The sequence below is a fragment of the Cyprinus carpio genome, chromosome B23, assembly GCF_018340385.1.
Source record: "Cyprinus carpio isolate SPL01 chromosome B23, ASM1834038v1, whole genome shotgun sequence".
Classification (NCBI taxonomy): domain Eukaryota; kingdom Metazoa; phylum Chordata; class Actinopteri; order Cypriniformes; family Cyprinidae; genus Cyprinus; species Cyprinus carpio.
Genome location: NC_056619.1, coordinates 7,730,594 through 7,976,002, shown reverse-complemented (window position 1 = coordinate 7,976,002; position 245,409 = coordinate 7,730,594). Strand labels below are relative to the sequence as shown.

Below are 245,409 nucleotides of genomic sequence, written 5' to 3'. Positions count from 1 at the left end.
CAACAATTTATAGGTTCATCAAGAACTTCAAGGAAAGAGGTTCAATTCTTGTAAAGAAGGCTTCAGGGCGTCCAAGAAAGTCCAGCAAGCGCCAGGATCGTCTCCTAAAGAGGATTCAGCTGCGGGATCGGAGTGCCACCAGTGCAGAGCTTGCTCAGGAATGGCAGCAGGCAGGTGTGAGCGCATCTGCACGCACAGTGAGGCGAAGACTTTTGGAAGATGGCCTGGTGTCAAGAAGGGCAGCAAAGAAGCCACTTCTCTCAAAAAAAAACATCAGGGACAGATTGATCTTCTGCAGAAAGTGTAGTGAATGGACTGCTGAGGACTGGGGCAAAGTCATATTCTCAGATGAAGCCCCTTTTCTGATTGTTTGGGGCATCTGGAAAAAGGCTTGTCCGGAGAGGAAAAGGTGAGCGCTACCATCAGTCCTGTGTCATGCCAACAGTAAAGCATCCTGACACCATTCATGTGTGGGGTTGCTTCTCATCCAAGGGAGTGGGTTCACTCACAATTCTGCCCAAAAACACAGCCATGAATAAAGAATGGTACCAAAAAACACCCTCCAACAGCAATTTCTTCCAACAACCCAACAACAGTTTGGTGAAGAACAATGCATTTTCCAGCACGATGGAGCACCATGCCATAAGGCAAAAGTGATAACTAAGTGGCTCGGGGACCAGAATGTTGAAATTTTGGGTCCATGGCCTGGAAACTCCCCAGATCTTAATCCCATTGAGAACTTGTGGTCAATCCTCAAGAGGCGGGTGGACAAACAAAAACCCACTAATTCTGACAAACTCCAAGAAGTTATTATGAAAGAATGGGTTGCTATCAGTCAGGATTTGGCCCAGAAGTTGATTGAGAGCATGCCCAGTCGAATTGCAGAGGTCCTGAAAAAGAAGGGCCAACACTGCAAATACTGACTCTTTGCATAAATGTCATGTAATTGTCGATAAAAGCCTTTGAAACGTATGAAGTGCTTGTAATTATATTTCAGTACATCACAGAAACAGCTGAAACAAAGATCTAAAAGCAGTTTAGCAGCAAACTTTTTAAAAACTAATATTTTTGTAATTCTCAAAACTTTTGGCCACGACTGTACAAATAACAAATTTATCATTCTTTTTGCACAAATCATTGTTTGAATTGCGAATGTAGCCTCTCAAGGAAGGCTTTAAGACCTTGGTCTTAAACCTTGGTCTTAAACCGCCTGGTCGCTCCCTCTTCACTCGTGCTAACAGCAATCCCCTTCACCATCCGCGGTTTGGTTTTGCCAAATCAGTCTGGGTGAATGCAAAGAACGTGATTATTGAGCATAAGCACAACATCCAGCTATGCAACAAAAATGCAATCTACCTGAGGAAAGTCTTTCAGTATTGTAAGTTAATGTTGTTAAACAGAGGAGCAAAATTACACATTTTTAAAATGGTAACTTCTATTTCTAAACCTGGATCTCATTAAGAACAAATTCAGGCACTAAAAGCAGCACACACACTCCAAGTTCTCTTTATCTGAAAAATATTCATTTTCATGAAATCATTGACTATCTGATTGCAATAACTTTTTAGTTCAGATTTTTAAATGTCGTTGTTTTAAAAAAAAAATGCTTTATTGATTGCAGTTTCATAGACGTTCAGTTGTTATCCTTTCAAAATGTTATGCCATATTGTAGCCTATGTAATTTCACAGTATAGTATTTATCTCCTAAATTACTACACCACTTGTGTAGTCAGAATTCTGTAGAGGTAAAATTTATTCAGGCCGATGCTTTGTGTATAACATACGTAATACATTTTTTGTATGACATTGAACTTTATTTTTAGAATAATTGTACATAGGTGAAGCAAAACAAATGTGATTATTTCTGAGAACCTTTTATACACCTTTTATACACACACTTAACTGTAGACGTGGTACAGAAAAAAATATTTTGAGTGTCCCTTTTTCTGTTCCCCATTTTCCTGTAAAGAATCACAGTTGTCCCTTATTTTAATTTTTTTGAAGTTTGCAACCCTAACGCAAAAGTTAATATCAGATCATTTTAGAATACAGTATAGGATGTACTTAATGGTCTTTAGTTTTATGCAAAACAGAAATACAACAAATACAATATCAGATCTCTGTCATATGGCCAAAAATAAATGATATATATATATATATATATATATATATATATATATATATATATATATATATATATATATATATTTTTTTTTTTTTTTTTTTTTTTTTTATTTTTTTTTTTTTTGCGTAGTTGTGTTTGACACAAGAAACCTATGTATCTTAAAGAGGTCAAATGATGCAATTTCTCTTTGGAGTGTTACAAGCTGTTCGTGAATAGATAACATCCCTAAAGTTGCAATGACTAAAGTCTCAAACCCAAAGAGATATTCTTTATAAAAGTTAAGACTGGTCCATGCCCTCCTAAAATGCCTTGTTTAAACACACCCCCATGTCTGCGTCAATGTGTGGGAAGATTTGCATTACGCCACCCAAATATTCACACAAAGAAAGAAGGCGTAACTTCTAGCCGTAGTATTGTTCTTGCCGCCGGCATGTCTTATAGACACTGTGTGTTTCACTGTGAAAGCGAAATTACTTTGTTTGGCCTTCCAAAAGAGGATGATATCCGTGCTGGTCACTGAGGAAATACATCAACTTTGCACTGTGGATCGCGGATCGGCTTTCATTGTGGACGAAGCGGAGTCCAGCCCGGGGTCATCACGTGGTTGCCGCAAGCCCAACGGACGCTCCTTCGTAGAATCCGCCGGTCGTGCCTTTCTCAAGTCCGCCATGTGTGACGCTGTTTTTCGTTGTGAAAGTGAAACTACTTTGTTTGGCCTTCCAAAAGAGGACACAACTAGAAATCAATGGTTAAGTTGTATTTAAAGCACTGCTACAGAACAGTTCAGCTCAAATATACAGATGTGTGCATTGTATTTTATGGAGGACTGTTTCATGGTAAAGTAGCCTACAATGCCATCTATACACAAAGGCTGTTTCTATAAAGTGGGGCAATTCCAACTTTGCAAGGACAGTCTGGCACTTTTGACTCACAGCCTGTATGTTTTTTATATTTAAAGAATTTGCCACCGATGATTCAAACACGAGTTTTGAGCAGTGTAGAGTAGCGCTTGTTGTTTCACGTTTCTCAGATCACAAATGCAGACATGGAACCTGGTTTTGTGTTTACGCGGCGTGATACGCAAAGCGGAAAAAAGACAGTATAAGTCATTATAATCAGTAATTATGTCCCCACTGGATGCAACAAATTCCTCATTTGTAATGGGTTTACTTGGTTTTGTCTCAACGCGCCAGCATCACAGTATGGTAAGGGGTGTAACATTTCATCAGCCAATCAAAATGCACTGGATAGCTGGCCAATCAGTGTATACCTCACTTTCTCAGAATGATGAAATTTGTAAAAATCGACGTGTTTCAGAAAGGCGGAGCATAGAGGAGAAACAATAATGTACAGTATGTGGAAAATAATGTGTTTTTTGAACCTTAAACTGCATAAACACATTGCATTACACCAAATACATAACATAATGTTCTTTTTAGTAATGTCATATGACCCCTTTAAGGTAACACGTTGTAACCTTGCTCTCACTTGAAATGTGTCCCCACATTAAGTCCTTGAATTTGAGGGTACTGGACCTGGAAAGTCCTTGAATTTGAAGTTAACCAAGGTGTGGGAACCCTGTATTACTGAAATCTTATTAGTAATTAGTTACACTACTAGTTACTGGAAAAAGTAATATAATTATTATTACTGTAACTGCCCAACACTGATAAAGAATATTGTTGATAGCTTTTATAAGATAAAACAGCAGTGATGCATAATTCTTTGGTATATTTTTAAAAGATAAAGAAAGAAAAATAGAACAAAAACCCCTTTGTAATCAATGTGAGCAATAATTAAACAATTGAGACATGACTGGACTGTTAAAAGTACATAAAATGTTTTGTTTTTTATTATAATTAGTGGCATTTTCTTTAAATAGAAAGCATATACAGCATCAGGCAGGATAAGATTTTTTTTGTGTTGTCAGAAAGATGAAGGGGAGAGAGAGAGAAAGTGTGTAGGACCAGTTAAGTGTCCATTGTAATTATTGTTCTACCTATAGTGCATTTATTGCATTACAAAGCAGACGTCAAAAAATAAAAATAGTGCAAAATCTTTTTCTCTACTTACACAGGAGAGGAAGTGTTAATGTTCTAAGGCGTTTTCTTTCCATGTTTGTATTGCATACAGAATTGAAGACAAAAGACTCAAATAATAGCCATTGTAAAAATTGTGCTTCTTAATACCTCAGAAAGAAAAAATAAATATTCAGTGTTTGTTATGGATTCTGTATTGGACCACTAGAAAACAATGTTATGCCATAACAGTAATAGAGGGAAAATTTGTATCATGTACATTTACATGTATTAAGACATGCAAATCTTGTTTTAAGATTAAAGTGTGACAGAACCTAATCAAACAGTACACATGCTCTTTTACACGGTGCATTGTGGATCATATAAATCATCTCTTTTCTCAGTCTTCAACTACAACAATGCAAGTTCTAGACTTACATTAAAGTATCTGATCAATGCTATTAAAATTAATGTTCCAAGTTAAAAAAAAGCTGAACACACAATTTGGACTTGTCTCTCAAAAATCACATGTACAGTAATGGACCCACAGTGGAAGTCTATGGAGCAAAACATTCTAGATGGTTTTGTTAAAGTGCTTATATCAATTACAAAAACTTTCTACGAATTAATGTCTGATTATGTTTATCCGTGATTATGCTTTTCATGATCATGACAGGAATTGAAAATTAGATATAATTTCATATAAGGTTAGAAAGCAATTTTATCTGTTAGTCTAATTATTATATGTAATGTTTAAGTTATGTGGCTTTCTTGTGATCAGATTGTGTCATTACAGCTTAACTTGAACCTGGAACATTGCTTTATTACATCAATCTAAATATGTGCTATGGTGAAGTGTTAAAATAAATAACAGTGGAGGTATCGAAGCCCATGAGATTGAAAAAGAGCAATTTAAAGAAAATGAACTTTGTGGCAGAAGCCCCTTGTCTGTGCTCAGTATAAAAGAGGGTGAATTTTCTTACTAAATAGAATAATACTTACAACAAGAATCAATGCAGTACTAAAGAAGATCAGAAACAATCGAAAGAAACAATCAGATCACATGCAACACTTGCATAGAATTTTTTTTTCGGTCATGCTCTGATTTTCTTTTTTTTCCTTTTTTTTTTCTTTTTAAATATAGAACAATAGATTGAAGTGAGACATGTTGATAGCAAATAAAGATGCAGTACACTTAAAGAGAGGATTGGTCAAGGCATTTGTTAGTGGACTATTACCCTGACTTAAACACCCCAGAACATATACATTTCCCATGACCCTCTAAATGGCCGATGCAAACTTTTACTTCAAGATCGGTGATGTAAACTCAGTGTCCAGAGCCGTGACACAATCTACATCACTTTGAACTTATGTTAGAAAGGCAAGAGCTGGGAAGATACAGTGACTTGTCTAATGACCTGAGATCAACGCACAATGTGGGTTGTTAACAGGTAATTGGGTGATTTCTTCAATCTGACATGGAAAGGCTCTTTTAGTTCTGAAACATAGGCTACATACATTATCGTTCGCAAACACAAATGCTTATGAAAGTGAAAGTGATGTGACATACAGCCAAGTATGGTAACCCATACTCAGAATTTGTGCTCTGTGTTTAACCCATCCAAAGTACACACACACAGCAGTGAACACACACACACCGTGAACACACACCTGGAGCAGTGGGCAGCCATTATGCTGTGGCGCCCGGGGAGCAGTTGGGGGTTCGGTGCCTTGCTCAAGGGCACCTCAGTCGTGGTATTGAGGGTGGAGAGAGTGCTGTACATACACTCCCCCCACCTACAATTCAGACTCGAACTTGCAACCTTTGGATTACGAGTCCGACTCTCTAACCATTAAGCCACGACTTCCCCCTAATTATGTATTTTGTTTTACATTCTCAGTATCGCCACAAGGGGCACTATAGCATACACTGCATCTTCTTCTATGGTAAGTTTCTCTATCACATCAATGGCTGTCATGGCAGAGCAACAGTTTGAAGAGAACTGTGATCTGACACATTTTGAATGTTCAGGTACTTGCGGCTTCAGCATTCACCACGTCAGTATAATATAGTAGCCATTACCAAGTGTTGTTTTTCATGTTTGGATTTCGGTGTATTTCCGGTATATACATAAAAACCCTCCAGCATTAAGCTAAGATGCTAACATAATATGGTAGTGAGTGATGTTGTACTCCAATACTACGCTGGACACACTGATGGCTCAATCTTCATATCAGGCATCAATTTTGGTCAATAAGACAAGTCTTTACAATCTAAAATGAGGACGGATGTTTCTGAAAGTGCATTCTGGGAGTGTACGGATCCAGTGCAATCAATGCAACACAATCAACTGAGGGACAGTCAGTTTAGCACTGTCCATCTGGAGGACAATACATTAGTGCGTAGGACTAGAGGTGTTAAGGCATGCAACTATACATTCACTCAAGTCTCTGTGCATGTTTGGAAGGAACTGTGTAGTCTATGTGAAATCATACTTAAATACACGTCCTATGTATAAACATTGCATTAAATTAGAAAGAGTAATTCTGAAGAAAAATAAGCATTTCTCTTTCTGGATGGCGATTTTTGGATATGCACTGAAATCTAGGCCATCACAATAATTGATAATACTTAGATGTTTTACTGTAAGTTTTCTTCCAAAAGAACCAAATCTTCAGCGCTACATGAGAGTGTACTGCAACTTTATATGACTTTACATAATCGTACAACAACTGAAGTAACATATATTTCAGTGCGTCTCACGTCAACAATCTCTGAGTGAGAGCAGTCCTGACTTTGTAAACATCGCAACATTTCTTAAAAACCATACAGATCCATAAATACAAAGTAAAGTAACATTTTTAAAGAATTATACTCAGGATCTGGTGAAATTTCATTCAATATATATATATATACACTAGCTATTCTTAGATGCGTTACTAATATTCTGTTGCAGATTTTAAATTAGAAACAAAAAACAGAGTAGATTTTTCTACTCTGTATTTAAAGTTTTTTAAAGGTCCTGTTCCAACCCTAATGTGCAAATAGTCCTAAATAATTGTATTTGAGACATGCAGTGGTAAAGATATAAGTATTAAGGCCAGTTTGAATGGTCCTACACTGGATAAACCTTAGCCTAAACTGCTACAGGTAACATCCGAGTCTAGAGTCATGGTAATGAGAAAAGGGACAAACCTTCTTGGATTTGGTCGTAACACAACCTGGTTGATATATGCTAATGTAACCACCACCATTAACGTAATTAAACTAGCTAGCAGTCAGCGTGTCGCCAAAGCAAGATGTGACGCTATGTTTTTAACTAGGCCACGGTAACCGCCCCCTTAGATGCCCAGAGCCTCGGAGAGGAAAGAGTGGCGGGAAATGGAGGACAGAGGAAGATCACTTACTTGTTAGAGACACATTCTTCTTGGTAAAGACAAATTCCTTCTGAGGCAGTTTAATCAGTGGCCCTTTTAGTAATGCTAGTTTTCAGTCATGCAAGTACAACTCCTATCTACTTAGGAGTAGGTAGGGAGATCGCCAGATAGGGAGATCGCCAAAACTGTTTTCCAACCATTCAAAAAATGTTCAAATCACCCAGAAACAATGATACAAAAATCTAAATTTAGCTTCTTTAGCTATGAATATCAGGTTAGTCTAGCTAATGTGCATGCAAGTTCAAAAACAGACCAAGATGCCTTAAGGTGATTGGCTGTTATCTCTGATAAGGTCAACAAATAAATTACTTGCAAATGTGTATAATATATGAACCTAGACCAACTTTCACCTCAATCAAGTCACAGAGGAACAACATGACTATCCCAAAACGGACATCACATCTGAGCTTCATCTACTTCTATAAAAATCCAATATATGGGTACTAATCCACTGTTGGATGATAAAATAACTTTAGTTTTCAGTCCTTCTCATTTCCCAGAAAAAGAAACCAGTGACACTGACCTAATTAGGTTCTTTCTTTATGCAGCAGTATGGAAATGTAGGAAGATCGACTGCTTCTCCTCATTCTGGAGTTGAAATTCACCTCATGTGCAAACCAAGACTATAGTCCAAAAAATTTTTCACTCTACGACAGCAGAGTTTAACCCTGAATTCCTTTCCTACATAAACCGCATTTACATGGTGCTTTGCAAATGGCAATGTTTGCTACATCTGTGAACGTGACTGTGAAAATGACAATTTTTTGTCAGTTGCCTGAATGATGTCCAGATGAGGACCAATACACAACTCATAATAAGACAAGTGCATATGGGCTCCAATCAGGCAACACCATGACTGAGGGCTTGAACCAAAAAATCATGAGTAATACTCACATTTACAAGAGCGCTAGCAAAAGAGAAGCCATTAAAGTAAATGCAACAAAATGCTACAATATCTTTCATTGTGACTCACACCTCATGCTATAAAAGTGCTCTTCCTTTTCCCGTAATGCCTTCTGTGCTCATTAGGATCAGGGAGAGCGTATGATACGCACAATAATAAAGTTTCTAAAAAAAATTGACTTGGGTGGGGTTTCAGAGGAAGCTCAAATGTTGTTTCGATATGAACATGCATGTGATCTTAAAGGAGAAAAGCTGCCCTGTCTTTTAAAAGCAAATGTAGATCAATGCCTCAAACAATAATAACTACATAAGCTTAGAAAACAGAACATTAACATCAAACAAACCAAGCTCAAACCAAAAAAAAAAACACACATTCACACGCATACACACACACACACACACACACACACTGTGCGTTTCCTGTTCCTCATTAATTCCCATCACCCCTCACCCCAATTCACAACCCAACCCTCTCCTCAAGACTCCTGCAGACAGGTGGTCAGTAGTTGTCTCTTGGCCAGGCTCTTGTGCGCTGGCGGTTGTTTCGTTGGTTGTGTCCGTCCTGCGAGTCTCGCTCCTGCAGGAGCCGGTCCTGTGCCTCGTGTCCGTTAGCGCTGTGGTTGCCACCAGGGTGGTTACGGTTGGGCGGATACACATCCCGGTACGGGTGAGGGTGGTGGGGTTCGAAATCATCTTCCTCCTCTTCCTCCTCCTCCTCCTCTTCTTCCTCATCCTCCGGGGGGTGCAGGGAGCTAGAGACGCCTCGACGGAGGGAGCGAGAGTCACTGGCCTCGTCGGAGGGCATGAGGCTGTCCTGCTCCCCCTGCTCCTCCTCCTCCACTCCCCCTCCACCCCCGGCAGGCGACAGCTGCTGGTTCTGAGACAGAATGAGAAAGATGACAACTCTGAACCATATTGAGGTCACGTTTCCTCTTTCTGTTTCACTCCAAAGAAAAATATCTAATTTAGGAGATCCCGTAAAGACAAAAAACACAAATATAAAACATGTAATGTGCACAGAGGTGAAAAGAAGTTTTAGGAGACATGTCTTACCAATGAGGAAATTTAAAGTGACTGGGTGCTATGGCTTTGTTCATACTGCACACAAATTGGACTTGTTTTTTAATCGGATCTTAAGGACTGACTGTCCAAACTGTCATAATCTTTGAATGTTGTTTGGATTGGGTTTGTCAGAAGTGCATAAGCTTTTCAGATTGAATGGATTTGAGTGACATGTGGCAAGAATCAAATTTTTGCTGCCTGTCTGAACAAAGCCTTTAGATTCTCAGTCTAAGATTAAACTGCTGTGCATTATAGATTGCTATGCATTTTCCTCTGGAGCAAAAAGATTCAGGTTAGTTTCAGAAACAAGGAGGTTGCATTCAAAGGGAAGTTAGAAGGGTTGTTACATTCACAAAGCATCAATCTGTGTGGTCAGATACAGCCTCTTTTCCAAAGTCATAAAATCAACAAGTTTCTTTATAACATAGGAAAACAGGCAACTGTATCTGCTTTGTGAACTCATCTTATGGAGGTTCTATGGTGTTAATATCAATCAGCAAGGTGCATAAACAGAGCAGTCAGAGATGGCTGTGTGTGCAGCTCACTCTAATCCCAGCAAATTAAGTGAAAAGTGTAGAGGGGTAAGTGCATAACACGAAAGAAATCATAGAAAAAGTAGGCCTTGTCAAATGGAAAGTTTGCATTGCCATATGGAAGATTGCATCATTTGACAGAAAAAGTTTCAATAAGGAGTGAAATGGACAGCTAGGAAGTGCCGGAAAGCATGTGACTATTGACCTGAATTCAATCCAGTTAATTTCTGACCTCCAACCCATAGAAATGCTGTTTACACCTTTACAAACTCTGCCTCCACCTTTAGAAATTCTGCCTAGGCCCCTACACCATTAGAAACATTGTCAACACCTTAAAGCCCAAAACACACTGCACGATTTTAGCAATCCTATAAGATCACTGCATGTCACACTCTGCGACATGGATCTAATAAACCTGGCTACGACGTGTGAGTAGACTGTATGTTGACTTGTACGCTACGACACACGTACGGCAGCCATATCACCCTGCAGGCCAAGACTGGTTGCCCACTAAGCAGGGTTGAGCCTGATCACTACCTGGATGGGAGACCTCCTTGGAAAACTAGGTTGCTGTTGGAAGAGGTGTTAGTGAGGCCAGCAGGGGGTGCACACCCTGTGGTCTGTGTGGGTCCTAATGCCCCAGTATAGTGATGGGGACACTATACTGTCAAAAAAAGCACTGTCCTTTGGATGAGACGTTAAACCGAGGTACTGACTCTCTGTGGTCATTAATAAAAATCTCATGGCACTACCATGTAACCCCGGTGTCCTGTCCAAATTGCCACCACTGGCCCTTGTCTAACATGGCCTCATAATAATCCCCATCCACTTGATTGGCTCTATCTCTCTCTCTCCTCTCCACCTGTAGCTGATTTGTGGTGAGTGCACTGGTGTCGTTGTCCTATGGCTGCCGTCGTATCATCCAAGTGGATGCCGCACACTGGTGGTGGTTGAGGAGAGCCCCCCCGCCACCCCACATGTTTGTATAGCGCTTTGGGTGTACAGCACAATACACAATAAAGTGCTATATAAATGCATCATTCATTCATTCATTCATTCATTCATACTATAAAAGAATAAAGCGTTATCATCATGCGCTAGTGGTAAACAAAAAGCATGTTAAATCACACTTTAGCAGTTGTATTTTTTATGTGTGCTGAAAAAAGTTGAAGTGGTGAAAGAGGAAGGGATAAGAGCTTGAGGTAAGCATTTTTATGTTTGAGCGCCATGTTGTGTTCATTTCACATTTTTATTGGTTGGTCAGTAAACGTGGATCGTATAAGCAAACACACGGTGCGATGATCATGCTGTATTAAAGGCTATCTTTGGTCGCAAGACCGAGACAAAGGATATCTTTGAACCTCTTTCACTGTACGACACAAGACCACCAATTAGGAGCCACGATCACAGAAATCGCCACGATTGTTTTACGATGCCAATCTTTCATCTAGGACAGCCAAAAATCGTGCAGTGTGTTTAGGACTTAAGACAAGCTGCCCACACCTTTAGAAATGCTGCCTAAACCATTATAAACACTGTCTACAGCTTTAGGAAAGCTGCCTTCTCCTTCAGGAATGCCGCCTACACCTTTTCAAATGCTGCCTACATCTTTACAGATGCTGCCTACCCCTTTATAAACATTGCCTACACCTTTGCATATGCAGCCAAACATTTAGAAACGTTGCCTAAGATCTTAAGACAGGGGTTCCCAACCACATTCCTGGAGCCCCCCAACACTCCAGGAACAAGGTTAGGAACAGTCCAACCACTGCCTTAAGACACATTGCCTACACCGGGGTAGACAAGTCTGGTCCTAGAGAGCCGCAGTTCTGAAGAGTTTAGCTCCTAACCCTAATCAAACACACCTGAATAAGCTCATCAGTTTCTTCAGAATTACTAAGGCTACATATGGGTGAGTTTTTTTGGGTTGGAGCTGAACTCTGCAGGACTGCAGATCTCCATGACTGAACTTGCCTACCCCTGGCCTACACTATGCTTCAAACTCTGGTCCTGGTGGGCCACTGTCCTGTGGAGTGTAGCTCCAAAACACCTGCCTGGAAGTTCCTAGAAATCCTGAGAACCTTGATTAGCGGGTTCAGGTGTGTTCAGTTTGGATTGGGTCTCAAATCTGCAGGACAGCGGCCCTCTAGGAACTTAATTTGATACCCCTGGCCTACATCTTTAGAAACATCTTTAGAAACATCTTTAGAAAATCTCCAATCCTGCTCTTGGAAAGCTACTGTCCTGCAACCTTATTCAAACACATCTGAAGTTCTGAACCAAATAATAAAGGTATTCAGGGTAACTTGAAAACTAAAGGCAGGTGTGTTTGATTGGGGTTGGAACAGAAGTCTGCGGAAAAGTAGCTCTCCAGGAGCAGGGTTGGAGACCTCTGGCCAACATGTTTGCAAATGCAAAATGTCTACACCAGGGTTTCTCAACTCAGGTTCTCGAGGTCCACTTTCCTGCAGGGTTTAGCTCCAACTCTAATCAAACACATCTGAACAAGCTAATCAAGGTCTTCAGTATCACTATAAAGTTACAGGCAGGTGAGTTTAAACAAGGTTGGAGCTAAACATGGACCTCAAGGGCCAGAGCTGAGAATCCCTGCTCTACACCTTTAAAAAAGCTGCCTGCACCATAGACCAGGGGTGTGAAACTTAATTCCTTTAGGGCAGGAGCCCTGCAGAGTTTTTTTTCCAACCCTGCTCAAACACACATAGCATGTAGTTTTCAAATGAGCCTGAAGGGCATGATTAGTTGGATCAGGTGTGTTTAATTAGGGTTGAATCTAAACTCTGCAGGGCTCCTTCCCTCCAGGAATTGAGTTTGACACCCCTGCCTTAAGCCTTCTACACTGCACGATTTTAGCAATCCTATAAGATCATGGCTGGTCACACTGTGCGACATGGATCTAATAAACTTGGGTTCGACATGCATGTAGACTGTACGATGATGACTCGTAGGCTATGACGCACGTTTCCATAGAAGAATAATTCGTTATTAGCATGTGCTAGTGGTTAACAAAAAGAGCATAATGAATCACATTTTGACAGTTGTAGTTTTTATGTGTGCTGAAAAAAGTGGGAGCAACGAAGGTGGAAGAAAGGAGAGCTTGAGTTAAGCAGTTTTACGTTTAAGCGCCATGTTGCTTTGATTTCATGTTGCATTTTTACTGGTTGGTCAGTAAACATGGGTCAACTGCAAACACACTGTGTGATGAACATGCTGAATTTCTGACACTGCCAGAAAATTATCTGAGGCTATCTTTGGCCGCAAGACTGTGACAACGGCTATTTTTTAACCTCTCTCACTGTACGACATAGGACCACCGATTAGAAGCCACGATCACAGAAATCGCCACGGTTGTTTCACAATGCCAATCTTTTGTCTGGGACAGCCGAAAATCAGGCAGTGTGTCTCGGGCTTTAGACCCACTGTCTACACTTTAAGATGCACTGCCTGCAGCTTTGCAAATGCTGCCTACACCTTTAGGAAAGCTGCCTACACTTTAAAGACAGGCTGCCTACATCTTTACAAATGCTACCTTCATCTTAAAGATGTAATGCCTATACCACTTTATGGCTCGTTTTCACCAAGTGATACGGTTCATGACAGTACAGTATTTCAGTTATTTCCATTTTCACTGTCAGAAGTTGTGAATGGTACTAAAATAGCGAACCGTACCATACCACTTTTTTGGGACAATTCCATTGGGGCACCTAGAACAGTAGGCCATTACCTAAAAGGTGGAGCTAGATTTACTGTAGAAAGATTTACTCTGCCATGCTGCTCATGTGTGTTGGGCTTGTTTACATCAGAGTGCGCAAGCACAGAAATATAATAGTGTATTTTAGAATTTTATATTTTTACACACATACATTGTCGTGCTTTCTTCTTCATACAAGAATGACAATGATGACTACTTTCTGGCATACACAATGCCTATCACGTAAGGGTACTGTTGGCGGTGCAAACGAAAGCCAGATCAGGGTGTACCGTCTTGAATCATACTGTACTGCTCTGTACCATACTGCTTGGTGGAAACGAGAAACATTGCCTACACCTTAAGACACACTGACTACATATTGAGAACATCTGAATGTACTTTTGGAACATTAAAAGTCATTTTAAGGCCTGCATAATTTTAAACATAAAGTTTTTGTATTACTCCCTTTTCCCCACTGGGCAAATGGCATTGCCACATAAAAACTATGAATGGGCTACATGTTTCACCAACAACAGCATAACAAAATCATATATTTGCATATATGATTTTTTTTTTAAGTGCTTTTCCAATGGGGATACCAGATGGCCATTTCCATTTGGAGGGATTGAAGGAATCGGAGGATGTAAAGAAGTATCAGGGTGGGGTTTTGTTTAACAGTCTGAGTGGGAAAGGCAGACTGACCATCCCACCTACTCACCGCAGGTTTGTAAGCGTTCATTCAATTAATTCCTGTGTTTCAGAGAACTGCAAAGATGTCAGGCATGAATGAGACACAGAACAGACAGATTGAGACTTACAACATATCAGTATTACAAGCTTCTCTGGACCCAAGACAACTTAAAGACAGAGAGTGAAAATATGGAGTAGAGGAAAGGACAGAACAGACAAATGTTTAATGGCCACTTTCCTGTTGTCAAAAAGAAAAATTATCAGTTTTAAAATTAATCTGTTTTGTTAAACACAACATAGAATTGACCAATTATTGCTTAAAGCAGAACAGTATAAAGGAGTGAGACGTTCTGAATATACAGGGGGCTCCAAAACTCTGAGAACTGTAGTGCCAATAACTTTATTTAGCATTTTTTAGTTCCACAGTGCCTGTCTACCTTACAAACTGTGTCCCATATTCAAGTGAAAATCAGTTATGACCTGAAACCATTTTCTGTGAAACTGCAACTTTCTGACTTTTGAGGTCAGCTGTATAATTTGAACGAATTTGATTGGACCTTAGATAAGGCAGATGCAGATATGGATCTACACATCACAAATATAAGATATATTTCCCAAAGCTGATACAAATACCATCTATATTCTGGATGATTATGTTTAGCACAGTCTCTGGACTACTTTCCTGGCTGATTGATGAGGACACATACTAAGTCTGGTGGCCTCAGGTCTAACTAGGTCAGTGCAAATGTGACTGCAAACCTCAAACTTGTTTCTTTTTTAATAATGTAGTTGTCTGCATTTTTAAATAAAAAGGACAATATATTGAATATTTATGATATATTCATGACGATTTTGCTGGCTATTGTGAATATCGCGATTTAATAAGCTATTAAGCTTCCTTAAACACATGCTATTACACAAGTTTCACAATCCCTTCGTGTAAACTTACTTTGATTATCCTGAGAGCCAAAGGCGCATGCAAACTAACATATTGCTCTCTCTCATATCTTTATATTAAAACTCTTTAAATGTTTCCGCCCATCCACACAAAGCCACCTTACCTGTAGACTGGAGATTACTGAGGGTGGGGTCATCAGATTTTGCTCCATTAGAGGGTTGAGAGGGGTGGTGCCGGGCAGATGAGTGGCACGCCAGTAGACCTCCAGATATTCAGAGAGGTGCTCACAGGCGTCCTCCAACTGGTTCTCATCCAAAATGACATCAAACATCTCCTGATGGGGAGACAGGGTGGAGGAGAAGATGACATGTGGGGGATGGAATTAGAAGATATTATATAAAATATCTTGTGATGGTGGTCAGGTGATGGGAGATGGCTCTATGGAACAACATGCAACATGACTTTTGTCAGAATGTGGTTTGGAAAAGCAAGCGTCTACATCACTAGAACTGTAGCAAGGCCAGTCAATCAAGTGAGAATGAAGAACATTTAAAATTACACCAGTTCGCTAACGATGTGAAACTCAAATTTACCTTCATTTCCAAATAACACACAATAAAAAAGACAATGTAGTCAAACAGATGTGCCCTAAATTGAATGCCCTTTAGTTCTCATACTGCCAATCCTCAACTAATCAGGTCTATTTATAAAGAGGACAAATAGCTAAATTATGTTAAAGTTATGTTATTTTGAATAGCTCATCAAAAATTTTTTACATTCTGTTGTCATTTACGAACCCTTGAGTAGTACCAAAATGGGAGAAATTTAAAAGAATAAGTACTAATTACTCTTTTCCATAAGATTGCAATGAATGTGTACTTTCAGGCTTCAAAAAGTAAGCAAAAGCACCATAAAAGTCTTCCTGCGTTTTTTTTTTTTTTTATGTATTTTTTTTTTTTTTAAGTTTTCTAATCCAGTAGCTTCACACGAGAAACAGACAAAGGTTTTTATGAAAATAGTGACATCCACCCTGGCTCTTATTGGTGAGGCTACATGAAAGAATATAAAGAACTGGTTTTGTAAACCAACTTAACCAATTCTTTACAAACATCCCTGAAAAACATTATACTTTTATGGTGCTTTTGTGTCCTTAAAATCTGAAAGCTCCACTCCCTATTCTTTGTAAGTGCATGAAAAAGAACAATCATTACAGTTTCTCAAAATATCTTCTTTGTTCCAGAGCACAAAATGAGGGGGAGTAAATTTTTTATTTTTTTTGGAAAAGTACCTTTTTTGGAATATAATAGGGCCTTTCGAACTGCTTTAGTTCCAGAACTAAATGTACAGTACTAAAGTACTGGAACAATTTTGCGCGAACTATTTCCCAGTACCATTTAAAGGGTTGCATTCGCACAGAAAGTGTGTACTAGGACATGACGTAAGCCGGTCGACAGTGACGTCATATGTGCACGGCATTCAACAATGAAAACGGAAGAACAATGTTAACAACAGAAGGATGCAGGATGCTGTGATCGGAGCTGTGTTTTTGTTGTGTCTCGTGGGTTTCACAATAATGGACATGGAATGTCGACGTATACGTAAAGCGATTGAAAGAACGGAAAGGAGGACTAAGAATCTCCAACGACAACTGGCAGTGCTACATTTACTACAAGTGCCTGCACTTACTTAATTCTTACGTCCTGGGTAGTACCAGTTGTGCTGCTTAGACCCTGCTCCGGAGTAGGAGCTTATTTGGTTCTCAAAAAAGCCAGTCCGGTACTAAATAGTACCCTGTTCCGGTGGTGCGAAAACACCCAAAAGTGGGTAGTTTCACAATAATTTCTGGTACTATGAAAAGGTTCCTGCAGTGCAAAAGGCCCTTATGTAATACCTTGGCAGCCCTAAAAACTTCAGCCTATCTACTTCTTTTGTAAGGGGAGGAAATATTGTAAAATGCCAAAACTATTCAATTTAATATAAGAAATGGATCCTGACAACATTACCATACTAACACTAATGTTGAATCTACAGTGTTCTGAACACCCCCCTAAGGGAAGTGTGTTTGTGTGTGTGTTTAAACTTAAATAACTTACAGGAGGACATTGAGTCAGTTTATCTGCTGCCATCATCTGAACATTGAGGTGTTTGCTCTGTGATTTACCCCTCGACTTTATCAATCGCTGTAGGACCTGCCAAAAAAAGAAGACGAATGAGCATCAAAGAAACTGGGTTAGTTTTGACAATGAAGGATTTATTTTGCTGCTGACAGAACTGAAGATATATATATATATATATTTAATATTTCCAGCATATTCCTTAAAATAGTGCACACAAGCTCATCAGACTCACCTTTGGAGAGGTGACCTTGACGTACACAATAATAGGAGCTAACGAGGTTTTAGCTAGCTGCGCTGGATGGTTAATGGTGTCTGCATCTAGAACCACCAACTGAAGAGTTTTGGCCAGCTCAAATATTCTCTCGATCTCACTTTGTACTTCCGCTGAGTAGGCAAACAGACAAATAGCATCCACAAAACACGAATCCCAAGTAGGGAGAAAATGTTCAAAAGCTCAAATGTATTGACAAAGCTCAACAATACAAGTTTTTTTTTTTTTTTTTTTTTTTTTTTTTTACCTATTCTCATTCTCAAAGTTTTAACACAACCTAACATATTTAAATCAGCAGAATTTGCAACAAGAGATTTCAGTACATCACATAAAAGCAATTGTTTAAAGGGATACTCCATCCCCAAATGAAAATTTTGTCATTAATCACTTAGTCTATGGGACAGTCTCAAGCCTCCCTGTTTTCATCCAAAATATCTTCAATTGTGTTCCGAAGATGAACGAAGCTTTTTCGGGTTTGGAACGACTTGGGGGTAAGTGATTACTGACAACATTTTCTTTTGGGGTGGAGTAACCCTTTAAGTATGCAAGATCAACAACCTGGCAATTAATGTTCCAGGTGATGTTACGGCCTTGGGCCATCATTATTGTTGAGCTCTGATAGGTGTGTGTGATGCTCTCACCCAAACTGGTTCGTGTGTTAGACCTCTCCATGATGGGTCTCTTGTTGAGAACCGATCTCTTGGCCAAAGAAAGGTCAGCGGTCACCCGGGTTATAGAAATCCTGTCAGCATAACAATACATGATGTGATGAAAGATTCCTCGGCCAAAGCTATCGTATGCTTTCAAAAACATGGAGCATAATCACACGAGTTGTACAGACTATTTTTATGAGCTTCCTGGAGCTTGGCAGACCCTGTCACCATAACATTTCATTGTAAAGACATAGAAATGGGTAAATGTTGACAGAATATTCTTCTATGTTTACAGACAAGAAATGTTTTTTAAAACTCACCGTCCATCAAAGCGATGTTTGAGAAAGTCAAACAGGGCTTTCTGCATCATATCTGTCACCTGTTGACAGACACGACACATTAGACAACAAATTTGAAAGGCTGTATAATGTTAAGTGCTCACCTCATAGCCCTTCAGTGAAGGTCCAACCAGAACCACAGGCCTCATGGACGGCACCACATCATATGGAGGAATGTGTTCAGTCTAAAAAAGACAAGAGTAGCACTGTCACACAGAACTACAGCATCAACTACAACCACAAAATACTAGATTAGAAACAGTTTCTGTAATGTATCAGCACAGACTGGCAACAATCATGGTACAAACTGCTATACTTCCTGATACGCATGAGAAATCAGATATTGTCTTACTATTTAAAGCATCTAGACTTGTCACCAAGACAAGTGCAATTTATAAAGACACATATTCTACTGATATCAGAATTGTATGCATCAATCTGACCAACTAAAGACAGATTATCGTAAAATAACCCACAAATCCATATCAACACCTACCTGCTTTAGCTTCTGTTTGGCTTTTGAAAATAAGAGAACAGATCAGAATCAGCATTCAGAAGATTTTAGAAGCAAAACGGCTTATATTTTTACTCTGTTCTGAACTTTTACTGGTTTTATCCTACTCTATTTGACTGTGGAAGCTTAACCTGTGACAGTACATGCATTACGTTAAGAAGAGGAGCAAAGAATAAGAAGAAAAGCAAGGGAAGTAAACCTCACTGATCTTCAGCCCTACTGATATTTTGCTCATTTGGGGCAGCATTCGCAGCCACACACATCCCCTGCACCACAGGCCCTGTCATACTCACTCTCACCTGCAGATGGCGGCGTGGATCTCCAACCTCCTGAGACCATGTCACCCAGGCTTGAGGAGGAGTTGCCACTTTTCCTGTGGAGAAAGAAAAAATGTTATCACCATCACAGAGCAACAGCAAATTCCTTCACAGAGCTGGTAAGCTATCTGGACATTACCAGAACTGTCAGCTTCATTTAAATATAATCATTTAGACATATTTTGGCATCTGTATTTGGACAATCTCAATTTGCATTCCCAGTTTTATAGTATGCAAGCAGTATTGGCACAATACATGACCCACTGCATGTGTATAATTCTGACATGTGTAAATACTGAACACTTTGTTTTCTCATAACAATACGGGGACTCAGTCATCAGATTGCTCTTGCTCACCAATGGATCCTCTGCAGTGAATGGGTGCCGTCAGAATGAGAGTCTAAACAGCTGATAAAAACATCACACATCTGTCTGCATGTATTCCACATGCAACTCACCTCTTTAATGTGCAGAAAGTATTTTAATATTATTTAATAGACGTGAGCTAACAATGAACAGTTGCAAGTGTGTCTGAAATAGATTCAGTTGTGCACAGTCTTGACAGAGAGGAAAAGAGAGACCTCTGTTGTTTCTGCTCCTGTTTGAGTCTCATGGCCTCCAGTCGGAGGGGGCTGGGAATGAAGCTGATGTCTGCCCCCTCTTTCACCAGCCTTCCAATCCACCAGTCATTATTGTACTTCTGCAACACAAACATGAAGGAAAACATGCTCAACGCTATTATGATGAGCTATTATGGTATTATGGGCACTGTTAGCAAAGAGGACTGACCAGCAAAACCTTTCATACATCTGTCTCCATGTATTACGCATGCAACTCACCTCTTTAATGTGCAGAAAGTCTTTGGCTTCAAAGTTTATGGCAGCACCCTGAACAGGACAGTCCTCATCTAGAGCCCCACAATAATTCACATTCGTCTTCACTGCGAATGCTACAGGTTTGGACTGCCAGGGAAACCAATGTTAATAATGCAATTTTTTTTTCAACAAAAGCAACCATCAAGAACCAATGAAATAATCCTCTTATGGTTTACAACTAAATGCTAGAAAAATGTTGTTGCTTGAACTTATTTGTATGCATGATCCCTTGTCCCGACATATTTCTAAAGCTACATGCAGAATGGTACTTTGTTGCTGCCCACTGTGCAAAAAAAAAAAATATTGAAAAAAGTCCATTAAAGAAGAGCTTGAGGAACCTTGGCTCTCTCGAGCTGCAGCTGGGCCTGGCGTTCGGCTTCACGCCGATACGCCTCGCGGTCCTCCTCCGCTGACAGGTCGGAATCCGAAGGTCTGCTCGTGTACGAATCGGCTGAACCCTGCAGGAACAAGAGAAGCCAAGAACATTTGTCATAACGGAGAAGTGGAAACCACAGGAAATAGCCCATGACTTGCAGTGTAAACATAGCTTAGCTAGTCATAACACTCATCAATCACCGCAAAACATAGCTACAGGAAGACAGAATACATGAAAAATAAAATAATGACCCATTTAAAACTCTTAGATTCTAGAAAATTAGATTCTTGTAAATTAATGAGAACCTAAGAGCTCAGTCCACACATAATAAAACCATCTATGTGCACAGCAGCATACAAATTAATCCTTTAAAATAAACCTTTATAAATTTTATAAAGCAGATACTATATTGTAGATTTATACTACATTTTATAAAGCAGATACTATATTGTAGTTTTATAAAGCAGATACTATATTGTAGATTTATACTACATACTACTAAATGAATGAATGTACAGTAGATGTTATATTGAAATGTTCACTCACCTGCCACTTTATTAGGTATACATGTTCAACTGCTTGTTAAATATCTAATCAGCCAAACTGATGGCAGCAACTCAGTGCACTCGAGGACCATGTTTACTTCAGTGTATGCTATAGTGCAAGTGCACAATCGTATGCATAGCCTTTCAAAGTACAGTACGTTTGAGGTGTACGTTAACACAGGCGGTCAACAAATGTGCTCTAGAAAGCTTCTTCTTTGTCCAGCATCTGCTCTATTTTTTGTAGTCTTTGTACTCTTTTAAACTAAGTTGTTGATTTTTACAGAATTAGTTGGGAGAGATTTTTTTCCTTAAGAAAACCAACTACCGGTATCAGTATCGGTATCGGCATTATTATGAATAATCATACTGGCTAAGAAGCTGTAGCTGTAGCTATCGGCTTTCGTATTGGTCCAACTATGCGAGTACTATTCTGGTGATGCAATTTGCGTCACTTGTATACTTTAAAAACTGTATACTTTAGCCTTTAGGCATGTAGATTTGTACCAGACAATCAGCTGAAGTTCAAAGGTTCAAAGTAGACAGGCTGGTCTAAGTATTTCAGAAACTGCGCACACAACCGTCTCTAGGGTTTACAGAGGATGGTCCAAAAAATATAAAGTGAGCAGCAGTTCTGTGTGTGAAAATGCTTTGCTGATGCCAGAGGTCAGAGGTGAATGGCCAGACTGGTTTGAGTTGATAGAAAGGCAACAGTAACTCATAACTGAGGTATGCAGAAGAGCTGAGCATCTCTGAATGTACAGCACTTCAAACCCTGAAGCAGATGGGCTACAGCAGCAGAAAACAATGGGTGCCACTCCTGTCAGCTAACAACAGGAAATTAAAGCTACAGTTCACATAAGCTCACCAAAATTGGACAATAGAAGACTGGAAAAAGGTTGGCCGTCTGGGTCAGAATTTGATGCAAACATGAAAGCATGGATCCATCCTGCCTTAGATCAGCAGCTCAGGTAACTGTGTTGGGGATATTTCCTTGACACACTTTGGGCTTCTTAGTACCAACTGAGCATCATTTATATGCCACTACCCGAGTACTGTTACTGACCATGTCCATCCCTTTATGAACACAGTGTTCCCATCTCGTGATGGCTACTTCCAGCAGGATAATGTGCCAAATAACAAAGCTCCACAGTCAGTAGATCTCACTCCAATAGAGCACCTTTGGGATGTGGTGGAATGGGAGATTTGCGTTGTAATGCTATCATGTCAATATGGACCAGTATCTGTGAGGAATGTTTCTAACACCTTGCTGAATCTATGCCACGAAGAATTGAGGCAGTTCTAACGGCAAAAGAAGTTCTAACCCGGTACTAGCAAGGTATACCTAATTAAGTGGCTAGTAAGTGTATATTTACTATATTTAAACACTGTGTGATTTACAGCATTATATAGTCAAAAGGCATGACTTTGTGTATTTTAGTGCACAATGTGAAAAAAATGTTAAAGGGGTCATATGATGCTAAAAAGAACATTATTTTGTGTATTTGGTGTAATGAAATGTTTATGCTGTTTAAGGTTAAAAAAACACATTATTTTCCACATAATATACATTATTGTTTCTCCTCTATGCCCCGCCTTTTGAAACGCTTTGATTTTCACAAGGCTCATAGCTCTGAAAAGCGAGGTGTGCTGTGATTGGCCAGCTATCCAGCGGGTTGTGATTGGCCGAATGCTTCAAGCTTGTGAAGGAAATGTTACGCCTCTTAACATATTGTGATGCCTTGTCCGGCCGGAGCGACGAGACAAAAACATAAAATCCATAGTCGTGTTCTCTTTTGGAAGGCAAAAACAAAGTAGTTCCTCTTTCACAGTGAAACACACAGGGTCTATACGACATGGCGGCGGCAACAACAACACTACAACGAGAATAAAAGGCATGCCTTCTTTCTTTACATGAACATTTGGGTGGTGTTATGCTAATCTTCCCACATAGTGACGTAGAGATGTGGGGGCGTGTTAGAACGAGCCGTTTCAGGAAGGCGTGGACGAGTGTTAACTTTTATAAAGAATATCTCTTTGGATTTGAGACTTCAGTCTTTGCAACTTCACAGATCTTCTTTATTCACCAAGAGCTTGTAACACTCCAAAGAGAAAGGAACATTTGAAATCGCATCATATGACCCCTTTAATAAAACGCTTGTTGCAGTATGCTCTTTATTTAGAGATGCGTTAAAAGTGTGAAACTGTTGTTTTTCCTGTACAACCACTGAAGCAACACTAGAGCTGAAATGCTTATGGTCAGTGAGTCATCAAATGCTTTTCCAATGGTCTGTACAGTCCTAATAGGCACAGCCAGCTTAAAACAAACCAAGAAACATTTAACTAACAGATTCCACAGGGCTAAAAACAGAGCCTGTACACTACAAATGTTGGTAAGTCATTAAATACAACTGTGATCTGTGGCATAGTGATCGTAACACTCAGATTTCATCTGTATGGCCTCTTAAGGTGACAGATTACTACAGCACTACAGCGGTGAGCCCGAGGCAGTCATGTAACGCTCAGAAACAATGATTCGACCAATAATAATGAAACAAAACCCACCCAAAATATAGCAACAGCATCATTTGCATTTCAAAGCGATGCCAACATCTTCTATAACCATGATGATAATGAAGTGAAATCTGGTTCTAAAATTTGGGCATCCAGACCAACACCCTCACAAACCTTATAAAACTCATACAAAACAATAAAAACAACCTCTCTCTGAAAAATTCTAATTCACTGTCCACATATTCATAACCAGTTAAATTCCACCTACCTTCTTCAGGAGAATGGTTAGTGGTTTGTTTGTAACGCTATCTCATTCTCTCTGTGCTCAAGAGAGACCGCAGCACAGTCGTTTGGTTAGTGACCCTTTCCTGGTCCACTCTGAAGACTGTTCTTGGTCCAAGAATGATTAACTGGCGCTCAATGCAAGTCAAAAACAACACCGAGATCCAGCACCCAAAACAGAGCAGTCATGACTGCTCTGAGAACCTCTCAGCAGGGAGGGAGAAGACAAGAAACAGAGAGAGAGAGAGAGAGAGAGTGGAACTCAGGAGACAAATGAAAATAAGCGGCCGGTACAAGGTGTTAGAAGAAGGAAAAATGGAGGGAGGGATGAGAATGAGCACCTCAGGACTAGCCAAGCTGCAGCGAGCAGAATGCTTTGGAGAAAAAAATAACTGAATCTCACTGTGGACGGAAATAAGGACGCTCAAGAAAACATTGTACTAGCATCATCACCACCAACAACAACTTTTTCAGTGTTCAAAACTATACTCCACCATGATTCCATCAACATTTGAAACAATCATCTTTGATGTTACACAGTTGTCAAAATGAATAATAGAAAAAAGATATATGCAAAAGTATATGCAATTTCTGAAATTAATATATGCATAACTATTAAAATTTAAAAATAAAATGTGCACTACCTCGTTGGTCAGTTTGTTAAATCAGCCAGTCTAATAGAGTTCTTAGTTAATGCTGATAATACACACACACACACACACACACACACACACACACACACACACATACTTATTTATGTATCTATTACTAATTAGTAATATTTCACTATGAGTGGAAATCTCCAAAAAATGTACTGCACCGTAAAGCATGCCAGTGAAATTCAGTGCCATCTACACAATATTCAAACATTTGTTTGAACAATACCATATTGACGAGGTATGAGGTAAAGCGCACACACACTCACACCCTTATCGACTGTATTCATGTCAGCCAACGGAAGAAGAAAAAAGGCGAGAAAGTGCAGACATTAGCATATTTAACTCTCTCCAGCTCTGAACAGAAGGCTTGTTTTTGCAGATTCAGCTCTTTCATTGTGAGCGGCGTGTCATCGCCACTGTCTCTGTGTAGCATTCATCCAACATTAGCAATTAATCTTCCTCATAACAAAAACATAATTCAATATAATGTTCTCTTTTTAGTGAAGGATATTGATCTTATTGAGATATATTGGCTTGCTCACAGAAAAACAACACAAAGAAAATATGTCGTGTTTGCACATTTCAATCCATTTTTAGCACACTGTGGTTGCTAGGGTGATTATTTTAGTGAATTGCTATGTGTTTGTTACAGTGTTCTGGGTACCTTTGTGCTATTTATTTCACCACTATGATTGGGACATGCTAATTCTAATTTCTGAATACTATTTAGGATGCATGTTTTTAGCATACTTTTGCTAAGTGTCATTGCTAAGTGTTTCCAGAATGTTAAGAGTGATTTATGTGGTTGCTAGGGTGTTTTAGGTTGTTGCTAGGTGGTTGATTACTGGGCCAACTCTCTTGATATGACTTAATGTTGGACCTAAATAGATGAAGCCTTATAGTGTAGGACTATTTAAGTTTACCTCTATTTGTTTGGCCCATGCAAATAAAGAATGACTTATATGCTAAGTGTATATTATTAGTGTTAGGGGTTTGTTTAAATAATAAGGAGCAATAATTCTTTGCTATATAGTGCTTATGTACGACCACCATTCACTGCCATTATAAAGCTTGGAAGAGCCACAACATTTTTTATATAACTCTGATTGTATTCATCTGAAAGAAGAAATACATATACACCTAGGATGGCTTGATGGCTTGTGAAAAAAAAAAAAAATTAAAAGAAAATCAAAATCTTGAATCGCAACCGCAAATCATATCGCAGAGCGAGTTGAGTGAATCGTTACATACCTAACAATAAGTAAATCCGCTTCACCGGCTAATTACTCTTCAGCAGCGATGCCATAGAAATATACAGAGCTACTGCAAAAACAGAAGTTCAAACCCAAAATCCTAAAGATGGCTGCGCGTTTGTTTCTCTGGAGCATAGGTCTGTAACTTCTTATTACTGAATCATCGTCATACTCGTCTGCTGCCATTATGACATCACCATTGTTTTGGAAAAGAACAGAACTTGATTTGCTTCCTTACAAAAGCCCACATTACTTCCCATGTTCAAAGCCCAACAGCTGTGTGCAGATGTTTACCCCTCACCCCTTTCTTAGCGAGTCTCTGATGGCAGATGAAGTTGGTTCACACCCACTCCCGCTTTCACTGCAACACCAAATATAGCACACGACCCCCCCACCCCCACCCCGCGGCTTCTCCTTTCCCCTTACAGCACATAGATCATCTCCCTCTCCGTGCGTAATCTTCATAGATTCACTGCACCATGGATATCATTTATCCATCAGACACCTTCATATTTTAACATCCAGATACGCCCAAGGTTATCAAACAACACCACCTCGTTGTGAAGCAGGCGGAAATAATAAGACATAGACAAGGCATAATAGTGTAAAGATAAGCAAATGTCTCAGTGTGTAAAACCACATTGCCGTGGGTGGAATGATGAAGGTGGTCGCTGAAACCGATGTAGCTGTAAAAGAAATAGAGGAGAGAATGAATGGAAGTTCTGTGCTGGTGAGAGACGATCTTCTGGTTGGTGATGCTTCCTCCTATATTTGAAACTCAGCCCTGATTCTGTCAGCTCCAAATAACAGCCTCAACAAAGCGAGTGGTACACATGGGAGGGAGGAGAGGAAGACACAGGGAAAAAGAGAGAGAGAGAGAGAGAGAGGTATGGAAAGAGAGACAGACCAACGTGAACAAAAGTCCCATGAAAAAAGGACGAGACTCTTGAGACGCTCACATGCAACCCAAACAACAACTGTATCTTAAATACAAATTAAGCTTGAGTAATATTTTCCATCTAAATGTCTCACTTGGTTCATATGTTAAAATGGATTTGAACAACACACTTCACTGGATGTTGTAAGATTTATGCTTAAACCAAAACAAAAAAAAATTCAAGATATGTTCAAGATTCATACCAAGAGCATTAACTATAAAGATAACTATATTATTGTCCACACTAATGGACAATATTAGCTAGGGGTGGAACAGTTCAACTTTTTCACGGTTCGGTTTGTATCGCAGTTTTAGAGTCACGGTTTCGGTATGGTTCGGTATGTGCTTTGTTTATAGAAAACTATACTTTCAAATAAAAATAAAGAAAATAAGAATATTCTATGTAACTACAAGCAACAGCACAAATAAATACAAAAGAGTAAAGATACAAATAAAATAAACAGTGATTTTTTTTTTTTTTTTTTTTTTTAGGTAGGTAGCATTAGTTTTTAGGTACAGAAATTGAATGAAGTAATCAAATGTAATACAGCATTGCATATTTGACTGTATAAATTAAAGATTAATCTTCATCCAAGTCACAAAAGCTATCCAATCAAAAGCATTGAGTGATTTATTTGTTGTTGCTGTTCGATTAATATTAAGACTGTCACTTTAAGAGAATGCACTGATCCAGTGCACTGATACAGTACGTTCATCTGGCTATGTCTGCTATAGGATAATTACAAAGATGGTCATTTTGACATAATTTTTGTGTGAATTTGTCTATTCAAACACAATACTTTAGAGAGAGCTTAATATCTGTGTGTGTACCGGGACGCGGGTTTGCGCACTTCAGATGAGCGCATGCACAAATCTTCTCACTGCTCGCACGAGCTCGCGTCCTCTGGCTCTTAAATGTTTAAACTGGCAAAACTTAAATGAGTTTAGTTTCAACACAGAAATCAACGTGTGCTGTTCAAGTCTCTCCTGTGCGCCCGGGTGACAAAGAAAATAAATGACTGCTCATATTCCAGCATACAGCATTCGCATTGAACAAGAGTGATTGATTTGTCCAGGTTTTTTTTTGTTTGTTTGTTTTTTCTTTTCTTTCTTTCTAATCGCTGTTATTGTAATGTACTGGGAAGCCAGAATGCGCATCCATCAACAGAAACATACATTAGCCAAACCCTGTTTTTTCACGTGTTATTTATAAGAAACCATATTACAGATGCGTTGTCAGATTTAAGTTAAACCGCGGTCCTAGCCGTGTGTGGAGAACCGAACGCTTCAATTTTTTGTGCGAACCGTCCCACCCCAATATTAGCACACTCTGCAGTTTTGTTGTCTCTCGCTTTAAATGCATGATCTCTTTAAAGGGGACATCAGATGCCCAATATAATTTCACTAAAATTCCTCAATGGTCATGTAAAACAACACCCTTTTACCTCGTCTCTGTTCACAGTAACCCGCTTCTGTGCATGTCTCTTTAAATGATAATAAGCTACTGCTCACCCCACCCCTCTCTGGGTTTTATTTGTAATTTTTTTTTTGTTTGTTTGTTTTTGTGTATTTGGTGGCACATTAACATCAAAATCTAAACTAATCCACTGAGGATACATTTTATTTTTGAACATGAAAACTTTACGGAGGACCCGACCTCGGTGACCTCATAGACTGCAGGCCTGCTTATGTTCACTTTTACATCCAATTACAAAACACAATACAAAACACAAAAATACATTTTCCAATTGAGGACATCCCTGGATGTCCCTAAGGAGTTGTTTTATTTTATTTAGCTCGCTTCTGAGAACAAATTTGTCCCCAAACTATGACTAAACACACACACACACACACACACACACACACACACACACACACACACACACCATCTGTAAGCAGCTCTGCAGTGGAGATGTAACACAACAGGCCAGGTGAGAGCGAATTATCTTGGTAACATCACCTCAGCTCACAGCAGCAACCATCACTCACACACATACACACATACACACATACACACATACACACATACACACACACACACACACACACACACACACACAGATTTAGTTTTTTGCTGTGGCTGCATTATTGTTAATATTACATATAATACATTGGTTATAGTAATAAGATTTGACCTGGAGTATTGGAGTACTACGGATATGACACAACAAATCATATGGTTTGTTGATTTGTTTGAGTAATATATTTAAATGTTTAAATGTATAAATAACCATAAATAAATAAATATATAAGTAAATTATATTTTACAAAACAACATGGAATTTATGCCTCTAAAGCTTTAAAAAAAAGTAATAACACACCAAAGTATACAGTATTTGTGGAATATGCCACCAAAAAAAGAAAAGAAAAAAAAAAACTATGAGGTTCCAAAAGAATATTGAGTAGTTTAAGACTGCACATACACTGCCAGAACACAGAAACAGAAATACATGGGACAAACTCTTGGTTTACTGAGGAGAAAGAGAGGCAGACACAGGAATGAAGCACTCATATATCGACACATTACCCCTCTGTGTGTTTATGGCCTGTGCGTGGCACAAGCGGGAAAAGTGCTCCTGCTAAGTGATCCTTAATGATGTTACAGCCGTTTGTGAACTGTCAGAGCGGCCATTTCCCATCCATTATTAATGTGATGGATTTCACACACCCTGCACTAATACCTTCACATTTCACTCTGATTCCATGTGGAAAAGACTGAAAAACAACAGTGAGCAGGAGGAGGAGTTTGTGTTCAGGAGAGGCAGTATGTCTTTGGGTCTGTCAGATATAAAGATGGTTCTTCAGCCTAAATTTAGCCTATTCCCGTCTGATTATTAGTCAGCAGAACTCAGATAAAGCTGGACAGACACAGGCTTAGTCTAAACTTCACACTAACCAGAGGAAATAAAACTAGCTGGCTTAGTTGGCAGATTCATTTTTAAATACATTTATACACAATCAAAGATATTCAAATGATATTGTTTTAGTGTCAAATCAGGGTTATTATAGTTACCTAAACTAAAAACCTTAAAAATATTTTTGATACTTAAATGTTAACTGAAATAAAATATAGTATAAAAAATGTAAACCTGCATGTTCCTCTTGTGAATTTTTTTTTAGCTTAATTGTACTGGATGTGTACTTGTAGTGTACTTCAAATAAAGTATATTTTTAAAAACTGTACTTAATATTAATGTAATAAATGGCCACTTAAGTGTACTTGAGAGTTCACTTTCATGACTATGTTTCCAAGTACACATTTAAGAAGTGTGCTTTGTAACAGTCAAATTAAAAGTTTCAATTTAAAGTACACAATCTTTGTTTTAATTATCTTTTGTTTTGTTTTAATTTGATGTGTTGGCTAACATACTAAAGCACATGTACTTGATTATAATTTGAACTGTAGTCTTATTCCATATTATATTTAAAGTTAATATATTATAATATATTTGTATCATATGTTGTTTGTACTATATTACAACTTCATCCATCATAGCAATTACCAGTATATTGAAATACATGACATACAATTTTAAACAGAAATTACATTACAGTGTATTTTAGTTTACCATGAATTCTTGTCAGTACATTAACATGCAATTAAGTATTTGAAAACAATACATTCAATATATTCTTTTAAAGTACAGTATAGTATTTATGCGGTAACACATATTCAATAAAAACTAAGAGTTTAACAAATCTAATTAGCTGCTTATTAATAGTTAGTAAGGTAAATATTATGTCAGATTAAGGGATCTACAATATGGTCATGCAGAATAAGGTATTGATATATGCTTTATAAGTAATAATAAACAGCCAATATGCTAGTAACATGCATGCTAATAATAAAATTGCTACTTAAAATAAAGTGTTACCATTTCTGTAATAACTACTTCTTTTAAAAGTATGCTAAATTACACTTCATTCTCACAAGGTGTGGTCATCATTATATTATTCATTAATAATTAGCACAATTGTGCTACATGAATAGAATCTCAAATCATGCAGGTAGTTTTGGAGAGGTGTGCTCATACTATTTTAAGTGATCAGACCTTGCATTATTTTCCCATGCCGGATCATCATCTACATCTACTGTACTTAATATTTTGAATTCACCTATTAAAGTGGGACAGCAGAAATCTAGCAGCACGTGTCTATTATCTGTATTTAACCATTCCACAAAAAACTGATTTCCACTCTGTGTGCTCAAACTGGGACACCTGAGAGTACTTGAGAGAGTTTGTTATGCAATGTCTGTTTAGCAAGGTGTCAGAAAGATAATGAGTAGCACAGCAGCGCACTCAATGCCTTCTCGTCCCAGAGTGTCCTGAAGTGCTCTGGAGTGGGAGGGGCTGGAGGACGTATGGACGTGCATGTTATATAAGACTTCACACAAAAACAGCTAGGTGCTACCATGCTACAATAATCCTGTAACACTATGGTGCATCGAATGATTAATGTACCATCATATTTACAAAAAATATGATTTTACTGTCATGGTATATGTCCAAAAAATGGTTTTGTTCATGCTAGAAGTGAGATACAGCTACTGTAGAACATGCAAATATTCTTCATATTTTGTTTGCTCCATAAGAGCCGTTGATAGCATTCTAATGCAGTTATTAATGAAGTTATTAGAAAGAGAGCGACAGAGACACACAGAGAAAGAAAGAGAGAGAGCTTTTGTAAATTTGGCTACCTCTGTGCATCCCTCAACAGTGTTCTGGAGGAGTGTCTCTAAACAGCGCTGTTATTACCTCGCTAGGGAGAAATGTCATGTGTATTCGTCTCTCATGTTGTTGTTTTTGTTAGTCCTGTGTGCTGTAAAGGTACTGTATGCTAATTTCCGTTATTACAGTTAACTATGCGAAGTGATATGGAACTGTAATGCGGTCAAGAGAGCTGCCTGGAACTACTTTCGCCGTGCGTTTCCCTGAAAATAATTGTACACCTCAGAACATTCTTCAGCCAATCAGATTCAAGCATTCAACGACCCCCGTAGTCATATATATATAAATATATATATATATATATATATATATATATATATATATATATATATATATATATATATATATATATATATATATATATATTAGAGTGGATGAAGAGAGCAGAGGAGGAATGATATGATGCACAGAAATGATAAACTATCAGGAAACCAGAGAGAGAAGCTTATACTCTCAGTTCTGTATACGCTTTTAATCAAAATTAATTTCTATGCCAAAATGAAAGCCCCTAGAAGCTGCCCTGAGTCCACATATGAGAGTGGGTTCACGTGGGGTGCGTTTTCATGTGATAAGAAAGCAGATGGGATCAGATAGAGTCTTGAAATAGATCCACTCAACAGCAGCAGGTAAATGCCACTGTTTCTCCTGCAGAGATGAGTCACAATCCAGCAACACAACCCCACCCGAGTCAGAGCAAAGATTTCTGTAAGTCAGCAGCACGAGGAAACCAAAACAAAGCCACAGCTTCAGCTCCACAAACAGCTCCAGTAAAAATGAAATAAACATATAAGAGAGAAGCAAACCTTTGTATTTTAAGGTCTTAAAAACAGAGATTGCTCAAACAATCTAGAAAAATATTATGTTTATTATGCTTAAAATATTTTATGCTTATCATTAAAATGCAGTGTGCCATTTCTGCAACAGAATTGCAAAAATAAAAACTAACATTTCACTTAATTTTTTTTATAATAGTAATATAATATCAATAAAATTATAGTTAAAATGTTACTAAATATTACATTATATAGACATTTTAAGTATACTACCATTCAAAAGTTAAGTGAGTTTTTCTTTTTCAAGAAATTCATATTTTTTTATTCAGCAATTTAATTGATTGAAAATATAAAATCAAATCTATACAAAAGATTTCTAACAGCAAATCATCATATTAGAATGATTTCTGAAGGATCATGTGACACTGAAGACTGCAGTAATGATGCTGACAATTCAGCTTTGATCACAGAAATAAATTACATTTTAAAATAGAAATGATTAAAACATAATAATAATAATTCACATAATTTTTTATTACAGTATATACTGTATTTTTATTAAATAAATGCAGCCTAAGAGACTTCTTAAAAAAACATAATATTTTCTTACCACCCTAATATATCTAAAAGTATATTACAAAAAGTAATAAGATTTAATTTACAAATATTTAATTCTATATTAGCAATATAATATAGATATAATTAAAATGTTAATAAATATTGCATTGTATAATAGTAGCTAGAAGTTTTACCAGTGTCTGATAACCCAGACATTTCAATTACACTACAATTTACAATTTAAAAGTTAGGTCTGTTTACCTGATTTTATTTTAAATTAATATTTTTTTATTCAGCAATGGCAAATGTAATTGACAGAACAGATACACTAAAATAAATACAAAAGATTTCTAATGCCATTTTTTTTTTTTTTTTTTTTTTTTTACTTTATATTTATAAAAGACTCTTCATTTTTTTATTATATTAAGCAGGACAAATGTTTCCATCATTGATAATAAGAAAATAATAAATGTTTCTTGAGCAGCGAATCAGCATATTGGACTGATCTCTGAAGGATCATGTGACACTGAAGACTGTTGATGCTGAAGAATGATGCTGAAAATTGAAAATCCAGATTTGCTTCACAGGAATAAATTACTGATATATATATAATAAATATATTGAAATTGTAATAATATTACCTAGATTTTTATTCAAATAAATGCAACTTTGGTGAGCAATAGAGACTTCTTTAAAAAACATCAAATAATCTATAATCAACCTCAAACTCAAACAGCAGTGTAAATGTAAACTAGCAAATGCAACCCAATTTTACTTCTATAATCCATTCTTTCACACTTAACAATGCCAATATTCACAGTAATGCACTGCCTCCTGTAAAGCATCCCTTTATGAAATACAGCACATTCAGCGCTGTCTTCATGCATGTCAGGAATCCATGATGTACGTCACAGATGCTTATTTTCAGGTACACCATCACAGCACAGACTTTCTGAACACAGAGACAGCGTGAGGATTTAACATTCACCAGCAGGCTCCACTCCAAATGAGCTCCATTAATATTTTACTATTTTAATATTTTAGGAACTGTGGTATTTTGGGAGAAAATTGAAACTGCCACTACCTCCTGGTCATGAAAATTAACAACCCGCTCAATATGCCATCTCTTCTTTCCACACACACACACACACACACACATATATACAAACTCAATGTTAACACATTAAACACTGCATGGCAGATTGACGACCAGATAGTCAATTAATACCCTTGTCTGTAAACTTGCCTTTGCTTCCGCACAGATGAATTTGGAGTAGGTATCTGAGGGTGTCGAATGAGCTTATATGGTGTGCGCAGAACAAACCAAAGAATTTGGGTCACTCATCACAGAGGAAATTAATTGATGTAACGAGGCTGACATAGATGTTGAAGTGTGCCATGGAGAAATTCAGTGTGCTTGTCATAACCTATTTTTACTTTTAGGTGTTTTCAAAAGATTCTCTTAAATAACACATGAAGATGCTGCAGAAGAGTAATGGAGCTGCCTCCATCTAGCGGCCACGTCTTGAATTACAGCACGAGTGAGACGTGACATACTAGGGCAGGCTGTATCCTTATAGATATTGTAATCAGCTACTACACAAAACACATTAGACAGGATTTTTAGACGCTGGAGAAACTTAAAAACTAAAGAAAAAAAAATGGACATATTGTCACCTAGATACAAGAGACATTTACTAACACTCTTTTTCTAAATGTCTAGTGAAACTAATAATTGCAGCAGCCAGCAGTTAATTAGTACGAGTTTTTAAGAGTGGGGAAATTGAGAAGTTGAGAAGATGTTGTAACAACCTGAAAACAACCTTTCATAACATCCAAACAACGAATCTTGGTTTTGGTGAAATACACCACAAATACACCATACTCAAATGCTTCAGAAAATGCTTAAGAAGTCCAACTCCATGGTCATGAATGTAAATAAATTAACAAGTATCAACTACTATCAACATTTCTCTGGTTTTATTATCCTAATTAATGCTAATTTATTAGGGCAAAAGACAAAAATCTTGCAAACTTTATTTCATTAATATATGATTAATATGTGTGTGTGTGTGTGTGTGTGTGTATATATATATATATATATACACACACACACACATATAAACACCTACACACATATACATTACATATTACATAATGTAGCATTACATAAGAATAATATATTATGTGGGCGTATATAGCATATTAAAATATGAATATTTTCAAAGGTATATTAAAAGTACTATGAAATGTGTCATTTATTTTAATTATAAGCATCACTTTTTATTTTAATATGATAATTTATTATGAAATATTTTAAATTCTGTAATATATTATACAATATAAATGTGATATGGTTTATAATATTTAAAAAAAAAACTGATGTACAAAAGATGAACCCTTTTCACAGACGAAAAGGATGTAAATTTATAACACTTTACTTTGTGTTTTCTTACCACTGCATAAAAATACAGTGTTTCTAAAACAAAGACTGAGGCAGTTCTGCATATTTGACATCTTTCTGTCCTCTGACTAACATAATAAAACCATCTCCATTTTGTGAACACTGGGACAAATAAGAATGCATATATATATATATATATATATATATGAAAAGGGTTCATAAGACACCTGCTGATTCCAGCCTCCAGAGTCACTTCTAGTCAATCTACACAACGTCTGTAACTGCTAAAGAAGTGATGAACACAGAGTAACCACTCAAACAACCCCACATGGAAACATAACGACAGAAACAACATATTGCATGGAAGCGCTGACTGGTTAAGCGGAGTCTTACCTGTCGCTTGATGAAGCTGGAGGTGGTGTCAGACGAGGTGCTGCCATCTGAGCGTTTAAAGCGTCCCTTGCGCTTCGGCAACTTTCGTGGTAGCTATACGGAGACAACCACATCAAAACAAACAGTCACCCGGTTACAGTAACATCACACACAAGATGCACTTTGTTGAAAAACAGTTTTTTTTTTAATTGCTTGCACACATTTTCAAAACTTTGCCTCCTTTTTTCAAAACTTTACATTCACATCCAAAAAGAATTGCACACGCAAAATACAAAATGCCTCGCATCTCTTGCAAAATGAAGCACTGCATTCAAAATATCACAAACACATCTCAAAAGCAAACATTTGCAAACACCTTTCTCATAATATTAGTTCCCGTTTGATTTTTGTGTGTTATACATAGGGTTTTGCAGATTTGGTCTCTGCTTCTGGTGTTTGAGTGTCAGGTTTCAGAAATTATGTGACAAGTAAAGATTTTGTGTGTAAGCAGTTAAAAAAACTGTAAGCTGGTAAACTGGGCTAGGACACCAGATATAAGAGACTCTGGAGCTCCAGCAGCAGGTAGATTAATGTTCACATTATAGGAAATGGGTCTGGAGGAACTGTAAGCTCTTTAAATAGTTGAAAGTAAAGTCTTAAAATATGACATATATATAAAGTTTGTAACTGTTCTAGTCAGCAGTGCTTAAATACCTTGTATCTAGTGAACCTTGGATTTATTTATTTTTATTTTTTTTGTATTAAAAATATTGTTGGTCACATCTACTGCTCAGTCCAAGTGGTGAATCTGAGATCTTTCAATCTATAAAAAGTAATACTGATACCCCTCAACGAACTGCTAGTTGGTTGGTTTAAAAAAAAAAAAAAAAAACTGCCATTGGAGTGTAAGAAGCATGTATCATAGAAAAACATATGAATGAGAATAATGTAAAACGGATACAAATTGCCATGAGATTTGACCCATTTTAACAGGTATGACCAGCTAATATCTGGTTTGTTGCTGATCCATGATGGTTTAGCTAGTGACCAGTTTGGACTAACTAACAGACCTGCTAGAAACCAGTTACCATCTCCAAAAAAAAAAAAAAGAAAAAAAACTTGCAGCTTAATATGGTTTTTCAAGCAGGGCAGGTGACCATGGGACTTAAGTTGGCTACAGGTGAGAAACATGACTAGTGAGGGTTTACCATAAGAGAGATTTAAAATCCGTGGAAACTGACAGAAAGCAAGTGTTTGAACTCATAAATGAACACTGTGTCTACAGATGCCCGGCCTGAAGGACGAGGCCTCGGTTGCGGTGGGAAATCTCAGGGCGGAGGAAATGCAGGAACTGGGAGTTTCGCGGATGGGTGGAGGAGCATCAAAACATCTTATCAACATCTCGCCTCCGCTCATTAAAAACAACAGCGCGTGACTGATTAAAGGCGCGACAGAGGCGATCTTACACGGGCAGACTGTGTAGCTGTAGCGCTCTGCGGATATATGAAGCGCTTCGATGCACGACTGCTCAACAACAAGTAGCAAGAAATTAACCATTTATGAGATCATATTCAAATCCCCCAAAAGTCTTACCTGAAAATAGTGCGACTGAGAAGCGCTTTCTACACCAGACAGAGGGTCTGCGGAAGATTTGGACATCTTTACTTGCACCATCTATTTGAGAGCGCAGGGAGGCGGGTGCATGCATGCATTGGTGCTTACTGGAAGAAACGGCGATACCAAATACATATGCCTCCCGAGGAAGAAGAGGGTATCACGATTGAACGGTCAAGCTTCTGTTTAAGCTGCACGGAGATCCTAAGATATTTTCCCTCGCGCGGGTTATTATAAATCGAGACAGTAATACAGGTGTACAAATGCAACGGGTCTGTTTCTTGTGCAAGCGCCTTTTGTAATGATGTGTCTTGCGCTACAGTGCCCCCCCCCCATCTATCTCTCTCTCTCTCTCTCTCTCTCTCTCTCTCTCTCTCTCTCTCTCTCGGTAGGCTACATACAAATTTTCTATCCAAAATTCGTTAGATTAACGAGTCAAAGAATAGCAAGATCTTAACCGCTACACTGGAATACAGCTGACTTCTATATTCTAGACTTTGTGCATAGGTGTTCACTCGTTTCTTTGACAGCCCAGCCCTATAGGCTCACATAACTTTAGTGTGACTCTCTGCAAGTCTCAGTTTGAATGGACTAATGGCAGATGGAAACCTGTTTGAAAACAACCATAATTTGCAAAAACCAGTTATTATAAATGGACAAATGTATCCAGTGATGCAAAATTTTCAGCTTTTTCCACTGTAAAAATGTCACCATTTTGGATTGAATATATTGTATAATTTACATGACTAATGTTATTCCTAACAGAATGTGACGCAACAAGAAACGTTTGGCTTTTTTTGTATTTTTTTTTTTTATACACATTAGACATAATATTTGTTAATAACTGAAAATGAAAATGTTTTTCCTTGTAATACATTATTTCTTTTAATTGTAATACTTAATTCTATTGTGACTTCACTTTATTTATAATTATATCTATTAATATTACAATCACCTATACAGTAACATAACAGTAAAATCGTATATATTTTAGCACATGTGCTTTGATTTTATATGGCATCTTTAGCTAGATTTATGTGGTCAGCTAGATGAGTTATCTCACCATGTAAGTACTTTCAAAAATTTAAAAGGAAATTTAAAATTACAGCTTGGAAGAGGACAGGAATGTGGCTCAGCGGGAGAAGTGTGATCCATAAGTAACTACTTTGAAACTCTTAGGTGTGGTAAACACACATACACTTACACCCTCTTAAGTGTTAAAACCTGCTGTCTCATTTATGACAGCAGATCACTTCCTCCTTCAAACAACAGGAATTTCCACATATAAAACAGTGGTTAAAAATAGAATGATATGGTTAAAATAGAAAGACTAATATTCCAGTGTAACTGGAGTTGTGATGCAAAGTGTCTTGTGTTTTGTACATGTCCAAGGGCCCTTCCCTCCTGTTTACGCCATCACGCTAAAGCAATCAGGCTGTCAATCACGTGAATGTAAACTCCTCTGGTAGCCACTAATTGTCAGACACAAAAATCATGCGGCCAGTGTTGGGAGCCGATGTGACAAGTGATGCACTGCTGACAGCTGGACCCTGATTTGACTATGAAACAGCAGGGCGCTGTCTCTGTGTAATTACAGGTGATAAAGAGCATTCTTTATGCTGTTTCTTTGTTTGATTGTTTTAATTGCAATGATTGTCGTGCATATGGTTTCTACTGCTCACGACTTAAACATAAATGCACCTCTAATTGGCACAACTATTATGTATTACGTTGTTTATAACAGTATGCAGGTTATGTCACATAAGACAAGTGCTGATGTATTTTAACACCTGGCTGTGTGCCTAACTCTGCAAAGCCTAGGCCCCGGCATATAAGCGGATAGTTAAAGAAATCTGATTTTACTGAAATGGAAAAAGTTGAAACTTTAGATAAAATATGAATAAAATCTAAAAGGAAAAAATAATACGTTTTTTTTGGCTAATATAGGCTTCACTGTAAACATCAATAACCTGTAATTGTTACCTTAAAGAGCAATCTTTACCTGATTTAACCCATGAAAATAAATCAATAAGAATAATATAAAATTTGTATAAATTAATGAATTTAGGTTGATTTAGTGACGCTATTATATATATATTTAATAAAACCAGTTTATTTAGATCTTTTTATATAGTTTTATTCAGAGGCCCAAACTGAGCAAAAATATTTAACTTATTAAATATTTTTATTTAAATAGCCAATAAGTAAGTTGAAATTCTGCTAATTTGTTTGTAAATTTGTGTGTAATGAGATCGTTATAACAATATAACAGACTACTTTCATATAAATAAAATAATAAAATATTAGGGCTGTCAAATGATTAATCACGATTAATCACATCCAAAATAAAAGTTTTGTTTACATAATATATGTATGTGTACAGGGTATATTTATTATGTATATATAAATACACACACATAAATTATATATTTAGAAAATATTTACATGTATATACATTTATATATTTATATTCTTATATTTTATATTATATATAAATATATTATATATATAAACATAACATATTTTTCTTAAATATATACATGCATTTGTTTGTATTTATATAAACATTATAAATATACACAGTACACACTCATATATTATGTAAACAAAACTTTTATTTTGGATGTGATTAATCGTGATTAATCATTTGACAGCCCTATAAAATATATAAAAATACCTATAAATATCAATGTCACTCTATACCTCCCAATTACTGTAGATATATTTAAATAGTAGTGTAGTATTTATTGTAGGGGCAAAACAATTCATGCAATGCAGCACAATGATACCATGTTCAATAGTAATATTTGAAAACAATTTGTCTAAAAAAAAGTTATGGATAATCAAGTAAACCTAAGTTGCTTCAGTGTTAATCTTGAATTATTAACAATATAAACGTTACTCTTATGTTTTAATTTAAAGATTTCACAGCAAGAAGATACATGAACCAGGACCTGAAGAATGATACTAAAAGGCTTTTTACTTGCTAAATAAGCATAAACTATCAATATGAAGACAGAGAGCACACTAGATTGTGTACAACAGGTTTTTCCAGCAGCGTTTTGATCATGCTAATAGTATAGAGGCCTTAGAAATTTGCATTTTATCAAATATGATAAAGTAGGCTTAATAGGGTTAATTAGTACACTTCTATTCTCACAAGCATGGCCTTCTGGTAGCAAAAGAGCTGTTAACGGTATATTATCTTAAAGTTTCACTATAACCGTTCTACGTTACTGCAGCCGAATCAAACAAACAGCAGCACCGCTTCCTCAGAGAGCTCAGCCCTACCTTAAGGCAATGAGGAACCTGTGAAGGGCAAAGATCTGGCAGTCTATCCAGATCTATTTGTCAGCTGAGCATTAGACAAATAGTACTGTATTTACTTTACCCTTTTTCCTGTCTGCCTTCACCACAGAACAGCAAAGCAACAAGCAGTGTACAGCGGCACTGAATTACAGTTGTGTAAACACAGCAGACGGAAATCAGTCCAAGCTTTTGTGTAAATGAAAAGCAGGCCGCTCATGTTTGTGTCCTATTGTTTGTTTAGATGTTTTAATCAACATCATTTAATGCTCGCAAGACACACATCCTTCTGTGCGTCATAAATGGTGGGTGTGCTGTGTTAAAATGAAACTGGTTTGTCTTTAGTATACTTACTAGTTGCATTTGTCTTGGCTTGTTCCCTGTCTATTCAAATGTGCGTGGAAGTACAGTATGTATACCAAACATTTACACAATAGCCATTTGTAGTGTTATATTTGGCTCTCTAGCAGTTTGCATAACTACACAGCTCAGTACAGCTGGAAATTTGTCTAATATGTTCACTAGAATTCATTGCCTAGTACGATTTTGCAGTGCATCATAAAAACAGTTCATTTGGATAGTCATATATAGAGCACTTGTTGAATGAGTAAACTGGAAATGGTTTACCTTAAATGTGTTTTTATGAGACTGTCATATAGTTGCATAAGTCAGAATGGCGCATTTGAGTTTAAATCACTGCCGCAGTTTGACCTGCAGTTGTTGTTGTTGAAAACATAATGATATGAAAATCACGTTCTTAGAATGATAAGAGCAAGTCCTAATTCAGAGAAATCATCATTTACACAGTTAAAACTGTAAAATTGTGAAAAAATATTACAATTTAAAATAAGTGATTTCTGTTTTAATATATTTTAAAATATAATTTATACCAGTGATACAAAGCTGAATTTACAGCATCATTACTCCAGTCTTCAGTTTCACATGATCCTCATCACTCTAATATGCTGACTGATCAATTTAACGCAACCTTGCCAAATAAAAAAAAAAAAAAAAGAAATTACTGACACCAAACTTTGGAACAGTATATACCGAAAACTTGTACCATAAGTTACATTGATAAGAAATGTCTAAATAAAAAAAAAAAAAAAATCATTGTAAGATGTGGCAAAATATTCAGTGGTTTAGATAAGGACACAAAACATGATATAGCATGAAGCATTATATTGTGTTTTCTTAATCTGATACATGGGGCAACTTTTTGAGCAACGTTGCTGTCATTGGGCCACCAGGTGAGACACAGGGCCCAAGACTGGTCTAAAATATCCAGATAGAAATTTGTTACCCATTCTCAATGGAAAAGTGCCCAAGCAACAGTGCTCATAAAACTTTGCTCTGCAAAATTGCTCAAAAAGTTGCCCCATGTATCATCAGCCATAGTTAATTTGGCTTTTAGAAAGTAGTTATTCCTGCTAACAATTGTCTTGATCACTTGGCAGGGCATGTGGGTCTGGGGTTTGGGTTGAGTGTCTGTCTGGAGTACCATGACCCTAAACCTCTTATTATAGCACACAGACACAGGAATGTCTAAACACAACTGCGGCATACACTAACCACAGATTTGCAAGTTATCGTGTGAATCACTGATATCTGATAATAACCCACAACATACCCATACTGCCACAGTTTCCTATTGCTTTTCTATCCAGTAGTATATTGTACACTTAATGAAAAGCACCGTCAATATGGGTGCAGCGGACAATAGTGAGGACGACTGACTTCCAGGCTTTTTTCTTTTTTATCTGATATGTTATAGAGGAACTCTGGCTGATATGCATGCAATAAAATGTCACCACTGTCAGACAGGACATCTTACAGTGTTGGCAGCTGACAGTGCAATATATTGTATATTGCTAATGTATTGAGCCATTTTGTTTTTCTAATTATGGTAGCAACTAATAAGACCAGTACTTAAAATGAAAGATACAGTCTAAAAAACTGTTACTTTATCAGTATGTGTGAGAGCATATATCATGAGTATGAATAATAAATAATAATAAATGTAAGCATAATCTCGTACAATTAGGGTAGAGTAGGGAAAAACACTTCCCTTACAGACTGTGTAATTTTTTTCTGTGAAACAAAAGTTAAATGTGTTCAGAAAAGTTATCATAGTTTTAGTGACAATGACATAAATTATAAACCAAGTAAGAATAATGTCCAGAGTTTTCATGTTATTAGATATTTAACAAAAATTTTATTTGTACCAAAGGGGCGTTTTGGTAGAATGGTAAAATACCCCACCTGTGAATGATAAGATATATATATATATATATATATATATATATATATATATATATATATATATATATATATATATATATATATATATATATATATATATATAAATAAAACTTTTTGTATTTGTTTTTAATTAACATGCTTCTGTCAGGAATGTTTATTTTATATTATCTATATTTCTATTTATCTTAACTTTGATATTTGTATCTGTACTGTATATTGGTATCTGTATTAAATATTGTGTAAAACTTAAGTTATGGTTTGAATAGTTCACCCAAAAATTAAGTTTTCATGATTTTCTTTTTCTTTTTTCACCTTCACGTCGTTCCAAACCCGTATGACTTTCTTTTTTTCTTCTCACTTGGTGATATTTTGCATGGTGGGAAACCAAATAACACTGTAGCCCACTGACTTACATTGTGTGAACAGAAAAAACCCTTCTCATGTTACACTTCAAAATATCTTGAAGCAAGAAAGTCACACAGGTTTAGAATGAGATGAGTAAACAGTAGACAGTACATATAATGGTGAACTATCCATTAAGGGTTAGTGAGTGATAATGTGGGATAAAATCCCAAATGCATCACAATAACAAAGCATGCTTCAACTGCCTCATTTTGATCACTATTTCTATAATTTAATAATGTAAAACTCATTTTTTAAATGTTTTGCCCGAAGAGTCTGCTTGTGGTATGTGGCTTTCAAATAAATTTTGACAATTTGCTTATATAGTCTAATGGTGGGTTAAGTGTCCAAATATTTTAGCTGCCATGATAGATAGATAGATAGATAGATAGATAGATAGATAGATAGATAGATAGATAGATAGATGTCACCTGTTTGAGCGTCTGTCTGTGGGTCTGTCTCCATATGAGAGCAGAGGAAGAGGAGGAGGAGGAGGAGGAGGACAGGTGAAAGCAGCTGCTTGTTCGCAGGCCTTTAGGGGGAGTGTTGAGACGCGTGGAGACCGAGACTGGCACCGCGTCTGTGTTGAAGGGGGAGAGGCTGGGAAACGACGGGAGCACAAGCGAGGCAGAGCTTCACTGTATGTGGCCCTCTGTCCCCTCGTCCTCGATGCCTGCAAGAAACACATCGCCCTGCCGATAACAAGGACGCGGAGTGATCGAGGGATAGACGCCACCGCTGTTGCGCCAGGACCGGAGAGATGTCCACGGTGAGTCAGATCTTTTTCTAGAGTGATCAGTGATGTTTTATGTAGGGCTGCTTTCCAGTATGATTTCTGTTGGACAAGCGTTAAACACGCGTTTGGCTTGTATAGAAGACATTCGGAAGAGTCGGATGCGTGCGTGTACACGGCTTTATTGCAGCATTAGCCCTTAGTTTTGACATGGCGAATAAGCAACAGTCAAATGCAATACCCCTCTCTGGATCCACACCAGCGATATAGTCAAGATTAAATGCAATGCCTGTCTTAGCTCACACTGCTGATGTTGCCCTAAATGTCGAGCGCTCCCGCAAAATACGTGAGATATAGACGTGCAAACCCGCAGCTGCCGGTGTCTAAACAGATGTCATGCGTGAGGCTTGATGTTGATCTGATGCTTGAGTTGAGCGTGTTCGCCTCTGTAAAACAAGGCGATGATGACTGATGCGTTGGAATGTCTCACGCGTTATGATCCCTGTAACGTGTCCACCGCAGATATGGACCGAGTGGATGCGTGCGCGGCCCGTAGCGCGCTAGAATCGGGCTTTTTTGGGTGAAGGACGGGGCTGTGTAGCGCACACTTGGCGGTCGGGTGTGACATGCTGTGTTGCACAAGTATCCGTACATTGTTACTGTAACAGCCTCGACACGGTCACTGCTGCGAATATGGTGCACAGCTAAACACACACCGAACGCTGAACACACACTCAGTGTTATGTAACGAACGAAACATCTCCAAACGGCCTGTGGGAGAAATGCTGCATAGTTCTTCTGGCAACATGAGCCATCGATGAAGCGCTGAAATTATGCAGCATGCATATGTCATGGCGATGGCGAACAGTTGATGTTTATATGTGCACGCGTCCATGCTTTCTGGTCTTTTTTTTTTAATGGAAGCACAATTTGACTGATGCAGCTGTCTTCCATAAGAGCAAACTGGGATTTAGATTAATAACAAATAGTGTTGAGACTGATGCGACACTGTGATCTCTATATTTGCATTATGTAACATCAGCGCACGGCTGCTGAAATGTCGTGCAGACGTCCCGGAGGGAATACAACACGATACAGATACAACCACATATGCTATATGTGCAGTTCTTTTGTATGGCCTCAGATTCTGAATATGACTCAGAGTGGATTGGTTATGAGCTTACATGTATTGTCCTGTGTCATTAGATCGTTGTTTGTTTCCCTACTAAGCAAAATGTAGCGATGTTCGGTTCGTGAATGAATCATTGTTTTGAGTTGTAGCTTATCGATGAATCGGTTCCCAGAACCGAGTGATTCGTAAATAAATCGGACTGAATCGTTCCAAAGCGGTTCTCGAGTGAACTTGCTAGAAATAGCATACTAGCACTATCCTCTTAATGTTTCTATCATACTATATCTTATTTCTATCGTGTCTAGAACCATTGTGGTAAAATTTAAGTTAGTTTAATGGATGCTTTTGACATTTCTGGTTTTCTCAGAAGTCGAAGTCGTAACTGGGTAATTAGTAATTAATAATAAACAAAAACTACAACACTTAGCCTATAGGCAAAATTTATGTATGCATATATGTATGCATGTATGCATATAATTTGCTCCAGTATCAAAAGAAAAACTGACAATAACATGTCTTTGACTTTACAAAAGAGGAAAAGATATTGATTATTTGTACTGACTAGAAAAGAGAAAGATGTCAACTTTGCCGTTATTGCCTCAGCTGTTAGAAACACCAGTTTTGTAAATGTACACAAACATTTAAAAAAATGCTAGATTTATAATGTTATTAACTGTGGAAACGCATCGGAAAGAGATACATACTTTAACATGTATCTCTATTGCTACTGGAAATAAGTTTATGACTTAGTTCACAGTTTTATCAACAAACATATTAAAATAGCCAGTTTTATCGAGAGTTATTATTTATTGTCAAAAAGTGCAATAATGAGAGATGTACATTAATTTTACCATTGTTTAATGTAAATGTAAATTTCATTTAGCATCCAAGTTTTTTATGAGCTGAATCATAGCTGCAACAAACTGAACTAGGATAGGCTACATGACATTATATAACACACATATTAATAAAACATCAAATAAAAAACGTCATTAAGAGTGTATGCTCTGTTTGCTAATTTTTATATGAATATTGTTCATTCATATGTTCGTTCTGCTGGTTTAGGACTGAGTGATTGGATCCATTTAAGACGATCACTTCTTCATTGTCTGATTAGGCAGGATATACTGACACTGTTGCTTTTGGATTAAACAAACAATTATCATTGATAGAAATTGGCATGTCCTGCAATATGTTTTGACCTCTAAATTTAATACGCAGTACTAAAAAATGTGAGTCCAAAGTCTTTGAACAATTAGTCAGCGTGGATTAGCCTAATGCAAAGTCATAAATTAATGTTAAGCAGTCAGTTATACAGTGTTGCCCTGGACAACTGTCATTACTTGGAAATATTTGTCCAATGCAAATCAAGTGTTCCAGCGAGCAGTATAATAATTTCTGCTTATGCAGTGATACTTAGTTTTCATATTCAGCGTTGCAGTCAATAAAGCTTTATTTGCATGATTCTTAAGATGTACAATATTGAAAGAGCATATAAAGTAGTTACAGAGTGCATAAAATACACAAAAAATCATATATTGATTAAAGAGCTGCCTCTAGTTGATCAGAAATGTAGGGACAGTTTAGGGAAATTAACCTGGTGCTTTCCATATTTGTTGTAGACGTTTTTATTGCTTAGTTCATGTGCCGTGTAATTTCAGCTTGTTAAATAGTGTACCCGTCAGAGGAAGGGAATTTTAGACAATGTGAAAGCATGTAGTGCAATAACACTAGTTTTAAATCATTCAGCAGTAAAATTGTCCAGATGGAACGATTCTGTTAATGGATTTTATTTGTCTTACATTGTTTCTATTGATGGTTTATCATCAACAGATCCAGACGTTATGAAGATACAGCTGAACAAAGTATCAGATCTTCAGATCCATCAGGCCAGTGTTCAGTAACTAAACGAAACTGGACTCCCTGATAGCCATCAATCACTTATCAGAAGTCTACATTTTTGCTTTCGCTCATCCACCGCTCTAAATGAGTGTCTCGGACAGCAAGATCAGGGCTGGGGTGCACACCAGAACCCACACAGGTAAAGAGATCCATAAATTATTTGATCAAAAATGCAGTAAAAACAGTACTATAGCAAAATATTTTACAGTCGAAAACAAGTGTTTTTATATTTGAATATATTTTAAAATGTAATTTATTCATGTGATTCTGAATTTTCAGCATCATTACTCCAGTCTTCAGTGTCACATGATCCTTCAGAAATCAGTCTAATATGATGATTTGCTGCTCACAGTTGTGCTGATTAATATTTTTGTCAGGATTTTTTTGTTGAATGAAAATTTTAAAGAACAGCTTTTATTTTAATATTATTTGTTGTAACAGTCTTTGTTGTCCCTTTATTGAATCCTTGCTAAATAAAATAATTAATTTCTTAAAAAAAAAAAAAAGTTGGGATGTAACGATTAATCGTGAGCCAGGTGAAAATCGATTCAAATATGTGACGATTTAAATCGGTTGAGATGCTAAACAAATTGCAATTCATTTAAGGGTAGGAGTTTATATGAATGGATGTATGAGGGGAACTTACTGTCTTTAGAATAGTCTAGATGGTATTTTATATTTTCATCTTGCCTCTGTAAAATGCATATTAAAGTTCATAAGTGCAGCGCTGCTTCGTTTACAGCAGAAACCAAGGAAAGGCTTTAAGCGCCACCTGCTGGCAGAAAGTGAATCTGCGTCTCATTCAGCTCGTCTGCTGTTATATGAAGATATTATGTATAGTTTCACAAAACTGAAGTCAAACCATTCTGTTTTTGTTTCAAATGTCGAAATTATACAATCTAATTTAGATTAAAAACTGCTCATATTGCATGTATGCAGCATCTTTGTTTGGATCATGATTAAAATGCAGTGGTTGCCTCTAATTTTAAATGGAAAGAGCACAGACAAAGCCTTGTTTTGTTTGTATGAATAGATTTATTTTATTTGTGTTACTTATTTATTTGATTTGGGGCTTGTTTTAAAATTTCAATTTAGTTTTGTTATTCTATTTAAATTTTGTCATTTAGCAGACGCGTTTATCCAAAGCGACTTACAAATGAGGACAATAGAAGCAATCAAAACCAACAAAAGAGAAATAATATGCAAGTGCTATATTAGTATATTATTATAGTTATATTTCACTTTCACAAAGAAATGTATAGCATTTTGTCCAAGCAATAATAAAAGGACACATTTAATTCATAATTTGTCTTAAATATCATTTAAAAAAAAATAAAAAAAATAATCGTGAATCAAATCGAATCATGAGTTGAGTGAATCGTTACATCCCTAAATGGTAGTGTACATAAAATGGCTTGAATATACCTCTTCCCTGATGATCATGTTTTTAATATCTCAGTTCAAATTTATTTTAATATCTTTGGGGGGGATAAAGTAAAAAAATCCTAAAATCAATGAAGAATAAAAAAACTTAATTACAATATTGAACATAAACATGCATGTCTCTGACTTTGGCTTTCCTACAGAATGTCCTGGATCAACGGCTACCTAGTGGCCAGAGTGGATGACCGTAAGACCGCGTGGGGCGAGCGCAATGGCAAGAAGTCCAAGCGCAAGGTTGGCTCCTCTCTCTGCAACCCACGCTACATGAGCTGCCTGCGGGACGTGGAAGCCATGGAGCCTCCTCCCCAGTCGCCCCACGCTCAGGCCACCCGGTCCGGAGGAGGCAACTTCGGCGTGCGCTGCGGATGGCAGGAAGACCACTATGGGAAAGTGGGGGGTGGGGGGGAGGGGGTGGGTCTTAAATCTGTAGACCTGGGTTTCGAGGACGGCGAGGTCAAAGGGAGAAAAGTGGACGGCTCGGGTTGCGACGGCTCCAGCGATGACACGGCCAGCGGCGCAGGGTCGGTGACGGCGGCGGACTGCTGGCAGCGGGTGGTTCGGGTGTTCCAATCCAAGAAGTTCCAGTCACGCAAACTGGAGCGTCTCTACCAGCGCTACTTCTTTAGGCTCAACCAGAGCTCGCTCACGATGCTGATGGGCGTCTTGGTGATCGTTTGTGGGGTCATGCTCACCTTCCACTGCATCCACGGACCACCCTATGTGGTCTACGCCTGTGTGCTCTCCGTGGCCATGGCCCTGTTCTTGGCGCTAATGGTGGTGTGCAACCGAAACGGCTTCCACCAGGACTACATGTGGATGGCCAGCTACCTTGTGATTGGAGTGCTAATCGTGGTGCAGGTGTTCGGGGTGCTGATGGTGGCCCCCCGCAGCGCCTCTGAGGGGATCTGGTGGTCCGTCTTCTTCATCTACATCATCTACACGCTGCTGCCCGTGCGGATGAGGGCAGCAGTGCTCAGCGGAGGAGTGCTGTCCTCCATACACCTCCTCACCACGTGGAGGATCAATCAAGACGATGAGTTCCTCTGGAAACAGGTAGGTCATTTTAGTTTATCCCAATTAAGCTTAATTGAGAATGGCTTCATTGAAAAAAATACTTCCTTTGAAAAGTTGAATCAATAAATTGATCCCATTTAAATCCTCACCGCTAGAGTCATAAAAATACAGATGCATGAGTTTGGTTGTTTTTTGAGCGTCCCATCACAAAATGTGCCTTTTCAAGTTAAAAATAGTCCAAGTTTGAAAGAAGCGAGATCTGCTGATTTCTGTTCCATTCTGTTGCTCTCAAGAACACATTTTAGAAATGCCAATAAATGTGAATTGTTTAGGGCTTCCAGTTAAGGGGTCAATGACATCATCTTTTTAGTTGTTTATTTAAAAATGCTTTAAAATGCTGCACAATGACACAATGACTTTTTTTTCAATTTTCATTTTGGGGTGGAGTATCCCTTTAAACTGCCATAATTTTAAAGGGGTCATCGGATGCTACATGCAGTTTTACAAGTTGAGTAAACTGAAATGTGTGTTGGCGGTGTGTGTACACAACCTATAATGCTAAAAATCCACCCAGTGTTTTTTTGTTTATCTTGTTAAGTCATTTCCCCTTTCTTATATCAAGCTATTCTCAGATGCCTGTCTGTGTGACATCACACAGACCAAGGCCACTCCCACAATTGTTGAATGACAGTAGCGTTTTACCTTAGACCCGCCCTGAGTGAGCTGTCATCACACCACCATTGTTTCACCGCCGGAGCAGATGTAGACAAGAATGACTCCTAAGCGATTGAGGTGTTCTGTTGTTGGATGTAATAATGAACACAGCAGTCTTCATTTACTCCCAACATCTGAGCCACTGAAGACGCAGTGAATTACGCTTGTTTTGAAGAGAATGCACCCCCGATCTACATAAATGCATCTATGTTCGCGTGAATCATTCTTGATCCAGCTTCACCTAACGCTACAGAAGTGAGTGTAAGGATTTTTAATGAATCTTTGCAAATCGCCTTTCCTAATAATGTGCTAATTAGCAAGTTTCGCGATGAATGCGGCTGAAGTAAACAGTCTCTCTGAGAGTGGCTCGGAAGAGGGGGCGGGGTCAGCAGAGCTCATTAACATTTAAATGAAAATGCTATAAAACGACTTGCTCTGAAAAGAGCTGTTTTTGACAGGGTGTTGTTTTAAACTACCATTGAGAAATTTTAACCAAACTATGTTACAGACTTTTTAACTAAGACCCTTAAGAATCATATCAACTTGTGGAAAATGGACATCTGATGACTCCTTAAAGACAATATCTCTGTTTGCATTGTAACTTTGCAGATATTGTTTATGCTTATTGTTATGCCCTTTTGCCTAAAAAAAATTCTAATTTCTTTTTTTTTTTTTTTTTTGCCATTTCCACTGAAAATGTCTGGTTGCCAAAATTTCAGTTCATCACTACTGAAAATGTTAGCATTTTACCAGCCAAAAAAAAATCTAGTTTTAGTCAAAAATGTTTTTAGCGTGTGAAACATTTTGAACTTATTCAATTGCTGACATCTGGTTGGCTGAGATGTCTTTGGAGAGCGGGATTTTAGTTGGAGGGTGTGTTGTTTGAAATAAGGAAACTAGCTTACAACAAAAAATTCAACAAACTTGGTACGAACAGGCCTTTGGTGCTCTTGTGTGATGTATTTGTTAAAATTAGCATGTTTCATCTGTACTGCCTGTTTAACGCTAGCATGTTTGAAAGCACTGTGCCAGGCTTTGGCTGTGCTATCTGTGGCCGCAGTGTGTTGTTGTGAGTCAAGCCAAGGACCTCGGGGGTAGGATGAAGGTCAGGCAGCTTGGCTGAATGAGCCGCCCCGGCAGAGGAGATCCTTTTCTCTCCTTGCGCTCCTCCCATGAAAATATCAGCATCATGTTAAGCGCTGTCACCAGGCCTCTGTGCTCCTACACAAGGGACGCTTTGTACTTTTCTCCAGGGTGTGTGTGTGTGTGTGTGTTTGAGGAGTTTTTGGGGACAGGAGCAAGTCAGTGTGTATGAAGGGAGGGTCACTGTATGCACGTTGAGAAACTATTTACTTCTACTGTACAAAGTAGTGGGAGAGAATGGGAACAGGAGGTAATTTCATTATAAACAATCAGGAAGAGCAAGCAGAATGTTTGGTCCCATTAACGCAGGAAGGAACACTTGTTTACGACACATTTCCATCTTTTAATTAACGAGTTAGCAGATCTCTGTGAGGAATCCTTGCTCTAGTGGAACACTGTGTAGTATAGCTGGATTATTTGCAGTAGTCGTCAATGTTTGCAGTAAGTCTTTGCCGTTTATCACAAGCCTTAACATTTGATTAAGTCAACACATATTAAAGTGACCCTCCTTTCCTTTAGATTATAAACTAGGTATTTCTGGGCAAGTTGGTCTTGGATATTAGTATGGATATTAATAAACTGCGGTTGTTAAGAGAAGATCATGGAATGTAAAAAGAATAGTTTTGGTTAAGCTCAATTGATTAACACAGGAAATGTATTAATGTTTATAAAAACAAACAAAATATGTGCGGACAGCTATGAACTTACAATGGTCTATAAGGCAATTATAATGGAGTGAGCCATTTCTGTAAACAAGCTCTTTTGTTTGTTTTTCTCAGATGAAGAATCCAAATTATTTTCTGTGTTAATCGCTACAGCTTAACTTGTATTTTATTCACTGTATTCCTTCAGGGTTTTGATATGCTTTGGCCTTGTTGGTTGTTGTGTTTTAAGCCATCAAGATTCTGACTAGTTGACCATGTAATGTTTAGACTCCATGAGTACCAAACACTTTTTCTTGTTTTTTATTCATTTTCATGGAGGACAAGCATGAGAAAACACAAGATGAATAGGTAGATTAGATGAGCAGTATTTCATTTTTAAGAACATGGATCACCCAATGAAATTTTGTCATCATTTATCCACCTTCATGTTGTTTCAAACATGCATGACCCTGTGGAACACAAAAGAAGATATTTTAATGCCCGCATTAGGAGCGCCGCTTCCGGCTCGCGCTGTTCTGTAGTTTATTAAAAGTTGCATGTCCATATTGCACTAAAATGCGACACTTCACTCACTTGGGTCCGCAGCAACACAACCGCCACACGTGAAGTCGACTGGATGAACGGTTCTCGACATACAAATGCAAACAGACAGTCACACAGAGATTCCTGCCTTTATTAGAGAGAAGAATATGTTCAGCCTCTCCCTCTGAAGCTTCGAATATTTGGTGTTTATTACTACTATTAAGCTTCGAAGCTCAAAAAATGGTATTTGGAACAGCCCTTTATTTGATACCATTCTTTCACATTCTTTCTTGAAAAAAAAAGAATCACTATAACTTCTGAAAGTGACCAGCAGTGTTTTAGCAGTACATAAAAAGTAATGTCACAAATCAGAAAATGTTTTTAACATTAGTGTGAACATACAAACAAAAAAATGACACTAATTTTATATCATTGTAAGTTTGCTTTCCATACACTTTAAGTACTTCTTCATATACCACAGCAAAAACTATAGCCTGAGAAAGTTCAAATATGATTAAAGGCAAGCGAACAATCAGTAAAAAAAAGAAGGAAAAAGAAAAAAAAAAGAAATACACAATTTACAAGCATAGATAAAATAAACAGTATAGTATTCAGGTACAGAAATGTAATAAGGGTAATAGTGTTCCCTGTATGAATTAAATTTAGATTAATCTTTGTTATAGCTGTTTTGTTGTTTGATTTTTCAGCAGCATGTATTTATAGGCTGCTATCTATATAAAACCGACCCCACAAAACCAACATAACGAAACAAGAATAAAAATACACATCTAGGGTTTGGGAATCAGTCGAAATTTTCCGGTTTCGGTTCCACCTAATGGTTCCGGTTCCATTAAAATCATCAAACAACTATTAAAAAAATAGTGGTAAGGCAAAATGCACAATACTCAGCTACTCAATGCTCAGTGCTCAGTAGTGTTTATTACTTACTGTCAACTTAATTTAAATTTTGGCAATGTCAAAATTCAACATATATTACAGTATACAAATTGTCAGGTTCCGATACCGGTTCCATTTAAATGAACTATTATTATGTTTTTTACCTTCACTGAATGTAGTGTTGCTGGAAGGTAGTCAGTAATGTTGAGTAATGCTAGTCCATCAATCAGCATGTGCTTTAAAGTTGATGTTTTTTACACTATCAATAACATTTTGCTTTTCAAGCAGGAATAATCTGGTTGGCCAAATAGTCCCTTGAGGGCTAAGACAGTTCTCAATTAATTTCCCTAAATTAAAAAAATATAAACTGTTATACTTATAACCATGTATACACACACTCCATAAAGCCCCTATTTTACAAATAATAATGCAGTCAGGAGATGGTGTGATGCAATGAGTGGTTTCCACATTTTTAAACATTTAAACAAAATGCATGAAAATAAATATTTTCTATCACTTTGTTTATCACTCTTGAAATGGCCTGTACACTAAATAATCTAACCCTCATACTTACATAACAATAGCAGTCTATTAATTTAGTGGTCCAAGTTGAAGTCAGTATGTATATTAACCAGAGTTTTTTCTGCAACTTATTGCACTTAACTCTTTTTAACATCAAGCAATTCTCAGCTATATGCGTCGAACTAAAACTTTGACCTTTTGCAATGTTTTGATTTAAGTAACCTATTCTTAAAATGATTCCGATATCACACGCCCTTGAGGTATGCATATTGCGATATTTACAATTGCGATATTCCGATAATTTTGATATATCGTGCAGCCCTACTCCAAAATGTACTCACTCTCAGGCCATCCAAGATGTAGATGAGTTTGTTTCTTCATCGGAACAGATTTGGAGACATGAAGCATTACATCACTTGCTCACCAGTGGATCCTCTGCAGTGAATGAAATGAATAAAAAATCCAGGTTTACAGTCCATATACAGTTTTATGTCATGTATTCATAAGAATTCTTATGATTTATTTTATTCATATTCATATGACCATACTTATTTCTCATTTCCTTCCTATACACTTCCAATACATATATGGCTACTTAGTGGAATTACATTTATAATATATAAAAAATATATATTCAGAAATTATGATTAATCAAGAGGTTCTTCATAAAAAATTAACAATCTATGACTATTTGTATTTGTAAAATAAGATTCTTGTGTATGATAAATGCTGATGCTAGAAAGAAAATAACCCGCAAAATACTTTATTTAAAAACCTGTATATTGTTTTACCATTTTTTCCCCCCAAAATGGCTACAAGGAAGTGTTAAAATCAGCATTGATAAATTCCCAATAAATGTGTCATGTACATTTGAAACTACCACCTTGTTCCTTCATAAATCCTTTCAACGTGACCTTTGTTGTCAGTCTTTTTTTTTTTTTTTTTTTAGGAAGAGCGAGCGCTGATGACATGTGCTCTTATCTCTAATAGGCTGAAGCAGATCTGTGTGTAGATTTCTCAGAAAGCTGCAGTGTTATACAGGCCAATTTATCCTGCAGTGTGGACACTGCATCCAGGCATTTCCCCTTTCCTCTGTGACTCATTAAACCAGCGCACCATCCCTGCTGGTTCTGCTGGTGTGCGTCTGAGTATGCCTGCCCTCAATAAGCGGCGTGATCTGAGACTTACCGATGGTTTGCAGCCGTCCCGGCGGTCCGAGAGGAGTTCAAACTGACCACACGAATTACAGCTGGGTGTCGTTAATACCGCGCCATAGATAGGTACTATTTATAGAGCAATTCATACAGTCGTAAATCTATTTTTAAGCTGTGCATGTGCACACGCTCACTCGCTCTCGTACAGATTAATTGTAGTACATTGATGCGGAAGGGGTGTTTGGATTCGGGGCTGATGACTCAAGTCTTATGTTAGCGTGTATGTTTCCCACGATCGCTTCACGCCTTGTTTGCTGCTTTGTTTTGTCTATACATATCTGCATATTTGCTTGAATGTGTGTTCGTGCCAGCTGAACAGTGTTCTTGAGGGTGTGTGTGTGATCTTGAATGCATTAGTCTTTTTTAAAAAATGGATAGTTCACCTAAAAATAAAAATTCTGTCATTATATTCCTTTATGAGTCAGAGTCCATAAGAAAAGTGGCAATATCTAACATTTCATGAGCAAACCATTCTTTTGCCTTGTGAAACAAAAGCATATTGGAATATATATATAATGCGATATATTAAACTAAATTTCCATGTGCTTATTTTTCATACTTTCTGAATGGACTAGGTGTGGCTATGATACATAATTACAAATAAAAATATATATCAGTGAAGAAAAAACTGCTTTTCTTTTTTATTTCTCTTGACTCTTTCATGGGTTTACATAAAATTAACACATATTCATAAACTTTTATCTCACTTTTTATAAATGAAAAATGTATCACCTTCATCACAAATACTGTTCATCTACAAGTATATATTATGAATTATATTAATCAATATAAAATTACATACATTACGGTATATAAGTAAATATGCTTTCATTTTTCAATATATGAAAAGTGTCAATTCTAATGTATTATTCATATATTTTAACATTAACACAACACAATAAATGTTTCTGTGTATTAATTACTTTTTGTACTATACTGTATATTTTTAATTAATACACTGAACATTAATTCTATGCATTGATCATTACTGTGTAAGGATGTACAGTTTCTTTGCATTAGAAGCACAGATTAAGAGTCCATTGAGTCCAATTTCATGTTTAAAAAAAAAAATTCTACCATTTATCCTGGTTCCGATCCCCTCCAGCCAGAAGAATTCCCATCTGTTATGTGTTGGTTTAATTTGGGAAACTTCCTTTCTCTTCCTGTCTAGTATTTCATTGTGACAGACATTGTGGCCATAGGAATAGGTCATGAATACACTTTGGCTGGAGACTAGTGAAACAGATCTTAAATCTAAATCTGATCAGTTTCACATTATCATCTGTGGGACACATTTTTTAACAAAAAAATGTGAGAAGATAACATTCAGTATTCTGGATTTCTCAAGTTCAAGGCAGTGCAGAAAGTCAAACATACTACTGAAAATGCCTGGGTCATTATGTTAATTAACAACAGTTTGGGACAAATATTATGTAATTTAATGAAAAACCATGTGATTGGGGCTCTATGAGTGACGTGACACTTCTTGTCCAGTACGAGAGCCCTTCCTCGTGAGCAGCAGGAGCTGTCACACTGTAGGACTGCAACACAAATTTTCTGACACTGCAAGAACTTTGTCAGAGGCTGGGATTCATCGCAAAGACCATTAATTCGCCATCTGTGGACATGTCCCACTAGGCGATTTAAAGGTCCCAGACAACAGAAATCTATTAAGATCCCAGAAATATGCAAAATTGTGGCCAAAACTGTACAGTATGCACCGGTTTTACATTGCAAGCCATATCTAGACATATCATAGAGATTTGTGCACAGGCAAGCACCACTCTCATTTTCTTTAGAAAATGTTGAAGAAAATCAATTTGGAGTGGCTGACTTTTGTCATATTAGTTGAAGATGTGGTACTCCAGTGTAACGGTGAATTCTGTCTGAAAACATTGTCTTGAACCAGTTAGATTTTATTTTCTTTATATATTTTATTTTATATATTTTTAAATGTATATATTTATTTTAATTCTGAGATTTTTTTATTTGTTTATTGTTCTTTTTTTTTAAAAAAAAAAACAGTGTTGTTACTGTTCACAAACTATTAAACAATTAAAGTTGGCTGAAATAAAAGTGAAATAAAATTAAACAAATATATAAATATTAGTGCAGTCAAACAATTAATCGTGATTAATCGCATCCAAAATAAAGGTTTTTGTTTACATGTGTATATTTATTTTGTATATATAAATACACACACATGCATGTATATATTTAAGAAAAATATGGTTGTTTATATATTAAATATATTTATATATAATATAAAATATAATAATGTTAATATACATGTAAATATTTTCAAAATATATACTGTATGTTTGCATATTTATATATACATAATAACTATACACAGTACACACACATATATTATGTAAGCAAAAACTTTTATTTTGGATGCAATTAATCACGATTAATTGTTTGACAGCACTAATAAACATATAATATAAATATTATATGGAAAAACTTAAATATAAAAAACAAACAAAAATAAGAAATGTTGCCTTTGAAAATAACTGAAATAAATTTGTGTTGAATTAACTATAACTAAAGCTAAATAAAAATAAAAAGCTAAGTTTTCTAAAACTTAAAGTAAAATTTAAATGGAAACTGAAAATATAAAACTAAAAGCAAATTCAAAATCTTGATTATATAAGATTTTATATATAGTATATAAATTACAATAGCATTTATGTTATCTATTGTTTATTTATATTAGTATTTAAATGTATTAGTAAACTAACATAGCACTGCAAAATACACATTTATTCTTAAAATGTCTTTGTTTTTGGGAAGATGAATTAGAGCAAGGAAACAGAGATAATGTAATGCAGGAAATACAAGCAAAAGAAGAGAAAAGTGAAGCGTGATAGAGGTCATGGTAGATCATCTGCAGCTTTTTTACTTCTTGAAGGAATAAAGTCATTCTTCTCTTTCTTTCTCTCAATTTTGCTGTCTTTCAATCAATCTCTCTGCTCTTTGCATCCATCTTCTGAACCTATGAGTCAGTGTCCTCTCTCTGAAACCAGTTAGCACACAAAATCCACGAGGCCCAAACAAACACGCTCGCACTTACACAATAGAATCTCCTGTTTCCTCCAGCCAACACCCTCCCTCAGGGCTGTCCTCTTCGAACACAACAGACATCAGCTGCTGTGTGACAGAGTGTGTGTGTGTCTGTGTGTGTGAGCTGGCAAAACTGAATTACATTTCTCAGCTCAGGCCTTTTATTAATTACAAGTCATGTTAGCAGTTTAAATGAATTATGTGGGAAATGTTTTTCACAATGGACTTGACCACAGCGCTCAAAAATGCCTGCTTGTGTATTCTCTGGGGAAGAATTGCTAGTTTCTTGCCTTTTCTTGCCTCAGTCTTTCTGTTTGCAATTTGCTGCCTTTGAGTTCATATTTACCAGATGGTGTCATGTTTGGTTGGCGTGGATTATTTAATAAGTCAAAATACCAGTGTTGTTATTGTTAACTAGAATTATACAAATCATATTTTTATTGATTGAGATAAAGCTGAAATAAAATAAAATGTTAATATTTGATGGAAACAGTTTCTTTGGAAAATATCTAAAATAAGTTTATGTTGAATTAGCTATATCTAAAGCTAAATAAAAATATTTTCAAAAAACTAATAATTTTATATTCAAATAATTACAATAGCACATAAGAAAATTACTAAAACTTAAACTAAAATTAAAATGAGAACTGAAAATGAAAAGCAAATTTAACACATTAAATACTACAATAGTATACAAGTAATATTTATATTTTTTATTTATATGCATATAAGTAATAAAAACTAAAATAACACTGCCAAATACACATATATTCCTAAAATGTCCAGGTCTAGGCTATTTTTGGCTTGCATTATTCACCTGATTTATTGTTTTTGACAATCTATAGAATTTTATTTGATTTATGACATAGTATATAGTTAATAAGTACATAATATTGCTAAGTACTCCACACAATATACTATTGGGAAATAACTTATTAACCATCTGGTGCTGCTCGTGTGGCAGTCAAAAATGATGAAAATTTTTTCAGTTTCAATTTCTGTGAAATCAGTGTACTATATTTTAATTTAATTTTTTTATTTAATATTTTGTATTTTTAAGGGATCTTATGGTACTTAATTATATTTATGGAACAGTTATGATCTATTTATTACTTGTTTATGAAGTTTTTTTATATAGAAGTTTAAGTTTATTATTATAAAAAATGTGCAAACATAAAAAAAAATAATTTTTTTATGAAATATATATTTCCCAAAACATGTTGTTCTGTGTGAAAAGCGAAGCTATAATTCTAAAGAAGTTGTGTTCCAAATTTGAGGTTGATATCTCAAAAGCTTTCAGTAAGATTTTGTTTGGCCGCACCAAACGTTTCCACTAGAAGAAATTTGCTTCCCATTCATTTCCAATACAGCCAATTTTTTTTGACTATAAAAAAAACATTTAAGTTTTGTACCATTCTGATCAAGTAAAAATTAAAGACTAAAAAAAAACTAAATTTTTCAGTCAAAAATGACAAAATAGATAACCATTTCGAAGAGAAGTATGCAACATCTGGTCATGTGACCTACAGTAGACGTTGCATAAACTTAGTCACCATGTTAAGACTGTGTCTTAAGAACTAGTTTGACCAACTAGCAGTTGTCAAGGGCAAATCAGTACTTTTCCAATACAAATAAGACCAATCTACCCTTTCATAACTGAATTAAAAAAGTTATGACCAGTCTTCCAGAAAGAAAATGAGATGACTAACTTTTTAAGACTAGTCTACACAGTTTATGCAACTGGCCCCTGGGTATCAGAATTCGTATTTGCATACTTTGCACAGTGTCTGCTCTGTAAAGTGCAAAAATAGTAGTATTGCAGCATGCATCTATGCAGTACTAGTGTTTCCCAGAGCAGGGGATGCTGGGAGGTGTAGTCTGCAGTGTGCTTTCAGTCTGAGGTGAATGTGATACTCTCTTCTGTGCTGCTGTAATGAATAATTACTTTCTCCAGCACGACATCGACCGCATGCTAACAAGCACAATGAGACGTCTGCCCAGAATCCACTGTGGATAAGAGGAATGTTTCAGCTGCTGATACTAGATGATTTACGTTTTGTTCACGCCTCAGTGTTGGATCATTTCATCCAAAAGTTGTTGGACCCTCTCATTTTATATAGATTGAGTCAGTGGGGAAAACTAATGTGAACCTGAGCTCCACTGCAGTTAGAGGGGATTATGGGATGGGTGTGGTGCCATGGCAACTGTACACATTTAGACACGCCTAACTTTGAGACTGTAAGGAAATACTTCAGATACTGAATGCATTTACTGAATCTAAATGATCAAATATGACTAATAAATTGTTTGTAATGGGGTTTCAGAGGTTTTTTTTTTTCAAGTTGATGTAATCTTCATGTAATTCTAATTTTTTAAACTCTTCTGAATAAACATACCATGATGGTGTCAAGGTGTCTTCCTCTTTCAGTTGTTTTGGTCAACATTTTGACCACACAGGCTTATCTAGTGACCAGCAGGCCGGGGTTTCTCTGACTCTGCACTTTGCTATCTTGGAAGTTACTTTATTTTGTGCCATATGCAGGATAAGAGATTCCAGAGAGGTGTCACAGTCTTGTATGGAGAAAAATTCAAGTAAAGCTACAAGTTAGTTTAGAACTCAGTACTTAATTTAGTTGCACTATTTGTCCTTGGTTGAAAGCTCTCCATAATTTAATTGATGTTCATTTATGGTATTAAAATATTTGATAATTTATTGTGTTTTAATTTCATTGTTGTGGACAAAGTAGCATCTAAAATTTTTTTGTTATAGTTAGGGCTGTCAAAAAAAATTCGAATTTGGAATATTCGTAGAATTTAAAATAAAAATGCATATTCGAATGCAAAAATGTTGCATTCGAATTTTTGGTGTGCGTTCAGGAGACTGCCTTAAGGCTTGGGTATAGCCTACTTCACATTCCGCGTTCCGTTCCGTCTCGTGGACAGCTGGTTGAGCTCGACATGCAGTATCCATCTCATCATTCACTTTGCGCATGCGCTGTTGTATGTGCACCATTCACGCGGTCTCAAAAACTTGCCTGCATACAGGGTGCGTGGCTGTCTGCGAGCCGTCTTGATGACGAAAATTACATAATGCGGACGGTGCGAGGACGCAGATGGCCGAAGTATACTTTGGCCTGTATCAGTGGCACACAAGATGCCATGGCGATGTAAGTGTCATTGCATTATAATGTTTTTGATAGCCTATCCAGTTTAAGCCACTAGATGCGGTGCTGCTGTGTTGTTAATTCAAAATATAGCAGAAAAAGAGAACATCAATGTGGAGAAGATCTTGTTTACATTAAAACTGAAACCACTTGCACTCGTGTCTCGCACAAGAGAGCTGCCTGTTTAGAAAGCCATGTAAAATTAATGTAAGTTCAACTTTTTAAAAACATATCTCGAGACTTTACGGTGGGTTTGTAGTAACATGTATGAAACTTTGTGCCCATTTGTGATACATCTATAGTTAAAACTTCATGATCCTCAAATGTAAACTATGCTTTGTTTTATCCCTTGTGAAATAATAATGCTGGTGTTAGTGTGTCTGTTTCGTTGTATCTGATTAAAGAAAGGTTTAATTGTGGTGGCTGAGCTCGTTAGGTTGAAATATATGGAATATGAGGGTGGGACAGTGGGAAGGTCATTGTCTCACTCGCTCTGGCAGAAGAATAAAGAATATGAATGGTGCACATTGTTGTTGTTGCTCATGTTTGTGAGGGGGTGGCGGTCGAGGGTGCGGGGGGTGAAGTGGGACTTTTTTTGAATGAAGACAAAGCATGTGGTTCACTGAAACCACATTATCCATGAGGAATTAAAGATGGCATCCTGAATCCATCTGACCATCATTTTGTGTGTGTTAGTCTCAGAAGACGTTTGCAAAGTTAGCAGATAATCAAGTTCTGGTTTTGATTTATAAGTTAAATGCCACAGAACATAATGTCAACTCATATAGAAAACAATGTTAATTGACCGACTTACACTATACATGAGTTGACTTTAAGACCATGAGACTTTTGTAGACTTTGTAAATAAAACAAGTTGTAAGATTATTGAAGTAACTGTTACTTGCCATTTCTTTATGAATTGTGAAACTTACTAGAAGATTCTGACAGAAATTTGCCGTTATACAAAATGTTTTTCAGTGTACCATTATGCATAATGAACCTCTCCACCACCATATTTGCCAGTTGGTAACAGACATTGCGGATGAAAAGAATCCTTTGTCTTTTTCTAATTGTATCTGAAATCCTAAATTTAGCAAAAGGGAAAAGATGACTCATCAGCCCGTATTACTCTTTCCCATTGCTCAAGTGTCAAGGTTTTGCGGCCCTTGCGGTACTGGGTTATTCATCTCCATGCGTTGTCATTGGATACACATTGTTTCTGAATAGCAGTCCTGTCATAAATTCCAGCTCTGACATGCAGGTTTGGATGATGCTGGGTCACAGAGGTGCTGATTCAATTCTCTGCTGATTTCCGAGGCTGGGCATTCAGAAATCATCCTATTGAAAGTCTGTCAATCCCTGATCCACGTTAAGCCATGTTTTGCACGTGTTTGTTCCCCTTTACTAAATAATGTAGCATTTTCTGTGAGTGATCTTTCTGTGGACATCAACTATTTGGTCTCTTTCAAACCGTTGGTTGTTGTTTTGGAAAGGCACACAACAAAATGTTAATTGTCAGACCTCTTTTATAGCTGTCAGCATTAATCAACCCAATGTGACTCACCTTTGCAGCTGCATTGGTAATTGAGATTTAATTACTTCAGGAATAAGCTCTTTTTCCTTCAGCGTTGCTGTTCGTTTGTCAATCCCCTGTATGTTCAAAATGACTTAAAGGGATAGTTCACCCAAAAATGAATGATTTACTGATTCTCAGTTCATTCAAACCTGCATGCAACCTTTCTTATATAAAACACTAAAAGAGATGTTTAGCAGAATGCTGCTCTTTTCCATACAATGGGAGCATTGAATTTGAAGCTGCCTAAATATGCATTTTGGACCATCAAAATGGTTGAGCCACTTGCATTAGATGGTGAATAATACTTTAAAATCTCTTTCTTTAATGTTTCATGTCTCATTATACTATTGTGCCTGGTCACAACATAAACTGAAAAAGCACTGGAACAGTTAAAATATCCAAATTATGAATATTATTAAAGAAAGTAAATATTTCGGTAAAGTAAATATTTTATCCTGTTCTCCTCATATAGTGTGTTTAAGTTAGAACCAGAAAGGCCTGTTAGGCTAGTTAAGTTGGTTAGCTAAAGGCTAATCACTTAGTTCATCACTTAGTTCTGTTTGACACTGAGAGATAAGAAAAAAAAGGGGAGAGTATGTGTATTTTCAATAGACACGCATGAATTCAGACATTAAATCTCCAGATGCTGTACAGAGTCATCGCCCGAAACAGGAAGCAGCTCAGACCTGTTTCAGAAACAGTGTCCTATCAGTCATTGCCCTGAGAGGAAATGACTTACACATTTACTTGCAACTTTACCATCTTCCATAGTTTTTAGATGATTTTATTGCCATTGTCATTTATTGTATTGTCAAGTATTGTCATTTCCCTACTTATAGTGTAAAGCAAAAATAATAAACCTATGAAATTCATTGTCATTTATTTTAGAGTGCAATTGTTTTACAATATATGGCTATTACTGTCATAGGAATAATAATAATATAAAATTGTTATTGTTATTATTATTATATTCTAATTTGTTTGGCTTCCTAAAACACCAGTGTGAATGTAATTTAGACTGAGACAGTAAATTAACAAATAAAAAGGGGGTTGAGTCCCCTTTAAAGTTGAGGTACAAGACTTTTTTCTGATTTAAGTTTTTTAAGTTAAGAGCATGGGTTGGAGCTTTTTTTTGGAGTTGGGTTGAACTTTCAAAGTACAAAATTAAAATTTTTCCCAATTCTTCATTTGTCTTTTTTATTTTAAATATTGCATTAAATATCGTATCGTGGACTTCATATCGCTATATGTGAGATTTTGATATTGTTACATCCCTAGTAACTATTTTACATTTTAATATATTTTTAAAATGTAATTTATCTCTGATGCAAAGCTGAATTTTTAGCATTATTACTCCAGTCTTCAGTGTCACATGATCCTTCAGGAATCATTCTGTGTGAAAACTTTTTAGTGAAAACTTAAAAAAAGAAACAGCATTTATTTGAGATTTTTATAACAAATGTAGAAGAGTTCACTACTGTCACTTTTGATTTATTTAACACATCCGTGCTTAATAAAAGTTTTTTTTTAAGTAAAATCAATCATCCCAATCATTTTTAAAAACATTTTTGAAAATATTTTTCAAGGTCATTTTATTTTACCAAAATCATGAATCACTCATTCCTGAATATCATCATTGGATCATTTTCTAGTTTTTGGGGAGTCACACAACACGACATGTGAACTAACCTTTCCTTGTCATAAAAGGGTCAAATTACCTGAAATTTTAGACTCCTTGACACAGTCATTGTGGTCTGTAAGGGTTCACTCTATAATAAATGTAACTGTTTCATGTTTTTTTTTCTTCTTTCATTACATGACAGATGTGTCAAACAAAAAAAAATAAAAAATTAAATCATAATTCAAAAAAATTATTATTATAAAATAGCATCATACTACACATTACACAAAATAGTTTTGAATAAATCAATAGACCCAGAGAAAAACTGAGCATCCATTCATTACTGTAACTCTTATGTGATGCATATCATGGCCTAGTGCACTCCAGCATATAAAATTTCCGATGAATGTACAATATGAAGCATTGCTTGACAGAATAGCAGTGAACTGTAACTGCTTGCTAAAGACTGTTGGTTTGAACACGTTGAGAGGAACTTATTATCTTGTTATTTGTGACACTGATACTCTGATGAAAACAGTGAGATATTGCCAGTTTCAGCTCAGTGCTGATTTCATCAAATTATTCTCAGCAATGCACATGTGCTTCATTTTACAGCTTTTTCTGGCCAAGAACCGCTCACTTAGACAGAAAGAGACCATCTGACCAGCATGACCAAACACAATTCATTTTGCTTTTAGAAATCTAAATCTAAAATGGATGAATCTACAATAATAATATCCTTTTAAAAGTGTAGACATAACCCTGCCAATCAAATCAGAGCTTGAGAGTTTGGCAAGTGTTGCAGTCATTGAACGGACTGTGGGCTGAGAGTAGTTCATATTCATCCTCATGATGGGCTCTTAGGTCATGCAAATCTTTGGAAGGACGTTGTGGAATTTGGGCTGGAGTCACTGAAAGAAAGTCACAGTCGTGACAGTGCATGGACAGCGTGCCAACCTCACACCCCCATTACAGATGCGTGATGACACCATTCCCCTGAATTAAGGATCAGTTTAACTTTTTGGGGGTTTGGGAAATTTGGGTTTCTCAGTAACCCTCGGCCAGCTTTGACGGTTGAATTACTGCAGCAGAAGGTCTCGAAGGCATTAGCGCAGTGTTAAATATTCTTGCCGCTCGACTGCAGAGGTAGCACATAGTCACTAACCTCTCACATGAGTAGACAATAGCTCAGTTACAGTACCAAACCGGTCTGTCGCCTTATATCCGTACACCCTAAAAAAGCTATTCCTGAGGAAACCTTAAAAATTCAACACAATCTGAGATGCTGCATTCAGACTATTATCTAATTTGGTCAGTTTGTTCACTGAATGTAAAATGCCTCATTGCAACTACATAATTCTTGTTCAGCAAATTTCAATAACGCTGTTAAATATGATTATGGAGTACATTTGACAAGAAAATACTTTTGAAGTCTTTCTTCTTTAAAATGTCACATTTAATTTTTATATTTTATTTGCTGATTCTTTTTTAGTATTTGTGAGTTTACTAGCGATTTCTGAATGAAAAATGTTTGATCATAAATCCTACATCTTTTTTTATTGTATTGTATGTGGTGGGGTGAAGTAGGACACGACTCGAGGATGAAGGTAAGTTCCCCGAAGGGTGGATTTTATTAATAGGAAGGGTGGTGAAAGGCATTGCTGTGAGGCGGTTTGGTGCTCGGTGCTCTGCGTCTTGGCTTGTCAATGCGCTGGTGCAGTGTGGGTCCGTGCTCTCCCGTGGTTGTTGGGGCTGGCGGTCACACGCTGCTCTCTGCGGGCAAAGGGAAAGACAAGTTTAGCCGAGTCTTGCGGAGACATCTTTCACCTCTGTGCCGGTTTGCAGGGTTTAAAAGAGCAGCGGCTGATGGGGAGCAGGTGTGGCCGCTCAGCCCGTGATTAGCAGGTGCAGGTGTGCCTGCTCTGTTTCCAGGGTGATGCTGATGAGAGCTTGGGACACGTGTCACACTCTGCCCCCCTAAGCGTCGTCCTAGTCCTCTGGAGAAGCGGGGAAATTGGGGGAGGGCGGGGAGTGGAGCCTGACAGACCTGCGAAAGCTGACCACAGGCGGGAGAGTCCGTTGGCGTTGGCCGTCCCCGCTCGGTGTTGTACGCTGAAGTTAAAGTCCTGGAGCGCGAGGAACCACCGTGTCACCCTGGCGTTGGTCTCCTTAGCCCGGGCCATCCACTGCAGGGGAGCGTGGTCGGTTAGGAGGGTGAAGTGGCAGCCGAGGAGGTAGTACCTGAGCTCCAGAACTGCCCACTTGACGGCCAACGCTTCCCTCTCTACCGTGGTGTACCACTGTTCTGCAGGGGTCAGCTTTCGGCTGATGAACATCACCGGGTGTTCCTCACCGTCGTGGCCCTGCGACAGGACGGCTCCCAACCCGGTGTCGGATGCATCAGTCTGCAGCAGGAAGGGGCGGTTGAAGTCGGGGGGACGGAGGACCGGTTCTGTGGTGAGGGCCGCCTTGATCCGGTGGAACGCTGCTTCCATCTCGGAGGTCCACGAGACCTTCTCCGGCTGCCCCTTCCTGGTCAGGTCTGTCAGGGGAGAAGCTAAGGAGGAGAAGTTAGGGATAAAGCAGCAGTAATACCCCGCCAACCCCAAAAAGGCCCGTACCTGTGTTTTAGAGGTGGGCCGCGGCACGGAGAGGATAGCTGCCACCTTCTTCTCTTGAGGCTTAATAAGGCCGCGGCCCACCTGGTATCCCAAGTATTTGGCTTCGGCAAGGGCCAGATGACACTTCCGGGGGTTGGCGGTCAGGCCAGCCCGGCGTAGTTCCGTCAGCACCCTCCGCAGCCGCTCCAGATGGTCCTCCCAGGTCTCTGAGTGGATCACGACGTCGTCGAGGTAGGCCGCCGTGTCGTCGAGGAGGACGTCCATCAGCCGTTGGAAGGTGGCCGGTACTGCCAGTGGCCACTTGGGGAAGAAAAGGCCGTTATCGGTTTTGCCTGATCCGTCAAGGGGACCTGCCAGTAGCCCTTGGTGAGGTTGAGAGTGGAAATGAACCGGGCCCTTCTTAATCGGTCCAGTAGCTCGTCGACGTGGGGCATGGGGTAACAGTTGAACTTGGAGACCTCGTTCAGGTGGCAGAAGTCGTTACAGAAGCGGAGGGTGCCGTCGGGCTTCGGAACCATGACGATGGGGCTGGACCATGGGCTGCGCGATGGTTCAATTACCCCTAACCTCAGCATCTCCTGTACTTCCTCCTCGATGGCGTGTAGCCAAGCCTCTGGGACACGGTAGGGCTGCTGCCGGACGATGGTGTGCGGATGTCGTGTTCTAAGACGTGGGTCTGCACAGGCTGGGCGGAGAACACATCCGGAAACTGACTGACCAGGTGCTGCAGCTCCGACTTTTGGGCGGCAGAGAGTTGGGGGTCCATATCCACAACCACGGGAGTCGAGCTGGTGTAGGCGGAGAGCTGGGGCCCGGTCCTGACCCGGCGCTTCAGAAGATTAATGTGGTAGAGTTGATCCTCCCTCCTTCTACCGGGCTGCCGTACACGGTACGTAACGGGGCCGACGTTTTCCGTAACTGTGTAGGGACCCTGCCAGGTGGCCAAGAACTTGCAGGTGGCCGTGGGCACCAGCACCAGGACATGGTCTCCTCGCTGGAACTCCTGTGGTTGGGCCGCCCGGTTGTAATGCCGTTGCTGCGCCTGCTGTGCCCTGACGAGGTGTGCCTGGACGATGTGCATCACTGTCAATCCGTTCCCTCATTTCACGCACGTGTTCGATGGTGGTTCGGTGTGCTGCCGGCTGTTGTTCCCAAGCCTCTCGGGCAACGTCGAGCAGACCGCGGGGCTGTCGGCCGAAGAGCAGTTCGAACGGAGTGAAGCCAGTGGAGGCCTGAGGGATTTCTCGAACGCCGAAAAGCACGTAGGGGAGCATCTGGTCCCAGTCCCGCTTGTCTTCGGCAGCCACTCGACGCAACATCTGTTTCAGGGTTTGGTTGAACCGCTCGACGAGCCCGTCGGTCTGGGAGTGGTACACCGTGGTGCGGAGCTGTTGGTCCTTTAGGAACATGCATACGTCCGCCATCATCCGGGACATGAAGGGGGTACCCTGGTCAGTCAGGATCTGGGAGGGGATGCCGACCCGGCTAAACAGAAGGAAGAGCTCCTGGGCTATGGCCTTCGTTGTGGCTTTACGGAGGGGAATGGCCTCAGGATACCGGGTGGCATAGTCCACGACGACCAGGATGTGTTCGTGCCCCCGGGCGGACTTCAGCAGCGGCCCCACCAAATCCATCCCAATCTGCTCGAAGGGCACCTCTATGATGGGGAGCGGTACAATCACCCCTAACCTAAGCATCCCATGCAACTCCCCCTCGAACGCTTGTAACCAATCCCATAAATGACGGACTTCAGCCTCTAGGCCCGGCCAGTGGAATCAGTCACAGAGGCGCTGGATCGTATTTTGGGTTCCCAGGTGGCCTGCCATTGGATGGGCATGGGCGATCTTGATCACCGCCTCCGTCTAGCTGTGCGGGACCACCAGCAGGGTTTTCTCCTCCCCCCGCCGCTGGGCGACACAGTAGAGCAGGCCGTTTTCCACGATGAAGTGGGGTGTTGGGTGGGGTGCCGGCTGAAGCTCCTTTCCTTCAGCCACCCTCACCTGAGCCCAAAAGTGTTTGTAGAGGTTAGGAGGAGGACGGGGCGACTATCACCCCTGGGGCTGTCGGAGGCCAGCAGCACGGGACGTCGTGGCCTTTCCTGCCTGGCTTCTTGGTTAGGCGGTTCCCGGCGGGGCTGGCAGGCTGGGTGACGGCGACGAGTAGGCAGTCGAACCCTGGCCAGTCCCTTCCAAGTAGGACCGGTATGGGTAGGTCTCGGACGAGCCCGACGTCTACTGGCCAGGCGCCGGTCGGTGCAGCGATGGTGACTCGCCGCGCAGGCACTTCTCTGGTGTCGCCGTGCACACAGTTTATAGGGAGAAACGGCGTTTCACCCTCCGGGGAAACGGCGGCGCTCTCTCCCCTACCTCCCGGTGTTGGGTGGCCTCCGCCAGCTCTATGGCCTCGACGAGTTCATCCACGTTGGTCGGGTTCTGCATGCCGGCAGCCTGCCATAGCGGGCGGGGAAAAGCCCGTAGGAGGCGTACGGTGGTGTACAGTGGGACCCCCGGCCAGCAACCAGTGTTGGGCCAGACGGGAGAGACTAGCAGCTTGGGCCCGGGCCAGCTGCTGTGGGTCGAAGGTCCACTCATTGAACAGCTGGGCAGCGATGATCGGAGACAACCCCATCCATCCCAGGATCTCCTTCCATAAGTCCTCGTAAGAGGTGCTTTGTTCCGGGGGAAGCGCGAAGTACGCTCGCTGAACCTTTCCCGTGAGCAGTGGTGCCACGATGCACGCCCATTCCTCCTTGGGCCACGCCTCCCAAGTGGCTACGGTCTCAAACATCTGGAGGTACATCGTCACATCATCGTGGCCGTCATCCTGGGCAGCAGCTGGGTTGCCTGGACACGGGGGTCAGGTAGCGGAGTTTGCGGGGCTGTGGCGAGGCGGAGCGCGGCCAACTCACGTTCGGTTTCCCCCTGCCGGGTGGCCATGTGCTCCATGATTTGCTGCTGGCGGATGCTCACCTCGGTGAGGTGCTTCAACAGCTCTTCCATCTTTGGGGGAGGAGCGCCACCTGGGAAACCAGAGAAACTACGTGAGGTAAGGAACGTGGGGAAAAAAAACAAAAACCAATCCAAACCAGTCCAATTCGTAGCACGTGGTGTGGGGTGGGATCGTCGGTGTCCTCTTCACAGTCCTGCCCGCATTCTCCACCAGTGTGGCGGGGTGAAGTAAGACACGACTCGAGGATGAAGGTAAGTTCCCCAAAGGGTGGATTTTATTAATAGGAAGGGTGGTGAAAGGCATTGCTGTGAGGCGGTTTGGTGCTCGGTGCTTGGTGTCTTGGCTTTTCAGTGCACTGGTGCAGTGTGGGTCCGTGCTCTCCCATGGTTGTTGGGGCTGGCGGTCACACGCCGCTCTCTGCGGGCAAAGGGAAAGACAAGTTTAGCCAAGTCTTGCAGAGACATCTCTCACCTCTGTGCCGGTTTGCAGGGTTTAAAAGAGCAGCGGCTGATGGGGCGCAGGTGTGGCCGCTCAGCCCGTGATGAGCAGGTGCAGGTGTGCCTGCTCTGTTTCCAGGCGACGCTAATGAGAGCTCGGGACACGTGTCACATGTAGCACAATAAATTGATCTAACATTTTGGTAGCCTTGTATATTTAGTTTTATTGGACACTTAATGTGCTATCTTTGTTTCTGTAGGTGTAATAACCTTGTCAACAAATGTAAAAACATGGACATCAACAAGTAACTAAGAATAATGGCAAAACTATGGAGCCCTGCACATGACATGCAAGAAAAAATAAATAAATTGTGCGCACGATTTACTAATTTGTTTCCTTGATGTACTAAAACGTGCACAAGATTACTATTTCATTTCCTCTATGTATTATAACGTGTACACGATTATTATTTCATTCCCTCGATTTACTAATTCGTTCCCTCCATTTGCAAAAACGTGCGCATGATTACTATTTAGTTCCCTCGATTTACTAATTCGTTCCCTCGATTTGCTAAAACGTGTGCACGATTACTATTTCATTCCCTTGATTTACTAATTTGTTCCCTCGATTTGCTAAAATGTGCACGATTACTATTTCATTCCCTCAATTTACTAATTCGTTCCCTTGATTTGCTAAAACGTGCACACGATTTCTATTTCGTTCCCTCGATTTACTGTTTCGTTCCCTCAATTTACTAATTCGTTCCCTCGATTTGGTAAAACGTGCACACGATTTCTATTTCGTTCCCTCGATTTACTATTTCATTCCCTCGATTTACTAATTCGTTCCCTCGATTTGCTAAAACGTGCACACGATTTCTATTTCGTTCCCTCGATTTACTAATTCGTTCCCTCGATTTACTAAAATGTGCATACAATGTCTATTTCGTTCCCTCGATTTACTGTTTCGTTCTCTCGATTTACTAATTCGTTCCCTCGATTTGCTAAAACGTGCGCACGATTTCTATTTCATTTCCTCGATTTACTATTTCGTTCCCTCGATTTGCTAAAACATGCGCACAATTACTATTTCGTTCCCTCAATATACTAAAACATGCACACGATTACTATTTCATTCCCTCGATTTACTAATTAGTTCCCTCGATTTGCTAAATCATGCACACAATATACTAATTCGTTCTCTCGATTTATAAATCGTGTGCACGATTTAGCAAATCGAGGGATCGAATTAGTAAATTGTGCACACAATTTATAAATCGAGGGAACGAAATAGTAAATTGTGCACACGATTTAGCCTACTATTTTTTCCTGCATGCCATGTGCGGAGCTCCGTACAAAACAACAAACAGGGTTTTTTGTTGGTTTTTTTTTTTGTGACCAAAAAAATTGTCTTGAGTCTTGACTAGTTGGGACATTTATTTATTTTAAAAATTTACAATTCTTAGTGTTTGTGACTCAAAATGTCTTGTAAACTTGCTTTTTTACAGTTTATAGCAAGGAATAATAGCTGGATGTTGACCAGTTTATCATTTTTGATGATAGTTTATACTATGTAAATTGATCTAATGCCACATTAAGCTCTTGTTCAAAGTCATACATCATTTTAGAACGATACAGTATGTACATTTTCAGGTGCCATCTGTCTTTTTTAAGATTGTCATCATGTTTCCGTCACTGTCCCACCATTCTCTCATAATCTATTTCTGTCCCTCTCACTTCATACTTTTACTGTAAATCCCATCCAGATATTCAAGGCTTCAGTTTTCTGCACGTGGCAACGTACTCTTTGTTAATGCCCAGTAGTTTCATGTTTCCACAGGTTTCATTGTCCCACCCCACCCCCTTTAGTGGCATCACAGAGGACGCAAAAGCTGGACATAATCTGCAATGATCATAATGGCTTTATATAATATCTGGAACAGTCACAGGTACATAAACACAGAGCAGCACAGAGAAAAGAGGACGAGTGGGTCTGCAAACACAAATCATCAAAAAAATAAAAATAAATAAATAATTCACAGATACCCAGAAGTGGTGAATTAATGAATGAACAGTAAAAGTAAAAGCAAATACAAAGCAAAATCATATTTTTATTCACCAGATTTGTCTGGGATCTGTCTGGTTTAGGTCTTCATATTGCCTAACACTGACAAAAATTTAAAGAAAATTCTGGGATAAACTATTTAAAGCAATTATTCTACTGTTCATATCTGAAATCAGGGTTTCTGCAGGTCTTAAAATAGTCTTAATTCACCCTTTCACAAATTACAGCCTTAAAAGGTGTTAAATCAGAGCTGACAGTCTTACATTCATAAAGTTACGGCATTAATGTTACATGTACTGCAAAAAAAAAACAAATAATAATATATATATATATATATATATATATATATATATATATTTTTTTTTTTATCTTTGTTTTCCATTACCAATATATAGTAATCCTTAAATCAAGATACATTTACTTGATAGGCAAAATTAAGATATGACATTGCTTTCTGAGAAATTGAGCAAAATTAATTGAGTTTGTATGTAAAATTAAAACAATCATCTTCCAATATATATATATATATTTTCATTGAAGTAAATTTATTTTTCTGACCCATTTGGTCATGTTATGGTCACAAATTCACTTCATTTTGATACTTGAAGGATCAGAAGGTACAGTAAAAGTTATTTCAATATACTTTATTTGGTCTTAAAAAGTCTTTAAAAAGTCAGAAACCCTGGGAACTGATCTGGGATGGGGGCTGTTAAAATCCCAAAAACACCTTTATAAAAGTGCATGCCTTGAATGTTTAAACCTAGTTTCCTGATGGTTTGCATGCTCTCAGAAGTGACCTTAGTAACACATGAGTTCATCCAACTATAAAAGTATTTCCAAATCATCTGAAAAGACAACATTACAGCTCAAATAACAAACCTTCCACTGAACAACAGATTATCATAATTACATTGTGTCAGCCCATAGACTTCCAGTGTAAGAAGATGATTTTTTTTTTGTTGGATTTTATTAGCTCTTATATTACATTCTTTGGTAACAGACATTATGCTGCAGATGCTGTTCATAGAGCTTAAGTCGTTTTACACCCGGAACACTCCTTAGATGATCTCTTTGTCACCACACTGTGCAATAAACACTGCCATGGACATTCAGAGTGAGCTGTAATCATAATATAATTTTTATGACAGTTTCTACACGTCGCTTGTTGACTTTTACTTGAAAAAATTGGCAGACATAAAAAAAGGATCTCTAAACATCGGCTTTTATGGCAAGAGATGTTCTCAGTGTCAGCGAATATGTCACTTTCGAAGCCGGTGTGTGAGAACAAGCTGCGATGGAGTCAGGAAAATATATTTATTTGATGATTTGTGAGTTGAAAGACAAAGAAAAGGAGACAGAGGAGAAGATTGACAGAGAGTAAAGGAGTGAACGGTGTTTCTCTTTCTGTGTCCCAGCGCTTGTGATGGTTATTGCTAATAAATCTTGAGCGCGAAGGAGAGAGGTGTCAAGTTGCACAAACAGAACGGCCAAGTGTGTGTGTGTGTGTGTGTGTGTGTGTGTGTGTGTGTAAACCCACTGACCTCGCCCTCTGGTGAAGAGCGAGCAATTAGGACCTGCCTGTGATATAAACACACAGCTGATAACACACACAGATCATAACCAATAGTCAGTCAAAATATATATATTTGTTTTAATGTCAAACAAGTATATTTTGATTCATTTTAAAATATTCTTGAATCTATTATGGCTTGCTGATTATGAAGATATTTTTTATTTGTATTATTATTAATTATTATTATTCAGATAGTTATTGTCTTAAATAGGTAATGCATTTTTATTACAGTGGCTTTACAAATCATCATATTAGGGATGAATTATTTAATAATAATTTATTAAACAGATTATTTGCATGTTATGGCTGATAAATACATAAATCGCCAATGTTTAAATTCTGTACTGTTGTCCAGAATAAATAAACATTCTGTTCTAATGTCTAGATACATAAAAATAAAACAATAAAAACGCAATCATTTTAAATGCTTCAAGTAAATATAAGTATATCCGAAGATAAAATGCTAAAATGCTTTAAAATTTTCTCAATTTCCTGTTTTACCTTTTGCTTTACTCTGTTTTGCTCTGTTTTACCCTGTTTTACATTAAGTTGTTATTTGTTTAAACATGTTAAACTGACTGCTCTATAGGTGTAACACTATTGTTGATGTCAACAGTCAAAACACTAAAAGTGTCCATTTGCACGTGCACACTGGCTCACACACACACACACATACACACACACAGACCAGGCCTGGTTTTGCTTGAACAGAAACTCTAATGTAAACAGAGCTCATAGCCATCTGCCTAATGTCAGTGTGGCCAGCAGGCTCAGCCTCTCTCTCTCACACACACACACACACACACACATACTGCGCTACAGCATTGCCTCTCGCCTGTCCCTTTGCTTTCTCATTTCATATTCTGTGTGCAGGAGCAAAACCATTGTTTGTAAAATCTATTATTTTATATCACGTAGAGCAGCACACAGTACAACACTGTCTCTGTTATCACTTTAGATAAATCCTCTGTAGTTTTCAGAACAGACATAAACTATCTAGGCTATTAGATTAATATGGCTGCTAATAAACCTGCCTGTTTGTAAAGTGGCAGTGAGAAATTATTTTATAGTTCATAGCTTACTCTTAATATCAAATGGTCATGTTTGATCTGGGCATTGATTGGTAGATGAGAGTGGAAGAAGGCTTATTGACTGATTACTTTTCCACCATTATTAGCTCTTAATTTAGGGGCGATTGACCTCAGACTGAGTTAAGGACTGAACAACTCCAAACTTGAGTATAGATTATTATAGATAATAAGAAACCAAATCACCTTATTCAAATAATCTTTACATCACAGAAATAAATTGCATTTAATTATATATTCAAATAGAAAACAGTTATTTTAATTTGTAATAATATTTCACATCATTACTGTTTTTACTGTATTCTTAATCAAATAAATGCAACCTTGGTAAATATAAGATACTTTTTTCAAAACATGCACAGACCTGAATATTTCTGAACATGCCTTCATTATTAGCTATCATTATTAGATCTTATCTTAAGTAGATTTGCTGCATTTATTGATTTTTTAAACCTTTTTTAATGTAACTTGTGTAAAATTTTGGTGGTTAAGTCAAAAAACATCATTTGCCATTTCAGTATACATTAAGACATTTTTCAAATAAAATATTGTTACATGGCTGAAAAAGTAACAAGATATAATTTATTAAACATATTGCCCTTCATGCAATAAAATATCTGAACTTTATTGAATCTGCTTTAGCAATATTAATTTTACCTTTTTACCTACTATTTTGGTTATATTTTCTCAATCAAATATTGTAATGAGCTTTGCATAGCCACGAATGGCTTCTCAACACCCACATAATATCTACTCTATATTTTAAGATAGGCTTTTTAGGAAATAGGCCAACAAGTGTTTCATAGTGATTGTGCAGTGTTTCAGACGTGTGTAATGGTGTGAACCGTGTGACCTGGAGTAACCCCCATCTCTCTCCCATTACCCCCTCCTCTCATTCACACAAAGGAAGTTACAGTGTTGGCTCGGCTTCAGGCTCCATTTTTAGCTCTGTTATGGCTCCCCTATTGTAAACTTCTCTTCAGGAAGTAGCCTCTCCGGGTCAGAGTTTGGCTTTTTTTCCCATACTGCAGTTGAGTAAAGCCCTAGAGGACGACAGATGTCCCAGGATTCCAGAGCGCTGAGCTAAAGCCGTTTTGGTTGAAAGGTTCAACTGATCACTGAGTCTGCTTTTCTTTTTTCTGCTCCCCTCAGCTGAGTGCAAACGTGCTGATCTTCCTGTGCACCAACATCATTGGGATCTGCACCCACTACCCAGCAGAGGTCTCTCAGAGACAAGCCTTTCAGGAGACGCGAGGCTACATCCAGGCCCGACTGCACCTGCAAAGAGAAAACCAGCAGCAGGTCAGTTCAGCATGGAGGCCATGACCTTCACTGGAACAGTTTACTAGCTACACTACTGTTCAAAAGTGAGTTTTTTTTTTTTTAATTTGTACTTTTATTCAGCAAAGGTACATTAAATGGATCACAAGTGACAGTAAAGACATTTATAATTTTTACAAAAGATTTATATTAAAAAAAAAAGATTTCCAAAAATTTCAACAAATTCTTCAACAAATGTATATTCATCCATTGTAGGGGGCTCATAATATACTGTATTGATTATCATTGTGACATTTTTACAAATTTTATATTGATATCATGTTACTGATATCATACTGTAAATAATCCATCTGGTTGACACTCCAAAAAAGTAGGTGACAGTATTGCTGAAAATAACAGAACAGAAAAAACAACGCAGTATGTAGCTACTAATGCTGCACAAAATCTGCAAAAAAGTAAAAAAAAAAAAATAATAAAATCTGAAATATTTGTGCACATTTTTTCTGAAATTAATCACTATCAATCACGATTAATCCCACCTAACATTAAAGTTTTAAAATATACTCTTATTTAGCAATAATTTCATGTTCAAATTGATGCAGAAACAACATAAAGACACCATATTTTTTAATATTTGTTTAATGGCATATTTTTTATGACTGATGCCAATACCACTGATGTCTTTAGGAAATTGTTCTTTTTTTTCCCTAATATTTAACCATTGACTGACTAATTCAACATTACAGTGATATAATTGAGAGCTATTAAGTTTAACATTTATTAGTCTTACCCTGCGTCCCAGTGTGCATACCATCCACCCTATCTGTCCTAAATAGTATTGAGAATTACTAATATCACATAGAATTTAGGATGGATAGTTTGGACTCAGACTAAGTCTTTCAGTTTCCTGTCCCTCATGTTCCTGTTTCCTGTCTTAATTGTTTTCAGGTGCTCCTTGTTAACTCATTAGCCCGTGTGTATTTAAAGCCCTCATGTTTCCCTTGTCTCTTGTTGAGCTTTGATTAGTGAAACCCACAGTTTGTGAGCTCTGTTATGGTTCTGGTCATGTTTGTTGAAGTGAAGTTCAAGTCATCATTTGGTTCTGTTTATTTTCTATTTGTTTGATGCTTTTTGAAATAAACTGCTCTTGAGTTCAACTCTACTCTCCTTCAGTGGACTCAGTGTTACACTTACAAACTCTATTTGGCCAAAAAAAGAAAACATGAAATAAACAATGTTAAAGATGAATTGGTAACACTTTCCAATAAGGTGCTATTTATTAACATTAGTTAACAAACTAACAATGAAACATACATCTAAAGGATTTATTAATCTTTGTTAATGTTACTTTTATCATTTACTAATACATTAAAATCAAAAGTTGTATCTGCTGATATTATTTAATGAACCTGTGGTAACTTGAACTAACAATGGACAGTTTTTTTTTTCTTTAATAAAGATTAATATATACTATAACACATTTATTGCTCATTGTTAGTTTATGTCATTTACTAACATTTTTATTTCTATAGATATTGGAATTATGTTGTTATCATTCATTCTTTTGGCCATGATAAACATGTAGTTAACATCTGATATCGTGACAGTCATAACTAAAATAAATTTGTTGATTCCCAATCAACAAAATTTCATAAAATCTTGTCTCGTGATATTAAATGAAATTTGAAATCTCATCCCATTCTATGAAAATTAAATGGCTACTGTGCCTATTTTCAACCCTTTGTCAGCTGAATGTCTGACACCAAGGTGTACACCAAACAGATGGTTCTTTCACAAAATATGGCATCTGCTCTGAATCTATTGATGGTCCAGTTCATTTTGTTAAATTTAATTCTATTCTACGTATATAAATCTAATAGAGATTTAATAAAATAAACACTGTTGTCAGTGGACAGGCCAGCAAAATATATGCACTGGGATGCTGATGTTTAACAAACAACAACTATATAAGGATAGGATGTTTAATCTTCAGTGAGAAGAACTGCATGCTAATCTTTCTTTCTTTCTCACTCACTCACACACATTCCCTTTCTTTTCCCCTCTCTACAATTTTCAGGAACGCCTGTTGCTGTCTGTTTTGCCAAGACATGTCGCCATGGAAATGAAGGCTGACATCAACGCTAAAAAGGAAGACATGATGTTTCACAAGATCTACATCCAGAAGCACGACAATGTCAGGTGAGCAATGCTATTATGCGTCAAACTCTGCCACATTAACTACGACTGGATTAGATCATGAAACACAATCTAATCGAGTGATCAAAGAATATTTAGGATATTATTGCTTTTATAGTAATTTTATAGTATTTTCCCCACCGTCTTTAGTTCACCCCAAAATGAAAATTCAGTCATTAATTACTCACTTTCATGTCGTTCCAAACCCATAAGACCTTCGTTCATCTTCGGAACGCAAATTAAGATACTTTTGATGAAATCCGAGAGCTTTCTGACCCTTCATAGACAGCAACACAACTGAAATGTTCCCAGGTCCAGAAAACCAGTAAATACATCAGTAAAATAGGCCATGCGACATCGGTGGCTCAACTTCAGTTTTGCGATGCTACGAGAATACTGTTTTTTGCGCAAAGAAAACAAAACTAACATAATTTACTCAACCATTCTTCTCCCCTGAGTTACGTCATCCGCCCTTTTGGAGAGTACCCAAGAACATATTGGATGTAATCAGCATTGTTTACGTTTGGGGGGAAAGCACGTGCATGAACGTAATGTGCGTAATAAGCGTTAATAATAATAATAATAATACATTTTATTTGTAATGCGCTTTTCTTAAACCCAAAGCGCTACAGTAATAAAGTAATAAATAAAATAAAATAAAAACACCAAAAGCAATACAACAATTCATTAGACAAAGACAGTCTTAAATAAATGTGTCTTAATCAACTTTTTAAAATAACCCAACGTTGGTGCATTTCTGACGGGCAGAGGAAGGACATTCCATAGCTTAGGGGCTTTGTATGAAAAGGCTCTTTCCCCCATAGTCTTTAGCTTACATGATGGCTGGTGAAGTGAAAGAGAAAAGAGAGAAAAGGTCTAAGTCGAGCTATGTTTCTCAGGTGGAAAAATGCAGTTTTAGAGATGTGTTTTATGTGTGCTTCAAATGATAATTGTGGATCAAAAATGACACCAAGATTTCGCACCTGTGAAGTGGGGATTACTGTACAGGAATCAACAATCAAACTGATCTGCTCTGCCTTACGAGTAGCTGCCACTGTACCAATCTGCATCAGTTCGGTTTTGGAGCCATTCAGCTTCAGGAAGTTGTTATGCATCCAGATACTGATCTCTGCTAAACAACCACGCAAAGCTATTAATGAGCAATGGACATCAGGACTAGTGGTGATGTAAATCTGCGTATCATCCGCATAGCAGTGATTCCCAAGACCATGTTTCCTAATGATCTGTCCAAGTGGAAGCATATAAATGTTAAATAATATTGGACCCAATACTGAACCCTGAGGAACTCCCTGTCGAACAGGCACGGTATCTGAATTGTAGTTACCCAAGCCAACGAACTGGGCACAATTCGTTAAATAAGACCGAAACCAATTGAGGACAGCTCCAGAAAGACCCAACCAATTTTCCAGCCTGTCAAGCAGAAGAGAGTGACATATAGTGTCAAAAGCAGCACTGAGGTCTAACAAGACCAAAATACTGCATGCACCGGAATCCGCCGCGATAAGAAGATCATTTACGACCCTAATTAAAGCGGTTTCAGTACTATGCCCTCTTCTGAACCCAGATTGAACAACACGCTCAAGAACTTTAGCCAAGAATGGGAGGTTAGAAATCGGCCTGTAATTGGATAAATCAGAAACATCCCAACCAGTCTTCTTAGGAACTGGTGTAATGCCAGCTATTTTTAGTTCTGGAGAAACAATTCCAGAAGTCAATGACAAGTTCACAATTGAAGTCATAAAAGGGCAGATTGATGCAAGGCAGTTCATAATGACCGAGCAGGGAACCGGATCTAAAATACTGGTTGTAGAGTTCATGGACTTCACTGTACTTATAATAAAATCATCTCCGACCATTTCAAAGTTTGAAAAGGTAGTAGTTGGGAAGTTTGAAGGCTGGATATTAACTAGCTCAAGAGGAGCAATGGTATTTAAAGTGCTATATATACCCTCAACCTTACCGGTGAAATAATGAAGAAACTTATTACACTGGTCAACAGAGGAATGAACAACGGCCTTAGTTGGTTTGAGAAGATTGTCAACAGTCTTAAACAGCGATTTAGAATTTGTTGCAGCGTTACCAATGATGCTTGAGTAGTAGCTCTTACGTGCAGTATTCAAAGCAGAATGGTAAGCAGACTGTTGTTCAGTGTAAAGAAGCCTGTGCACTGTCAGGCCAGATTTTTTGTACTGCCGTTCTAATTGTCTTCCGGCGGCTTTCATTAAACGTAAATCCGGGGTAAACCATGGACAGGGTTTCCTAAAAGTAACAAGCCGTTCTCGCACAGGTGCGAACTCATCCAAAAGTGAGGAAAGCATGGAATTATAGTGCTCCACGGAGTTAGTAGTGGGAAGCCCAGAGACAAAAGTCGAAAAAAGAGTGAAGTCCAGGTGAAGCACCATTGACTTTAAAAACCAAACATTCAAATGATGAAACAGTAGGAGCATCAATAACATCAAGTGATATATTTGATACAAATATTGCAGCCAAGCCACCACCCTTACCAGAAGCTCGAGGCACGTCAATATATTTATATCCAGATGGGGCACACATGTTCAAATTAAGATAGTCATTGTCTTTATGCCAAGTTTCACTGAGACAGAGAATGTCAATTTTCCTGTCAAGGATAGTGTCAGTGATAAGTGCCATTTTATTGTTTATTGATCTCGTGTTGAAGTGAGCAAGTCGCATAGTGCTACAGCACACATTCGCCGCGGGTTTTTGAGAGAGAACCTCAGGATAGTGTAGGTTGCCATGGGCGATTCCACGGCAACCAGAAGTACGACGCAGCGAGCGCCTGCGGTTCGACCAAAGTGCAGTGACTCCAGCACCGGCAGTAGAGCGACTCAGACGAGAGCCTCTATGATTATAACTAGGCCGGCGGAGGAGATGCATGGAACGCAAAGTTTGTATGACGCTGATATCTGAACGGCTATGGTGTCCCAGGGACAAGAGATCAGAGAGAGAGTACCTCAGCATGGTGAAGCCCAGAAGTTCAATCCACTGCTTTACGCTGGTTCCTGATAAAATCGGCAATAATCCAGGCAATAATCCAGGTGATCATATGAAGTCGCATGATGACATCCAAGAGTTGTTACACAGCCATTGCACACGGAGAACTTGACGCAAACCAGGGACCTGCCCGATCCCACACGGAGACAGCAGCAACAGGCAGAGACAGAGCAGGTGAATCACGGCAAACAAATGCGACCAGCAGCAGACAGACCAGGGGGAAACACTCCAAAGCGCTGGCTCAGACAAGGTAAATATGTGGAAGTCCAGCAGCAAGTTAAGACTCAAAAAGTTTAAAATTATTCAGAAGAGTTTAAAATTAATTAAAATAATAAACAACTAAAATACGGCAGGAGAAGTGGCAGCCAAACGTGCGCCAACGTCCTCTCCGAAAACCGGAAGCGCTGTCACAACAAGTGTTGTTTACGCTTAGGGGAAAGCGTGTGTATGCATTGTAATACTCTTCTAAAATGGTGGAAGCCGTCATTTGGTGGAGAAGAATGGTTGAGTAAATTATGTTATGCAAAAAAAAAGTATTCTCGTAGCATCGCAAAACTGAAGTTGAGCCACTGATGTCACATGGACTGTTTTACCGATGTATTTACTACGTTTCTGGACCTGGGAACATTTCAGTTGCGTTGCTATCTATGGAGGGTCAGAAAGCTCTCGGATTTCATCAAAAATATCTTAATTTGTGTTCTGAAGATGAACGAAGGTCTTACGAGTTTGGAACGACGTGAGGGTGAGTAATTAATGACAGAATTTTCCTTTTGGAGTGAACTATCCCTTTAATTACACTTGAATTATTCCTAATTGACTGACCATTATTTTATTTAGAAAGTAAATAGTCAGTTTTGACATCTGTAAACTTCAAATGGAATAATAATTTTTCTCAGTTTTTCTTTATTTTTTTATTTTTTTGAAGCATTTTTACAACCAGCCGATCCTTTGATTATTAGCGTTAGCCTTTAGCTAAAGTTGCTCACCTGGTTTTTATCATCTCCTGTTGCCGTGTGGCCCTTTCTTTGTTTATTTTTCACTCTTCACATTGATCTCTCCTGCCTCTTTCACTCTTTTTTTCTTTGCTTTAGCTCTGGGAGCTCGTAATAGGAGCATTGGGGCTTTTCTTTTGAAATGTGGTCAGCTAATTATTGCAAGAGAGGGAATAGTTAATTATCAGTCACTAGACTAGCGCTAACCCCAGAAGATACTGAAATGAAGCCATGATTCAATTAAAGCGCTCCACAGCGCCTGCTCTGACACAGCCTCAGAGTGAATTTCCCCTCAGCTCAAGGGATTCACACATTCATACTGTATACTTATCTACCTAGTTGTTATGGTATTGACCTCTATGCTTTCAAACATTAAAATTAAAGCTTTTTTAATCTGTCTTAATTCATTTTGTTTTATTGGCATGACATTTTAGTAGTGCTGTCAAATGATTAATAGTGATGAATCGCAACCAAAATAAAAGTTTTTGTTTACACAGTATATGTTTGTGTCAGACTGATGCATATTATAAAAGACAAAGCAACAATTCATACAGTTTAAATCTCTTCCTCTCTCTCTCTGTGTGTCTTTGTCAGTATTTTGTTTGCAGACATTGAGGGTTTCACTAGTCTGGCGTCGCAGTGCACTGCTCAGGAGCTGGTCATGACTCTAAACGAGCTGTTTGCCCGCTTTGACAAGCTGGCTTCGGTGAGCACATCTCTTAACACATGCCTAAAAGATGCTATGCTTTTTGTTGCAGCATTGTCTGTTTACTATGGTGACAACATGAAGTCTGTGTTAAATAAATTGTTGAGATTGCATGATATTACAGTAGTTACAGTAGTACAATGTTACGAATACAGTCTTCACGTTTCAATTCAAATACAACATGATTCAATATATATAAAACATGAAATACACTACTGTTTTGTGAATGTGACTTTAGTAAATATATCAGGATTCTTTCTATTCATCAGAGAATCCTAAAAATGTATTATGGTTTCCACAAAAATATTAGGCAGCACAACTGATTTCAACATTGATAATAATAAGAAATGTTTCCTGAGCAGCAAATCAGCATATTAGAATGATTTCTGAAGGATCATGTGACACTGAAGACTGGAGTAATGCAGATTTACTGTACATCACAGGATTAAACTACATAAAATATATTAAGATTTTAATCTTAATATCAGTGGGCGGGGCTAAACAGGCAGAGCTGTAGAAGCAGGTGTAGATGATCATCTGTGGAGGCGGTGCTTATCCACACTATGACATCATAGAGTCGTACATTTCACAACCTGTGGTTTTGGCAGATTGGCTTCAATAAAAGCTGTTTTTAAACTAATGAGAAAGTTTTTAGTTCTGAAACTTACAGGATGTTTTTATAGTACAATTACCTCTTGTACTATAAGATCAAGGGAATTTTGTTTTCTCAGTTCATGACCCCTTTAAATATAACTGCAAAAATAAATTAATAATAGTAATAATTTTATTGCACATTATTAGTGAAAGTGAAAAGTGAAAGTGATGTGACATACAGCCAAGCATGGTAACCCATACTCGGAATTCGTGCTCTGCTTTTAACCCATCCAAAGTGCACACATACAGCAGTTAACACACACACACACCGTGAACACACACCTGGAGCAGTGGGCAGCCATTTATGCTGTGTCACCCGGGGAGCAACTCTTGCATATCATCACTCTTCAAGGACACCTCAGTCATGGTATTGAAGGTGGAGAGAGAACTGTACATACACTCCCCCCACCTACAATCCCTGCCGGCCCGAGACTCGAACTCACAACCCTTGGATTGCAAGTCCGACTCTCTAACCATTAGGCCACGACTTCCCCACGACTTCTATTAGGTTTTTTAAATTAAAATAAAGTGATGATACTATTATATATTCACTTAAAAATACAATGGTAATATTACCATTTTCTTTACTTTTTCCTTTTTTACTTTTTTAAAAACGTTTATATGAATTTTATATAATTTAAACATTTTATGTGGGTTTTCATCATTTTCAAACCTTAAATGAACAAACATTTTTTGTGGTTGGTTGCCGGCAAGTAAGTCTAATAGTCTCTATGCGCTGACAGGTTTAGCACTGCTAAGTGAAGTGCGTCAGTGAACCAAATGTCAAAAATGCATTTTGCTCTGAAACCAGCAGCACATAGCCTTAATTTATGCTTTCAGTTTGAATGGAAATCTTACACAGTATTACAGTTAGTAAACCTAAAACAGTGATTGTGCATTAACAGCTGTAAGCCATGTCGATATGCAAATGAGTGGTCTGAACTTCTTCACACAGCATTTTTTTTTTATTTTGGTTGCGCATATGCACCTGTGGACCACTTATGTGCACCTCTGGATATGACCCCTTCAAGCATTATTAGTAAGAATGTAAAGTTTCATTTAAAAGCTAAAAAATCCATGGCAATACATTGTAAACTATCAACATTTATTAAAATAACAATGCAATATATACACGGTGCTGTTGCAGTCAGTGGTGGGCTTTTTGTTTGGGGTTCACATAATCGCTGAGGGTTGGGAGTCTCGGCTCCAGGATGTGGGAGTGAGGCTTCCCAGAGGGCATCCTCAGCATGATCTCCACCACAGCGCAGAAGCTGTTTTGTGGTGTAGCCGAGAATAAGAACGGTCCTGTGTCCTCTCTAGAAGATCTAATGGGAGCACTGAAGGGTTCTGGATGAAATGTTGAATGACAGCAGCATTTCTCCAACCACTGAATTGTTCACTGATTAGTTTAAAAACTTTTATTCATTCAGGAACGAAACGCCACTACAGTACTTCATGTCGCTCTGCTTTGACTTCTTTTTAGACCTGTTACTCACTGTAATGTACGTCCTTTGTAAAATCCATTGTCAAATATTTTGGTCTGATGAATCTGTATCAGTATTGACACTTGTTTACACATGGTGTCAGATGCACACACAAAAATCACACACTCTGTCTGTATCACACTCTAAGCAGAATGACTACCCTCGTTTTACACCTCAGCGTGAAGCTGCCATCTCCTCAGCTTGAACTTTCTAATTATCTTCTGTTCCTTTTTGTGTGTGTGTGTGTTTGTGCAGGAGAACCACTGCTTACGGATTAAGATCCTGGGGGATTGTTACTACTGCGTGTCAGGGTTACCTGAGCCCAGAGCGGACCATGCTCACTGCTGTGTGGAAATGGGGGTGGACATGATTGAAGCCATTTCGTAAGTCTCACTTAGCCATCAGTTCATCTGAACATCAACCTTTGTGTGATTAAATTATCTCATTTTTGATCTGTGAATTAAATTTTGGATATTAATTGTTTTATGTCTATTTGTTTATGAGACATTTGTGAAGAAAACACACATAAATTTGTACTAACTAATATTATTTTTATATTAAATTTTAAAGTTAAAGTGACAGTTGGGGCAAATGGCCAGTGTTTTTTATTACTTTATGTAATTATTCATATTATTTTATAATATTTATTGTTTAATAATAAGTATTTATAATTATTTAATAATTCCATGAATTGCATGTAAATTCGTAGACTTATATATTGCAGCCAGTGTTATTGTTATAATTAACATTTTTGTTAATTGAAATAAAGTAAAAATTAAATACTTTTATTAGATAAGAAAGGGATAGTTCACCCAAAAATGAAAATTCTGTCATTAATTACTCACCCTCGTGTCGTTCCAAACCCGTAAGACCTTTGTTCATCTTCGGAACAAAAATTCTGATATTTCTGATGAAATCCGAGAGCTCTCTGTCCCTCCCTGTGACATCAGTGGTTTTAATTTTATGAAGCTATGAGAATACTTTTTGTGCACAAAGAAAACAAAAACAACGACTTCATTCAACAGTTCTTCTCCTCCGCGTCACCCTCAGATGCCTTTTTGGAGTGTACCACAATTAGAAAAATAAAAAATTACTAACAACTAGGGTTGCAAAGGGGTGGAAAATTTCCAGAAACTTTCCAGAAATCTGGAAAGTTTCCAAAATTTCTGTAATGTTTCCGAAATTTACTGTAAATTTTTTCACCTTTTAGCAACCCTACTAACAACTGACTGAAATAATGTAACAACCGAAATAACAAAAAAAATAATTTAAAAAGTGAATGTACTAAAATTTGAAAAAAAAAAGAACTAAAAATTAAAACTAAACTTAAAATAAAACAAATAAAAAGGACAAAAGCACATTCAATTACTAAAACAAACTAAATGTAAAATCAAAAACGGCTAATAAATGCTAATATAGAATACTAGTATGTAAAAAATAATACTTAACACTGATTCCAGCATGAGATTTATTAATAACGTTTATGTTTGTGTCGCAGGTTGGTGCGAGAGGTCACAGGGGTCAATGTGAACATGCGAGTCGGGATCCACAGTGGTCGCGTGCACTGTGGAGTTCTTGGATTGAGAAAGTGGCAATTCGACGTGTGGTCCAATGACGTAACACTGGCCAACCACATGGAGGCTGGAGGCAAAGCCGGGTGAGACTCAATAGCTATACATAACACTGGACAGACTGTTTAGTAACCATAAAATTCATGTAATGTCATTACTGAAACTCATTTTTTTTTCCTCAGGAGGATCCATATCACTAAAGCTACTCTGCAGTACCTGAATGGAGACTATGAGGTAGAACCAGGCTTTGGAGGGGAGAGAAACGCCTACCTGAAAGAGAACAGCATTGAGACCTTCCTAGTGTTGGGCTGCAGTCAAAAGCGGGTTAGACACGTCATAGAGTTCATGCTACAACCTTTTTATAACTATAACTGTGCTCTACACACACACACACACACAAACAAAAAAAAAGTGTGTGTGTATGTGTGTGTAATATATATATATATATATATATATATATATATATATATATATATATATATATATATATATATATATATATATATATATATATATATATATATATGTATATATTTTTTATGTATCATATGTAAACCAAGACTGGTCAAGAAAACGATTTTTGCTGTGTAGAAAATCTAAATTACTGTGCTGCTCTAAACAAAATGTAATTTATCACAAAATCTCAAATTAAACTGATATATTTTTATACAGTACTGTACATTATATATGATTTGTGATGCATAAATTCATGTGTAACATATAAAACGATGGATTTTAGTCTTTATTGTTTTTTAAATAAAATCTTTATCAATTTAGACATTAACTGTCATTTAACATTAACTATCTGGATTTACATAAAAACCATTTTAAAATGTTTTTATTTTGTATTTAGCCTTATTTAATCTTTTTTTTTTTATCTATTTAGACTAAAAACCTAATTTTAATATTGGCTGTGATTTGTCAAATGTCATTTATCAGTTATCTAGGATATGAAAATCATTTTAGTTTTCGTTCAGGTTGTTTTTATTTACTCTTTAGCATTTTTTTGTCTTTATACAATTTTTTAAATGTTTTTAGACTGAAAATAGAATTTGAATATTAGCTGTTTCTTGGTTATCTGCCATTTATCAATTATATGGCATACCATAACATGAAAATCATTTAATATCAATGCATCCCTATTTCTAATACTTCTCTTTTATTCAAGATCCTTGAGCACAAAACTTTTCCTGTGCCCTTGACTATTTCAGAAAGAGGAGAAGGCCATGATGGCTAAGATGCAGCGCACGCGGACGAACTCTAACGAGGGTCTGGTACCGCGATGGGTGCCTGACAGATCCTTCTCCAGGACTAAAGACTCCAAAGTCTTCAGACAGATGGTGAGACCCCTGTCACCCACTCCCTATGACACTCACCCCATCTCTCTCTCTCTCTCTCTCTCTCTCTCTCTCGCTCTCTCCTGTTCCTTTGGCTGATTTCTGCCTTTACATTGTTCTCTCAGTTCTCCTACATTACTCTCAGATCTTTCTAATCTTCTTGGGCTCACATTTGTTTCTTCTCTTCAATCAGGGCATTGATGAAACATCCAGCAAAGACAAGTGAGTGTTTTTCTTAGCTTTTAGAGAGTAAATGTAGTGGGGGGGATATAAAAGGTACAAATAAAATGTGCTTTTCTAACTGTTCTTCTGCACACAAACGCAGCCGTGGTGCTCAGGAGGCGCTGAACCCCGAGGACGAGGTGGACGAGTTTTTGGGCCGTGCCATTGATGCTCGCAGTATCGACCAGCTCCGCAAAGACCACGTGAAGAAGTTCCTCCTCACCTTCCAAACCTCCAGCCTGGAGAAGAAGGTCAGACTCGAAGACACTGGCTGAGTTCCAGCTTCCCGTCCAGATCTCCCCACCCTTTCCAGTTTAATTTAGTAGTGCTGATCGTCTAGCAGACTAACAGGATGGATGAGATCATGGGAGATCAAATGTCCTCCAATTTCCTGTTTGGTATTTAAGAAGAAGAGAAGTAGATTGAATTGTTCAGAGCAATTTTTAACATGTCATGAGGTTAACAGGATCTTCTGGGTGGTTGTTGTTTGTTAACAATCAACAATAACTCCCGCAGCATTCATATTTGGCACAGATTGGTAAATCAACATATTTTAATTATATTTAATATTTTGGTCTTGTTTCTAGTATGCTAAGAAAGTAGATGATCGTTTCGGCGGTTATGTGGCCTGTACGCTGCTGGTCTTCTGTTTCATCTCTTTTATCCAGATCGTCGTATTCCCTCAGTGAGTGATAAACACACACACACACACACACACACACACACACACACACACACACACACACACACACACACACACACACACACACACTTGTTTACTTAAAGGGATAGTTCACTTCAAAATGAAAATTCTGTCATCATTTACTCACCATCAAGTTGTTCCAAATCTGTACGAGTTGACGGTAGCCATTCATTTCCATTGTGTATATTTTTCCATACTATTGAAGTCTTTGGCTATTAATAATTTGGTCACCAACATTCTTCAAAATATCATTGTTTGTGTTCAACCGAAGAAAGAAACTCATACATGTTTGGAACATCTTGAGAGTGTGTAAATTTTGACAGAATTTTCCTTTTTGGGTGAACGGTCCCTTTAAATGGGGACATTCTTTAGCCTGGTTTTGTTTTTGTTTACAGCTAGTTCTAAATACTATAACATTACCCTAACCCACACTGTAAAGATGGTGATCGTGTTTACTGTTTCTGTGAGTGAAATCCAGTCATTCCAATAGAAATCGTTCCAATAGTTTCGAGTGATGGCAAAAAAAAGTTCCCCTGGCAGATTTAGCTTGTTCTAGGTTCACATATTTGCCTTGCAGAGCAACAGAAAGCTGCTTGGTTATGAAGTGACTTTACTGTGAGCATTGCTTCATGCATATGCTATTGACAGTGGACACTAGACCTGTTTGTACAATGCTAATGCTAATAGCTAATGCTACTGCATCTTAATCCTAACAGAAAACTTTCTGCACTATTACAATTGAAAAAAAAAAACACCTTTATTTTTTATATTGTTTTTTTTTAAATGAAGGGATCCCCAAAAGAAGGTTTTGTCAGGTTTAGCGCACTTCTGTACAAATTTGTCCCAAATATACTGTATGGCTAAGTACATACACAGATGCACACACTCACACACTTAACATGGATCTGAAACCTCCTGTGTGTTTCGCAGTACTCTGGTCATGCTGGGAATATACATCAGTATCTTCATCATTCTTGCCAACATCCTCTTCATCTGTGCCATTTACTCCTGCGTGAAGGTAAGCTACGTCTAATTATGCTGTTTTTCATTCTTTTGCATTTTCTTTTGTACAAACGTGTAGAATTGTCCTTTCTTTCGCTCTGTCTCGCAGCTCTTCCCTGCTGCTATGCAGACTGTGTCTAAGAAGATTGTTCAGTCTCGCACCAACAGCACACTGGTGGGAGTTTTCACCATCATCCTCGTCTTCATCTCTGCCTTTGTCAATATGGTATGCAGAGCTGCCAAATCACTTCACACACAACATTAGTGTGTCTAACACTTGAGCTAACAATCTTATTTCTTCCAAAGAGACTGTATGGTCAGAAATGTTACTTAAAATACCAATTCTGTCATCATTTACTCACCCCTATGTCGATCCAAGTGTGTATGACTTTCTTTCTTCTACAGAACACAACATTTGCCAAAATGTCTAGAGTGTTGTAATCAGTACAATAAAAATAAATGACCAGGGTTGTCAAACTCCAAAAATGGTAGAAAAGCATTAGAAAAGTGCAGAGTGTTTATTTTGAGGTGAACTATCCATTTAAGGGATTAGTTCAACCAAAAAGGATAATTTGCTGAAAATGTACTCACCCTTTAAGATGTAGATGAGTTTGTTTCTTCATCAGAACAGATTTGGAGGAATTTATCATTACATCACTTGCTCAGCAATGGATGCTCTGCAGTGAATGGGTGCCGTCAGAATGAGAGTCTAAACAGCTGATAAAAACATCACAATAATCCAAAAGTAATCCAAACGACTCCAGTCCATCATACACTGTGAAGTGAAAAGCTGTTTGTAAGAAACAAACCCACCATTTTAAATTGTTTTGACTTTAAACCATCACTTCTATGCAAAATACAAGTCCATATTTTATAATATCGAAACCTTGAAAGCCACCAATGTATTTGTTTAGAACTGATTTAGACTGTTTTCACTTGTAAATGGTGCTTGATCTGTGCATATTTCTCTCCTGTTTCAGCCGAGATGATTTTTTCATTGAAGAAAGCAATAATAATGTTAAAGAAAACAATGGTTACAGTTAAAATCCATTAAAGGGTTACTCCACCCCAAAATTACAATTCTGTGAATAATTACCCTCATGTCATTCCAAACCCATAATCCATCTTCGGAACACAAATTAAGATATTTTTGATGCATTCTGAGAGCTCTCTGACCCTCCCATCAACGCACAGAAACGTAGCAAAGAGATCGGTAAAATAATCCATGTGACATCAGGGGTTCAACCGTAATTTTACAAAGCTACTTTTTGTATGCAAAGAAAACAAAAATAATGATTTTTTTTTTCACCGACCATAGTGCCATTGTGGAGAGTATCCACTGAGCACAAACCACATATGTTGTTCTGTCAGCCGCACCACACGGATATGTTGTTTTCGTTCAAATCAAAGCCTACGCTGTTTGCAGTTTCTTACAAACGCAGTTTTTTTAAAGCTTCATAAGATGTTAACTGATGGACTGGAGTGGTGTGGATTACTTGTGGATTATTGTGATGTTTTTATCAGCTGTTTGGACTCTCATTCTGACGGCACCCATTCACTGCAGAGGATCAGTTGGTGAGCAAGTGATGTAACGCAACATTTCTCCAAATCAGTTCTGATTTGTAGAAGAAAATCTGATTGTGTATTTTGCAGCCTGAGTGTATGTTTTGTGTTTCCTGCAGTTTTCCTGTGATACACAGAAGCTTGTGGACTGTGTCGCGGAGCGGTTTAACTGGTCGTCAGAGATGGTGACTCCCTGTGTGATTCACAACTTGTCTCGCTCTGCACCCGACGGCCTGAGTATCTGTCCCAGCAACACTCCCTCCTGCCCCTTCCCTGAGGTAAAATGTGTGTGTAGTCACACTATAAGAGCAAAGCTTAGTTGCAAATGAAAAATGGATTCATGTTTTATCCCCCGTGTCTCTTTCAGTATTTCAGCTACAGCGTGCTGCTGACCCTGTTGGCCTGCTCAGTGTTCCTGCAGATCAGTAGTATAGGGAAGCTGGCTTTAATGCTGCTCATCCAGCTCACTTTCCTGCTGCTTGTGGAGTGGCCAGAGGTGGCGCTGTTTGACAACTCAGACCTCTTCGTTACTGCCAATGCTCTGTGAGTACCGCTGCCAGCCTCTAGAGGGCGGCCTTTCTGTGGCCTGTTGTTGGTGATTATATTCAATAATACAATGACATTTTATTACATTAATTTAGTATTAACATATGAAATACTGTGGGTTGCAACAATGTTATTTAAAATAATTGATATGCTATTATATTATGATTATTTGATATTTTGATCTATCTGTCAGCAATTAACGAGAATTATTTTTAATCATTTTAAAGTTTTTTTTTTCAATTAAAACTTATTTGCGATATTAATTATAACATATATGAAATAATATAAAAATAAATAAAATTATAAAATGCAATAAAAGTAATATAAAATAGAAAAACATTAAAATATCTCTGATTTGAATACTGATTTGTATATAGTTTGTTTATTTGTGATATAAATAAATGCTGTAAGGTTTAAATGTTCTTGTGATGTTAACCTTTACACTGCATGTTTTTTTTTTTGTTTTTTTTTTTAGTGTTTTCAATGAAACTCTGCAATGGTGAGACTAAAATTAGTCTCTTATGCTTCCCGTTATTTGTAATTTTTAATTTATTATTTTTCTAAATGCAAAAATGTTTTATCTTGTTGGTTTTTCACAGGTCCAATCTCAATACAACTACTGAGCAGTGGTATGTGCAGTTAACACAGTCTTTGTTTCCATGTCTTCATCATTTTTTTGAATGATTTTTAATTTTGACTTGAAGACACGAACTCTTTGTTGTGGCTGTGTGCTGTATTCTGTTACATCCATGCTGTGATGTGAATAATTTATCCTGTGGCTGACCTGATCGCTCTCATTTCAGTGCTTTCAGGGTGACTAAAGTGTCCCTAAAGGTCATGACCCCGGTGATCCTCACTGTTTTTGTACTAGCACTGTACCTACATGCCCAGCAAGTGGAGTCAACGGCTCGTCTAGACTTCCTTTGGAAACTTCAGGTCAGGGTTTGAGCCTACAGTATTTTGGCCAACACCAAAATTTTAACCATTGAACTACTGCTACAGATCTTTGTCGTTATTAGCTTGGCACACTAAGATATAAAATAAAATGTCAATAAACAATTTGTTTATAAAATACATCGAGAATGTCCTCCTTTCAGAATTTAAAAAATATAATTTGTCTGTTCTTCTACAGGCCACAGAAGAAAAGGAGGAGATGGAGGAACTTCAAGCCTACAACCGCCGGCTCCTCCACAACATCCTGCCCAAAGATGTGGCCGCCCACTTTCTAGCCAGAGAGAGGAGGAATGACGAGCTGTACTATCAGTCGTGTGAGTGTGTGGCCGTCATGTTCGCCTCCATCAGCAACTTTTCCGAGTTCTACGTGGAGCTGGAGGCCAACAACGAGGGAGTGGAGTGTCTGAGGCTCCTCAATGAGATCATCGCTGATTTTGATGAGGTTTGTGTTTGAAAAGAATAAGGGAATCTTTAATTATTACACCATTCAGTATGACCAATATGAAAGCATCTTATGAACAGTAATGTATATTTCTGAAAACCTCCCCTCTATATCTCTCCTCTCTTGCAGATCATCAGTGAGGAGAAATACAGGCAGCTGGAGAAAATAAAGACCATTGGCAGCACCTACATGGCCGCATCTGGCCTCAACGACTCCACCTATGACAAGGAAGGCCGCTCGCATATAACCGCCCTGGCCGACTATGCCATGCACCTCCGCGAACAGATGAAATACATCAATGAGCATTCCTTCAACAACTTCCAGATGAAGATCGGTAGGGGTCACATTGGTGTCCATTGTTTGCCGATTTGTTTTTCTAAACGTCTGAAAAAGTTGTGGTGAAATGTGGTGCATGATTGTCTGACTATTTATGACAATGCGAGGTAGTTCAGGATTCATATAAACAGAGCTTTCATAATCTAAAATCAGACTGGATTCATTCAGATTGACAAAAATGACCACATTTAAACATACGAATTGAAAATTTGGCCATTTTTTTTAATTTTTTGCCATGATAAACTGAAAATTGTAACTCAGTTTTTACCACAAGGCAAGATTAGTTTAAGTTGTAAAATGTCATGTGGTACATCTCCCCACAAAAAAAATAAAATAAAAAAAAAATAATCATAAATATTTTTTACATGAAAAAAAATTATAATTTTTTATTAAATAATAAAAAAACTTTCTGAAAATTTTAAGGCGTGTATGCATCTTAACTTGACTTGATAGTTACACTCATTGTTATTGTTAACTAATACAATAAAAAAACTGTATTTGTAATTAAACTTTTATTATTATTATTTTATTTTATTATTAAAGTTTTATTAAAATATTATCGCACACAATTGTATTTTTTAATAATAATACATTTATAGTATATTACATTAAATAAAATAATATACATTTATTAATAATTATAAATGTATATATTATTTATAAAATAATAATACATTTATAATATTAGACAAAAAAATAGAAATGATGCCTTGGCAACTAACTGAAATAAAATAAAAAAATAAAATTGAAATTAAAATAACTTACAGCTAAATAGAAATAAAAAAATTTAATAAAATAAAAAATAAATAAAAATAAAAGCAAATTCACAATATTATTTAAATACTATAAGAGTATATAAATAATACTAAAATATACTACATGGCGTCACACGACATAATTTTTTTTTTTTTTTTAAACATGAATACTAAGGGTACATTTCTAAATTGGCATATGCATGTGTGTGTGCAGGACTGAACATTGGGCCAGTGGTCGCAGGCGTTATTGGCGCCAGGAAGCCACAGTATGATATCTGGGGAAACACAGTAAACGTGGCCAGTCGGATGGACAGTACAGGGGTCCCAGACCGTATTCAGGTAAACCTTCAAGCCTTTAGATGCCTTAGTCATAATAAGCAAGTGGTTTAGAAGTGATTTATGATGTTTTACTGGATGCCTTGCAGGTGACCACAGACCTGCACCAGGTGTTGTCCAGTAAAGGTTACCAGCTGGAGTGTCGAGGGGTCGTGAAGGTGAAAGGCAAGGGTGAGATGACCACTTACTTCCTGAACGACGGACCTCCCAACAGTTAGCAGCGCACTAGAGTTCCTTTGGATTCCCACAATTCCCCAGAGAGGAGGATTTCTGGAGGAAAGCAGAAGACAAACAAGTAGCCATCGCCATCACTTGAAAAAAGGAAGATTATTGAAAAAACAAAGCAGACTCCAGACTGAAGAGTCGTGGCGCTCATGGATATGGCTGTGCACCAGGACGATTGTTTTTAAGCCTCTCACTCAGGCTGCTTGAAAGATGCAAAGTCTGTTTATTTAATAAAGGCCTTTACTTGCCGAAGAAAAACGCTTTACATAAGGCATTTTCTCCAGTTTTATTTTTGTGTGACGTTTTTTTTTTTTCTCTGTTATTTTTTATTTCAGGTGAATATAAATACAGGTACTCATGTTTTGTTCGGAAATTCCTTATTTATTTTGATCTTGATGTTTTGTGCAAAAAGTCCTTTATGGAACAAGTGTGAAAAACACATACACATTTATACCGTACATAAACACATACGCTCGTATATCTGAGTGTGTACAGTATCTGTATAAATTGAGAAGAGAACTATTGACCAAAGACCAAAGTATTTAATAGAAAAGAAGTTGTCAAAACGTTTGCAGAAGTTTTGAATATTATGTAATGCTCAGATGTCCTCACCCCTCGATTTAATTCCTGATTTGTTTTTTTTTATGATGTTTTGTCATTTAAAGTAAATTACACTGATTGATTGACCAGCAATGCGGGTGACTGGCAGAGCATTGTGCACCAGATCATATGAAGGACTGAATGATTTATTTAAAGTCATGCTTTTCCTTCACAAAGATGAATTCCACATGGAAAAGTGTTTGGAAAAACTTTGGAACAATAGTTTTTTTTTCTCTCTTTCTTTTTTTTTGGAAGTACGACCAGATCTGGGCCTCCAGTGTGTCCTCAAGGAAGACTTCGGTTTTGTTTCGTGTGTTTCATCAACCATTCATTCATTTTTCAAAGACGTATTTTTGGTACAAAATGAAATAAAAGGAAAAAAAGAGTTTTTCGGAGGCATCTGGGGAAAAGCCACGGCATTGGATACCAACGGTACAAGACAGTTTATCAAGATCCAATTCATTCTAGAAGGACTTTTTTAAAAACGAAAGAAATATATCTATAAATTATGACTGAATACTGTGCTTTGTAATCTCGAAGGGGCATAACTCTTTTCACTGTGAGGTTTCTATAATACAACTAGCTGCTTTCTTGCCAAACTAAACAGCTCAAAAGCATGTCTGATTGTGGTATCTTCTCTACGATTTTTGTTTGTTTGTTCGATTCCCTGAAGTTGTTTGGGTATTTTGTATCATCTCTGTATCCGTTTTTTTAATTCCTATTCTGGTTGTTCTTATATCTATTTGATTATGATTCCATTCCAGCTGAGGAGAGGGAACAAAGACCTGAACATTTGGTACTAACTGATCAACTGCAGTCTTTGACGTATGATCAGATCAACAATATTCCCTCCACCGCTTGTTCTGCTTCATTGTAGTGAACATCTGTATAAGGAAAAAGCCACTTGGTAAAATACATATCTAAACCGATCTAAATCTAACTTCAAATTCATTAGGTAAACAGTTGCTAGCCAGCTAATTAATAACATAGAGAATTGCAGTGCATTTGCCTTAATTAAACAAATTCAGCATTTGATAACAGTGCCTCTTTGTATCACACGGTGTATAATGCGATTCATTTGGTGGACGCAACATTCGTTAACTCGTTCCCCTCTTTCAGCGACTTGCATCTTTTCCTGCTATGTGTTCTTCACTTATTGAAAATATGCTTTGATCGTAGTTTGGTCATTGCATGTCAGTTGATCATGTTTCGTACCAAAGGCAGGGTGCCCTGTTGTTTCGTCCAGTATGTGCAATAAAAGCATACACGGGTGGATATTCAGCGCGAGGGAAGCAAACACAGTGGTTTTGTACTGCGGACAAGCAGGAGTGTATTTTAGTACTACTGACTCTCACACTGGGGCCTCTGTCTAGATCAGGGCTGAACGCCTCCTGATCATCTCTTTATTTTCGTTTACCTTTTCGTTTGTTTGTTTCATTCTTGTTTTTACTTTAGTCGAAGGATTAGAAAAGGGACAAGCATTTCAACTTTGCAAAGGAAAGTTGAGGAAAGACTCTCGATGAATATAGACAAACTTTCCCCCACTAAAAATAAAAAAAAGTCTGTTTTATTTGGTTTTTGTGATTGCTTTTTATTGTGGTTTTGTTAAACTGTTTTTTTTTTTTGTATATATTAGGCATTGTGTTTGCATCACCTTAAATGATGCATCATTTAAAGGTTTTTTTGCCTCAGAATATGATAGGTACACATTGTAGATTTTTATTTATTTACAACTAGTAATTATCACTTCTATAATCAAACTAGTATCATTTTTTATATCTTAATGTGAACTGATTAATTTCTGCTTTTCAAAACTCTACCAGCTGAGATTTGCGTGTAAATCAAGATGCCTTGCTCAGTAAATATTTTATGCATTTGGTGAGCTGGAATTCAAATACTGTTGTCAAGCTAACTTAACATGGTCCTAGATCATCATTTCATCCTGGTGTAGTCAGTTTTTGATACTAACGAATGACGAATCAGAACATTGTGGTTTACTAAAATTCAGGAAGAAGTTCCTCCCGAATGGACTGCTTCAGGTCAAGTTTATTCACAAATGGTTCATTGTTTTATTATTACTGGACTTTTCCACCATAATGCAGGTATATGCAAAGAACAACATTTAGCACATTCAGATTGGGACTAAATTTATTGCACTAAATTCTATAAACAATATGGCACAGCCATAGCTGTGCAGTGGATAGGTAACACTGGCATTAGTGTGAGTTGTGTGTCCTCTGCACCTCCTGTTCTGCAGAGCAAAGTGACACACTGCAGTGTTGCAGTATTAGTGCACTGTGATCACCATGTGAACATACTGTCTTACAGTTCCAAGGACCAGGAATCAAAACAAGCTGAAGTCTGGGCAAGTCATTGACATCTCATTCACAAACCTGAGAAAATCAGTGAAATATGCATTATTATTATTAAAGCATTATCCATTAATTGTCTGTTGACACACATTGGCCTACATAGCTTAAGATCCTTCATACTTGGTCATTTCGCTGTTTTTGCGTGGGAAGCGACGGGTTTGAGTCCAAGGCTCCCGGTTCTTCAGGCCATCGGTGGAAACCCACCAGCCGTACTGCTGGTTGTCCGTCACAGGTACACGATACAGCTCTTTAGGAGCTAAAGAGAAACACAAGATCTCATCTATGCCACAGTGACCACCAAAAAAAGCATCCAATTAATTTAGATTTAAGATAAATTATTAAGACTGGTTCATTTAAAATAAAAAATCCAAACTCGTCATGAATAATCTGAACATATCACTCTCAATTTTGAGCAAGCATAATTACACAAACTATACACACACACAGAGAGAGAACCTCTCTTTAGTATGTAACTCATTCAGTATGTGGGTGTTTGATGTATTTAGTGTGAACTTACACCTCTGAACGCGTCTGCTCAAGTCCTGATATCTGCTCTGACTGCCGAGATGCAGGTCTGATGAGTCTGAAAGGAAGAAACAAACATATTGGACCCCACTAGTGTAAGTTAGATAAACAGATGTGCTAAAGATCCGTCGAAAGCGCCTGTTTTAACATCGCACCAAAGCAGCCATACCTCGTGTAAGATTGTTGTGCCTAGATGTTACCATCCTGTCCCCAAAAGGGTTCTGATAGCCCAAATATGTGAGTCCGAAGAAAGCCATACTCAAAACTGTATTAGGAGAAATAACAAAACAATAGCAGGAGGAACGACCTGAACCGAGCGAAAAGAGCCGAGCACCAGAATCACGCGCTGCGTTCAAACGCTGTTTAATCTGTTGCCATGGATACTTGCACTGCCCCCAGCTCTGGTTTATTTATCAGCACTTTTATAACCTAAACCCTAAAGCGATTCGAATTCATTAATATTTTGCTTGCTTCCTAAATATCCCCTCAGTCCACTTACTAACTCGCTGTTGCTTAGCACTTTCTGTTTGTGCAGGAATTAAACAGTGTTAAATAATCCAATGAGATGCACCTGGCATGCGCCATAAATTACTGCTTTAAGAAAATTTAACACGAGACAGTTTCTAAATATTTTCTCTGACATGTATGTTCACAACTGAAAAGTGGTTACAACGCTTCGCTTTAGTGCAGGTAAGTACATATTTAAGTTGAAGCACCACTTTTTGAGTCCTTTTTATAAAACAGGTTTGTCATTCAAATTACTGAATTCGCATCAACCCATTGTTGTCTACGTGTTTTATTTAGGCCTATTTATTTATTTTTACAATTACTAATACTTTCTAATATTTATGAAGGTCTTTTGCTGTATGTGACCCTAGCCTAGACCGCAAAACCATTTATTTATTTATTTTTAGATGTATATCATCTGAAAGCTGAATAAATAAGCTTTCCATTGATGGTAAGCATTCCATTGATTTGTTAGGATAGGATAATATTTGGCTATCTATTTGAAAATCGGGAATCTGAGGATGCAAAATATTCATCGCTTTTAAAGTTGTCAAAATGAAGTTCTTAGCAATGCATTACCAATCAAAAATTAAGTTTTGATATAATTACGGTAGGAAATTTACAAAATATCTTACTGGAACATGATCTTTACTTAATATCCTAATGAATATTGGCATAAAAGAAAATTCGATGTATATAATGTATTGTTGGCTATTGCTACAAATATTCCCGTGGTACTTATGACTGGTTTTGTGGTCCAGGGTCACATATAGTCTTTTAGGTTTGGCTTTGTGGTTCTTTTTAAGATTAAAATAGTTATTTAATAAAGAGTAGTAGTTTGACTTCTTGATTACTTAACATTTATTTCTGATAAGATGTCCTGTATCGTAGTGCATTGCACACGGTGCTTCGAACCACATTCAGAGGAGCAGAGCTGAAGCACTACCAAAACAATGTTCTTCCACTAGACACTGCTCCAGGGCCAAAGGTTAGGGGAGTGCAGGGTGAGTTGAGCCAGTTTTTACTTGCAGTGTGTTTAAAGTGAGCATGTGACAGTAATGGGTCCAACTGAAATATTTACATAAATTTCAGGATGTGGATTATTCCTTGAGAATAATCGCTTTGGATCTAAAATAAAAGTGGTTTCTTGGCTCAGCTTGGGGTAAACTAAGCCACATGGGGTTAAACTGTGCCACTGACTATGATTAAGTAAAACAGAACGTTTTCACCTCAGGCTATATCAAAGGAAGGGAAATTCAACAAATATGACTTTATAAAATCTATGTATGATCCTTGTGATGGACTGGGCATTTATCCAGGGAGTTTTCCTGCCTGTGACTCACGACACTCGGTTGACTTTGCAGGCATTTTTAAAATGATTAAAACATTTTTTTTTAAGTTGAATAATTAAAAAGAAAAAGAAAAAAAACAAACAGACTGCAAATGACCTTACAGAACTGGGCTAATTACTCAACATCTTACTTATAAATTTTGCAGGGAAATACAACTTAATAAAATTTTCAGTGACCAATTTTCATAAACGAGGCCTGTTTAACATTTTCAACAAAATCAAGTCCAGAACAAAATCAAAAATGTTTGGTATAAAATAAATGAAATATTGAATTACAGTAAAATAATACTTCTGGCTCAAATTACCCCACTCCTACCATTTTAACAAACTTATATCATCCAGCAGTTTAGAGCTAACATTATAGCATCTACATTTACATTTAATCATTTGGCAGACGCTTTTATCCAAAGCGACTTACAAATGAGAACAATAGAAGCAATCAGACCAACGAGAGAACAACAACAGTATACAAGTGCCATGACAAGTCTCAGTTAGTCTAGTTAGTCTACAGACCCGTAGCTATGTTTTGTTTTTTGTTTTTTCCCCCCAAGAATAGGATAGACAAGAAAAGGTAAGTGCTAGTATTAGTTGGTCAAGTGCTGGCGAAAAAGATGAGCCTTTAGATGTTTTTTGAAAATGAGTAAAGACTCGGATGTTTGAATTGAGATTGGGAGGTCATTCCACCAGCTGGGCACAGTCCAGAAAAAGGTCCGTGAGAGTGATTTTGAACCTCTTTGGGATGGCACCGCAAGGCGCCGTTCACTTGCAGAATGCAAGCTTCTGGAGAGCGCATAAGTTTGAACTAGTGAGTTTAGGTATATTGGTGCCGTGCCAGTGGTCGTCTTGTAGGAGAGCATCAGTACCTTGAATTTGATGCGAGCAGCAGTGTAACCTGGCTACCAGGTTTAGCCTTCAAATATGTGTGGTCATATCACCAATTTTGTTTATGGTTATCTAGAAACAAAGCGTGGCTCAACTTCCACCGTCTCAAATCACCTCGCTCTCCCCTACTGTACATAGTGTAGCTTTAAAATTGTTCTGCTGTGTGACAAACGAATCAAAATATTCCATGTTTCACTCATTATTCCCTCAATTAATATGAGCTTGTGTCAACTACTCAGATTCAAAACAGCACAAATTAATTTACTGATTTACTGCAGACATTTTCCAATGCTACAAATGGCTGAACTTATATACAATATCCTGTTTGTTTGTTTTTTCTTCTAGGATGAGCTTACAAAGTCCTCAATGTACACTACCCATAAAACTGAGCATCTTGGGACTGTCCCTTTTAATCACCATTCTGTGGGTATTACTGCTGGATCTAGGAGGGTGGAGGTCTGCCAGCTACTGGTATCAAGATCTTTCCTTAAAGCCAAGATATAGAGGCAGTGTTGGAAGGAATTTCAGCGGCATCTGGCATATTCAGACACATACCTCTATACAACCTTTTGAAAGGGCTTTAGCGTTATCTGAAGATGCCAGATGTCCCTCTGGGTTCTACAGCATGGAGGAGCTCAGGCCTCAGATAGAGAGACCTCAGGAGGATCCAGAAGGACCTGGAGCTGATGGAAAGCCCTTCGTCACTGGCATCTTGACACCTGCAGAGCTGAGGGAGAAGCAGGAGGGCCTTTCTAGAAGCAGCTTCAACCAGTTTGCCAGTGACCGTATCTCATTACACCGCAGTCTTGGTGTCGACACGCGGCCCCCCGAGTGAGTACCACAAGAGGCAGACTGAGCAAAATTGTTCATATTTTACCTTTTGATCATGTAGCACTAGTTCACTGTTACTCTTCCTAGATGCGTTGAGCAGAAGTTCAGCAGATGTCCACGGTTACCCACTACCAGTGTGATCATTGTGTTCCACAATGAGGCATGGTCCACTCTTCTCCGCACCATCTGGAGTGTCTTACACACTTCACCGGCTGTTTTACTTAAAGAAATCATACTGGTGGATGATGCAAGTACTCAAGGTAAGTAAAGGCATATGAATTGCATTTTTAGGTACCTTCTTTGAATAAGGTCGACAATAAAAAGAGTAAAAAAAAGTTAATGGACTTATGTTGATGGAAGGAACCAAGCAATATCTAGAGACCAGAATATCATAAAGACCTGGCAATGGGATCTTTTAACTTGAGCCAGTAAGCAGCCACCCAGGAGAAATTGCTTAGTAACCACTCATAACACCCTAGCAATCAACACACTATCAACACCTTAGCCAGCACCCAAACCATCTTATCAACGACTTAGCAACCACCCGGAACATGTCAGTGCCACATCATCCCCCCACAACACACTAGCAATAGCTTAGCAACAACTCAGAGCACCCTGCAATGCCTTAGTTACCACCCAGAGAATTGTGGCAACACCTTAGCAACCACCCAGAACACTCTAGCAGCAGTTTAGCAACCAGTTAGCAATGTCTTGGCAACCAACACCCTAGTGACACTTAATCAACCACCTAGGACAGCCTAGCAATGCTTTAGCAACCAGCCAGGACACCTTGGTAAAACCTTAGCAACAACCAGGAGACACTAGCAGTGCCTTAGCAACCCCCAAGAACACCCTAGTAACACCTTAAAAACCACCAGAGCACAATATCAATGCCTTAGCAACAACCCAGAACGTGATAGCAACTCAGTTGTGTTCTGGGTTGCTTAGGCATTCCCCGAGTGTTCTGAGTGGTTGCTAAGGCATTACCCAGAACACCCTAGTTATGCTTTAGAAACAACCCAGGACACAATAGTAATGCCTTACACCATGTCTACACCAGACATGACAATTGTTGTTGCTGCGCTGCAACGTTGGCATCTAGTTAAGACATTCTATCTTTGATTTGAAATCTTGGGGTTTAGTTTTAGTGTGATGATTATTTGTTTTAATTTCAGATCATCTCAAAGCCCCATTAGAGCAGTATGTCCAGTCTCTTGAGATTGTGCGTGTCCTGAGGCAGCGTGAGAGGAAAGGTCTAATCTCTGCCAGACTGATGGGTGCACGAGAGGCTGAAGGACAGGTGCTCGCCTTCCTGGACTCCCACTGTGAGTACATACTGTTGGCATCTTTGTATAGTGCAGCCCAACCTATTGCTTTCACATAAAAACTGGATTGGATGGAGGTCTCAAATCCAGTAGTGGCTTCTGACTGTAAGTTTAGGTGGGGCAGGGTCTGGGACTTAAAATATTCTAGAAACTCTGAAAAATATTGTTTAATAATGCTGAACATATTTACAAATGAAAAATTTATGACTGATTCAGTTTATAAATAGAGGTTTATGTTTTGAAATAGATTAATATTTTGGCATGGTCTTGCTCCACCTGTCCATATAGCTGAGCCTTAGCTGCTCAAATCTTAGTCCACTAAAAGGTTAATATATTATATTCATACAACTTTGAGGATTGAGTGTTTTATTACATTTAAAGGTGGAAACATAAGGAAAATAATGGTAAACATTAGTCTAATCAGAGTTGAAGTTATGTAGGCATATAAGTCGACTTCCTATCCTGAGTTTGTGTGTTTTCTCAGGTGAGTGTTTCTATGGTTGGTTGGAGCCCCTGTTGGCCCGGTTAGTTCAGGAGCCTACAACAGTTGTGAGCCCAAGCATTGCTGTCATCAACAAGAATGATCTACAGTTCATTAAGCCAGTGATGTCGTCCCGAACACATACTCGTGGGAACTTTGACTGGATCCTGAGCTTTGGCTGGGAGACAATACCTGAAGAAGAGAGGGTGAAACGCAAAGATGAAACCTATCCTGTCAGGCAAATGATCTACAAATTTACCCAAACAGAGACACCTTTCTCATAACGCATTCTAATTTAAATTGCATTTATATTGCTGTTGATGAGACACCAGGTTTCATGTGGTTTCATTCTTCATTCAGGACACCCACTATTGCCGGTGGGCTTTTTGCCATTTACAAGCAGTTCTTTGAACACGTTGGAACTTATGATGACAATATGGAGTTTTGGGGAGCAGAGAACATAGAAATGTCATTTAGGGTAAGACCCTCTCACAGGTTTCTATCTTTTGCATCCATTGAGTGAACTTTTTATTATATAATATTTATTTATTTATTTTTTTTAAAAGAAATAGAAGATTTGGACATTTGACAACTCGGTTTATTCTAATTCTAATACAGTTTTGTTTTTAACTATTATAAATCATTTTCTTTAATTCAATTCATTACCATCCATCCATCTTCTTCCGCTTATCTGGGGCTGGGTCCAGGGGGCAGCAGTCTAAGCAGAGACGCCCAGACATCCCTCTCCCTAGGCACTTCCTCCAGCTCCTCCGGGGGGATATCCAGGCGTTCCCAGGCCAGCCGAGAGACATAGTCCCTCCAGCGTGTCCTTGGTCTTCCCTCGGGCCTCCTCCCGATGGGACGTGCCCGGAACACCTCCCCAGGAAGGCGTTCAGAAGGCATCCGGAACAGATGCCCGAGCCACCTCAGGTGGCTTCTCTCGATGTGGAGGAGCAGCGGCTCTACTCTGAGCTCTTCCCGAGTGGCTGAGCTCCTCACCCTATCTCTAAGGGAGCGCCCAGCCACCCTACGGAGAAAGCCAATTTCGGCCTCCTGTATCCGGGATCTTGTCCTTTCGGTCATGACCTTAGGTGAGAATAGGAACGTAGATCGACCGATAAATCGAGAGCTTCGCCTTGCAGCTCAGCTCCTTCTTTACCACGGCAGACAGGTACATAGACCGCATCACTGCACCTATCCGCCTGTCAAACTCCCGCTCCATCCTTCCCTCACTCATGAACAAGAACCCAAGATACTTGAACTCCTCCACTTGAGGCAGGGGCTCTCCACCAACCTGAAGGGGACAAACCACCCTTTTCCGGCTGAGAACCATGGCCTCAGACTTGGAGGTGCTGATTCTCATCCCAGCTGCTTCACACTCGGGTGCAAACCGTCCCAGCGCACGCTGAAGGTCCTGGCCTGATGAAGCCAACATGAAAACATCATCTGCAAAAAGCGCCTAGAAATCCTGTCCATAAAAATAATGAACAGAACCTGTGATAAAGGACAGTCCTGCCGGAGTCCAATATGTACCGGGAACAAGTCTGACTTACTGCCAGCAATGCGAACCAAGCTCCTGCTCCAGTCACACAGGGACCGGACAGCCCTTAACAGAGGGCCCCCGGACCCCATACTCCCGGAGCACCCCCCATAGGATGCTGCGAGGGACACGGTCGAATGCCTTCTCTAAATCCACAAAACAAATGTGGATTGGTTGAGCAAACTCCCATGAACCTTCCAGCACCCCAGCGAGGGTATAAAGCTGGTCCAGTGTTCCACGACCAGGACGAAAACCGCATTGTTCCTCCAGAATCCAAGATTCGACTATCGGCTGAATTCTCCTCTCAAGTACCCAGCCATGGACTTTCTCAGGAAGGCTGAGGAGTGTGATTTTTTTTTTTTTTTTTTTTTTTTTTTTTTTTTTTTTTCTGTAGTTGGAACACACCCTTCGGTCCCCCTTCTTGAAAAGAGGGACCACCACACCGGTCTGCCATTCCATGGGCACTGTCCCCGACTGCCACGTGATGCTGCAGAGGCGTGTCAGCCAACACAGCCCCACAACATCCAGGGACATGAGGTACTCAGGGCGGATCTCATCCACCCCTGGTGCCTTGCCACCGAGGAGCTTCTTAACTACCCCTGTGACTTCAGCTTGGGTGATGGACGAGTCCACCTTCGAGCCCTCAGCCTCTGCTTCCTCAATGGATGACATGTCGGTGGGGTTGAGGAGATCCTCGAAGTATTCCTTCCACCCTCCTGAGGTGCCGTATGGTTTGCCAGAATCTCTTCGAGGCCAACCGATAGTCTTTCTCCATGGCCTCACCAAACTACTCCCAGACCCGAGTTTTTGCCTCCACAACCACCCAGGCTGCAACCTACTTGGCCTGCCGGTACCCGTCAGCTGCCTCAGGAGTCCCACAAGCCAGGCCAGGCCTGGTAGGACTCCTTCTTCAGCTTGACGGCATCCCTTACTTCCGGTGTCCACCACCAGTTTGGGGATTGCTGCCTCGACAGGCACCGGAGACCTTATGGCCACAGCTCAGAGTGACTGCGTTGACAATGGAGGCGGAGAACATGGTCCACTCAGCAGTGATGGAGTACTCGAGTCCTGGACTCGGTCTCGAGTCCGACTCGAGTCACTATTCTTTGGACTCGAGTCCGACTCGAGACTCCATTCTCTGGACTCGTGACTCGACTTGGACTCGCGGACTGATGAGTCGTACTTGGACTCGGACTCGAGGATATATAAAATCGGACTTGAGCATTCATCACGTTGTTTTTGACTAAATATGTTATAAAAAATTTATATAAGGTGTTACACTTTTCCTGTTTCGTGCCCAAGACCTGCCGGGATCTATTTTTTTCCCTCACAGACACTGTCCTGTCTTTCTCCATGGCCTCACCAAAGAGTCTGTCCAGCTTCCTCCCCCGCCATCGGATCCAACTCACCACCGGGTGGTGATCAGTTGACAGCTCCGCCTCTCTCTTTACCCGAGTGTCTAAGACATACGGCTGGAGGTCAGACGAAACGACCACAAAGTCGATCATCGACCTCCGGCCTAGGCTGTCCTGGTGCCACGTGCACTGCTGGACACCCTTATGCTTGAACATAGTGTTCGTTATGGACAAACTGTGACTTGCACAGAAGTCCAATAACAGAACACCACTCGGGTTCAGATCAGGGGGGCTGTTCCTCCCAATCACGCCTCTCCAGGTGTCACCCAGTAGAACGACGGAGTCCCCGGTCGGAGCACTTTCCAGCACCCTTCCCAGAGACTCCAAGAAGAGCCAGGTACTCTACACTGCCCATGAGGGGAGGCCCGGCCACCAGACGCTCGCATTCGAGCCCCCGCCCCAGGCCTGTCTCCAGGGTGGGGCCCTGGCTGCGCCATGCCGGGCGACTTCACGGTCCTTGTTTTTAAAGACTTCATAAAGGGCTTCTGAAACGCTCTTAAGGCCCATTCACACCAAGCATGATAACTATAAAGATAATGATAAAGATATAGTTCTAAAAATCGTTTTCAGTATTAAAGAACAGCAGAGTCCACACCACAACTATAACGATAAAGACTAAGAAAAACAATATCGTTGGAATCACTTTCAAAATAATTTTTTTTCCAGCTGATGAACCATAAAAATTGACAGCCAATCAGAATCCATCCTGCTGTAACAAGCTCGAGAATTTAAAGCGGCAGATGAGCGTACGCTTAGAATAAACAGAAGATATCGTTCACTGTTGTAGACTCTAATATCATTATCTTTATAGTTATCTTTATAGTTATCGTTCGACCCGTCACCTAGGAACTGTTTGCCTTGGGAGACCCTACCGGACAACATAGCTCTTAGGATCATTCGGGTACTCGAACCCCTCCACCACGATAAGGTTGTGGTTCAAGGAGGAGTCAATTGTCATTACATTTAATTCAAATTTTATATATATATATATATATTACTAAAGCTAAACTGATATAAATATATAAATAAAAGAGAATTCAAAAAATAAAAAAAATAAAGCGAAATAAAAATATACAAAAATGATCAAAGCACATTGCAAAAATTAAATCCCAAACATAAATTAAAATAAAAACTAAAAATATATAAATAAAAGAGAATTCAAAATATTAAGAAATATTTAATGTTATATAAATAATACAAAAAACAACAACAACAATTGTTCACACTATTCTGGTGTCATACATTATGTATTGGCTCTTGCAGGTATGGTTGTGTGGAGGCAGTCTAGAGATCATTCCCTGTTCTGTGGTCGGCCACATCTTTCGCACTAAAAGTCCACATTCCTTCACAAAAGGCATAGATGTGATCGCACGCAACCAGGTTCGCCTCGCAGAAGTCTGGATGGATGATTACAAGAAGATTTTCTACAACAGAAATAAAAAGGCTGCTGCCATTGCAGCGGAGGTAAGAGAGATATTTAAATTAAAATATTTTAGATGACAAACTCTTAATTGTACAGCTCACATATTTCTCTTCTACCTCTGAGGAGCACAGAAATCATATGGGGACATCAGTGAGCGCCTGAAGCTCAAAGAGAGGCTGCATTGCAGAAATTTCTCCTGGTATCTAGAAAACATTTTCACTGAGGTCTTTGTGCCAGATTTGAACCCTGTGCTGTATGGATCGGTAATGTAGTGTTATAACTTTGAATTTATTGCAAAAGCTATTTCCAGGAATATATAATATAATTATAATATATTTTTTTTAAATTTTTTTTTTTTTGTGTGCATATTGTGTCTGTAGTTAAAGAACATTGCCACAAACACTTGTCTTGATATTGGTGAGAAAAATCCTGGAGGGAAGTCGGTGGTTTTATTCATTTGCCACAACATGGGAATAAATCAGGTACTTTTTGATAACTGCTGTCACCCTTACATTATTTTTTTTTTATTGGTCATTATTAATATTTTTATAAAAAATTTAAGCTTGTTTGGCCAAAATAAACAAAAGCACACTGCAAATAAAAAATTATAATTTGAATGCAATAATTAATAATATGTAAATAATAATATTAATAAATAGGTACTATAATAGTAAACAAATAGCCCTAAAATAATTTTAGTATTAAACATTTTATTGGTCAATTTTCTATACCCTTCTAAACATTTGTTTTGCTTTGCAGTATTTTGAGTACACGTCACATCAGGAGCTGAGGCATAATATTGATAAGCAGCTGTGTCTGCATGCGACGATTGAGCCTGAACCCGTGCGAGTGGAGCTGTGCAACTTTCAGGGTGAAGGAACCGTCCCAGCTCCACAGCAGACGTGGAGTTTCATTCTTGTTTCCCAACAGGTGTGGTACATATCCTAACATCCCTTTGCCTCTGGCTGCATAATGTCACAAATAATCAATGAACTATTATGGCACAAAATTATCCTATAATCCCAAACTTTTGTGGATGTTATCTTCTAGAGATTTATCTTCTTACCTTTTATATATTTGTACTTATTTGCAGATATATCTTGTCCTCAATGTTCTGTTTAGTAAGTGTTTAATGGTGGAGTATGGCAACATCATCATGAAAAACTGTGACCCTGCCAACAATTATCAGCACTGGTCTTTCATCTGATATGAAGTCAAAAGGGGCTCGTCCTCCATCAGATTATCTGAATCCTTTTTTTTTTTTTTTTTGGAATATTGTACAAAACAGAATCACAATGAATATTTAAACAAATGTTGCGTCACTGTTTTGCTGTAATGTAAGTTTGTCCAATGTATCAGAAGTTATTACTTATTTGATTTATAAATCTGTCAAATGAAACTGAACTGATTAAATTAAACTTGATTAAATGTCCTAAATTCAGTGTTTGTCATAATGCACACTTTTAATTAACAATTGTGTTTCTCGCATTGAACGGTGATTAGTTGTAGCACTTGACCAATGTATTTATGAAATGAAAGCTGATGATGAATTAATGTCTTTTTGTAAGCAACGTGTGCAATGACTGGATGTACTTGTGCAGTAGATTTAACGGTTTAGCTATCTCGGAGTCAGGATATTTAAACATCCAATCAATTATGTAACGTTACATTAACGCAAGGTGGCGCTAATGCAATAGAAAAGAATCGAGTACTTTTAAGTTGGTATTTCTTCTTCGTAATGCTAAATGTCTAAATCATTGAGGTAGCTTTATACTAAAATATATATATATATATATATATATATATATATATATATATATATATATGCTTAATTGTCCAATTATTAAATAAGTTAGTTTATATTGTGTGTTTTTTGTAATCTGCAGTGTCATGCTGACAATCTTACAGAGCGCTACATTTGACTTTTTTTCTAGCTCTTATCAGGAGGATTTAATGCTCATTAGATATTCCGCATGCGCGCTCTTCATTGGACTGAAGAGCGTTCAGCATGTACGCCATTGGAGCGTTTAGCTGTCAATCACCGTCCTCCTGCAGTCTGTCCCCGCCCACGTCGCTTATCATCGGCGCAGTTGCGCGGTGACGTCATACGCTCCAGCAATGATGGGGAGTCGAGCGAGCGCTGGTGAGTTCCTCTCTACACCATAGACTGCTCTACACCAATAAGAAGCGCGCAGTGTCATTTTAACAGGGAAGGAGGAAACCGTCTTAAAGAATGATACTGTAGTCGGTATTGTTACATTTTTTTGCGCTGAGTCTGTTACAGGTCTTTAGCCTTTAAATCCTGCTGTTTTTGTTTGGTTAAGTAAAGAGCACTAAAAGTAAGTAACGTTAGCATGTTGTCATGCAGATTCTGCAGTGTATATTCGGCTGTCTACTAACTTCAGATTGTCCCTTATCAGCTTTATCTTGTAGAATCTGATGTTCAGTGTATTCCAAATATCGATGTTTAAGGCATTTTGTTTTGAATGTGATGCACTGCGTAAAATAATCAGCAGGCTGTAAGTCCAGTCAGTGCCAGGCTGAGCTGTTAAATAAGGGATTGTGATAATAACATTACGGTAAATTCAGAGTGTGGGTTTGTGGGAAGTTGTGTTTTTGTGTCAAACGAGGTTTCTCTGTGTATCTCTTCTGTATGCCACAGAGAGAGCACACACTACAGTCCCTGAACACAGTGGTAGGACGTTGTTTGTCATCCCAATGCATCCCAATTGTAACGTGATTTGTCAAATTACTAGACTAGTCAACACTATAGTTGGTGTTGTGTGTCTGTTCCCTAAAGAGTGCAAGTGACTCTGCATTGGCAAGGAATTATTGCATGCGAAAGTTTACATTTTTATTATTTTATGTGCATGTAACAAATACATATAATTTTTTACACTGCTTTCTTTGACATGCATGTCTTCAGAATCAGGAAATTTAGTTAACAAACTTGCTCTGTGGTTGTGTTATTTGTTTAATATTCATACTAATGCCTTTGACATTGTACTGTGTGTACTATGTGTTAGGCAGCTTAAGTAAAAGCTCTTTGGTGAACACCTTTTTGTATGTGAATCTACGTGCATCATTTTTCAGTAGTGATAGACCCATTTATTTATTTAGCCGTTTTGAGGTTGGTGATGGCTAATTAACATACATATAGTGTAATTTTGCTGTTTTTGTTGTCATTAAGTTGCATTTTGTGTGTGTGTGTGTGTGTGTATATATGTGTATATATATATATATATATATATATATATATATATATATATATATATATATATATATATATATATATATAAAAGCATTATCGTCCATCCTGATGTCTGTTATCTTCCAAAACAACTTTATATATTAACTGCCCTGGCAACATTTACACTGACCTAATTTTTTTTTATACATATAGTATTTAAACGTTTTTTATTTTAGAAATATTTGTGGCACATATACAAATATTTTTCATTTAAAAATTTGTTTAACTTTTCTTAAACAAAATGAAATTATTTTTAAAAGCAATGATACAGCTGTAATATAACTCCAGATAGATAATAAAAAAAAAAAAATCATAACCTACTTCTGATATGACTGTATGAACATGAGCACCACTTGAGATCTGTGGTTTAATCTTTTTCTGACCTCTTGACAGGCAAGATGAGCCTTCCCCTCTCACGCTCTGAAGTGTTTGGGCAGCTGAGGAAAGAACTACACGATGATGCAGAGTTTCACCATTCTGACGTTCATATCTTCATCATCATGGGTGCTTCGGTGAGTCTCAGTGTGTGTGTGGTAGCCTATATTTAAATCTCTCTGTCTCTACTAATCAGGAGTTGATACAGTCTTGTGTGCAGCCATGAATTGTCTCTTATTTTGTACACTTTACATCTATTGAAAATGTGTGTGAATTCATGTATTTGGGCTACTTTTTCTTTACAGGGACCACATTTACATGCACATCAGTATTATGATATTAATCTGAAATTACCAATGTTCTGTTAAGTACTGAATCATGTGATCACCTCAATCCAATTGCCTGATTCAGTTTAAGACCATATTCTGATTTCCCAAATTTCAGTTCCCACTCCTGGAATATCATAAATTTGTTGCATGTAAACACCTTATTCAGGGAGGCCTATACACTATTAACTTATTGCTTATTTGCATGCATATTACTAGCATATTGGCTGCTTATTAGTACTTCTGAAGCACATACTGATGCCTTATTCTGCATGACCATATTCTACATCCCTAAACCCTACCCCATACCTAAACATAACTGCTGCAACAGCTACCTTACGAACCATCAATAAGCAGCAAATAATAGGCAGCTAATTAATATGTGTTCCCTAAACTAAAGTGTTACTCAGAAAACTCACCGAAAAGCACGCTCCCCACAACTTCCCAGTTTGTAAAGCGCTTTACAGTTGGCACAGGTGCGCGTACGGCTCTTCCCCACCAGTCCTTACTTTAAACTTTCATCCCTTTGCTTTTCTTCTGTTGCTCTAGTTACATATCACTGCATGTGTTTATTAATGATTGTGCCATGCTTTCCATTTCATGGTGGTGTTGTTGGGATTGTTGGAGGTAAGAAGTGTTAATTAAAATATTGTGAAAACTAGGGAGGTAACGATTCACTCACAATGTGAGACCATTCACAATATTTATTTGATGAGACAGTTTTCCCGCAATTTTAACAAAATGAGATTTAAGAGAAATTATAAATGAAAGTGAAAGTGGAAAGAAAAAAAAAGTGAAAGTGACATGACATACTGTACAGCCAAGTATGGTGACCCATACTCAGAATTTGTGCTCTGCATTTAAACCATCCAAAGTGCACACACACAGCAGTGAACACACACACACCGTGAACACACACCCGGAGCAGTGGGCTGCCATTTATGCTGCGGCGCCTGGGGAGCAGTTGGGTGTTCGGTGCCTTGCTCAAAAGGGCACCTCAGTCGTGGTATTGCCGGCCCGAGACTCGAACCCACAACCTTAGGGTTAGGAGTCAAAAAGAGTGCTTTTATTATTTCTGACAAAATGCTGCACATTTCTTTGTGAAATTTAAATGTCACATAACAAAACTAAATTTAAATGTTAACAATTCAAACAAAGATGATGCGTACATGCAGCAAGAGCACTTTTTGATTTAAGTTAGATTGTATAATTTTGATACTTTAAGCAAAGACAGGTTCTTTAGATTAAATGTTCTTCACACTAAGGAAAATGTTATTTTAGGAACTTTCCACCTAGAACCAAAAACGGTTCTTCTATGAAATTTGTTGCAAAAAAAAGAAAAAAAGAAAAAAACCCTTTGGAAACCTTTATTTTTAATATGACTGAAAAAGTGGTCCAATTTATCCAAAATCCTACTAATGTCTTGATTTAGATCCTATTTCATATTATTTCTTGTACATGGTAGTTTCTTTGGTTATACACCATATAGTTTTACAGCACAGCCTGTTAACTGCTGAATATATAACAGCCATGATATTTTGTACAAGGAAGTACAGCAGTTATTTTGCAACCATGAAGAGACATTGCCAGCGTAGGGCATCTTTTTATAATCCAGACAGAACAGGGTGGTTGAGTAATTCAGCGGTTCAGTTCACACCCCATGAAGGCTTAAGGCCTTGAAAGGTGATTGGTCGAGTGTGGTGACAGAAGATCTGCGATTGGCTAGACATGATGAAAGATTTATTGTATCTAGACAGCCTTGATTAGGTTCGGCATGAAAACATAAACTGTGATGAATGCTGACAGACCCAAAAATCATACAAATATTAAGAATGAAGTGAAAGAGAAGTTTGCATTATAGTAATTCAGGCTTTTACACTTCTCAATAGACTGTTAATTTTCTTAACTTTTAGTTGTGAAATTTAAACCCTCTTCCTCCTTTTTTTTGGCTAGATTTTCCTTGTTCCTCCTTATTTTGTTCAGCTTTTAACTAGTCCGTTTTTACACAACTGCTTTGTCAAACGATCTTTTGTTACTGTTGGCTTTTCCTGTTTTTATTGTTTGGCTTTTTAAATAGGTGCTAGTGAGCTGGATTATGCAGTATCACTCTCTGTCAGCACTTTTCTTTCAGCTGGTGTGAATAGAGAGAGGTGAAAGAGCTGGCTTGTGTTTGGGATGAGGGTGCGGTCAGAAAGATGGTGGAGAGAGGGATATGCATGGCTGGGTCTGGATTATTGGTTGGCATGGTTTCCACAGGTTTATGGCATAATATGAAGTCCATTCAGGAACTGTGTCAAAATGCAGATGCAACATCACCTCATTTGTCTAACCTTGAGCCACTTAGATTCAGTGCATCGACCCCCAGCCAGCCTGTCACGTTACCACATTTGTACCTAACTTCATTTTAAAGGCAGTTTGTGAGCATTCCAGTGTGAGTAGTTGTCATTAGCTATGTAGCTTTGCAAATTACACTCTCTTCATTATAATCAAAAACACGCAAGGGTCATTTTTGATAAAAAATAATCTATGCTATAGAAATTCTGCTCATCAGTTGCCATTATATAATGACAAAAAAACTTCCTCTTTATAGTAGACATTTCCCACAAATCAGACAATGTAACAGAATTAAGCTAGGCTTTAAATGATTTTCTTTAAAAAAAAAAAACATTAAAGCATATGTGCTAAAAAAAAGTATTGTGCAAATGTGTGTATATATATTTTTTTTTTTTTTTTTTTTTTTTTTTGTTTATAATTCATAAATGTGTAATCCAAATCACATTCACAAATTTTATATATAATATATAATATTAATTATATTAATATTAATAATAGTATTACAATTTAAAATAACTTTTCTATTTGAATAAATGTTAAAATATAATTTATTCCTGTGATGCAAATCTGCATCATTTCAGCATCATTTCAGCATCATTACTCCAGTCTTCAGAAATTATTCTAAAATGATGATTTGCTGCTCAGGGAAACATTTCCTATTATTATCAATGTTGAAAACAGTTTGAAAAATAGTATATTGGGTTTAATTGTAAGCAAATAAATAAATAAGCTGTTTATATGTATTATCTGCTTCCACCAACAATTGTGTTTAATATGTTTTAGGACGGACATGTCTGACTCTGTCATGTCTGACTTATCTGTTTAATAAGCAGCTTAAGTGTTTGAAACTGAAACCCCAGGTGTTGAACGCATTACTGTACCTTTACTTTTTTTTTTGTTTTTGTTTTTGTTTTTTCCGAAATGTGGCTTGCATTGTATTCAACTTACGTTTTTTTTTCGTTTCATGTATTTCCCTGGAAATCATTCCCATGGCCTTAGCATCACGCTGTACGGTTTACACTGTCTTCACTAAGATACACATTCCTCAGTTATGAACAAAAACATCACTTTTCTTTTGGAATGTTGAGTCACTGTCAGAATAAATACAAACAGTTTCTCTGGCTGCTTAGTTTTGTGTGTTTGTGTTTAATAATGAATTTCTTTTTTTTGCGTTTCATAATGCGATGCTAAAAGATCATGTATGAATTTTTGTCAAGTCACCATTACTGAGTGCTTTTTTTTTTTTTTTTTTTTTTTTTTTTAAAGCATAGAACAGCAGCAGGAGTGACTAATAGATTAAATAACGAACTGATATATTTACTAACATCCCCCAATAATGCATATCTGGAGAGATGGGACTCTCCCACAATGCCATAAATCAGCCAAGACAAACAGAATAGTGCTGTCTCACTGTGCACAGAGTGTTTCTCATGTGTCTGAATGGGTGTGGAGCAGATCTGCTGCAATTAATGACCTTTGCATTGAGAAGATTGAATCACATGGAACAGGGATGGGTCGACTGCTATTTTAAGCTACATTGTATCTTGTTCTTGTTTATTTTGCGTTTATTATTTAGTCATCTTTATAATGAGATGTTTTTGTAAAATTAGTTCCACAGAAATGATGGCAGTTCCCTAGGTTTTGATTCCTCTTCAATCACAGTGATTCATGGTGATAGTGGACTCTAATCAGACTATACTCTGTTAATAAAAATGACCATTAAATAGTTTAACACATGCAGATTGCTTTCCTTTGTAGATCTAATTAATATTTGCAGATTTATTTTTTTAGGTAGCCGGTATCCTTTAAATTTCAATCCTGAAAAAACGCACAACAAAACCAATGACGTCACTTTCAAAATAAATGTACTGTACCCTGTATGTCAGTAAGTTTCATCTCAACCAAGTGATGGTGTAACTTGCTAGTTTGTGGCTGGTGATATTAGAGGGGCATTATTATCTTAGAGGGCATTTGGACAAAATTTGTACATACCAGTGCAAACAGTATGAATCATCAGTATTTGTATTGTGACTTTTAAAGGGGTCATCGGATGCTACATGCACTTACAAGTTTTTTGAACTGAAATGTGTGTTGGCAGTGTGTGTACACAACCACCCTGTAATGATAAAAATCCACCCAGTGTTTTTTTTTTTTTTTTTAAAGGGCTCATATGATGTTGCTAAAAAGAACATTATTTTGTGTATTTGGTGTAATGCAATGTGTTTATGCAGTTTAAGGCTCAAAAAACACATTATTTTCCACATAATGTACATTATTGTTTCTCATCTATGCCCCGCCTTTCTGAAATGCGTAGATTTTTACAAAGCTCATCGGTCTGAAATGCGAGGTGTGCTCTGATTGGTCAGCTATCCAGTGCATTGTGATTGGCCGAATACCTCAGGCGTGTGATGGAAATGTTACGCCCCTTAACATATTGTGATGTGTGTCCCAGTCAGAACACCAACAAGACAAAAACAATAAAACCCATTACAAATGAGCCATTTGTTGCATCCAGTGGGGACATAATTATGGATTATAATGACTTATCCTGTGTTTTTACTCGTTGCATCGCGCTACATAAACATAAAGCCATGTCTGCATTTGTGATCGGAGAAACAACAAGCGCTGCTCTTCACCAGCGGTTCTCAAATCCAGTCCTCGTGTCCCCCAGCTCTCCACATTTTGCACGTCTCTCTTTAACACACCTGATTCAGATAATCATCTCGTTAGAAGTGAGCTCCGTGCATGAACTGTGTTCCCAGTGACATGGTCCCTACACAGTGTTCATTGCTCCCTACTCCCTGAGCAGGGGAAGTCTGTTGAAGTTTACTTCACTTTGGAACATTCATTCATGGATTTGCGCTGCACAGCGTCTTCACACACGGACAAGTGTGACATCATATACCTCTGTAAATAAATACTTTAAATTCACGTCTCCCACACTTCGAATGGAACATATCCGTTCGCTTCGAACTGGAATCATGGCGGAATATCATGTGATGTCCACTTTGCAGGGCAATTACGTTCGTATAACACAAACGTATGAAGCCATAAGAGAGAAACAAAATGTGCAGAGCAGGGGGGTGCGAGCGAGGACTGGAATTGAGAACCGCTGCTCTACACTGCTTAAAACTCGCATTTGAATAGTCAGTGGCAAATTCTTTACATATGAAAACTTACAGTCTGTGAGTCAGAACAGCCGGCATTTTAATCTCTTCCAGGATCAGGAAACAGTCCTCCATAAAATGTGCTGCACACATCTGAATATTTGGGTTGAACTGTTCTGGAACAGTGTTGTAAATACATCTTAACAACTGATTTCTAGTTGTGTCCTCTTTTGGAAGACCAAACAAAGTATTTTCACTTTCACAACAAAACACAGCGTCTCCACAACATGGCGCTGGCGGCAATAGCGAGAATCAAAGGTTACGCCTTCTTTATTTGCATGAACATTTGTGCGGCGTTATGCAAATCTTCCCACACAGTGACGTAGAGATGTGGGGGCATTTAAACGAGGTGTTTTAGGAGGGCGTGGACTCGTCTCAACTCGTCTCAAAAAGAATATCTCTTTGGATTTGAGACTTTAGTCTTTGCAACTTTACAGATCTTCTTTATACACCAAGAGCTTATAAACACTCCAAAGAGAAAGGAAAATTTGAATTTGCATATGACCCCTTTAATCCACTAAAATCTTTTCCCCTTTCTCAAATCGAGCCGATCTTAGATGCCTGTCTGTGACATCACAAAAACAGGCCCCTCCCATGATAGTTTGACTGACAGTAGCATTTCAGCACAGACCATAGACTAAAAAAAGATGGACGACGCATCTCCTATTCCTTCCACTATAGAAAAGTGAAGTCAAATCATCTCAGTATGGCCGCTGCTATCTTGAGTAAATTACATCATTTGGAGCCAGATTCTGCACAGTAGTGTAGTGAGGTGGAGCCTAAACTCCCACAGACCCAATCAACCTTAATGACACGCCCCATTTTAATAGCATCTAATTACTAGCTAAAATCAAACTTATCACAAAAACGAACAATTGAACATGAAAAATGCTACAAAATGGCTTGCTCTGAAAAAAGCTGTTTTTGACACGGTAGAAAAGGGGTTTTTTTTTTATTTTATTTTTTTATTTTTTTTTTTGTACGCTGCCATTTGGAAATTTTAACCAAACTTTTGTAACAAACTTTTCATTAAGACCCTAAATCAGGGGTCTCCAACACATCGCTCACGAGCTACCAGTAGCTCGCCAAAACAGGACTATAGCCCCCCTAAAATGACTACTCACCCCCCCTAAAATTTAGCGATTAGCTCCATAAACTGTACACGAATTCTTGATCATCTCAGTCTGCTTTAAATTTCATAATGAAAACGGCGGCAGACTTTGATCATTCAAAATAGTGCAACTTGTAAGATGTGTGTTTAACAATAGATTGTTATAATATCTGCATCTGTGCAGTTTTATTCTTTGTCATAATTAAAGTTTACAAAATATCTACTGTAGCTTAAGTTTTCACTGCGTTCACACAGGTGTTTCCTTCAGTGAAAATGAAGCACATATGAAAGCATACTTTATAAAACGATCATGTTGCCATTTTCATTTGAAAATTCTACTTTAAGTGTAATACATTTTCCAGTGCATGTGGCAAAGAGGTTTGCATACTTGAGCTAGGGAAAGAGATTTGTACTAGAAATGCAAACAGTTAAATTTTGTGTGTGTACAAACAGGTGTATAAGTTGTGTGTGTGTGTGTGTGTGTGTGTGTGTGTGTGAGAGAGAGAGAGAGATCATGAAGACTTGTATTTGGCTTATTCAGTTATATGTTATACCTATCTATGCAATACAGTGGAATACTGCTCTTTTTGCTATATAATTTTAGCTATATATACCCTCAGTGGGGGCTGAGCTCCACTAGAATGAAAATCCTAGAATCGCCCTGCCAAGACATATTGACATATAGGCCGTGAGGTTATTTTAAGGATCCCGTTATTTAGTTTAATTATCATTGAACCCGTATTTGATTATCACGATTTGAAAAACTCACAGTAAATACAGTTCAGCTCTAATCAAAGTTATTAAGAGTCTTAGGCAGACGCAACACAGTTCGTTTGTGTGAAAAATGACTGAAGGCAGACTGCTGAGGGAAATTATATAAAAGAATATATGATTTCATTATTTGTGTGAATGCAAGCACAGGGGTTTTCTTTCTATATATATATATATATATATATATATATATATATATATATATATATATATATATATATATATATATATATATATATATATATATATATATATATTATATATATATATATATATATATATATATAAAAACATGATTCTCAGTTTATCCAGAATTGTGCAGCTCTAGTTTATAAGTTGTTTATTCCTGCATATAATTAATTAAAATAGAAGTTTAATTTCATAAAGTACAAGTTGTTTTCAAAATTTTGTGTTTTTCATTTGAATAAAATACTATTTAATTGGTGTGCAAATGTAAATTCCCAATAGTGCTTTCATTGTGTAGGTTGCCACATTTTTGCAAGACTTGCAGTGATGATGAGGTTTTTGGTCGGGGGGCCGTGTTCAACATTTAGCCAATAAGATCACCTAACTATGATCACCGATCAGCTTTTCTCTATGAAATTCTTTTTTGTGATTAAATTGTTGTAATGTGTTATTTTTGTAGGGAGATCTGGCGAAAAAGAAAATCTACCCAACTTTGTGGTGAGTACTCTGAATTTGCTTTTACACATTCTACTATTTACTAGTGCAGTACCATTTAACATTTGGATCTGGTGAGAATTTTATGTATTATTGTTATTATTATTATTATTATTATTATTATTATTTTAATGCTGACCAAGACTGCATTTAATCATATTGTAAAATAAACAGTTTAATATTTATTAATATTGTATTTCAATTACAATTATTACTGTTTATTTAGCTTTTTATATTTGAATATATTTTTTCATTTTTTTCTGGGTACTTTGAATAGAATGTTCAAAAGAACAACATTTATTTGAAATCAAAAGCTTTTGTAAAAATATCAAAGTTTTACTGTCAATTGGATCAATTTAGTGTGTTTGTGTTGAATAACAGTATTCATTTCTTTCAGAAAACATTGACCTAAACCTTTGATCAGTATGAAGTATTTCTGTCTGTCTCGTGTAGGTGGTTGTTCAGAGACGGTCTTCTCCCTGAACAGACATATTTTGTGGGTTTTGCACGTTCTAATCTGACCGTGGATGCCATTCGCACAGCCTGCATGCCCTACATGAAGGTCACAGCTCAGAGAGTTTCTACATGTGCATTTGTCTATTTACTGTCTATTTACTGCCTATTTACTGTGTGTTAAAATGTCTTCTCTTTTTCCCCTCCATTTAGGTGGCAGACTCTGAGGCAGATCGCCTCACTGCGTTCTTCAGCAGAAACTCTTACATCAGCGGGAAGTATGTGGATGAATCCTCTTTCTCTAACCTGAACACTCACCTGCTGTCCCTGCCCAGAGGAGCTGAGGCCAACCGTCTCTTCTACCTGGCCCTGCCACCCAGCGTCTACCACGACGTCACTAAGAACATCAAGCATCAGTGCATGAGCACCAAGTGAGGAGCAAACGCATGCAGTTGCTTTTACCAGTGAAAATACCAGTAATTTGACGAGTGCAAATGTTAGTAAATCTCGTTGCATGATTCATTTTAATACTCTACTCCCGTAAATTTTGTGCCTGAAAGGGAAACTCCTACAAATGCATATTCAATAAGGTCAGGCACAAAAAATAACTGTCCATGCCTTTTCAGTGCTAATTCTTTAGTAAAATGCCAAAAGACGGTTTGCTGCTAGTAAATCTGTCCCAATATTGCTAAAACTTGAAAACTGAAAATATAAAAATAAAAGCTAATTCAAAATGTTTAGAATTATTAATATACTATTAGATTATTAAGTACCGCTGGTGAGATGCGTGGGTGTAGTTTCTGTTCAGTTTTCTGATTGTCTGTGTATATGAGTTTGCCCTAGCAAAGGCATTTTTCAAGTGCAGCATTTTTTTTGTGTTTGTATGTTTGGTAGAGGCTGGAACAGGATAATCGTGGAGAAGCCTTTTGGACGTGACCTGCAGAGCTCAGAGGAGTTAACCAGTCATCTCTCTTCTCTCTTCACTGAGGACCAGATTTACCGTATAGACCATTACCTTGGCAAAGAGATGGTCCAGAACCTCATGGTTCTCAGGTGCGGCTCTTTCCCTTTCCCGTTGCCTCTGTCACCCTTTTCATCCCTGTCTGCTTGCTCCTCTCACTGGCTGTCACACACAGTTGTCATTTATGCATAATTAAGGGTTAAACTCCACCAGGAATCTCTTCATCTGTATCTGTGTCTCACAGTTTTCTCTCCTATTTTCTCTACAGGTTTGGAAATCGGATATTTGGTCCCATTTGGAACCGGGACAGTGTGGCGTGTGTGGTTCTGACCTTCAAAGAGCCGTTTGGTACCCAGGGCCGGGGAGGATATTTTGACGATTTTGGTATCATTCGGTTAGTTTTCTTGCTTTGAGATGATTTTTTGCATCTGTGACACTAAGATCTTTAATTGCATGTTATGAATTTATATTGTACCAAAAACTGAACCGGTTTGTTTCATTCAACCTGTATGATTTTCTGCTGTGGAACACAAAATTTTGGTGCTTGCACAAAATGTTCCATACAGTGAAAGTGCATTGTGTGAAGCACCATAAAAGTAGTCCCTAAGAAGAAAATGCAAATAAAAAATGCATTATTTCATAGAGAAATAAAAAAAAAATGGGTAAAAATACATTGCACTTTCTGTGCATGAGGATTCACTTCAAAGGCTGCGAGGATTTTGATTTTCTAATCAAGCATGATTTGTAAATGAATGTATTTCTCTCTTTTCTGTCTCCAGTGATGTGATGCAGAATCACCTGCTGCAGATGCTTTCTCTGGTTGCCATGGAGAAGCCTGCATCCACCAGCTCTGATGATGTTAGAGATGAGAAGGTAACGAGCCGGTCAGCCAATGAACTGTGCACAGCCACCCCCTGCAGCACTCTTTTCTGGCGCTTATCTGAAGGATCCTAAATTTAGCATTGAGGAGCAAATGTACCAGATTTATTCATCCATCACCACTGTCTTACAGTTACCATTAGCATAAAAGCTTGGCGGAGAGTAGCATGTATAAATGAAGGTCTTGGTTCCTTCATTACGCTTCAGGGAAGGCTTCATTTTTGGTTTGTACTACAGAATAATTTAATTTAAATGTACATTATGGTGATTATGTGTAGTACCCAAGGGGTCAGGGTGTGTTATTTTTTCATTCATTTATTGTTTTTTTTCTTTGTTTTTTGTTTAAAGACTTTTTAACAGTGTGAAGTAGAGTTGTGCTTTTACTTGTCCCTGTTCAATTATTTTGTTTTGTACTGATTTTTATTTTAATAATTTTTAAAAAACACCATTATAACCATTATGTGCATTTTTGTTAGTTTTTTAGAGCTTTTAACAGTGTGAAGTAGTCCCATACAAATAAGGATTTGTTTGATAATTAATTTTTAATTAGATTTTTTTAAGACTTCTGTGTGATTTTTTTTTTTTTTTTTTCGTTCATTTTTTGTTGTTGTACTGTTTTTAAAGGATTTTAACTCTGTGAAGTCTGTTCCTATTTGTTTTTTCTTTTGTTTTGTACTGATTTTGTTTATTTACTGTTTTGTTTATTTTATTTTGCTTTTGCAATGCTTTCGTTTTTTTTAATGCTTTTAACAGTGTGAAGTAGACTTATTTTTCAGTTTAAGTGTTTAATTTTTAATTAATCTTTTCCTGTTTGTGTATATATGCATTTAAAATTTTTGTTTTAAGACTTTTCACAGGACAAAGTAGACTTTTTTTTTTTTTTTTTTTCTGTCTACTGCAAAGAGGTTTTTTTGTGTGTGTGTGTGTGTTTGTGTGTGTGTTCAATCACAGCTTAGCTTATTGGTTAAAATCCAGAAATGAGTGCTCATGATGCATCCAAGTGAAGTGCTTTTGCTGAGATAAATGGGAATTATCCTGGATAGCTGTCTGCATGTATTATAGATCTCCTTTATAATACCTGTGTTTGTTTTTTTTGTTTGTTTGTTTTTCTTGCTCTGTGTCCCTCTACAGGTGAAGGTGCTGAAGTGCATTGAGCCGGTCTCTCTCTCTGATGTGGTGTTGGGTCAGTATGTGGGAGATCCCGATGGAGAAGGAGAGGCTAAACTGGGTTATCTAGATGACAAAACTGTCCCTGAAGGCTCCACTCAGGCTACATTTGCCACAGCAGTGCTTTATGTAAAGAACGAACGTTGGGATGGTAAGTGATTGCTAATTAGCTAATATTTACAGTCTGGCCAAACATATAAAGTTTTGACCTTAAATGAGAAGCTTTACTAACCCTTTCATCTTGAAATTGAAATTGTTTTGTGGCTTAAAAATGCAAAATTAAATCTTAGCACATACACAACTGTTCAGAAGTTTATAGTTGTTTTTTTTTTTTTTTTTTTTTTTTTTTTTTTTTTTTTTTTTTTTTTTTTTTTAAGAGAAGTCTCTTATGCTCATCCTTTATTGATAAAAATACAGTAAAAACAGCAACATTGTGAAATGTTAATATAATTTAAAACAGCTGTTTTCTAATTTAATACATTTTTAAAATGTATTAATTTCTGTGATGGTAAATCTGAATTTTCAGCATCGTTACTCCAGTCTTCAGTGTCACATGATCCTTCAGAAATCATTCTAATATGATGTATAGAAAGAACAGCATTTATTGGAAATAGATTTTTAGAATTTTATAATTCATTATTTTGATCAATTTAATGCTTCCTTACTGAATAGAAGTATTAATTTCTTTCAGTAACAGCAAAATAACATTTTACTGACTCAAAACTGAACAGCAGTATATACCTGACAGTCTTTCTCTTCCTGAATATGATTGCCCTGTCTCTCTCTCTCCAGGTGTTCCCTTCATCCTCAGGTGTGGAAAGGCTCTGAATGAGAGGAAGGCAGAGGTGAGGCTGCAGTTCACAGATGTTCCTGGAGACATATTTAACACTCAGTGCAGGAGGAATGAGTTGGTGGTGCGTGTCCAGCCCAACGAGGCCATCTACGCTAAGATGATGAGCAAGAAACCTGGAGTCTATTTCAGCCCTGAGGAAACAGAGCTGGACCTGACCTATCACAGCAGATACAGGGTAAAACGCACAGCTTTCATCCATTCACACTCTGTCTCTTTTGTCCTAGTTTGCAACTTTGACTAATAATATGTGGGAAATCTTAATTAAAGTTACATCCTTTTCTCTTTATAAATGTGCCTTTCTCTGTTCTCCCTTCTCAAAGGATGTTAAGCTGCCCGATGCCTATGAACGTCTGATTCTGGACGTCTTTTGTGGCAGCCAAATGCATTTTGTACGAAGGTGCGTTTCTTACTGTGATCTCTACAGTAATGTAAATGTAATATGCTGTTATAATAATTCTGAAACAACCATTTCTGAATTGGACTGAAGTGATGAGTTGCGGGAAGCCTGGAGGATCTTCACTCCTCTTCTTCATCAGATAGAGAAGGAGAAGACGCCACCCATCAAATACAAATACGGAAGGTAAAACATGCTTTTTTTTTTAAAGTATTTTTTTTTAATGAAGTGATGTGTAATATCTCTCACATTTTCTCCGGCTCTCTCATAGCCGTGGTCCCGCAGAGGCTGATGAGCTGGTACAGAAGGTGGGCTTCCGCTACGAGGGGACATACAAATGGGTGAACCCACACAAACTGTGAAAGAAGAGGACGACAGAAATGAGGAGCTGAAGCCTTTTTCAAAAACCAGCCCAAGATGAGTGCCTGAAATATAAGAGAGAAAAGGGCACTTGAGAATTTGAAGATGCACTCTGCATTCAAAGAAGGACCAACAAGTTTCCCAAACACTTTTTTTTTTTTTTTGGATGTTATTAATTATAACCAGCTCAATATGATATTTAATGCTTTATAGGACATTTCTGATTATTTTGTTCTAAATTTCATTGGTTATGCTTAAGCATCATTATGATATTCATACAAATTTTATACTGTGCTGTCATTTCCTTTGTTCTTTATTCTTAAAGAAAAGCAAAGCTTCTGTTATGCTTTCTTGATTCCACAAGCAAAAGTCTTAACATTAAATGCTGTTCACATTTCAGAAGTGGTATAAAAGTACAACCTGCTCCTGCAGTGATGGTTGTGTTCATGTATTTTGTTGCATTTTTTTGTAGCAAGCTTACATAAATCTAAAATGAAATGCTATAATTAGACCACACAAAAGAAAGATTCCAGAAACCTACAGGGATTAGGATTCCAATGCAGGTATGACTATGACAATTTACCATGTCTTAAGGTTTCAATTGACTTAATGAGCCACAGATGTGTTTAGTCTTATTAAAGCAGATGTATTACATTCCACATCTCTCTGTGAATAATTTAATAGATGAGATTTAATGTTTGTTGCCTCATTTGGGTATGGTCTCTTTCTGCTCGCTATTGCTTTTGGTTTCAGCGCTATATACACACTGAACCAGTGTCTATAAAGAACTTTTGTTAGTCAATGTATTGTGAGGGTGAGTTTTTGACAGCACTGAATTTCAACATCCTGACAGGGTGCCTATAACGACCGATTTATTTATCAGTAGATTTTGGGTATAACTGCTTGTCTGGCTTTTGTAATGCATTTTTTTTGGCTGCTTCAACATCTGTGAGCTATATAACTTTTCTGTAAAAGTTCTGCCCAGTGTTTTCTATTTTATTATAATAACTACTTTTACAATAAGGCATAGTTAAGATGCCTTGCATGTGTCTCATTGCTTTTTTCATCTGGTCCTTTCATGTTCCCTTAATATATTTGGCTTGTTTCAGTACAGCCAGTTGAAGTCTTTGTCCAGGCCTGGAGAAGTCATGGGGATTTCTGTAGTGAATGTAGATTTCTCTGACGCTCAGTCAGTTTTTGTTTGTTTACTGGTCTTTATGGAGACTTTTTTACAATTGTTTAAATTAGTGCTGTCAAATGATTAATCGCATCCAAAATAAAAGTTTTTGTTTACATAATGTATGTGTACGGTGTATATTTATTATGTATATATAAATACACACACATACAAACCCAATTCCAAAAAAGTTGGGACACTACAAATTATGAGTAAAAAGGAATGGAATAATTTACATATCTCATTAACTTATATTTTATTCACAATAGAATATAGATAACATATCAAATGTTGAAAGTGAGACATTTTGAAATTTCATGCCAAATATTGGCTCATTTTGGATTTCATGAGAACTACACATTCCAAAAAAGTTGGGACAGGTAGCAATAAGAGGCCGGGAAAAGTTAAATGTACATATAAGGAACAGCTGGAGGACCAATTTGCAACTTATTAGGTCAACTGGCAACATGATTGGGTATAAAAGAGCCTCTCAGAGTGGCAGTGTCTCTCAGAAGTCAAGATGGGCAGAGGATCACCAATTCCCCCAATGCTGCGGCGAAAAATTGTGGAGCAATATCAGAAAGGAGTTTCTCAGAGAAAAATTGCAAAGAGTTTGAAGTTATCATCATCTACAGTGCATAATATCATCCAAAGATTCAGAGAATCTGGAACAATCTCTGTGCGTAAGGGTCAAGGTCGGAAAACCATACTGGATGCCTGTGATCTTCGGGCCCTTAGACGGAACTGCATCACATACAGGAATGCTACTGTAATGGAAATCACAACATGGGCTCAGGAGTACTTCCAGAAAACATTGTCACTGAACACAATCCACCGTGCCATTCGCCGTTGCCGGCTAAAACTCTATAGGTCAAAAAAGAAGCCATATCTAAACATGATCCAGAAGCACAGGCGTTTCTCTGGGCCAAGGCTCATTTAAAATGGACTGTGGCAAAGTGGAAAACTGTTCTGTGGTCAGACAAATCTAAATTTGAAGTTCTTTTTGGAAAACTGGGACGCCATGTCATCCGGACTAAAGCAGCTTACACATCTGGAAAGGCACCATCAATGCTGAAAGGTATCCAAGTTCTAGAACAACATATGCTCCCATCCAGACGTCGTCTCTTTCAGAGAAGACCTTGCATTTTCCAACATGACAATGCCAGACCACATACTGCATCAATTACAACATCATGGCTGCGTAGAAGAAGGATCCGGGTACTGAAATGGCCAGCCTGCAGTCCAGACCTTTCACCCATAGAAAACATTTGGTGCATCATAAAGAGGAAGATGCGACAAAGAAGACCTAAGACAGTTGAGCAACTAGAAGCCTGTATTAGACAAGAATGGGACAACATTCCTTTTCCTAAACTTGAGCAACTTGTCTCCTCAGTCCCCAGACGTTTGCAGACTGTTATAAAAAGAAGAGGGGATGCCACACAGTGGTAAACATGGCCTTGTCCCAACTTTTTTTAAGATGTGTTGATGCCATGTAATTTAAAATCAACTTATTTTTTCCCTTAAAATGATACATTTCCTCAGTTTGAACATTTGATATGTCATCTATGTTGTATTCTGAATAAAATATTGAAATTTGAAACTTCCACATCATTGCATTCTGTTTTTATTCACAATTCGTACAGTGTCCTAACTTTTTTGGAATCGGGTTTGTATATATTTTGACAATATTTACATGTATATACATTTATATTCATATATATAATTAATATAAACATAACATATTTTTCTTAAATATAAACATGCATGTGTTTGTATTTATATATACATAATAAATATACACAGAATACACATATATGATGTAAACAAGAACTTTTATTTTGGGTGCGATTAATCGTTTGACAGCACTAGTTTAAATAAATGTTATCTGTCATGCACGTGGAAACCCTATCGCTGCCATTTCAATAAAAGGATTTAAACGCTTATGAAGTACACATTAAAGACTGGAAGGGCAGTGGAAATTCTTTTCAGGAAAAAACCCCCAAAAAACTAGGAGCTTTGATATCCATCAAGCTTTAATAAAAATAAATGTATGAATGCCCGGAGGTATTAATAATTTTACTCTGATTTTCAATCATAAATATGATTTACAATATAAATAATTTATTAAAAACAAATAACTCAGAATGTAAATCTTTCATAAACCCTGGTTTCCTGGCTTTTTTCAAGGACTTTTATTATCGTTCTCACCGGAAGAACTTTTCTATCCGAGCATCCGTCTTCCGGTCATGGGCAACATGGTTGTAGTGGTGTAACGTGAGCTGTGTCCGTCTGCATGCTTATTCGGTTCTATAGGAAAATCTTTGTCTATTTGACAGCGGTGTTTATTATCGTATAATATATTTATCAAGCAATCCGAAAGTCAAAATGAATATACGCAACGCACGGGTGAGTAAGTGAAGTTAAATTAGTGCAGTGTCTGTCTCAAAACCAGTTTTAGGCATCATTGATGCGTTCCGTACCATGAGGCAACGAATATGTATTTTTTGTCTTTTTATTATATCTACGTTTTGCTTGACACACACACTCTGCAGTTTAATAGTTTTTAAAGGGACCGTGTTCTGTAACGTTTCTTTTGTAGAAAGGTTTGTAATGAATTAGTTAGAAAAGCTGTTAAATTTAAGTACACAATTAGATAATACCAATTTAGGTCAACAAATTATCAAGCAGTGCTTAATTTTGATCAGTCTGTGGTGTAAAAAGGTTGCATTAGCAATCTAACATTGAAGCAAAACATGGTCAGGTCAAAGTGTCTGAATATTTTTTGATCCCAAATTTTACATGTAGTCCACTGTATGAAGAATTTTGTGGTATGATATGTCACAGTTTACTTTATTTTGCTATCCTCACTTTCATAAATGAACTATATCTGGTGTCTGAATAATTTATGGTTTAATTTCTCTGATGTAGACTTACATCTCAAGCACCAAACATCATATTTTAGTTATACATGACTATTTTCCAGCTTCTCTCTGAATATTAGACTTAAACAGTTAGTTTTGGCTAATGTACTTGATGTGAATGATTCAGTATTACTGCAGGTGGCAGGTTGAGAACATGACGTATTTTCTCTTTTCATGTTTCCAGCCAGAGGATCTGATGAACATGCAGCACTGCAACCTGCTGTGTCTTCCAGAGAACTATCAGATGAAGTACTACTTCTACCACGGCCTGTCCTGGCCACAGGTCTGGGACCGACACTCATCTGTGTACAGACACCACACGCTGAACTGCTTTACTGAATAGCTGTGTTTGTTTTCCAGCTGTCTTACATAGCAGAGGATGAGAATGGGAAGATAGTGGGATATGTTTTGGCTAAAATGTAAGTTTTGTTTTTCTTTATTGCATTCATGTGTGAAATGTCCATAAAAGCTCCAAGTTGTTAAGTTAAAGGGATACACCACCCAAAACTGAGAATGGTCATGATTTACTCACCCTCTTGTTCCAAACCTTACTTTCTGCTGTGGAACTTAAAGAAGATATGTTGGTGACCAAACAGTTTCCATTTCCATTGACTTATATTGTATGGACAAAAAATACACTGGAAGTCAATGGAAACCCAAACTGTTTGGTCACCAACATTCTTCAAAAGATCTTATTTTATGTTCTACAGGTAAAAAAAGTCATGCAGGTTTGGTATGACAATTCTCATTTTTAGGTGAACTGTCCCTTTAAGAAAGGTTATTTTGCAAATAATTATAATGTTAATTATGTAATATTCATAACATTTTTATTATGAAATAATACATTTTATTTTTAATAACTTGCATATTTTTGATAGGGAGGAGGATCCTGACGATGTGCCTCATGGACACATTACATCACTGGTTGGTGTTTTTACTCTGAAAACATTTGCTGTTCTTTCTCATCATTTGTGCTGATGTCGTCTTTCATCCTGTCTGCATGTGTATGAATAAATTCACTGCTGTGTGGTAATACAGGCAGTTAAACGCTCTCACAGGCGTCTCGGACTGGCTCAGAAACTGATGGATCAAGCCAGCAGAGCCATGATCGAGAACTTCAATGCCAAATATGTCTCTTTACATGTCAGGAAGAGGTAGGATATACAATCTCTATCGTCATATCAGGCCTGAGAGATTTTCCTGACTGTGTTTGTTTGTATTTCAGTAACCGGGCCGCTCTTCACTTGTACTCAAACACACTTAAGTTTCAGTGAGTAGCCTATCTCTTCTTTTTCCCCAGTTCTATTATATTGTATTGTGAAAGAATATGGACTGTCAGTCAATTAAAACTAATGAATCAATTACAAGTTTAATTAAAAGAAATGCTAGATGGAGTGTAACACCATGAAATAACTGCAGGTGTCTCTTAACTTTCACGAGACATTAGTGGTTTTAAATAGAAAACAATTAAAACATTGTTAATGACTCTTCAGAAAACATCACTATAATAAAATGCATGATTAACTGTTAATTGTACAAAATTAGTGTTAAATTGACAGCACTAGAAAACCCTAATTTCAAAAACAGCTCTGTTTTAACCACCATTTATAACTGTGTATGTATATGTATCATGATAAATTGAGGAGACAATAAGTTGTACGTAGTGTGTTCTTTTCTTTATTTTGTGATTTGCATTGCATTATATTTGCACCAAATGTTTCCTGATGTTGTGTTGCAGGATTAGTGAAGTGGAGCCCAAATATTATGCTGATGGAGAAGATGCTTATGCCATGAAGAGGAATCTCACACAGATGGCAGATGAGGTATGTGGTTTTGCAGTTACATATAATTATTAACTCCTGAAATGAAGATGAATAAACGATTTTCCAAATTGTAACCTGAACCTCTACACCCTCTGAACATACAGGTCCTTCTCAAAAAATTAGCATATTGTGAAAAAGTTCATTATTTTCCATAATGTAATGATAAAAATTAAACTTTCATATATTTTAGATTCATTGCACACCTACTGAAATATTTCAGGTCTTTTATTGTTTTAATACTGATGATTTTGGCATACAGCTCATGAAAACCCCAAATTCCTATCTCAAAAAATTAGCATATTTCATCTGACCAATAAAAGAAAAGTGTTTTTAATACAAAAAAAGTCAACCTTCAAATAATTATGTTCAGTTTATGCACTCAATACTTGGTCGGGAATCCTTTTGCAGAAATGACTGCTTCAATGCGGCGTGGCATGGAGGCAATCAGCCTGTGGCACTGCTGAGGTGTTATGGAGGCCCAGGATGCTTCGATAGCGGCCTTAAGCTCATCCAGAGTGTTGGGTCTTGCGTCTCTCAACTTTCTCTTCACAATATCCCACAGATTCTCTATGGGGTTCAGGTCAGGAGAGTGTGGCAGGCCAATTGAGCACAGTAATACCATGGTCAGTAAACCATTTACCAGTGGTTTTGGCACTGTGAGCAGGTGCCAGGTCATGCTGAAAAAACGAAATCTTCATCTCCATAAAGCTTTTCAGCAGATGGAAGCATGAAGTGCTCCAAAATCTCCTGATAGCTAGCTGCATTGACCCTGCCCTTGATAAAACACAGTGGACCAACACCAGCAGCTGACATGGCACCCCAGACCATCACTGACTGTGGGTACTTGACACTGGACTTCAGGCATTTTGGCATTTCCTTCTCCCCAGTCTTCCTCCAGACTCTGGCACCTTGATTTCAGAATGACATGCAAAATTTGCTTTCATCCAAAAAAAGTACTTTGGACCACTGAGCAACAGTCCAGGTGCTGCTTCTCTGTAGCCCAGGTCAGGCGCTTCTGCCGCTGTTTCTGGTTCAAAAGCACACGCCTGTGCACGGTGGCTCTGGATGTTTCTACTCCAGACTCAGTCCACTGCTTCCCCCAAGGTCTGGAATCGGTCCTTCTCCACAATCTTCCTCAGGGTCCGGTCACCTCGTTGTGCAGCGTTTTTTTTGCCACACTTTTTCCCTTCCCACAGACTTCCCACTGAGGTGCCTTGATACAGCACTCTGGGAACAGCCTATTCGTTCAGAAATTTCTTACCCTCTCGCTTGAGGGTGTCAGGTCGGCAGTCTTACCCATGATTGCGGTTTTGAGTAATGAACCAGGCTGGGAGTTTTTAAAAGCCTCGGGAATCTTTTGCAGGTGTATAGAGTTAATTAGTTGATTCAGATGATTAGGTTAATAGCTCGTTTAGAGAACCTTTTCATGATATGCAGTTTTTTGAGATAGGAATTTTGGGTTTTCATGAGCTGCATGCCAAAATCATCAGTTTTAAAACAAAAAGGACCTGAAAGACCTGAAATATTTCAGTTGGTGTGCAATGAATCTAAAATATATTAAAAGTTTAATTTTTATCATTACATTATGGAAAATAATGAACTTTTTCACAATATGCTAATTTTTTGAGAAGGACCTGTATGTGGAAGAATAGCACAGGCAAAATCTTTTTTTAATCTTTGGTGAAATAAACCACAAATATTCAATTTGCCCCTTCATGGATTTTCATTTTCAACTGTTTAATTAAGACTCAAACAGTAGTCATAATATATCTATGCTGAACTCAGAAAGAGGCTCGTGCCAACTTGGAGTTGTGAGCCAAGTGGTTTTTAAATCCCTAATTAAAAATATGTATTTATCTTCGATAATTACTGCCCAATTATTGTAGGTAGAAAAGTGTTAGTAACAGAAATCACACATTCACACATCTAAATTTGGTCAGTGCAATTGAGTCGCACCTTCCAAAGATTTTAAATAAAAAAATTAATTGGGTTCACCTTCAAAAACTAAAGCGCTACTGGTAGCTTTTTTTCTTTTTGTAAATATATATATATCTATTTTTTTATCCATTTTCTGTATTCTCATATACAGAATCTCAGATTCATTTTCACCAATTAGCAAGTTTACACACTCAAAAACACATTTAGCACATTACACACCTTGCTTCCGTAGTCAGTGGCGAACACCGGTAGAGCTGTATATTTTTACAAAAAAAATCACCACTGTGCAAAACACTTAACTTTTCCTGATGTGCAGTTGCAGAAACCAGGTGTTCGTCTGTGGGGCTCAGAGGCTTCACCATCTCAGGACACGTCTGTTACTGGCCTGGTGGAGAAGCTGACGGTGCAGGATGGAGAGAAAGAGGGAGATGGAGACAGCGGAGGAGAGAGTAAAGAAATGAGTGAGGTCAGCGAGGCCACAGAGAGCACAGACGTCAAAGACTCCTCGTCAGACTCCTAACTCGCATCTCCGTGTGTTCACACCCATCATATAGGTTTCAAATCGGTTTACAGTGTTTATACGCTCTGATGGTTTTATTTTCAGAATACAGGAGAGTGACCTTGTAAAAGCGGTTCACAACTATGAAATTATTTGTCAGGAGATTTGTCAATAAAATCAAAGAGTAAACCTCTTTTGTGGTGTTGCCATTATCTTGCCAAGAACAAACAAACAAAACTTTTTTTATTATTACTGTGAAATGTATGGCTAAGGATATATAGGTAGTTCAAACACTTTTTTTTATTGGACATTTCTGTCTTAAAAGTTATTGAGAATGAATGACCCATTTTACTTCCGTAATCTGAGGTGCTAGATTTGACAAAAATGTGTAGTATAGAATGAGTCTATCAATATTTTTCCTCTGAAAAAGAATCTGTGAAAATACTTTTTGTCAGAGATTGGTGTTATTCCAATATAGAGATTACCTTGAATGAAAACAGACTTAAAAAAAAAAAAAAATCTAATTTAATTGATGCGGCGCCTTTAAGACTTTTACCGCGCTTTGCCGCGCTCATACTGTTCCATTCTTCAAAAACAGCGTCTTTACAAGCTACATTACATCGCGTTATATTAATAAAACAATCTTTGATTAAATGTGTCGCACAAACTGTTAAAGGCAGACTGACAGACAGGGACCTTGTTAAAAATAAACGCATATTTGGGTTCCCTCAGTAGGATGTGCGGAGCGACAGATGAGAGGCTTACCAACAGCCGGAGACAGCACAAGGTTTGGCACGCTTTTCCTCATTTTTTCTCACTTCTGGTGTATTTGAAGTATATATCCCACTTCATCTTTATCACCGTGACTGGATTCGCCCAAGTTATTGACTACTAAATACAGGCCTTGCGAAAACGTGGGTGGCGCCCAATATATGTGTTATATAGCTAGTGGGTATTGTGGGTGGTTAAATAATGTTACTAACAGGCTTATTGTTCTCAAACTAACATCTTGTTCATGTCTAATCTACCTGGATAATATAGGCTACTTTTAAATAGGGCGAGATTTCACTGTGGTCCGGTAGAGGGCAGTAAAGTTATAATATTGGCAATTTATTTAGCATAATATGTTCTGGGCGTCTTTAAAACTTCACATGTAAAGGGCCCTTTGGTGGATATAGATTTTAATGTCTTTTATTGTTCAAAACTGAGAATTGTAAGCCTGCCATACTGTGTTTGTGGACTGATATGACTTTTGAATTGTAAAGTTTTAAATAATCATAATTAAATATGTTCATTACGGTTTAATTTTACTCAATACATTTTAATGTGTGATGGACAATGGCACATATAGCTAAACCATAGCTTCTTAACTGTAGCTTTGGTTAAAATTAAGGTATACTTATTTTTTGTTTAATGCATATGATTTCCCCCCCACAAATTAGTTTGAGAGCAAACGTTAATTGGCTGACCCCTGTGTAGAAAGAAGAATTCTCAACTGTGTTTACAATTACTGGGAAAAAGAGTTTCTGCATGAATTATATAATTATCTTAATATAATTAACAGTCTCTAGAAAAACATAATTAAGAAAAGGTCCAGAGTGACATTTACTATGAAGTTTATTGACACTATAAATACATGAACACAAACAAAATAATACATTTTCATGTGCACTATATGTAGCGATTCACAGACATTCACACCATTTATTGAAGTGGTTTATACGAATAGATGTGCATGTTGAATTTTACAGTTCAGGACCTCATCAAAGTGCCCATCGTGTTGTGCTTATTCTTATATAGGCCTAACTGTTGGCTTGTCCAAGGGAGTGTAGGTTCAAGCTACCTCTCCATTCCCAACCCCCTGGGTCAAATGATTTGAGTACACTCTTCTCTCTCCATTAGCTGAGGAGCACCATGGAATTGTTTGGCCACATGAACTGCACTCTCTCCATGACCTTTCTGATGTTGGCCCTGTTCCTCTGTGCAGTCTCTATATGAAGTCATGTGTGTGACTCAGAAGAGACTGGTTTCCCTTGACTCCAGGATTTTTGGAAGAGGTACCTGTGGATGTGAAACAGAAGTATAAGCTCCTTTGAGGTTATATCAAAAATTACTTCTTTCTTGGACTCATTGGATCATTGGCAGCCTTTCTGTTGGCAATACAGAAATCCAAGTCAATAACATAACACGTACGGTCACTTAGAAAAGTGAAAAGACACCTCTTTTTAACAAACTGCTCAATATTAGCCTATATATCATAAATGTGTGGAATGAGTTACACATTGAATACTTTGGATTAATGATTCAAAAAATGAGCAGAAGTGATGCTTACCGTTACAAACACCAAATAGTTTGACATTGTAAATGGTTTGACTCAAACATGTTATTCTACAAAAATAAGAACTTGCCAACACATTTTTGCCATGTTCACACATTTTCACATCTAATTTATAAATTCAAGTATAACTCAGTGAAATTCATTGTTACAATTACGTAAGCAAATTCTTGTAAATATATTGTCAGCCAGGTGATAATGTGAATGTTTATAAATATGCATAATTTCTGACTAACAATATAATTTATATTAAAACAATTTACATATAATTACATTAAAAAAAAAATCTAAAATGTATTCTATATGAGTTGTTAACACCAGAGCTGTCACTCAAATTCTCAAATTTTTGGGGGCCAGGGAAAGAATTTTAATGGGTCGACCCCATGCACAATGAGTAATCTATGCAAGTTTCATAAAGCAGTAGTTCTCTATAGGTACATTTTACCACAAAAAGTAATTTTTTTGCAAGGCTGTTCTGATAACATCAAAGGAAGCTTTGGAAAACCATCATATACTATCATTAACCACTAAAGTTAGCATGGTAAATCAAATGGGATTTATTAAAAAAGAAGAAAATACTCATGTTTTGTTGTCATAGTGCATCTATTTGAACTAACTAGTATCTTAGCAGTAACTTTATATCAGTATCTTAGTTATATCTTTAATTTAATAGAAGCTAGTCAAACTATGCAAGGTAAAAGAAAATAGCCTATCTTGAAAATACCTACAACTTACTGAAACCTTTTAAGAAAATTTCAATTTCCCTAAATTCAGACAATGCTTTGTTATTAATTTTGTAAATGTGGGCCTACGTCCTAGTTCTTCAACCCTACTCCTGAAGACCCACTGTTCGGCAAATTTTATTTCCAACCTATTTCAGCACACCTGGTCTGTTATTTTTTTCAAGCGATCCTGAAGACCTTGATTAACTGGTTCAGGTGTGTTTGATTAGGGCAGGAGTTCTCAAACCTGTCCTGGAGGACCCCACTGGATTAGTGTTGTAGTTAAACTCTGCAGAACAGTGGGTCCCCAGGAGCAGGGCTGAAGACTTATGGCCTACATAGGTAATGGTTTAAGTATGTTTTATTGTTTGAGTTTTAATGACTTTTAATGACCCCAACGGCATTTCCAGTTGTCTATCCCCAACAATGGCCCACACTCAAGCTGAGATCATGCACACTATGCACTCAGCTAATTAATTGCTAATTCAAGAAACCTCAACATTACATACCGCTTTGAGATAGGCCACGTTGCTATGTCGAATCTCGCTGAGCAGCTGATCCCGAGGTGTTAGCTCCACTTTAGGTGGTTGTCGCCTTCGAGGAACTGGTTTTAGAGTCTTTATCATATCTTTCAGGTTGGCTCTCTCATCTGCAGGTCCTTCTCTTGCTGTGCTTCTTTGTTTAGGAACACTTCTTAGCTGAACATTAGCTCTTCCCTCTTTCCTTTCATCCCTTAAGTTTAATTCCAGAAGAAGATCCCTTCGTTTCGGAGTCTTTTTCAGATGTACTTCTTCTAAGAGGTTTCCTTTGTCTGAACTAGGAGGATGCTGTTGTGGGGCAAGATTTTGAGTCTTTCGGAGCTGATGAGGAGGACTTGGTTGTGGTGAAGGTTCAGGAGAATCTTCAGGAGTCTCCTCGGCTCCATTATGAGAACCCTGCAATAGGGACAATGGTATGTATCCTCTGAGCATTTCCAGCATACCAGGGGGCAAGTTCAGGGAGTCCTTGTACATCTCCATGTACATCTCCATGACCTTCCTCTGCTCTTTCACCTGCTGGAGCTTCTGCTCCTCCATTCTCTGCTGCCGCTGACGGTCCAAGTTCCTGGTGAGGAGATTGGTGACCACCATCCGAGGCCCAGCGACTTCAAAGTGGTAGCCCATCTTCAGAAGTGTATTGTTAGCCTTGAGGAGACGAGACACTTCCATTTCTGCATGGTGTCCTAGCATGTGCCTTTGGTTGTGGAAGCGGAGCTCAGTGAGTGTCTCATTGAACTGGAGGCAACGTATAATTGCAACAATCCCTTTTCCTGTGATGAAATTGGATTCAATATTTAGTGTGGTGATGCTTCTGTTCTCTCTGAGCATGTTAGCCAGAGCGAATGCCACATTTTCATCTGCACCAGTGTTTGCGATGCTAAAGGTCTTAACGTGTCTGTTCTTCTTGAGTGCGTTGACATAATCAAGGAGCATTTCTTTGGGAATGTTTTCAATGTTGTTGAGATTGACATCTGTGACAGAGGGGTTGTTGTTGCGGATCTTAACCAAAGTGGTCTCCAAATTGGTTTCATTGCCAGAAGGTCTTGCAGTCTTTTTAACTAAAGCACTTCCACCTAGTGCAAGTTTTGGGATCTTCAGCTTGGATATGACCCTTTCCTCTTTCTCGGGAACCCAGTTCTCATATGATGAGGGAGCAGGTTCAGACTGGGTGGAATCTGCTTCTGTCTTCTCATTCACTTTACATTCTGTCTCATTAAGTTCTGATTGTTCAATCTTTGCTTCAACTTTTGTATCTGCAAACTCTGGAGGCGGCTGTAAACCATCTTCTGAGGTCAATACAGGGCCAGAGGCATCAGGTTCTATCTTGACAGGCTGGTCTTCCTCAACCTCTATTATCACTTCTTCAATCACTTCATCAACAACAACATCTCCCTCTCCTCCTTCAACCTCCTCTATGATTTCCTCATAGACATATTCCACCTCTTCAACTTTATCTTCTTTTTTTGCTTCAAGCTCCTCTTGGGCTTTCTTCTGATGATGACAAAATGGTCAAGTCTGAAGTGTTGAACAACTTTTAAAGACTACGAATTACGAAACATTTAATCTTCAACAACTTGCTCAAAGCCTAAAAATAGAGTGTTCCGTTTTTAAATGCTGCATGACAGCGCAGTTGCTGTTTCAAGGCATTTGTTGTTGTAGTGTTATTGGCCTCCTAGTTGCAGCAGTTATAAATAGTCAGAATTGATGATTAATAATCAGAGCTCTGAGTACTTTAGCAAAACAGTTTATGAGACATGTAATACACTGAATGTAAATAATACAGAAAATAACTACAGTTACCTGACTGGGTAATAGAGTTGTGGGAACTCTCTCCTCCTCCAGCATACGTTTGGACTCTTTCTCCCAGTACAGATATTCCACCAGCGATCTGTGATCAAATGATCCAGTGGGTGGTTTGTCAGTTTGGTCTTTCTGTCTCATTCCCACTGGCACTCTCTCGTCAGGAGCGATTTCTTCCATCTCACTCTGGAGCTGCTTGAGCTCCTCTGCTGAGAGGCCTGCCAGAATCTCATCCTCATCGATCTCCTCTTCTGACTGGGGCTCGCTGCAATCTGAAAAAAAAAAAAAAAAAACAAAAAAAAACCTTAAAAAAAGTATATAATCACATTTTTCTTAATATGTAAACTATTTATTATTATGTGACTACATTGCGTTAAACCAATGAAAGTCGGATATCAGGCACAAATAGCTTCTTGTGTATGCTGTTAGCTGAGTCATTTCTGTGCCACTGGTATCACCAAAACATGTTTCCTGAACACCCCCTGCCTGATATTATTTAGACAAACAAGGGAATAAAAAATGAAAAATTTTGTCTGAAAACTGTCTATATCTATAAGTATTACGTTAGAATTCATGTTGTACTGAAGGTCAGGACTGCTGATATGTTCAGTAAAATGACATGAATGCGAGCATGATATTTCTTCAATATATTTAACAGTTTCATTGCTTAAAACTACAGTATGATACGACCTCCAGTTTTAGCAACGGTCTTCTGGGATCTAGTTAGAGATGGAGTAGGCTGAGTGTTAAACTCGTTTTCTTCCAGCACCTCAGAGCTTTTTACAAAGATTCCCTGTGTTCTCATGATTAATGGCATCAAACAGTCTAATATATTAACAACCAAGGCGAGAGAATGCAATACCTTGGACTGTTGTCTTTTGAGAAGCGTCTCTCTGTCTCATTCCCACCGGCACTCTCTCGTCAGGAGCGATGTCGTCCATCTCACTCTGGAGCTGTTTGAGCTCCTCCGCCGAGAGGCCTGCCAGAATCTCATCTTCATCGATCTCCTCTGCGTATGACTCCTGATCAGTGTGCTTATACATGTCCATTTTTTTGTTTTCAAGAACTACAGCCACTGATTTCAAAGTGCTGTGCGTGTTACTCAGCTCCAGGCGGGTGGCAGAACTCCAGGCCTTATCCCACATGAACGATCTAAAATAACCTCCATTCAACCGAGGGGGTGGTATTTATGGAACAAGTGGGGAGATACGGACATAGACTTTTTCCAGCAGCTTGAGTCAGCTGGTCCAATCCCCTGCATTTCAACATGACAGACTTGAGAGAGAGAGAGAAAGAGAGAGAGAGCTTGGTGGAGGAAAACAGCAGCAGGTGGACATGCCAGTCAATTGGCCCCAGTGGCTCAGACCCCAACAACTTCGCCTACAAATATTTTATCTGTCTGGAATTACAAGATGACAACAAGAAAAAGAGAACCCCAGCTGGGTGGTTTCATGGCCAGTAAAACAGACCTGTTTCACGTGTTTAATGGCTATGTGCCGTCAGTGCTAGAAATATATAGTTATTTGAAACCGCTCTGACCCCTAATCCTTCACAGTTCTATGAGGACAGAAATAAAATCTGTCTGATGTTGAACACAACAGGCGGGGAAGCTGGGGGCAGTCAGGAAAAGCAGGCTGATGTAGGATGGAAAGACTCCACAAACATTAGTGTCTGAAATGTTTGGAAGGCTAAAATGTCTTTCATATTGACATATCGAGAGAGAACATGTGAAAAAGAAAAATTATTGTTAGTTGTCATTCACCTCAAGATAGAAACATTGCATTATCACAGTATCCACTAATTTTGTAATAGTGAACCAGCAGAATAAACCACTTTGTAGTGTTACATATAATAATCTTGGTGATCCCTTCACACTGTTGGAGAGTTAACTAGTTACATGTAATGATGTTACATAATTTAATTACAAAATAAATGTAACTGTAATCCATTACTACTTAATAGGCTCTGAAAAATTACAACTTTAAATTTAAGTGAACTTAAAACATTCTTCACAAACTATAAATCACAAAAAAATAAACAAAAAAAACAATATAAACAAACTACAAATTAAACAAACAAAAAAAGTTAATCAGCGACTAGAGCAGTGGAGTGATTTCTCCTTTTTATTTTGTTCTTTGATTTACATCAATGACAGACTTCATCAGGTTTCACTTTAAAAGCAGCGCTATCTCTTTAAAACCTGATGCACATGATGCAGATCTGACACACACATTCGGTTTTCTCCCAACTTTTTACGGTCATTTAGGACCCGTTTAAGGCCGTGTTTACGAGGTAACTCACCATAACTGCACATTTTAACATAATGGTGTGCGTTTTTGTCTGCTGAAGCGGCTCAGCAGCATATATGGAAAGTCGAATGCGCAGCCTCAAATCAACTTTGTCCAGTCTCTGTGCTATTTCTCACTAGAAGATATGACCGATAGCACGGCCATTATATTCGTTTAAACTAGAGTTGCGGATATCTCATAATCCCCTCACAAGAGCGCTTGTCGGTGAGTGTCTTCCTTTTCTTTTTTGGCTGTGAAACAACGGCCTGGGCCAGTGTTGCCACCTTGTGGACAAACTAATTAGAGCAACAACAATTCGAGGCATGTGTGTGACTCTCCCCCCTGGGCGGATGAAGATGATTGGTAGGCCCGATTAGGCCCACGGGCTGCCTATCGAATAGCCCTGCTGTAAAGGGGCTACTTTTATTTGTATACACATATAATAACAACAAAACTTTGTGCATTTACAAAATAAAGAAAACAAACAGGGTACGCTGTCTGCCACCTTGCTTCTGCGTGATCTTCTTTTAGAAACACGTCATTAAAATAAACTGCAACTCTGCAAATACTCAACAAAGAGACATGAGAGATATATCTAAAGAAAGCTTAACATGTCTACTTTTAAACTAAACAAGTCAGATCAAAAACAAATATTATGTGATAAAGTATTCCATATGAAAACAACGCGATATCCCGTCTTTCACGTCTCCCTTCATTATATCTAATGCGACAATGCCCACACAGTGAGCGTGCTATTGATCTTACAATAGTCCACATGAAGCACGCAGAGTGTAAATGCCCACATGACCGCAAACAAAGCAGCGAGGCTTTTCTTCAAGTTTTTTTATTTTTTTTATTTTACTGTTCACTTCGCGCTGAGAGGAATAAGACATGATTCACCTCAAGTAGATGCGCTGAGAGGAATAAGCTTTGGATTACCTCAGAAAAAAGATTGAAGTGGCTTGATCCAGCAGTGATCATAAACAAGAGTAAGTCTTTTTTTTAAATTATTAATCTAATTCATTCACATCATTTAAATGTTTCACGATGGCAGGGTTTTTTTATGTTCTATAACGTAGACAGCTTAATGTCAGTAAGAATGATAAGACAAAACTTTACTGTAATAGGCTACTCTCTGTTCATGAATATAGCCATATATGTTTATAACTATATATACTGTATAGGGCTACATATGAAGTTGCATTTGCTAAAGCAGTAATATTGTGAAATATTTTTACTATTTAAAATAACTGCTGTCTATTTGAATATATTTTAAAATTTAATTTATTCCTGTGATCAAAGCTAAATTTTCAGCATCATTACTCCAGTCTTACTCCAAGTGTAACAATATACACTGTACCATTCAGAAGCTTGAAGTCAGTATATAGAAATTAAAACTTTTATTTAGCACACATGTGATGATAAATACAATAATCATGTTACAAACGATGCTGTTCTTTCAATTCATCAAAAAAAAACTGAAAAAATTATTCTCATCTTTTTCAACATTAATAATATATATATATATATATATATATATATATATATAGTAGCAAATCAGAATTTTAGAATGATTTCTGAAGGATCGTGAGTAATGATACTAAAAATTCAGCTTTGAAAGTCAGCTTTGATTGTTCCTAATAAACCATTTAACTGCACTTGCAAGTGAATCTCAAGTTATTTTGTGGGATAATTAAATATATTCTAAATAAACTACAAACATAATATATACATTTATTTTGTCCTCACATTGTTTCTTGTAACTCTTCTCTCTCAGTCACACACCTGACTGAAAGGCTGATTATGCAGCTCATTATGTGGGGCCTTGTCTTCTCAGGTGTAAATCACAATAATATTCACGGTCAATCACACCAACTCGGAAATGCCCTTTCAAAACAAAAAGTGTCTTAGAAGATTTAAATCAATCTATTGTTTTCTGTGAGTGAGTAAACAAGATGATTTTCACATCATTTTGAAGCAAAAATTATAGGCTACAAGGTCCATTTTTGACAGTCTTGTGAACAAATGTTCTGTATGTGTTTTATGACCTTATTTCAGTGACTTCAAAGTTGTATTTTTTTTCTAACCACGCATAAACATTTTTTTTTTTCTCAAAAACACAATTATGTACATACATGCTATTTACATATTATTGTAGCCCAGTTTGTACTGAATACAGTGTTTTCAGACTTTAGCCATGTTTATGTTTGTAAGCAACTGAAAAAAAAAACACAAAAGTCAGGGCTTTTTCAAAACTTCTGGCCCCCAAAACCCCCTTAGACCCCTGGAGGGTTAAACAGCTTGGAAGATCAAAGGCAATTTTTAATTTAACTCTGACTGGATTCGTCTGAAAGAAGAAAGTCATATACACCCAGGATGCCTTGAGGGTGAGTAATTCATGGGCTAATTTTCATTTTTTGGGTGAACTAACCCTTTAATTATGTTAGATCAATAATTTCTAAAATTCAGGGATGTTTTCTTATTTAATGCAAGTAAAACATATTGCAGAGGAAACTGATTAATTTTACTTTTTAACTGGAGATATTTGCCTAAGATTTGCTTAAATTATTAAAAGTATAAAATATCTATGCATTTTAAATCATACTGATTCATTAAGTCATCAAAGAATATATTTCTCAAAATGGGACCATCAATCCCATACTGTTAGTTCATTTTGTACTTTGTTTTAAGTCAAATTTGAGAATTCAAATCTTTAAGAAACTATATTTACAGTACATTTGATTAGCTGTAATAATACTATAGGAAACAGATTAACTGAAATTTTTTATTTCTGCCCACAAATATCATTATAAACTGACATATCTTCATTGTTATTTTTTACAAACATTAATCACAAAATCAGGAGTAATCTCGCAAAAAAAAACAAAGGCATAATTTTTTCAATCTCTTCAGAAACAAGAAACATAATTATTAAATTATTCTCTGGTATATAATGATGTTTATGTGTATGAAAGTATAATATCTACAGTGCATTGGTTCATATGGTTTCATTTGTGTGTTGAAGTAATGAGAAGTGGCTTATTGGTAGGTTGCAGCAAATAGCTTTGTTTTAACAGATAAGGACAGTTGAACAAAACTGGAATAAAAAAGCAAGAAATGCTATATTGTGCACCAAAATTGGCAGAATGTGCTGTACACCTCTGACATCTTAAAATATAAAATTACATAGGCAAAACCTACATGTGCATGCACTCACAAACACTTTAAATATTAACCACACATTGGGTCACTTATGGTGCACTTGTAGGTCAAGTACGTAGAGGCACATATGTTTTAATATTTATCTTTAGAAATTACCTGATTGAAATGACTAAGAAGTATCAACAAGTGCATTTAAAAAATAGACCAATCATGAAATCTACCCCATATTAGCTCCTTTCACACATACAGACTTTACTGGTAAATTACCATAAAGCGAAAATGTGTGAAGAGGCCCTTTTTAAAGGGGTCATATGATGCTGCTAAAAAGGACATTATTTTGTGTATTTGGTGTAATGAAATGTGTTTATGCAGTTTAAGGTTAAAAAAACACATTATTTTCCACATACTGTACATTATTGTTTCTCATCTATGCCCCGCCTTCTGAAACACGTCAATTTTCACAAGGCTCATCGCTCTGAAAAGAGAGGTGTGCTGTGATTGGCCAGCTATCTTGCACATTGTGATTGGCCGAATGCCTCAAGCGTGAGACCAAAATGTTATCCCTCTTAACATATTGTGATGCCTTGTCTGGCCGGAGCGATGAGACATAAACATAAAACCCATTTCTAGTCATGTCTTCTTTTGGAAGGCAAAAACAAAGTAGTTTGGCTTTCTCAAAGAAACAGCATCACACACCGCGGCCTTGAGTGAGCAGAGGCCGGAGGCCTAGAGTGAGCTGCGGCCAGCTTGAATGAGCAGAAGCGGGTGGCTTGAGAATGGTGCGGCAGGAGGATTCTAAGAAGAAGTGTACCTTGTGCTTGCAGCAACCACATGTAACGACCCCGGGCTGGATGCCGTTTCGTCCACGGTGAAAGCCGATTCGGCGATCCACATTGCAAAGTTTATGTATTTCCTCAGCGACCAGCACGGATCAGCTCCAGGCATGACGAATCGGATATCGTCCTCTTTTGGAAGGCCAAACAAAGTAGTTTCGCTTTCACAGTGAAACACTCAGCATCTATACGACATGGTGGCGGCGGCAACAACAATACTACAACAAGAATAAAAGGTACGCCACCTTTCTTTGCGTGAACATCTGGGCGGCGTTATGCAAATCTTCCCACATATTGACGTAGATATGTGGGGGCGTGTTAGAATGAGCCGTTTCAGGGACGTGTCTCAACTTTTTTGAAGAATATCTCTTTGGATTTGAGATTTCAGTCTTTGCAACTTTACAGATCTTCTTTATTCACCAAGAGCTTATAATACTCCAAAGAGAAAGGAAAATTTGAAATCGTATCATATGATCCCTTTAAAAATACCGGTAAATTAATTCCAGCAATTTACCAGTAAAGGAAGTTGTAACATTAGTAAATTGCTGGAATTCTGCTCTGTGTGAACATAGAACGAGATTACCGGTATGAGCACGTACAAGTTTTGAAATACAAATCCGATGCCAAAAAAGTTGGGACACTGTACAAATTGTGAATAAAAACAGAATGCAATGATGTGGAAGTTTCAAATTTCAATATTTTATTCAGGATAAATCATAGATGACATATCAAATGTTCAAACTGAGAAAATGTATCATTTTAAGGGAAAAATAAGTTTATTTTAAATTTTATGGCATCAACACATCTCAAAAAAGTTGGGACAAAGCCATGTTTACCACTGTGTGGCATCCCCTCTTCTTTTTATAACAGTCTGCAAACGTCTGGGGACTGAGGAGACAAGTTGCTCAAGTTTAGGAATAGGAATGTTGTCCCATTCTTGTCTAATATAGGATTCTAGTTGCTCAACTGTCTTAGGTCTTCTTTGTCGCATCTTCCTCTTTATGATGCACCAAATGTTTTCTATGGGTGAAAGATCTGGACTGGAGGCTGGCCATTTCAGTCCCGGGATCCTTCATCTACGCAGCCATGATGCTGTAATTGATGCAGTATGTGGTCTGGCATTGTCATGTTGGAAAATGCAAGGTCTTCCCTGAAAGAGACGACGTCTGGATGGGAGCATATGTTGTTCTAGAACTTGGATATACCTTTCAGCATTGATGGTGCCTTTCCAAATGTGTAAGCTGCCCACGCCACACGCACTCATGCAACCCCATACCATCAGAGATGCAGGCTTCTGAACTGAGTGCTGATAACAGTTTTCCAAAAAGATTGTCCTCTTTAGTCCGGATGACATGGCGTCCCAGTTTTCCAAAAAGAACTTCAAATTTTGATTCATCTGACCACAGAACAGTTTTCCACTTTGCCACAGTGCATTTTAAATGAGCCTTGGCCCAGAGAAAACACCTGCGCTTCTGGATCATGTTTAGATATGGCTTCTTTTTTGACCTATAGAGTTTTAGCCGGCAACGGCGAATGGCACGGTGGATTGTGTTCACCGACAATGTTTTCTGGAAGTATTCCTGAGCCCATGTTGTGATTTCCATTACAGTAGCATTCCTGTATGTGATGCAGTTCCGTCTAAGGGCCCGAAGATCACGGGCATCCAGTATGGTTTTCCGGCCTTGATCTTTACACACAGAGATTGTTCCAGATTCTCTGAATCTTTGGATGATATTATGCACTGTAGATGATGATAACTTCAAACTCTTTACAATTTTTCTCTGAGAAACTCCTTTCTGATATTAGTCCACTATTTTTCGCCGCAGCATTGGGGGAATTGGTGATCCTCTGCCCATCTTGACTTCTGAGAGACACTGCCACTCTGAGAGGCTCTTTTTATACCCAATCATGTTCCCAATTGACCTAATAAGTTGCAAATTGGTCCTCCAGCTGTTCCTTATATGTACATTTAACTTTTCCGGCCTCTTAATGCTATCTGTCCCAACTTTTTTGGAATGTGTAGCTCTCATGAAATCCAAAATGAGCCAATATTTGGCATGAAATTTCAAAATGTCTCACTTTCAACATTTGATATGTTATCTACATTCTATTGTGAATAAAATTAATGAGATATGTAAATTATTCCATTCCTTTTTTACTCACAATTTGTACAGTGTCCCAACTTTTTTGGAATTGGGTTTGTAAAAAAATCCAATGCCTCTGGGCCAATCATAACTTCCTGATGCAGATGACGCATTTACTCTGTGCTGTGTAGTCAACAAAAACACTGCCCGCATGTACCCCTTCATGTTTACAAAAACACCACCGGGATGTGATTAATTTCTGATTAATTATCACACAAAATACACCTATATTTAAAAATATATATGAAAATTGCTCTACCACAAAAAAAAAGAAACAACGCTGTCTTCTTTAACAACACATCATTTTTGAATTTACTGGTCCTTCTGGTAAGTCATTCTGGTAAGTTTACGACAATTTACTGGTAATACTGTGTGAAAGGGGCTATTTCCTTGAATAAAGGAATTGGATTCAAATGATGTCATTGAGTTTGTTTTTAAATTCCAACAGATTTTATTTCAATTAAAGGTAAAGAACACAATAAATTAAACAAACAGGAAAAAAGCTGAATGTCCAATAGGGATTTGGATAGTAATTGTGCCTGGCACTTGGGCCAGTGACATTTGAGGTCTAAAACTTGTACAGTTTCTCAATGCAAAGCATACATTTCGCATGACATACATTTCGCATGACAGTTTCGCATAATTCCACATGACAGTGGCCAGCCTTCTTAATTCAGATGCAGAGTGATGGTATACAGTAGAGCACATCCATTAAAACTTGAGCACATTTCCAAGGGCAATAGAATTAAAGCTGCAGTTCTTCTTTAAATGTACTTTCAAGTGGCCCTTCATAACATAACACCATAATCTGTGCTTTTTCAAAGTAGAGGGAAAAAATGAAATCAACCAAGCCATTCACTGTTTGATCAAAGCTTTGCACCTGTACACCAGATCGAAACAAAAGCACTAACTGTATACAAAGTATACCAGATTATAATTTTTTGGTATAATATTCATTACTTAGTGTACGTTAGTAATATAGAAGCGTGTGCTGTATATACCTTTCTGTCAACACTTAGTAAGTTAAGCTCTCAGAAGGTCATCCTTCGAAACAAAATAGAATAAGGAAAAAAAATTCTCAAATATCACTCAGAAATGCATGGAACTGGCACAATATAATTACTTCTGAAAGCCGCATGGCTTGCTGTCCATAGAAAGGCAAGATTGGAAAGTTTTACACTGTTTTTCAAGAAAGGAAATATAAAAATTAAACAGATAATAAAGCTTAGCCTCCAGCACGTAATAATAATAATAACAGTAACAATAATTATGATCATAATAACAATAAGAATTACAACAATATCAACAGTAACCATAATAATTAAAATTTGTTAATCATAAGTAAAGCATAATAAAGCGTTTTATTTCCATTGTCAAAGATTCTGGCACAGATTGTTAAAACAATGAGTAAAAAGACATTCATGAACCCGGTCCTTCACACACACACAAAAAGTCAAACAGAATGGTAAGAATGTGTAAAAAGACTAGACAATCTCTCCCTCAAACACACACAAACTAAATAAATAACCATTTAAATCCAATAAATGAACGGCAATTTCACTTTACAGCACACATCAGTCCCCATGTTCTCATTACAAAGTGTTTTTGTGTTTCGTCATCTTAAATGGACTGACAACAAAAGAAAGCTGTGGTTCACTGATTAAGAAATTGATGCATATTTCTGAATATTCCAGAAGTTAGAGCAATAAATATTTAGTGGGAAGGCATGATATCTCCCTGTCACATCACACGGCTTTAAGATTTCAGAGGCAGACTCAGTACAGTACAATGGCAATGCTGCGAGGAAACGCGAAATACATCAAACGTAAAAAGAGGGACAAGAGGAGAGAGTCTGAAACTGCTTCGGTAAAGGCTTTTGAATGACGTTAGTTTGAGTTAACCCCCCCCCCCCTCCACACACACACATCAAACCTACAAAATACACACATTTGCATACAGGTTTTTTTTTTTTTTTTTTTTTTTTTTTTTGTTTTTTATAGAAACGCACCACACAGAAAACCCTCTGTATAAAACCATACCCATCCCTGACTGTGTCCACTATGGAATGCAAATAATAAGGAAATATTACAGTGGAAAACAAGTAATATTTCTATAAATCTACTCATATAATCTCTCTCCTCCAGTCTCTCTGCTTTGCCATTGCTGAAGACTAGTTTTCTCTCCCATAATAGAGAGAATAAAGATTGTTGAGAACTAGAAAGATTTGTTTCTGCATAGTGTTCACCCATCTTCCCCTTTACCGTTTTTTTGTCGAGAACACAAAATCAACATCTCACTTATATGTATCTATATACATGATTTTTCCCCTTGATATAAATGTTCAGGAATGAAAATTGCAATGAAATAAAACATTACAAGGCATACATTATAATTAGCAAACTTAGCACAAATGTTCATATATAACAGTCATAAGGACATAATTTGTATCCTTAAAGGTAGGTGCGGTCACCATATTCATTTATGTAAATTGGAATAAAAATGTAAACCACAGAAACAGGGAATCGATAAGAATCTAGTCAACGTTTAAAGTGCAAGTCTTTTGCAGTTTGTCTTTGCAGAAAACAACAATGTGCCAAAAAAACAAACAAACAAACAAACAAAAAACTGGTGCAAGTCTTCTGACGTGAACTGCTGCACAATAGATAAGCCAGGGCCCCCTGGTGGCAGCTGACCATATGGCAAGAGCACATCTTTCGTACACTTTCTTTGTCTGACCCATCAAAGTGTAGTTCTGATTTGGACAATCTTCCGAGACAACACAATCTCTTTTGTCTGAAGAAATAGCAAACACATACACAGAAACCCGTTTGGTCCTCAAGGAAGAAAGGAGACAAACTGAAGCCTGGGTCAGAAGCACATGGAGTCTGGGTGAGAGACTCCTCTGTCTCTCCTTTGGCAGCCCTGTGGGCACCACAAGGATCTCTCTGTATCCGGCTCCTTCCACATGCTGAGATCCGATTGCCCCGCCTTAAGTATATCTCTTTATAGGAACAGGTGGTCAACCTTGGACTAGGATCCAGGCATTGGACTAGGAGATCCAACTGAAGTCTTTCTCGCTTCCCGCCCTGGCTTCTCCCTCCAGAGCCGAGTCGCTTTCCTCTTTGCCATCGTCTATTGCTCTGTCGTCTCGCTGCGATATCCCTGAGCCAGCCCGCCATTTCCCATTCTCCTCTTCTCCTTCACCTTCTCCCATCAGCTCTGCTTCCACCATCATCTCCTCTTCCCCGTCGCCGTCGGCGGTGTCATCGGGGAAACGGTGGTCACCGGGATACAAGAGTTCCTCTTCTGGTGAGCCGTCCTCGCCATTCTGGTCCAGCAGGGCAGCCATGCCTCGACCCGAGCAGTCTGCGCAGACACCGTGACGCCGAGAGCCGTGCTTGATGCCCACGCTGGCGGCCGACATGAAGACACGACTGCATACTTTACACACGTACTTCTTGTCCTTGCTGTGCACCTGAGAAAGAGTGACAATGCCTTGTTAAGCGACAGCATTCAAAAACGTTCTGTTGCAGTACCATCATACTACTGTGGTACAATATTCATAGTACCACTATGTGAGGCTTAGAGTGACCCTGTTTACTCCCAGAATTAAGAATCAATCTGTGGCTAGTTAGTCATCTCATTTATTCTTCAACACTGGTCATTACTAAAGGGGCTTTCGCACCGGAGGAACCTTTTCATAGGTCCTAGTACTATTGGCGGAAGTACCCGCATTTGGCATGTTCGCACCTCAGGAACTAGGAGCGGATTTAGTTCTAGGAACTCTGTTTATGGAAACTAAATTAGCTTTTTCTTCAGAATTGGGCTGTTGAATAAAAATTTGGAATATTTGTTGAATTGAATATAAAAATCCATATTCAAATGCAAAAACATTGCATACGATTTTTAGGCGTGCGTCAGGCAGCCTTATCAGTGGTGCACGGGATACGATGATGAGCTTGTTAATTCAAAATATTACAGAAAAAGCGAACATCAAGCTGGGAAGAAGATCTTGTTTATGGCAAATTGAAATCAAGCTGTTCACACAGAACATATATTTATTGCATTTTCTATAGGGACATCTATCACTGTTGCACTCACGTCTTGCACAAGAGAGCCACATGTTTAAAAGCCTTGTTAAATTAAAGTTGAACTTTTTAAAAAAAAACATGTCTTGATATTTTATGGTGTTTTTATCCCCCGTCCCACTGCATCTCATGTTTTTAAATTTAAAAAAGTTATCTTTGTGATTGTTTTTTTGTCCTTTGTATTAAACTATACATACATGCCGTTTTGTTTGTAATTAAGTTACTTAATTATATTTGGTTTATAAACTTTATTTTAAACATTATGTACTTTTTTTCAAAGACAGTAGTGTTATTTTATTGCTTTGAATAAACGTGCATTAGTAATATTTTGCTCTATGGACCCTCTTGTGGCCTCAGGAGAGAAGCCAAAAGCTTTTCCCCCCTAACTGAAATGATGCCATTTAAATTCGAAAATAAATTGAATATTGATAATATTTAAGTGCAAAATTCTAATTTAGCTTTTCAGCCATTTTGACAGCCCAACTTCAGAGTAGGGTCTAAAACATTTTTATAGCAACTATCAGTGACGTACTGTAAGTGTGCGCTGATTGGCCAAACACATACGAAACACCGGCTACCCAGCATTTTTAAAAAGCCATGTAAAAGTATTTACTCTGCAAACATGGAAAACAGTGATAACACCATTTACCTGTTGTTTGCCGCGTGTGTTCTTTTCTCAGTCACACTGACATGTAACACTGCAAGTTAACATAGGAAATTTAGTCAGATTTTCATGCTCTTTCAATCGCATAAATTTTGCGTTTATATTCCATCTCCTTTATTACGAATGCCGCGAATAAAGACGTTGCTGTCGGACGCTTTAGAGTTCCTGCTGCCAGTGCGAAGGCAATCAGGAAAATGGCCCAAGGGAGAAATTTGGTTCTCTAGGAACCACCTTGCTGGCTAGATCCTAGACCTATGTGGTGCGAAAGCCCTGTAAGTCCTAGTTACATAGAAAGGTACATTAGTATAATTTGAATGAAAAAAAAAATAACTTTGCTAACTGCTAGCACCCCACCCCCCAAAACCAAGGGAAGAATGATAAAAACATGTAAACAGGGTCCACAGGGCTATTTAGAGGTCGGAAAACACTCAAATTATATTATATGTTATTATGTAGATAGTCAAATAGATGCAACCGCATAAGATTTATATTGTATGTAATAATCAATCCTAACACGTCCTGGAAAACACATACAGTAAAGCATGCACTCAATTAATACAGGTACTTATACTGAGATTTTTGCTCAGCATATGCTGCAGCGACAGCAATATGATAAAAGACCCTAATGTTATAGTTTGACTCAGTAAAAATAATACTTTTTGACAAATAATACAGGTTACTTGTTGGGAATCACTGATATACAGTAATTCATTAGGCTATTTACAGTTGCCTAGCAACATAGCAACTTGCCACATTAATGTAGAATGTACATTTCATCTGCAATTTATCTGCACTTTATAATGTCTTTGAAATGTACTTTTATACATTTGAAATACACTTTTATCCAAAGCATCTTACATTGGATTAATAGTATGCATTTTGTCATCACAAGAAATTCCTTTGGGAATCTAACCTAAGACCTCAAGATTGCTATAATGCCACACTCTAGTGTGGTACATTTTATTAGCATTACATGTATACATAAACTGTAAAATCATCTCAAACTAAATTGTGTATCTGCAGTCACTACTGGATTCACAAGGAAAGAGAAGCATTCAGCCCATTACAGTTTCTTGTGCAGACCTTTGAATTTTTCACCACATTATAACGAAGCGGTGACAACATGTGGCGGTGTAGCATATCGGGTGCAATCCATCATGGTGTGGATCATTGAATTAAGCAATGTTTAGGTGTTAAACGTTGCAGTGCTAAGCAGAAGCAGCACTGTCTGTTATCATGTCACACTGTTACAGGCCCTTTGATATACTCAAAACCAGAGCTAATTTCTGTGGCACGTCTCTTAGCCACACAGAGACCAAGAACATGTGCCAAAGCTTGTTTATATGTGCTTCCCTTGAGAAGATGCAGTAAATACAGGCTTTAAGAAAGAAAAAAAGGACAGGAGGTGTTAAAAAACTGCTGGCAATAAGGGCAGAAAAACTGAGATAAGAGGGGTTTATGGGATATGGCAGAATGCTAATTTAATAGGGGCCCACTAGAGACTCGAATGTCTCCCACACAAACATCCTTACGAAAAGCACATATGTTGTATAGTCCTTAATAAAAACTGAAAAGAAATTTCTAGCGATTGGCTTTGAAATGTAAACATTTTGACAAGATATTTATATTAAATATTTGCAATTGCATTTGATCTAATTATAAACATCCAGATGTAATAATCGAAATTGCTTCCACAATGTTATGTTAATCACTCTTAAAGGGACAGTTCACTCCAAAATGAAAATTATGGCATTATCACTCTCAAGTTGTTCCAAATCTGTTTTCTTCCGGTGAACACAAAAGATGATATTTTTAAGAATGTGGTTAACCATAGCCAAGTCAATGGTAACAGGAAACTATTTGATTAACCACATTCTTCAAAACATCGTCTTTCGAACAGCTTCAGGGTGATGGTTTAAATGCAATTTTTTGGGGGAACTATCCCTTTAAGTGCTGGCACTCACTGCCAGCCCCTGTTGGTGCTGCACTCACCAGCGTGTGGCGTTTCATGTGCTCCCTCCGGGTGAACTTCTTCCCGCAGATCTCACAGGGATACGGCCTCTCGCCCGTATGTGAACGCATGTGCCTCTTCAGGATGCACTGGTGCATGGCGGAAAAACTGCAGTATGGGCACTTAAACTTCTTCCTGATCACTGTGAAGTCATTAACTGTGGAGAGAGATGAAGAGATGTTAGCAGAGCTGATCAGAGTCTGAACACATGCAGATTAAGCCACTGGAAGTATGAGAGTTAATATGTGAGAAGTGCACATAGCATTAGCATTCTGTAAAGCTGTAAGGGATGACCCAAACGAGGACATTACTCTACATCAGAATTAGGCAACAGGAAGAACATGTCCAGGTCAAATATTACCTCAAAATTAAAAGTATGATATAAAAACTTGAATTTGCTTAAAGAAAATAATGACCATTACATTGTGACAGTACTTTATCGACAGCTAAGCATTCATCTGCTCCAAATTTCACACTACTGATGCACAAACAAATTTGGTAACGGTTGCGAAGTCTGAAGTTTTACTGTGGAATAGGGTGACTTTTGGGTTGCAGGTTGTTTTTGAAGTCAGGGGCTTGAAGTGATCTCCCTGGAACATGATGGAGGGACATGATTGGGCTCATGTTGGGCTAGTTTTGATTAGCAAATGGACTGGTTTTTGTTTTACAGACCTGGTAACCCTGTTTGGTAATTTGGTAAAATATTGATCAGTGCATTAGGCATTTTAAACCAACGAGCAACAATCTAGGCCAATGTCAGTTTATAAATATTCTATTGTTATTCAGTTCATGTTCATCTGGTCCGTGTATCATCTGATTATTCAATTATTCCATTCAATCTGGCAAACAAAAAATGGTCAATATTTCATGTTACTGTTTTTTCTGTATGAACCAAAAATTTTAAGTTGGCGTTCCGTGGAGGGATACAATCCGTGTTCATTCATTTTTTTGATTTAATATTGTTAGTAGAAAAATGAAAAAAGTCTCCTTTTTAGTTTTTTTTTTTTTTATTTTTTAAATCGTCTAAAATGTTCATTTTTCGTTCAGGGGTAGCTGAAGATCATATCACGCCATCATCAGTTCTTCCGCAGTATCACGCAGCAGAATAATAGTCCTCCGCCTCTGCAGTTGTACAGATTCTTTACGCATTTATTGCAACTACATTTCATCTTTTTTCATCAAACAGACTAATGAATAGCTCGACACAACTCGTACTGGGGTAGAGTCTAGACAGAGCTTTCTTCTGTGTCGACCAGCGGTTCTTAAAGTAATAGTGGGTCTGCGAAATAATTTGCTATAACCTACCATATTTCCAGACTGTAAAGTCACTTTTTTATCACGACACATAGGCCTACTGTAGTTTGTTCCAAAGTGCACTTATATGATGCATTTAACGTCAAATAATCTAAATGAAGCCTTTTAAAAGAAAAGTATTCACTGTGGTTCATGTTTGTGGTATGCGCCAGAAAGATGCTCAAGGAGACCAAGACATGCTGAAGCAGTGCATTCTGTTGTTCTCTTTATTTTTCAAAGTCATGACATTTTGTGATTATTTTGAACGTAACGTTACACAAATAAAAATATTCATTTTACCGTACGACTATACATGACATAGTATTAATTCTTTTCCTCTCGATTGGGAAAAAATCCAAGTGAACATCAATCAGTACTCAATATTAATTTAACTGCTTTAAATATGACTGCTGCTTATTTCCTGTGCACCTCAATACTGGTCTGGACTGGACTGTAGTTGTGTCTTAAGTTGATTTAACCCATCACAATTTATTGGAACTCTGTGAACTACTCACCTTAATGTTGTTCTAGAGGCTTATTACTTTATTAACATAAAAATGTCATGCTCACACTTACCAATTTAATGGCAGAGAATGGTGACTTTTTTTTATATAAGTGGATGCATATCTGTCGTAAAATAATCCAGTCTCGTGGTGTATATTCCAAGAATTCTGAAGGTACAGTATACTGTGGGTTTGGTGAGAAACAACCCGAAATGGCAAGTTTATATTTATATATTAGATTTTACGAAAATCTTGCGTTACAGTCCTGTGTGCGAGTGCACAGCAGCTCACGCTGCACACAAGTGCATATCGTTTGGAGATTATCAATCAATTATAATAAATTTTAATAAAAAACACAAGATTCATTATAAAACTCTAACAGTAGGCTATTTAATATCTGTTGTTTTCCCGGTTGTCAGTCAGAATGACAGTTCTTGCGTGGACAATTAGGCTATATTAGGCCTATACACCCAAGCCAATTTATTATTCTTTCCTTTTTAGTGTTTAAAATATTTATTTTGAAACGTATTAATTAATGAATTAATTACTCAATTAAACAAACAGACTTACTGTGTGAGCAGGGTAGGCTATGACAGCTGTCATATCATACCCTGTCATGCAGCTGATGCAAAGCATAGAATTTATATAATATACACAGAAGAAAGCGCTGTCGTTCATTCATTAGTCTGTTTGTTTGATGAAAAAAGATGAAATGTAGTTACAATAAATGTGTTAAGAATCCGTACAACTGCAGCAGCAGAGGAGTATTATTCTGCTGCGTGATACTGTGGAAGAACTGATGACGGCACGGTTTGAGCTTCGACTGACCAATAAGCAGAAAGGGATGTTTAATTCAGGCCCAAGTGTAGAAATCGATATTCAAGCTGTTTATTCATTTTTCTACCCCTGAATGAAAAAAAAATCAATATTAAACCAAAAAATTATTGAACAAATGATAGGGTACACGGACTGAATACAGTCCAGAAATGGAAAGTTTTTTTTTTTTTTTTTTTTTCATTTTGTTAAGCAGATTTAGAGATTTTGGCTTGACATCTCTTTTTTTGTTTGTGGTTTACAAATCGCTTTATGGCTTCAATATTTAATTCACACATGTGGGCAGTGCTGAAATGCCTCTAACATTTGATTGGTCAAAGAGCCCCGTATTCTGTACTACATTAATTCATATGCTGATAGTGAGAGGATGATTTATTACTTTTATACTTTTATTGATGATACTGTTTTTTGTTTGCCAGATTGAATGGATTAATTATTCATTAAATAATGTTAAAAACTAAAACGAATTATAAAGTAAAAATTTGCAATTAGAATCACCATTTGAGAATAATGGAAATTACTAAAAACATAAAAAGAAAAACATTGAGACATTTTAATGAACATAATTAAATCCAAATATTTGTATTTTCCTCTTTTAATCAAGGGAAAACTCACCTCTAAATTGTCACGGTTTATCATATTATTATTACCGCTACTTTCACATCAGTTACTGTATTTCCTGTCCAATCCCTCCTATCCTTTCACTGAGTCATCTAGTGGCAGACACTGAAGATAGCCAAAGCACTGACAAACTGCAAGAGGGATACTCTCCCTAACTCACCTGCCCTTAGCTACCAAAAGCAGCCCCAAAAGACAGTTTCCCTAGCAACCACAGCACCGAAACAGATTTTACTGCTCAAATTCAACAAAGAAAGATGAAAAACCCACAACGCAGAATACCATAGCTTCCTATTGTTTGCTGAACAATTGCTGCACAAATTATCAACCCAAACTCACAAGACCAAACATCAATTCCACACTCATTTTTCAGTCTTTTTTTAGTAAAAGATTCATACAGAGGCATGTGCTTTGTGTTATTCATACTGTGATGACTGTAATCTCATTAGGCATTGGTCTAGACTGGCTCAGCTAATAAGCGGATGAGCAACATTTAGGTTAGAACAAACCTGAAGCCCAGGTTTAACTAATTATCCACACACATGAAAGACCTGATGAGCATGTGCTGCTGAAATGGCAAAACCAACACGTTTCACATTTACTACTTTCAGAATCTGAACAGCTGCCGTGAAATTGACAATCTACACTTTTTAAACAGCTGATGCTCAGATCTGATTTATGACAAGAAGCTTAAATTTAAAGTAGCAAATAAACCCCTTGTGACCATCCAAACAAAACGGTAGTACTAAAAATCTGTAGCTGGTGATTTTTTTTTTTCATAACAGGTTCTCAATTTATTTTTATGATTTGTAAAATAAAATGACCACAGTTTTCATGATGCCTTACGTCAAAATTTATTGCCTAAAAAATTACATCCAACCAGTTACACAATAGTACTGTTCCAAAATACATAATTTACAGAAATCTGTGGTTTTAAGCTAAAGGATTTTTTTTTTTCGTTTCAGTAATAAAAAATAGTGCAATTCAAAACAGCTGTGACTGAGATTTCTGATGCGTTTTTACACCCACCATTCAAACCTCTTCAGACAATATCAGAGTGCATCAGTCCTTTCGTTTCCTGAGGAGAAAATGCTAAGACCTTGAAAACGTCAGTGCACATCTCTCTCTCTCTCTTTCTTTTTCATAGGCGATAAACAGTGATTCATTTCACAATTCACCACACATTCAGTGCAGCAACACACTTAACATTTTGAAAGATAACTTTCATGCTTTCATTCTGTAACTTGGAAATTGTATGACATATGTTGTGTGAAAATTAACAATTAACATAACAACGTCTCCTCCAGGTATTACTACAAGTGTAGACTGCCTCGAAGATTTCCCAGAACTCAACTTAATACATTTGTGGTCTGACCACTCAATGACACAGCTAACTTTCAAGATTTTTTTCAAGAAAAAAAAAAAAAAAAAAAGATCTTAATTCACTTTTGACACTTCCATCTTCAACAATAACCCAAAAATGGGAACTCCATGAGATTTAACATTAGACATATAAAAACACAACTATAATTTAGATCCATCTCTGCTAGCAGGGGTCCAGAAACACCTTCAGTCCTCTTTTACTTTTCTACTGGCTGTTGCAGTCAGGTTTGGAGGCTAGTGTGAGGTCACACAAGGACCGGTCACAACTTTAAAGGACTTAGTCTTTTCCTCTTACATCTCCTTTATCAGTGCGATTTAGGGTCAGCATGGGTGAGAGCCGAGAAGAGCTAATTACTGACATGATTCGATGCACTCACACACACATACATTTGAAGACAACCTAGCTTGCTGAAAGATTTAGGACATTGCCTAATCTTTTTCATCCCTAATCATCTTGTCACACTCAAGTGCAGAATACAAGAGAGAGTTTCTCCTGCAGAGGGCAGCATTGTGCACAGGTTTAACAGCTGAATTCACTACTACTCTGTGAGTTACAGAGAACCCTGTGCCTGAGTCCATCAAAGCATAATAAGATTAGTTCGCTGGCAAAGAGAGGGGTGCGAAGCCACCCTGAATGAAAAAGCATTGGCCTCCAATGCACTGAGATCTCTATGTTCTCCAATCTTCAGTAAAACCTTGAATAATCCTGCATTGTACAAAAAGCAGACAGCTCTATATGCGACAAGAGAAATGACATAAAATGTCTTTATTTTGCATAGCATTTGTGCCTCAGCAGCCATATGCAGTAGTCATAAAAAAACCCTGACGGTTTTGGTATTTGAAGAACATATAAATCTGATGTACAGTAAAAAGAGGTGTAGAAATGTCAACAGTGCTGTGGCCTAAAGTTGCGGAAGGCCTGATTTGGGATGACCTGAAGTTTGTATCACATTCCCTTTGTAATGAAGTAATAAATGTTGCTGGTTTGGAGAATCAATCGTCTATACGGATATGGTCATCTTCCTTTAAGCTGTGTAGGTTCCACAGCTGCTCGGTGGGCGAGATTCCCGATTGACAGCAGACCTTGCCATGGGTAGCCAGGTTTTTCTGCGTGCTGAAGGTTCGGGAGCAAGCGGGACACGTGTAGACGCGTTCGCTGGAATGCACAGATGACAGGTGGCGGTTCAGGTCCGTTCGGTCACGGAAGTGCTTGAGGCAGTACATGCACTGCATCAGCTTCCGTTTGAGGTGGATGGTCTTCTCATGGCGGTCAGCGTTGGACTTAAGGGTAAAGCTGGCGGGACACTGCGAGCAATGGTAGCGTGCTGGCGGAGGGTTGAGAGGAGATGGGGCCACTAGGGGGCGATGGTGGTCGAGGCAGTCCAGCGATAGGGCCATGAGTGAGAGCGTGTGGCTGTATTCATGCTGTCTCAGTTGAAGCAGGCTGCTAAACAGTTGCTTACACAGAGAGCAGGCGAGCTCCTGCCGCCAGCTCGGCCCTCCGCCCTGCACCTCCGCCACACACACTGCATGCTTCTCCTCCACCATCTGATCTTCCTCTACAGGAACCTGGACATGCTCCAGCCCTGAGAGGGAGAGGGAGGGAGGGAGAGAGAGAGGTGAGAACTAACGCCAGGATATCAGCTCATGTATGTGAAAAATAACAGGCAGTCATGTGGCGGGTAGACGCCACGCGTACCTGCATTGTTATTTGGACTATTGTCTTCTTCTTGCATTTCCTCCTGTAAGAATACACACACATGCACATCAACACTTGTGTACTTCTGAGCACAGGTCTGTATTGAGGTGTGTACTCCTGGGGCATGCAAGTTCATAAGGTAAAACACACAAACATACACACTAGAAACAGAAGAGATAGATGGGACCCTTGAAGAAAAAAGAAAAGCAAAGAAACAGTTGGCTGCAAAACAGCTGAAGCAACAAAACCTGAAATGCAAAAGATAGCATGCAAAAAGCTGTCTTGGTCTTTAATGCAAAAAATAAATAGAATTTTAAACATAAACATTATATACTGCATTTCATTGCCTTGTACCCACATGTGCAATGACAATAAAGTTGACTCTAATCTAATCTAATCTAATCTAATCTAATCTAATCTAATCTAATCTAATATATAATTAAAAAAAAGATTAGAATTTATTGCTAAGTAATGTTAAAACATTCATAATATACTTTCTATTTTTAATGTAAGTCTTTGCTAGTAGGGTCTACTAGAAAAATCTAAATTCTCTTACACAAAAGCAAAATTGTTCAAGAGTATATATTCATATCTATGGAGTTAGTTGATTATTTTTCTATTTTTTATATATATATATATATATATATATATATATATATATATATATATATATATATAGCCAGTAGGGTAAGAAAACTTTAATTAAAGATATATTCTCTTTAAAAGTCTGGCAAATTCAATGTATCTCATTTTACTGATGTTTACATATTTGCGTAAAGTTCTATTTGTTTGTCTATTAATTTTATTCAGTCAGTTTGGGTTTCTCAACAGCATATCCAACAGGTGGAGACAAAGAGAAGAGGATATTAAGTATTGCCCATGAGGAGAGGTGTGTATTTGTTTGGGAGGTGGAGGGTTGCAGATCCAATTGTGTTTTTTTTTTTTTTTTTTTTGTGCATCTTGTACGTGTATAGGTGCAGCCCATCCCCCTCGTTCTTGGTCCACCCTCTCTTGCGTAAGAGTGACACATTATGGTTTAAGCAAACAGATGGCTTGTCCACAGAGATGGTACAACTTCTTGGGGGGGAGGTCCTGCGAAACCAAATGCCACCTCAGCACACACGGGGAGAATGCAATTTCCTGCTCTCACTTAAGAAAACAAAAACCCACCCTGCCCCTCTGCATTGTCCATCACTATTGACTTCTATCGCCACCTGGATCCCCCTCTTATCAGAAGATCCTCAGCTGCTGAAGTAGTCATTATATTAATCAGAATGACAAATGCACAGGGTCCACAGAGGACAATAGACGTCCTGAATTTTTTGTACACTTCTTTTGAGGGAAAATTGGCAGAATTCTGTGGAATATGGTAAAGTATGTTATGGATGATTTGATTGGTGGTCAAGTTGGATCAAATGTGTGGAAATGTGTGGAAATCTTTGGAATATGTGGAAATCCCTACACACAGGCCTTTATTTTTCTCACACAAAGGAAGAAAAAGCAGAAACATGAATTAACAGAAAAAGAGAACATGCAGGAACAGAGCAGGCAAGCAAAAAAAAAGCAACAAATCACCCACAACAATCCGACAGATTCTTAGAGGAGCTATATATCAAGAGACACACAAAGTATAAGTGGTCTATTGGGTGTTTGTTGGACTTACCTCAGTGGGTGAGGCCTTCGGGGACCGTTCCGCATAGAGCTTGTCTGGGGGGGCCCCAGACTGTGGCATACCGAGGGCCCCTGGGGGCTGTGGCACGGATGGCGGAGGCGGCAGTAGAAGAGGAAGAGGAGGAAGAGTAGACGGAGGAGAAGATGTAGATGCCCTGTGTTTGCTACCAAACAGGGCCCCTGGATGGTGGAAGCTGCTGCTGCCATTGAAGCAACGAGGCCCTGAGGAGCACAGGAAATGAGTCTCACCCACCTACTCTCAGACCAGCGGCCATCTTCCACACAGCAGCAGAGAGAGAGGAGGAGGATGGGAAGGGGAAGGGGGCAAGGGGCACACACAGCCTTCATTTAGAACCAGAGAGGGAGAGGACGGAAGAGATGAAGAGACCGGAGTGGGGTTAGGGCTTGGCCTCTCTCGCTCTGTTTTTTTGGTCCGCTCCATCCACCCACGTGCACATGCAAGGGATAGCCGCATATGTGTGTGTGTAAGTGAGAGATAAAGAAATAGGAAAGAAGAGGCTTTTAAATGATGGCGGACGTTCTTTTTATTTAAAAAAAAAAAACATGTCAGGCTACTTGTCAGAATCTGTGCAAAAGTTCAAACAGGATATACACAAAATAGACCGTAACCATGCTTCATGACAGAAACCAAGAGCAGAGGCAAAGGTTCAGAGAAAGGTGAAATATTTACACCAATTATAGAACGAAAAGGGACAAATGTGACATTTTGAGGAATGATTTGTCTTTAATGTTTAGAACCACGTAGATTTGATGTATAGTAATCAGAACTGTCAATTTAATGTTGTTAATTCAATGTGATTATTTAGAAAAAAATAATCATGCCTTATGACCTCAATGTAATTCTGCAGCAAGGAATTTTTTCTTAGCAAGTTGCACCTCAATATGCATTTTCAAAGCTTTTCAAACTACCTATCTTGACACTGCTTTCTAAGAAATGGTGCTCATGCCTCAAGACATGTCACAATAGATGCAAATGTTGGTCTGCATTAAGGCACACAGTAACATTAGTGACATTTTGCTGGAAAAAAAACTGTCAATAGTGTAGCAATGTATGAATCACAGTTCAGACACTAGTCACTTTTAAAACAAGCAGCTTTCTGTTGGTCAACTCAGTACAACTTAACCTAAATCATTTATTTTTTTTTTGGAAATATTTTACCTTTACGCAAAAATTCCAGAAAGCATGACTGGATTTCACCTCCAAAAATTCCCAAACAACAGTACATGTGACTGCATCTTTAGACTTCTAAATTCACTGTTTGGTATTTTTATTCAATGATTCACTTGTCTCCCACAATGTCTTCTTTTACATTTAAGGTTTGCAATTTAATAACAAACATATTTAATTTTTCAGACTTATGCTATACCTCCACTATATACAGTATATATACTGTACATGGTCATCTGAATAGACAGTATATGCGAGACTGAGCTTCTTTCTTGTTTCTCTGAGCTTCTTGTGTTTCCGAATGTTTCATCTTGTCTTTTTTTGGACAAGAATGTTTGTGGACTCCTGTTGTTGGGAATATGCTGGAGTTGCTGGTTAAGCGCTAAGTGGACAGATGCACATGCTACAGTAATGCACAACCACGAACAGATTCCTGGAATTCTCCTCTCCTACACGTCCACTCCCATCTAACACACATCACCCTCTCATTTCTCCTTCCTTTTGTCTGCAGTGTGTAAATGTAGCCGTGCTGCAAACTCCCCTACATCAATTAACAGTAATTGAAACTGAATGTATGGTTCACATCAAACCATCAGTCCACTGTCATTCTCTCATTTGTAAAATTCCCAACCAAAGTGCACTTAGGTATTTTGATGGCGGTTGCAAAACTTTTCAGGAAATTCTTCGGGGGGTAAGTGAAGACAATGTAGTGCAGGTTTGATAGGCTCTGAGATGGGCATTTGACCTAATGACCACCAACCATGGTCCATTATTATAGAAATTTAAAGGCTGATTACAGGTCAGGGTTTGAGATCAAGCCTGAAAAGCTTTGTCTCAGCTTTGGCGTAAAGATGAACTAACTTTCACATCTCTCCTATTAATTATCTAAATAAAGTAACATGTCCTACGGTTGGTTTCCCAATCTAATGGAATCTACAGGGAGAAAATGCTCATCTGAATGTAGAAACAACGAGTAGCTAGGAGGATACAGGAAATAATGTCATGCTATTATAGTTCATGATACACCAGAATCGAGAAACTACCACATGGTATCTGGCCAACTGAGGTTAACCACCAGCTGCCGTGTCATAGAGTGTATTTTCTTTGGGAAACGATACAAAACTTCATATGTTACATTCTCATGATGATACTTGACAGCTAACAATATTTTTCTGTGGTTTGTAAGACACATTTTTCTTAGCCCAATTTCTTTTGAAGAATTGAAATCACATGCTCTCTAAGTTGGTACTTTAAAAAAGTAGTAACTCTGTTCTATGTGGTATGAATGTGCATAGTATGATTTTAATCTGGACATACTACATTCACCATGTTGTCATTGACATGTGACCTACATACTATACACTTCAATACAAATCCTCTTCTGTGGCCTCATGTGATATTTAAGTATCGTACTTCAGAATGTTGTCAAAATAGTAGGTCATCTGGGTACTTTTTGCGGACTATTTTATGAATACTGTGAATTCTGACATAATACACTTTTAATGTATTGTTTTTAACCTTAGATAGAAGGGAAATATGTTGTAGCATGGGCAGAGCATTCACAAAACTGTCTAGAACCCAGAAGTGTAATGACCTATGAATTCTGCAAAAAAAAAAAAAAAAAAAAGGAAGCAGACAAATAGCTCGAACTGCAGGACAGTTTTACCTTCATTAGTGAAGCATTTACACCCAACCAGGAAGGCACACGCTCAGGTCCAATTTAATGAAATTTCAGGCCAAAAATAACCAAAAAATTCAGCTCACTTTTGCTGACAGATTGCCAACAGATGCACAATTATGAGCACATTCATTTGAATTTCACTTTAGAAAGCAATTGAATTTAGTTGGTTCTAACTAATATCCAAATTGCACTCCAGCATGTCCCATCTACAGTAATTTAAACTGAATTTGCTCTGGTTCAAGTCAATACTTCAGAAATGTTTTACAATCAAGAGTGCTAAACTAAGCTTGCTGAGTTTGTGTTTATCCAATATCTTTTTTTTTTTTTTTTAAGAATTGTAGTTCTCATTAAAAGAGTAGCTGTCAAAAATTTACAGATAATGTACTCACCCCCTTCTCATCCAAGATGTTCATGTCTTTTTTTCATTTCTTTCAGTTGTAAAGAAATTGTTTTTTGAGCAAAACATTTTCTGGATTTCTCTCCATTTATTGGACTTCTATGGTGCCCCTGAGTTTGAACTTTCAAAATGCAGGTTAAATGCATCTTCAAAGTGCTCTAAATGATCCCAGCCGAAGAAGAAGGGTATTATCTAGCGAAACAATCAGTTTTTTTTTTTTTTTAATTACAACTTATATACTTTTTAACCTCAAACGCTCATCTTGTCTAGCTCTTTGTGAACTCTGTTTTTTCTGATTCATGACAATTAAAGTATGTTGAAAAACTCCCATCTCAGTTTCTCCACCAACTTCAAAATCATCATACATCGCTGTTTTGCTGTTTTTTTTTTTGTAAAGGGCATTTGATCTTCTTTGCATGTTCACTTTGTAAACATTGCGTCGGTACTTCTGCAGCAATGTTGGACAATATTGAAGTTAAAGGAGAAAATCAGATGGGAGATTTTAGACCGACCCTGTCTTGGACCGGAAAAAAAGAGTTCACGCAGAGCGTTTGAGGTGTTCGACGCAACATGATTTACTAACATTTGCACTTGTCAAATTACTGGTATTTGCGCCATTATTTAACGCCCAAAAAAAGCATGCCTTAAACTATTTTGCACTAATGTCATAAGTAGATCACAAGCACCTGATGAGCATCGGCTCTGCTTATTTGCAACTATGCTAATTTGGTCTATATGTAAATGAGATGTTGCGTTTGTGTTATTTATTTTGCACATTGTGAGTAAATGACCTACAGAAATGTCCACGACCATCAGCACTGTCGATCTTGCATCTACAAATATGAGTAAGGTCAAATTCAGTGTTACAGAATACATTATTCACACTGTATTTGTATATTCATAAATATAAACATATTTTGTTCTCTGTATATTATATGTATACCAGCCCATGTGAAGTATTGTACAAGTTCTGTATTGCATTGCATTATAGAATTGTGATTCCATTTTTGTTTTAATATTAACTGTGTATCATTTGATATTCACACTGTGGTTTGGAATATACATCAAGTATGTACTGAAGATGGTTCTTTCCTTGGAACAACTCACTGATTCCTAGTCAGTGCAAATTTGTATATCCATACACATGAAACCACACACACACACACACACACTTCCCCTGAGACTCCGGCAGTGGCGTTGAAGAGGACAGGTTGTCAGCCTGCTGTCAGTGTGTATAGATCAGTAGAGAAGACAGTCACACACCTAAAGCAAATCACACCACCAAACCTGACCCAGGATCAGCCAATAACACACTATCTGGGTTAATCACAGCAGCCTGCAGGACGCAAGGGGACCCGCCGTGACCCGCTCGGCTCGATCAAATCAATTCCTTTCCCAGAGACTTCAACAAGTCTACTTTGAAGTTTGGGAGAAGAGGGAGACTAGTGATTCGTCAGAGTGGCATGTTGCGGTTCAACGAGCGTTGTTTGTTTTAGAGGGGCGCAGAACCCCAAACTATCATCAGTTGATCAGTTACATATTAATGAGAGCCTGTGTGGTTTGTTAGTGTGTGTGTGTGTGCTGACTTCAATACAAGTCTCTTCATTTTTGGGATGTTAAAAAATTGATTTTCATCTCCAATAAAATCAACATGAAATAACAAATCGGTTTCTATTTTTAATATACTGGTCTTGCAGGGATACTTCTCCCATGAAAATGTCTCATTATTTAATGTAGTTTCAAACCAACAGATTTTTCTTTCAAGCATCGGAAGCGATGTAAAACACCATAAAACTGATCCATGCAACTTGAGCATTTTATTTAAAGTCTGAAACTTTATGTTAGCTCGGAGTCACCAAATTTGGTTTTGAACTCAAAAATCAGATTTGTCCATGTCATGAATGAATCATTTAGACCAATTTAGTTAACTGGATTAAAGGGATAGTTCACCCAAAAATGAAAATTAAAGTAGTTATTTTTGTTTTCTTTGTATTCTCATAGCTTCATAATATTATGGTTGAACCACTGCTGTCACATGGACTATTTTAACAATTTCCTTACTACCTTTCTGGGCCTTGAACATGTCAGTTGCATTGCTGGCCATCTATGCAGGGCCAGAAAGCTCTCGGATTTTATAAAAAAAAATCTTAATTTGTGTCGTGACGATTAATGAAGGTTTTTTTTTTTTTTTTTTAAAGGTATTTAATGTTTTCTGCAATTTTTTTTTTTAGAAATCGAGGAATCACGATTTTGAATAGAAATATTACCAATTGTTACAATAAGACACTTTGACAATATGCCAATCATAACAGTAAAGAGAAAAGACCGATCCAACCCCATGTTGGCACACGTGATGCACTCATATCGTGAGGCGCCGTTCACTCAGAATGTGCTTTTGTGTTGACAAAGATGCAACATTGACAGTGGAATAGAAAAACATGCAAGAAAATGTGAGTGAACTTCTTTTCATTTGAGCGCTGCGTTTTTATAATGCCGTTTCATGCATAAGACACTGCAAGAGATGCTAGTGCAACAGTCAAATGTGTCCATGTTTACATAGAAAAAAACAATGGAAAAGCAGTGCAATCGAATAAAAAACCTTTAAAGAACTACTGTATGTCTAATATTTCATGTCTGCATCATGGTAACAGGCTCTTCCAGTGCAGCAGAAAGTATGGACATAGTGCAAACTAGTTCAGCAGACATTGCAATTACAAAGCAGAGATTGAGTAGAAAAACTGAAAATTAAATAATGCACTATATAAAGAAGTAGAAATATATGAGAAATGTAACTGTTTAAAGGAATGTACAGATATATTTACAAGTGCGCAGTTTACAAATGTACAATTTTCAGATTCTATGTATAAAAGCAGTCATTTTGATTTGAATTTCATTGACGGTTGAGAATTTTTTAAAGCATTTTCATTGTAGCCTATTATTTCTTGACATATAACGTAGGCTATAAGACAAGTTTATACAGGATATAGTTGTAGTTCATGCATCTTTTCTGCAAAGTTATTTGTTTAACATTTACATCATGTTGATAACTTCATGTTTGCTGCACTTAGAATAGAATTTTCTTTAACTAGAGGGTTAATAAAGAAAACGTTATTTGAATCATGTTGTAGTAACATTTCTAAGTTGACTAGTTAAAAGTCGTAAAAAATCGAGAATCGATTCGCAAAGGATAAAATCCTTGAACATCCTGTATTACTCTGAAATATGTCATGCCGCAGTGGGTAAAATGGGTTGTGAATTGTGTTTCGTGTTCACTTTAAAGCGGAAGTAAAGATCACAAGAACATTCTGGCAGTGCTGGTGGAAGGCAGGATTCATACATTAGCAAGGCGATCAGATTAATGCTCCTCTACGTCGTCTTTTAGCTGGAGTTTGGGAGACAAAAGCTCCTGTGGCGTGAGTGACAGCCACTGTGTTTCATCCTCAAGAGTGGCCATTAAGACTTAATGTAGTTCAGCAAACACACACTCTTGAGCCTGCCCTAAGGGTTTTAAGAGCAGGAGTGGTTCAGAGTTGTCCTCCCTCTCCTGTTCAGAAGACTGAACTTAAACAGACAAAAGAGACAATTACCAACCCAGGACAGAGGGAGAGAGAGAGGCAAAGAAAGGGAGAGGAGACATAAACTCACAAAGGAATAAGCCAAAAATAACAACACACTCACAGACCCACACACATTCAATACTTTGACAAAGTGATTGAGTGTGGGCAAAAATTGGGTTTGGTGATCCCAAAGCGTTCATGAAATTCAGTGCCATTCATAAAAGCTCTGGTGTTTCCGGAGGACGTATTCTACCACAAAAATGTTTCTACTCACACACTTCAACAAAAGAACATGTTGAGGGCATAAATATGTATGGACGCATCTAAATATGACAAACTACAGTCTAGAAATTCTAGTTCTTTCTCAGCTGAGTACATTCAGATTCAGCACTGCTTTCTGACATGTATCATGAGACATTAAGAGCAAACTGCAGTAACACCAGTAACATCATTTTTTCCCATTGTCCCATCATAAAAAAAAAAGATATTAATACATACACACATCTGGAATTTCATGTGTATGAATGTGTATTATCAATGTTCTAAATATGCCATCATGCAATTTTGTAAATATATTCCTTGTGTGTTCCCAGTGTTGAATAACACAACCTCATTAATCAAAATAATTTGTTAATATTAAATATAAAATCATCTTGCATTGTAGTGTCTAAAAAAAAGACAAAATATGACAAAAATATGATGCTCCTAAAGTGTCCTTTTCCTTAGTTTCAAAGTTTTCCTTTCCATCATTAGTACATTTTTAAATATCTGCAAACTTGATTTTCAGACGGACAATTTTAGAGCACAATTACTGAATGGAACATGAAGGTCAAATACTACATGCAAGCTTTAAAGCTATGAAATGGCTGTTCATTTTAAACAGTCTAAAATACATCTAAAGCTGCTTTAAACCACTGAAATGAACTGGAGAAATCATGACCTTGATTAAAAATGATGAAAAACGTTAAAGAAATGGTAACCAATTACAGGACCATATACATTTTAACCTATAACCTTAATGCAGAAAATGCATTCCTCACTCAAACACAGTCTTGAGTCCCTAAGACACGGTCAACTAATAGGATTCCATCAGAGCCTATAGACAACACAGGGGTTCGCCTAAGTCAGCAGGAGGCTACAGTACATTACTCATAAAGACTTCACGGGGCACAGAGGTTTACAAAGACATACAGAATAGGGGAGATTTCAAGCATTCAGTGGTAGCAGAAGATGCCAAAGCCTAAGAGTCCCTATTTAGGAAACTCCAAGGTTTGTGGACCCATACAGTAACATGGTAAAGTGAGTCCTGAAAACTCAGTAACAGCACAGCCTTTATCATTCTTGCAGGACCACATACAAGTTCCTATAGATCCTCTCGAAACATCAGTTTATGTAGGAGACCTACAAAAACTCAATAGAACATACATCCCAGCGTACAAGTACCTAAAAGTCCCTACAGGACCCTATGGTTTATAGAGACTATAGGACAGTCTTTATGCACCCAATGAACACTCCATGTAGCATGTAACACACAGCATATATCATTCAAACAGGAGCACATCTACTATCAGAACCTAAGGCTCCGTAATGGACTCTATTGGAAACTCCATGAGCGAGAGCAGCAGACAACAGCGTGACTTACGGGAGAAAGAGTGTCCTCCTTTGGGCAGGTAGTCGAACAGAAGTGGGTTCTCCTCTCCGAGCATCTCTGCCCCCAGAGACAACAAGCTGTTCTTGCTCATGAGGGCGGCTCGCAGGTTGGCCACCGAGCCCGCTCTCTCCTGGGCCATGGCCTCATCACGCTCCCCGGACAGAAACCCACCGTCCCCCGCTGTGGCCTCCTCCTGCTTTACCAGGAGGTCCATGCGCTCGCCGCGGCTGTCGGAAATGTTGGGGTCCGTCACTTCTGCACCTGTGAGAAAAGAGAGGAATGTTAATGAATTATGTCTACAAATGTGTAAATTCTTATTTTATGACTAATAATACTGATATTATTATTATCATTAATAATAATATTGATATTTTCCAATTAATTGACCCTTGGCAAAGACCCGCCCCCAACATTACTGTTGGTATGTCCGACAAGCCATGGCGCTCTCACTCAACACATCAGTGAAAAATAAATTGCGGAACAAAGAGGAAACTGACAACACTGACACACTGACAGAGCAGGTTACGTTACATATGAAACCAAGTCTCAGCTTGTAAATTTTGTAATTTTTAAGAAATTCAAACAATAAATTCAGTTTTGTGGTTCTTTATTGTGTCGTGACAGATCGCTGTAGCGCCTCAGTTCAAGCGGCAAGTGTGAAATAAACATGAATGGACATCAGGAAGTATCTTGTTTCAGCTACAGAAAGATGTCAATGCACACCATTTTTCAGGTTCAACTCCACCAACGTTAATCTACTCTCCTGTCTGTCCTGTCTCTCCTGTCAGTGTTATGATTGGTCAGATCACCTGTCAATCAAACTCACTGTGAAGGGTCAATTGGGTCCTTTATTTGAACAATCCTGCATTTTTTTTAAATCGTAAGATTTTGATCTTGTGACTTGACTAAATGAACCTTATGACCAGGTTATTTTAATGAATGGTTCAAAGATATTAATTACTATTTTTGAATCAGTTTGAAATACTGCCATCTATAATTTGCAACATTAGCAGAAAAAATACTGCATTATGCAAGCAAAAATGGACATTAAAGTCAACAATGGAAATTAAGTTATTTTCTAAATGCATGTTTATTATCTTTTAGTGAATGATAATGCATATTTGGCAAGTATGGTAAATAGGCTTGTGTAAAAATATCAATATTTTCCAAATAATTTGGACCTTTATTTGAACAATCCTGTAATTCTTTGTAAAATCACAAAAAAAGATCTTTTGACGACTAAATGAAGATGAAAGATTACTGGCTGGATAAAATACCATATATATATATATATATATATATATATATATTATATAATATAATTTTTGTGACGACTAAATATAAATGGTATTTCCAGTAATCTTTCATCTTCATTTAGTCGTCACAAGATCTTGATTGTCAAGAACCAATGCATAAACCTAAGTTTGGTGCACTTTTTTTTTTCATTTCAATAATCAGATTCACTCAGATTTTTATCGTTACATTGAAGCTACTATCTGTCCTTCCAAATACACTGCAATGGTAAATTCGAAATATCCCCAAATGAATCAGAATAAAACTGAATCAAAATAGGAATGGAATCGCAAAACGGAACTAAACTGAAATCCAACCTGAATAAAAAACATAATTAATAAATAAACCATCAGACAAAGAAAACTATTTCATCTCTGCTGTTCAAACTTTTTAAACATAGGGTAAAAAAAGCTAAGTGAATCTTTACCTCCCTATTCATTACTACTGTCAAATCAGGCAACATAGAGGAGGCTGCCAAAACACACACATACACACTTCTCGTGTCAAAGACAAGGACGACTGCTTGGATGTAAGAACTACAAACTGTAAGAACAACAGTAAAAAAAAAGTGGCAAGACACAAAACAAAAAACAAAAAATGATTTACTAGGAGAGAGCCAGAGAGGCTTGTTTAGACTAAACTGACAGCCTAAAGGAGAAGAGCTTTTCAAAACAGCTGTCAGTGAAGCTCAGATCACTAGAAGCCTCAAAGCGGCATGAACGACAGCCCAGCCGGCAAACCGCTTCAGTCATGGCACCGCAAGACCCGCCCACAACCTGCCATACTTCACACCACTTAATTACACCTACATTAGGACAGCATGCTTGCAGAAAATACACATCTACACTCTCTTGCACACACACACACACACACACACACACAGAGAACAAGGCTCTGAAGTGTGTGTTGTGTTTACACAGTATTCTCTGGGGTCTGGATGAACAGACAGAGAAATGGAGACACTGTGAGGGGATGAAACATAATGAGTGTTATAAACCCCCTCCCTCAACACACACTGTAACTTCATCTGAGGGCCTCCCAATGACAAGCACGGCAACTTCATCAACTTTGAGTTTTAGAGGAGGATTCGGCTCATTTCCAGAGAGAAAGAGAGAGAGAGAGACGGTGTGTGTGTGTGTGTGTGTGTGTGTGTGTGTGTGTGTGTGTGTGTGTGTGTGTGTGTGTGCGTGTGCAAGAGAGACACTCATGAAGCACTGACCCCATAAAGATCATATCTTCTCTTCTGGTGTCCACAGCCTGGAGTTCATAAGAAGGTCACTCATGAAGAACCAAGTCTCTATCATTCAAACCTACTCTGGTTACTGTGACATTTGCATTAACAAGCAAAAGCTGGTTTTAATATTTTATTGTTGGAAAATAAGTGCTGTTGTTTCCAATATTTACCTTAGCGGCCTTGCCAAGCTAGACTTTTGTTAGCATGAAGGTCGATGATAAATAAAATGTGTTCAATAGAGTGTTAAAAAAGAGTGTTCAAGATAAATAAAAGAAAGAATAAAAGATAGAAAATCTATTTGAAATAAAATGGTGCTGAGCTCTTAGAAATGTACCGTTTGTATTGGAACTGGAAAAACTGTCATGTGTGACCATCAAGTAAACAGAAATAACATTTTGCTCACACCTTGAATATTTTTGAGTTGGTAAAAACTATATTTTATGAATGTAATGAATTTATAAATATATACATTTTGTGATGGGGTTCGAACCGTAATGACATTTACACCCTAAACGTACCTTGTCATGTTATAAGTTCTTTTTTTTTTTTTTTTTTAATATTAATAAGCAGTGAAGCAGTTTCTTAATAAATTTTAGGAAATAATAATGGCAAATTACTTCAGGTTTTCATTTCAAGAATTTAATGAGACCCCCCCCCATTATGGTATCAGTTAAATCACCCTGACATTTTCGATTCTAAATTATTTTTAAATTAAAAATTGAAAATGAAATGTATGTTAATCATAGAATAGGTAAAACCATACAGCCTGATCCACTTTAGAGTTTATTCTGGCCAAGAATTCCATTTCCTCAGATGTATGTCATTGATTATTACGTTGCATAAGTGCCCACTACTGGCGGAACCCTTACAATGGGCTGAATTGGAATGTCCGAAGCACATGATGACTTAAAATCCGCTATGGATTTGTTTTGTTTTTTTTTTTGTTGCAAATTTGTTTGTTGCAGCATTCTATATGTATACAGGTATGCTTGGGCTGTAATAAATGTAAAAAAGAAACATTTATATATTATAGAGTTGTTTGGGGAAGGGATAAATTACACGTGGTCTGCAATGATGTCACAATCGTGTTGCATTGTGGTCTGTGGAGTGTCCTGAAGTGTGCATATGAAATAGACTCGCTCCCTCAGTCAAAATCGAGGGGTAGAGGGTCTGTCTATATAAATGTCCCTCGTCCACTTTGCAAAGTGGAACGCACTTCAAAATGGCAGCGGGGATTCCCCCAAGGGGAAGTGCTTAGGGAAGTTTGTGAGTGCGTGTCTAAAAGTGGAGTGGAACACAGCCCTGGACTGGTCTGACCAACATGTAAGGCAACCAACCACAATTTTTTTTGTTTTAAATGTTATTTAAGGGTGAGTTAATCTAACACATCATTGTTACCACCCCAAGTTGATAGAAAAAAATTCAATGGAGAGGAAAAGAGTCTTGAAATGATTGCAGAAGTGTTGGTCCACAACCGACTTTATGGAATATCTATTTAACTTGCCACTATGCAAAAACTTGAATATCTAGCTCAGCCATATGAAACCACTAACCTGGCAACCTTTGTGACTTGCAAACATAACTTTGTCTCACGGTGGACTGGTGCTCTCTGACTCACAGAAGTTACATAGCAACCAGCCAATCAGATTGGACCTGACAATGTGGCTGTCATTTCAGAATACCACTATGCTGCAAGTACAAAGAGAGAGAGCATGTCTTATTCTCACTGTTTGGGTGCCGAAAGAAGTAATTGTGAAACAGAATAAGAGGGAGGATGTGGAAGATGTAGAAATGAGAGAGGAAGTAGAAATGTGGAGGTGAGAGAGAAACGGATAGAGAGAGAAAACGAGAGAGAGAGGGAGATGTCCGCCACTAAAAACAAGATGATTTCAACATGAATTCATCATTTCTAAATTTGAATTTGTGTATTGCATAATTTGTGTAAATGTTTTTCATTCATGGATTCTGTGTAGATGTAATTCTTTCTTTAAGAAATGCTGAATGTGTGTTCATGAATATCTGTCTGCCTGTGTGTAGCTCAATTGCCACAGGGGTACATTCCATTAAAACCAGCGGATTAAACGCAATTCAGAGAGGTGTGTGTAAGTCTGTGAGGGGAGAAGTGTGTTAATGGCTGCAGCCATCATACAACCACTGACCCTCACCGACTCAGAGCTTTAGAAACAACCATAAGATCTGCCAAAGATAGTGTGTGTGTGTGTGTGTGTGTGTAAGAGTTTCAGTGTGTAAATGTGACTACATTAAAAAAAAAACAATAAATCAAACATATATTGCTAGACCTGTGGTTTAGTGGTTAACATGCATGGTCTGGGCGTAGCGAGCCTTGGTGCTCAGGTGTGAAATGTGGGTTTGAATAGTCAAATTAAACTGCAAAAGTATAGTTATTATCGAAACTTGCTTCTCAAATAATGCCCATCTTGGAGTCAGGTTTAAAAATCAACACTTACTGAGCGCTATACACTTAAAAATTTGTTTAAGCAATAATAAACTGAAGTTTGGCTGGGTATCTTTATTAGGAACTGCAAGATACACATGGTTTAAATTGTAATAATATAAGTCTAGTTGTAGATGGGGAAGAGATATTGTTGACAAGTGAGCAGAAAAGTGAAAAGAACAAGCAGAAGAAAGAAATGAGCAGAGTGGACAGGTCACACACACACACACACACACACTTATGTGCACAAACACACACAGGCAGAGTTAATTAAGTTGGGGGAGTGGGGAGATGGGAAGCGGGAATTCATTAGATAAGTTCACCCTTCATCTGTGGGCAGGGGCCACAGGAGTCAATCAATAAAATGGATTTGCTGCTCCCAAATGCCCCAAGACCTGACGCCCACAATGAAAAGAGGAGGAAATCACCCCTTTGACCCCGATTTCTCCCCCTACACACCTGCCCCGACCTCTAGCCCAACACAAACACATTACAGCCAACACAATACTGATGCATTTCATTATTTTAAACACTGCATATTCCACTCCGTTACACTCTATAATATCTCACCGTTCATTACGTCCCACTCAACACAAGATACAGGAGGGATCGTTCCCAGAGCCGTTTTATGAGCCCGCTGTGATACACATCTAAATGTACAAACACACACTCTACACTAATGCGTGAGGAAACTGAAACAGCCTACAGACAACGCAGGGGTCTGAATACGAGTTTTCTAGATGATACTGTCTCAAATACAGGCATCAACAGGCAATTCGGGCACAGAAGATTTACAAACACATATAGAAACCTATAGGAAAGTCTTCCTGCTCCAGAAGGAGCACATACAGCATGAGCAGAGCCAGTTCTGATTCATCTGGTACCATTAGTCACAGCTGGAAAGATATGCAGGGTCATAAACATGCATGACAGAAATAAACATTTAAAAAGTACCAGCTTAGCATGTGTAAAGTGCACACACTGCCAAACAAGTACAAAGGTGTATTAAAAAAAAAAAACGTCTTCAAAGCAGTGGGTTTCAAAAGGGCCTGGGGACTTCCAGGGGGGTGCGAGAGGGATCAAGGGGATCAGTGAAACCCCCTAAAATTCGATTTGAAATGAATTTAATATATTTCTCTTCAAATGTAAACATCTAAATGTAATATGGGTATCACATGGTAATATTATAGTACTTAGATACACTAAGTACTAAGTTGTTTTTTTTTTTTATTAAATTCTCTTATACTCACCAAGACTGGATTTATTTGATTAAAAAGTGATTTCTATTTTAATATTTTAAAAATTAATTCATTCCCCTGATATCAAAGCTAAATTTTCAGCAGCCAATAATCAAGTCTTCAGTATTTTGTTTGCTTCTTTCTTTCTTTCTTTAGTGTTTTTACACTTTAGCCAGAAAATGCATTTACCTACAGTAGACAAATGTTGAATATAATACAAGTGTGGCTGGTAAAGACATTGGGCTTTTGCATGTTTGATTTAAATGATTGCAAATAAATACTTCACTTCATCCACAACTCTTTTCCTTCTCAGTATTCTGAAGTTGCCAGTTTTACTGCTTGAGAATCCGTTTCAAGTGATTCAGTGCATGAGAGAAACCCCAACCTATTTTTACTAACCCGATTGGCCAATTCATGGCAAAAACAAAAAACAAAACAAAAATACACCCCAAAAGAGTGACTTATTTAAACAGGCATCACTTATTCTGATTCTAACCTGAAAACAGAAATACTAAGGTTTGCGGACACTCACTGTATAAAAATCCTGTAAAGGCTGGAATACAATACACAACTTTTAAAAACTGAACAGATTTTAAAACACTATGGGAATCATACACTTGCTGACTTTGTAAATGGTTAGAGAGAAAAACTGGACATCATACAAATAATGGACTGAGGATCACACACTACCAGACTTTCAACAAACTCTAGAATACGATGACAAATAAAAACAATATGTGTTCTAAAATCATGTTTGATATCCTCCGATTGGATGGACTGAAATTCTGAAGGTAAACAATCTGTGCCTATTATACACTACGTGATTTTCTGTGAAATATGTCAACTTCAACTGCTCAATTTTGCAGACTGACTTTCAGCAACTAATGTTGACTCTTCTAGATGGCAAATCGGTGCAAAAATCTTTGCAAAGAGCCTTAAGAGAGCCTTCAGGTATTCACTGATGGCACTAGCTATTCACCATATACTACACAGCATAACATTCTATCAATGAAAGCATATTTGAAATACTATTTCATTCAATGGACATCACTGGAGATGCATTTCCTAACATCTTGCCGTTATTACGTCCCACTCGAGACGTGCGTTGGGATGCAGGAGGCATTGTTACGCCTTTGTTTTAGATAGCAGCTTAAGTGAATGAGGAACACTCGTGGAATCTTTGTTCACATGTGTAATCCGAAAGCTTTAATGGGCACTGATTGAAGTGTTGTGTCACACTGAGTGAGATTACAGTGGGAATAATGGCGTGTATTGTCCCCCGTTCCCCTCATAAGAGAACGACTGAATCAGTTTGATTCTTTCTTCCAAAGGGGATCTCAGTTTAATGTGGTTGCCATGGCAGCCAGGCACTCTTGGCTTCAACATTTATGCTAAATAAAACACCCTTTTAAGAGTAGACACAAATAGGCGGACCCACAGTGTTGGCTTTGTGTCCACGCGTGATTGTGTGTGCGTCTGCGCGTGGGTGTCCGCTGGTTTGAACGTATCTGTTTATCGTGTGCAAGAACGTAAACTCTCAGCATGAGAATATATGCATTCAGGAACACGAACAAGCACATGTGTAGTGGCTAATGTAAGACCTTGTGGTGCAGCATTGAATGCGGGCTTCGTCTCTGAAAGAGCTTTTTGTGAGCCTGGAGAGTGTGTGATCTGTGCGTGTTAATGGTTATTGGAGGGGATGGGGTTGGGCGAATGTCTATTAAAGCACAATAAACGAGAGAACAACACAGAAAGGCCGAGAGAAAAGGGTCAGCTGACGGGGTTTGACCCCGTGACCCTCTGTTCCAGCTGCTGTGGCAATTACGACCCTCCCCGGCTGAAACTCAACACTGTCTTTTGTTTCAGCTGGTTTCGAGGTGTCCCTGGATGCTCTCCCATCTCGCACAGAGATCAGGTTTGCGCACACACAGTGTGGAGTTTGTTTCTGTTCGGTGATAAGACACACATAGAGCTGTTTAAGCTGTCGTGTTTAACTCTTATATACTACATCGTCACATCAGACACACTCATTAGCCACAATAATCAGCCCCTCGGGACTACAAACGCATACATATGTAAACATACAGACGCCACTCATGTGTCCGGCGGGCTTATGGGTAGGGAGGGGAAGGTCAGGCTTCCTCAGTGTGGTTGGAGTTTGAAAGGGTAAAAAGTAATTTCCAAGGAATGGAGGGAGGGAGGCACTAAAAAAGCCGAAGAATTCAGAGGCAATTTAAAAGCAGTGTGGGAGAGGGGGGTGAGAGGGAAAAAAAACGAAGAAAGAGGAGGCACGATGGAAAGTAAAAGAGAGGTTGTTATTTTTCTCTCTCTCTTTCTTTCTCTCGCTGTTGTTTTTTAGGGACTAGTCGGGCCACAACCTCAGAGGAGAGAGAGAGACAGATAGATTGAGGAAGAATAAATCAAACAAACAAACCCTGAAGGCTAGAAAGGAGGGAGAAAGACAAGAGGAGAAGTGTGGGTAATGATAGAGGGGGAGTTGAGTGGGCGATGGAGAGGACGAGAGGGTGAGTGTGAGTAGGGGTGGAGGTGGAGTGGGGGAGTGGAGGATTGCAGGGCTCAAGGTAATCTGGGGAGTTAATGCAGCTTAGCAAAGCAGGGAGAGAGAGGGAGCACAAAGTGGCAGACAGTGCAAGCGGCAGAAAGAGAGAGGGCGTAAGAGACAGAGAAAGACAGACGGAGAGAGAAAGGGAGGGCCAGAGAGAGTGGGAGAGAGGAGATCTTGGGGAAAATGGAATGCTGGGTGGAGAGGGGAAGCAAACACGCAGGGCTTTGTGCTAAAAGCACGACTCTTGGGAGGGTGCAACCAACGCTAAATCCAGAGCACTGGCCAGAAATCAGAGTTTAAAGAGTAGGCAACAGGACCGGCCCTTTTTAGATGTCCGAACACACGTACACAGAGTCTAAAATGAACCTCAATGTGAATTGTTCTAAATAGTTCTTAACGATTGGTTTATCAGAAATGCATCACTGCATGCTATCATTATTTTGAGGCCTACTAGTGTCAGCTGTGTCAATTCACTGCCATTCTCAAATCCTCTCCCACAGCCTTATGGGACAGTATCCACTGGATGCGCACTTAAGAATCTCTACCTAAGCAGTAGGTCATCCGGGTACTTTTGGCCCACTGTATTATTAATACTCTGAATTTGGATATACTAAATCAGGTATATTCAGATGCAGCAGTGGTGTAGTCTATGTGATAGACAGGTATACGCCGTATACCCACTAGGAAAAGTCAAAGATTTTCGTATACCCACCTAAAAGAGCACGAGGATACGTAACAACATCGTTTTGTGACAGAACTATCACACGGTCCATCAGCGATATCCATTCATGAGTGATAGAATCCCTTTGGTCCTCCTCACAGTGGCGTAGCGCAAAATTATTCCCTTAATATTTCTCTTGTGGTCCGTACATAGTGAAAAGACAAGAAATGTATTTTGCATTAAACAGGTTGTTTTTGAAAGTCAGTGCTTGTCTGTGAAATAAAGGTGCTATTAATTTTCATTGATGACTGCAGTGTTAATTAATGGACCTGTTTTAAAAGACCTTTTTAAAAAACAATCTTTTATTATCCTCACAGCGCGTTATGCAGTGATGCTCTAAGAAATGATTGTGGGGCAAATAAATTGAATTTTAATAATAAAAGTAACCTAATAATTAGGGCTGCACGATAAATTGTATGTGATATTTAATGCGCATCTTTTCAGTAAAGCCGGTTCTGTAATCAGTGGTAAATCTCCATCACATGCATGCTTTTACATGGAACAGCATTTACTACACAGAGCCGTTGTTCACTGACAAGCTGCGCAAAACCATGATCATATTTTGCTTGTCAGTGAACAACGGCTCTGTGTATTAAATGCAGCTCCATGTGAAAGCACATTAAATATCGCATGCAATTTATCGTGCAGCCCTTCTAATAACAATAATAATAAGCCTAATAATAAGAAGAATGTAACAGACCTACATTAACTGGAAATGCTAAATCCTCATAATATTGCCACTATTTGATGCTTTTGACAAAATATTTGGCTATTCGACACATGATACAAAGTAACCCAACTCGGGGAGGTTATCGCTGGGGGACCCTCAGGCACAGGGCCCAGTGCGACAGCACCAGTTTCACCGCCCTAAGGACGGCCCTGTGATGAAGTTTTGTGAGGATGCAGTATAACCCAATCGGAGCTGTGACAGATCCCGAGCATTTTTCACACTGGCCTCTAGCCATCAGACAGTCATTACCTGACCTGGTCACAATCAAAATGTTATCTTTCCTTGGCAGCATAAAGGAAATGTATGCTTTTATTTTTAAATTGAACTGTTTGAAAATGAAAGTACATGAGGCCAGTTGAAATATTTATTATCCTGTAGCTCCCTCTAGTGGACTGCAATTGTCCTTTTTTTGCTCAGCCAATGCAAGTCTATGGGAAATTTTTGACAATTATTAATACCAAAACTGTAAGTCCGATCAGTTGGAAAAGATATAGCAACAAACTATAAAGGTCAAAAGTCTCTGCTGAGTTTGTAGCTTGTAGCATTAAAGCCCTAGGAGGAGATAGAGTTGAAAATTCTGGGTCTCAGAAGAATAAGAAGTTTAATTAGTGTAACAATATGCTGGCTTTCTCAAGTAACTAATAACTTCACTAAAGTGAGTGTGGTGGATAAATGAATGCAGGTGAAGGTGAGAGATAAAACAGATAATATGTGTGTATGTGTATGGCAGTAAACCGAATGCAATGTTTATATCTCCTTTTTCAGATGATGAGAGAGATAGGAACTCCTGGTCAGCCTTGTGGACTGAAAGTCAAGTTAGTAAATTTAAAAACAGGTAGCCTTAAATGTGCATTGAAAATTGATTAATGTTATAAAACTGGATCTTATTCATATAACATCTAAGGATAAATGTAGCTCTTAACTGGCTTCAAAAGCAGAAAATTAGTCCAGTCTCCCCAGATGTAAATGTCACTGGCTGTTAAAGTCTTGTGTTGCTTATAATAAACTGACATGTTGATATCACACAAGCAGTCTTTCAGAATGCTCTCAGTTACATGTAGATGCAAACTGTATGCATTAGTGAGTGCGGTGGTGCTTATGGGGTGTCGCACTTGGACGGGTGAGCATGAGGCTGGGTGGGAAAAATCACAGTATACTCACTACAAAAAACTAGATTACACCACTGGGATGCCGACAGTGTTTTTGAACAAATTGGTTGAGTGAAGGACTCAATGACCCATTAAGACAGTCAATCACAGTTAAATCACATGAGCAAAAGTGCTTTTGGCCTGAATATCAGCACAATCACAGCCATGCTTTTTAATACTAGCGTTAAATAAGAAGATAACTTAATTATAATATTCAGTAACTTAATTTTAGAATCAATATTGAGAGTTACTTTGTCTATTTTTACTCAGCCAATAAAAAAATACCAAGAAAAACCATCACAGAATTAACCTTTGCAACTTTGAACAATACAGTCTTGGTGGTTTTGATCAAATCAGTTCAGTAAATGACTCAATGATTCACTCATCAATGGTTCACTTATGAATCAGTGTTTTTGAATGAATCTGTTCAATGAATGACTCACTGATCCAAAATCACATACTCTCTGAGTAGATACTTATTTTGAATTAGCAACTGCCCCACAATCACTAAATGCATGTTCTGTATATGAAGTTTATTTGCAAAAGCAGATAACTCCATTTTTTTTTCAAAAATCCAGTTTTTTTATTGTTATCATGTTTTTATTGTGTTTTATTGTGTTAGTTAGCCGAATTTTTTTAGTTATTTTGAACCTAATCAAAATAATCCAACTGCAGTTTGATTGAGATTAATTGGAATGCACAATGACAAAATATGATTTTTTAAAAAATTGTTAAAAACGGAGTTATCTGTTTTTATTTTAAATGAACTCTTCATATGTTCTATATATGTATGAATGTGTATGGTAGGGCTGGGTGATATATCGAACGATATGATCATTCGCATCTAGTCAGTAAATCTGGTTCAGTGATTACCACTAAATCGCCTTCACCTGCTTTCAAATTGAGCGGCATTTAATAGACAGAGCCGTAGATCACTGACAAGCTACACAATATCACGTTCATTACATCGCAGATGAATCGCCTTTGATAATGAACGCGATATTGTGTAGCTTGTCAGCGAACTACGGCTCTGTCTATTAAATGCCGCTCCATTTGAAAGCAGGCGATGATGATTTAGTGTTAATCAGGGAACTGGCTTTACTGACGAAATGTGACAATCACATGCGATATATCGCCCAGCCCTAGTGTTAGTATGAGTGTAATCAGGACATACTACATTCTTAATGTTGTCACTGTCATGTGGCCTACTACCATCAGTTGTGTCACTTCACTGCCATTCACAACTTTTCTGTGGCCTCATGTGATTGTAAAGTGTTCATCAGATGCACACTTCAGAATCTTGTCAGAATTACTAGGTCATCCAGTTACTTTTTGCCTACTGTTTTATGAATACTATGAAATCGGACATGCTACTCATTTCACATACTGTTTTTCATCTGCTATATAGTAGGGAAGAAGGAATATTCAGTGTTTTTAAGCGAACTGGTTGAGTGAATGATTCAGTGACTCACTTTTAAAGAAAGTCAATTGTTTTGTTCCCGAATAAATCAGTGTTTTTGCACAAATCAGTTTAATGAATGATTGACTCACTCATAAAGAGGCCCCCACTGCTGTAATGTTGCAACCTGCAGAAACAGTCACTAAAAAATCCACTAATGATCATGCTGACAGTCTGAAACATGCACACACAAATAAGCAGAGCCATGCAAACACTAAAAAGACTCAGTGTTGTTAGACTGTTATATCACCACTCGTGGAACGCTGCTCAACCAGTCACATTCGAGGACTGGAACTAACTGTTCTATAATGGAATATTTAAGCTTTTTTTTACTCCCTTGTATATTTGTGACAAACAACGCAGGTCATTCACAGCCTTATATATGAGATGAGTCTCAGTCTCTCTGAAACTGCATAAAACATGAAGATGCATCATGATTTTCCCCCTAATATATTTGTGGCTTAATGGGAGGAATATTGCACAAACAGTATGTGTCATCACACTGGATAAAACTGATACATTTTTACTGATGAAAAATGTTATTAAAAGTCTTCTCTGATAGGCCTACTTTGCTAAGTCTCTTACATCAGTGAAAAGTCAGACTATCTTTCTTACAGTTCAATTTAAGCCACATATTATGTTGCAAATCCTTATAAAGTTACCAACCAAATGGAATTTATTTACTCGCCAAAGGCAATTTTACTCACATTTGGCACTTAGAGACTGTTAATTTTGGACCTTGAACATACACATTACAAACATTTTTCATACAGAAAGTTTCCACACAGCTGATAGACACTGGAGTGTGTTGTACCTTTGAGGAATGTCTGCTGACAGACACTTTGAATGAGGTCAAATTACTGTAAATTTGACAGTAATGGAGACACGGCCTGGCGATGCATTTCTGTCCAGGCAATTCCCAAGTTTGATTGTGGCTTTATTCATTTTCCAACCCCATTTTTTCCCTCAGTAGTTCCCCATTATCTCATCTGTCCTTTACAAAAAAGTGGCAAAGAACCCATAAATAAAAAATATATAAAAAATAGGTGATCATAAAAGTAATGAAGCTGACTGCACCTGGTATTAACGTCTGTTCTGGGCGAAATGTGTTAACGGATTCTGGTCATGCCCTACATTTTTTTCACACTCAATATCCTAACTCTGAAACATGTAAAATTACACAACTTAAACAGACTGCAAATGACAACTTTTGACTTTAACAATATGTGTAAACTGGGCCTACATGTGTATGTGTCCTATCCCACGTTTACTGTTTCACGTTTTCTGACTCATCATGAACTGCATCAAGCTTGGCTGTATGGCCGTATCCTTGGTAACTTCTGTCTTGGGCGAAGAAGAACACAGGAGCCAGAAGAATAAGCTCAGAGAGCGACTGAGCGAGAATTAAAACTTAAAAGTGGTCAGTACAGACGTAAAGATCTGCCATAGGAGTGTAGACAGACTCCAGGTATGAGGCCAAATGGAAAGTCTAAGGAGAAATGAGCAGGAGGGAGACGCCAGGTCTTCAGGCAGATAAGACGATCAGATAGAGTACTTAATGTCAGATTATCTGACACACGATATGATTCCAAATGAAAAAAAAACTTAAACCTCGTCCTCAGCAGTGTCGACCAGGTCAAAAGCCACTCATTGTTTTAATAAAACCGTTAGAATGATCATTCATGCACAAATTTCCAGTTCCGCAGGTAATTCTGCAGCTGTCAAAACACACCATACAACTTCAACTCCATGTGACTGACATGCAGTCTGCAGCTCCACATGGTCAATGGAGCTCCATGGCAACAGGATCTCATGTAGAGGGTTCTACATTTCAACTCGACACAGTGGAAGTGAACGCGAGAGCCAACAATTTATAATGAGACTTGATGGGACTGCACGTGATCTCGAAATCTTAAAGGGGTCATAAACTGAGAAACCAAAATTCCATTGATCTTTTGACATATAATAGGTCACTGAACTATAAAAACATCCTGCAAGTTTCAGATCTCAAAACTTTCTCTTTAGTTTAAAAACAGCTTATATTGAAGGCAGACTGCCAAAACGACAGCATGTGGTATGTACCACTCTGTGGTATAATAGTTTGTCAAAACAACACCCATTTTTTGATGCAAACATCTTGATGACATTATAAGGGGACCTCCGAGAACAGGTAATCCTGCCACTATCAAAACACGTCATAAAACCTTGTGCAAAATGTGCGCGTCTGCCACGCATAGTCACTGGAGCTCCATGGCAACAAGATCCCATGTAGATATTCTACATATCAAGACAGTTCTTCAGTAAGCAGAAGAGTTCATTAGTACAATGAGAGACGCAGGATAGTGTGTGATCTGCTGGTATCTTAATATAACTCTGTACAAGGTTACTGTGACTGACGCACCGATCTAAAATGGAACAATAAGGAGGTTTTCAGGAGGGGCAAGAGTGGGAAAGAGAAAAGAGAGGGGAAGAAAGTGAAACGGAAGTGTCTTATTCCCTCTCGCCAGAGGAGAGTTGGGTCGTTGAAATTAATTGCATGTGATCAAATCAGCAGAATCATGCCCTCCTCTAGAGTATGACGGAAGGAGAGTTAGAGAATTGGGGTCTTATTTAAGCTAGCTGACGTGTCACTTCCTCTTCCACTTTTGGTGGGGGCCACAGAGCTGGCCCCGTTGACATGTGGGTAATAAGCCACACAGTTTTACACACTGTCTCTGTGAAGCTTCATCAGAACACATCAGAGCTAATGACAGAGCGCGACTGAGGCATGAGCAGAGAGAACTGAGCTAGAAAGAAGGGATGAGTGAAAATGTATGACGATAGCTCTGTTCCAATCTATTGTGCTGCTGTGCTGTCAGCTCTCTACACAGACAACCGGGGGGGGGGGGGGGGGTGAACTTTGATTGCAATTAAAAATAAATTGGTGTAAAAAAAAATCAGAAAAAATTACATGCTTGTTTGTAGGGCTGCACAATTTGGCCTAACATTTTCTGATTATACATCAATATTATATTATATTATATTATATATATATTATATTATATTATATTATATTATATTATATTATATTATATTATAGATAGATATACATTATGTATATAGATACATTTAGATGTATTTATATCTTAATATTTAGACCATCAAGTTTTTATTTTAGCTCAAAACCACAGGAAGCTTCTTGGCTCTTCTTATTACAAGTATAAGCTACCCAGAGCAGTTGCAGAGATGAGTCTGAGAAGCAGAATTTACTATTACTCAAGTCGCTCTGAGACATATATTTATACAAATAGCAGCACTTGAGATTTTGATAATCGTGCTGTCACATCACGATTTCCATTTTATTCTGAAGGAAATGAGAGATACAACACCATATTTAATTTAGTTGAAGATTCATGTCTATACTTGAATAGTTCCCCCCAAAATGAATTTTTGTCATCATTTATTCCCCTTCATGTCATTCCAAACCTGTATGAGTTTATTTCTTATGTTGAACAACAAAAAATATTTTGAAGAACCAAACAGTTGTTGGTCCCCATTGACTTCCATAGTAAGGAAAGAAATACTAAGAAAGTCAATGGGGACCATCAACTGTTTGATTATCAGCATTCTTCAAAGTATCTTAAAGAAAGAAATATCATAAGAAACTCATACAGGTTTAGAACGACATGAGGGTGAGTAAATGATGACAAAATTATCATTTGTGGGTCAATTATCCTTAAAAAGCCTAATTTTCAATAAAGTTCATAAAGTTCAATTAAGTATGGCATATACCCTGAACTATGACCCATAAATACCACTAGACTTTAATATTAGCAAGCTGCTAAGCTAACAATATGATAAAATATGATAAAAGTCTATAACAATAAGACAAACAGCACACACAAATATTGTGTTAAATAGCCAAATGGAGTTTTCAATTTAACGTCAGTGACTAACTTCTGGAGCAGGCTTTTGTTTTGGATGTATGCTTTAAAATGGCCAAATATGACTGCTAACTAGATTTTGGAAATGAACATAGTAGAAAAAGCGAAAGACAGTATAAAGGAGATGGAAAGACAGAGGGAGCGCAGGGGACCAGAGGATAGAGAGAAAATGAGGGAGAGAAGCAGTTAAGATGAGGAAAATAGCAAATGAAGGAAAGAGACATAATTGACCTCATAGTTGTAATTCCTCAGAAGAGAAGGAATGGAGGCTGGAAGTGGTGAAAAAATAGAGGGATAGAGAGGATGGATGTGGAGCGAGAGGGGGGAAAGAAATGGACTGTTTGGGAGGACAGTAACGGCCGCTTCCTCATGCAGTCTCAGGAATGCAGGACGGGTGGATCTGAGTGTGTGAGTGTGTGTGTGTTTTCCCGATAGAGCAGACAGGAATCCCTAACCCCCACAGACTCTGGAGCCAGTTATCAGAGACAGAGGGGCCGGGGTGTCCCAACTTTATCTCTCTTTCTCTCCTACTTTCCTCCTCCCTTTTCCCCCACTTCTTTCTTTCACATCCTCCTCCTTCTGCCCTTTTTCTCCATAATTGTGCCAGCAGAAAAAAAGAAAACAAGGAGGATGTGGGGTAAAAGAATGAGAGTGAGCTAGAGGCATGAAGAGGACAAACCTTGAAGTGGGACTGTTTCAAGGTTGTGGTGAATTCTTTTACAAAGCCAAACACAGAATCGAGAGAGACATCAGACTTATCTTTATCCTGTTGCTACAGTGCACTGCCCTCTGGAATACTCGATTCTGATTGGTCAGTCATGTTGTTGTATAATGACACTGTAAACTTTATAAAGAAATTGTATAACTGACTGACGACACAGGCAACCGATTTTCTTTCATAACTGTGCTAGTTTATTCAATCTGTTATCTCTTCTGTCTTACATATTTAATTATGTGTAAAAATAATAATAATTTAAGTGAGGGATAATCAATGGCTAGCTGTGCATTAAACGATTTGAATGCACAATGTGGAGGTGAGGAACCACCCGATGTGCAACGGAGGGTGGTTGCCTCTACAAAGTTATGCCATGGTCATTTGCCAGCATTCACATATTAAAGATGTTAATAATATTTATTTTCGTCAGTTACAACTTGTTAGATGTTACTATGGTTACCAATATTTATAGGAGGCGCATTAATATAGAACGTGATTAAACTGACCTGGAACTCCCTGTGCAGATAAGTAAGCATGTAAATAAAAAGTGGGTAAATGAAAGAGAAGGTCCGGCTATTACTGCCCATGTACAGTTACAGAACCAAAAGACATTATTTATGGATATTTCACTTTTTATTTTTAATATTGTATTAGTTTTGATGTCATTAGCGACATTCACTCATATACAACTATCACCTGTAACCACGGTTACACCGCTAAGTTTAAAACAACCATATTCATCTGCTCTAAAAATAAACTCACGTAATTACCAAACCAAAGTTTCTCCACCACTAACTTTAAAAACCTCAACCACTAGAGGGTCATATATTCCGTACTGCAGTGTTGAAGAAATATTTTTAACTATGTTCTTAACACTAGATCTGCAACCTGTTAAAAAAGATTGCAGTTGAGTAACATACTCAGGGACGTCACTGGACAGATAAGCTGCTTGTGAGAGTGGTCCTCAGCTCCCCCGGCCTGGCTCCAGCCGTGTTTCGGTGGAAAGGGGTGTGTTTGTGTGTGCGCAGCTCCTGCCGTGAGGTCCTGATTGTTTGGAGCCGAGCTGGTGATGAGCCCAGACCCTCCGTACTGATCGCCTCAGGGGAAGGACGGTGACACCTCTCTCACTCTCTCTCACCTCACACAATACATCTGAGAGAGAAAGGTGTGTGGGGGGTGGGGGGCAATCTGCCGGCTTCCTGCCATTTTCTCTGAATAGGGAGCCTTTAACTTCACATCGCTGTCATTATTGAGTGAGCTGGTCCAAAAAATCCACTTCGGTACAAGAGTTGTACTGAATGCTGCTTTTACTGTGTGCCTGAGTTTGAATGTGTGTGTGTGTGTGTGTGTGTGTGTGTGTGTGTGTGTGTGTGTGTGTGTGTGTGTGTGTTGGTGGGCATGAAACAGAAGTCAGGGAACGCTTCTAACGGTATAAAGCTCACGCCCAAAAATACTGCATCACTTCAAGGGCATTCCATCACACACACAACCACACACACACACACACACACACACACACACACACACACACACACACACACACACACACACACACACACACACACACACACACACACACACACACACACACACAGTCGCTGCAGTCCATTATTTGAAAGAAAACAGAAGTGACACATTGAATTGATGGGGCACAATTGGGGACATGGAAGAGATCTGAATCCTCCATGCATTAATACTAACACCACCTTCACACACGCACACATGCATTTATCTAGATATCTACACAAGGACATACTGTAGACTTGTAGACTGTAGACACACCTGTGTTTACATAAAGCAAACTGTAATGACTACAGATCTGTTAGCATTTCCATTAATCTCAGCAGCAATTACTTGGCTGGTGCAGGAAGTACATAATTTGAAATCTGCCATCTTCGTTCATGGGTCCTCAATTCAGTTCAGAATTAAGTTGTAAATGTCATATGGCTAGTAATTCTTTTTTCCTTTTAAACTAGTATACCACAAACTCCTAATCTATAATATAATTAAATATTTATGTTGCTTAAAAAATTATTAAAGCAAATTCATAAAAAGCCATTAAAGTAATAATTGACCCAAAAATTAAAATTCTGTCATTAATTACTCACAGTCATGTCGTTCCAAACCCAAAAAAACAAAAGGACACAAATTAGGACATTTCTGATGAAATCCGAGAGCTTTCTGACCCTCCATAGACAGCAATGTAACTGAAATGTTCAGAGGCCAAAAAAGATAGTAAGGACATCGTTAAAATAGTCCATGTGACATCATTGGCTCAACAGTAAGTTTATGAAGCTACGAGAATATTTTTGTACGCAAAGAAAACAAAAAATATTCTCGTAGCTTCATAAAATCACAGTTGAGCCACTGATGTCCTTGCTACCTCTCTAGGCCTTGAACATGATTCAAGTTGCGTTGTTGTCTATGCAGGCTCAGAAAGCTCTTGAATTCATCAAAAGTATCTTAATTTGTGTTCCGAAGATGAATGAAGGTCTTACAGTTTTGGAATGACATGAGGGCGAATAATTAATGATAGAATTTTCATTTTTGGGTGAACTATACCTAGAGAAACCTTCTTCCTATTTTCATGAGTTTGTTTTGTCTGGTAAACGATACAGAAATTGAAAATGGTACGTATTTAAAAAAAAAAAAGCTTTTTAAAAAAAAGTTTTTCAAAAATGTATGAATCAACTCAAATTCTAATCGTCCTTCTAAAGGAACCTGTTTTTTTTTTCAGTTTTAATAATGACAGTAGTAGTAAAAAGGAAATAATTTAATAATAAAAAACATTATACTGCATAAGAACCATTTAACAGTTAAAGCGCACCCATTTATTTAGGTTGTAGGGACAAATTTGTATGACTAAATATAGTTGTCCCCCCTCCCACACACATATCACACCTGTTTCTACAGCATATATAACACACATATAACACGTCTTGCAACACACATCATCATCTTTAGTGCACATGCAGTGGTACTGTACAGTTCATGTATCAGCCATGGCCCACTTTCACATGCACACATAGGAATTTCCTCTTGCACCTTTAACGCCCTCTCCCCTAAACCTCTCCTTATTTAGGAGAGAGGGAGAGCAGGGTGCAGCCACAGGGAGGAGGTGAGGGGAGGACAATGGGTGGAGGATCGAGAGGAGGTGGAGAGGGTGTGGGGTTGAAGAATGAGTGTGTGTGTGTGAGGAAGGGAGATTTTGCCCTCCCACGCCGGTTCTGTGTGTGTGTGTCTGTGTAGCAGGGCCAATCCGACACACCCAGAGGGCAGCGAACCTCCACATCCTGCCCGGGGCGTCCGTTTGTCCAAACAGCTCACTTCTTCCTCTTCTCTCCTTTCTCTCTCTCTCTATGCTCAAACCGGTCTGACTGGAGGGTAGAGAGCAGAAGAGGGTGGGGGTTTGTCTATAAAGAACAGAAACCCCCCGTAAAACCAGAAGAGGAAGAAAAAGCCGCGGAGTAAAATACAGCAGAAGAAAACAAACAGCAGGGCGTTGTCCTGCCCTGAATGGGGAAGTTTGATGGTTTGGTGGTGTTCTAACCCCTTTACACACTCTCAAACACACACACATGTACCTATTACCCTCTGTGTCCACAGCAGTCTGGCCAGAGCTAATGCACAGTCACAATAAGACCAACAGTAAGGAGATCTGAACCTGTATACAATCAAAGACTTACTCAGAGTGTCTAAATGCAGGACAAACAGAGATATATCCTGTCAGGCCTATAATCATGTCCCAGAACGCTCTCCTCTTTCTCTCCCTGTCTCTCAGTGATCAGTTTTTATGGCAGCTACCAACAACAGTCATCACAGACTGCTGCAAATCTATTGATTGGGGTGCACAATCCTGTTCCTGGAGGGCCAATGTTCTGCAGAGTTTAGCTACAATCTGCCCCAACACACTTTCTACTAATCCTGAAGACCTCGATTGGCCCTCCAGGAGCAGGATTGGACATCATTGGGAAAGTGCATCTCAAGGACACAGAGCAGTGGTTTCCAATCCTATTCCTGGAGATTCCCAAATAGGACACATTTTGGATGTTCCCTTAATAAAAGAAACTCATCAACTTGCTATTAAAGACCCAAGATCTGAAACGGCTGGGTCAGATAAGAAAAGTTTCCAAAATGTCTATTACTGGGAGGTTCCAAGAACGTGGTTTAGAGAAAAACCCTGCAAGGATCATCCGACCAAAAGTTCTGTTTATGTAACACATGGGCATCCAATCCTATTCCTGGAAGGCCACTTTCCAGCAGAGTTTTGCTCAATCACACCTGCCTGAAAGGTTCTACTGATCCTGAAGACCTTTATTAGCTGGTTCAGGTGTGTTTAATTAGTGCTGGTGCTAAACTCTGCTGGAAAGTGTCCCTCCAGATTTAGGATTGGACACACTGTAACGCAATTGGATGACATGAAATGACCAGTGACTTCAAAATGTCCAGGGGTCCAACAGTTCTAGTTATATGGAATCCATTTTATTTTTTCCCCAATTTGCCCAATTTTTTTGTATAAATTTTTATACACTATGTTTTTATGATAAAATAAAATTGTATTAATCAAAAAGCATGTCTAATAAACTGAAATCATGAAACATACAAAACATAAATTTCTACTTCAACAAAAAAATAAAACCATCACATATTCAACCCAAACTCAACCCATCCTATGTTTAACATATGACTTTCTTCTTTCAGGCAAAACCAGTCTGAGTTATATTAAAATTTGTCCTTGTTCTTTCAAGCTTCATAATGGCAGTGGACAGGTGTTTTTTTTAACAGTTCAAAAGAAGTCAAATAAAGTGCATCCATCCATAAAAAAACAAAAAACAAAAAAAACGTGCCTCACACAGCTCCGGGGGGTGAATAAAGCCCTCCTTTAGTTAATCGATGCGTTTTTGTAAGAAAAATATCCAAATATTTATTTTTACAATGTTATCATGAAACATTTTCTCTCACTTCTACTAACTGTCAACAATTTTTGTCCCAAAAATTCTGTCACAGTTAACTGAAGTTAAACTGAACTTTATTTTGACTGGTTGCTGTGAAGACCTTTAGGTTTCTGTTTATATATGATATAATGATTGTTTTTCTCAAAAGAAATGGTAAATGCTCATGAAGTGACCTACTTTTGATTTATTAATCCAAAATTTGGCAAATTCTGCATTGCAGAAATCAAAGGGCCCTATAGTTGTGTTTTCTAAAATCCAACTTGCCATATTCCTTCTCCATTTAAAACTAATCCAGCTCTTTCTACACGCTCAAAGCTGATCTTTGTACATTCTTATCTGTCTAATGCTTCAAGCTTTCTAAATATGCTTCAGTGTCTGTCACAAGTGCAGACAGGCCCTCACCATTAAAAAGGTTAGAAACACAAGCATAACTTTTAAATAATAGCAGGACAATCCCCGTAAAATCCACTGCATCCGGAGATCAGCTTTGATTCTGATCGTGAGTGACGAGAGCGAAGCACATTCCCCCCACCCTATGCATTGTGATTAATGGGATTATCCTCCATTAAACAGCCCACCATGATACTAAGTGGCTTGTCTCTGTTTATCTATTACTTTGCAATAAGCTAGTTGAGCATGGTCTTCCCTCAAACAGGTTAATATAAGGAAATATTTCCCCAAGTGGGTGAGGATTGGTTTTGGACCGAATCCCAACAAGTGATGAAAAAAGTAAACAACAGAACCATGGCTTAGTACCAACTGTGCACATTGAGATTTGGTGATGATGCAGATTATTTGAGTTTTAGGCTACCATATTGTGCCCTGATCCATTTCTACTTTTTTATGTTTTTGGACTTTTTATTTTGAGAGGAAATATAGGAAGCAATGCAGGAGGAGAAAGGGGATGGGGTCAGGAAATGACCATGATTGAAGACTCAAACTCAGGTCACCTGAAGCACTGTGCACTGTAGGCTATGGCTCCTACTGGATCCAATCTACTTTGTACATCAATCAAATGGTCCCCCAAAATAGCACAGAAAAGTAAATGTAAGTGCCTCTGTCATGTGCAAACTTTTGTTTTAATTTTTATTTTTTTTTTTGCTGGCAGGTCATCTTTTCAATGTTGCCCCATGAGACTGGGGAGAAGCCCAGATGGCAGAGATGGGCATTGGGCCACTTTTGTTACTGATACAACACAGGTGTTGGAAGGGGATGATCTGCTATAAAAACTGGAAACTTCTACCATCCCTCCATCTCTGCTGAGTAGCTCGGGCATTCTGCTCCAAGGGCAGGGGGTGCTTACGTTTTGGAAAATGGCATTGCTATCATCGTCATCTTCACTGGCCAAAGCCGAGACACCGTGGTGCGTCCTGGCTTGAGGCACCTCTTGGTTTTAGAGGCCAAAGTGTCTATATATAGTGCATGTGTAAACGATTCTGGGAGGGGTCGGGTACTCAGAGACCAGAGCACTGAAGCAGAAGGGAACTCCACCATGAGGAAGTCTGGATTTTTCTGTCCATGATAAAGTCAAGAGTGTTCACTTTCAAAGAGACAGTGAGACACACAGGGGAGGTGTGGAGGAGTGACAGACATGTCATTTCAAGCAAAGAGAGTGAAAGAGAGACAAGGACAGTGGGAAGAGCCTAAAAACAGTTAGTGAACCTGAAACGTGAACAACAAAAATAAAGGTTAGATAAATTATAAATTGACCAACAGCACCAAATAAAGGAAAAGAGTTTCCTGCTACTTTAAAAAAAAAAAATCTGACTGTGGTAATTGACACAAACAGTAAACTCACATTAGGTGGAAAAAAAACCCAGAATATTCCCTTTCAGAATGAGGCAAATCAGCTGACTTGATGGCCATCTTGGTAACTCCCTGGGACAGCTATTTCTAATTGTTGCAAGTACTAGATGAAAGAAGAAAGATTCCAAAACTTATTTTTAAACATTTGTCAAATCAATCAAATCTGACCACAAAACAGTCCTGAATGTTATCTCTTTAGTACAAATCAGGTATTTACATACAATGTACATTATTTTTGCAACTATTTTCAATGCTGTTCAAATTAATGCACAAAATACAATCAAAGATAGGATTTCGTAACCGAACGGAAAATCTTAATGTCCTACAGATGCTATATTAAGTGTTGTGATTTCTCTCAGTGGTCACACTTTATTTTAAGGTCCAATTCTTGCTATTAGCAAACTATTAACTAGAACTTTTGCCTCAATAAACTCCTAATTTGCTGCTTATTAATAGTTAGTAAGTTATTTGTTAAGTTTAGACTGGTAGGTTTAGCGATTTAGAATATGGTCATGCAGAATATGTGCTATATAAGTACTAATAAACAGCCAATATGTCAATAATAGGCATGCTAATAAGCAAGTAGTTAATAGTGAGAATTGGTCACTATACTAAAGTGTTACCCTTTCACTCCTTTTATCTGTACATAAACTAACCTTTAAAGATTCTATACACTGACCAATTAATACCTAATTATCTGGCCCGGTTCACCTTATTGTAGTTGAAGAGACTTGTTGTAGTAAGGGAGGAACAGAGGGAGCCTGAAGAGAGAGGCGAGAGAATGGCATAGAGCGAGGCAGAACACAAGAACTCTGTCTGACAGTCCGACATGACGCCTTACCCCAGAACAAACAAGCATTCAGCTACATTGAGGGGCAAACCAGAATGCCATGGGGAAGACAGAGGGAGAGAGAAAGAAACAGAGAAATGAGAAAGAAAGAGAGAGAAGATAACTGTGAAGGTCATCTGGTGGGGTGGTGAGTCTCAATCAAAAGAAAATAGGGAGGCACATCGGATGAGGGACAGAGAGGGAGGGAAAAGGAACAGATGAGGGACGGAGTGTGTGATGAAAAAAGTAAAAGTTTAACTTGTGAATTATGAAATCTATTTTGGTTTTAATGGAGAGGAAGGAAATATTAAAGCAGATTATTAAACTGGGAGAAAGCGACTAGGGAGGGGAAAAATCCAGAGGTGTTCAGGGTGGGAGGGTTGAGATCTGTTCACTATGTTTTAAATATTAAAACTATTTCAGGTTTAATGAGGTGTAAATACTATGGGGAGAGTGGTAAGAGGATGGGGGTTAAAGGGGCCTCACTCTCATTATTTCAAGCGCACACCTTTTGACTATAGAGACCCAGAGAGAGAGAAGTGAAAGCAAGTGTAAAAACAGTGAGATAGAGCTGATGAGCTAGGAAAGACACAGGGCGGAGAGAAGGAGGACAACACAATCGGAAGGACATTACGTGAATAATAAACGAATAAACAAAATACTGAGTGACTGAGTGAATCAGTCAGTTAGTCAGTGAATGAATGAATGAATGAATTACTGAATTAATGAATGAAAGAAAGATTGAGTAAATGAAAGAGTGAGTGAATAATGAATGGAGGGAGCATGAATGGATGAACAAGTGAGTGAGCGAGTAAGATAGAGAAAATGAGGATGAATTATGGTCATTAAGTGAACAAATGAATGAAGGAAGGAAGGAGGGAAGAAAGGAAGGAAGGAATACGTGAGTGAATGAATGAATGAATGATACAGTGAATTAATCAGTAAGCCAGAGAGTGAGTGAATAAATGAATCAGGAAGAATGAATAAATGAATCAGCAAGAGAACAAATGAAGGAGGCATGAGTGAATGAGTCAGTGAGTGAATAAATACATTTGTGAATGAATGAAAGAGTAAGGGAGCAAATTAATGAGTAAGCCAGTGAGTGAGTGATCAAATGAGTCGGAAAGAATGAATGAGTTAAAGAGTGAATAAAAAAATTAGTGACTGAATAAATTTGTGAGTGAGTGAATGACTGAATGAATGCGTCAGAATGGATGAATGAGTGAGTCAGTGAATTAATAAATTTGTGAGTGACTGAGTGAAAGACGAATGAACAGGTCAAAATGAATGAGTGAGTGAATGAGTGAATGAATGAATGAGTCAGTAAGAGAATGAATAAATCAGTTAGTGAGAGAATAAATAAATGAATTATTTGGAGTTAGTAAAGGACTGATTGAGCAGTGAAGGCATGAATAAGTGAATGAATTAATGAATGAGCGAGTGTTTGTAGAACAGTGGGTGAGAGGCCAAAGGTTAAACTCTCAGAGGAGAGAAAATAGATGTGATGTGTTGAGGTTGAGCTGAAGTTCATTTGTATGTGTGTTTGCTAAAATGAACCGGATTAGATTAGATGAGCTCTGCTGTGAACGTCAACCCCTCACTGAGACAAGTGCAAAGTTACGCCATAGACTGGTCTATTAAACACACAACACTTGCTAAATATTTCAACACTGTTTATACATGTCAGGCGCTTCACTATCATCTGTGTGCATGTGTGTGTGTGTGTTTGTTTTTCTTCACATACACACTCTGAAATCACATACAAGCACTCAGTCGCCACATATACATTTCTGCATCTGTACACAAATAAATACAGATACCTAAGAAAGCACACAGTTCCCTTTTAATAACAATTTTAAAACAGAATAACACGTCAACAGCACAACAACCCATATGCATGGGTGAATGATCTAAATGTGGGATTTTTGTCTTGTCTTGTGCTGTGGAAAGGGGAAGGCCACAATGATCTTCTTATTTTCCTAGTCTCTTTCTGATCAAGCGATAGCTGTGCTCTTGAACAGATAATCTAAAATAAAATATCAGTGACCATTTCCTGACCAGGTTAAAAAAATCCCCCTGATGACAGCGTGAAGTTCACAGCCACAGCCAACCACAGAAACCCCCTCTTCATCAGGGAGTAAACCTAAAACACAAACAACACTCAAACTAACAAGCCACTTTCACACACAGATACCATGGCATCGCATCAGAGATGCTGGGTAAATTTCCTTTTGAAATGTCACTCTTTGGTGGTAATTTTCTGACCTAACAAACGAGTGTCAATGCTAATGCTAATGCTAACTGTAGGGGCCTCTAGCATGGCTGTAGAAAAAATACTGATAAAATAACTAGTGTTGTTTTAAGGGTCTATGAAACATGGAGCTGTGACTCAGGTCTGTATTACAGACATTGTGGGTTTGTTTGTAAGCGAAGAGTGTGGCTGCTTGCTCAAAAGAGGTCTGGCTTTAGGAAGAGCACTGAGCTTCTACATTCAAATGTACACACACTCCTGATGATGAGTAATGCAATCATAGCACATGTAAATGGGTGGGGACACACTGATATAGCTACTTTTAAAAACAACAAAAAAGTGTAGGATGATGGGAAGAAAGATGAGCACTATATGACAACAAATGAACAAACACAGGCATTGTTGATAGCAGTGCTGCTTCTCTCACAAACGTTGCTGTAGGTTGATTAAATATACTTTACACATGAAAAAAAATAAATCTATCTACTCATACTTTATTTCATGCTCCATTTACAACCTGGTCTCAAGAGAAAACATGACTATTTTACATTTTGTATGAATTTATACGATGTGATTTTTACGGAAAACTACGACATAAGCAGATCATATGAAAGCTTACACATTAATTCGTACAAGTTTATACAAATACGCCACCAATTTGCCAATATGTAAAATAGTTGTAAATTGCCATGAGAGTGTGTTCCACTTGAGTCCACTTAATTCACAAAGCAATATATAAGACAATACAAGCATGTTGCATTCTTAGTGTTGCCACAAGGGGGGCACTATTAGCAGATATGAGCGTAAACTCTTCTTCTATGGTCACCTTTATCTTTCAAATCAACAACTGTCAGAGAAAATGTGTGAAGAGACTTTTCTATTGTACTAGCTATACTAACTTGCTAGCTATGTAAATAACAAAACATAAATTTTTATGCCACAGACAACTGAGGGTAACTCTACTGCCCCCTTGTTCCCGCCACAGTAATACAAGAACATTATAAAACAGCATTGTATATTTGTACATTGCTAATGTATGCTTCTAATGTGCTGGCTAAACATTGGCATCACTCTTTGCGCACTTGCATCAAATATGTTTCTAGTACACCTAAGTTATCTAAAATATTATCTAATGATTTCACAAAAAACTTGAATGGAATCACAAAATGTAATTTTCTGTACAACGTGGAATGTTTTGGAATTTGGGAAAATACTGATGAATAAACCAATAGTAGGGCTGTATACTTAATCAAATCACAACATGGAATAGTGTCCAGCAAAAATGCATTGAAAATAAATGTAAATAAATATAATCCAGAAAACACGTAATTTGGGAAAAACTACTTTAACCTTAGCAAAATGCAACAAACAAAAACGTAAACCATTTAAACCATACTGACTGTAATATTGTGATGTTTCCCCAAAGTTTGGGAATCTGTATTCCAGGACACATGCCCATTATAACGTCTGCATATTCTGCAACCAGTTTCAACACCTGCAAACATCTGCTAAACATCCAGTGTGACTTCACATCCCCTCTCTAGAACTGTGATGGCTTGATGCCTCATGTTTGTCAGTGGTCAGTAAGACACTCTGAAAGGGAATGTCCATTTAACAGGGGCCTGAGCAAGGGCACGGTGAAACTTAAGGACATGTGCAAAGAATAACTGGTATGCAAACAGTCCCTATAGCATGATCTGACTCTTATCTTATAACATGCATGAAGAAAACCGTATCAATAAGGTGATTAGGATAATATTGTAGGAGACAAGAAAAGCAGCCAGAAGCTTTAGACAGTAGCCTGACTGTCTTCTTGGTCTTGGCTGCCTAATCATGTTAAAAACCATATCCTCTCTCTCTCTCTCACACACACACACACACACACACACACACACACACACTTCACAAAGTGCAGGTTGAGAAATATCCTGTTGCTCGCCAGAACGTCATACCAGAAGCATGGTAATTTAGATATACAGTTCTATAAACATGCCAACCACCAATTACAAGCTTCTTAAAACCATTAGTCTGTGCACAATGCATCTTGGACATCAGCATCCTGAGATCCCATTTACTGCTGTCAGCAAACGGCACCCTTAACCGTGCAAACCATTACTCCTGCAACTAGACACTTCCTGTGCCCTTTAACCAAATCTGAGAAAACTCTAGCTGCTGACTGGACCTTAGCATGGACAGAAATCACTTATGAGGAAATTTATAGAGTCCCTCTAATTACTAAAGCTGTCATGTTGTTTAAATGAGATTTAAACATGTTCATGTTACATATAACTGGTGGGTGATAAAATACACTCACACACACACACACACACAAAAATAATCCTTGTTTTTTTAAACAAAGCAAACCATCCTGGCCACAGTAGCTGCTCGCATAGGTTTTGGACAAACCTGTCTGCCTCAACTCCTCAAGAATCCACCAATTCAGTAGGAAAATTACAGCCGAATCCAAAACCCAAAGCAGGGCATGAGGGCTTTCACAACATGCCATCTTTCTCTCACCCTGATCCAACTCGTCCAAGCCTGAGCCTGTTTTGTGTACCAAGCAATATTCTCATCTTCACTGAGCATCGGCCCATATTATCAAATGACATCCAAAGCAATTTGCCGTTTTGTAAGTCCTCTGTTCCTTAGCGGACTGAGATTTACACACGGTTAATGATTTTAGATTTGAAAATGTTTCGATTCCATTTAGAACGAAATTAAATTGACCTCAAAAGCTTGACTAGCATATTAGTTTGGCTTATAGGGGCCAGTGCGTGAGGAATATAAATGTGTACTATTTGTGTCGCACACAAAGGAACGGGTGTGACTTTTGTAAGCATGTGTGTACGCAGTACAGTGAGCCAGTGTGTACTTAGATGTGTGGAGTCTTGCACTTGATATTTGATCTGTGGGGTTGGGTCAGTGAGTGCAGTTATTTCTGTTGGAGCCGCAGGTAGCAGGGCTGGCAAACAGAGAGGATGAGAGAGTGCCTCAAGAGTTAAGTAGGTAAACTCACGCTAAGCTGATGCAGATCTCCGTGTATTCCCCTCCCTCTCTCCTTCACTTTATCCCTTCTTCTCCACACTTTAGAAGACCTTGGGGCACCCCCCGTCCCAACACTCTCGCACACACACATACAATTTAATCCTCATACCGCCACCAAGGTCAATTCAATTATCCTGTTTTCTTAAAGTGTGTGTGTGTGCCCATTTCAGAGTCGGCCTGCACAAATTCACCAGAGATTAGAGCTGCCACACTTTTAATGATCTACATACCTATAAGCAACAGTATCCGAGACAGGTAGGGCCTCATCCCCGCTTGCTGGTGTGATCTGTTCGGATTTTGTTTTTAGGTTGATGAGGCTGCCTCGCGTCCCATGTGTCTTTCCGATGTTAATGAGGAAATGAGTTTTTTTCAACCCCAAATTCCCCACCTCAATCTGTAGTTTGTCATGCTGCTATACTATTAGTGCTACAACAATAATTTTCAACTTCATCAGAGTTCTATTTCTATCTGGGTTCAAATTATACAATCAAACACGGTGGCAAAGTATTACAGAAGACCTGACTCTCACGGGATCCACGAGGCAGTGCTCGCAACAATGAGAAACAAACTTTGTGGCTGTTAAAAAGTCTGGTCCACATAGTATGAACAAGTGTAGTACGAATGTAATCCGGACACTCTACATCCAACACCTACGACGTCAGCTGTATCGCTACACTGCCATTCACAACTCCTCTCCTGAAGCCTCATGGGATAGGAAAGTGTTCATTGGATGTGTACTGTTTCATGAATACCAGGATACAGAAATACTACTTATTTCATGAACTTTGCACCTACTATTTCAAGGAGGGGCAACTCCGGTCCTGGAGGGACTCTGTCCTACAGAGTTTAGCTCCATTCTTAATCAAGAACACTTAATTTTCTAGTAATCATGAAGGCTTTGGTTAGATATTTTAGCTATGTTCAATTCAATAAAGTCTGCAGGACAGAGTCCCTCCATAACCAGAGTTGCCCATCCCTGTAATATATAGTAGGCATATTCAGTCTCTTCTGCAAGACCAAACATTCTCTGATGAAAGGTCAACAATCGGCTTGATGATGTTTTCACAATGTGATATCATGACAGCAATAAAGGAAGCAATAAAGCAAACAGTACACAGTAATCCTACCTGGAATGTCCTGGTTGCCGTAGCTCCAGCCTGGATTGGAGAGCATGGATGGCAGCGGCGACGCTGTCCGACTGTCCCCTTCATTCTGTTGGGTTATGTGCCTGACCGTGTCCTTGTTTTTCCGGTTCTTCCTGCGGCCTGAGCCAGGGGGTTGCCAGCCCCCCTCTCCTCGTCCACCTTGCTCCCCAGGTGTGCCTTGTGCCCCTCGACCAGCCCCATCTTGCAGATTGGAGGGGGAGACCTGCTCCTCTTTGACCTGGACAGAACGGTAATCAGCAGGCCACAAGGGCTGCAAACAAGCATCCTCCTGGCTCTCATGGCTTTTGGGTTCCTGGTCTTCTTTGCCGTAGTTGCTACCACCTTCATGGCAGCTAGCGATGGCTGAGTCTCCAGATGAGTTTGCCGGGCTGGTGCGTCTGGCCAACCACGGCGAGGAACTGCGGGCCGAGATCATGGACGCCAGTGCTTCCGAGGCTCCACCCACACCGGGCCCAGCCCCGCCTCCCATAGAGCTCACCACATTGCCCATCTCAATATCCGCAAGTTCGTCTGCAAGCTCGGAGCGAATGCTGATGTCTAGCGCTGCCTTGATGAAGCCGTGACACGCTTGCACTATGTCGGTCATCTGCAGGTAGCTGGCGGCCGACATCACTTCGATCACATTCTTGCTTGTGAGCGCCAAGTGGGCGGAGTACATGAAGTCAAGGATGGTCTTGAAGCCTTGGGCTGTGACGATGTCCAGGTGCGTGATGGTGGCCTGCTGCTCTGAACCCTTCTTCACCTGGCAGTAAAGCGTCTTGAAGTAGCGGCTGCTGCCCAGCAACACATTCTTGTGCGCTTTGAAGATCTTGCCCTCCACGATCACACACACGTCGCACAGGATACCATGCTGCCGCTGTTCGTTCAGCTCCCGCAGGAGCTGCCGGTAGTGCGACGCGATCTCCATATCTTCCTTCCGGTTATTCATTGGACTAACGGGTGGCTGCTTCTCCTGAATAGATTCTAGAGGAGGACAACATACAATACAAAAACCCTGGTTAGTACAGTTGTAGTAGATGCAAGAAACAGACCACAAGTTTTTGCATAAAGAGACAATAGCAATGTCTGGAATGAAATACTACTGTAGCTCACACTAATAGTAGGCTACTGTGAAACAGTTGGCATTATTTAACAAAAAACATTTTAAAAAGTAGTATGCCACACTGTTGTCATACATTAAGTATGACCACATTAAGTTCCATGTGAGTGCCTTCCAGATATTATTATCAATAAAAACTGTTATTTTGCATTTTGCAATTTAAAATGTGCTGCAAAAGTTAAGCTTAACAGAACATTATTTTCAGCATAAAGTTGATTACCAGAGAAAGTCATTTTGACTTAAAGCAGAAATACATACAGTAACTTGTAATGGAAGTTCCAGTCTCTGGAGGGTTTAAGGGACAAAATATGAAGGTCTTATTTTTGTTAAGGCAATTACAATCAATAATAATAAAAAATAATAATATTTGAGGTGTACCGTTGTTTAAATTGGACCATGTTTAAATTATTTTATGCTGTAATCAACATTATACAGCAAATTCTGTTTTGATTGAGCTTGTATTGATTGATCCTAGAATGTTCCCTTATTTTTGCTGATCCAATCAAATAACAAGACAATAAAAAAGAGATGATAAATAACTGTCAAATTAAATGCATCACATTGTGGGAGGGATACAGTACTGTGCAAAGTGTGCTCTGTTGTTTGTCGCACATTTTTCAATCCTGGTATACTATAAATATAGGCAATTCACATACTATGCACAGTTTACAAACTACATACTGCAGAAATATAACAATGATGGTATTATGTCAATCCAAACACAGCCAACAACTGAACAGGAGGCTCAGATTAATACAGTAAATGTAAATCATCCTGTCTGGACACAATGATTAAAATCATCTTAAAGCAACAAATACAATACCATGTATACACACAAATATACTTTACAGTTTTAATTAGGTTTTTATTGCATTGCAATAATGAGAATGGGATTCCTTTATTTGCATTACTGAAGGCTACTGAGAATTGTAAGTTAATGTGCTTAACTGTCATGAAAATAATATCATGATGCAATTTCAGTCCTAAAATGGGCTTTTTTAAATTGTTTTTTAATTTTATTTTTAATTTTGGGGTGAAATGCAACCCAGTTAATATTTGACAGTTTTTGTGAGATTTACCCCATGCTTCCCCCCTCCTCCCAGCTGAGTGTGTCTTGTGTTTCTCTCTCTCCTCTGTGCACATTCAAGAACAATACATTGCCTCATCTAGCTCTCCTCCCCCATCTCTCTATCTTAATGATTATAGCAGAGATGCTCAGGTGTTCACTGTTCAACCCTTTAATCTCTATGTTTTTTCTCTGTTCGTTTTATTAGCTGCCAAATAAAATCACCCAGTGAGTGTGTAAAGCACTTTAACACAATCATCGTCTCTCCTCTTCTCACTTTTCTCTCTTTTGTTACTAAATTGTTTCATTTAATTACCATTTTGTGAGTTAGTTGAATAATAAAGTGGAAAATGGAGCTGCCAAACAGATAATTCTTTTTTTTTTTTTTTTTGCGAGGAAAGGTGATGGCTGTAGCCCAGCAGACAATCAGCCTCAAGCCATCAGAGCTGGCCAATGCATGTCACCTGCTTCAGAATGGCATTTTAGTGACATTTAGTGCTTAAATGACTTTTCACAGAGATAGAAGACCTCAGTAATAACAACTCAAAGCTATGGTCAATTTCTTCTGTTAGGGTTTGTGCTGGTAGGCGTCTTTTATGAAGTTAGGTTTTCCGTGATGAGTGAGAATTTCTACATTTTGATGCTGCGCTCCATGAAAATGCAATTCTTCACTTGATTTAATATCAATCTTAAGACTCTTCAAAATGCATAAGAGGTTACCAGCAATGTCAGGGATTGTTAATAGTCACACTACTTAAACAATTTAAAGTTGTTTTTCACACAAAATTGAAAACCTTAAAATTAAGCATCTAGTTCCTGATTGTGAGGCCCAAGTGCAATCTGTGCCTGCAGGTTTCCACAGAATTGTGTTTTTTGTTTATTAAATATTTGGGACAATTTGATTATGATGTTGGCTATCATAACAGTCAAATAGTGCATTTTCATTTTAAAACGAAAACGATCCTCGTCTACACTGGTGTTTTCACTGCGTTTCAGAAACGATCTTCGTCTACACTACACAACGCAAAACGCATGTTCCACCATTCATGCAGGTACAACCATAGATATGTATCGGTAGATTCCCTTTTATTTAGATGGTGGACGCATCTACATGCTTGGAGCAATCGAATGAGGCATCTACCTATACATATCTATGGGTAAAACAATAAGCATGATGTTATTATTTACACAGTCATCAAGGATACGCAGTGCGAATGTGGGCAGCCATGCCATCATTTTCATAAGTCTCTGTTTTGGTCTGTTTACACTGAAATGCAAAACTAAAACAGGGTCTGCAGCGTTTTCAAAAGTCTCCGTTTTCTAAGGTGGAAAACGCCGGAGTAGTGTAAACGATAGGCGCGTAACCATAACCAAAGTTTTGCTTTTGAAAATGCACTTGTGTAAACTGGGCCTCAGCTCCATTTAACCATTTTTATTTTTTACAATCTATTTCACACAATTTGACAGATTTCCCCACAAAGTACTGCAAAAAATCTGCAGATTCCTGGGCCTTTAAGGGGTTAAAAGGGTTGGGAATAAATTGGAAGAAAAACTATATTAAAAAAAAACTATATATATATATAATTTTACAATTATTCTCATAGTTATTTTGTTATAAATATTTGTTATTAAAGCAACAATAGCAAGAGTGCATAATAGCCGTAGCCTGCAATGTGTCTAAGTCACTGTTACCAATTAAAAAAAAAAAATCACATATTCAAACTAGCAACGACTGAGTTCAATACAGAAAAATGTAATATTGAGCAACTTACATTTTAGACACTATATTATATGTTACTTTGTTTTTTCTTTACAATCAGCTGAGTAAATGATTCAGTGACTCATACTGTACATGAAGGCAGCAACTTGTTTTGTTCCTGAATGGATCAGTGGTTTTGATTGATTTGGTTGAGTAAATGATTCAGTGACTTACTCATCAAGACTTGTTGCAACCTACTAGCATATCGATGTAAGTGAATGGGTGCCATCAAAATGAGAGTCCAAATAGACCTCCTTGATGGATTTGTTTCTTACAAACATGCAACTTTTCACTTCATGAGATGTTAAATGATGGACTGGAGTGGTGTGGATTATTGTGATGTTTTAATCAGTTGTTTTTTTACTCTCATTCTAATGGCACCCATTCACTGCAGAGGATCCACTGATGAGCAAGTGATGTAATGCTACATTACTCCATATGTGTTCTGATAAAGAAACAAACTCATATACATCTTGGAGGGTCTGAGGGTGAGTAAATGTTCAGCAAATGTTAACTATTTCTTTAATGGTCATAAAAAATGCTTTAAAATTCTTTACGAAAAATTTAATTTCTTGTTTTGCTTTTCCTTTAGATTTTAGCATAAAAATTATCTAGTCTTTGTAAGGTTCTCCCATAGACCAATTCATGAGTAGATGAACTAAGATCTCTCACTAACCATGATTTCACTGACACTCACTCAGACGCAACTTCTTTCATGCACATGCACCTACATATTCACACATACACACACACAGATATCCCCAATAGTCTAGACTTCCCCACTAGCATCCTCTATGAGCAGCACAGAAGCCGTCCCGGTTGGGGCTAAATCGCAGGGACGTGGAGTGTTACCAAATGGGGCCATGATTTGTTTTGTGAGCGTTCAGGCTGTCAGTTCGCATCGGCCCGACCACAGCGTGACAGCTCCCGTTCACTATAGTGACAGCAGCGTTTGCTGCGGGGCCGGCACACTTCAGGTCATGTTTAGGAAAGTTCCTCTAAACCTGATGGCTTGTAAGATCAAATCAATCCTCTGCCTCTCCCATGTCCACTTGTACAAATACACCTTACTTGGAAGACTGAAAGAAGAAGAAACTGACATTGACAAGTGACTTTTTTTTTTCTTTTTAATAGTTTTAAGTTAGCCTCCAACTGCTTCGCTTGAGGCTTTTTGATTTGATTGCCTGTAATGCAGTCATTCAATTTATTCTAACGAACAAAAACTGAACAATGTTAGTGATTTAAAGGGATAGTTCACCTAAAATGATGCACTTTTACTCACACAAAGCTATCGTATGGCTTCAGAAGACTACTTAGAATATGAGTCATATAAACCAATTTTTGATACTTTTATGGTGCTTTTTGTCCTTTCTATTAATATTTCCTTTTGTGTTCCACTTAAGAAAGAAAATTCAAGCTTTTTTGGAACAACATACCCTCTCAGAAAAAAAGGTCCAAAAACTGACATGGGTTGGAACCTTTTCAAATATCTTTGTACCTTGTAAAGGATGCATATTACTACCTTGAAGGTACATATCAGCACCTAAATGGTAACATCGATCTTAGCACGTAAACACTGCAATTTAGCACCTTTTGAAAGGATACCTCCCTAGTGGCTTTTGTATCTTTTTTTCTGAGAGTGTAAATGTGACAGAATTTTTGTATGGACTATCCCTTTAACATCAGAGAATCTTTTCATCTATTCCCTTTTAACCCCTAAGACCATTTTATTTTTCTCTGACAATGAGTAGTAACGGCTCAGTAAATAACAGCACTTTGCACCCCAGACTCCCCAAATTAGTCAGTTCTTTTCATGTGACTGTTCAGAACTACTTCAACTGTGCAACCAACAATGAATATTAATATCTCTTCGTTGGCCGACCGAGTTACATGACAATCTGGGCAATCAAGTGCAAAACAACAATAAACATAAACAACACAATTGACAGACGTGTAACACGGCTAAACACTGAATGAGACAGAATGCAGTCAGACTAATCAGATTTTCTGCTTCACTGGAACTAGAAGCATCTGAAGCTTGTTAGACAAAAAGGAAGAGAAACGCATAACAGACAGCAGGTTCACATAACCTTAGTGAACCATTCAGAGTGCAAGTGCAGGTGCAAATATTTCATATTTTGGGAAAGGCTTCACGCAAGAGCAATATTTTGAGATATTTAAAATGGCCATTAAAGTTCATTGCAATAGCTAACAAATGAAAGAGTTAATTTTAATACATGCTTTTGTTTGACAAGTGAAACAGGACATTTAAAGTGTAGGGCGTATCTTGATTTTATACTTCTGAAATTGATCGGACAGTGAAAAGTGGATGTGAATGATGAAATACTGTGCACCGATTTGTCGTTCACAACATGACCAGAAACTTAATAGGGTCAATTTTGATGTTGACTTTAAAAAAGGATTTTCATGCTCTCCAAAAGTAGGCTGATGGCTTTAAATGAAGCTCTCGGACTGCATTCAATTACAGTGAAATTGTCAGCAAAAAAATCCTTGTAAAACTACATCATCTAACAGATGATTATACATGATTGGAAGCAATTGCTTTAATAAGGCTTTATAACCACCATCCATCAATGTTTCAGCATCAGAAGCACAACATCATGATATTATCTACCCTGTCTTACATCGCAGCTACTGAGTTCACAGTTTACAGCCTAACTGCAGCCCAGCTTTTGTCCGCACCAAAATAGAAGGTGTAAGAAGTGGTAGTAGTAAGGTTAAGGTTAGGGTTAGGCCTGTAATGGGATTGGAGGGAAGAAATGTGCAAAGAATGGAGGCCAGAGCAGCCAAAGTCTCCGAGGATAGAGTGTTAAAGAGTGCCACCACCGCTTACAGTTCCTGTCACCCGCAAACACTCATATCTGGAGTGACTGGGTTCCTCCGGCCAAGTAAACACACACACTTGCACGAAAACACCCATGCATATATGTCTATGTATGCTCTTCCTTATTTTTGTAGAGGTGGTTCTGGTATTCTTGGAGGGGACGGGGGAAACAAGGCCATCTTTCTTTTTCTTTTCGTTTCTGTGCATGATGGTGGGAAGGACAGTCATGACATATGAGGAGGTGGCGGAAATAGGAAGGGTGGGAGGAAGAAGAAGGCGACAGCGAGCGCTCAGAGGGTGTAAGTCATGTATGCTTCAGTGTGTTTCTCAGGCAGCCAGTCATTTTAAACCACTCAACTGGACATCAGGGCCATTATCCGAGGGGTTAATCCCCAATTTCACAGAGCTGGCAACAGGCAAAGTGGAACAAAAAAAATAGCAGAAATGTATTCTACAACAGCAGCCAACATACAAAAACATTAAATAGAAAGGCAAGTTTAAAACTTTATTTCAAAGTTCATGAAAGTTTTATGATGGCTTCATGAAGCTCAGCTGCAGCATTTTAAGTCATAAAACAGCTCAATTTAATTAGGGAAAGGCTACAAGCGTACCCTCAAATTGGCTTTCCAGCTGGTGGTAAAATCATTAATTGACTGAACCAACAGCTGTATAAATGTGGTCTGACCGAGACAAAAAATAAGTAAATGACTCGCTAAACGAGGAGTGTTGGTATTAAAAGATTAGCCAAATAAAACAAAATAAGCAGAAAATTAGAATTAAGCACAACTAAATATGGTTACGGGCGCTAAGCTGGGAAGAAATTCACAAAGAATGCAAGTGTTACGACAAATACAGAGAGAAATGAGCTGAGGATAAAAGGTGGATACATTTAGTCTCACTATTTATAACTATTAGGGTAGCAATATAAATAGACTCAAGCAAATGAGGAGGAAAAAAGGTGTTTTGGCTTTGATACACTGCATCGACATACTAGATGGTTAAAGCTATTTATAATATACATTAATGAGATATCAGCACATGTAAAGCTTAACATAAAGTGTTCATATATGTTAAAATATAAATTTGTATTAAGATTCATAAACTGCATTAGTATTATTCTGTTTAATGCAAGAAAATGTATTAATATTAATGAAAACTTTAAATCATGATAGCAAATGTAATGATAACAGTAAGTACCAAAATTGATTAATTCACTCTCAAAGCTAGCTAAATGGAAATGAGTTACGAAATGTTCTCTGGCACAATCTGTTCTAGGTACAGTATGATTAATAGATAAATAGCATTGGGGACATTGGTGAAATATATTTGACTGCAGCAAGAGCGACTTAAAATCTCAGATACTTTATGTGCTACCATTTTGCTGGTGTTTTCAGTATTTAAATGCTTTAATCGGGACTAGCAGTCAATTAAAAAGGTAATTAAATTCTATATTATGCTGATCAAATAATCAGCGTTATTGCAGCTGCTTGCACACATGAATATTTGCTAAGAAAATACGTTGAAAAGACAAAAATGAAAAAGTCTTTATATAGGCCTACACTACTGTTTAAAAAGTTAGTTTTTTGTTTTTTTAAAGAAATTTAAACTTTTATTCAACAGTGATAATAATCAGAAATGTTTCCTTAGCAGCAAATCAGCATATTAGAATGATTTCTGAAGGATCATAAAACAAGGAGAAGAAGAACACACAAAATCTGACCAAAAAGACCCTATATCTCTGCATAGACTGAGCAGCACTCAGTGTCTCAGTGTCTGTCTTTAGGCCAAACTCCAGCTGGCCCAGGTGACAAGAGCCTGTCACACCACCGAGAATGTGACAAGAGCGGATCTAAAAGGCTTTGAGAGTCTTAACCCCTCCGCTCAGCTCCACCCGGCTCAGCACCACCCCACCCCCCCACCCACATCCTCCTTTACCTCCTCTTGTGCATTAAGCCGGAGCAGTGAAGGTGAGTCCGTGCTGAAAAGCTGGATAGGTCAGAGTGTCAGGAGAAGGGTGTGAAACAGGGACAGAGAGACTGGAGTGTTTACCGGTTCACATCAAGGCCTTGTCCCGCAGTGCTCTCTGCTAAACTGAGGTCCTCCAAGGCCCTATCCCAGACTTCTCAATGAGACTTTGCCCTGAGTTCGCTTGCTAAAACTTAGCAGAGAGTTTCAGGTAATCTCTCTCACGCTAGTTTTGTCCTTGTGTCTTCTCCATGTTCACACAGGACTCAACAGCTTTTTCATCATCATTTCATCATCTAGAATAATTGATGATTTCAAAATAACAGTAATAATAGAGACTTTTTACAACTGCCACATGAACATTAACACAACTTTTTTTTCCCGAAATGCCTTACTTTACATTCAAGTAAACATATTTGAGCAGTTAGTGTTTGTTGCTAGTGCCATGCTTTACTGTTTGAGCTACAGTAATGAATTCAACAACCGTGGCAAAACCTGAAATAGCATTAATCAAATTCTTTATATAAGACAGATCTTTTTTGGATGTTAGATAATGGCAGTGTGACAACATTAATACATCATATTCTTAAAATATGACATATAATTTTTTTTGGCACCAAATTCAGTTCACACTACTGCTAGAACACTACTTTTGTCACTAGGTGTATAATGGTAAACGTATTCATTCCGAAATTTTAAGTACAGGTTTTTCGATTCGGTTTGCATATGTACCAAACAAATAAACCATTGTTTTAACCACTGCAGGAATGGAACTTTTTTTTAGGAAATTCAAACAATAAATGGCTCTTGGACGTGGTAAGATGGCATTGTCAATCAACTATCGTGGGAGGGGCCTGGGTCTGTGTGACGTTACTGCTTGATTTGAGAAAGGGGTAATGATTTTAGTAGATAAAAAAAAAAAACACTGGGTGGATTTTTATCATTATAGGGTGGTTGTGTACACACATTGCCAACACACATTTCGCATCCGATGACCCCTTTAAAAATAAATAGTAATTACATTTAGGTTTGGGCTCTGTTGTAACCTTATAGTTTAGAGCATAAGCTGAGGTAGATTTTTATAAAATTAATTTAATTATAATTTAATTTATTTCAAGAAAGAGCTATTTGTTCAGTAAACTACCGTTTAATAAAAAAATATATTTTTATTTAGTTTTTCCCCCTGCTGTACAGAAATCATACCAAACTGTGACATTTAACCAAGGTACATACGTTAAACCTTCAGAACTGAGATGCTTTCTTCCTTTCCAGCAGAAAAAGTTAATCAGTGCCATCAAGAAACACCCTTAATAAGAAAGTTTGCATTTGTCAGCATGACTAATTAATATTCATGAGCAAAGCTGCTTTAACATAATTAATATTTTTGCTATAATTCATATGACTCACTGCTACATTTACAGCAGAAGATCCAGTATGATTACAATCTGACAATTTGGCAATTTGCACACTCTTAATATAAATTTTGGCTGTGACTGGACATTCCAGGAAGGTTACAAAGTTAACATGGCAAACTAGAAACTCTAGAGGTGTTGTTACATTTTTTCCATTTTGGTATCAACTGAAGTACAGGTACTTTTGACATCTGTACTCCCATGCAAACTCAAAGGCACACAATGGCCTTATCTCTACTCTTTAGTAATGCTCTGGCACACTTTCCCCAAACGCCTTGTGAAATTTTCCATTCATCTGCATCTCGAAGGACTGCGACAAACTCCCTCACCGGAAAGTTTGCTGGCACTTCCTGCTCGTGGGTTATAGAAACACTGCACTTGATTACTGAATCACAGCCCAAAACACATCACCTTAAATAATGCCTTTCCCCCTTAAAACCAGCCTCTTTTTCCTCTAACTAGTAGAAACGCAGTGGAAAATATTAATGCCAGGCAAAAAGTAGTTAACGTGTTAACCCTTAAAGCGATACCTGGCAGAGGCACTTCTTGAAGCGTGATGCTATCTGGCCTTTGTCCTCCATCTTTCTCTCACTCCTTCCCTCCCTTTTTCCCTCTGTCCTAGTGTATTTCTGGGCTATTCACTGCCTCAGAGGCCCTGAAGCCAGCCGTGTCTCCAGTGGAGGCTCCCTCTCCGACAAACCGGGGCTTAGCCTAAATTCTCTCGCTATTAAAAGCTGTGAAATGCAAATAATGAAACATCTCATTACCACTGTAGGAAAATGAAAAGAGAAAATGGTAGTGGGGAAGATAGAGAGAGTGAGAGGGGAGGTTAGCGGGAGATAACCTGACAGAGTGGCTTTTGTTTCATGAGAGTTGGCGTTACAGAGGGAGTCAAGATTGGATTTGCCAGTAAAATAAACAGGGGTGGATCCAGGAGAAATGTTCTAGAGTGACTTACAGTCGTGGCATGAGGACACACACAAGAGAGCTGGGAACTTACTGTCCATACAGGGTTACACTTTAAATACTATATATATTCAGTGTTCAAAGAATGAGTTTGGGGATATGGGTGGGAGAGTTCATAAGGGGTCCTAAAACCTCTGTGTGGGGTCGTGGTTGTCACATATCTTCTCTCATTACTGGCAACAAGCCCATGGATGGGGAGATTCACACCTGCCAAGAACATGTCCAGGTCACATTTCACCCCTTGATCGAAAGAAAAGGGCCATTAATACTGTTTAAACTGCATTTGCACATTATTCTAATGAAAATTAAGCACATCCCCTACAAATAGTAATCAAATTTTTTCCCCCACTTTTTTTTTTTTTACTCTTTTACTGTTGTGTTGTTTTATTTCTCAGTATTTTCATTGGTGATTCCCATTATGTTGTTATGAACAAATACTGTAGTAAAATGTTTTACTTATAAATGACTTAATAGGATAAAGGCAGTAAAACAAATAGTATTATAATTAATTATGTCCAATAAGACAATATATCATTTTTGCATTACAGTAATGGAAATTATTTTGCACAGTAATTTGGTTTAAAGTGCTTAATTTTAATTAGAATAATGTCACAATGCATTTTTTTTAAACTAAATAGGCTTACATTTTTGTTATGCAGAAGTAGAATTTATTATTTCTTTGTATTTTGGGGTGAAATATGACCCAGACATGTTCTTGACTGTTTTTTGTGTGATCCATATCAATGTGACTACAGTGGTCATTCATATGATTGGAAAAATCATTTTCCTAATTAGCATTTTTGCCCTATTTTCCAGCAAAGATCTTTAAAACAAGATACATTAACTTGTAAAGCTAAACTGCATATGGTATTAAGATTTTATCTTAATAGAAAAGAGAATATCTTAATATATCTTACTATATTAAGAGAAGATATCTTTAAACCTCCCGAACAAAGCATAACAATTTAGATTCTCAGTGCAATGAAATTTCCAGTTTTAAACAAAACCAATTAGATACCTTTAATTAAGGTACAAAATAATTCACATGTTAACATCCCACACTATTTTGCTTCTCAAGTAAATTAATCTTGTTTTAAGGGTGTTTTATACTGGAAAACAAGACAAAACACTGATTACAAGAAAACTAATTTTGGCGGTGTAGTCTTGACATAAACAGCTGCTTTGGATGTGCTGTGTCTTGTAATACTGCAAACAGGAGAACTGCGAGGATAGTTTAAATTGAATGAATGAGTCTGTGTATCTTCATCTGACCATCCTCTCTTAAGCGCTGGGTTGAGAGGTTGATGATAAGCCTCGTTACTGAGTGGGAGTCAAATTCCAGCACGATCTCCACCTCTTCCTTCTCTTTCGCTGTCTTTCTTTCTCCCACTTATTTCTCTCTTCTTTTTTTTATGAGTGTACACTCGCATTACCACACACACACACACACAGAGTCATCGTTTCAAATCCACCAAATGGTGCGCCGATGACTCCCTAAAGCTCGGCTGCCGCTACTCACGAATCGACGACTCATCCTTAACACCTTCCTGGAGCTCGCGCCGTAAGAGGTGTCACAACAAACCCGCGTCGTCACGCTGCACTGAGGCATAGCGTTCCTGTAAGCACACACTCCTGTGCACACACACACACCAACACACAACCTCACACACCATGCTGTGACAAGCCATTATCACAACAGGAAGGCCCATCACTGCCAGATAAGGTCCACGAATGCAAACTTCACAGAATGATGTTCGCTAAATGTTGCTTTTCATTTTTAAACTTAATAGAATATTTTTTGTGTTGTACTTTTTTTCTGAAGTTCACTAATAGAGATTTTGTGCAGTCGTAATTTAGTTTTCATCACCACGGTCCACCCTTAGCCACTTATTAAGTAGGCACACATACACACTCATACTGTAGAAAGACTTAATACCATGAAAAATATTATACTAATTTTTTTAAGCTATGTGGTTGCAAACAATTTATTTTAGCTACATTTAAAAAATATATATATATGTGTATATATATATATATATATATATATATATATATATATATATATATATATATATATATATAAAGTTTGTCAGCTAAATAAATTTGTTTATTAAAATGCTAATTAATTGCAACCACTTACTTTTACACTTACTTTTTTTAGTAAATTCAATAATTTTTTTTCAGTGTAGATAAAATAATACACAGAATGATAGACAGATAGTCAGACAGACAGAAGGACAGAACACTAGATAGATAGATAGATAAAGTGCTAACTCTCAAATTTTCTTTCTCTAAGGATCTCTTTAAAAGATGTGATTTTCAAAATTCAGATTAAAACTACTACATACACCACACACACACACACACACACACACACAAACAAACAAACGTGTCCTGGCATGAGGTGTCTGTCAGGAAGCTAATTGTCATAATCAGGAACACTGGCTGCTGTCAATGACTCAGAGAGAGAAAGAGAGAAAGAGAAAGAGAAAGAGAAAGAGAGAGAGAGAGAGGTGCAGGTGGACAGAAAGGAGGGGGTGTCTGTAGCGTGACTGCTGGGCTGTCAACAAAACATGGGCATCCTTCTGAAAATCATCCGCACCGGATAACCCCTAACTAACAGCTCGCCAAATACTAAACTGACGAGGAGAGAACAGGAGGGGGTGGCAGAGAACAGAGACAGATAGACGGTGAAAGAAAGAAACTGCAGAGAGGAAAACTGCATGACCTCACATATTATTAATGAACTGTTGCCCCTCTTCAAATCGCTGATCATGACATTGAAAAAGTAGCATTTTTGATCTTTCTATGTCTTTATACAGCAGGTGTGTGACTTTTCTGCAACTAACATCATGAAACAAAACATTGAATGTAATTACACTTCAAACCCATCTGCCATTGGTCGGACAAACACATAGCCCCGCCCCCAACCCATGTCATTGGTCAAGTCGCTGTTGCTGTATTAAGAAAAGTTATTTCAACATCCAAAAGATAACATAGTTCTCAAATCCTTCACAACTATTGTGAGCAGCAGACGAGGAAAAAACAGTGGGAAAACTTCATAAAGTATTTGCAGAAACTGCTGCTTCATCTGAATGGTTGCTGCATTGGCTGGTTAGGAACAAACAGGTTGTACTAACTATAGATTTGTCTAGATGCCCTGTAAGCATCTGTTTCTATGGGCTGCTATACATAAGCTGGCCACCATATTGGAATGGTCAACGCAGGTCTGTAAGCACTTGAGAGCAAGCTGCCTGTATGTGTGCAACCCTAGATATACACATGTATGAATATCTATACCTGCAATAGACTTCAGCAGATGATTTTGCTAAATTCATTCAACACATTCATATCTGTGAAAGTTTATCCAATTTCTTTAGGAATTTTTATTTCGGCGGTTTTTATATCCAGAGGCTGTGCAATGTTGTGGCACCTTAAAACTAAGTAATGACACATTGACCGTTCCAAGATGGAAGACACATCAACATGTCTGGAGCGGTCAGGCATCTACCACATATGTATATATATATATATATATATATATATATAGAGAGAGAGAGAGAGAGAGAGAGAGAGAGAGTATATATATGGTGCTAACCTGCCAAACTTGACTCATTCTGCACATCCATTGGTAGTTAATAGAGCTCAACATCAATTTTATTTTTAGCTTCATGTTTTATGTGCCAGAATTTAGGAATAATTTACATTCTTTGTTTGAACTCACAAAAAATTGGTATACAAAAAGAAAAAGGATGACATATTAAAATTTAGGATTACATATTTAAGAGTATAATTTGATGTTTAACAAAGTACACAAAACCAAAAAGTTTTCAAGCAAAACAAACACATTCGCATTGTTGAAAGATGTAAAACAGTCCTTTTCTTAATCAGTATTTAAAATATAAAAAAATTTAAAGTATAAAAAAACCTAAACAAAAAACAAAAAATCTAAAAAAAATAAAGATATTTTAAAAAACAAATCTTAAACATATATATATATATATATACATATATATATATATATATATATATATATATATAACATAATATATATATTATGTTTTTACATCTCTAGTTAATTTTTCTTGTTTTAAAAATAAAGTTCACTAAATGTTATCCAATTTATGATTTAAACTAGAAAATAAAATTTTAATTCAATCTTAGGTTTATTTTCTTTTAAAGTAAACACGTCTTGTTTTAGAGGTATGTTCTGACATTTATGCTGAAAAAAAGGTAAAAATATTGATGCAAGCGGCAGTACCGTCAACCGGCCATAAACTCTCTCACTCTGTCACTGTGTCATCTTTATCACTGAGCCCTATATTGAGTCCAGTGATCATTGTTTCTGTCACACAGGGGCATTTTCACACCTTTGTCTTCTGTCTGCTGAGGACTGGTGGGAGAAAATAAAGAGAAACTCAACTGTGGCTATACTTAGTTGGTTTGACAATTAGTAATCACAACATGAGAAAAGAAAGAGAAGCGAGCGACTGAGCGAGAAAGGAAAGAGAGAGAGAATGAGAGTCCAGGAGATTAGCGGGTCGTACAAGTCTTATAACAGATTTTAATGCATTTTATATTAACCCATAAAACATTACGTATCAACTTCCTCAAGGCTGATATGACCCTACTAAATAATTCATTATCTCTAAGAGCTTCCTTTGTTTCATATTTGATAATCAAGTATAGCTTAACAATAGCCAGTGTTTTTACCCAGGCTTGTGTTGCCATGGTAACCACGAGTGTGGCCAAGAGTCAACCCTGTCACCAGACGCTTCGCTCCTGTCCCATACTGTCTGTTTTTCCTTCTTTTGTACATTTCACTACACAATGCTTTGAATCGCAACGAACGGCTCAGGTGTCACCTGCAGAGGCTAACGTCGCTCGATTAAAGACGGGCGAAATATGCAAGCGATGTATAAGCTGCAGCATGCTGCGTGGAGTAGGAATAGCAGGGCTAACGTGTTGCTCTGGTGATCACGATCATTCTGCGAAACCACCCACCTCACAAACCTAATTTTAAAGAAAGTCACACATTCCCACGTTGTGAGGTGGCGGTTTCGAGTGTCCAACCAACACTTTCTCTGATCAACCCCTTGGGTGGGATGGGAGGGGGAGAGGACCTTCATTGCTTTCCTTTCCTCGTATTTCATTTTAAGAAAGCAAGAAGGCCCATAAAATACAGTGGTGGCACCTTGTGTTTTGAACCATGAATAAATAAAAAACCCACACTTTTTGCAAATGATGAAGTCGGTGGGGGCTGCCAAAGGGTGAGGAGGTCTAAAAAGATCAGAAAAATAAATAGATTAAAAAAAATAATGCAAACTAATCAAATAAAAATAAAATAAAATGAATAAAGCTCACTAAATATTAATAGATTTATAATTAAAATTAGAAGATAAAATTAAAAATTAAAAACCTTAATTCAGTGTTACATCATTTTTCTTCTAAAGAAAACCCTATAAGTCGGTGGGGGCTGCCAGAGGGTGCTAGGAGGTCCGAAAAGTAAAAATAAAATTAAAATAAATAACTTAAACTAAACCAAACTAAACTAAAATAAAGCTCACTAGAAAATTCCCAAGAATAAAACTCTTAGATGTATGATTAAAACTGAATGTTTTAGGTATGTTCAGATATTTATACTGAAAAACTAATTAAAAAATATAAATTAAGAAGGGGCAGTACCTTAACTCACCCTAAACCTTCTCACTTTGTTATACAAAAATAAAAAAATCCACAAAAAAAACCAATAAAAAAAAAACAACCAACAAAAAAAACAACAAAAAAAACACCTTTTTTTTTTGCAAATGATGAAGTCGGTGGGGGCTGCCAGAGGGTGCTATGGGGTCTGGTAAGTTCAGAATAAAATGGAATAGAATAGTAAAGTATTTGATTTGTAATTAAAACTAGATAATAAACGTAAAAATTAAAACCTTAATTCAGTCTTGCATATTTTTTCATCTAACGTAAACTGATCTTGTTTCCGGGGTGTTCAGATAAAACCAGACAAAAATATTGATTAAGAATGGTATCATCTTAACTAACCCTAAACTTTCTCATGTCATTTAAGAATAATAAAAAGGGCCATAAAAATACTGTGATGGTACCTTGTGTTTTTAACCACGGATAAATAGATAAGTAAGCAAGTAAATAAATAAATAAACAAACAAAAATTTTTTCAAATGATGATGTCAATGAAAGCTGCTAGAGGGTGCTAGGAGGTCGGACAATTTCAGAAAACAATAAAATAAAATAAAATAAAATAAAATAAAATAAAATAAAATAAAATAAAATAGTAAAGTAAAATAAAATAAAATAAACACAAATTGTGTCACAGTGTTCACAGCTAACCCATTCCTCCGTAACATAATTGCAGCAAACACTTTCCCATGCAGCTTGGCACTGCTGCACGCTCACCTGGCAGAGGGGGTGTTCAGACTCGGAGAGCAGGGCGTGGAAGCTGGAACCAGAGTGAGATCAGGGCTTTTATTTAATCTAGGTAGAAAAGAGAAATGGGGCCACGGAGGGCACACCTGTACCACTTCCAACACCACTTTTCCAGAACTAACAATCAAGAACACACTGGATTGGGGAGAGCTGGATGTGGATCTGGCGATCAAGGAGTCAAGCATGAAGGACACGGTCCATAACTGACTGACATTGTCCATCAAAGTGACAACACGGGTTTTGCTGTACATTATTCAGACTGCAATTTTTGTGTATTGTCACAGCGTGCAAATCCAAGTTGTTATTGAAGCACTCTGACAACTGACAAGACAGAGGAAAATTACAGCAAAAGCGGCAGTCCCAGGTTTCTGCCCGCGCAATCGCTTCCATCATGTTTGAGAGTTTCCCATACGAGACACTTATCCATCCGCCACAAATGTACCTCTTCACCGTGATGAATATTTCATGTTCTGATGGCACTTTTAAGACAGAACTAATTAACGAAAGTTGATCTGGCATACGTTAAATCAGTTCAATTAAAAGCACGCAGTCAAACGCTACATAATAATAGCAAGAGCAGAGGAATAATTGTAAGTTGAGGGGGAAGTGCTGAATGTTAAACAGGCCCTGTTAATGGCACTTTAGCACTTGGCGATGAACTCCTCTCAGGATTACACCGACCCTTGATAATGGACTAATGCAGATCGGCACATCACACAATACATTTGGAAAAACAGAGGCCTTCCAATGTCCGTGACATATCTACTGCCTGCTAAGCAATGAGGCAGTGTGGATCTGATAGACTGCTTTGGGAACATGAGCCAAGTGCACCACAAACTTAAACCAACTTTGACTTTTGGTTTGGGAATTTTCAAAGCTTGCATTTAGACACAGATCTAGACGGTCTTGAAGAATGGAAACCTTCGCCCTAACAATGACTGCAATGGCTTTCTGAAATTCACAGCGAGGAGGAAAAGCGTTCTGTGGTATTGTGGGGTAAATGTGTTAGCGTTGGGAGTGTCTCCACCCTCCCTTAATGGTTAGCTCTTGGCAGACAAGATGGGATGAAAAGTATAGAGACAGACTAAACCATCTTCTGAAAAATAAACAGCTTTTAAGAGACAGACAAAAGTGCTATGGAAAGTGGACAACCGACTGTCCTCCGAATTCACCTGAGAACGTTTTTAAATGGTAATAGTCTTCCTGTCCAAAACTGAGCGCTAAAATAAACCCGTTTTCTTTGTTTGCTCTATTATTTTTGTCATATCTCAATTGCTACTCCTTGACAGAAACGGTTTTCGTTGAAGAGCACATGGAGCTTTTTAACAAAAATTTTTAAAATACTTCTGTATCCAAGCTTAGTATTCAGAGACGGCTGGAAGTCATTCATTTTTAGGTTGATTTCCTTGAAAAGTATAACAGTGTCTCTGTGGTGCTTTGAAAACACTGCTCTATTTGTTTGAACTTCTCAACCAGACTGACACAGCAACATTGGCTCAACCAATTGCATGGGTTTAGGGCGGGACTATCTGTTTGTCCAAACAATGGAACATTAATGTGTATGAAAATAATTAGAAAATTAGTTTTGCAGTTCTGGTTGGCGCAGAAATTACACACTTCAGCTGCTCCTCAGGCGTTTCTCCTGAGAAAAGACCCCAGTAATCTCACATATGTCTCCTCAAATGATCCTCAAGACAATTTCAAAAGCTGAGATTTCAAGCTGTTTTGCCGTGTAAAAACCATGTTGCCAGCCAGGGTGTCTCTAGGTAGGATTCAATGGCTCGATTAAATATAGGGGTTTGATAAAATCTATTTGGGAACTGTAGCAATTGTGATGTCCAAATTAGCAACTAAGTCTATGGGTTATTATTAAGCTACATTGGTCAATGCAGATCTGGCAACCCTGATCATACTTGTGATCAATTATTTTGATGTATTAAAATAACTAAAACTGAAATGAAAAATGAAAAACTTGAATAGCAGTTTGTGTAAATATGAATGAGCGTGTCTCTCTGGGTCACCCGATTTGAATCTCTCGGTTTGAGTGTGACGTCACACTGTCCACTGTCACACACGTCACAAATGTGTGACATTACTGCTAGAGATAAGTTAGTAACCGTCACAAACACATGCCATATTTACAATATGTGACATTTCATTTAACACTCGCATTTGAAGCTGAGCAGAGATGTACATTAGATAAAGTCTACTTACTCTAAACCCATAATCACCACGTTAAAGGGGCTAAAGAGGATGAAGACAAGTATGGTTTTAACTGGTGAGGGTTAGCATACCTCCCCATGTGTAAACATCCTGCATTTAAGACCACGTGTGGTCAGAAAGTAAGCCAGAAACGACCGAGTGTGACAGGGGCGGGGGTGTTGTAAACGAGTTTGTGTGTGCGTTGTGTTCAAACCCAAAAGCAGGAATACACGATGATTTACGAACCACCAAGCTGGACTGAATTTCACCAGCAGACAGAGATAGAGAGAGAGAATTACCGATTATACAAGACTGACAATCCGAGAGAGCGCAAGGAGAAAAAGAAGAGGAAAAAACAGAAACAAAAACCTCACAACCACATCCTCTTTTTCAGCCTAGGAGTGTAAAGCCCACTGCTAAGCGCTTGCCCAGGGTATGCTAGCTCATTTCTAGGGGCTTTTTTCACTCGGTTTCTCCCCCAGGGCTTTCCATACAGCCTGAGAGCCCCCACTGAAATATTCACAAGGCACCTGAGGACACAGGTCTTTGTGGGGCGGTTCCAGGGAGGTCGGCTCCGGTTTAACCCACACACCAAGCGCCTAATCTAGGGGGATGAACACATCTAAGTGGCTGATGAGCACAGCTGTCACTCCATACACACACACACACACACATGCACAGGCCCCCAAACAGCTCTAGGGAGTGAAGCGCACCTGTATATATCTCCGCTCACACAAAAGAACTCCTAGTTTTTTGGTTAGGGACAAGTTTGATTGCACATCTGGTGTGAGAGTGTAAAAATAAAATAAAAAATTTAAACACAACAAAAGTCTTGTTTGTGTTTAGCTTTAAATATTGATGCGAGGCTTCATACGAGACACATACTGTACAGATGTTTAATGTACAGCGTGTTTCCAAGCTGATAAAGAGAATATCGGGCTTTGTGTGGTCTTTAAAGTGAGGGGGAGAAGCAGGTCTCCAGTGTTGCAGCAGGTTCATGCTTTCTAACCTGTTACCCACACAACACAGCCCACAGCCCGGGGAGAGCAGCCATCTTCCACACACTCCACCCACACACACATACATACACACTCAGCTGTGTGTCGTGTCACCCCCACCCCCCCACATCAGCACCCGTTCTCCATGAACACACACACACAGCCAGTTGAACTACCCCTCTTTATCTGTATCTCTATCCCTCTGCACCAGCAACCACCTCCTCCCCCATATCGTGCCTTTCTGTGCAAATGTTCAGATTAACAACCGCAACCACCCTGAATAAACACCACACTCTACTTTCTAGTTCAACTAACTGCTCAAACCTCCCTCAAGATACACTTGCTCATCCACAGATATGTTAAATATGTGTGCTTAAACATTATAGCAGTACAAACTATTAAAACAAACTCCAACATGGTGGACTCCCTCATATAAAGTGGGGAAATATAAAATAAGGCAACTTGATCTTCAGGCGCTGACATGCATAATTCAGCACATGAAAAGAATATCCAGGGTTAAATACAAGTTCAGTTCTTTTGGAAACTTCTATGCTGTCAATTTCAATAGAAACTTGTGGAAGTCTATAGGGCATTCATTTGCTGTTTTGTTTGTTTGTTTTAAGCATGGACTCATGGTTAGTTCAACTCAGGATCACTAGAAAAATATGTCTGTGTTAATATTTCAGCAAAATTATATTATATGTTTCACGACACCTTTAAAGTTAAATGTCCAGTGAGTGCATCTGGCAACATGAATATGAGAAACTTAAATTTAACAATGTTCTATTATGCTGGTTGTTGTATGTATCACAGCAGATTAGGAATTATATGTCCAGTGAGAGGCCTTAAACGTTTAATGTCAATTCACCTTTCGTTACATAGCACTTTATACAATACAGGTTGTTTCAAAGCAACTTATTGTTCTATCGCTCTTGAATATATGACACCATCTACACTAAACCAGCCCCTAAACCTACTCAGTAGTGTGAACAAAAGCAAATGTGAGATAAAAGGGCATTTGCTGAAGCATAAAACATGCCATTTTAGTATGCTTCTGAGTCTTTGAGCTCTTTTATCAGTTCTCATTTTCTCATGGGACTCAATGTAATGCTGTACCAGGTGCACTACAGAGTACGTTTACTCCATCTAAAAAGTCAAACATATAGAGCTTATGAGTTATGTGATGCGAATGTCACAATTATTGTTTTGTGACATTTGTGTTTTGAGTTCATAACATAGTATTGTGCCATATCACCGTATGCTATGTATGCTCTTCTGTGTCATCCGCGCCACAAGGATGCGCTGTTTCTATGTGTATTTAGCTTTTATTTAAAATAAAACAGCGCATCCTTGTGGTGTGGATGACAAAGAAGAGCATACACAGCATAGGGTGATATGGAGAGACACAGAGGAGACCACTGACAAAGGAATTGTTGAATAAAGTCGTTATTTTTGTTTTCTTCGCTTAAAAAAAGTGTTCCCATCGCTTCATATAACCCAGACTGCATGTTTGATGGCAGATGGAGTATTCTGACGACGACTTTCATACCTTTTATGGACCTTGACACTGTTATTTACTTGGCAGTCTATGAGACAGTCTCAAGCCTCCCGGTTTTCAATAAAAATATCTTAAATTGTGTTCCGAAGACGAAATGAGCTTTTACGGGTTTGGAACGACATGGGGGTAAGTGATTAATGACAAAATTTTCATTTTGGGGTGGAGTATCCTTTTAAGTGCTGAGTAAAGACAGGTATGATATTTTGGCTTCATTAAAGCAGTTTCTAGAACACAATGCTGTTTTTAACTCTTATTTCAGCCCCTCTCTTCCCTTTACCCCATGCAGTAAGAACCAGTTCCCCTCCCCTGCTTTCTGTTGACACAATACAGCCACACCTGTGAGGAAGTCAATATGCATAGGGGACCAGAGCCCCCCTCCTGCCTAAAATGTTCTCCCACTTACACACAACCACACGGATTCACCATTAAACAGAAACACCTGGACATGACCCTGACACGCAACACCAACACTGCCCTCTAGAATGAGAGCTCTTGCTATAAAGAATACACAAATACAGTGTGTGTGTATCTAAGAACTATCATTTATACATTCGGCAGATGTTTTTATCTAAAGTGCCTTAAAAAGTATATTTATGAAGGTATAATTTTATGAGTTTGTGTGCTCAATGGGAATCAAACCCATGGAGCTGTTAGCACCACGCTTTACCAGACGAGCTGCAGTTACTGTACATAGTGCTTTTCATTATAATTCTGTGGAGTATCTACACACTTTATATTCAAGTAAAAGAAGAAATCAAATAAAATACCACATTTTAGTGCTTAATAACAGTTTGAAACTATTGTAGTATATAACAGATGAAAAGGCCATATGAGAATCTATTGCCCTGGTTTGGTCAGTAACAAGTCCAGCACATGGTGTCATTAAATGATTCTAGGCTACCTTAAAATTACTGTTTTCCATCCCAGGAGAGAGATAGGGGTGGACGGGCTGTTCTGCTACGACAGACACCTGCCAGCATCGTCAGGCACACACACACACACCACTAAAATCAAGACGCATTACAATCTGTACATCTACAATAGTATAAATAATGCCACTGGTATGCTCATTAACTCATTTTTCAGTTTAAATGGAGGTCATGAGTGTCAGGTAGGTGGAGAAAACCTAAAAAGGAAGTTGTCATGTTTCCACTGGCTTCATTCTGTGTAGATGGGCATGAGGACAGTTCCTTACATAACCAGTTCTTCTGCTCAACTGACTCATTTTTGCACTGCAGACAGTTACAATGCCATAAATACATGAATGTAATTTTAAAAAGCGTGACGGTTCCAATTATTTACCTTCTTATATGTCGTAGTATAAGTTATACTAGCGCGGTTAATTTCACACATAAATGCGCTGATAAGTAAAAATTTATTGTTTTTAACAGTCTGAATTCGACATTTTCGCCTGAACAGTTACAAATATTTCCAACTAACCAATCAGAATCGGGTGCACCTGTAGCAAACACGAGCCGACACGCCGCGAACAAGCGTCATAATAATCAATACAGAGTGTCACATTCTTTTGACAGACTCGCTGAATGATACATTGTTGCGCGTAACGCTCGATTCAAATGTATCAATTCAGAGACGCGCGTTCGAATTCATTGTTGACGTTTATCTGTAAACCCTCTGATGTTCCGCCGTCGGCGAGTCAAACAAGTGGGGTCGCTCCCCTTAAAAGCAACCCGTCAGCGAGGAGAAAATGGAGGAAGACGGAACTGACCAGCTTTAAGGGGGCAGACGGGGGAAAAAGAGACAATAACCCGAAGAGCAGCGCCTGTCACCTAACGCTTCCCTCAGCGAACACTCGAATATACTCCGCTCTCATCAAGTTGAGGGAAGTATTAGGCGCCGAGTCCATGGATTCAATTATGCAGGACATAAAATAATAGTAAAGTGAGTCCAAAAAAAATAAAAGAAAAAAGATCCCCTTCCCTTTTCTGGTAGTAGGTTTAGGGTGTTGACGCAGCAGAAATTTCCAGCTGGAGAAATTCCCCTTTTTGGAGGTTAAATGAGGGGAGGAGAGAGTGGGGTTAAGCCATTGCCTGCCAAAGCTGAGCTTTTCATTTAAATACCACGACCACATGCACTGACCCCCAAAGGATATGATTTTAGGATTAAAACTTAGGGCAAATGTTATAATATAAATAGTAGGCTATGAAGTTCCTGCTTAAATGTGAAGTAAAGCGTAATCAGCGCGTTCAGAAGGTTGACAAGACAAAAAAGAAAGTCTCCCATCACTCCAATAAAACTCTATCCCGAATGAATGACTGCACATCTGACAGCTGTTCGCAGCGCGTGCATCATCTGTCATGAACATGTTCTCACCTGTAGACGTCAAACAGGTTGCTGTCACGCAGTCTACTTCAGTGACGTGAAAAAAAAAAAAAACGCAAACGCACCGGCCTCGGGGAAACTCGCAACTTGAACTTACCTGAATGCCTGTGTTGAGGCGCGAGCTCATGTCTCTGCCACACATCCAGATGACAAGTCAAGTATGATCGTAAAAGCGCTGAGAGTGAAGCCTGTGCGGTGGTCAGGAGGGAGGAAGTGCTGTTAGAGATAGAGTGGAAAGGTGAGAGAGGCTTACCTGTTAACCCATGAGTTCTGGGGGAGCGCGATGTCAATGCTTTGGAGCTCCAGTATTTCGCTCGTGACAGGTTTGGGAGAGTGAGCACGTCAACAATGTCAGCAGTCAGCTGGGAGACGCGTGTGTGTCGGTCAGTGTAATTCCCCTGCTCGCTGTCTCCCTCTCTCCACGCTCGTCTTTTTCTGTAATTCTCCCTCCCCTGCTTTTCCGTGTCTCGGTATCAGGAACCAGCCTCCCCCTCTGTGTGTGTGTCTCTAGCTCTCTCTCTCTCTCTCGACTGAGAGTCAAATACAGGAAATGAGGCAACATAAACGCTCGCATTCACCATCAAACCCTGGACAGCTCCAGCTGAACTCATGCAGCCATCAAGCCTCCAGGTCAATTATGAATGTACAGAGAGCAACGTGCCCACCTTATTAGTGTAAAGATGCTTAGCGTACTGATAAGACAGGTGGAATACGAGTGAATTTAATTTCGACTCAACCTCAAACAAATAAAAGCAAAATTAATTGTATAAAAAATTGAAAAGAACAAAATACAATAAAAATAAATCAATTTTATGTCAATTTTATTTATAACCTGTACATGACCTGTACATATATATATATATATATATATATATATATATATATATATATATATATATATATATATATGCTGTTATGTTGCTATTTTTAATGTACTGTATGCTATCTAAGCAATTTGTGTCAGTTCTATTTAAATTTATATACATGACTTGTAAATATAAAACTGTAACTGTTTTTCCTTACACAAACACAGAGAGAGATAAAGAGAGAGAATTCATATAATCATAATTAATTTTTCATATTAAACATATGTTGTAAAATACATTTTAAATGTATCATCAGAGTGTCAATTTAAGTACATGACATTTAAATATAAAACTGTGACTGATCATTTGTTTTGTTTTATTTTTTGTCAACTTTTTTATTCACTTAAAAAGTCTGCTGGTATGCTTATATCATTTCATATTATATTATTAGAATTATATAAGAATCAGCAAAATATATGATTTATACAAACACACACATATACATATTTCATTATATAATACATAATATATTTTATAATAGGCTACATGTTGAAATGTTATTTTAGGTGTTGCAACTTTTAGTGTCTTTACTAATTTTCTATATTTTTCTCTGATTGTTTTAGCTAATAGCTCGTTTAAAAATCGTTTTGTCTACCAGAGCTGTGTTTAAACGGAGTGTCCAGTTCATATAGAGGATGTGCTGGTTTTTCCCGTGGGCACTGCTGAATTTGCATGAGGGAGCGTCTGTGCGTATAGGCGCGTGTAGGCGTGAGTGCGCGGCTGCTACACGCTTCTGTCCACTGTTTGCGTGAGAGTGACACGCGCCCCCTAGTGGAATGCTATCACTCTCTCAGTGTTCTCAATCTGTGTGGAAGGTGTCACAGGAGGCCTGATTACTTTTGCTCATTTTGCATATTCTTAGAGATGCATTAAAATCTGAATGGCTCCAGTTTCTGTTATTTTAATGCTGTGTCTCACCGCTTAATCTGAGATGCAACAGTCAGGCCATTTTGTATTGCACATGTGCACGTTTCAGAGCTTTGGCCGGATCGGAACGTGTGGCAGGCAGGGTTTGTGTGGGTGTGGATTGAGTGGATTAAACCCATTGACCTGTGGCAGGGCTCCTGTCTTAGGCTTCTGTGCATGCGTGTAATACTGATGTTCTTTAGCCATTTTCTGCGTCCGCAATCCGTGTCAGAATCAAGCTGCTTTTCTCCCTTGCTCTATCCGTCTGCCTGTCCATGTACGCCAACGGCGGTCTGCCAATCTGCCTGACTCAACACAGTCTGCCTGATTACGCCCCCTTTTATCCTGCCACCTCTTAAACACCATCCCCCTCCATCCAGCATGGGGCTCAAACTTCATTAGCCCTCTTACGTATTTATTCATTCATATCATGAACACTCATCAAAGCCAGGCCAGAGGGACAAGGGCCAAAGAAGGCCTTGCACACACATAAACATAGGGAAGTGACCACACAACATATTATTTTCAAAACCTTTCAACAAATATGCTCAGACAGTCCTGCTAGCACTAGAAACTCTCTGCTAGAAAAAAAACTGTTTTATTTGAAAAATTACCTTGTGAAAAAGAAGTACACTTTAACACACACACACACACACATATATATAAAGGAGTACTAATACAAAACAAATAAACTTTAAAAATATATACTTGAAAACTGAATGTAATGTTTTCAGGCACCTAACTGCATTTTAATTGGAAATAAATTTAAATGTATTACAGATTAAATTTAAATTAATGCACTTGAATTTGACATTATAACAGTGCACTTAAAAAAAGGGTACCTAAATGTCTTAAGAAAAATAGTCATGATAGTGTAAGTACACTTAAGTGTTTGCATATATATATATATATATATATATATATATATATATATATATATATATATATATATATATATGCTTATATGTGTGTGTGTGTTCATGCATACTGTATATATAGGTACTACAAAATATATTTTGGTTTAAAATTATAATATTTAAATTATAATTTATTTGTTGAAGTAAATAATATAGTTTATATTAAACTCTCTAATATTTAATTTAGCTGTTGGGATTATTGTCTTACCTAATTTTCTATATAAGATTTTTTTTTTCACTTATTGTTCTCTTTAAGAATCAGTAGCTAATTTACATGTGCTTTAGTATGTTATTTAAAAATACTCTTAAGATTTGAAGTACACAACACGTGTAAATTCAGTGCCATTAAGCACACTTCTTTTTCACAAGAGTAGGTATCTTGTTGCAGCCCTAAACCTTGGTTATTTAGGCCACTACAAACATATTTCAACTCATCAATGCATTCAAACACATGTACAAACAGACCGTAGATGCGTAATTAAAAGAAAACACTGCCCTAAACGTCAGCACAGGAAATGAGAATGAAGTCCAAGTGCTGACACATGTTTGAACCATGACAACAGGAGGAGAAACATAAATAGCATCCCTAAAAACTTTCTGAAGTCTGAAATTAATTACGTCTTTACTCTGGCCCCCCTGCCGTGAAGCACAATAATCGCTCACATCATACAAACGGGCGAAAAATATATATAAACACAAACTGTCATAAAAATAGCACGGATGGATTTCAAAGCACCGTCCCCCCCACCTTTCACTATCAATTTGCCAGCGAGCCGAATAGTGCTCTGTTTCTGCCAGTCTGTCAGTGGATGCGAAGGGAGACCAGGTGTGTGTCTGTTCTATTCAGCGACGCTGCAGATTTCTATGGGGAGCTCAGAGAAGAGGTGTCCATCTAAAGGTGCAATGTGACGATATGTGGCAGCTGACAAAAACCAAAACCGACTTCTACACTAGCACCCGCTCTAAAAACACCTCTCAAAACATACAAACAAACAAAAAAACAGCACAACGGAATGACAGCAAAACAATGACACCTTCACAGACATTAATGGGTGAACGGAAAAGAGGGTGGATAGACTGAGGAAAGGGAAGTGAGAGTGAGATGTTTTGTACTGTAGACTAGATACATGACAGACTATCAAACAACACAACAGCTCTTAGGTGTCTGCGTGTCCATCATCATCTAGTCTGGTCAAGTCTAATCTTGTCAACACGAAGCAGTGTTCAACACAGGGCACTTTCACATCAGAGCTTTTGCTGCAGACTCCGCTTCACGTCAGAGCTCAGTTTGTTTGATTGGTAGGTTGTATGTGTGTGAATAAGTAAACCACACCTGAGTCTGCTTTGAAACATTAAGCTAATGTACGATTCATTTGTACTCACAATTGGTACGAAAACAATCTGGCCTAATTTGGTGAACCACTATTGATTATCTTTTAGTCTGTTAGACCCAAAACACTTCACTCACAAATATTGTCATTTTTAAAGAATTTCAAACAATAAATAAAATTATGTGGCTCTTAAATGTGTCATGATGGATCACTGTAGCGCCTCAGATCCAGTGGCATGTGAACTGATCATCTCTTCCTCTTTACTAGCAATAGCATGAAATAAACATCAGATGAACATCAGAAGGTATCTATACACAATACACGTCAATACACAAAATTTTCAAGTTCAAAATTTTCAAGTTCAAGTCCACTGACATTAATCTACTGTCTTGTCTGGTTTTTTATTCGGATAAAAATGGCAGATTTGGCGTTATGATTGGTCAGATTGCCTGTCAATCAAATTCCTGGCGAAGGCTCAATTGTGCAAATATGACCACTCCTGAAATGGCTCGGGAAGATGATGCAGAAATACATTCCAATCACACTGCAGAAGTAGTAGATACTTTTTGCCTACGACATACTGCTGTATTAATATACTGTTTTTCATATACTGTAGACCCTATGTAGCCCCACCACTTTTCTCGTTGCACTGCACTCGTTGTCTTTTATCTTCCAATTTGCAATTCCACAGTATGAAGGTTGAACGAAAGCACTCATTTAAAATCTTTCTGGTCTACTGACATTTGTTATGACATTCGCTTCGAACATTATAATGCACTATTATATTATGATAAGTAAATCCACTTCACCAGCTAATTAGTCTTCAACAGTGATGCTACTGAACCTCTTTTTTGTGGTAGCTCTAAGATAGAAGTTTTATAAAGATGGCTGCACAATTGATTCTCTGGTATAAAGTCTGTATCAGGGATGTGCATCTCAATAACTGAAGCCAATGTGATACGCATTTCAGTGCATAGCCAACAATATGATACATTATACATATGAACCAGCTACCGATTTGATGCGATGCAATATGATATGATTCACCCCTATTACGGTACAGTGCGATCCGATTTCGATTTTATACAATACAATGCGATTCAATGCAATTCAGTGGAATAAAATGCAATGGAAAATTGTCTCTCAGGACACGCCTCTATGGAAGCATATAGGTAGCGAAATTCAATTTAAAATGCAATATGCAAAATGGCAACGCAATATTCAAAATGGCCATGTATTTCTGTATTTAAAGGGTTACTCCACCCAAAATGAACATTTTGTCATTAATCACTTACCCCCATGTTGTTCCAAACCTGTAAAATCTTCGGAACACAATTTAAGATATTTTGGATGAAAACAGGGAGGCTTGTGACTGTCCCATAGACTGTCAAATTAATAACAGTGTCAAGGTCCAGAAATGTATGAAAAGCATCGCCAGAATACTTCATCTGCCATCAGTGATTCAACTGTAACATTATGAAGCGACGAGAATACTTTTTGTATGCGAATAAAACAAAAATAACAACTTTATTCAACAATTTCTCTCCTCTGTGTCTCTTCACATCACCGTAGCGCCATTTGGGAGAATATGAGCCAAATGCAGGCAGCGTACACTCTTCTGTGTCAGCCGCGACACAAGGATACGTTTTCTATGTGTATTTATGCTTTGATTGGAAAGAAAACAGCGCATCCTTGTGGTGCATCTAAATGCATTCACGACAAATAGCATTTAAATGATAATTTTGCTTCCATTTCTGCTTGGACATGTTACACATATCAAATCAATTTGTGTCATACATTTTCATTTAAATTTTGCAACTTATAAAGCGTTAAAATTTGTATGCAATTTACACATTAAAACTACTGTTGGGAATGGCAAATGTAAATTATATAATTTAATATTCATTTTCCTTTTGCACTTTGCATGTAAGGGGTAATGGAACATGTAAATTTAAATACAGAAATACATGGCCATTTTGAATACTGCGGTGATATTTTGAATATTGCATTGCCATTTTGCATATTGCATTTTATATTGAATTTTGCTTCATATATGCTTCCATATCCTTCAGTCTCCATAGTTTTGTGATGTCACATTCACGTAGCAGCAGTGGTGATGAGAGAGCACGCTTGAGAAACAGTTTAGATAGGAGAAATCAAATTGCATATAAAATATTGGTCACAAATTATTTGTCACTTTCTAAATAATAAAAGTATAGCGCATCTACTAATAATTATACATAAATAAGTAGATTTTGCCAATCCAAATATGTAAGAAACAATGCATAGCGGTACAAATGCCAACTTGTATCCGATACACTCTTTTTTTAAATCAATGCATCGCATCGTTACCTTTTATGCCAATGCCCTTATGCGCATTGGTGAATCTTACCATCCCGAGTCTATATAATATGGAAGTAGGCATATTTGGACACAGAAGTTCTCTGCAAAAGTATGCCGGCATATACTTGCAGCTGATCAGTTTTAGATGATTATTATTTGTTTTTGTGTTATTGAAAGCGATAACAAATAGTGTTGCCAAGTTCGTAGTTTTCCCATATCCCCCGATATGGGAAGTGCCCCGGATAACGTGATATTTTATATAATATATAAATATATATAATATATAAATATGATATAAAATGTGTATTTTACCCACCAGAACACAATTTTTACTGGGGAACCCGACTGAGCTAGTTTTGCAATTGGCAACCCTGATAACAAACCTCAGTACTCAAAGGGATGATAGCGTTACCTTCAAATGTATGTGGAATTAAACAGTAGGCCATCTGTTTTCATTTAACTTTCAGTGGACACTTTAATATCCCATGAGGTCACGGAACAGGAGTTGTTTTGAATGGCACTGAAGAGACAAACTGACCCTTGTAGGTCACATTACCTTAACAACAAGGCGGATATAGTGCATCCAAATTCCATTCATGCTACCCATATTCATACTATATAGAATATACTTTTTTAATGGTCCCAAAGTAAATTTCAAACCAAATGTGGCACCTAGGACTCCATAGAAATTCCCCTTAGCAACATTACTGCATTTTAACCAGTCCACATGAATAGACAAGTCTTAATCTGTGCATGTTTTGGTTGTAAAACAACAAGAATCACAAGTAAAATAAGCTGGCACCCTCTTGTCTAGAGTTGGTTTAATAAACAGTTGTCGCTAAAACTCACAGTGGTGCTCACGTTGAAGACACAAAGGTATCCTAGGGGTATGAAACCGAACACTAAAAATTGAAATAAGCCCCATAGGGGGAAGGGGGTGGAACCGAACTGTTCAGACCAAACAACTGAACCAAGTATGCAAACTGCCCTAGACTTGCTGAGTTAAAACAAGGCTTTTACTGCAGTTAGAGCCCTTCATGTTAGAGACGGACTGTGCTGTGAGTTGGGCTGAACTCGGGCTTCTCTCCTCTTTCTTCCCACTCCGCCCACTCCATTTCCTCTTCTTCTCTCATTTCTTTTGTAGCACCAAATGGCCTTGGCTGACCATCACTAACCACCCCCCTCGCTGCCCACCTCCTCTGCCCCTGCCCGCCTCAGAAATCACTCAAGGCCCTCTCTCTCCTTCTCCCTTGCTTCTTTTCTGCTCGGTTCTTTGCAGCCAGAGGTGACCTTCCCCAGCTTACAAGCACAGAGACTGAAGGCTCGCCTCCTGTTTAGCTTTAACAAGCTCCTATCTTTTCTTTCCATTTCTCTCGTTCAGTGTCAGTGTTTTTGAAACAGAAAAACGAAAGCTAGCCAGACCACTGTTCCCTAACTCTTGTCTCTCTCCCCGCCTGATATCTCATTTACTCGCTTTGTGCTTGTAGGGGGGAGTATTAGAGTACAAAACGACCTTCTCTTGCCCCGAAGCAAAAACATCATCTTATTGCAGAGGTCACCCTCCTGATACAGCTCTCCAGGTTGGAACACTATACTGCTTGTTTTAATGATGTCAGGCAACACACAAAGCTTCCAGGACATCTCTCCCCCTATTTTCTTTTGAAATACTGAAACCCTTCCTTCAGTCTTTCATAGTAAGAGAGAAAGCCTTTCCAATTCCTTAATATATATTTACATTTACATTTAGTCATTTAGCAGACGCTTTTATCCAAAGCGACTTACAAATGAGGACAAATAAATATATAATTAAAATAGTAATATTAGGAAATATTATTCGTTTTCTATTTTATGATGTAAATTTATTCCTGAGATGGTGGATCCTGAATCACAATTTTCACAAGAATATTAGATATATAATAATATTAGAAAGATTTCTGAATGGAGTAATGGCTGCTGACAATTCAACTTTGTCATTACAAGACTAAAATACATTTTAAAAAATAGTAAAGGACAAAACAATTATTTTAATTTGTATTAAGATTTCACAATATTACTATTTTTACTATTTTTTAAATTTTTTTATATATATATATTTTTAAATGCAGCATCGGTGATCTTTTTTCAAAAACATAAAAAAAAAAAAAATTGTTAAGAGCTATTGACCTGCAGTGTATATAATAAAAAATATAAATGTTTTTAAAATAATTATAATAATATAAAACTTCTAATAACTGAATAATCACATAAAATATATAAATATTAGAATGATTTCTAAAAGGAGTAATGGCTGCTGAAAATTCAGCTTTGTCATCCCAAGAATAAAATACATATGAAAATATAATCAAGTAGAATACAACACAATGTTACAGTTTTTACTGTATTTTTAATATTTACCTCAATTACTTCCCCCAAATATTTCTAAAATGCAGCCTTGGTGAGCTTCTTGCAACAACAACAACAACAACAACAACAACAATAATATTCAAAATTTTAATTTTAATTTATAAAATCTATAAAAAAAAAATTTCACAGAGAAATGTCTAAAATATAAGTATATAAGTATTTTTGAGCTCTGTGTTGCTCTTCACAGCTATCTCAACCTTTACACCCTCACGAGTGGTTTAAAGATCCAGTGAGAGCTGCGTGTGTTGAGCGAGGGAGAGGAAAGGGTTAAACCTCAGCATTGCTTCCTGCTTTAACAGAGCAACAAGCCATTTAATGTGACCTTCCCTGACCTTTAGGGGCCGTGACACACTCCCACACCAGAACAAATTACTCCTGACCTCGCAGGGAACGGGCAGCGCTTGGTCACGAGGGTGCTCGGGTCACGGGAACTACAATACATTATACACCAATCTATGTGTGCAGGAAATCAATGCATTGTGTATTCTTTCATTAGACAATGCAAATGCATTCCAGGATCTACACAGCGCAGTTTCATGTATTACTTCTTTGTTGCCAAAGAATTTTCCAGGAGTTTTTGAAGATTTTACAGTGTGGTTTCATGTAGAAAACATTTAGGGGTAAAACACAAGAGGAACTGATGTCCGTAAAAGCCCAGAAATACTTTTAGACATGGCCTTTTTTTTTCCCCACATGAATGTTCAATTGACAGGGAATCACCTTTGTGACATAATGTAGCTGTTATAAGCTTCCTCCAAACAAATGTCAACATCCACTGCCACCCCCGTCATGTCCAGCTTTCTTTATAATTCCCCACTCGCTTTCTTCCTCATCGCTTCACTCATTTCCTGTATGGGTGAGTCTCACTAATAAATCAAGTCTAGATCATGTTTCACCTTAAATTTGAATGTGTCTGGACGTAATCCACGTTTGTATCTCAAATCATGTGACTTGATGAGAAGTGTTGTGTTATTATATTTCTAAGCAATTGGAATCACAATTTTTGCCACAATGGAAATCAATGGCTTCCATCAACTGTTTGGTTGCCAATATTCTTTAAAATATCTTCTTTTGTGTCTAACAGAAAAGAAACTTATTCAGGTTTTGAAACAACATAAAGGTGAGTAAAATATTACAGAACTATCCCTTCAACAGCTGAATAGCATTAATGTTTTACACAATTATAAAAAAAAAATAAATAAATAATAATAATAATAATAATAGTATCAAATAAAAAAAAAAAAAGTTAAATTATTCAAAAAAGAAGTATAATATATTAAGTATAACATATACAATTAATTTAATACAATTATAATTAGTTAATTTAAAACTATGTATTTTAGTTTGTGGCTGTTTGTGAAGAGAAATTAATAAAGGAAGGATCCAAAAATGGATTGTGTTTGTATGTTTACAGTGTTTTACTCTCAGTGCTTCTCAGTGATGTTCTTATTACTGTAATGGCATGAGAGAAAAAGACTTTACATGTCAATTAATTCTTTTAATATTTTTGGCATTACAGTAATGAACATATCACAGGGTTCTTATTTAGCTGTTATAAAAATGTCACCTAAAATAATAGTTTCAACAGGATTTTCTATATACAGCACAATATACGTCATAATCATATTTCTGTATATTTAAGGGTGAATATGACTTTTCTTTCTTTCTTCCTCCACTTCCACTTGCTCACAGCCTACTCCTCCTCTTCTCAAGCTGTTCATCTGTTGGGGAGCATTGGTTTTTTACATTTCTCTGTCATAATCATCTCAGAGTCTGAAGACCCGTTTCCACACTAGCGAGGTGGAGGCCTGTATGTGTCTGAGCAGCGGTTAATGTGAGAGGACAGGCCTCCAGCCTCTGCCGTGAGAGAAGAAAACACACGAGTGCAGAAAGAACCGATAACCACTCTCGCTTTTTGTATCTTGGTCCTTTTCTTCCTCCCTCCCGCATGGGATATGTATTGGAAAGTATCTGGCACCAGAGCCTGTGATGTCACTGCTGGTAGGTGTTTAAGCAGCTTACTAACATGAGAGGAAGAAAGAGAAAAAGAGAGAGCACACAGCGTGGGTTGAAAGGGTTGGGGCATGTGCAGATGCTGTATGTGGGTATGTGCTCGGTGGAGGATGATGTGTGTCAGAAGGGCAGATACATGGAGCCGGGAGTGACCGTTCTTAGGTCGTAAATGCATGCGAGAGTTTTTACTTACAGTACGGCTGCTGATCAGAGATCTGAACAAACCTCTAAAGTCCTTTACACACCAAGGCCAAAACTATAACGATAACTAGAAAGTATAAACATATAAACTGTTCTATTTCTATGAGAATAAGGAAGTCCACACTTTCTGAATGACTGTTTTCCAGCTAATGAGAGATAAAAACATTGACGGCCAATCAGAAACCACCCGACTTTAAAGAGCTTGAGCATTTAAAAGAGCAGATGACAAAAGCAAAGAGCACACTTAAAACCAATGTTATTGCAATGCGTTGGTGTGTAAGGTACGATGCCATTTTAGTGCCATGTAAAAAAAAAAATAAAAAAAAAAAAAAAATTAGAGAATACAGTCATTTTTTTTAAGAATAAAGTAATATTTTGAGAATAAAGTCATAGCATTATGAGATTAAAGTCAGAATTTTGAGAATAAAGTCACAGCAATACAAGATTAATTAACCGGTGTAATATTTTGAGAAAAAAGTAGTATATTGCAGGAATAATTAATGTGAAAATTTCACCACCTAGTCCACACATAATGTCTGTGGTGTCCAATTTTTCAATTCCTCACGTTTTAACGTTAAAAACAGCAATAAAAACTTTCTAAAGGTTTTATACATGGGAAATGATTAGAAATAAAAGTCTATTCCGTATTTGTATTCAGTTAATGTGAATTTTCACATTAATTGGTTCTTAATGCAATATACTACTTTATCCTCAAAATATTAAGATGATTCATTTCATATTTCTGTGACTTTCTTATCAAAATACTGACTTCATTTCTCAAAATATAACAACCTATGACTATTCTTGTAATTTTGACTTAATTCTCAAAATATTGTGATTTTATTCTCACATGACTTTAATTTCATACTGCTACAACTTTATTCTCAAAATATTACAACCTCAAAATAATAAAAATAACATCATACAAATAAACAACTTTAATCTTGTCATTTTGACTTTATTTAATATCATAATGCTATGACTTTATTCTCATAATTATGACTTTATTTTCAAAACATCATGAATTTTATTTCGTAATGTTACTGAACTAGAACCCCGTATTAATAAAGGGATAGTTCACCTAAATGTGAAAACGATGGCATCATTTACTCACCATCAAAGTGTTTCAAATCTGTACAAAGTTCATTCTTCTGTAGAGCACAAAGGAAAATATTTTGTAGAATGTTGGTAACCAAAGAGTTGCTGGTAGCCATTGACTTCCATAGAGATAGCATGCACTGTAAAAAATAAATAGTTGAGGAAACATAAAAAAATAAGGCAACTTGATGCAGTAAGACTTTTGAGTTCTCTCAACAATAGTATTTTAGTTCTTCTCAGTAAAGATACTTTGTTCAGCCAATGTACTCTAAATTTGCTTGTTCATGCAATTTTGATTATCTCATTTTGCTAATAGAAAAATTATTGTCACAGCAACTGAAACAACAATTAATGTTGTTGAGGTAAAAAAAAAATTTGTTTCCTGATAGAAAAAAATAATGCGTAAAATATCACCACATTATCAAATTTATGTTTCTTTACGAATGACAAACGTTAACGCCACAAGCGTAGCCAGGAATTACAAAGTGGGTGGGCCCAGAGAAAATTGGATGGGCCTAGCCTAAAATACATCTGTTATCAAAAGAGGCCAACACAACTAACAGTTACACCTTACATCACCATTTAATCAGAGCATAAGCCTGTATGTCATCATAAGCAGTGTTAAGAAAATAAAGATAAGTGAGCACAGCGGCAACACCACACACACGCGCATCTGACAGACGCAACACAACACCATCATCAAATCAGCAGGAGAGTAGTAATGGACAGAATGTAAAACCCATACTTGGCCATAGTCTGGCTCAGTGACCACATAAACCACATGAAATAAACAACAGTGACTAGGCAACTAATGTTAGGAAAATGTAGATTTACGTAACTGTACACTGACGTGTAGGGGAGGTATCCTTTAGAGAATGGAGCGCTGCTGGTGATGGAGAAATAGGGGAATTAATGTTAGCACTAGCAGAGCTGTTCAGCTGCTTGAGTGTGGAATATGCAGGGACATTCATTCATACTCGAAGCCGGAGGGCGCTCTCGCACAGAAAGCACAAAATGGACTCATAGAAGTAACGTGACGTGCCAGAAAAACCCTAATATGAACAAAAGCATGTATAACAGCATCCAGCGATCTCTGCTGTAGGGGCTGTTTGCAAACTTATCTTCATCATTATATGGCAAACAAGAAAAAGCAACAACACAATTTACTTTTAAAGATAACGTATTGTGATTATTGCAACAAAATTCACAATGATTAGGCTACCCTCTGAAGCAACTGACTGGGTGGGTGGGTCTGACTGAGAGGTGGGTGGGTCCAGGCCCCCCGTAACTACTCCATAGACTTACATATAGGGATCAGAAAATTATAGAAACACATGATTCTTGGTTGTGGATGGGCTGTTTGGACTTGGGCTAGTAAGCAACCACTTAGCAACCACCCAGAATACTATAGCAACCACTTTAGTAACGTTCTAAAAATCTCACATATGCAATGCCCTGGCAACCATCCATAACAACAGCGGTGTTTTAGCACAGGCAACCATCACATAAAGAGAAAACAAAATCAACAATAATTCAAATAAAATATAAAATAATTATAATAAATACAGAAATATAAATTATAAACAATTTAATTATATTAATTTAAAGTAATATTTGTTAATTTGGGAATATATGTCTTTATGTCTGGCAGTTTGTTTGAGTTTAGGCGTCAGAGTGGCAGATTACACACTTTAGGGGGTCAAACAGAGAATGCAGCTGGGATGTGTGTGTGTGTGTGTGTGTGTGTGTGTTTGTAACAATGAGAGATTTAAGCCCCATGTCTTGTGCAAGAAGACCCACCCTAATAATTTTCACACTCCCACCGGATGGAATGGGTTAAAGGACTTGAAGGGAGAGGCATCATGGGAAGGCGTGGGATTCTCTATCCATCCGGCCTGGTTAGAAAGAAAAGTGAGGTCAGAAAAGTAGGAGTTAAAGGGGAACAGTGATAGAGAGAAACAGAGGGAGGGAAAGAACATAATCGAAGGGTAGGGCCCTTCTAGACACACAAGAGGAGTTTCGGGATCATCTACACAAAATCTGCACGCATGCCTAAATAAAGACAGCACTAGAGACCATGTTCTTGTACTGATTCTGAGGGAAACTGTGTGGAATTCCATTGAATGCACTGAAACATAAACGTTCTAAATGGAGCCCAGTGTACAACACTCCTATTGATGACTGAAAGGACATTTAAATTAGCCAAAATATTGAATAAACAAGCTCAGAATGGATAGGGAATGTGAGGAATATTATAAATGGCAGGCATTTTAGTTACATGGAAATGTGTGATGCTTTCAGTGGAATTCCGTGGGTGAAACTTCCACATAAGTCTGGGAAAAGTGCCGCGAGTATTATTAACGGCAGATGCGTCTGAAATATCTTTTCTTTCAAAAGGAAAACAGAACAAGTTTCTATGAAGTAACAAACATTTTAGGTACTCAAATTTTGATGACATACCCTTCTGAAATTAATGTGCTCTATGCAAGACTGCCCAAGTGTAAATTCAAGTGTATAGAACTGTACATAACTTGGGATGCAGGATGTTTCACACATTGTATCATACGTCAGGTGAAAAGGTCACAGAAGCAGCATGATTTGAGGTATTATTCATGTCTGTAGCACCTAGTGAGGGACCAGTTACACAACAAAGACTTAATACAGAACGCAGTGTTTATTGGGTTTTTTGTTCAATTCCATAACCTGAGTATATGAACCAGGCACACCAGTGATCTGATACACCCTCACAGAAACATAAACAGGCACACACACACACACAAACAGAAGAACATGTCTTTGTCTTGTCCTCTCAGCAAACTCGTGCTGATGAAGACGCAAACACTCCCTCATTAGGTCACTCCTCCCCCATCTCTCCATTTCTCAGTTCCTCTATCCATCCCTCCCTTTCTCGCCTGACCAACTCCTCTAATTTAGTTTTTCATTTCTTCTCTCACCTCTACTCATCCCCCCTCCTTCCTCTCTCTCCCAAGAACTCAGAAAAACTACCATGAATGTGTTAAAAGATAACATAGTGTACAACAAAAGGGGAGAATTATATAGGAATATAACAATTGCTCACCAAGGCAGCATTTATTTGCTCAGAAATACAGTAAAAAAACAGTAAAATTGTGAAATAATATTACAATTTAAAATAATGTTTTCTAATTTAATATATATATATATATATATATATACTGTGTGTGTGTATATATATATGATATATATGACAAGATTTCTTCATATATATATATATATATAGAGAGAGAGAGAGAGAGAGAAATCATTTCATATATGATGAAATCAAACACATAAAAACCAATTATACACATGATACACAATATAACAACTTCTGATCCTCACTTTCTCAACTTATCACAGTTTACACGCGTAGACTAGATTACTCATGCCCAGCAAATTCTTCAAAAAGAAGAAAGACTAAGAGCAATGTTAAATGGAGGAGTTGCAAGGAACTGAGGGCAACACTTAAGGAGAAAAGAGAGAAAGAGATAGACCCCGCTGTCTCATCCCATCATACATAAAAAAAAAAAAAACTTCAGAAATGAGCACCATATCTCACAGGGGAGCAAGAAAGAAACCGAGAGAAAGAATGCTGAGAGGGAGAAGCAAATAGAAATCCCAATCAATACAGTCTCTATAAGAGCAGTCAGCTTAGACACAGAGAAAGTGGGTCAAACAATGGAAGAAGAACAGGAGTGAGCGAGGGAGGGACTGAGAGGGAGAGAGGAGGTTGGGACCCTTGTTGACTACCTATCCAAGCCCCACAACCACCAATGGCTTAATCTTAGACTTTTGGGAGATTCTAGGCAATGCATTGTGGGATGCATCCTGCCTCTAGTCAGCTCAGTGACTGTAAGACACAGTGTGTTTATGTCTTAATGGCTTAGCCAAGCACAACTGTTCTAACACACTGCAAAACTGAGTCAAAAATGGATTTCATGAGAGCAGAAGATGTTTAGTGTAATTTAGTTATGTAAACACAGATTTAACTCCCACTTGGCTTATGTGAGATTGATAATGTTGTGTTATGTGTGTGTGCTTGTGACACTTTCAATATTGTTTAAGGGTCTACTCCAGCAACAATGCAGAAAATATAATTAGGAAAAATTATTGCTGCTTTCCTTTGTAAAAACATATATTTTTAATTATTATTATTATTATTTTATTATTATTTATTTTATTTTTTACTACAAAACCACAATTTTTTTGTTTGTTGTTGCTGTCTTTTGTGTCATGGCCTACAGCAAATTTTGGTTATTGGCTGTAAACAAAAGGCTGCACATTTCAAGGTACATACAGAAACATTTTGTACATTCTTGTTCCTTAGAGAATTTTAAGTGCAAACGTAATGATTACGTTTCCTCAGGATTCCTCTTTTAGGGTCAGTTCATAATTCAATTCCTAAATCTTTTTAGATGGTGTCTAAGTATAGTTCACATTCAGAACACTGAGACTGAAATTACTATTAAGATTATTTAAAATGAATGTTTAAATGGTGTAAATGCCCCCTTCTCTCCAAAACAATACTCAAAGCCCTGTACAGTAGATATGTTTTTTTTTAAGCCAAATGCTACCATAGAGGACTAGTCTCTGTAACAAAATTGCAGCTTCCTATCTGGTCCCCCACCAAATATAATCAACCTGAAAATTAGGTTTTTTCTTAATACCCTATAAATCTAAAACCTGAAATAATCTGCATATGTGCCTAGGAATGAGTTTTAGGACTGTCTGAGACTCAAATCCTCCCCATTATAAACTATAAACTTAAAAGTACAATTTTGTGCAAACTTTATTACATTTGTACTCAAGTCTAAAGAACAGATGCAAATAAGTGCAAAATGTTTTACATGCTCTACAAATCAGCTTTTGTTAGTGAGCTGAGAAACTAAGTTTTCCATAAATGCCTGTATAACCAATATCTACTGTGTACCACAACACAAAAATGGCTGCTGCATTTTACAATACCAATACAAAGAGGAAATCACTAAAACAGAAATTCAAGCAACCAATTTTACAATTTTTGTACCACTGGAGAGTGGAGATGGACTAACTTAAGTTCTGATGGATTTTTATTTCTTACTGCTAAAAACTCAAACTGTCAACAGATTATTTTATTACAATTTTACAGACCTAATTTTTTTTTACAGACCCCAGTTTGGTTTAGGCAATATTGAGAGGGCCTAATTTTCCACCATATGCAAATGCTTCTGATATATGAAGAATTTTACAGAACATTCCAGCACATTAATTGCATTAATACTTAAGGCCTGAATTTCTGTGTTATTCTGCTAGCTAAAATATTAATACAGGTATATTTCACAAATCAGACTCTATTGGAGGAGTCAAAATCCAATTTTGCACATCTATTAAAACTTATTGCTGTTCAAGAATTCACACTTACACATTTACACTGTTTAATCATCTTTAACAAAACTGAAAATATTTGACTGTACATGCACTATTCAAAAGTTTGAGGCCTGTAATTGTTTATTTCTATTTAAATATTGATTTTAAAATGTAAT

At 38.0% G+C, this 245,409-nt stretch overlaps 8 protein-coding genes across 24 annotated transcripts; 4 read left to right on the top strand and 4 right to left on the bottom strand.

The window, feature by feature from the left end:
- Positions 1 to 8,852: 8,852 nt before the first annotated feature.
- cacnb3a (calcium channel, voltage-dependent, beta 3a) lies at positions 8,853 to 37,809 on the bottom strand. 6 transcript variants are annotated; one of them, XR_006158233.1, is made up of 15 exons: positions 37,454 to 37,809; positions 35,882 to 35,974; positions 20,799 to 20,918; positions 20,425 to 20,547; positions 20,167 to 20,285; positions 19,563 to 19,642; positions 19,252 to 19,271; positions 18,860 to 18,940; positions 18,738 to 18,796; positions 18,406 to 18,506; positions 17,726 to 17,877; positions 17,470 to 17,565; positions 15,540 to 15,814; positions 14,507 to 14,553; positions 8,907 to 9,361 (listed from the first exon to the last, which is right to left on the bottom strand). XR_006158233.1 is itself a non-coding variant. In XM_042750865.1 (15 exons), the coding sequence occupies exons 1-14, from the start codon at positions 37,532 to 37,534 to the stop codon at positions 14,524 to 14,526; spliced, it is 1,326 nt and encodes a 441-aa protein (XP_042606799.1). In that variant the 5' UTR covers positions 37,535 to 37,805; the 3' UTR covers positions 8,907 to 9,361; positions 14,507 to 14,523. The 6 variants fall into 6 exon arrangements, 5 of the variants coding, with proteins under 5 accessions (XP_042606796.1, XP_042606797.1, XP_042606799.1 ...); XM_042750865.1 differs by having other exon boundaries at positions 15,540 to 15,710; positions 37,454 to 37,805; XM_042750866.1 differs by having other exon boundaries at positions 9,223 to 9,361; positions 15,540 to 15,710; positions 19,569 to 19,642; positions 37,454 to 37,804.
- A 6,181-nt stretch (positions 37,810 to 43,990) lies between these two features.
- On the top strand, positions 43,991 to 98,013 carry LOC109066789 (adenylate cyclase type 6-like). Of its 2 annotated transcripts, XM_042750855.1 has the most exons (24): positions 43,991 to 44,213; positions 47,143 to 47,350; positions 48,798 to 49,707; positions 76,658 to 76,807; positions 78,864 to 78,985; positions 83,602 to 83,713; positions 86,107 to 86,234; positions 87,350 to 87,508; positions 87,605 to 87,746; positions 88,634 to 88,762; positions 88,953 to 88,981; positions 89,085 to 89,232; positions 89,569 to 89,666; positions 90,615 to 90,702; positions 90,796 to 90,912; positions 92,369 to 92,527; positions 92,617 to 92,792; positions 93,271 to 93,294; positions 93,395 to 93,424; positions 93,599 to 93,731; positions 93,928 to 94,191; positions 94,321 to 94,525; positions 95,497 to 95,621; positions 95,708 to 98,013. In XM_042750855.1, the coding sequence occupies exons 3-24, from the start codon at positions 48,799 to 48,801 to the stop codon at positions 95,834 to 95,836; spliced, it is 3,576 nt and encodes a 1,191-aa protein (XP_042606789.1). In that variant the 5' UTR covers positions 43,991 to 44,213; positions 47,143 to 47,350; position 48,798; the 3' UTR covers positions 95,837 to 98,013. The 2 variants fall into 2 exon arrangements, with proteins under 2 accessions (XP_042606789.1, XP_042606790.1); XM_042750856.1 differs by lacking the exon at positions 93,271 to 93,294.
- On the bottom strand, positions 97,158 to 99,832 carry LOC122141949 (testis-expressed protein 49-like). Its single transcript, XM_042750867.1, has 4 exons — positions 99,510 to 99,832; positions 99,333 to 99,398; positions 98,936 to 99,071; positions 97,158 to 98,836 (listed from the first exon to the last, which is right to left on the bottom strand). The coding sequence occupies exons 1-4, from the start codon at positions 99,595 to 99,597 to the stop codon at positions 98,788 to 98,790; spliced, it is 339 nt and encodes a 112-aa protein (XP_042606801.1). The 5' UTR covers positions 99,598 to 99,832; the 3' UTR covers positions 97,158 to 98,787.
- Positions 99,833 to 99,879: 47 nt separating this feature from the next.
- On the top strand, positions 99,880 to 110,547 carry LOC109093229 (polypeptide N-acetylgalactosaminyltransferase 6-like). 5 transcript variants are annotated; one of them, XM_042750861.1, is made up of 13 exons: positions 99,911 to 100,030; positions 100,723 to 100,851; positions 102,426 to 102,551; positions 102,657 to 102,911; positions 102,999 to 103,171; positions 104,087 to 104,236; positions 104,721 to 104,955; positions 105,078 to 105,195; positions 108,936 to 109,136; positions 109,227 to 109,358; positions 109,476 to 109,577; positions 109,855 to 110,025; positions 110,189 to 110,547. In XM_042750861.1, exons 3-13 carry the CDS (start codon positions 102,427 to 102,429, stop codon positions 110,300 to 110,302), a joined length of 1,776 nt encoding a protein of 591 aa, XP_042606795.1. In that variant the 5' UTR covers positions 99,911 to 100,030; positions 100,723 to 100,851; position 102,426; the 3' UTR covers positions 110,303 to 110,547. The 5 variants fall into 5 exon arrangements, with proteins under 5 accessions (XP_042606793.1, XP_042606794.1, XP_042606791.1 ...); XM_042750859.1 differs by having other exon boundaries at positions 99,880 to 100,030; positions 100,739 to 100,851; positions 102,426 to 102,911; XM_042750860.1 differs by lacking the exon at positions 100,723 to 100,851 and having other exon boundaries at positions 99,881 to 100,030; positions 110,189 to 110,545.
- A 630-nt stretch (positions 110,548 to 111,177) lies between these two features.
- LOC109092716 (glucose-6-phosphate 1-dehydrogenase) lies at positions 111,178 to 127,475 on the top strand. Of its 4 annotated transcripts, none has more exons than XM_042750254.1 (14): positions 111,178 to 111,238; positions 111,758 to 111,790; positions 112,739 to 112,857; positions 121,076 to 121,113; positions 121,564 to 121,672; positions 121,777 to 121,994; positions 122,458 to 122,616; positions 122,793 to 122,918; positions 123,304 to 123,397; positions 124,535 to 124,721; positions 125,363 to 125,598; positions 125,744 to 125,820; positions 125,911 to 126,003; positions 126,089 to 127,475. In XM_042750254.1, exons 1-14 carry the CDS (start codon positions 111,214 to 111,216, stop codon positions 126,177 to 126,179), a joined length of 1,605 nt encoding a protein of 534 aa, XP_042606188.1. In that variant the 5' UTR covers positions 111,178 to 111,213; the 3' UTR covers positions 126,180 to 127,475. The 4 variants fall into 4 exon arrangements, with proteins under 4 accessions (XP_042606188.1, XP_042606189.1, XP_042606191.1 ...); XM_042750257.1 differs by lacking the exon at positions 111,178 to 111,238 and adding an exon at positions 111,254 to 111,434; XM_042750255.1 differs by lacking the exon at positions 111,758 to 111,790 and having other exon boundaries at positions 111,191 to 111,238.
- A 2,095-nt stretch (positions 127,476 to 129,570) lies between these two features.
- naa10 (N-alpha-acetyltransferase 10, NatA catalytic subuni) lies at positions 129,571 to 134,728 on the top strand. Its single transcript, XM_019106952.2, has 8 exons — positions 129,571 to 129,760; positions 130,460 to 130,558; positions 130,636 to 130,694; positions 131,154 to 131,199; positions 131,314 to 131,429; positions 131,501 to 131,545; positions 132,014 to 132,098; positions 134,353 to 134,728. The coding sequence occupies exons 1-8, from the start codon at positions 129,740 to 129,742 to the stop codon at positions 134,554 to 134,556; spliced, it is 675 nt and encodes a 224-aa protein (XP_018962497.1). The 5' UTR covers positions 129,571 to 129,739; the 3' UTR covers positions 134,557 to 134,728.
- A 1,406-nt stretch (positions 134,729 to 136,134) lies between these two features.
- Positions 136,135 to 141,199, bottom strand: LOC109093236 (leiomodin-3-like). Of its 2 annotated transcripts, none has more exons than XM_042750770.1 (4): positions 140,794 to 141,199; positions 139,932 to 140,203; positions 138,102 to 139,619; positions 136,135 to 136,596 (listed from the first exon to the last, which is right to left on the bottom strand). In XM_042750770.1, exons 1-4 carry the CDS (start codon positions 141,074 to 141,076, stop codon positions 136,549 to 136,551), a joined length of 2,121 nt encoding a protein of 706 aa, XP_042606704.1. In that variant the 5' UTR covers positions 141,077 to 141,199; the 3' UTR covers positions 136,135 to 136,548. The 2 variants fall into 2 exon arrangements, with proteins under 2 accessions (XP_042606704.1, XP_042606703.1); XM_042750769.1 differs by having other exon boundaries at positions 138,102 to 139,622; positions 140,794 to 141,188.
- A 7,586-nt stretch (positions 141,200 to 148,785) lies between these two features.
- zbtb46 (zinc finger and BTB domain containing 46) lies at positions 148,786 to 228,351 on the bottom strand. Of its 3 annotated transcripts, XM_042751038.1 has the most exons (6): positions 228,045 to 228,351; positions 203,093 to 204,094; positions 171,589 to 171,858; positions 163,115 to 163,344; positions 161,452 to 161,494; positions 157,014 to 161,338 (listed from the first exon to the last, which is right to left on the bottom strand). In XM_042751038.1, the coding sequence occupies exons 2-6, from the start codon at positions 204,057 to 204,059 to the stop codon at positions 160,746 to 160,748; spliced, it is 2,103 nt and encodes a 700-aa protein (XP_042606972.1). In that variant the 5' UTR covers positions 204,060 to 204,094; positions 228,045 to 228,351; the 3' UTR covers positions 157,014 to 160,745. The 3 variants fall into 3 exon arrangements, with proteins under 3 accessions (XP_042606973.1, XP_042606972.1, XP_042606974.1); XM_042751039.1 differs by lacking the exons at positions 157,014 to 161,338; positions 161,452 to 161,494; positions 163,115 to 163,344 and adding exons at positions 148,786 to 151,833; positions 155,103 to 155,278 and having other exon boundaries at positions 228,045 to 228,332; XM_042751040.1 differs by lacking the exons at positions 157,014 to 161,338; positions 161,452 to 161,494 and having other exon boundaries at positions 162,175 to 163,344; positions 228,045 to 228,337.
- Positions 228,352 to 245,409: the final 17,058 nt, after the last annotated feature.

Bases quoted from the DNA above. Each gene is read 5' to 3' on its own strand.
- cacnb3a (XM_042750862.1), bottom strand. From the start codon at position 37,534: ATGGTGCAAGTAAAGATGTCCAAATCTTCCGCAGACCCTCTGTCTGGT. The intron at 20,548-20,798 runs GTTCCTCAAGCT...TTTCCCTGGCAG, and splicing joins TGCAGCTCGAGAGAGCCAAG to TCCAAACCTGTAGCATTCGC. The intron at 19,643-20,166 runs GTCTCTCTTTTC...CTTTCTCCACAG, and splicing joins CAGGAGCAGAAACAACAGAG to GAAAAGTGGCAACTCCTCCT.
- LOC109066789 (XM_042750855.1), top strand. From the start codon at position 48,799: ATGTCCTGGATCAACGGCTACCTAGTGGCCAGAGTGGATGACCGTAAG. The intron at 86,235-87,349 runs GTAAGTCTCACT...TTTGTGTCGCAG, and splicing joins GACATGATTGAAGCCATTTC to GTTGGTGCGAGAGGTCACAG. The intron at 93,425-93,598 runs GTATGTGCAGTT...CTCTCATTTCAG, and splicing joins AATACAACTACTGAGCAGTG to TGCTTTCAGGGTGACTAAAG.
- LOC122141949 (XM_042750867.1), bottom strand. From the start codon at position 99,597: ATGGCTTTCTTCGGACTCACATATTTGGGCTATCAGAACCCTTTTGGG. The intron at 99,399-99,509 runs GTATGGCTGCTT...TCTTCCTTTCAG, and splicing joins GCACAACAATCTTACACGAG to ACTCATCAGACCTGCATCTC. The intron at 98,837-98,935 runs GTATGAAGGATC...TGATTTTCTCAG, and splicing joins AAAAACAGCGAAATGACCAA to GTTTGTGAATGAGATGTCAA.
- LOC109093229 (XM_042750859.1), top strand. From the start codon at position 102,427: ATGAGCTTACAAAGTCCTCAATGTACACTACCCATAAAACTGAGCATC. The intron at 109,359-109,475 runs GTAATGTAGTGT...TTGTGTCTGTAG, and splicing joins ACCCTGTGCTGTATGGATCG to TTAAAGAACATTGCCACAAA. The intron at 110,026-110,188 runs GTGTGGTACATA...ACTTATTTGCAG, and splicing joins TCATTCTTGTTTCCCAACAG to ATATATCTTGTCCTCAATGT.
- LOC109092716 (XM_042750254.1), top strand. From the start codon at position 111,214: ATGATGGGGAGTCGAGCGAGCGCTG. The intron at 121,114-121,563 runs GTGAGTACTCTG...TGTCTCGTGTAG, and splicing joins AAAATCTACCCAACTTTGTG to GTGGTTGTTCAGAGACGGTC. The intron at 124,722-125,362 runs GTAAGTGATTGC...CTCTCTCTCCAG, and splicing joins AAAGAACGAACGTTGGGATG to GTGTTCCCTTCATCCTCAGG.
- naa10 (XM_019106952.2), top strand. From the start codon at position 129,740: ATGAATATACGCAACGCACGG. The intron at 130,695-131,153 runs GTAAGTTTTGTT...TATTTTTGATAG, and splicing joins GGATATGTTTTGGCTAAAAT to GGAGGAGGATCCTGACGATG. The intron at 131,430-131,500 runs GTAGGATATACA...TTTGTATTTCAG, and splicing joins TCTTTACATGTCAGGAAGAG to TAACCGGGCCGCTCTTCACT.
- LOC109093236 (XM_042750769.1), bottom strand. From the start codon at position 141,076: ATGTGGGATAAGGCCTGGAGTTCTGCCACCCGCCTGGAGCTGAGTAAC. The intron at 140,204-140,793 runs GTATTGCATTCT...TTTTTTTTTCAG, and splicing joins TCAAAAGACAACAGTCCAAG to ATTGCAGCGAGCCCCAGTCA. The intron at 136,597-138,101 runs GTATGTAATGTT...TCACATCCACAG, and splicing joins ACGTGGCCTATCTCAAAGCG to GTACCTCTTCCAAAAATCCT.
- zbtb46 (XM_042751038.1), bottom strand. From the start codon at position 204,059: ATGAATAACCGGAAGGAAGATATGGAGATCGCGTCGCACTACCGGCAG. The intron at 171,859-203,092 runs GTAGGATTACTG...CTTTTCTCACAG, and splicing joins CGGCAACCAGGACATTCCAG to GTGCAGAAGTGACGGACCCC. The intron at 163,345-171,588 runs GTAAGTCACGCT...TGTGCTCCTCAG, and splicing joins AGGAGGACACTCTTTCTCCC to GGCCTCGTTGCTTCAATGGC.